This window comes from Aulonocara stuartgranti, assembly GCF_965226115.1.
Source record: "Aulonocara stuartgranti genome assembly, chromosome: 14".
In the NCBI taxonomy this organism is placed as follows: Eukaryota; Metazoa; Chordata; class Actinopteri; order Cichliformes; family Cichlidae; genus Aulonocara; species Aulonocara stuartgranti.
Genome location: NC_138950.1, coordinates 20,950,143 through 21,238,500, shown reverse-complemented (window position 1 = coordinate 21,238,500; position 288,358 = coordinate 20,950,143). Strand labels below are relative to the sequence as shown.

Sequence of the window (288,358 nt, the reverse complement as noted above, 5' to 3'; positions counted from 1 at the left end):
ATATTTTGTTTACAATTTGAGTTAAATGCACTGGATGTGAGAACTAAGCAGAAGATTATACATCCCAACAGGGTTACGTGATAAATGTGCAGTATTGCTGATGCTTTGAATCCTAACTGCAGCGTCACCATTTTCCCCCTTTTTTCATTCCTCACACGGAAACTCCACTCCCACTGAATCACTCATCTCAGCGTACTCCTTACAGCCTCATACATGTTGCCTTCTGTGTTTCTTCTGTGTGCCAATATGACTGCCCTACATTTGAAAATGCCACATCAACTTTTTTGTTGTTTGTCAGATCCATTTGAAATTCAGTGTAAGCTAGCCCACCCACAGCCCACACCCACTTCTTTAAGCTCAGGGCTCTGTCACTGTGAGTGTTATAACACACACTCTTTTAGAAGAAAGGATGGCGTGTTTCTGATTTTCTGTCTACTTCTGTTCGTTTGTAGCGAACCTGGTTGACAGCTTGAATGCTGTTCACACTGCATGCCTCGGTTAAACCCAGCTATAGACCACCAGTACACACAGCGTGTTTCATTGTGCTCATACAGGGAAAACAACCCCTTTGTATACAGCCATTTCACCTAATGCACACTCCAGTACACAAGGAGACACACATACTATAGAAGTGCAGACATGCAATTTTGAAGCATATTCTAAAAATTCCCTAAGATGCAGTTTTGCTTTATGAGTTACACCAGTGCTATGAATGTAGCTCAGCACCATAATTCAATAAAGATGGCACTAAAGAAATAAAACACAATGAATAAAAATCATTTTTCTTGAATGAATGATAGTTAACAGCTTGTTAATGCAACACAGCATGAAGTCATGAAGTAGTTTTCTTGTTTCTGGCTCAGTCTTAAGGTAACAACAACAGCACATCTAAGCAGTTACTAGTAAATATGTAGCTAAGTGGATATTTTTCTTTAAAACAAAACCAGCCTCTGAGTGTGTGTTTCTGTATTTGCGCTTCTTGTTTAAATGGTATCGCAGAGGATGCGTCCAGTTTACAGTACACAAAAAGCAAGCACATCCACTCTTTCTTAGCACGCTTGCACACTCAGTAGCCTTTAAGTGCAAGTCTTAAAAGGCTTGTCAAACCTTATTACAACTCCCTTGAATTGCCTTCATCGCTTTCTCCTGCTCCCGTTTTCTGTCTTCTTTCTTTCACAAACTCTGTCCTCCTCCCCCGTCACTCCGCTCTCTTTCACAAACTGTCTTACTCTACATGCACCCAATCACATGCAGCAACATTCAGATTTATTCAAACGCTGAATTATTAAGGGTGCCAATTTTGAAGAGGTCTGCTCTGCATTGCTGTGAAAACACAATCTTCATTTCAACTGCAAATGTGAGGATAGACGCAGCCGAGTGAGCCAGAAAAAGAAAAGAAGGGAGAAAAGAAATTAGGGCAGTGATTTGAAATTCTATTTATGAATAAAAAAGAAGTTTAGAAAGTTGTTCACAGGAATTAAACATTTTAAGTGTGTGGGTTTTCTGGCAGTGCTGTATTGCTGAGTAAGTATTTCACCATGTGTGGATGTACTTCGCTGTGTTTGTGTTGGTCTCTGTAGGTGTGGCTGTCTGTTGTATATGCAGTTGTGTGAGGATGTCTCACAGTGTACAGTATGTGTCACTGTACACCACATGTCCATTCCCTAATCTTTACTAATTTAAAGCGTCGTGCTGACCTACTGCACTTTTTTGTCTTTGGGACAGATTTTCAAACTTATTTATTTATTTCGTCGTGTCTGCAGATGGATTTGCTGTGTTTATATTTCAAGCAGAAGTCCAAATAGTGCCAGGAGAGTGCTGCAAGTGCTGGGCTTTGATAGTAAGCTGTTTTTGCAGGACAATGGACTTTTCCTAATGGAGACATCTGCTGCCCTGCTCTTCCTACCTGCTTACATTCTTGTAGATTCTGTCAGCATAATGCACACTTGTATATTTGTTGTTCTTGTTTTTGTTTTTTCAGTAAGTGTTGCAGCAGCATCAATGGCACACTTCATATTTTAATTGTTTTAGGTGACTCACACATCTTTGTGCATTTGTGAATAAAATACACTCAGTGTACATAATTACTAGGGCTGGGTATCGTCACTGATTTCTAGAATCGATTCAATTCTGATTCACAAGGTCCCGAATCGATTCGATCCACGATTCGATTTAAATCTGGGAAATTTTGACAGTCAGAAATATTATAATTCAGATCAGTACATTTACATATTTTTGTATCAATAAAAAGGAAGCTGACACACGCAAGACTTTATCAAAGGTGTGAGCGTCACAGCAGATACCTTTGTGTCAAAGTAGCTGAAGATAAAACACAGAAAAACATGAAGGTGATTTTCCTGGCCTGGGATTTTATAAAAATATTCTGCAGTACATCAAAAACGAAAGAAAACCATTAATCAACATATGAACATTACCTCTGAAGTTACAGCGGTTTTATTAGAGACACGGCTAAGCGTTTTGCATTTTGAATAATTTTAAAAAGTTTACATTTGTTCAGTATTGAACGGCAGAAATTAGGTTTTCTTTTCGGAAGAATGTAAAAGGGAAAAAAAATGCGGCTGACAGCGTTGTAAACAACAGTAAACTTGTGCGTAACAAGCAAGCAAATAATGAAGAAAGGGAAACTGTTCTTGAAGTACAGAGAGAGAGAGGGAGAGAGAGAGAGGGAGAGAGAGAGCTGTGCATCGCGGTGGAAGCAAAACAGTAAAAGTCAGAGTGAATTCATGACGATGTTTATGTGAAGCGTTTGGATCTTCTTTTGCTGCTGGTTCAGTCAATATTGTTTGGAGAGACATCAAACTAACAGCTTTAGAATCGGCTCATAATGGGCGTGAACACAAAGCGCGGACCCGCCGACAGATCAGAATCAGCGAGCTGTCGGCTTTCAGCCCCGACCGTGAGAAAGGCGACAGCTAACTGATTCTGATCCGCGGGTCGCGCTGTGTGTTTAAGTCTATGTGCAGAATCCGTGTACCTGCTCTCATTTACTGTCTTAACTGTTTGATGGTTCTTGAAATTTTGTGAGATGTCACCAGAGATTCTGGCATTTCGGGCAAAATAAATTTGTATTAAAAAAATCGATTCAGGATTTTAATGAATCGATTTTACGTTATCCAAGCCAGAATCGATGAATCGATTATAAAAACCCACCCCTAATAATTACTAGAGGTGGGAATCACCATACATCCCACGATACGATATTATCACAATACTTAACGCACGATACGATATTATTGCAATTTTTTTTAAATATTTTGCGATATTCAGATTCTGTACATAAAGGTAAGCTTTATCAATATTCATTTTATCTAATTTCAAAGTCTCGCACTCAGTCTTTCTCTCATTTCAGTCAGTTTTATTGTTGACAAACTGGATGGTTTGTATTACAGTCTAGTCCAACTTAACTGAATGCAACCATCTGGTACAATTATAGCTATTCTGAACTATGCAATTTATGAAAACTATGCAGCCCCTTCAGCAACTGAAGAATTTGAAAGTAAATTAAAACAGAATATAATTTTACATTAAATAAAAAAGTTTTAACCTTAATTAAAACAAAACATGTCTTAAATTAAAATAAGTAAACTGTCATGTTTATTGCTGCCAAAAAAAGTTAAACACATTTGGACAGTGAAGGAATGTCAGGATTCTTGCTCAGAAAAAGGATCAACATGCTCTGAAGTCAGAGCATGTTCCAGTCCACAAAAACTTTTTTGTAACAAAATATCGATTTCTGCTGTCCCTGTATCGATACATTATTAGCAAACAAAATATCACGATACTACACAGTATCGATTTTTTCCCCCACCCCTAATAATTAAAAACTTGAAATATATAAGACATATAACATATTTTAAAGGATTATTTAACTTTATTTCAGGCATGTTTTTTGGTGGTTTTGGGGTAAATCAATACAGTACAAATATTACAGATATAAATGACAGGCTTGTGCACTTTAATCTTGTGTACTAGATAAGCTTTCATCTAACCAATGTCAAAAATCTGTTTGTCATCTCAACACAATCAGTTGCAATGCACGAATATTACATTCATATTATGTGTACAAACTTTTTTTTAATGTAAAACTTACCCAATCCACTTTGTTTTCCAGATACTCATCGATAATAGTTCTTCTGTGCAGCACAATATATCCAAAGAACTTATTGCTGCATATGTTTGTCTCTTTAATTGTTAATTCAAGATTCCACATCACTTGAGGTAACAAACTTGAACCCGAATGATTTCATTAAGTCTGACTAAATTACAAAATTCACAGTTGGACCAGTATTAAACACAAGGCAACCTAAAATCTCTCCCTTTTCTCCTATTTCACACACTTACCATACACTCACAGCCTAGAAAAGTACAATGAATCTGTGAATCATGGGCAAAGAAAACAGAGCTAAAACGGTTATCAAACAGAACAGGCATGTCTATCCCATTATCTTATCCCTTACAGCTCACCCATAACCCTGCTCACTGCCTCCTCAAAAACCTTTTTAGAAATGCGTAGATGCTTAGAAATGGCAGCATTGCCAGTAGGATAGCTTTCATGCAGGGATGGTGGGTTTAAGACACTGTGATTGCACAGATTGAAGAAACACCCATTAGAAGATATTTTGGCAGTTACAAAGGAAGCACTATAAATGAATTGAAAGCTTAGGGATATTTTGGATGTAGCCAGATTGTATCTTATTAATATATCTGTATCAGTGGCTGATATATGTACTGCACATACTGTACAATATTAACATAAGGTAGTTAAAAAATATTTACATCCCATGGACATTGATTAATAAAGATTGTTCTAGATTTAAACCAATATATTTTTTATAATTGCTAATGTAAGTGCACATTTGGTATTATGAGATTTTATTGCCTTGTATTTATCTATTATTTTTATAACCCACTGACCTCTGATGTCAGTTTGATGAGTTTGATTTTATCAAACTGACATCAGAGATCAGTGGGTTATAAAAATAATAGATAAATACAAGGCAATAAAATCTCATAATACCAAATCTGTCGTTCCATTTTGTGGATTTGTTTACTGAAATGTATTAAATAGTCATTATACATTATAAAGGTCTACATATATGATAACTTAAATTGTTGTACAAGTGGAATTGAATTATGTTTGATATGAAGCTTAATCTATTGCTTAAACAATCATTACAAGCTTCAGCGTTGAGGCGGTGAAGCAACCACAAACTATGATATTTGGAAGCGCGATGCTTCACAGTTGGTTTAAGGGTTTACCTCAAAAGCTTATTTGGTCTGTGCCAAACATTCCTTCAGTTATGAAGCAAAACAACTGCATGTTTGATTTGTCTGTCCAAAGTAAAATCTAGTCTGGACTGAAAAGTCTTGTCTTTGCCTTCTCAGCAATCTCTGTCTGGTTTCCTAACATCAACAGTTGCAAGACTTATGTAGATTCAGTCATAAAATCTGGGGAATGGGCTTAACTTTGGCATTTTATTTTCTTCCAAATTTACTCGTGTGGCCAGTTCTGGAAAGCAGTATTTGAAAGATGAATTTTTTTGTAGATCTTCCCTGGAACTGTCCCTGTAAACCCGAGAGACCCGTGAGTGTTGGGTGGCGAAGTGTGTGGTAGCATGATTGTCAGAACCAGAATCAGAATCAGAATCGTGTTTATTGGCCAAGTATATGTGCAGACACATACAAGGAATTTGGTTCCAGTAGATGGTGGCTCTCAAGCACAGCAATGTAAATCACACACACACACACGTGTCTATATATACACATTACACATACATACACATACATACACAACACTGTGTAAACCAACTATAAATAACTAATCTAAACTTATATACATAAAATACAGAAATGAAATGAGGTGGAATGAATACTACAGAATGGACATAAGGTGCAGTTGCAGTCTGGCAGTGGGAGCAGTGTGACAGGTCAACTGTTTAGAAGGGAGATGGCGAGGGGAAAGAAACTGTTCCTGTGTCGGGTGGTCCTGGTCTGCAGGCTTCTGTACCGTCTGCCAGAGGGCAGCAGATCAAAAAGTCTGTGTCCAGGGTGTGAGGGGTCTGTGATGATTTTCCCTGCCCGTTTCCTGGTTCTTGAGAGGTACAGATCCTGGATGGAGGCCAGGGGGGTGCCGATGATCCTTTCTGCTGCCCGTACAGTCCGCTGCAGTCTGCTCCTGTCCTGTTTAGTGGCTGCACCATACCAGACTGTGATGGAGGAGCACAGGACAGACTCAATGACCGCAGTGTAGAACTGGATCAGCAGCTCCTGTGGGAGACTGTACTTCCCCAGTTGTCTCAGGAAGTACATCCTCTGCTGGGTCTTTTTGAGGATGGAGTTGATGTTGGTCTCCCACTTCAGGTCCTGGGAGATGGTGGTACCCAGGAACTTGAAGGTCTTCACAGTTGTCACAGGGCTGTCTGATATGGTGAGGGGGAGCAGAGTTGAGGGATGTCTCCTGAAGTCCACTGTCATCTCTACAGTCTTAAGAGTGTTCAGCTCCAGATTGTGCTGACTGCACCAGGGTACCAGCCACTCAACTTCCTGCCAGTATGCAGAGTCATCACCATCCTGAATGTGGCCAATGACAGTGGTGTCATCTGCAAACTTTAGGAGTTTAACAGCCGAGTTCTTGGAGGTGCAGTCGTTAGTGTAGAGGGAGAACAGTAGTGGTGAGAGGACACATCCTTGAGGGGCACCAATACTGAGGGACCGGGTTTCAGAGGTGATCTCCCCCAGCCTCACTTGTTGCTTTCTATCTGTCAGGAAGCTGGTGATCCACTGACAGGTAGCTGGTGACACGCTGAGCTGGGAGAGTTTGGAGGAGAGACGTTCAGGCACAATGGTGTTAAAAGCCGAACTAAAGTCCACAAACAGGACCCTGGCATAAGTTCCCGGGCGGTCGAGGTGTTGCAAGATGTAATGCAGCCCCATGTTTACTGCATCATCCACCGACCTGTTTGCCCGGTAGGCAAACTGCGGAAAGAGTAGAGCGGAATTTCGAGGAGAGTGGTGTGTGTGTGGACCTTTCCTTTTCCCCACTGACCCCGGAGCCCTGGACCCCTCCCTGCACATTGTACATATTTGCACTTGGTGTTTCACTCCAAATAACATCACTTCTTCTTTGCAAAGGATTCCTGGTCTGCACCTGAGTCCGTTTGAGAAATGTCACACAGGTATAAACAGCTATTTTTTCCCTAAAGGTATTAAGGACGCTTTACACAGAGACTCCAGATATCAGAGGTTTAAAGAAGACAGGTTTCACCTAAGGGATGTTTAATCACTTATAAAATAATTAAAATGGAATCCAACTATCAATCCATGAATTTCTTTAACTGCTTATCCAGTACGGTCCCTGAGGTTCTGGAGCTAACCCCAGCTGACACTGAGCAAGAGGCTGAGTACATCCTGAAAAAATTACCAGCTCATGACAGGGCAGAGAGACACGCAACCAATATGTATATCCTCAGAATAAGTAATATATTACACAGAACACTTTTTTAAAAGTAATGCAGTATGTTGGAAATACGTTTGTGTTTTTCCATAAAATGACGTGAAATGCATTGGCTCATAATTACCATTTAACAATATAAACCAATAACCTACAGTCCCACACACCACCCCAAATCCCTGTGCTAATGAAGACATACATATAGGCTTGCTCTAAGTATGAAGGCATGAACACAAAGCTGACGGCACAAAGCAAAGATGAAAACCAGCATAAAGAAACAGTGGAAACAGAGGTTGCAAGCCTGAATGCTCATCAGTTTGTTACCTGTTGAAGTTGAAGGTCAGGCTGCTGGACTGGGGTTGGCGTGTACTTAGCTAATGTCACTTTGGGCTAGCTTAGCGTCAGTGCAAATACTTGCAAAAAGCTGACATTGTGTTTGCAGCATAATGCAGTTGTGTCTCCCCTGGATGTAGTCGGCGCTTTACCATTGTGCTCTCGTTCTTTATAAATAAAAGTAATGTCCATATCTACACTGTAGACTACACTGTTTTCCTCTTCCAGCACACAAACTAAAATCAGTTGATTGCAGCAAATACAAGTGGAACCGATAAGCGGGATCGATAGGCAAGCAGACTAACAATTCTAAGGAATCAAACTACTGAGAACTGGTTATGTGCAAGAACAGTTTATTGATTCTTATCACTACTGATTCATTACATTATTGTTGCATCACTCTGTAAAATCACCTGAAATCCATTGTCACATAATTATCAGTTAATAATATAGGACTACTACTACTGCTACAGTTTCACATACCAACACAAATCCTATTCTAATGAGGACACAAACAGGATATTTGTGTTCAATTTGTGACTTCTGGGATTTTCATTGTATAGTACCTCAGCAAATTACATGAATGACTCCTAAACAGGCAGCAGGGTTCTTTTTGTGGATTTGCTTCTTTTTAAATTTTATTATATTATATAATGTATGTGGAACTTCCGCTTCCACACAGATTTACAGACAGATGGGTAACACAGGAAGAGTTTGAGCCCCCCCTACCACCACTTCCCCTGCCAGTGGCGGACTCCCTCAGGTGTCGGTGCGTTGGTGGTTCTTTGTGTCCGGGGATGGGCGTCCAGGTACACACCGGCTCACTCCTTGGCGGCCGCTTATCGGGGCCTGGAGCCTGGGGCTCGCTCGGGCCACTTCGAAGGTGGGGTGCCCCCGGCCTCTTGGCCTGGGGTTCGGTCACTCAGGCACGGCTGGCTGCCGACGGAGCTCACGGGCGCGTCACTGCAACTCCCCCTGGCTTCTGCTCCGCGGCTGTTGAGTGAGCCCTCATCTGGGACTCTCCTCAGCTCTTTCTGGGACAGTGGCGCGGCTGCCCCTCTGTTGGTCTTCCTTGGTCTCTTGTGTTCTGGGGGCCTCTGGATGTCTGGAGTTTTGATCTCCTCCATACCTGCTTCATACGCTGGAGGACGGGGCTGTGGCCCCCCCACACCCTCTAGCAGATCATTACATGAAGGAACCTTTTAAAAAAAACAAGCGCGTCCATGCTCACAGGTGTACACACGGGTGATCACACCCACAAACTACACCCTTTTTGGCTCCTACCTCAAAGCACACTGTGTTCTGTTGATCTTGTGTGCTGCACAATAATGTTTAATATTTAGTATTTACTGTCATATTCCCATATATCATTGTGATGTTGTTTATTCTATTACTCTTGTTCTCTTCTGCTTGTTTTCTTTTTTCTTTCTCAGCAGGTGATCCAGGTGATATGCATTTTTTTTTCTTTTTTTTTTTTCTGCCCGTTCTGTTGTTTTTTGTCTTTTGCCCTTCTCCCCCATCCCTCTTCTCAGCTGTTTCTCTTTCCCTCTTTCTTTCTCCCCTTCTTTCCCCCAGTCAAGTCTGTCCCGTATTCAGTAAGTGAAAATAAAATAAACAATAAAAGGTGAATCAAATGGACCATTACGGCAAGGCTGGGATGGTCAATTTGGTAAAGTAAATCCGTTGGGCATCTTTCTTTGCCTTTAGACAACAATTCTGATGGCAAAAGAGCCAAACGGGACAGGCAAAAAAAAAAAAAAAAAAAAAAAAAGGAAGAGTTTGAGCCCTTGACTCTACAGTGATAGCATCTGGTTATGTTGTGGAGAGCATTTCGCTGAAATTGTGCTCTGATTTTTAAGGTCATTGCACAGTTGATATAAATGATCATTCTATGACGACAGATTTCTAAGTGTCTCTGTTAACCTCTGTGAATAATTTTCTTCATTTCACTCATGCAACACAACACCCGTTTCCAGGATCACAATGCTTCCATCCACAGTGCATGGGCTGTCACTAATTGGTTTTAATGAGGATGAAAATGGTGTGAATCATATGCTACAGCCTTCACAGTCAACAGATCTCAACCTAGCTAAATACCTACGAGAGTTTTTGGACCAAAATGCTACCCACTCCCTTCCATGATCATCAAAACACCAAATTAGAGAATATTTTTATGGGGTGTGAAGTTCCACCAATCCAACAGACCTTCATATACTTAGAGAATCATAGACAGTGCATTACAAAACCGTTGTAGTGGCAACCCAGCACGTTACTAACAGCCACGATGTTTGCCTGTCTTTGTAATTTGCAATTTTGCCAAACATTCAGGGAAAGATTTCTTTGCTTTCACTGCCATTGAGTTTTGTCACCAAATGTGAGATGTACTATTATCTACTATTATTGCTTGCTCAGTAAAACAGATTGTTATTTTCAGAGGAATGTGTCATCAGCTGTCGTTAGTCATATGCTAACTCACTGGTGGCTGGGTTACTGTGGAATTTGCTTTTTAAACTAAAGGAATGGGAAACATTTTAAACTTGCACATCTCATGTAGCTTTCAACAGGGTTTGCACACACTTAATCACCCACATTTATGAATTCAAACGTGTTACAGTGTATGCATATACATCACATTAATACACATTGATGTGCAAACGTGGTCACATTTGGCATTGGGCTACCTCCCTTTGGCCCATAAACATTTCAGCAATGTGTCAAGAGACAAAATCAGCCTTATAAAACATTCATTTTCGTATGGCAGCATGCCCATCTCCTCATGTGTAATTAGAAGCATTACCTTTTACCCTTTGAGGAGAAGAGATGTGGAAAATGCTCATTTCCAACACGTGATCTGAAGTCATGTCATACTGTAGTGCAAGACAACATATTTCAATTTATGTATACAGGATATGTGAGTGTTTTGGATTGAATTTATATTATCTGGCCGCATATTAGACTGTATCAAGGTAGCATATAAACACAAGGCGCAGAATTAATGACCTGTACAACTGATAGATGCAGGGATGCATGTCACGTTTAGGTAATTTATTTACCTCAACAATCTATCTATGCCCTCTCTTTGCACTCTACGTGTTCATTGTCCAGTTTAGACATCTTGTAGGAATTTTTTTCTTTGTTTGAGCTCTAATATAAAACATGAAGTTCCTAGAATCCTAGAACAATCAGGGTATAAAGCTGAGAAAAGGTGAGGTGAAAAGGAAGTGAAGTGGGTAACAACAGTGTAAATGTTTGCTTCATTCCAACAGCGGTCCTTATCTAACACTCTGCAAATACGCAAACAAACACATTTTCGGTCTTTAGTGTTAGATAATACAACAGAATAATCAGCAGGTATCTGCCTCCTCTCACTGGCCTCTGGATGAGAATAAAACAATGCATGACATACTGTTCCTCCTCCATGCTTCCCACTGTTGTTCCCCCCCTCCCTCTTCCTTTCTCTCTATACTCCCACCATCATTCCTACATCGCTCCCTCCATTTTCCCTGCATCCCACCCACCCTCCTTCCTCACTCCTACCTATTGCCCATCATCCATCCATCATTCACGCAGCCTCCCAGTTACACTCTGCTCCTCAGCTCCGTCGCTTCACTCTCCTTTGTTCGCCTCATACGCAACCCTATCTATCTCCATATTTCTCCGTGATATTTACTGAGCTCTATTTTTTTCTGATTTCAAATATCACTAAACCCTTTCACACACATACACACTCCCGGTGCAACAGAGCCGAAGAGAAAACAAAACATCGTCCCACAGATGATTTCATGTTATATAAATGTGATGTTTATTTTTATTATTGTTTCACACTGATTCTGTGATGCACAAAGCAGCACATAATCATTAACTGTCTGGCTTTGTCTTTTTTTCATAAAATCTGTATTAAATCTGTATGATATAAAAAAGAATGAGAAGATACTAAGTGATGCTCATGTTTATAATGCTGAAAAAAGGCAGGGAATCTATTAGATGGAACCATGATAAGAAATCGACCATCAACAAAAAACAATTAAATAGTTAAAGAATATATCTGTTTGTCTTACAGGAGGAGTATTTTTTTAACTGTTAACATACTACAATTGTGCAGAAACAGAGCAGAAACCACATTTGCATGTGGTTCTTCACAGTTGTTTAAATTATGTTTTATTTAACACTGTTTTGGTTTGTTTGGCTGCTTTTTGCAAAACAGTAGACAGGTGCATGGAGAGGATGAAAGAATTCACAAAGCAGGAACTCCAGCAACACTTGAGGGAAGATGAACAACTTTAAGAATTGACCAACGCGTTTCAGCTTGTAGCCTTCATCAGGGTCATAGTAAAACATTGTAAAAATTGCTTAAATACAAGACAGGAAACAGAAAAAAAAATTCAAATTAACCAGTCAAAACTTCATAGATAGTTCAGCTGACATATAATAGGTAGGTATTGGTTAATTGGCTAAGTCACGCCCAAGTAGACAGGGACAAGGAGAAACAAAAGAAATACATTCATACAAGACAAGACAAACAAATAATACTTGTTTAGATCTTGTTCAGCAGGCTTTCAGATCTTGGGCAAACTGAGAAAACTCATAAAATATCTGTCTTTGAAAAATTTCCATCTGTCATGGAGTCACAGATCGGAAAAGTTTGGAAATCTGACACTAAATCACTGTTGCCTGTAATCTAAAAAGTTAACCACAATAGATAAAAGATAGCTAATTAAAATGGTATTGTTGAAGTGATAAATCACTCAGTAATTTGTTTTGTGGGGATTGTGGAACTAATTGAGCTGTCGGTTGAACTCTGGCACAGAATCATTTGCTAAACCCACACTCTGCTGTGCTTTATTTGTGAGTAGATAGTTCTGGTCGCTCCACAAAGCAGTCTGTTTCAGCCCACTTTAACAGGTTTTTATCCATACCAGATATTATGATTTCATCATGTTGCCTAGCAACAATCTACCAATAACTCAATAATAATTTGTAGGCTTTATGCACCTGTAACAATGTATTATAGCATTTTTATTTTATGACGGCAACAATAATATAACTTGTTTAATACACTTTTATTTGATATCTTCAAACTGAAGATATGAACCGATGAAGCCAACTTTACTGTGTTTAGGGACTATCAGAAGATTAATGTTAGAAAACGAATTGTTTAAATTAGCTATTTGAATTAGTTATATGTGTTGTTGTCAGAAGGATATTATTCTACAGGTAAAACCATGTTTTACTATGAGGGTGTATATTTGATTGAACAAAATCTGGAGGTGGAAAGAGTCTGGCTGATGAGTGTAGTAGTACAATCATTTATTTAGATAATGAAAGATTGATGTGGTCCTGTAATCATACACAGATGTAAATGCATTTTACTGTATATACAGATGTAGTGTTGAACACCTAAATAGCAACAAAACTAAGTGGTTATGGGGACTGGAGCCCCTGTGAAAGAGGAGCAGTAGGTCAGCGTCGGTTAATCCACTGACAAGATTTCCACAGAACTGTTCCTTGTCTGTGCAGGAAGGTGAGTTGTTTCAGTGAGTTTTCTGATGAGGAATCTAAAAGGAGTGGACCACCTCGACAGGGACAGGTAGGTGTTACTGGAGAGAAGGAGCTGCTCTTCAGCCACAGAGGATAGCAAGGAAAACAGAGACATTAAGGCTTCATGGATGAGCCTGGTTACTATGAGGAAGAAAATCTGACAGAGTGGATGATGGAGCTGGTTCTTAAATATCAGCAGTAAACTGACGGACAGCAGGTGTGATAAACCAACCCGACCTTGGAAAAAGCAAAAGTGCAAGACCATGACTCCCATATCTATCTACTTCTTTATAAAAACAACATCTACCACCCCGATTTATTTATTTTCATTTTCTTAATGTCATATTACTTGGATAACAGAAACAGAACCTATGAACCACTGGGGAAAAAATGCTTTTAAAATGACACCCATTTTTACAGATGATGGCTGCAGCTAGTGTTTGCTGATAGAACCACCACCTACTCATGGTGGATTTCTTTTAACAGAATTGCCTGGGCCAAAAAGTACTATTTTTGGGATGAGTGCAATGATTTAGGGAAAATTCAGTGACTCATTCTTTTAGAAGTATTTTTTGGGGAGTGAAGACACAAAGTTATTCGGGCGGATGCTGCTTTATGAAATGAAAGTAGAGCTGCAAATGTGAACCCTCTAAGCTAAGCCCAATGTGACTTGGCTGAGAGGTTTACAGTTGGGTCACTGTTTTAGCCTCTTTATCCACTACCCTGCTGGTGACTGGGTCACTACACCCACCCACAGACACACAAACACATGCATGTACACACATTCATCATCATCCGTCGGTCTGCCTGGTGCTCGGCTCCTCTGAGCCCTGGCAGATTACCTCCTGTAGCTGTACACTTTCTTTTTATACCTATTCTGCCACTGTCCTATAGCTGTTCCATAGCTAAGAGGACATGGCAACAGTATGTTTTATTTTATTTTATTTTTTTAACCTGCTGTTAGAGGAGATCACCTAACAGATCATTTACTCGCTACATAAAATTACCTCTTAGCACCACAGTGAAAATAGGACCTAATGTAACCTGCTGTAACACGAACATCACGTTGTCGCTACACTAACAGTGCTGACTTTAGACAGACAGTTTGCTTACACGTAGAAAATGATAAGGCTGCACTTCAGCAGAGTTTTTATCCTTATTTACTATCTGCTGCAAATCTCCTCGACATCCAGCTACTTCATTAAAACAGGGTCCCAGTAATCTATGGCCCTGGATTGTCAGAGTCCAGTGCACAGTGTTCATCCCGCAGCAACGCACCGGAAAAAAAATAAGCTCGTACTGCAATAACTGAAACGGGCTTGTTATATATGTGAAATAAAATGTTGACACAACAAATTAAAGGCCCATTGACCTCCCACTGAGTAAACCATCTGTTATATTCACTTGAGACAACAAATAGTTGTATTAAGATCACCACAAATAGGACTGCTGTTTACCTATGGTGGTATGATGACTGCTTAAAGCACTGTTGCCATATTTGTGGAAACAACCTCAGATAAAGTCCCTCAGAGTTAATTAAATGTAATTGTTAAAGTGTCTGTACAGCTCAGTGTCTGCGAAGAAGCCTTTCCTGAATGCACTGACGATTAAATGTCTGTTTGCCCTTGAATGAAAATTATTTTCTGTTTAAGAGTCAGCCGAATGCCAAATAAGAATTATCTGTGAGGTGGGAGCATTAGCATAACATAACATATAACAACTACTGTACAAATGTTGCTGCTAAAAAATCAATCAGTCAGGCGCAGCACTGTGTGGTCTGGGCAGCAATGAGACCATTACATTGGCAGAAGCATTTGTTTCAGCTCCATACAAAAGAGCCATTGTTCTATTGTGTTTTAGTGCTTTTGTTTTTACTAAACCTAGAAATCTAATTTCTCTCTGGGGGCTAGAGAACAGTGTAGGCTACTAAAAAAAAACGTAGACCTTTCAATTGCAAATGTGTGTTTACCCACACATGTTTACCCACTTATTATAGCTCTTCCGTAACTGTATGTGTGCTAAAGTTAATGGCAGACTGTACTGTCTATTTTGCCACTAAATAGGGAATGATTGATTGAAACTATCTGTATCTAGTATGTTTTTGATCTAAATTGGTGATCAGAAGATGATAGGGCTTTTGTGACTAAAAAGACACCTTTGAGTATTATTTATTTATTCGTGACTCTGTACTTCATCAGTAAGAAGTTTTTAAATGGCAACACAAGAGTTTCTCAGGACTTAATTAGATAAAAGACATCAAAGATAATCTATTACTATAACTCTAGAAAAGCTACTGAATGGTTAACGTTCTTAGCAGGTACAACAACCAGTTTTTAGCAACCCTAAAAACTGGGCTTGCCAGTCCATCAGTACATCAGATTTTTAAGCAAAATTCTATTTTTAATGGATTTTCTGTAATAAAAAGAAAGAAAAAGTAACAACAAAAGCACATTGTTAGTTTTTGGTTAAGCTACTTAACGTATACAGCCATAAGATACTTGTGGTAGTGGATGAATGTTATGCTTGATTAATACCTGACTTCTCTTAAAAGTGCAGTGTGGGTATAAAAATGAGAATTTAGTTTGTTATTTGATTAATAAATAAGTTTTACAATCAAAATGTTTTTGACAAATTTCTAAAATATTTGTCTTTTGCTGTCTTAATGACAAGTGATCTAATGAATGTGTTAAGCGTTGACGCTGTGGTGCTGAACTCTCCCAGTGTAAAGCGCTCCTTGCCAAGCAGTGTTATTGAACACTGCATTAACCCTGACTCCTCCTCTAGCTCCCCAAATCACAGCTTGATTATAAAACACAATTGCATCCCAGTGTTCTGTGTCTCTTGGCTTTCTGGCTCACTCCGGCTGCAGATGACAGTGGTGCTTACAGGTATAATGGGAAAAGGATTTAATGTGTTTAGGCTAATTAGCAAAGCATGTTTAGCAACTCCCTTTTTGTCATTGTCTGATCCCGGTGTTAGTGGACTAGCTCTGTTATATCTCTTGGTGACTGGTGGATTGCACATTAAGTCTGTAGTTTGGCCTGTATGAACCCTGGATAACAATTGTTCTTCTTTTTATAGGATTCCTTTGCTGCTATCTTATTTAGGCTGTTTTATTTTATTTTAGCTTGAGACTGTTGGGTTTTAACTTATGAGGCATGCATTTTTACTGAGCTGTCCTTTTGTTTTATTTGAGCTCCTGAAAGTTGGTGTTTTTGTTTTAGCTTTTCCTCTTAGTAGGGGAGAGATCAGTCTTGTTAGTATAGCATAAAGCAGCGGTCCCCAACCTCTGGACCTGGGGATGTGGACCGCTGCTTTGTTGGTACCGGGCCACGAGAGTTGAGGCTCGGGAGTAAAATTGATGGTTTTCAGGGTTTTTATTGTTTTTTATTGTTATTTTTTAATCGTTTTTTTATCGTTAACTCAGTTCCCCTGGGTCTTTTCCCGTATGTTATGAATGAATCTTCTTTTTTGGTACAGGTACTGGTTTTATTTTGTTGTATTTATCTGCAACACCTTTTAGGCCAGTCTGTGGAAAATATTGTAGGACTTAAACTGCTTTGAGGAGCAAAAAAGGTTTGGGACCGCTGGCATAAGGACACAAGTTTGGTTTGCAGTGAGACAATTGTATTTGGTAAGTAGTTGGTTGCACAGATGATCAGATGATCCCTGGCTGTATCCTATTTCAGTAGTTCTGGTTAGATTTGCACAATTATAGACAAAATCACATTTATTTTAATCAATTTTGATTTCACGATTATTTGTCATGGTTATTCATTGTTTTTGTTAACAAAGTTTCATTACATTGTCACATAAAAGCACCACTGCCTCAAAATAAAATTGGTCCTTTTTGTTCACCCAAGCATCTCTTACAAGAAAAACTGCAGTTGTATTAAAAACCTGTCTATTAATCCTTGTAAATTATTTTTTGCACAAAAATATTACAAAGTATTTCAGTCCATTCATTGTGCATGCATGATGGGTCTGAACAAAGCTCCTAACCAGCTGTTTGACAGCTGTGACATCACTCTACTTTGCCCCTGTGATGTCTTGCTTACGGCGCAGACATAGCCACTTTCGAAAAATATATTAACCATTTTTCTGAAGCCTTGATTACTCTGTGTTTATTACACACATCTTTGGACAAATGAAACGTGATTGCACTGATGATTCCAACACAGCTTTGTTAGCTGGCTTGCATTTATGGAGGTTTGAATTGATGTAGGGCGATTTACTTTAGCAACTGTTGCACTGTTTTTCCTGGCCTTCATGCATTAATTATCCTGCAGTTTGTGACATGTTTTCAGGCGGTTGAATAAGTTAGCTGTTGCTTTGTGATGCAGACGTGACTGTACAACACTCTTTGCATATGATCTGTTCATGCATTTACATTTACATCATTGGCCCTGACATACTTCCAAACATCAGATAATTATCTAGTCTGAGGAACAAGCTGGTGGTCGGTAATGTTACATTTTTAAACTGGTAACTGCTGCAGTACATAAAATGAGAATTATCTTCCATGTTTACCCAACTGCTAACTCTATCACTAGTGAAAAGACTGCAGCCTTCAAAAGTCTTGTCAATCAGTCACGCACCAGTGAAGTTTGGTTTCGAAAAAAATAATCTTTTTCAACTTGAAGATAAAAGAATTTTTCAGTGTAAATGTAATACCAACCTTTTGGTATTACATGTCATGCTGCATCTCCCTGCTAGTACACTCCTACGCCTTTTTTGGTGCGGCTGACATGGGGACAAGGTATAGATTTATGTAATTTAAAAAAAATCCTACAGAAGTTGTAATCATCCTATTCTAGCGTTTTTTTTCCCTCTTTACTGTAGTGTCCAGTCAAACAGCCATTTGGCCAACTAACAGTCAGATCCTTGATTTGTACTGCTCTTAAATTAAGACCCTTTACATGAACGAGACTGCCCTTCAGCCTCAGCACAGTGGGGAGAGGCAGAGCTCTCATATTCATAACTACAACCTCCTCGCCACATGTAGTGTATCCTCACTTCTGGCAACTCCATCAAATTGTCAGCAATATCAGCTCCTCAGCACTCAGTGCCAAGAGACTCATCAAAAACAGGAAGAGAGTTTACCACCCCTCTGAGAACTGGGCTCTGTAGTTTGACCTTTTGTCAAACTTCTGGAGGATTTTGCAGTTGGGGATGATGAAATTTCTTTAAAAAAAATACAGAAAGCAACCAGGACTGTAGGCCCTATAGCCCTCAACCAGGCCATCTACAAAAGACATAGACAAATGGACTAAAGGAAGTTGAAAAAGGATGGTTTGAATGTTTAAGCATGATCGATTTCTGATCTATATTCTAGAGATCTATTTTAAAAAACAAATTATGCTTAACACTAAAAATGCAAAGTTATAATTCACTAGTTCAAACTCGGCCAAGATGCTATTCACTAAGAGAAGGTGAGTCAAAGGAGCTTGCAAAGAAAAGCGTCTGGACTTCTTTAAGTTGCTTGAAGATGTTTCACCTCTTCTTCAGCTTCTTCAGTTCTAAGGTCAAATGGTGGGGAGTCCCAGATTTAAACCTAGTGGGAGTTTCCCCCCACAGAGGGACAAAAGGACCCCCTGATGATCCTCTAATCACCTGAGCCAAGGTGTGAAAGCGGGTTTAGGTCACAATCAGCCAGGGTTTTGGGTGAGCTCATTGTGAAACTTGGCCCCACCTTATCATGCGATTTCCTGAGGTCAGACCGCCCAGGATGTGAGTGGGCGTTAAGGCGTCTGGGGAGGGAACTAAAAACTGGATTATAGATGGCAGACAGTTGGTGTCGTAAACCAGCGGTCCCCAACCTTTTTTGCGCCACGGACCGGTTTATGCCCGACAATATTTTCACGGACCGGCCTTTAAGGTGTCGCAGATAAATACAACAAAATAAAACTAGTACCGGTACCGAAAAAAAGAAGATTTATTCATAACACACATGAAAAGACCCAGGAAAACCAAGTTAACAATAAAAATGCTAACAAAATAAAGCTGAAAACCGATAAAAACCCTGAAAACCATACATTTCACACCTGAGCCTCAACTCTCGCGGCCCGGTACCAAACGACTCACGGACCGGTACCAGTCCGAGGCCCGGGGGTTGGGGACCGCTGTCATAAAACACCGCCTCTGTTCAAAGATGGTCGCTCACAGTGGACATAGATGGCTTCTTTCACTCCTCTTTCAAACCATCTGTCCTCTCTGTCCAAAATGTGAACATTGGCATCCTCGAAAGAGTGTCCTTTATCCTTAAGATGCAGATGGACTGCTGAGTCTTGTCCTGTGGAGGTGGCTCTTCTATGTTGTGCCATGCGCTTGTGAAGTGGCTGTTTGGTCTCTCCAATGTAGAGGTCTGGGCATTCCTCGCTGCACTGTACAGCATACACCACATTGTTAAGTCTGTGTTTAAGTCTCCAAAACAGAGAGCATGGCACATTTTTTTTTATGCTGCCATGTCCTCTGTTTGACTCTGTGCAGTGAATTAAAGTTGTCAGCATCAGGCTAATCAACCAAATCAGCTGATCAGCTTCTCTTCGCTTCACACCCTCTAATCACTGGATTTAGGTTGCAATTACACTCTCGTCTTGATTTCCTTTTTTCTTATGTTGTGTGAGTATGAGTAGGCAGTATGCATATGAACATGTGTTATTAGAAAATGCATTGTGTTCATGTGTGCATGCTTATTTGAGTCAGTCTATATGCTTCATACAGACTGATTATTATATAAGGTAGAGGATAAAAAGTACCTCATTTGCAGCTGAAGCAGCAGAATGTATACAACGTAGCAACAACATAGGAAAATCCTGCAGTTATTTAGAATATGGTGCCTAAAAGACTAAGACATACTGAATGACTAGAAACAAACTGATCAGTCAGATTCATCTTTGTACCATCAATCCACTTCGCTGGGACTTCCTTTCACTGGCTGCTTTGTCCAGCTCATTGCATTACATAGGCAACAGAGAAACTCTCCAGCCTGTCCTGGGTCTAACCAGTAGGTGATGCCCAGAACACTTCACCATCTAGGAGCCATCCTAATAAGATGGCCAAACTCGTCCACTGGCTCATTTCAGTGCGGATGAGTAGCAGCAGTTGAATCTCACCCTATCTTGAAGGAAGTGCCCAGAGACCCTTCAGGGAAAGCTAATTTCAGCTATTTGTATGTGAAATCACATTCTTTGGTTACTACCCACAGCTCATTCTTCACTTCAACAGACTGGTACAGCACCCACTTCACTGGATCAATCCACCTGTCAATCTCCCTCTCTTCAATCAAGAACAAGATCCTCCAGGTGGGTCAGCAACTCCTTCTCAACCTGAAATGGGCACTCCACCCTTTTCCAGTTGAGAACTAAACATGTTTTCTCTATTCTTCTTAAATTAATCCAGCTAGGAATGTAGAGACTGAAATACTGTCATGGGTACATAGTAAATATTTCAGCAAGTCAAATAACAATTTATGGCAGAGCCATAATTTAAGAAAAATGGCTACTTTGGTTGAGTGAGAGATTTTATGTTAATGTTGTATTTTATGTAATCACACAATTTAAAGTAATGCTTTAAAGCAAAAAAAAAAGAAAATGCTCTGTAAATTTTCTACATGTCCTGCTCTGAGATGTTAAACAAAAGCATAAATGCATTATAAATATATATTCTTTTAGCAGTAATCCAAACATTTAGTCAAACACCATGGGTAAATATACAACTTCAAGAAAACTTGATAGTGCAGAGCTTACTTTATTCACTCACATGACCTTTTGAGCATAAAAAAATTCTGAAGGTTGTAAAAGATTATGCAACTTGTACGGTAAAGTGTTAATTAGTGTAATGACTCAGTCATCACATAGAAAATTGTACGAGACTTTACCAGAGTACAGGTGGAACCACTGTTTTGTCTAAATACTTTGCATAAATATGCCACTGTATTCATTTGGAAAGGCACTGCATGTTCATTGCCAGCAGTGTCTTTGTAAGGTAATTAAAAACTACCCCTATTCTCTGTTTAAATAAAAATAAAGGTGAGCTAAAAGTGTAATTATAAACTTTTGTTGGCAGGGGCAATCATATTTGAGCATTTTTTCCTTGTTTTTGTAATGGTTTTGCAAGTATGAATGCCTTTTGTCTCCCTTCCCTCCCTTTTTTTCTTTTACAAATGTTCCCTGGTTTGCACTTGCACAGTTATATATTCACACCTGGCAGCTCATCTAGTACAGCTGTTAAATGCCTTGCTTGCCATATTTTCACTTCTCCCACCTGAATTTATCCCGCCTGTCCAACTGGGAGCATGCCACAACCTTTAATTCACAAGAATTAAGAAGGATTTGTTCTGTGTCTGCTTATGTTTTTCTCTTATGCGTCCTTTGGAGCATATTCCTCCTTCCTGGCAATGCACGTATATTTTTAAGTCCATGTTTTACACACAAGTAGTAAAAATGTGGCAAACCCGCTACTTGGAGTCCTGAGTTATTCCAAAATATGCATGACCCGAAGTTCGACACTAGTGATGTGCGGATCGATCCTGAAATATCGATTCCTCCGATACCAGTCATTTATGTTCTAGAATCGATTCTCACATTAAAATATCGATATTTTAGTAATTTAGAGTAAATTTGTAGTTTATCATTAACAGGAACACAGTGGAAAGAAACTATAACATTCGGATTGTCTACATTCAAAGGAACTACTTCCTCTTCTGTCTTTCATAGTCATGTGTGAAATACAGCTGTATAAATGTCTCGCAGCCCCTTGGCGTGCGCACTCACAACAATGGCTGAGCGTCATGTGCGGACGTATTTTACCTCCACAAACAGCTGAGACGTGGTTTGCGATACATGTGGCAAAAAAGTGCTCCAAGAGTGAGGTGTTGTGGCCATACTTTCCCAACCTTGAGACCTCAGAATTTGGGAGACATTCAAAAGGGCTGTTGTGGGGGGGGGGGATAAATACATTTTACAGGGTTTATTTATCGGACAAAATACGTTAAATGTCACCGTTATTATTGGCTGGCCCGGAAACAGCGGGGGTGTCCAAATTCAGAGGCTGCTTCCACCTGAGGCCTTTGCGGTCTAAAGAAAGCTGGGAGAAATTCGGGAGAATGGTGGCTCCGGGAGATTTTCGGGAGGGCACTGAAATTCGGGATTCTCCCGGAAAAATCGGGAGGGTTGGCATGCATGGTTGTGGCAACATCACTAACCTTGTCAAACACCTCAGAGTAAATCATATCACAGAATATGACGAGCGTATGTTGAGACGAACTGAAGAGAAGGAGAGGGACAGGTGCTGCTAGGGCGAGACAGACGTCTCTCACGGAGTCCTTTAGTGCTGCAGGCAGGCAACGTGTTCAAATAGCGCACAACTTCAGGTTTTTTATTTCTATATGATGAACTCTGCATTATTAAGTGATAAGAACAAGTAATCTGATGTCCTGTAATCATTATGATGCTATAATTTGAGATACAATAAATAAAATACGTTTTTGTACAAAGTATCGGTATCGGATCAGTATCGTCGATACCACCCTGAATATTACTTGGTATCGGATCGGAAAGGAAATCAGTGGTATCGCACATCACTATTCGACACTGAATATGTCCTGTATATGAACGGAAAGAGCACCTGGGCTGTTGCAGCTCTGGTAACATGTTAATCGTGCTTCCCTATCACTGCTGCCAGGGTGTTGGAGAAGTTAGGGGAGTGCTGTAAAGTGTGTGTTAGAGAAACCAGAGCAGAAGCTGATTGTTTGAACCATCACTGGCCTTGTGTTGTGTATGCGCTTCTGGTTTTCAAATATTTGCTGGGTACATCTCATACAGTGATTGTTTTCAAAAATGAATACGCTGTTTTGGAATGAGAGTGTTCAAGCAATGTTACTAGGCAACATGGATTGAAGGTTACACAGTAAATGGCTTAGTGGATTTTGTGATTTTAAGTTAGCAGCAGCAGTGCCAGAGAATGTGAAACTCTTGTACTGCTAACTGATTGAAACAGCAGCCAGGTGGAGTTGAAAGACATGGCCCCTGCTCGAGCCTCTGCATCAAGGCCTCAGGGGAGTTTCTGAGACTGGCACAACTTCACTAATGATGGGTGAAATGTTTCATCTCTTCATCACATGCCTCCCAACAAACTCCATCTCTTTCTTTCCATCTATCACGCTGTTTTTTTTTTGTCCCTCAAATGTCCTCCCATCAGTCCTTTCTCTCACTTGCTCCACTTTTGTTTTCAGAGTATGGCCTCCCTCTCCTTTAGTCTCTCCTTATGTTTCGTCTCATCTCTCATGCTGCCTCGCTTCACACTGCACCTGTGTCTGATGTAACTCTGTGACCTGGTGCCGCGGCTAGAAAACAGGGGGCTCCGGTCTGCTTCTCTTGTACCTACTAGAGCAACAAGAAGGAGTATAACTATGTGTGTATGCCCTGCATATATGAGAAGAAGATTTAATGTGTACACGGGGCTACTTAGAAGTAGTTGATCTACTGTGTGTCGCAAAGTGAGAGAGGAGACTAAGGCTGCAACTCTATGTGCAGGTTTCCTTGTAGGTGTATAGTGCTGAGTTAGAGTAATAATGCAGAATATGCTGACATGTGAGGTAAATGAAAGAAGGAAATGCAGCCTACCAAAACAATATAGTAAAGAATATAACACACAGGTGTCATAATTCAGAGCTTTGTGTGTTTATATATGCTCTAGGTCCTAAATCTTAGGTGGTCATACAACTTTTGTTTTCTTTCATTCAATTTTAAATAAAAATAATGGATAACTATTTTTATTAATCATATATTATGTTTAAATTTTTGTGTGCAATGGACCAGGCTGAATATCAATATTGGATGCCGATGGTGGCACTGAAGCACTTCCAGAAATCACAGTCTGTGAGAACAGTCTGCCATCCATCCATCCATCCATCGTCATCCGCTTTGACCGGGGTCGGGTCGCGGGGCAGCAGCCTAAGCAAAGAGGCCCAGACCTCCCTCTCCCCAGCCACCTCCTCCAGCTTGTCCGGGGGAATACCAAGGCGTTCCCAGGCCAGCCGAGAGATATAATCTCTTCAGCGTGTCCTGGGTCTGCCCCGGGGCCTCCTCCCGGTGGGACATGCCTGGAACACCTCACCCAGAAGGCGCCCAGGGGGCATCCTTGTCAGATGCCCGAACCACCTCAGCTGGCTCCTTTCGATGTGGAGCAGCAGCTGCTCTACTCTGAGCCCCTCCCGGATGGCCGAACTTCTCACCCTATCTCTAAGGGAGAGGCCAGCCACCCTTCGGAGGAAGCTCATTTCTGCCGCTTGTATCCGCGATCTCGTTCTTTCGGTCACTACCCACAGCTCGTGGCCATAGGTGAGGGTAGGGACGTAGATCGACCGGTAAATTGAGAGCTTCGCTTTTACACTCAGCTCCCTCTTCACCACGACGGACCGGTGCAACGTCCGCATTACTGCAGCCGCAGCCCCAAGCCGTCTGTCGATCTCCGGCTCCCTTCTCCCATCACTCGCGAACAAGACCCCGAGATACTTGAACTCCTCCACTTGGGGCAGGAACTCATCCCCGACCCGGAGTGGGCACTCCACCCTTTTCCGGCTGAGAACCATGGCCTCGGATTTGGAGGTGCTGATCCTCATTCCCGCTGCTTCACACTCGGCTGCGAACCGTTCCAGTGCGAGCTGGAGGCCTTCACCCGATGAAGCCAACAGAACCACATCATCTGCAAAAATCAGAGATGAGATTCTGAGGCCACCAAAGCGAAAGCCCTCCGCCACTTGGCTGCGCCTAGAAATCCTGTCCATAAAAATTATGAACAGAACCGGAGACAAAGGGCAGCCCTGGCGAAGCCCATCACCCACCGGGAACGAGTCCGACTTATTGCCGGCATTTCAGAACAGTCTGCCATGCATGTTAAAGCTCTATGATGCAAATAAGAAGCCGTACACAAAAATGATCCAGAAGTGTGGCCATCTTCTCTTCTGGGATTTTTGTAATGGACTCAGACAAAGTGAAAAATTGTTCTGTGGTCAGACAAGTTGAAATTGTTTTTGGAAAATGAGGATACTGTCTCCTCCAGACTAAAGAGGAGGGGGACCATCCGGCTTGTTATCTGTGCTCAGTTCAAAAGCCTGCATCTCTGATTGTATGGGGTTACATCAGTGTCTATGGAATTGTCAGCTTGCACACTGGGAAAGGTACCATCAGTGTTAGTATGTATATACAGGTTCAGGTTTCAGAGCAACAAATTTTCAAGGCAATATCTTGTTCAAAGAAAGCCTTGCTTGATTCATCAAGATAATGCTAAACCACATACTTAAGTTATTACCTGTTATTACAACAGTATGATTTTTGTAACAAAAGAGTGCAATCAATGAACTGACCAGCCTGCAGTCCAGTTCCTGCAATCAAATTGAAAAATTACTTTCTTTTCATAAAATGGTACAGTTTTCTCAGTTGAAATGTTTTATTTTTTTATCTTCTTATGAGATTTTCAAGTAAAATAATTCTCTTTTACATTGTATACTTTGTTCCAACTTTTTGGAATTGTGGTTACATGAATGCAAACTTTATTTATTATTTAATATATTAGGCATGCACACCTGTATATGTGGCTGTTTCCAGGTGACATGATCATAAATTACGAGTCACTGTAGTAACCATAATTGGATGATAAATGAGACTGCTGGTAACTATCGTGTAGTATGATTGGGTCATTTAATAGTAGTGGATCCAAAGGCTATTTATTGTCTACTGAACCATTTTATTCTTGCATGGTTTTTTGGTTAGTTGTCTTTTAATATGTGTAATTGCAAATATCAGAGAGAAGCTTTTTTTTTTTTTTTTTTTTTTAGTAAAGATAAGACTTGTTAAAATAACGGTGCGGTGTTAAGAAATTTATTAGACCACCTGTCAATAAAAACAAGACAACACAAATATTTTAGAAATCTATCAAAAACTTACTGCTTATTTAAAACAAAAATAAATATGTTATTGAGCAAATGTCAAACCGAATCCACTGTTTGTTGTTTTAATTATTTTTCTGTTCAAGAATGCAAATAAAAAAACTCTAATTTTCGACAAAATTACAGTTTAAAAAGTAATGGTCTTTTTTGTGCTTATTTTGGCCAAATTTAAATATGAAAATTCATGGATTACATCAATAAATATATTTTAGCAGTAAAAATATAATTTTGATTAAAGAGGTTGCACGTACTGGTGAATTAACCATTACAGAAAAAAATATTTTGGTAATTGCTAGTACTGTTAATTTGGGGGAACCATGTCATAAACCTTACATCGGGTGGTGGTCCACAAATTGTTAAGCACTCTAATTACACCTTGTCTGTGTAGTTGACCTCTTTCTTTTTTCATTTTTATCCATTACCAGCAGCAGCATGTCCTGCTTCAAAAGACCTACAGTGTCTATTTCAGATGAGCAGTATTGGAACATTTAGTGACTGTAAACCCGCATATTGACCTCACAAGATGGAACAAACCAAAATGATATAAAACAACAATAAATAGTAAATTCAGTAAACAATAGAGTTACCATGTGCAAACATGACACACAGTGACTGATATTGTTATCTGTTGCTTGTCTGGTAACCCTCGAGTGAGTATTAAAATGCTCGGACTCTTCTATTTTTAAGCACATTATTGTAAATTTAAACAAAAGCCTGTTGTTGCATTTTGAAACCACGAATCCTTTGTGATTTTTTGCAGAGTTTTGGTGTGCCAGCATGAGCGGGACATGAACGGCCAGGATAAGAAACGAAGAACTATTTGAGTGTGATATTTATTTCTTGTTTCATTTCATTCATTTCAAGTTGAACCTCTTCTTCTTCTTCTTCTTCTTCTTCTTCTTCTCTTCCTCTTCTTCTTCTTCTTCTTCTTCTTCTTCTACTTCTACAGCAATGGTCTCCACATTGACCCAAATCATATAAACTAGTTTCCAAAAAAGTTTGTGATCATTTTAATGACGTGCAAAATCCTCCAAATGCTACATTTGATAAAACTTGATACAAAGAGTGATTTTCAAGAAAAAAACAAAACAAAAGAAAATGTGTTCATTTTGAATGTGATGACATGAATGTGACTATTATTTTAGCAGTAGCAGTAGATATAGCAGAAATAGCAGTGGTAACAGTACAAAGTTAAGGCTGTTGTATATTACTCATAATATCCAAATATCTGGGCGCTCTGGTGAAAGATCTGCTACAGGTTTATGAAAGAATGCTTTCCTCTGAGGACGTCTTGTTATCACTGTCATTCGCTTTCGATTACAGTGTGAAGGATGAGTTGTTGACAGCCCAGAGATGTCTGCATGTGTTTTAGCACTTCAAGCAGATGCTGCTGAAAGCTAAAAACTTTGTAGTAATGGATAGAGACTATATTGGCCTCACAAAGCAGCTCTAGGGGAAGTTCTTGTTAAAAAATAAATAAAGATGATTGGTAGGCACAAGTCCATAGGGTGTATATCCCAGCCAGCGGCTCGTTGCCTGTTGGGAAGTAGATTAGTCATATCTCTTTTGTCATATCACTGTATTAGTCATATCTCCATTGGTGCTCTTATGTAATCTTCTGCCTCCACATGTTAATGCGACCGTTTGGCCTATAGTTAATAATGCTGCCAGAAGCATACATGTTTGCATTACTATAGTTCTTGTCACTTTAACAGCCCCTCATGCATAATTGCCATGCAGTAGTGAATATTAGAGATGGCACGATACCACTTTTTTATGTCCGATACCGATACCGATATCATAAATTTGGATATCTGCCGATACCGATATGAATCCGATATAGTGTGTTTTAATCAATAAAACTGTTTTTTTAAAAATATCTTGCTGCATTTTGTATAAGTTCATACTCAAGTTTAAAACAACAACTACACTAAAGCTATTCTGTTATACCTATATGCAAAAAAAAAAATATTTATAGTTCAGCAATACTGAGCAATCTAATAAACTTAAACCTACACCATCCTCCCTATTCTGGTATTTTAAAGAGTACTTAGCGTAAATATTAAGCAACCTAACTAATAGGGTTCCAACTCCCAGCAACAACAAAAATAAATAAATAAAAAATAGGGAACCACCCCTCACGCTCCACCTCATGATGCTTAATCAACGTAATCAACCTTAATTTGATGCAGTGTGAAAAAAAAATGCACAGAAATCAATTATTTTTCAAGAAATATTAAATAGATTCAACATATTTCTTCAACAAAATTGCAGACTGTACAGATGGTACCTTCCCAAAGGAAAAAGTACTATAGCTTACTAGGGTATATATATTAGACTTAATAGTCACTATATACAGTAATTGACTTCTATTCATTTTACATCAAATTAAAACTTTCGGTGTAAGATTCGGATAATTATTTATTAAAAGCTAGACATTTTAAATAAGAATAAGAAAGAAAAGTATGTCTTTGTGCCCCCTTTTCCCTGTTAATGCCCTATCGGCCCCCCTGGCTAAACTTTGCTAGAGCCGCCCCTGCACAGTTACCAGCGTCAGCTACGTAGAAAAAGATCCTGGTGTAGAAAGTAATATTAAATAAATTCTAACAACAGCTGATCAAGCTTAAACGTGCTGCTGTTGTTCAGCCCCTGGTTTCCTCTTTCTGGTGCAAAGTGGGCCAAAAACAAACCAGAGAGATGGACTCGCGACAGAAAAGCCGATCAGCTGATCATTAAGCAGTTTCATGATTGAAGTAGCAGCAAGAAGAGGCAGTCGCTCCATATATCGCTTGTTAAGCTTAACGCAGGAATGCTTTACAAACATTCAGAGATGGACTTACACACTTGCTTTACTTCTCTCGGGGATAACTTTGTCGGAGATGAAATGCCGGGTTGCTAGCGAAGCTCCAAATGCTATCCAGACCACCGACAGGTCCCGCATGCCACAGCCGCTCTATCACGTGATGCATACTGCTCCGACGTGCTAACGTTCTGAGGTGAGTTACGGCGTGTTGCAAGTTTTGTGAGGTGTTTTCATGATATTTAATGGATCGGATTACATTTTTTATTTTTCTCCGATATCCGATCCAGTAATTTAGGTCAGTATCGGACCGATACCGATACGTAATATCGGATCGGTCCATCTCTAGTGAATATGCCTACTAGCATGTTGTGCTGACCTTTGGGAGTGTCGCAGTTCATCCATTGGTATCTAAACTGTAAAGATATGCAAAGATTTCTCACCCAGAAATTTGTTTTCCATCACTGTTTAACAATAATGAACAGTTCATGAAATTTAAATTCAGTCCAATTCAGTTTTATGAAGCATCAAATCACAACAGCAGACATCTCAAGGTGCTTTATAATGTAAAGTAGAGACCCTAGAATAATACAGAGAAAACCCCAACAATCAGACAACATCCAGCTGTTGTAACTAAATATATTTCTTCTCTTTGCGATTAATATTTGTTAAAACAGACAGAGAAAAACAGTCTATTTTGAAGAGGAATATGATGCTGTCAGTGGGTAACTTGTATAATCACTGAGCTTCAATAAAGACAGCCATCCAAAACATATTAGCAAATCTACAAAACTTCAGTTGTGGAGTCAGTCCTTGAGAAGCTATCTTACTTTGTATTCCACTTGGAATTTAAGAACAAATCTATCTCTATTCAAGTCAATTCAGTTATTTGTTATTTATATAGTGCCAAATCAAAACAGCAGTTGCTTCAAGGCGCTTTTTATTTTAAGGTACAGACCCTACAATAATACAAGGAAAAACAGAGAAATCCCAACAATCAAAATACTGCCTATGAGCAAAACTTTGGTGACACTGGGAAGGGAAAACTCCCTTTTAACAGGAAGAAATCTGTCTGAACCACACATAGGAAGGTTGAGCTTTCTGCCGTGAGAGGTTGGGGATGAGGGGGGGAAGACAGGACAAAAGACATGCTGTGGAAGAGAGCCAGAAAATAATAACTAATTACTAATAAATAAATGCAGAGTTGATTATAAACACAGTCTCCTCATGTGCCTGCCCTAATATTCCATAGCTGAAATAGAAACACAGATATCAGAAAATGTAAAGTGGTTAATGAAAGATCTGTAACCCTGAAAAATCCTGAAATGTAACTCTTAATATGATTCACTATTTGTCAAAATTACTTATTTACCTGTGGTTGATTATATCACCACAAACAAAGGCTTAATTATTACATTACTGTGATCCTTAGGAGTTACATGAAAATCATTTTCATAATGTAATCAGTATCTGTATCTATAATCTGTATCTGTCTGCTTGTTTGTGTTAGAAATTATGCTGATTAAATATGTTTGACTGCTTCTTGTCTGATACACCAGAACCCGTCCATTCAGTGATTTTCTTCCATTTATCCAATTCAGTGTGATGAGTGAGCCGGTTGGCACTTATCCCAACTGGCACAGGGGGGAAGAGGTGTGGTATACTCCAGACAGGTCACCATCCAATCAAAGGGCCAACACAGACACACAGACAACCACACAAAAATGTAAAATCACCAATTAACATAACACATCTCCCGTGACTGTGGGAGGAACCCGGAGTACCTGGAGAGGGACAGGCAGAACATGCAAACACCACACAGAAAGATTTGCCAGTTGATTCAAACCCAAGATTTTCTTGTGAGGTGATGGTGCTAACGACCACCATTCCATTCCCTTCTTTTTAAAAGCTTTAGAGTTAAATTTAGTCTAAAAATTTTACAGAAATGAAATTAAGTTTGTACTTTGCATAAGTGTTCTCCAAGTTTTGTTCTTACCAAGTTTAACTAGATAAAGTTACTCTTGGTAAAATTGAGTTAAATTGGACTCAGTGTGTGGGAGTTTCATCACTTTCTGATAATAGATGAAAGTCAAACAGCCACAGCACAAATTCTGAAAACAAGCGTAGCCAAAGAAAGTAACAATTCAGAGACAAAATCAACATCAAAGGAACAGGGACCAACATCAGCCGCTTACTGCAAAATCTCTGTTTGTCTGACAAGCCAACATCACATAGCTGTGGCTGTCTTGAATCTGCTTGATCCACTTTGGCAAGACTGTCAGGCTCTCTGAAAGACTGCTACAGATTGAGGCCAGCAGACCTGCCGCATCCTGTGGACAAGTCCTTTTTATAGTTCTCATCTTCATCCCACAGTGAGCTGGGTCCAAATGGTGTAAGCCAACAGTGACTGTCACAGAAAGCAAAGAAACATAACTTCAGCTACCTCAGAAAATAATGATTACATTTTGTTCTTTGGTAATCTGAGATTCAAACCCTGAGAAATCTATCTTGGTAGCATCTTCATTTAAGGCACCCTTGTTTCTTTTGTATATAGACTCTCACAAATAAATCTATTTATATTCATATAGATTAAAGTTCTGGGTCTTGTGTGTTTTCAAACATAGAACTGTAGGTCAGGGAATTAGAGATGTAAAAGTATGTGCGTGTTTTGCTGTAAACCATGTTGGTAAAAAAAAAGAAGAAGAAGAAGAAAAAAGCAGAAAGCAAGAATCCAGGGAACTCATTTAATCACACTTATTCAACTTGGTTTCTCTCATTAAGAAATCAGGTTACACAAAGTATTCTGGTTATGTAAGCCCTAGCAAATATGACCCCAGGAGCTTATGGATGGCTCAGGTCCAACATTCATTTGCAAATCTTGCCTCAGAAACTAAACTAATTATTTAGATAATGTCTTTATTCTTTGTCAGCAGCAGCACAGGAAACATCATCAGCTTCTGACTGACTTTGAAAGTTAGAACAAAAAGGGGGGAAAAACCCCTCCCAAAACTTGTGTTTGAGAAATACAGCCTGTGAAAAACTACCAAAGGATTTGCGGGTGATGATGCGTTGGATGTTTTTCTTTTTTCCATCTAGGTGAACAACATGTTATCAAAGACTAGCCTTTCTCTGATTCACTGTCTGGAGAGTACGCATGTTTTTTCAGTGTTTGGCATAACCGTGACAGTGCATGAAATTCGTAACAGTGTGACTATAGTATGCACATTCTGCCACCCTACAGGAGGGAAGCAGGGCGACCACTGTGGGCCTTGGCCTACTGTTGAAGTAGTATTACACTGGCTCTTTAAACAGGGAGGTTACAACTTAGATTAACATAAAAATAGATTAGTTACAGCACACACTGACAAATGTGACTTCTGCTATTTATGATCAATTGGTAGCAGTTGTTGAAAACTGTTGGGGGTAATTCCACCCGTGGGCACCAACCTCTACCTGTTTCAGGCAGACTCGCTGTAAATGATTTGTGAATACATTTCACTCCAAGGTTTCCTACCTGCGGTTCCCACTCATGACTAGAGTTCAAATGTGCCTCTTAAATTTATCATAGGTTTTGAACCTGTGCTTTTTGGATAAGCGAAAAAAAAGAAGAAGAAGCTTGCATCAGCTGTGTGGTTAAATGATTTAAGAAACTCCAATTTTAAAGCCAAAAGCATGTTCCAAGTGCATTTATCAGGTATTATCACAACCTGACAACGCATGAAAGAAAACTGGCAGGCATCCATGATAAATCTTCAAGGATTAGGTGTTTTTGATGACTGCTTTTTGTGCAGTTGTACAGATTTATACGTACCTACACAGAGATTAATCAGACAAAAATAATTTAGAATATGCACAATTTCAACATATCTCCGTCACATAAATAAATGTGGCATAAATAGGTGTCCATCGTGGCAGGATTTTGTGCACCATGTGATTTAGCAGGATTTGTAGATTTTGAAATCATTTGCAAAGATCGCAAGGCTTATCGGCAATGACAAAAACATCTATTATTAGTTTTTACTAAAAGATATGTAATAATAATTCATAAATTACTATATAAGTTAAATAAATACAGTGTTATGTATTTTTCAAACTAAATGTGGATTGATTGTGCCAGATGTAAATCTGGGAGCTCATGCAAGAGCCACTGTTTCATAAGAAGTGTAGCAGCGGCTCTCTGAGAACAACACTATGTAGTGTACATCTTACATATCCCAGACCATGACATGTGTGGCTGTTACAGTTTAGTCATTAATATTCACTTTGTCCGTGAGTGGTCATCATGTTTTGGCTTGTTGGTGTTTATTGGGCCTACAATGTGAAGAAGGCATCACATTAAATCTGTGCTGCTACATAAAACATTTATGAATCTGATGGTGGGATTCCCAATTATTTCCAGTTGCTGAATCTTTAAAAACAGCTTTTTCTTTCAAGTTGTGTTTTATTTGCCTTTTGGTGTAGCAAGAAGAGAACTCCTGTTTCACTCTGAGACCCGTAACATATTATTTATTTATTTATTTTGAAGAATAAATCATATCACCAATCACGTTACTGGATGGAAATTTAGCCTTCAAAACATCTCCTCGGACCTTTGTGGCTGAAAGAGTCTGGTTTGGAAGAACACTGATTTCCCAAACGCCAAATATAGTTGTAGTTGCTTCTACATTGACCTGCAAACCTCTTCATCTCTTAAAGAAGAAGAAAATGAAAAAAAGTCTCCTTTCTGTTCTTTTCATCTGTAGGATTTCACATTATCAAGAAAAGCATAAAAATAGGGCAAATGTTGGACAATCCTTATTAGTGGCACTTTTTTCAATCTTTTTTTTTTCATCTGCATGTTTTTCTTTACCTTTCCCCTTTCGCAAAGGAAGAGCAGACGTCGCTGTTTGTTTTCAGAGGCATTTGTCAGCAAAATCATTCAAACAATTAAGGAGAATTAAGAATTAAGGTGGTGCACAAGCAAAGGAATGATGTGATCACATGTGACCTTGTGTGTGATCTCTGCGAGCACTTCTACTTGTCTCGTGTTTTTGTAAGGATTCTGACAGTTTTATGCACAACTGCAGAATGTATGTGTGTTTAGAAGTAAAAAGGGCATATGCACCATGCATTATTTATCCTGTGCCGTCATAGACTACACAAGCAGAGTTAGAGTGGTTTACAAAGCTGGGTGGGGCTGTAGAGAAAATAGTATTAAGCATCTCTCAAGGGCAAATCAGATCAGTTTAACAGGGAGTTTAAGATGTCAATTCTGACACTCCAGCTGTTTGTGAGCAGGGCCAAAGTCTATTTCTGCACTGATCCCAAATCACCCCAACTATGATGGACTGCTACTGTGTTACTGACAGGTGTTTAAAAAAAGGAGACACTTTACTGTAGCTATTGAAGATAACATTGAATGAGTTCATGTGCCGCATGACGTGAAACTATTTTAATTAAATCAATCTGTTATAAAGCTTTAAATGAATTAAATAACATCAAACTACTTTCAACAAAAGATGCTCAACATCAATTTTTTTAAAGTAATTTCTGCTTGATTATTTAAATGTGTTATGTTCTATTCAGTGGTCATATGCATGGTTGTTGGACATTTCAAGTACAGTACATGTACATTAATATTTGCTTATCCTGCAAACAATCTTATATGGTCAAAGTACTTACTGTACCTGTCAAAAAACTGGATATGGTAGGTCCAAACTATTAAGTGGTATCATATCTTTATTCACATTTTCTCTATTAAAATCATCTAGCCATAAATTTTAGATCTTTTAGCTCCTTACTTGTTCATAATATAAATCCTGGCAACTGCAGTGGTTCCACTGCAAGTAATTTGTGTCGCAAATCAGGTGAAAATACTGTTGAATTTTCATGACTTTGCAAAAGCCCCTCATTTCTTTAAATTTTGCTAGAAAGTGTTGCGATTCACTTACACTTGTGCAAACATGCATGGAAATGGAAATGCAAAACTAGAGGTGGTACAATTACAAAAAGCTTGAAAGTCAATATTTGATATGACTTTCAAGCTTTATTCTTCAATACAGCCTGAACCCTTTTATACAAGATTTCTTGTCATTTCTTTAAGTAGTGTCAGCAATAGTTCTCCAGGATTGGTGAGAGACATTCAAAGCTCTCCCTTTTGTTCTGTTCTCTGTCACGATGATCCCACACTGCTTCAATAATGTTGAGATCCAAGCTCTAGGGAAGCCAATCCATTACTGATACTGTTCATGGTGTTTTTTTCTATCCAGCTGTGCTTTTGCGGCATTGACATTGTGCTCAGTATCATTGACGTCCTCCATACATAATGAAGTCTTTGAACCAATAATTTCAAATTTGGATTCACCACTCCTCAAGACCTGTTGTCACTGAGCTTTAGTCCAGTTCTTTGGCATACCTCAGCCTTTTCTTACATGGCTCTGTTTCCCTTCCTTCACAATGACTTCTTGACAGCTGCCCTTCCACTGAGACCATCTCTGTTGAGGCTTCATTGAACAGTAGATGGATCACCTAAAGGGTCAGCTGCATCTCTCAGGTCCTGTGTCAGGTCTTTGCTGGACTATTTTCTGTTTCCCAATAGTTTTCTGGAAATCACCTTGCTGTTGCAAAAATACAGTTTTATGCATGTCTAGCAGTTTTCAAACATTCATTTAAAGAAATGGGAAAAATGTTATGTTTTTGTGAAAGGCTGCTGAAGTGCCTAAAGACAATTTAAAACTTGGTCTGCGTTCGTTCATCCCTGAGTTAGGTGATTTTTTATGCTTAAATGATTCACAAAAGCCGCCAATGCATATATAAATCTGTAACTGGTCATGGTATGATGTTTTTTCCTCAAATAATAGAGGCATCCCAACTTCACTTGTGACTTGTTTTTCTATCTCACCTTTCCTAACCTTGTACATCGCTTTGTAATTCCTGCTGCTTTGCCTTTATTTTCTGTGCATCAGCTGTTATTTTTGACATATCTCCATCTCCCTGTCCTGTGTACCTGCCTTGTTTCATCAGTCACTTTCACACAACTCCTAAATTATTCCGATCATCCTGCCCTTCCGCTTTTAGGCATCTGTCTTCCTGCATCTTAAAATGCAAGACGGATGGAAGCAACAAATCCATCCATCCCTCCACTCCTGTATTTATTCCTCCTTCTTCCTCACCAAATCCATCCATGCTTTAGTCTCTCAATGGGGCGCCTAGAAGATGTCTTCCATTTATTATTTATTTCTATCTCTTTGTCCAGCTGCTCTCTACTGTCGCATGTACACACACAGACACACGGGAGTCTGTCTCTTATCCTCTTATGGGTTTATTTTAGTAAAGGCAGGAGCACAAGTACACACGTTTTGTATTTCAGCGAGCACCACAGAGGATAGAAGTCACATCGCAATTAATAAGACTTAAATCAAGATTTAAAGCAAGTCATATTTTTTTAAGATAAGGGATAATAATAAAAATGAATTGGATACATAGAGCAATAGAAACAGAAGGAAAGGAGTATTTATTGAGATGGGTAAAGGAAGGAGACAGATGGAGATAAAGACAGAAGGGAGAGAGAGTAAAGGCTTTGTTACACTAAATGGGTGCCAACTGGAAAACTGGCAGAACAATTTGAATCATCAGGGCCCTCCTCAGTTTCACTCCAGTCAAATACTGACTGCATCGATATTGAGATTGGGTAGACCTGTGGCGGTTTTTAATGGCGATGAAGCTTCAAAATGAAAATTCAAAAGTGGACACAGCTTAAAACATTTCATGCTGATAATAGCAGAATCTAGCTAGATAGATAGTTAGGCGCTGATGAAGACTTTAAGTTGAAATGTATGTATCCAAAAGATACACGCTGGCATGTCTGTCTTTTTTATCGGCTGCACCAAATGCAAACAAATTTTTTTTAACGTTTTTTTTTTCTTGAGTTTTTCTGTCCTACTGATGAGCACCTGTTGGGAAAGCTTTAGAGCCACATAGGGCTTCATTTCATATATACAGTGTTTCCTGGTTTCCTGTGATTGCGATTGTAATGACCCTTTTCTGAAATACTGCGTTACTGTTGTGCCAGATGTAGTGGCACACACACCTTCCAAAAAGTTCAACTGTTGTCTTGTCAGTCCACAGAGAATTTCCCCTAAAGTCTTGGGGATTATCACGATGTTTTCTGGCAAAACCGAGACAAGCCTATATGTTCCTTTTGCTCAACAGTGGTTTTTGTCCTGGAAATCACTTTTACACACAGAGGGTTTGATTTTCCCCCCATAATAAGAAACACCTTCATTTAGAAAGTGCATTTTCTGTTTATTTGTGTTATCTTTGTCTAATACTTAAATTTGTTTGATGATTGGAAACATTAAAGTGTGACAAATATACAAAAAACAGGTAATCAGGAAGGGGGTAAACACTTCTTCACACCACTGTATACATAGTAAAAAATGAACTGAACATGAGGCTTTTCTGAATAATTATTTATAACCATTTTTAGATATAAACCAAGAATCCAACCGAGACTGTAATAAAGTGATTTTAGAATACCCAAAAGGGATTCTGACTGTAGAGCCAATAAACAGCTCTTAGCTGTTTAAAATTACTTTTAAAATAACCTTTTGTGGTTTAGTGCCTTAAAACAAATGGATTCTGTGAGCACTCGAAAATGCAAACACTCCCAGTTTTGTGCTGCTCTGATTCTGTGAATACCAATTTGCAAATGTATCCTTGATGTGCAAAGAAGAATTTCATTGTCGAATTATTGTACTCACTGATTTCAGTAATCTTTTGCTGCTCCATTTATTCTCGCCACAACTGTTCCCTCTTAGAGGCAGCTGGCAAAATTCAACAGTTTTTTTTCTCCATGGAAAACCCGGAAGGAATCTGGCCAGGATGCGAGCCCAGAGCAGGGGGAACTCTAATGCTGGTCCAGAAGCAGGCAGTTTCAGTTTGGATCCCAAATCATTTTATGACCACTGTTAAGGACAGAACTACATGTACTTGAAAAGTGTATTTGACTGACAGCATATTGTTATCACACTCATATTTTCACAAGCATCACTTTATTTTAAACACTTGTCTTTAGACAAGTGTGAAAAACCCATTCTAGCATCAGATCATAGTGTATTTCTGGCACTGCAATTGCTTTTTAGATGTGTACTGTTGCCTTTTACTGTATTAAACCATTCTTTATTTTCTTGTTTTTACAGTGCAGTAAATTCTTTTTTTGTTACAAACAGTTACACAAAATGAAAGAGTCGAGAAAAGTCGAGAAAGGTAAGTGAAGTTCCCAAAATGTGTGGTGGTGGTGGTTTGACATATAGTGTGTATGTGCGGTTGTTTGACAGAGTGAGACAGATTCCTCAACTCCTTTCAATTATCTGGAACTCAAACTGTTCTGAAGCTGATAACACATTCTGCAGCCCACACAACTGCACAGGGGGGAAGAACAACGTTTTGCTCTCAGCACACAGTCCTTGAGGTGTGTGTTTACTTAACATGTGTGCTGTGTTATGGAGACGGCTTTTATGCATGTTTGTGCCTATGTATGTGCAGAAGAAACTTTTTTTTTCATTCCTAAATGTTCTTAGTATTGTGACTGTACCTCTGAAATAAATTTGAACTGATGTGTGAGCACAAACAGAAAAATCCTCAGGTCACATTTGAGGAAAAGCACAATACACCAGACACAACAACCTCACACTACAAAGCCTAAAAAACACACATAATGACCAGAGATGAAATAATCAGATATTCTGAGATAAAATGACCAGACACTATATTAGGTGCACCTTAATGTACCTAATTGGACCCTTTTTTGCCTTAAGAACTGCCTTTATCCTTTGTGGCATAGATACAAATCAGTGTTAATTATTGTTATATACAGGTAACAATGGCACAGCACTGCCGTCAATGAAATTCTTACACTCAGAACAGTCTCAATATAGCAGATAAACAAGAAAATATTAGTAACTTTATTAGTTTTTTTATTTAAAAAATATTTTTAAAAAATGAGTTGTACAAAGTTTTGTGTGGAAGCTATTATATTCAAACTGTCCTGTATTTTAGCAGTTCAGTTGCCTGATGGCTTGTGGGTAGAAACTGTCCCTGAATCTGCTGCTGTGAGTCTGGATGTTCCTATACCACCTGCCTGAAGGCAGGAGCGTGAAGAGTGTATTGCAGGGGCGGCTGGGATCAGAGTGGATCCCAGCCGCCCCTGGGTCTTCCTCCTACAGCACTGTCTCTGGATATACTGGATGGCAAGCTGTTCAGTATTCCAGAGCATTGCAACTGCCGTACCAGGTCACAGCCAGGCAGAATACTCTTGGTGGTGCATTGATAGCAGGTGGTGAGTTTTCAGTCCAGGCTAAACCTCTTCAACCACTGCAGAAAGAAGACCTGCAGTCTCACTGCCTTTACGATCACATCCATGTGATGTGAGCAGATCTCAGATCCTCACTAATGTTGATCCCCAGGAACCTGAAGCAACTGACTCTCTCCGCCTCTGTCCCCTCAATGTAAATGTGGCTGTGTTCTCCACCCTGCAGTCTTCTGTTCTCCACAATAAACTCCTCGGTCTTGCTGACGTTGAGAAGCAGGTTGTTGCAGCAACACCAAGATGTCAGGGATTTCACCTCTGCTCCGTAAGCCGACTGTCTCCATCTAAAAAGCAATCTTGGTGTCATTTGCAAGTGTAACAATAGCGTTGGAGCTGTGTGTGTACAGTAATGGGTGAACAGAGTGTACAGCAGGGGGCTGAGCGTCAGTGTAGATGATGTGACATTGCCGATCTGCACCACCTGTGGTCTGCCCGTCAGGAAGTCCAAGATCCATTTCCATTTTAAGACACTCATGCGCAGATCCTAAAGCTTCATGACAAGACTGGTGGGATTGCAGTGTTGAAAGCGGTTCTATAGTCAATAAACAGCATCCCCACATATTTTATTTATTAAATTCAATTTATTTACATAGTGCCAAATCACAACAACAGTTGCCTCAAGGTGCTTTATATTATAAAGACCCTCCAATCATGTAGAGAAAACAGAGAAAACCCCAACTATGACCCTCTATGACCAACAGTGGAAAGGAAACACTCTCTTTTTACAGGAAGGATAAGCAGTCAGCTCCCCAACACTCTAGCTCTTCCCCTTGTAGTCTGTCATGGTCTTTACCTTACTACACATGTGTCTGGTTTTGAGACACTGCAAGAAGACTCCACTGTTCCCTGCACTGTCCTTTAACTGTTTTTTAATTCAAGTCTGCACATTAAGCCGCAGTACGACATCATCAATGCATTTGTTTATGTATCCAGCAGCATATTCAGTGTGCTTATTTACATTATTGTTGGCAGCAGTTTGGAAAGCACACCATTCTGTTGTGCGGAAGCAGGGACGCAGGACAATGTGTGATTGGTTGGTTCAATGCTGAACCAAGTCCATCATTGGCTGCTCATGCTTCAGCCTCGACCTACAGACTGGTAGCAGCAGGACTGAAAGGGAAATGATCTGCTGAAGGCTGGTCAGGGGCGGCATTTGTAGGCACCTGGGAATGGAGATGTAAACATGGTCCAGGATGTTATCACCATGCACTAAAAAGTCAACACTTCAGTAGTACTTCGGCAGAACTTTCTTCAGGTTGGCTTTGTTAAAGTCGCCAGCCACGATTAAAGCCCCCTCCATGTGTAGCGCTCTCTCATGGTCGATAACATCATACAGTTTGTCCAGTGCCTGCAGTATCCAGCACCAACTAGATGCTGGAAACATTCTTCAGAGATTTTGACTCATGTTGACATGATAACATCACAGAGATGCTGCAGATTTGCAGATACACCCTCATGATGTGAATGTCCAGGTGGTTCACCACAGCCAAAAGATGTTCTATTAGACTAAAATCTGGTGACCGGGGCTATTTGAGTACAGTGAGCTCACTGTCATGATCAAGAAACCAGTTTGAGTTTATCTGAGCTTTATGCAATACTGCTTTATCCTGCTGGAAGAGATGAGAAGAGGAAGTGGCTCTACCTACTTGGATGTTACATGAAAATTACATATTGCAGGATGGAGGTTCTTCCTTATTGTAGGAGTAAAATGTATCTTGTCCGGATGTGAGGGAGCCATCATGCCTGCTTCCCATTTTTTCTTTGGCTGACACACAAGCAGGTATGAATGCGGTTCATGAATCAGGCCTGAAAGCTTGTGTTATTCATGTCAGTGTGTGCACAGGAGCACTGGGAGCAGTGTATCATTGACCTTGAGGGGATAACAGCCAAATTTAAATCAGGTGGAGTTTTCACCTTTTATCTCTCTTCGGCTGGGGTAAGTCAAAGACTCGGCATGCCACGTGACTCAACCTGGTGTGCAGCAACTCTCTGCTTTCTTTTGTTGTTAACCGCATGACTTGTCACACATGGGCAGAGGAAAAAAAACAAGGAAAGGAGAGAGAGAATTTAAGAGGTGACAAGGAAAGAGGAGAGGGAGGGTTAAAAGAGAGGCTGATGGACAGAGAAGAAAATAGGGAGGAAAAGAAAGCTACACAGACAAGTTTGTTGTTAACTGCATGAATGGACACAGACACAAGAAAAGAGGATAGAGGAGGAAACGAGATAGGAGTTCGCAAATGGAAGATACGCAGATGAATGTGTGTTAAAGACGAAGGCACTTTGGTCGGTTTCAGTGTTGCCCAGTTATAGAGAGAATGGTGTGGAAAGTGTGTTTGTGTGTGTATGTGGTGGGGTGTGTGGAGCAGGGAAATTATTTTACTGCTATTGTTAAATAATCATCATTATTACCATTGCATTAATAATATAATCTGCAGTATGATCATTGCTTTAACAATGTAACAGATAGCTTTAAGATGGCCTTAAGATGTTTATGATGATGTTAATTTTGTATTTCAGATGCAGTTATAACTATTGTGTACACAATGCATATCTGTGCTTATTTGAGTTGATGTTCAGGTTCTTTAAAGGTCTTAAGCTTCACTGACGTGACTGTTCAGGTGATACATGCTGAGGGAAAACTAGAACATAGAAGGAATTGCAATACATGCTTACAAAACACTTATATATCAGGTCATTTCATATTAAGGTTTTAGTAGAGGTTCTTGGTTAAAACATTTATTTAGTAGAAGACATACACATAGTCTCAGTGAGCCTCTGGTCTAGTGAAAGGTCAGAAGTGCAACAGGTGAATTGAGAAAGAGCATTTGAGGACGAGACACAGTTAGTAGGTGAAGAGGTGACACAGAGAGCATGTGAGGTCGTGACACACACACATGAGTTAGATTTATTTAGAGGAGAGAGAGATTAGTCATGTCTGGATTGTAACGGTGAAAGTGTCTCGGTAAAAGAGGAACCGTCCTTGTCTTCTCGGCAAGAAAGAGGAACTGAAAGGTTGACCGGAGGAATCGGCCATGAAAATAGAAGATGATGTTCTGTGTTAAAAGTCATGGTTGTTTTGATATTGACGTATGTGTATATATCCTGTCTGTGACGCATGAAGGGGCGTCAGTAAATCAAGCCCTGATGGTATAAAATATCTGTTCATGCTTTGATTAAGTCGGAGATCACTTGCTGTCTGCGTACAGAGTGTTCTTCCCACACGTGTGTAGTCATTAAAATCATTGTTTGACCAAGAGCTTCTGGACCATGGGTGGTTTGTACTCTCCTTCCTCAATTTTGAACCTTAACAGGTGATAGAACAGACACAGGTGTGCTGTAATCCTTCAACCCATTTTTATCAGCTGTGACGGAGGTAGAGTCATACATGATTTAGAAGAAATGTTTTTAGAAGAAAGGTTAGAAGTTTGAAAGGGACAGTACACAAGGAGGACACTTAAGATTGTGCATTTATGCTCCTTGCTCCTCTTAAAGTGGGTAGTTCACATGTGTTGCAGTCGTAGTCGAATGGAGAGATGGAAAATTGGTCAAGGAAAAGAGGTCAGACAGTATTTAGAGTTGGAGACTAAAGTCTGTTCGCCGAGTTTGATAAATTGAGTCAAAGATCATTCGGAATGTTACCTGTAGTTTAACTGGGTCCATGCTTAAAATACACCCTTTTTTAAAGTGGACACAGACTTTTCAAGATCTAATATAGGTCACAGAAGCCTAGCATTTTATTTTGCTAAGATTTTGGGGGGGCATTTTGCCTTTATTAGACAGGACAGTGCAGAGTGCAGGCAGCAGGAAACTGGAAAGAGTGAAAGTTATTGGCATGCAGTACGGATTCTAGCCCTCATTATATGGGTCGCATGCTCAGCCATGGAAAGTATAACGGCACCCCAGTGACATATTATATGCTTTATGTACTCTTTAATCAGGTCCTTAAGGGCAAAAAAAAAAAATATCAGTAAAAGAAAAAAAGTGACTTATTTATGTAATTTTTGAATGTGAATGTAAATATAGATGGTGCTGGGGGCTGCATCCCAGCAGGGATTTAAATGGATGAGATCAAGAGGGATTTGCTTGTCAAATGGAAAATTCAGTTTCCACTTTTGATCCATTAAAAAAAAAAGCAACATTTTAAATCTATGTAAAAATAGCAGAATCTCAGCTAATGATTAGGATACAAATCAAATTTAATGCATTTGGTTTAAAAGTATCTTTTCTGTATGGTGTTTGGGAAATTAAGCCATGAGATGAGTCTTTGAGACTCGTTGGCTTAATTTGTGAAAAATGTCCTGCTGCCTAGTATTTGTTTCTGATACTATATCAGTCTGACTATAAATAAAATTAAACAAACTACTCAGTGGCAAATCTCAAATGTTAATTTATAAGACTTAAGAACAAAACCCATGTCATTAAGGCACAAACAACTGTATAGTATAAAAACCCCATTGGTAACACAATTAGTCTCAAACTAGTAATGATATCCTGACATAATTGTGTCTCTTGGAAGATTTATGGTTTTTTTTTTCAGTATTTTAGCTATTTGGCTATTCATAAGAACATTTGCAACACAGTTTGCATGCAAAAAGATTTTTGGTCAGCTGTAAGTCACTACTGCTCTTTTTACAAGCTCATCAGAGATCTCTTGCCATTACTACATGTGTGCACCCAAAACACAAAATACACACACAAAATATCTTAATTGTGGTGACACTCTTTGACATACTGCATTTGCTCCTTGCCCATAAATTAACCTCCTAAAAATTCTGTAATCTCACAAGTTCAAACCTTCAGCACAAAGTCAAATATTTCCCTCAATCAACCCTTTGAAGTTGTAAAGAGAAAGCAAAATGTCTTACAAATGATGAATCCTCCCTACATTAAATAAAGGTTGCTTTTTGTCAAATTACAAGCGGACTGGTTCTTATTTAGTGCTTCTCTACTTGAGCACTCAAGCCACTTCATACAACATATCCCATGCACATGTTTTCTGTCTAAGTGATTTCTATCTAACTTTCAGATTCTGATGCACACATCGAGCACCACTCTGTGTTCAGTATCTTGCTCAAAGATTCTTTGGCATGCAGACTAGAGCAGTCAGGGATCGAACAAACAACCCCCTTGATTAGCGGATGACCGGCTCTGCCTCGTCAGCTACAGCCACCCAAGTTGTGCACTCATACAGATACTCATCAATGGATAGATAGAGGATAGAAGCAGAGCTTTGGGGAAAAAAAGCCTGAGAGCTGATCAGTGCTTCACTAATGGAGTTCTGTGGAGTCATAGCTCTGTGGTCTCCTAATTGACTCCCTGTCATCTACATATCATTTACATACTGTTACCCTGGGCGACGAGGTGTATGTGTGTGCTCCTCTGTGTAGCTGAGTGGAGATGAGTGCAGTGTAAACGCTGTTAGATAGACCCATTAATCATGTGCTTAACCTCATCAGGAACTACACACACGTACTCACACAGTGTGAGACAGTGAGAGTTTTAGAGAGAAACAGATGGATAAAAAGAGAGATAAAGAGACTAAATGAGGAAAAATATCTCAAACAGCTGTTAGCAGTGGGTGAGTAAATTGTTAATCAACCAGTAAGCTTATTGTTGAACCTACTTTTCTTCCTGGCCACGTAGCTGAGTGAAAATGGACCTTATTGTCACAGGGTTCAAGCAGGCCGCTCTGCCGTATTGACATTTTGTAAAGTTTTTTTTTTTTTTTTCATTTTTCAGGTTAAAAAGTGTTTTACCTTAAAACATAATGGGAACAGTGAAATCATTAGATGTGCACAAGCTGAAAGTTGACTGGATGGATTACAAACAACAACTCTGAAGAGTCAGCTTTCTTTTTGTAACTTATAAAATACATTTTAATTATAGGAGAAGCAAAAGCTGGACAAGGAGGGAGGAAGTGGAAGTAATGGAAATACTTTTTGAAAAAAGGAGAAAGCAGTAGGGTAGTGTAATCAATTGATCCTTTTCCTTCCTTCTGCTTATCCAATTCAGGCTCAAAGGAGAGGCTGGAAGCTATCCCAGCTGTCATGGGGTGAAGGGCGGGGTACACCCTGGACAGGTCGTCAGTCTATCTCTGGGCTTGGCTAGTGTAATCAATACTGAGAAAGATGGGGACAGAGACAATGATTATCAGAGAGATAAAGACTAACAGAGAGATGAGGAGGGGACCAAAAAGGAAGATAGAGTGAAGCAAGGCAAGAGAAGCAGAATTACTAACTGAGCGAGAAACCTGCAAAAGCCTGAGAAACCCTGTGTCCCAAAAAGGAAACTAAATCCAGCTTGATCCTATTCCTGTGTTAATCTGCCAACAAAACCAAAATGATGGGGAGAATAATGAGATTAAGCAACAGAAAGCAGTGTAAGCATTGGGACACACACCTGGAAATATAGATGCAATAGACCCTGTTTTCTCTGCTGGTGGCATCTGCAGTTAGTAATTACTGGGACATTGCTCTGTCTTGTCCTTAGAAAAAATACTACAAAAAACTGAAATCTCCTGGGAGATAAATGCAAATTATACTAATTTGTGGATGCAGATTAGTATCTTGCAGTAGCAAGCTATTCTGTCTTTCAGCCTTTATTGTGCATGTCAGACACCCTCGATCTATCACAGCTGTCACTCACTGCTACGCTTCACTGGCACGCACTTGAAAGCATGCAGACACTGTGGTGACGAAACGTTAGTGACCTGGGAAACTGTCCTTTAGCTGCAAGACCCGTGTTCAATCCTGCATGACAGCAGCCATCCATCCTGCTCAAGTGTCCTTCAGCAAAACACAGAATTCCTTCTAAGTCAACTCCTCCAGTATTGATTGGAAGTATCACGCAGTAGAAGTACAAGAATGAAAGAGTCTAATAATTTCACCATGCCAGTACAAGCATTGCACGTGTATAATACGACATCTGTATTAACTTCCAGTCTCAACCCAGTCGCGATCACACAGATCAAATGTTTGTGTGTTATTTGGATGTTGTTAATATGTGTGCACATGCGTCGTGGGATAATGTGTTATTTTGAAGTCTCATCTGATAAAAGGTGTTTTTAGTGTGTAATGACAAGATTGCAGAGCAGGGGCTCAGCAGGAGGCAGAGGAAGAGAGAGGCTTAAGAGACACAGTGAGAGAGAGAGAAGTTGTGTGCAAATCTTGTGGGAGATGAGAGAGGAGGCTAACAGAAAAGAGATGAAAGACAAAGCAGCCAAAAGCTGGAAGTGGCACGGGGAGATGGAGAAAGAACAAGAGGACTGAATGGAGAGAGAAGGAAAGCCAAAAAGGGAAAGACAGTTGTTGGAGGGTTTAACCTAAATTGCTCTAATAAAAGAAACACTAATTGGGAGATAAATGGAGAAAGGGCCCAGAGAAAATAAGAGGGGGGCTAGAAGACACAACTGATGTTGTAGTTCAATACATTTCATTTATTTGGGATTAGCCTGTGGAGAGGTGGTGTAGACAAACATGGAAAAGTAAAGATCAAAGTACTGAGATTTGATCATAGTTTCAAATCCAGGACTTGAGTTTTCAGCATGGACACTGTAGCCACAGTGACATCTCCCATTAGTTTCCGAAGTCTCCTTCAAGTTGTTTGTTTTCGCTGTCACAATCTTGGTTGTGAAAAATCAGACGTAATGAGAAAGTACAGGTCTCACTGTGAAACCCCATGTTCATCGGCAAATGACATATAATTGAACAAATTAATTTTTTATTTTATTCAGAATCACCCAAAAATGTCACTGAGCCAAGTCAGTCAGCTTTCAAGTCAGAAAGCTATTTTCCCAGAGACCTCTATAGGACTGGAAATATTTTTGCAATCACAGTTATTACAATCTGGTGGCCTTCAGATAGAACGTAGATTTTGGGTAGGTTTTTTTACACTGAATTCATTTTTCAGATATGGAAGCTACATGACTTGCCAGCTCTGACAGCATCCCAGGGACTGTGATTAAAGCCTGTGCGGACCAACTGGCAGAGATCCTCAGCAGGCTGTTCAACCTCTCCCTGACTCCTATCCCATCATTCCCACCTTTCTGAAGACCTCAACCATCATTCACATCCTCAAATAGTCTGGTATAGACAGCCTCAATGCCTACAGAGCTATAGCCCTCACATCTGTAGTTATAAAGTGTTCGAGCGGATAGTGTCTCAGCACATCAGAGACGGTCTACCCCCCTCCCTCGATTGATACCAGTTTGCTTACCGAGCAAATCGGTCCACGGAGGATGCCGTCACCATCACCCTTCACAGAGTGCTGAGCCACCTGGAGAACAGGAGGATCTACGTGAGGAAGCTCTTTGTGGACTACAGCTTACCATTCAACACTATAACATCAGACTTCCTCACCACCAAACTGGACCACCTTGAAATCCCCCCTGCCACCTGCTCCTGGATCAAGGACTTCCTAACCAACCAGCCTCAACCACTTCAACTAACTGGTCCAGACTAATAACCTGGACCAAAAACTGCTGCTGTCCTTCTACTGCTCCTTAGCGAAGAGCGGTAGACTCCTGCTCCCTGGGTATTTGGTACACAGGGCCCATAACTGAAAACAGGAAGGCTTCACAGAGGGTAAATAACACCACCCAAAAAATAATTGGCTGCCCTCTGCCATCCCTGGAGAACATCGCTAGATCCTCCTCCTCTCTCAGGAAAACCAGGTGACCTCTTGTACCCCACCCATCACCTGTTTGACCTGCTGCCCTCTGTTGAGCATCTCAGGTCAATCAGGTCCCACACCTCCACTCACAAACAGCTTCTTCCCCTGGACCATTCGGACTGTCAGTAAACACTATGCCCCCAGAAGACTGATGTGACTGAGATTTTAAAATAACATGTAAATGTGCAACTGAACAATTAATTTGGTGGTGAGGAATAAGAGATTTTATTTTGTTAATTAAACGTGTTCCTCTTTGTGAATTATACGTGATAAATAATTCGCTGAGAAGAGCGATTTCAAGTCCATGCTAATAGCAGGTGTATGCTGAAGATAAAGGATAAAGGAATTTCTGTCATTCACAAAACAGGAAAGTGACTGAATTGCAAACAGTCTCTTGAGGTGACTACACAATCTACTGGTTGATTAATTAATGCAAAATAAGACCAAAATAACACAAGATAGCACACGTTATCTCTACCTAGATGTAACCTGGACGTGTGTCCCTCTATCTATAAAGAGATGATCTATACTGCTCGCCCAAGTGCGATGTCTACAATATCCGAATCTAGGTTTGGGAAGGAGATTGGCGGTAGCAACTCTGTAAGAGCAATAAGACTTCCAACCCACATAACACGCACGACCACAGGTTTGTGAAACAAAGTTTGCTTTATATATATTTTTTCTTTGGATCAGTTCCCTTTGCTCATCCTCAATGTAGGGATACCTTCAAATGCAGTAACCATCTCAAATGCATCACAAAAATAATTGAAACAATCAAAATAGATGTAAGACAAGAAAGAAAACACAATATTTCAACACCCCAAAGAAAAGGAAAAAGAAAAGAAAATAACATGTGAGTGTCCAGTTCCTTATGGTGTCAGTTTATTCAGTCACCCACTGTCTTGGGTTGAGAACTGAAAACGACCTGAATCTCAGGCGGGGAAAAAGTAGCAAAAGAAAATAATAAGATATCTCTCAGGTGGGCTTCCTTTTGTTTTTTCCCTACCGCCCTCCTGGTACGGCAGGCATCAACGTGTCGGCGTCCTGACACAGAAGGCCTCCACAGCAGCAACAGTGTCTTAGACCCACGATACCAGCTCCTCACTCGGCACACATGGAACTGTTCCTCAAAAAAAAAAAAACAGTCTGCACACAAATGTCCACATTCCTTAAATGTCCTTGTTCCTAATGTCCTTGGTTCTTTTTAAATATTAAAATAAATTTGCATCTTGTGACACATTAAAAGTAAATACACTGGCATTACTGTGCATCACCCGCAGTTACAGCTACAGCACAGCTATTGCACGTGAACTGCGCATAACCACTTAGCTGGCCTCGGCTGAACTAGCAGGCCCAAGAAAGGAAAAAACACTAAACACTCATAATAAACAAAACTGTCACAACATCGCAATACTATGAAAACACATCTGAAACATCATTAAACAACATTTACTATAATTCTGACTGGTTAGTTATTTTTTTAGTGCATTGAACTGCAATAGAATGAACTGCTAAGTGAGCTAGGCTAACTCACCAGAATAGTTCAAAAAGTTCAAAGAAACACTCCTTCAAGGTAGGTACCCGTCTGTGGTTCACCACTAACGGCAGCTCTCTGACAAATGTTAATTGAACCTCTTTTTTCTCTTTCAACTGGAAAACCGTGCTCTGCGGCAGCATGTAGTTTTTCCTTGCCGTCTTTGTTCCCCGATACCAGGGGTCGGGAACCCGCGGCTCCGGAACCGCATGCGGCTCTATAGTCTTTATTTTGTGGCTCCGGTTGGTTTGGGAAAATAAATTAGAAGTATTTAGCTGAAATATATTTTATTTGAGTTTAGTTCTTTTTTTAACTTGTAGTTCTAAATTGGAAGATTATTTTGATTTTGAAATATAAAAATAAAATTATATCTTGTATCTGGTTCGGGACCAGAAGTCTTATTGTAAACATATCACGGCAGACCTGACGATGTTTGTATGAACACGCTTTTCAGCATCTCTTTATTGACCGCTTTTCACACACGGTTGCTGTACGCATACAGCCCGACACATACCAACTGTCGCGCTGACCTAGTAGGTGTGGCTGCTTCTCTTCTCTTCTCTTCCCCTCCCTTCCTTCCTTCCCCTGCCTCCCCTCCCCTTCCCTTCCCTTCCCTTCCCTTCCCTTGCCTTCCCTTGCCTTCCTCCTGCCCACTACCTGCTCTGTGCTGCTGCTTGCGTGTGGCCGCTGATTAGACCTTGTGTGCAATCTATAACTAAGCGTGGCCTGGTGTGCGCCGCTCCGCCAGGTGAGCTGAATTAGAGCAATCAAGGGCTGGCGTGCCTAGTAGACCTTAAAATGCATGCAGCAGTCATTTGACCTGGGTGCGACATACTGAGAGGACAGCAAACAAAGCACAATCCACTTTCCACTGTGAGGAAGACTTTGAGCTAGACGGGCTATCGGTAAGATCTTGGACTCATATTTGCTGCTTATATGTTTGGGAACTATGGAAGCTCAATTGTGGAAATGTATTTATGCTTTGGGAAATAGTTACTGCATTTAAGTTGAAAAAATTATATTGATATTAAAATGAATGTTTATGTTTGAATAAATTTGTTTATTTAGATAGTGTTTCCCACATATTTATTTTATTAATACTAAAAATAGTTACCCCAAATCCTTGGGTGAATCTTAAAACTAGTGTAAATATGTTTGGTTTAATTTAAGGAAAATAATTCTTTGTAAAAGAAAATCCTTGGTTAAAGTCTCTATTAAAATATTTGCAAACTCTAAAATGTATACTTTAAAAATGTAATTGTTATAAAAAGTGTAAAAATGCGAGGTAGACACATTTTGTGTATTTAAGAAACAGTTTATTTCATCTTCGTTGTTTGAAATTACTCAGCTCTGTGATTAAAAACCAATGAATGTAAAACTAACTTAAACTGGGTTAAATGATAGTTTAGACAAAAGTATTTAGCTTTAGCTATGTTAAGTGGCTTTACTGAAGTGTATATATTTTTGTTATTTCATTTGTCTTCTGTATAATGCATCTAATTTATCTGAATGATTAATGAAATGTTCTTTATTTTTTGTGTCGAAAGGTTTTTCACCTATCTATCAATCTACCTACCTATCGGCTATCTAACTAGCTGGTCAAAATAAATTGAGTGAAATTCAAAGTCTGGTCTTTTTCAAGTGTGGGCACCTCACAGACAGAACACTTGAGACCAACACAACAGCAGAGAGAGCACAGACTTGAAGGCGACGAGGCGTGATTGCGGGTGCCGCTCAGGTGCGTCCAACTCCCATACAACGGCACTGCAGACCACGCCCCGCCACACACATTAACCAGGTAAAATACATATTTAGGCAGAATTTTGCAAATATCTATTTTTCTTTAGCAGCATAGTAATTTTTTCCAATTACTTTTTAAAAGTTAGGTCAAGGCTCCAAAAGCCCAAAGGCGATATAAGGGTGGCGGCTAACAACAGTTTTTGTTTGCTACATGGATCATTTTAGTTCAGCTGGGTGTTTTTCCTTTTGTTATGAGTTCAAAATGTGTTAATTACACAAATAAAATGTAATTTTCTTGGTAGCACTTCATGGATTTCATAAGCAACACACCTCAGTATCTCTGTGGATTCTTTTAAAAAGCAGTTAAAAACTTTTCTCTTCAAACAAGCCTTTTGTTGATCTACGTATTTTATATTCTTTACATTATTTACATTTGATCTTTTACATTGTGTATAATGTCTATTGATTGTATTTATTTTAATATTTGTGTACAGCGCTTTGCGACTGCCTGTCTGTGAAAAGCGCTTAATAAATATTTGTAATATTTGTATAATTTAGTTGTTCACACAAAGCATAAAGGTAAAAAAAAAACCAATATATACAGTGTTATCTTCATTTTAGATTTCAAAAAGTATTTGCAGCTCCCAGTGTTTTCTTTTGTGTGGAAATCAGGTCCAAGTGGCTCTTTGGGTGTTAAAGGTTGCAGACCCCTGCCCTACACCACACCTTCAGGCGCACCGAGCTGCAGGTGATGTCTTAAGGACAAGCCCGGAAATTAAACTATCAGACAAGAACTATGAAGCATTCAAAGAACCCTGTACTTCTGACTGATGTAAATCTTACCAGGGTTACATAGAGGCTGTGAGCTATCGTCTAATTCCTTTGTTTTACATCCTACAGCTTGCTGGGTGTATCTAGTTTAAAACCAAAATAAACCTAAATAGATGATTTTAAAGCCAGTTTACAACAAGCTCTTCAATGAGTGTGTTTAATGAAAATGGTTTGTGGGGACTGAGACACCCGCCCCCCGTGCCATTTTACGCTAAATGCTAATGTTTCACCAATCGCCTGTTGTTGGACTGATGAAGGCCAGTGGGAATTTTTTTTTTTTTTTTTTTTTTTTTTTAAAAACTTTATGCTTATATGCTTTTTAACAAAAGCAAGGGGGGGAAAAGGGCTGATCATAGCCTCTGGCTGTTTGCTTGGTATCAAAATGGTCATTTATCTCTGCATGGTAGCTTCTTTGCATTGTTTGCTTCTCTCACCACAGACAGTGTGAATTTAACATTAACAGTATGCAGTCCCAAAGCAAATTGAGGTCTTTTGCATTAGAGGTGGCTGTGTTAAGATGGGGGTTAGAAGGCAACAGAAATAAATCCAGCCACCCATCAAACAGCTGAGGAAAACCCACTGACAGAGCAACAGCTGCACTGTTTTCTGCAGACTCCTTAATTGTCTTTAAATTAACATATATATATATACAAACACAGACACACAAAAACAAGGGAGACTGAATTTCACGGTTTTAAAGACACACATGCACAAACATATACAATCACAGTGTGAATGAGCGCTATTAAATGCCTTCATATCAAAACCACACAGCTCTCCCACTTCAAAGAGGAGTAGAGACCTGAGGCAACAACACAACTTAAAACTCACTATCTCTGCTTACACGCACACACATGTCTGAGGATAGTCTATTAAACTTTCATTTGTTACCCTAAACTTGACCCTTACCATTACATACCAAACAGAAGCGGAGAGGCGAAAGATGTCAAAACTTCTCTCCATCACGGGCGATGTATCCCACCCTCTACAGCTAGCCAGCGAAGCATGTTTAACCCAAGTAAAATGCTCCACTGAATGGGCCTCATCCACAGTCACCACATGTGCATGTTTCACGCAGCAAATCTGTTATTTGTCAATGTTCAATTCAATCTTGCCTGAATTTTTCTTGTACTAAATACATTTAAAACTGCCTCACATCATATATGAGGGCAAATGATGAGTCCTATGTTCTCTGCTTTCTCTGTACTATCATAGGGTCTTTACCGTACAATATAAAGCACCTTGAAGTGACTGTTGTTGTAATTTGGTGCTGTATAATTGAATTGAATTGTCTCTCAAATGCTACTGTTGCTACAGCTGTTACAATTACTCCTATGATGACTATTAATAAAAATAGCTATTATTATTGTTATTATTATTTTTAGTAGTAGTAGTAGTAGCAGTAGTGTTTCATCAAGATGATTTACAGTTTTTCAAAACATCGCAACCTAAAAATACTCAGAATGAGAATTAAACACGTAACAATCAAATATAAATTGCATGTGATGAAAACAAAATGAGGAAAAACCTCTAAATATTCCAACAGACATTTTGTTATCTTGTCTCATCCCTTCTTGCTGGATGCCATCAGGTGCTGCTTCATTTCTTGGCATTATCCCAAAGATGCTGGAGTTTGTGAATTTATTCAATAATTATTGCTCTGAGTTTCTCTACTCATTCTGTCAAATCAATCCACCATTTCTTTTCTTATGGTCTGTTTCCTGTTTCCCATTTGAGCTTTGATGTCAAAACTTTACTTTTTTTTTACTTGTTGCAATGAGTGTCTTAGGGGAAACAATGATTATCACCTCAGTTATGTTCACCTCAGCCTGTTTTCTTGTTTATTTTTCATCTCTTTTGTGGAAACATGTTGGAAATGTGCACCTCCTTCGACACTATTGTTTCCATTTCTTCAATCAGATTTTCTCCTGCTTATTGCTTTAGTGGTGCTGGCTGCTCTCTTACAACAATTTTCATTGCTTTCTCCACTTCACCTCGAGGAAATCATGTTTCCCGATAAAGAGGAATGGGGCTGTAACAGTTTACAGGTAGATTTAGGAACAAGTAGATTTATTCTCATTTTAATTATTTTGTTTGGCAATAGAGACCAGACAGGAAAGCAAGGAGGAAAATAGCATACAGGAAACAGTCATCATTAACCCATCACAGTTATACAGTTATTTATTTTAAGCTGATTTAGATTTTTTAAATCTGTACAATGTTTTCACCTGTTATAAAGCATACATAACCACTGTGTTAGCTATGCTGCAGACCAATATGGATTATTTAGTATTTCATAAGCACACAGAAACAAAGAGGAGGATGGATGATAGATTTCATTCATTATAATCACAGACCTTTGTTCACGGGAGAGCAGAAGTAGGTTTGTGTCCAGGTTATTACCAACACTACTACAGAAAATGGAAACTATATCTGGAAAATATATCTATCTCTTGCCCCCACAGTGTTATTTGGACTAAAACAAGAATAGACAATTGGAAGTAAGATGTTATCGTGATCTGAGTATGACCTGCAGCGTCCCAGTCTTCTTTGGGAGTTAGTTCTGTACCATCCATGAAACTGAGACAGACAATGCTCTCCTTCAGCCATTAGGTGACTGTACTCTGCTGTGCCTACATCAGAGTTGGTATTTTCACAAGGGCGGTATGTGCCCCAGGGGATGTTTACAAGATGTATTTTACTCAATTTAAGGTCCCAGATCACATTTGTCTCTTCATATTGGCTTGATTTTCCTGCACATCCCTGCACATCGATTTTTTGGTTGCTTCTTAGCTGATTATAAGGAACTGTCTACAATAAATAGACCAATAGGGCAACAGATGGATAGTTGTAACTGCACAAAGTTAAAATAATCGTCACTTTGTCTCAATAGTGTTTTGGAAATTAACCCTGACTATTTCTTATAAATGCAACCAAACAAAAACATTTTGACTGGCAAAAACCAGTTAAACCAATTACAGTTTGCTTTGCCCATCAGTCATTGTGCCAATCTGAGTGCTGCACCAAGCTGTCATTGCAACATACACTAATTATAGATGAAAGGGCAGGAATGACTGGAGGAACTGCAAACTTACTCATGCACTCATATAGCCTCCTTCTCTCTCTCTCTCTCTCTCGCTCTCTCTCTCTCTCTCTCTCTCCACACACACACACACACACACACACACACACACACACACACACACACACACACACACACACACAAATGTTCCTTCTCACACAACTATGCTGCTGTGTGTACACACGTCTACATGCACACAGCAGGAAATGGTAAGCAATCTCTAATTGGGGTGATAATAAGATGCCTTCTCTTCAGCTCATTTCAGTATCCTGTTCATCCAGAGTTTCAGCACTTTAATCAGTCTGGAATTTCCTTTCTTGACAGAATTTCAGGGACAGTACTTGGAAAAAAAATTGACTGTTATATTCAACCCAAGGTCATCTCCTTGTACATCAATAGAGTGCATCCAATACTACTGCTATGTTTGGATCAATCTTCTTATGGTCAATTGATTGTGTTAGTGTAGAACTTGATAAAAATTGTGATTCAAGGTCATAAATTCACAGTGCAAATTAGCATGAATGTTAAGGCAATGGGCACTTCAGCTAAAGCTTGTATCACAGCTAGAAGCCAGAACTTTTATTTAAATAATAAGTTTTATTTTTGCATAGTTTCCTAAATCTTTGATTGCTCCTCATATTTATCTTAGTGTATGACTCACATAATAACAGTTCATTCATTCTAAAAGCCATTGTTTTATTTAGTTTATTCATGTTTTATTTCAACTGCAGGCACTTTGCAGGTCACCATTAAAACATTTAAAAAGCAAGTTACACAGCACTGCTTCCAAATTAGAAAAACAAAACAAAATATGTATTGAGTGCACCATACAGCTGTATACCCTGCATATGGCTTTGAAATGGCTGCAACGATCTATGTGACCACAAAGGTCTACACCAGGGGTGAGGAACTCCAGACCACAAGGGCCGGTGTCCTGCAGATTTTAGATATCACCCTGGGTCAACACAGCTGAATCAAATGATTAGTTCATCACTAGGCCTCTGGAGAATGTCAAGACATGTTGAGGAGGTAATTTAGCCATTTAAATCAGCTGTGTTGGATCAAGGACACATCTAAAACCTGCAGGACCCTGGCCCTCGAGGCCCGGAGTTCCCTCACCCCTGGTCTACACAAATCAAAAAGCCTGTTTCTGTTATGCAATTGCATTGTACTTTTTTCTTTTTTTTTTTTTTTACACACACTGTAAACCCGAACAAGTTGACTGAACTTAAAACTTTTGTGGAAACTGATTACCTCAAAAGATTTAAGTACAAAAACTCATATCTTCTAAGTATGGGGTACTCAAAATTTGTATTTATTGTTAACCTAAAAATTTTAAATTATATTTTATATTTTATTAATTGAGCTTTACTCAAAGACTGTATACTTTAATTTCAATATTTTTGTGTTTCTTGTAGTTTATTATTTTGATGCAACACAATGCAATTATATTACAACCTAAACTCAAATTATCTGATTATTAATTAAAAGATATGTTGTGAGTGTAGACTACTAAAAAAAAAAAAGTACGGAAATTCAGTTACTTTACATTTTGTTTATTTAACATTTTTTCATGAAAATTTAAAAACATCACAAATGTTTTTATAAAACAACTAACATGGACATCGGCACCATAAAGTGAGCATTATAAATTCTGTGTAGAACATTTATCTTTTTATAAACTCACAAAGGACGACATCAGTCCTAATTGCATCTTTCTCAAAATACACAAAAATGCAAAACAAAAAGTCAAATACTAATCACTTTTTTTTTTAAATAGAAATGAAAAACAATTTTTTAAAATGGGTACAAAGACGATCAGCTTCCAAATAACCAGATAAGGCAGTCAAGTATAGGAAAATTAGGTAAACTGATGGAGTTAAATCCACCCAAAGCCTGTAGTAAACTTAAAGTGCTTAAAGTGCTTCAAACAAAGTGCTCAGTAACAGAGTGCGTGTCCTAACAAACATTGCCTTATATTCCTTAAGAGCATGTAGGCAGGGGTTTCAGGGGTTTGCCGTCATCAAGCCCCATGAAGATATTTTGGACTAAGGCAAATGTGTGAACCAGCTTCCTGGGGTAGTCTAAATGCAGAGCATAGATCAAGCCAAACAATAAAGCAAATGCATTTGCAAATCTGGGAATATCACGCATCACCTAGTCGCCTTTCACCAAAACAGCCATGCTTGAGGAAGTAAAATGGACTGGACTGGGAAGCGCCGTCAGTAACCACTGTGAGAAGGGCAACTGGAGTGTCAATGAGGGTCGACTCATCCAATGCGTCCGCCTGGAATAGACACAGTATCAATGGTAAATGGCCTGTATTTGTATAGCGCTTTACACATTCAGTCATCCAGACATTCACACCCATTCACACACTGGTGATGGCAGCTACATTGTAGCCACAGCCACCCTGGGGCGCACTGACAGAGGCGAGGCTGCCGGACACTGGCACCAGCGGGTCCTCTGACCACCACCAGTAGGCAACGGGTGAAGTGTCTTGCCCAAGGACACAACGACCGAGACTGTCGGAGCCAGGGCTCGAACCGGCAACCTTCTGATTACAAGGCGAACTCCCAACTCTTGAGCCACGATCGCCCCAATTAAATAAGTAAGGTTGGTTTGAGAGAATGTGACAAGCATGACCTGTAATCTAGCAAAACATTCAGCAGTGTAGTGGGTTACTTTGTAACGAGTTAGGGTACTCTACTTTTTTTGAAAAATGTACATTAACGTGTTAGCTTCTTGCATTACATAATTTGTATTTTTATTATTTTTCTAAAAAAAAAAAAGTAATTTTTTATTTCATGACTTTATCTCAAAAAGAAACTAAATCTTGACTTCAGCCTGGTTTTTGGGCCACCTGCAGCATAGCCATAGTGCTGTGATACGCCTGTGCCCTGCTCCTGACCTGTGTGTGTGTGGGTTTTCTACAGAGAGGGTATTTTGTTTGTACAATTTGGTAGCTGCTAGGGTATTAAATTGTATTTTAAAAAATCCATAGCATTTTATCTTACTGGCAGAATTTAAGTAATGCAAAAATACACTTACATTACATGTCTAAAAGAATTCTGGGTCCTCCTCCCGCAGGTATACAGGAAGGGCACGAAGTACTGCAGTGCGTTTCACGTTGATATCAGGCGCCTCCTAAAAAGGGAAAAGAAAAGTTCATTTAACGCAAAGTTTTCAGGTGTCATTCTTTGGGGAGAATACATGTTTATGAAACTGCATGACATCAGACTCTACTAAATTTTGGAGACTTTTCTTTTAAGATACAACCTTTCTGTCTCTTGTGACAGAGAGTATGTTTCTTAATCATTTGACAAAAACCCTACACAGTATTTTAAAATAGTGTTCTCCAGATCAGAGCTGTGATCTATATAGAACATGGGGTTCAAAGCAAGGAAAAATTGTGTGTTTATCAGTGAAACTTTTAATTTGTGTTAATTTTTATCATTATCAATATATGAAATCTTCACCTTAAGGGACTTAATGAATGGTTTCTTCAATAGATCTTTCAACTCACCTGTGTTTACTGTCTCCACCTGAAATTAATTGCAGTCTGAATTTTTTTTTCTTCTGTCTTTTTGTCTTTGGCCTTCAGCCTTGGAAGAAAAAATAAAAATATTGAAAACCTTATCAGCACACTAAATATACAACACCTTGCTATATTTCAATTGTTTTAGATAGAAGTTGCCACTGCAAGCTAAGTCACTTTTGAATGATGCTAATGAGAAGAAAAAAAAAAAACCTGCCGAACAATGAGGCTGCTGTTGTAAAAACGCCAACTTTCTTGCGTTGGCAAGGGGTCGTTAAAATATCACTAAGACCCTTTCTTTATGTGTGATTCTTCGTAAAACTGTGTTTTAATCGGTTAAAACTGTAAAACTGACGACATAATCTATGTTTGAAAAAGAGCGCGAACAACCGCGAACAACTATTCACCACCTGGGTCTGTGCTTTTTAACACAACAGCGCATTCGAAAACAAGTTATTGGCTGCAACATATTAATATACTTGCTTTTTTACGGAAAAAATAAACATAACGAAGGTTCCGTTTTACTTACAAGTTTCTCCAAATGTGTTCTACAGTCGCTCGAGAAGGGCAGCCATATTGAACAGAATTTTCTGTCAACGTCGTTCAGGTTAGAGAGAAGACGTCATGACGTCATGACGTCCACATGCGGAGCTCGGAAAAAACATTTACTCAAAAATCATAATTAAGAAAGCAGTATTTACTCTTAACTTCTAAGCCATGTACAATTATAACTGTTTGAATCGTTAACCGAACAGAAAAGTTTTAAGTTGTTTCAACTTTGTGAGGAATTTTAATTGTTATATCCACAAACTTTATAAGTCAGGTAGACTGTTGGGGTTTACAGTGCATTACTTAGGCGAGAGGTTGGCATCATATTTTGAATACGTCTGTTTACACATACCCCTATTTGTAAGCAAGCAGAAGCGCTGTCTTTGTGCCTGCCAGCAGCAGTCTGTCTCCACATTTGTCACGGAGCATGATCAAGTGCTTAAGTTACTAAGATGCAGCAGCAATGTAAAATATTTTAACAGCATTAAAGTAGCTGCACTGCCTTTTTTCAAACAGTTTTCAACAACACCTTTATTAATGCAAATGACCAGAAAGTGACCATTTGAAAATTGACACTGTATTAAAAGAACAAGTACGAAACTCAGTGATAATGTTCCGAGGTGAGCTGAGCAGTGGGAAAATGTGCTTGGTAGCTGATTATTATTAATTGGAGTGCCTGACCTTTGATTGGGCTTAGTGTACTTTTACCTTAAGTAAGTCTACAGTATCAAACATGAACAGATTAATGCTCTCGAATCCCACACTTATGCTTGCATATTTTCAGAAATATATTCATTATTCGATAAAAGAAATCATCTCTGCCAGGAAATCTGGTGAATTTCTATTTCATGTCCAATTTACCTCTAATTTACAGAAGTCATTATACTGTAATAGGACGGTTTTTCACAGTGGTCAGTGTTTTATATTAACATTTTCGCCTTTGGATTACTGCCTCATGAATAAATAAAATGTCTAATTTAATAAAAAACTATCTAGGCAAGGCAAGTTTATTTGTATAGCACAATTCAACAACAAGGTGATTCAAAGTGCTTTACAGAGACATTATCTACCATGTTTCTTCAGTGTTTCTCGTTAGCACATGTGTATCCAAAATCCGTAGATTCATTGCTTTGGAAACCAGTCTGCCAACGTAGTATTAAGTAGCATTACATAGCTGATGTTCAATTCTGACACCAGTGTAAGAGCCAAAAAGAGAATTCTGCTTATTTGCAGCTTAGACAAATATTTCAAATATGTTCATAAATATATCAGCTCAACCAGGAAGGAGATCACACAGCAGTAATAAGAATTTTAAATTATTAGCTGTGAGAAGAATGTCTAGTCTGGTCTAAGGTTCCTACATATCAGAAAAAGTATGATTATGAAAACCATTCTGATTAGAGGTGGCAAGAAAAAGACCTGTTATTAACAACATCAGGCCTGTGTTTTTAATAGATAGTGAACTGCCTTTACTTTAAAAAAGAAGAAGAAGCAATCAACACGGATGTCTTTCTTTCTTTGTACTCTACTGTCTGTTGTCCAATTTAGCCTTCTAGTCCTACTGTTGCTTTCATTGATGCAACTTGGCTTTTATTCAAGTTTAGGGATCCTTTCAAAGCTTATAAAAGTGAAGTATTTTATGAATGTACATTTATTTGGTCACATTTTCTTTTTTTACAGCAGACGAAAACAGACCAGAAGAAATTAGTCTTGTGGTGTAATTATGTGGCAAAGTTTAACTGGTTAATGTATGAAGAGTAAGAGTCACAAAGTTGAACTTGAATAGTGGTGTGAAATATTTCGATTGGTAGTTTGGTCTGGTAGCTTTGTTGTAGACCCCATTAACTGCATTGATTTGCTGTCAGCTTTGCTGTAGCTTGGTTCCCTCTTTGTTGGCTTTCTGAACATTTTGGTTAGTGTGAATATCTTTTGTTCAGAAGAGCCTTTTGGTGTTCTGCTGTGGTTGATGCGCATATTTTAATTCCAGCCGTGGCTGTTTGTTGCTGGAGTTTTGGCAAAGCAGTGCTGTGTGGGCGTGTGTGTGTGTGTGCAGACTACGTGGCGTTGGGCACTGGTGATGAGACCTGGTGCTCATTTAAGTGCCAACGACTAGATTTTCACTTGATGTTCCTAGGCTAATTTTTTTCCTGTTCAACCTATTTCTATCTGGGGTAGATGCATTCTTCTGTATACTAGTTATGATTATCAGAAATGATCAAAAATCTCTGTAATAAGGACAAATTAGGCCAACTTACTATACCTGCTAACATTCATTTTTACTCCCCACCACTCCTTAATGTGTTCCCGGGGTAGGAAATTGGATTTGGGAAGGGGGTGAGTGTAGGCTCGTTTGTGGACCAGATTGTGTGGTAGCCATTTTAATTAATGAGGGTGTTTTAATGTTACCTTCTGTTGTTGCTTTTTTATTTTCTCTTTTCAGAATAATTTACAGTGTCAAGGTGGAACATCGTGAACGCTATGGCCTGCTGTTATGGGAGGATTGCCAATTAATGTGGGTCCCCTGTGTCTTACAGCCCATAAAAGCTGGCACAGGTGAACTGCTCAGTCTCTTCAACTTAGCTGATCAACTTATTGCTGATCTTTGTGTCTTGGTTACGGTATGTTTAAGCAAGTAAACTTCTTGCCTGAACTCTCTCCTTGAGATATATTTATTATTATGTTGTAGGAGATGGTCTAACCTGACCTGTACTGGAAAAAATATACAACTGTCTTAAAGTTTATTTGATATGACAATCAAATCATATTCATGCTAATACAAATAATGATAATGAAGAGATCAGATCAACGTGTGTGTCACATCTAGAAGCATATAGCTATTTCAGTGAGCCACCTGAATATTCAATAAGCATTTAGGAAAATGCAGAGTATTAAGTCACTTGAGTTGGTATTGTGAACCTAAAAGCTAAGTGGAATATCCCAACTATAAACTTGATAGAGGTATCCTGTTAAGCTGATATTCAGTAGAACAGATAAGCCTGTCTACACTAATTAAGATGAAAATAATTTACAGATGTTTAAATCTGCTTTTTTAAAAGTGGCTTGCTGCCAGGAAAAATTAGACAGCATCTAAAATTAAGAGGCTTCTCCACTATAAGCTTTTGTTAGTTCAATGATGTTATGATAATATGCAAAAGCTGAGTCTTACTAAAGTGGCTAACTGCCAGCTAACTGCTCGGGTGCATTAAGCAATAAGGGCTTAGCTAATCTTTACTTTTCTGTGATACTGCTGTCTTTGAATTTGTAATAAGCGTAATAATAGGATGATCCTATCTGTTTTCCGAGCATCCAGTGCAGGCAGGATGCCAGCCAACTACCCAGTTGGAGACCGGCACTGCTCTTCACTTTCAGTCAGTGCAACTCTACTTTCAGCTTAGATTATTTGACTTTTCCTAGATCTTTATGGATCAAAACCTATTTTTAAAAGTTCCATGAAATAGTTTGACCTTAACTAAAGTGAATGATATATAAAGCACTGGCTTATTCTGGCCAGGGAAATGCTTGATTAAAACAAAAAATGTCACAAACTAATAACAGAACATAAACAATGAAATGGTGGTCCTGAAAGGTCAAACCCACTGCAAAAAAAAAAAAAAACATCAGCAAATATAAAAATGCTGCAGTAACGCACAGACAAAAAAATACAACTACAGCAGAATAAAACACAGTGGAAGCTGAATAAAAAGTTGGACGGAAACAAAAAACCAGATTTATCTACAGTATTATGAGTCATGTGATTAGAACACATATTACTTTGCATCTTTTTCTCACAGTAAAGAAAATTGTTCCTTTAAATGTGTCTCGATGCAATACTTTCCATGTTTTAGTTTCTATCATTTCTGTAGCTGTTTCATCGTGTTATTGTCTCGCTAAAAACACTCACCTTGTGTTTCGTGAGCTTTTGGGTTCTTTTTCTACCTTTGTTGCATTTTTTTCATTGTCATTTGCGTGTTTTTATAGCTTTTTTTCTATTTGCCAGTGTGTCCTTGTTTAAAAACATTTGTCTGTGTTGACAATACCCAGCTGTATACTCATGAGCCTTTCTCAAAAGCCTTATTGAGTGTTTTACTACCAATACAATGTCATCTACTATAACCCTGGCAAGACTGAGGTCAGTCATTACACAGGCCCTCTTGCCAGCAACATCAAATCAGCTGCTAAGAATCCTGGTACTAGATTTGGCATTAAATGAATCTCACATCTCAAGCTCACCCAGTTGTTGTTTTTTTCATCTATAAAATATTAGAAGTGAACCTACAGTATCAATCAATAATTTGAATCTTTTAGTACACACTATAATGTTATCCTGTCTAGACTGTGACTTGTGAACCACTCAGTTGGTCCAGAAATATTACAAAAACGAGCTGGCGAACACACATTGGCTTCTGGTGAAATTTTAAATTCATTGTATTAATTGTATTAAACACCTTACATGGTCTTGCCCCTGTTTATGTAGCAGACCTGAGACCACATTTCAGATAATGTCTGAACTGTTCTACACTTTCTTTAAATCTAGAAGTCATCCTTCCAGCACCTAAACTTTTCAGCCCTTCTCAACATCTAATGATTAATCTAAATGTCCACTAGCTAAGGTTAGCTTTTTGGACAGAATTTGGTACTCGTTTGACTTTTTGGGCATGTGCCTTTTAATTTTCAACTATGTGTATGCATGTACTTTATGCTGGAGTATGTCTTATTTTTTAATTTAAGACTTGAAGCACTTAGTAACAGTACCTTTAATTTTGCCCCCTTTGGTTGGGTCCAGGCATGATTTCCCTGTTTAAAGTGTGCCTAAAGATCTGGCTTGCCTTACGATACTGAAATCACACCTTACATATACATATTTCCTCATATAGACGCTTGTTGTCACTTCACTTTTCAGTGTTTCTAAGTCATGAGAGCAGCTTGCACACACAAGTTAAGTTTGAGGACATAATTTCATTGCTACTTCTTTTTTTGTTTTGTTTTTTGCTTAATTTTTGGAAATCTGCTTTTAGTTTTTTCAAAACTATGTACATTCTATCTGTGTTTTCATCTTTTCTAACACGTGTCCATCAGAAATCCCATCATAGTGCTTAGCTGTGTTTTTTTTTTTTCTTTATCTAACTAGCAGGTCTTCTTTTTATCTGTTTTTCTTCCTTGAAACCACCTGCAGATGGTGGAGAAAGAGATTGGATAGTGCGCCAGAGCACAGAAAAGGAAGGTTTTGTTTTTTTCCCTTAATGTGTTCAGCCATATGAGGGAAGAACTGGGATGCTGGCCAGCCAAAATACTATCAAAGAAAACACACCACATTGTGAAAGTGTAACACACTGTTGCACACACACACAACCAACTGGCTTGTTGGTAAAAGGAAGAGGAGAAAATGAGGCAAGTGAGTAATGACTAGGCATCGTAGGGAGAGGAGAGAGGAGGGCAAGGATGAAACTGGTTTTGAGGCAGAGGGACAAAAAAATGAAGCCTAGATATTAAGGAAATAAGGTGGCAAACACAGCTGATAGGAAGGCAAGATGTAGAAAAGGGAAAGGAGGAATACAATTTAATTTCCCACCACTACCACTATTGACAGGTAATTGGACACGCCCTTTGGGACAGTTAGACAAACTCAGACTTGGATGGTAAACAATCCACAGCACAACACAGACCAATTTAGAGATAGCTATACAAACAGACAAGAAGTACAAACTGAAACAAAAGAAGAAGCTCAGAGAAAGAGCAATATGAGTGAGATGGAGTAAACAAATAAGCATATAAATTACAATCCACGTGCTACATCACTACAATGTGCATACATGCTTGTACAGACAGATTTGACATTTGATTACCTTTCTTGTCCCTCCTCCTGTGTCTGTACTTCTCTCCTTTCCTCCACCACAGTCCATCATTTTATTCCCTCTTTCATCTTCTGTACGTTTCATCTGTTGTGTAAAAGGATTGCGCTGCTCTTTGAAACAACAGTTGCATAATGAACTGACATGACAATGTCAGCAATGCTTGTCCGTGAACTCTGGCAAATCTTTCGTGCTTTGAAGTGTAGTGTAAAGAGCAAGTCATCAGAGTTCATTCACAGCAGCAGTGCCACAAAAAGGTATTTTGTCACCTTCCTGATTTCTTCGTTGCATATTTCTCGCACTCAAATGTTTCAGATCATTAAACAATTTTTATATTAGACAAAAATAACACGAGTAAATACAAAATACATTCGTGTCTCTAAATAAATGATGACTTAATTTATTATTAAGAGAAAAACACGCTATCCAGACCTACCTGGCCCTGTGTGAAAACGTTATTCTATCCCTTTTTGTAAATCACCAATTAATTGTGATTAACCACATATTTTTAGAAGACTTAATTAAATTTCACTAGCCATTTCCAGCACTGATTACTTCCAGACCCATTGAAACTAGAAGTTATTTACATAAAATCTTTCTAACAAAGTGGAGGGAGCTAAAAGATCTCAGAAAGTAACATATCATGCCACGATCTAAAGAAACTGAAGAACAGATGAGAAACAAAGTCATGACATCTTTCAGCCTGGAAAGGGTTACAGAGCCATCTCTAAGGCTTTGGGGCTCCTGTGAACCACGGTGAGAGCCATTCTCTATAGATGGAGAAAAATTGGTGGAACTCTATCAGCAATGAGATGACCTTTTTTATCCAATAGAAGCACTCTCATATCACACGTGAGGGAAATGGTGGCTGTTTAACTCTGGCTTCAGGCTGACCAAGATCAGGTTTTGGTGGACGTAAGATCATAACACAGGTGTGCCAAACAGTCATCAGTGGCATGGAGGAAAAAGAGAGTCCAGCCACATGTAAGCTTCCTTGATAGGAGAGTCCTCAATCCTCCTTGGTCCTTTCAAATTCTCTTGCATCCAAAAAGCTGAAGATTCAAAATTTACACCAGCCTCCATTCTGTGTACCTATGCAGAAACCGAAAACAAAGGGGAGGGAAAAAACAGTCTGCAAGACATGTAACTTCTTTTTCAGATTATACACGTCAAAGTCAGAGATTCTCTCGAGATTAGTGGTCCCCTCAGTGTCTCACTCACTCCCCCCTCCCATCCCGCTCGCTTTCTCACACACCCTCCAAGGAAATTCTGCACAAACAAGTTAATCTATACTGATTCTCAGTGACAGGCCTGTTATTAGAATAATTCTTTTATTGGTTAAACTTATACCTAATTATATTCTGATCAGTATTAAGCAATTAATGATGATTAACTATCAACAAAATCACACAAATTATGATTCTGTGTTTATTTATTAAAATATACTTAATACATTTCTCTTCTTTAAATCAAGGGTATCGATGGGCCGGAGGCACATTTCTTGTTGTTCACATTACTGCAGCAAGTTTCATACACAGACATTAATCTGCCATGGTCCAAGCTGAATCACGTCTATGCACACAAAATCCAGACACTAAAATAATTTTCATTACTCATTTACTACATTTTTCATTTCTCATATTAATTAGACTGATACTTTTTAGATTAAGAATCAAAGATGATTTACTAAGCAAAAGCACATATTTGCATATAGAGTGGGGCAAAAAAGTATTTAGTCAGCCACCGATTGTGCAAGTTCCCCCACCTAAAATGATGAGAGAGGTCAGTAATTTGCACCAGAGGTACACTTCAACTGTGAGAGACAGAATGTGAAAAAAAAAATCCATGAATCCACATGGTAGGATTTGTAAAGAATTTATTCGTAAATCAGGGTGGAAAATAAGTATTTGGTCAATAACAAAAATACAACTCAATACTTTGTAACCTTTGTTGGCAATAACAGAGGTCAAACGTTTACTATAGGTCTTTACCAGGTTTGCACACACAGTAGCTGGTATTTTGGCCCATTCCTCCATGCAGATCTTCTCGAGAGCAGTGATGTTTTGGGGCTGTCGCTGAGCAACACGGACTTTCAACTCCCGCCACAGATTTTCTATGGGGTTGAGGTCTGGAGACTGGCTAGGCCACTCCAGGACTTTCAAATGCTTCTTACGGAGCCACTCCTTTGTTGCCCGGGCGGTGTGTTTTGGATCATTGTCATGTTGGAAGACCCAGCCTCGTTTCATCTTCAAAGTTCTCACTGATGGAAGGAGGTTTTGGCTCAAAATCTCACGATACATGGCCCCATTCATTCTGTCCTTAACACGGATCAGTCGTCCTGTCCCCTTGGCAGAAAAACAGCCCCATAGCATGATGTTTCCACCCCCATGCTTCACAGTAGGTATGGTGTTCTTGGGATGCAACTCAGTATTCTTCTTCCTCCAAACACGACGAGTTGAGTTTATACCAAAAAGTTCTACTTTGGTTTCATCTGACCACATGACATTCTCCCAATCCTCTGCTGTATCATCCATGTGCTCTCTGGCAAACTTCAGACGGGCCTGGACATGCACTGGCTTCAGCAGCGGAACACGTCTGGCACTGCGGGATTTGATTCCCTGCCGTTGTAGTGTGTTACTGATGGTGACCTTTGTTACTTTGGTCCCAGCTCTCTGCAGGTCATTCACCAGGTACCCCCGTGTGGTTCTGGGATCTTTGCTCACCGTTCTCATGATCATTTTGACCCCACGGGATGAGATCTTGCGTGGAGCCCCAGATCAAGGGAGATTATCAGTGGTCTTGTATGTCTTCCATTTTCTGATGATCGCTCCCACAGTTGATTTTTTCACACCAAGCTGCTTGCCTATTGTAGATTCACTCTTCCCAGTCTGGTGCAGGTCTACAATAATTTTCCTGGTGTCCTTCGAAAGCTCTTTGGTCTTGGCCATGGCGGAGTTTGGAGTCTGACTGTTTGAGGCTGTGGACAGGTGTCTTTTATACAGATGATGAGTTCAAACAGGTGCCATTCATACAGGTAACGAGTGGGGGACAGAAAAGCTTCTTACAGAAGACGTTACAGGTCTGTGAGAGCCAGAGATTTTCCTTGTTTGAGGTGACCAAATACTTATTTTCCACCCTAATTTACGAATAAATTCTTTACAAATCCTACCATGTGGATTCATGGATTTTTTTTTCACATTCTGTCTCTCACAGTTGAAGTGTACCTCTGGTGCAAATTACTGACCTCTGTCACCATTTTAAGTGGGGGAACTTGCACAATCGGTGGCTGACTAAATACTTTTTTGCCCCACTGTATAGAGTTGAAGCAATGTCCAAAAATAAAGCAGTTCAAAAAGTGTTATAAAGATGTGATCTTCATGAGTTATAAAGAAAGGGAAAATGTTGAAATTCAGCAAATGTCTTTATTCAGAAAGGTTCATGATGTTATATATATTATTTTAGAAATCTGTTTACTATTTTTTACTGCAGATTACATCAGTAAAGAAGCTGGCAAAATATTGACTGATAAGTTATGGCAAAGCGGTGGGATTAGTGTGTACTTCTTCCCACTCCCTTTCCATACGTAATTGAATTGGAACAGTTGAAGCAATATTGAAATGTGTTAGCTTTATTTTGTATAGCATTATTTTCTCTTCTTTTCTTTGCTAAATGTATTTGTATATTGTTTACATGATCGAAATAAATTAACAATTAATCATCAGTGACTGAATAAATAGATAAACTCTGCTATTGCACCCGTTTCTCTTTTAATATAAAAGGTTGGATGTTAAGGCCTGTTACCTTCACTCAGATGTAATAAGCCAGGAATGTCAGTCTCTTTTAATACTTTCTCAAGAACTGTTTGACTTATTTCAAATGCTGCTGTAATTAATTCCACTGTAGCTGCAGTATGAAATTGTTCAGTGAAAATGAAAAATGAAAAATGAGAAATTTAATGTGTTGGGTAAGTATCTTCTAGTTCATCATCCATCCACGCTTATTCTAGGGCTGGAGGCTATTCCAACTGTCATTGGGCGAGGTACATCTTGGGCAGGTCATCAGTCTATTGCAGGGCCAATACAGAGAGACAGACAACCATTCACACTCACATTCACACCAATAGGCAATTTAAAGTCACCAGTCAACCTAATCCCACTAATTATATGCCTTTGGACTGTGGGAGGAAGACTGAGTACCTGTAGAGAGCCCACGCAGACAAGGGGAGAACTCCTCACAGAAAGGCCAGGTGGTGGATTATCTTTAGCTTATCTTGATGTTGTTTATGCTGCTCACTTAATCCAGTTCTACTATAAAAGTACACAAGACTATTATAAAGAGCATTACAACACCATACAGCGTGCCTATTCAACTACGAAGTTAGTTGGGCCAGATTTTCAAACCGAGGAATTTATCTGGGCCAGATATTATTTTTTTGAAGCCAGTAAGCAGCAGATCATGATCAATTTCAAACCCACACAACTGTACTGAAAAACAAGTATTTTTTTTATTCCTTTTCCCCTATAAATCTGGTGGTGACCTCTCACAAATGCACACCAAAAGGTCCATTTTAAAAAAAGGGAGCTATAACTAAACTATTTTTGCACATTTGAAATACTAATAATAATAACAAAAAACATTTTGATAATTCCTTTTCAAATTAAAATAAATATTTTGCTGACCACTCACTTTTCCTGCCATGGATGGAGCCCCATCGGTCACAAGTATACAGACACGCTTCATATCCAGACCATTTTCCTCAAAAAGAGCTTAAATCTTCTCAAACATCATTGCGCCAGCTGTGTGTCCCTCTAACGGTAGTAAACCGAGCAATTTCCCATCCAAAAAACGGACATATACGCACAACTGTGCATTATCAGTTCTGTCTGTGATCTCCTGCTATAGACATTACATTAGTTTTCTTCAGGTCATCTAACAGCATTTCAAACTCGTCTGACGCCAGAACTTCAATTCTACGAATATTTGAACTGTCCTACAGGGGTACGTTTTTAATAGCAGATGTCACACTCACTTTTCACCGCATCCACCACGGCCAGCATGCAGTATTTCATTGTTTCAGAATCTGTGAAAGGCCTTTTCTTCTTCGCCAAGAAGCAAACATGAAGGGAAGATGCTGCAGCTCTCTCTTGGGCTGTACAGGACCCTCACCATGGTAGTACAACTCCGGTTGTAAGATTATTAAACTCGGTAAAATGAATAAGTATTTGTCAGTCCAGGCAGGGTTAAACCGACAGTTTTCATTGTCAATTTTGCGCTTTTGGAGTGAGAAAGACATGCTGTTGTCGCATCCTATATTACGATGATTGTTTAATATGTTTACATCACGGTGCATTGTGGGTTAAATATTGCTAGGCTACTAGGAGTGTTGCATTCACAGTCTACACTACGCTGTAGGAATTTTTAATTTTTTAAAAATTAATTAATGAATTCATTTTTTGCGTTTTCTCTGTGTTTCTGCCAGGACCACAGGCAGGGCCACTCGCAGGTTGCTTCTGGGCCGCATTTGGCCCGCGGGCCGCCATTTGAATAGGCTTGCCATACAGCATATTTAAGGGAAAGTTTAACCCACATATAGTGGCGGGTCATTCAGTATCCAATGGAGAAAACAGGATCATCATCAATGACATCACAACACATCTTACATTACAAGTCAGAGCGATTTCGTTTTCTTTTCTTTTTTTCTGTGCAGCCACTGGGACTGTGTATGCCTGTGGGTGGTTTACTTGCTCAGCTCATAGTTGAACACTTCCAAGAGACACAATGGTTTGCTTCCTATCAAGTGTTTTGTATATATGATCGCATTAAGCTGCTGGGAAGTGGGTGTCTTTTGAGGCAGCCTGTAGACTGTGTACTGAATAACAAGTGTTTTCTGTGATGCTTTTGTCACTGTCTGAATAAAAACAAAAAATATATATTTTTCTTTACTTTTAACTGGCGAGACAGCATGTTTGGATGGACTGGGCCCACCCCTGCCCACGGCTAGACATGGTCTAGTTCATTGGTGCTGTTGTTTTAAATGAAATAATACTAATAATTAAAAAAAGCTAAATGTGCCATTGGAGGAGGAAGGAGGAAATGTTAAAATTTCATTGTCAAACTAGCAACCTTCTTGTTCTGATGGGGAGAAGTGAAAACACACACTCAGGATTCTTGAAAATGTGAGAGGTGCAGGTTTGAAGCTAAAATGTGAAGATATGTAATTCATCTTAATTTTTATCAGAAGAAAATATCATCTGTTAATGAGCAAACACTCATCCATTCCTTGATTTACAAGTAATGATTTTCTCAAGTATTTCATAAGTGAAGACTTTATCGGCTGAAGAATAAAAGCTCTCATGTTGATTACCACAGAGTGACTGCCCTGTATTTAAAAAAATAATTAACGTATTACCCTTCATGATATGAATACTTTTTTCCCAAGGATTTAAGGTTTCAGAAGTTTCATCTTGACCTGGAAAAAACTCATTTACTTTGTGCTTTGTAAAATCCTTGACATTTTGGAGGTTTTTTAATAAAGAAAGAGTTATCATGGAGAGTTTGTGTAATACACAGTTTATTGTAGATTTCAATGTAGTTTTCAAATGTATAGCAGCTAATGGGAGTAATCCAGTCTATTAAACTCGTCTCCTGTTCATTCAGTGTGTACTAGAAAAGTGTGTTGCTATGCCAACCAATAGGAGACATTGGTGCATCTTCAGACCTTGAATAAGAATAATTCACTTTTCATGTATTTCATGTATTTTTTGTTATCCCTAAATTTCACTGAGGGAAGGAGAATCTTCCCCTGGAAACTCAGCTTTTCCCGAAATAGTTAACATGTTCTCCTTGAACAGCTCTCTCTCTCTCTCTCTCTCTCTCTCTCCCTCCCTCTCTCTCTCTCTCTCTCTCTCTCTCCCTCCCTCTCTCTCTCTCTCTCTCAGTGCTTTTTGTTTTCAAGGGAAAACGAAAATAATATTTTTCTTAATGCTTTTTTTTTCTTTTACCATCACATTTTCACACAACCCGACATTCACACATGTATTTTAGTGCTTTTGTTTTGTGGTGCTCCCGTCCTTCCCCTCTGTTTTTAAAGTTAGCACGACTGGAATTTAAGCATGTGTTGTACTCCTGTGTAGTCTTTGTTCATTTCTAAGATGTTTTTTGCATTTCTTTCACTTGTTTCAGCAATTCAATTACCAGGTCAGTTTATTGTTCATGAGCAAAACAACTTGATTTGTTTTCACTCCTGTTCAATTTGGATGAGTGTCCTTGAAGTGATTTCTACAACAGGCCTTTCTCTCTGTGATTTCCTGGACCCTACAGTTTTCTCCTCTCTTTCTCTGTTCTCTGTTCTCTTCTTCTAACTCAACCAGTATCTCTGATAGGCACTTAACTCTTACTCTTTCTCTCCCAAGTCTCCAAGTCCTTCTTTTAAAAATTCTGTTTCTCTTTTTACGTTTCCTGTTTTCTTTCTATTTGTACAGTATGCGTCCTTCAGCCTGGATTCAGTATGGGTTAAGAACATTTAGATTTTATATTGCACGATTAACGTATTGTTGATAAAAGTCAAGAAAGAAATCTTCAAAGCAGAGCAGATACCTGAGACTCAGGTAGTGGGTCACCTGTGAGCAGCTTTGATAACCTCACGGATACAGCTAAGACTGGAGGGCTTTGGGATTCAGCTCTAACTGTCCTTGAATGGTTCAGCCAAAGCTCTGTGGTTTGCACCCCATAAAATATCTAATAAAGACCAGAAGAGGACATTTCACAGATATTTCCAGAACATCTGATGGAGCTTGAGAGAACCAGGCTCTCTCTTATCATGCCACTGACTGTGGCGAACAGAGGTTATTTATACAAGAAATTAAAGCTTATTTTTTATTAATTGCATGGAGACTAATAACTTCATGTAAAATAAATATGAATTGCAAAAACTGTAGCTTTTTTCTGGCAGAATAAACTTTGCGGATCAAAAGGTGGATCGCTTTTTAATTGTACTCTATAAACAACTCTTTGCAAACTGTACAAATGATCCTGTGCCATAACTTAAAGCAGCCAGTTCACCATACCCTTTGCATCTCAATTTTTTGTTTATTTTTTTTCTCTGCACACCTGTATTCGTCGCTTCTGGTTACATCCCCTTCCACCTATATTATAGCTGCAGAAGTGATCCACTGACATTCTGCTTGGAGGTTATGTCGACCAGACGCTTACACCACCCTCTTTTCCCTGCTCAAGAAAGGAGCATGTTTCTTCTTTGGATGTGGCAACTTCTACCTTGAAAGATAAAATTCACTTTTGAAATTCAGTGAACGTCTGTAATGAATGACCAATAACTTGACTATGTTTCATTTGTTACTGGGTTTATTGGCTTTACTGTGCAATAAATATTACTATGAAATGAAATACGAAGGGTTAGTTTTGCATTTTGCAGCCCTGATTTATCATCAAGGCTTATACACAAATTACCATAGGTGTTTCCAGGTAACAGATAATTATGTGTTTATCTTCAAATAAAGTGTAACTTTTAGAATATTTAGTAGAATTCATTTTTGCACTAAATAGCCGCCTACATTTCCTCATTATTACGATGTTACTACCATGTAAATGTCACTATATATATGTTGACTTCCAAATACTGCACAGAAATAACAGATTTATTGCTCACAGGTTATCATGTTGCTACAAAAATAATACTATGCTGTGTCTAACTTTTGTTACATTTCTTTTCACATTATTTAATTTTCCACAGCTATTGATAATTAAATGATATCATGGAGAGACTACTCTTTTATTCAATGTAACATGCAACCAAAAACCAAATATAGATAGATAGATAGATAGATAGATAGATAGATAGATAGATAGATAGATAGATAGATAGATAGATAGATAGATAGATAGATAGATAGATAGATAGATAGATAGATAGATAGATAGATAGATAGATAGTATCATTAAGACAAACAAAGAAATAACAGTGCTTGAAATTTTATCAGGTGATATCACTGCTAAGGCTCTAAAGGCACCCAGAGCAAAATGAACATGATAAATGGCTTTGCCAGAGAAGACTGTCAAAAAATGCAGTAATAACAAAATAAATATACACTGTCTAGAGAACAAAGCAAAAACCATTTATTAATATTTAAAAGGTCAGGCTGTGTTCATTAATAATGTACTTTTTGTTTGCATTAGAATGAATGCAGTGTAGTTGTTTGTGTTCCTTTTTCTATGTTGTATTAGTCTGTAAAGTGACGTTTTTTAAAAACTTGATGTTGCTGTTGCCTAAAACAGGCAAGTGTTTTTTTCTAGGTAGGTAAAATAAACCATGGTGGTAAACCCAGGGACACAAACAACAAGAGACAACACTGAAACCATTATCAGCTGTGTTTAACCACATTCTCACTAATTAAGGCGTGTAGTAATTATTCATTTATTTGTTTATGCTGCTTGTTTTTAGTACTACTAAGTCTAATTGATGGTATAATTCCCCAAAAAAACCCATTCCATTTTTTTTTAAAAGGCCATGAGATTAAAATAACATAAAAAAGAAGAAAAATAAACAAACAGAGCTTTTTCACATCAGGCATTTTTACTAGAGTAATCATAGGACCAGTGGAATTAATGTCTCCATTAAAAGTACCAGTCAACTCTATCGCTGAACCAGCATGTACAAAAGCAAGACCTCTTCTAAGTAGAATGCAGCCACTATGAATACACCTGTGGTTCCCTTACTGTGACAATTCAGAATGCCTGCGAGGTTTAAGGGATAAGAAAAGCTATGTCAAAAAGATTAAAGTAGGAATACCATGTAATATGGATTTAACCTGATCTTTATGGAGGGAGTATTCACACTGCAGGATCACAGATGAGTTTTAAAAGGTTTGAGCAAAAAAGATTTAGTATTATGAATGTTGTATTATATGAGTGACACAGGCAGAAATAAATCCTAACTTTAGAAACATCCATCCATTCTCTTCCGCTTATCCTTTTTAGGGTGGCCAGGGGGCAGGGCTAAAACACACTCATATTCACACCTATGTGCAATTTGGAGTTTCCAATTAACCCATACATGTCTTTGGACCATGGGAGGAAGCTGGAGAGAACCCACACAAACATGGGGAGAACATGCAAACTCCACACAGAAAGACCCTGGTCTGAATTGAACTCAGGACCTTCTTGCTGTGAGGCAACAGTGCTAACCACTGTGCCACATTGCTGCTTTAGAAGCAATGTTTTACTTCATGATCATACTAATTGCTACTACATGGGCTATCTTTTTTTTTTTATATACAGATAAGCTTTGTAGTATCCAGTCAGTCTTTTAATTACACAAGTATCGTAAACACTAAGTCTGAAACTGGCAGACATGATATCACAGTGGATTAAACCATGCCTGCTACATGATGTGAACACAAAAGCAAAGCCTGTTCTTTATAAGAAAACTTATGTAAAACTTTCTTCTGCACTCAGGCTCATATTTCAGCTCCGTTCTCACTCAGCTACACATTGTGATTGTGGTCTGTGAGCTGCCGTGTTGAAAGAGTGATTAGCAAAAGGTTACAAAATTAGGGCTGGTACGAATGGCTTTTATACTAATTGGCAAATTTTGGATGGACGTAATGAAGGAGGTGCTGTTTGTAAAAGGAATTCATTTATGGAGTGCAGTAAACACACAACGTTCAAATTAAACACGTGATGCTGCACTCCATACAGAATGGAGGTAAATGCAAATTTCAGATTTTTCACAACAATGTTTGGACAGAAAAAGTAAAAAAGTTCATTGGTTCTGAGAACTGATGAACTCATTTTTGGTAGGCTGCCCTGTTCTCACTAAATTATTACTAAATTTCTTCTGCAGTGGCAGACATTCAGGCTTACCCAGCCAAGTTCAGTAAAGGCAGCAGTTAATTAGGGAGGGCTGATGATTAGAGAACATTTCCTAATGCTAGACAACATGATTTCAAGTCCTGCATGTGTGTGCCTCTGTAAGCGTGTATTTGCATTTGCCCCGTGAATATTACTGCAGTGTACTCATTAAGATATAATAAAGGAAAAATAGTGAGACGTTATTATGAACCAGTAATAGCTGCATGAATCAGCCTGCAATACTGGAGTGCTTTCAAACTAATAAACATAAAGAAACAAAGCAGGTGTCAAAAATCACATTATTTTGCAATGTTTTTTTCTTTGTAAACTTTAAATGCTCCTCCAGCCTGTGCTGCTATACAACAGTTATGTTCAGCCTTATTAAAAAAAAAAAAGAAACATGAATCGATCTTCAAAGGAAAACACAGCTCAAAGAAAATGTAAAAGTGTATCTAAAGAAATTACAGTAAGATTAAATAAATAGTTGTCATGCCGGAAAAGAACGGTGATGGCAGATAAGAAATAGTGGCCTAAAAGGCACTCGCAAACATATATATATGTTGGCTTGAAATGACTTGTGCCACAGGCGGTCTAAAACAGGTCCCTCTGAGTCCAATCTCTGCATTTGCTATGATTGACTGACGGGATTGCTTATCTTTGACAGGATCATTTCGATAAAGTTGTCCTCTAACTAGGCTCTTCTTTGTCTGTTTTCTCTGCTTTCATCTATTTCCTTTTTTTTTTTTTTTTCATCTTTCATCTTTTCCACATCTGTCTTGTGAGTTAAATCTTGAAACTGCTCGCTACTGTTTATTTGAATGACTTTTCAAGCATAGCCATTGATGTGAAAGTTATTCCATTTAGCAAAATGGGAAAAAACTGAAATAAAAATCATATTTCAAAACACCAAATGTTTGAAAGATTCCCTGTTTATTGCTCTGTTGTGTTGGACAGCATATTGTGTTCTAATATTGCTTTTCTGTTACTCACAACAATCACCAACAAGATAACAAGGCCTGTCACTGTCTAAAACTATTATAGTTTAAAGCAAACATCTCTTTTTGTCTTAAATTAATTAAGAGAAAAAAATATGACTGAAGTTAAAGAATCAGTGTGAGTACACTAAACCCAGGGAGCTGGTGGAAATGTCTCACTTTTTTCTTTTTACTTCTTCCTACAAAACTGCATCCTGTACATCAGCCAACAACATGTTGCATCTTTTTATTCCTTAGTCTGACTGTAACCGTAAAAAATTTCACTCACATGTGAGATGGAGGGATTCAATTTGTTATTCAAGTAAGATTGGTGTCTGCCTGCCTCTATATTGTGCTGCACTCTGTGCTGACATCGGGTTTCACCAACTGTTGTCAAGTTTCCACTGAAGTGAAGCGAGCGGGAGCCACGACTTGATTATTTTCAGATTGTTGCAGAGAGACAAACCTGATAAAATTCCAAATTTGATGCATCTTCAGTACAGATATAGCTTTGTCGCGCAACTTTGTCAAACCAGTGATAAGTGATATTTCAAAATAACAGTGTAAAAGTAGTCCTGCAGAGAATATTCACTGGAATCTTCAGCTTTATAAGTGTCACGCCGCTGTTTTGCTAACAAGCCTTCAACTATTTTGGTTGGTTCTGACCTCCCTTACTTCCATTTTCAGTCCCTGCAGGGAGCTCTTTTTCAAAGATAATACTCTAAAAGCCACTTTTACGCTTTAGCACCAAACAGCAGAGACACAATTAGTGATTGACATAATGGGGCATGTAGCAGTTTGGAGAGAAAGTTGTGAATATTGCATTTCCACCCATCAATTGGCCAGAAAAACAACAGATATGATAAAACATATGATAACTGTTGGATTTGTAAATACTACTAATTCCATATGCAGATATATGCCCATAAACAAGAATAATTTGCATCAAAGGGACATATTTGCGATACTGACAGCTTTCTGGTGTCCTTTTGAAGGAACCCTTGGAGTCGGGTGGCATGCAGAGATTGCATTTGCTGAAATGCCATCTTGAAAACAATGGATGTTATCTGAAGATGGAAACAGGGTTTCAAGAGAACCAGTGGAGAGTACCTTTGGACAGATCTTGCCTATCCCTGGCTTCCATCCTGTGGACGCGGCGTGGATCTCATCAAACCTCGCAGCCTTGCCCATGCTCTACATGTTAAGATCTACACCCTTTAAATGGCTTTGTTTGCTAGCAATCTAGCATTTAATAATTTTTTCAAGTCACAGCAGCTGGATTATCTGTATCTGACAGAAACGTGGCTTCAACGTGGTGAGTCTGTAGCTTTTTCTGAACTTCTTCCTTCAGATTGCTCATTCTTCAGGCTCCCTCGGATCTTGGGTAGGGGTGGAGGGTTATCTACAGTGTTCAACACCCATTTTCATTCTCCAGTTTCAGACTCTAGCTGTTTGAGCTACACCTGAACAGCCCTGTGCTGTGTGCTCTCATTTATTGTCCTCCTAAATGTAATAAGGACTTTATCCAGGAGTTTTCAGATTTAATGGCCAGAGTTGTTCTCAGTTTTGATAGTCTTTTAGTCCTCGGTGATTTTAATATTCATGTCTGCTGTGAGTCTAAACCTCTGGTCAAGGACTTTCTAAATGTTATAAACTCTTTTAACCTGACACAGTGGGTCACTGGCCCCACTCATGAAAAAGGACACATACTGGACTGGCTGCTGTCTCAGGGGTTGGATGTGTGCAGAAATATCTGACTTGCGTGTCTCTGATCATTTTCCTGTGCTGTTCACTATAATGTTACAATGCTCTGTAGATTAGCTTTGCACTCCAGCATGTAAAAGATGAGCGATTAATGGTTTAATGGCTCCTCAATTTTATGCCGCATTTCTTGATCCTGGGATAATTAACTTAAGATGTGAAATCATCAAGGACTTTTCTGATATTTTTAATTCCACCTGCACTGATATCTTGGACTCAATCTAAGCCAATGTCAGAGCCATGGTTGAATAAATATATGCACACCCTTAGACGTGAATACAAACATGCTGAGTGGAGATGGAAAAACTACAGGTTGTATGTTTCTTTACAGATATTTAGGGACTGCCTCTCTGTTTACCAAGAGACTATAAAGACTCAGTTTATCTCAGACCTAGTGTCCACAAATAGAATATATTTTAACGTTTTTGTCTAAGTGCTTTGAATCTACTATTCACACATAGGATACATCAGCAACTTGCCCAAGGTTATTTGGCATGTAGACTGGAGCAGCCAGGGATCAAACCACCAACCTTTTGATTACTAGATGATCAACTCGACCTCCTGAGCTACAGCCACCCCAAAACCACCCTTGGAGCAGTCTGAGCCTGTTTCCTTGAATCATATAATTATGGTATTTGATCACCTAAGATCATCATGCTGTCCATCAGATTCTTCCCCCAAGTATGCTGACTTGGTTTGGGTCCTACTTATCTGGAAGGACCTTTTTATGAGAACATGGGCTAAAGCTTTAAAATAGTCCCTCTTAGTTATGGTGTGCCTCAAGGCTCAATTTTGGGTCCAGCCTTCTTTGCACTGTATATGTTGCCACTGGGGTCTATTTTTTTCAAGGTCTAACTGGTCATTTCACTGTTTTCCAAATGACTTGGAGATTTATTTGTGTTTAAAAGAAGGGATATCTTCAATTTAGCTGTTATAGGTTGCCTTGAAGACGTTAAACAGTGGGTGTTAAGTAGTTTAAAACTAAATGAAACTTATCCAGGGCCGGGTCATGGGCTGCTGCCCCTGCCGACAAGTGGAAGAAGATGGATGGACTAAATGAAAACAAAACACAAAATGTCATTTTTGGCAATTCTGTTAGTAAATATAAATTCAAATTCAAATTCAAATTTTATTTGTCACGTACACAGTCATACACAGTACGATATGTAGTGAAATGCTTGGACAACTGCTCGTGACCTAAAGAAAACAAAAAAGGAAAAGGCTATGAATAAGATAGGAAATAAATATGAAAAATTAAAAAGGGTAAATTTAACTAGGAAGGAATAAAATATAAATTAAGGTTAAAAATGAAATAACTGTACAACACAAATTAGAATGAAGGGTAAATTTAACTGGGAGAATAAGATAAAATATATAAATTAAAGTTGAAAATAAAATAACTGTACAACAAAATACACAATATAGAACTATATAAGAATGTATGAAGAAATATAAATAAATATATACACAATAACAGCAGCATATACACAATAACAGCAGCGTGATTTAAGTAATGAAGTGAAACAATGTCCAGAATGTCCAGTGTGTGTAAGAACTGTATGTGTGGGTCAGTACTGTGTGGTGGTGTGATTGAGAGACCGTATCGCCTGCGGGAAGAAGCTCCTCCTCAGTCTCTCTGTGTTGGTCTTCAGGGAGCGGAATCGCTTTCCTGACCTCAGCAGAGAGAACAGTCTGTTGTTGGGATGGCTGAGGTCCTTCACGATCTTCCTGGCCTTGGTCCAGCACCGCCTGCTGTAGATTGAGTGCAGGTCAGGGAGCTCGGAGTGGATGGTGCGCTCAGCTGACCGCACAACCCTCTGTAGAGCTCGTCTGTCCTGCATGGTGCTGTTCCCGAACCAGGTTAAGATGTTTCCCGCCAGGATGCTCTCTATGGTGCAGGAGTAAAAGTTCCTGAGCACCTTGGAGGGCAGTTGGAAGTCTCTCAAGCGTCTGAGGTGGTAGAGACGCTGACGGGCCTTTTTCACCACGGTGTTGATGTGACAGGACCATGACAGGTCCTGCGTGATGTGAACTCCGAGGTATTTGAAGCTGTCCACTCTCTCCACTGGGCACTCGTTGATGACAGGGGTCTGGTAGTTCCTCTCCTGCTTAGTGCTGAAGTCCACTATCAGCTCCTTTGTCTTACTGACGTTTAGAAGGAGGTTGTTCCTCTGGCACCAGTTCTCCAGATTCCTAATCTCCTTCAGGTAGGCCGTCTCGTTGTTATCAGAGATCAGGCCCACCACGACGGTGTCGTCAGCAAACTTGATGATGGTGGTGGAGCTGGTAGTGGCCACACAGTCATATGTGTACAAAGAGTACAGCAGGGGGCTCAGAACACACCCCTGGGGGGCTCCAGTGCTGAGAGTGGTGGAGGCTGAGACATGTCCGCCCATCCTTACTGCCTGTGGTCTGCCAGTTAGGAAGTTGGAGATCCACTGACACATAGATGAGCTGAGTCCCAGATGCTCCAGCTTGGTGGTGAGTGTGGAGGGAATTATGGTGTTAAATGCAGAGCTGTTTAGTCTATGAAGAGCATTTTAACATAATTCCCCCTTCTAGTGTCCAAGTGAGTGAGTGATGTGTGGAGGAGGATGAGAGATGGCATCGTCTGTGGAACGATTTGGACGGTAAGCGAACTGTAGTGGGTCCAGTGTGTCTGGTAGTGAAGAAATGATGAAGTCTCTGACCAGGCGTTCAAAGCACTTCATCACTACTGAGGTGAGGGCTACAGGGCGATAGTCATTGAGAGAAGCAGGGTGGGGTTTCTTCGGGACAGGAACAATGATGGACTCTTTGAAGCATGTGGGGATCACCGACTGAGATAGAGAGATGTTGAATATCTCAGTGAACACAGGAGCTAGCTGGTATGCGCAGTCTCTTAGGATATTGACGGTGCTCTTGGCCCTTTATCTGCTCATTGTAAAACTAATGTTAAAAACCTCAGTGTGTACCTTGGCGATTCCTTTAAAGTGTGTAGGTGAGTGTAGTAGTCCAATCTAACCTTTTCCATTTCAGACAGCTAGCCAAGGTACAGCCATACTTTCCAGCTAATATCTTTGAACGTGTTATTCATCTGTTCATGACTTGCAGATTGGACTACTGCAACTCTACTTCAATTTGGACCAGTACTTTTTTTTTAAGCCTCAGTTGTTGTTGTTGATCTTAGTTGTTTTATTGCCTTATTGTATTATTCTTTCTCTTTTATATTTTTATTGCATCGTTGTCATGTGTTTTCCTTGTTTACTTGCCTTTTAGTTTATAAAGCACTATGTGCAGTATGAGCTGTTATAAATGTGCTATATAAATAAATTTGACCTTTACCTTGACCTTACTCTAAAGTCAGTGTCACTCTCCTATGCAACCATGTTATCCATATTATCTAAAGGAGACAAATTACTTGTGAAGTTATGTGCTTCCTGTATTGATAGAACTAGTTATTCTTGACTTTTAGTCCATTACACTTCACAGCTAGTAATGTTTTTTTTTTTAAAACCCACTAATGCTAGCATTGACATGACACCTTACCTTACAATTCTCACAACCTTGTTAAATACACATAAAAGAAACATAACAAGCACACATTAAAATCATTAAAATATTATTAAATACGATTTGTGTGATCTTGAATTTTTTTATTTGTCACAGGGTTTTTTTAGTCATTCATGTAAAGGAACCTCATAAAATATGTTATTATTTTAAATTCATCAAAGCAGAACTCTGTCAAAATGAAAAATATGCTCTTTTATTTTCATTTTAAAGTCTTTTACTTGTGTTTTTAATATAGCGATAAGTCTGTCTTGGGCCACTGTCTATGTGTCTTTCGACACTGAAAGGAAACTGTAAGACCTCTCCCCCTTAAAAAAAATGCCTTTAATGAACATCAAGTCGTGAAGCCACACAAGGTGCAAACACATTCCAAAAAAAAAAAAAAAAAGGTATGAACAGCTGCAGACAATAAGTGAAACATCTTTTAATTCTCCCTCTCAGAGTTTTACACACAATCCTAAGATTATGCACTTTCCATATTAATGTTGACAGTTGTTTTATGCAACCATTCTGTTGTGCAGGTGTGACACCAGATGTAATAAGTCCCAGTACAATGACAGAACTGCACAGAATAATGTGACACAAATCAGCATGCTGCACTGGTTGGACAGGTTTCCCCGCTGTTCCTTCAGATACAGATTTAGATCCCTGCAACCCCCCCGCTACTTTCTGCCAAATGTGGACAAACACTGCATACTTTGACTAGATTTAGCCCCAATTAAGGAGTCATATGCATACAAATTCAGAAAATATTTTCAGAGTCCAACCATATCAATGTTTTTCCTTTGTGGTTTTTCTCACAGCAGCTCCCTCATCTGTAAAATTTGGGCTGGGAGAGTATGGTAACTTTGGGTTTAATTAGTTGAACTAAACTTGATGAGATCTTGTGGTGCGCATCCAAGCTAAGCTAAAACCAGGGGAGAGCTGAGTTTTCAGTTATCTTGCACCGTGAGCTGTCCTCATTAAAACACATCTGATGGTTGTCTGCAGAAGATTAAACGAAAAACACCATGAGGTGCTCTTATTATAAATACTGAGCTCTGCTGATTACAAACAATTGCCTACATCACCCCTGCTCTTTTTGCTTAGCAAGTAGATATCCTCTTTAAAGTCCATTTCCACTTTAATTATGGTTTAACTGTAGACACTGTGGAGTTTGTAAATTAAAAAAAAAAAACAGAAAATCAGACAATGACACATTCAGAGTTATTCATAATCTGTTTAGCAAGAACAAAACCACCTATTTAGCCTTAATTCATTCAGTGACTAAACCACCAGCCTGACCCAGGTGAAATGCAGGCAGGTAGATGGAAAGACATTTTATTCATCCAGTGAGTCATTCTGTCACGTTTATAGCTCGAGTCGTTATGAAACACAAGGACACATGGGGCAGGGTGCATAAATGATGTGCATGCATAAAGCCCATACATATGCTCATTCCTCCACATAAACAGGTATTTATTAGGGAAGTCTGTGAATGTGCAAAGGTCTCGGATTCTTTAAATTATAATATTTTTTATAATATTTATAATGATTTTTTTTAACACAACCCCAGCTTGATGTTGGGAAATATGTCAACAAAACATTTAATGTCGATTTATGTTCATTTTGGAAACTTCTTTTGTTCTTGTATTTTTTATAAGGTTGCTAGGAAAAAATAATACAAATTCTCCTTTTTGTGTGCCCACAGTTTAAGTTGGGAATCTACTGAGTGTTCAACAAATCCATCCAGCGGTGGCTCGGTTGCTTGGCTTGTGCAGGGAGTACCATTAGTTGAACTTCATTTCAGTGGAGTGTTGACTTCCCTCCACTGTGAGAGGCAGCCTCTGTGTGATGTGTGATCTGCGTCACGTGGCGGACCACTGGCATGAAGGGGCAAAGAGGGGGAGTGCATTTGGTATAAAAACTGAAATGGCACAATGTCAACCCGTCACCATTTAATGCTCTGTTACTATGGAGACATCTGAAGTATTTACCACTCGTTGCCATGTTAGTTCATCCTCATTGTTTGGAATCGTGAAACGTAGACAAAAGGCTGAAGTCCTTGATGCAGCTAAAGCATGAGAGGATGAGAAATCCTCCGTGCAAACATGGTCCATGATTTCAACAGTTTTAGCCTTTGTTGAAAGCACTTTAAAGAATTAAAGTGTAAATAATCTAATAGGGAAAAAGAATAATCCATGGTAATGGAAAGTATTATTTTTATAATCTGTTAAATAATTTGGCTAGGAGATTATTTGCATACAATAAATGCAAATGACCAAGAGCTCAAAGCCTCTAGTCATTGATTGTCTTCTATACTGTGTGCATTTTATTATACTTTTAACAACTATGTAAAAAAATTAAAGCCAGCGTTATTACCGCCACTCAAAGTAAAGACATAAAGCAGATAACACCCCCATCACCTCTGTGGACTCATTCCGCTTCCTGGGTACCACCATCACCCAGGACCTGAAGTGGGAGCCCACCATCACCTCCGTCATCAAGAAAGCCCAGCAGAGGATGTACTTCCTGAGGCAGCTGAAGAAATTGAACCTGCCAACACGGACGATGATGCAATTCTACACTGCAATCATCGAGTCCATCCTCACCTCCTCCATCACCGTGTGGTACGCTGGAGCCACTATCAGGGACAAACAGAGACTGCAGCGTGTTGTGCGCTCTGCTGAGAAGGTGATTGGCTGCAGACTCCCATCTCTGCAGGACCTGTACACCTCCAGGACACTGCGGCGTGCAGCTCGGATCTCAGCTGACCCTTCTCACCCTGGACACAGTCTGTTTTGACCTGCTCCCCTCAGGCAGGAGGCTCCGGTCCATTCACAGCGACCTGACCACAACAGTTTCTTCCCCTCTGCTGTTGGACACATGAACAATAACCACATGATTGTCCCCGCCACTAACACATGACCCTACGCTGTGTCACTGCATCATTTCATGTTTGGCACTGATCACCACCTGCACTCATGTATATATCTTTCTACGTAGCACTCATAATTCTTATTCTCATGTATATATCTCATGTATATCTCATGCACATATCTTTCTTTCTACATAGCACTTTAATTCTTATTGTCTGCACTGAAGCACCACAGCAATTTCCTAATGTTGTAAACCTCAACATCTGGCAATAAACCCATTCTGATTCTGATTCTGATAACAAGTCAGAAGTCTGAAGGACTCTCTCGCAGTTTCCTTCTAATTTCAAGCCCTGTGTAATTTATGATAATTCAAACAGATGGTAGAAGGTTTAGTAAATGTTAGCGTTGAGCAGTTTCAGCAGTGTCCTGACAGTTTATTCTTCCATGAAATTTGTGCATATATGTGGTATTTTGGTGCCAAGCACTGAACGCATGGTACACAGGTGGGAAGACAGGAAGAAAATAGGTAGGGGGTTGTTCAAATAAGGCAGTGCAAAGCTAGTTATTGGCATTCTGGCAGAAAACGTCTATTTTTGCATAGAAAATAGGAATATCAAACCTATGTGTGTTGTTGGCACCACTCTGATGATACTTTGCCAATGAATGTCTATAAAGAACGAAATCCAAAATGTAATTTGCAACGGATATGTATGGACTACAAAAATAACATTTATTGTGGACCTTGCTGAAAAAGTCTTTGCAGGAGCAAAGATTAGATCCTAGAATAGATGTTTGAAATAGGCTCTCAAAGAGCGTCATAAGAGACTATAACACTCTTAAACAAGGATTTGCAGTACTATCTAAAACTATCTGGTAATAAGGTGTAAAGAAGAGGGTAATAATTACTAAATTAACAACCAACTTATACATTGTATCACCAATGGTTAGTAAGGTAATACTAATTGAAGCTTTATTTGGGTAGCAACTTTTTAATAACGTGGAAACAGACATACAGCTGGCTAAGCACATTAATACGAGTATAGTTACATACTGGTAACAATATAATAATCTCTAGGTAATAAAACAGCAACATCTCTGTATTGGGATTTTCATTACCTGTAGTAACCTCAAGTTAATTGTGTATTGATTGATGTTTTAACATATTTGGACATTATTAGGATGTTATGAAGTTGGAATAAATGCTACCTTATGTCCACCAGCTTTCTTTACTGCTTGAAGGTAACAGTGTAAATATTATGTATTAATTCTTCTTGTTTTTTTTATTGTAAATGTTTTATTTACATGCGTTATTTATTTATTTATTTATTTATTGTTAATATGTGTTTTTGTATTTAATTTTATTTCCAGCTATGTTGCTTTTAAGGTGCTTTACAGTTGGGATGGACTGGATTGGATGATGCTGTGGCTTATCACCTGGAAACATGCGTGTTATGGCTATTTTATATTACAGCACTAGGAAGTAAACAGCTATACAGGCAATCATAGCTCAAAAAAAATTAATGGTGGGCCAATACAAAATGCTTTGGTTACATAAACACACTCTCATTAAGCCATAAGACCTATGATTGTAACCAAAAATACATTCTTTAAAAAGCACACACTTTAGCATCCTGACTATATGGAAGTTCAGTTTAGCTGCCACTGTAAACACTACTATAATGAACATATTATTATCATTATTATTATTACTAGTGTATAATGATGCGTCCTTACTTAAAAGTAATCAGGACAAATAATCAAGTGTTGCTTTTCTCATTGACTTTGTTTTTATTACATAAGCTTAGTCCTTTGTTTTAGGTTACAAGACTAATTATAAGCACAAAATGATGACCATATGTAGGGCTTGACAGATGTGCTGTCCTAGCAGTTTTGCTAGTTTGTGCCTCTGCGAGTGCAAAACCATCTAAGTTTTCTTTATGTGGAAAATCCAGAAAAATAATGGGCAACACTGATTTGGCCTGCTTGTTTCCTGTGTAGACTGCACGGGAGAGAAGGGAGTCCTCACAGGCAAAACACATCCAGGTGTAACAATGGATGCCCCAAGTGTGAATGAGGAGGGGATGTTTAACACTTGCAAATGAGATTCCACCAGATGTCGTGGGTTTAAATCTAGCTTAGGATGTTGGCCACATGTCCTCCGATGCTTTCTTTTCCAGCATTTCTTGTATCAGTCCACTGAGACTAGATCAAGAAGGGAAAATATATTCAAAAAGAAACTCAAAACATCAAGCCACTGAGTGTGCAGGCAGTCTGGGGGAAAAAGAGGTTTCACAGTTAAATCATTCAGCCACACAAGTAGTGATGGTACATAAAGTAAATAATAAAGAAAATAAATATTAACAACCTTTAAAAATACATTTTTAACAAACCCTCATTCATATGCAAACCTTTCTCTGAATGTCTTTCCTTTCTGATTTTCTATCATTCAGGCCCACAGATGTGAGACATGAGGATCTAAGGTTGTTTATGGACCTTTCCTGTACTGTTTCTATTATACCCTACAGCACCTTGTACAATTCCTTTGAAAGGTCCAGTACAAACTTATTAATATTTATGTGGGTGTTTTTCAGATGCACATTATCTACTAATATGACTTGGTGTTGCATTTGTAAGAGGATTTTCAAGGCTCTCTGTGGTATATCTTCTAACCTATTAAAATTATAATTAGATTTTTTCCCTACTTTTCAAGGTTGAGATTTAACAAGCACTAGAAAGAAACACTCACTGCGGCTATGCTGATAATTTCGCGACCTGCCCAGGACACCACGATAAAAGTTCCTGCTCTTTGTATTTCTTCTTCTTCTTAATTCCATCGTGCTGACACATATCTGTGTGCACACTTTTGTTTTACTTTACTTTGTGTGAACATTAACTTGAGAACATGACAAGAATTCAACATGTACACTAAGTCTGGCCCCTGTAGAGAAGATGGTCTGATTAAATTTGGAGTGCCTTGCTGAATTGATTTACATATTAATAAATGTAAAAATAATTTTCCTGAAAGCACTAGGACTATTCAGTGTAAGATACAGTTTAGCTTAATACTTTCCCAAGAATGTTGACATGAGTATCTGCTTTGATTAATGAATTCGGCAACACAACTTATTACATTTATTATACAGTATCCTGGTAATTGTGATGGGGTGTTGTCATCTTAAATGCCTCTTGTTTTATTCATACTCCTTTCAGGAAAACTTTTGAACATGTACACATGCAAAAGTGACCGTTTATAAATAATTAATTCTTCGTGATGATAATGACTCTTAGGATGGTTTTGATTTTGTTTTGTATTGCGTTGTTCTACTCTGCTGATTTCCCGTTTTAATCACATTCGCTTCCTGCTGTAAAACTCCAAGAGTGAAACATGAATCCCAGTTTAATATTGGGTGCTTTCTCAAAAGGAGACTCCAGGTTCTACATTTTCTAGAGCCTCTCATAACATACAGGATGACATCTTTTTACCCCCTCTTTTGGCCCTTTGTTCCCTTCTGTAAATCTAGTAGTACGGATATATTTTTCTTTAACCTTCATTAAACTTCATCCATTGTAAGTCTTTATGCCTTATGAATAAAGACAAAAAAATATGGAATGGACAGGAAATAGAGTTAACAGGTGGTGATGAGAGTAAAGGAGAAGGGGGAGACAAGGATGTTGAAGAGCTGATCTGGCGATGGCTGCCTGCCAAGAACTACGGAGCAGAGAACTGAGAAATGGAGTAGATCAGGGGAGCAGAATGGAGTTGTAGAGATCAGACTGGGTATTACATATGAGAGGGAAAACAGAGCAGGGGAGAGATGGAGAGATGTGTGGCCTGAAAGTTGGGACAGTGCAGTATGAGGGAGAAAAGCAGTGGTGACTGAGGTGAATAGATGAAGGGAGGAGATAATGGGTGAGGAGGGAGAGGAGAAAAGCAGACAGATATATAGCATGGTAACAGGAAGCAATAAGTGGGATGGAGAAACGCACAGCACTTCACTTTTTGCAAATGGTCACCTCCCTTTTGAAGGTTGTAATGCTCTAGTATAATACAGTGTGTTAGTGTATTAGTCCCCATGTTGGATTAATCCATCTGTCAGCATATGCAAAAAATAATGTGAATAAATATGGATAAATTTGATTAGAATTTCCTACCAAAGCTTTGCTGATTTTTCATTTCGGACATCACAAACACTATAATTTAATACATGAAGCATTCCTCTACTCAGAAGTGCTTCTTTGTGAAGATTTAAACACTGATGAGTGTTGATCTGAAGGCATCTGAAATTTCTTTTTCTCCCTTTGCTTTTTCCTCTGAACTCAGCTGACAGGAGAATCGAATCGTGAATCTGTCTACGCCACGTCTGAAACAAAACCCTGGTCCCAACAGCAATCGTTGACATTCAATGTGAGCTCTAACATACCGCACTCCTGAATTTCATGCAATTGCTTTAATTAGTGTAATAGTATAGTAGTACTATTGCTTTTTGCTCAGTGAAAAGCTGGGTTAAGCTCCAGCCCCCCTCGGTGACCCTGAATTATTGGATAAGTGAATAAAAAATTGATTGGTTGAATAAACAGGTAGTAGTATTATATTCTCAGCCCAGAAATGAGAGCGAGTGACAAGAGAAGGACAGCTGCTGCTGCATTAAACAGCACACACACAAACACACAGACTCGCACAAACACTGTTTACACTGCCCAGCAGGTCTCTTGCATATATGTCAAAGTACTATAGCTCCCTCCACCTGTTATGATTACGTGTGAATGGAGAATAACAGAAAGCTCCATCTAAGACTGAATAAAATAACGCTGTACTGTCAAAAATGAGGGGTCTGTATGTAAAGGATGTAACTCTAATCCCCCCTTTATTTTACTTTTAATCTAACAGAATATTTCCTAATTATCTCATATTTTCAATCAGTAGATGTTCATTTTGTAAATGATATTACTAAATAGATTTAAAACATAATATGCCATCATATGTGCAGGTGTGCAGCATGCCCTAAAAATGTTAGTTTTAGTTTTTTAAGGTTCATTTTAGTTTTAGTTAACAACTACAGCTACAACAAAAAAATCAAATACTCAGAGTGGCCAGTCTGGAGAAGGTCATCCATTTTTGTTTAATTTTATTAGAAAATATCCACACACCATAAAAATTACATGTACAAAACTATAAGATTTGAAATTGCTTTATGTACACATACAAAAGATAAAGCCCAAAGAAAAAAGTAAGAGGAATACAGGAAGGGGAAAAGTGAAGACAATGTGTTTTTATTTTTTTGGGTGGGGCGTGGGATGTGTTGCTTCTGGAATAGGTCAAAAGTTTTGAGGTTCTCCATCTAGTTCCTGGTCTTCTACCGATCTGCAGGGAGCTGTAATCATGACGATAATCATTATGGAATGGCTGGGAGTGCAATTCCATGCACAGATATGAATAATGCATATCCGTGATGCCGTATATATCACATATCCCTTTTTCACAAACCAGAGTCAAAGCACGAAAATGGTAAGGAGATGCTAGTAACAAGCACCTGGAATATTCTGATGATTAATATAAAGGGATATCTGCCAGACACATGAAGATTGAACTCCTCACAGATAGAACATTAGGTGAGATGTGGCCTGTTATCGCTCATGCCGTGTGCACGTAAATGCACTCCACTGTGGTAATAATGAAAGAGATAATGGAGATGTGCAAGGCCTAGATGACAACAGCTGAGCTATTAGCAATGTAAGTTGTGCAGTAATATACAGTCATACAGCATTTTTCTTCACATTAAACTATTCTGATTTGTAGTGCAGAACTCTTTTAGAACTCTTGTAAACTTATTCTGTGATGAAGGTTAAGGTTGATGATGTTTCGGATAAAAATCTTGGATGATATCAATAATGACTCATGATTTGGAACCCTGCTACTTGGCTTGTTTTCTCTTAACCATTAATTTGTCTTTCTGGACTTCAGACATGCGGCTTTCCTTCTGGTCACTGGGTCTGAAAGACAAAAAGAGAAAGAAATTAGTTTGGAATATAGACCCAGAATTGTTTTAAAATTTCAAATATACGAGGGTTTAAAATGACTTGTCCTACTTATTTCCTCACCACAAGACACGCTTTGTTACCACCTGATATGCACAGCAGCCATACTTTTAGCCTAAAGCTAAAGGAAATGTGCCTTTTATCTGAATAACAGCTGTTCTTATTGTGTCAGGGGCAACATATCTGAAATGTGTTTTTGTTTGTGTATAAAAAGATTTTTTCTAAAAGGCCACAGGGATTTGACCACTTTTTATTTTTCATTTCTTCTGTCAGTTACATCTCTGCGGATTAGATCAAGCCAAATCCACAGACGATTACACTTCAAATTGAAGAGAGCTCTTAAAAGAGGTATTTCCTGTGCAGCCCCAGTGAGAACACATCTGCATCCCGCATGGGTTGGTTGTGCCTTGTTCCCATAAAAAGAGACAAACTAGCAACTAGGTTAGTGTTAATACAATCACCACAAACTAGACAGCTTTGTCACTTTCAGTGCTCTAGAGCACATGGAAAATCAAGTGTTTGACGTGATAACAATGATAAACCTCAACTTTGTGCAGTCAACTTATCACGTACAGCTGTTAAACCTGCAAAATAGTTATTTAATATTAATGTGCGTTTCAAAAGCCCCTAATGTGACAACAGCTACAAAATTACATAATGGGGCCTCATAATCCCCTGTTTAAACAGAATGAATATGTGCGCAATACAGTATTAAATGACTATAGATTTATTGAGAAAATGTGAACAAAGGCATCATACTCTTTGTAAAACTGGCCTCATTAGTACTGTAATGTTAGCATGCTAAAATGATTACAGTAGTGGTCACACTGTAAGTATTCCATGTGGGGGAACCTGGTGCTCATTGATTGGAGTGTAGGAAAGAGACGATTTAATGGTGATGCTTAAAAATAAATACATAAATAAATATGGAAAAGGGGTGACCGACTGGACCGGTGGTTGGTGTGTGTAACACATGGGTGACAATGCCACAAGCAACGAGCAACAGGTTAGACACCTAATAAGTTACTGTGCACACCAATAGGGCCATATTGTGCTCTTTGTGAACACCTGAAAGACTGACCCTCCAACACCATCCACACCTATCCTTCCTAAGACAAGCACAAGAAATCAATCTAACGATGGGAGTTTCTCTTCTGCCTGCATGAGCAAATTATTTTCTTCTAAAAGATAAATGCAAGGGTTCTAACTTAAAGTCTGTCTAGTTGATAGATGTGCAAATGCTTTTTATACCACCGAATTCCTGCCACAACAGCCTGGCAAATGTGCGTGTGCGTAGCCTCGGTGACACCTCCTGCTGCAGGAACAACTGCAAAGATGTGTTTTAATCATTTTGCAGGTATTCATAAGCCCGGTTGCCCCGATAACTCCCCATCAACGTCTTTATCAGGTGTATAACAGTTTTCTAGTATGTAACATTAGATTTTCAAACATGGGTGCTCGTTAGCATCACAGATGGTCTCTTGTTTTTTTTTTTTATCGTCACTCTGCATTCAGACAAACACATTGCATGCATTATCCTGACTACTGTGTTTAAATGCTTGAAATGAAAGTTGAATTATCAACTATAGGTGACGAAGTTAATTAATGTCACACTGTATTAAAATGTATTGAATTTCTAATTTCTGTGAGTATAGTCATAGAAAAGCAATTAATCTGCATTCGCTATACTTTATCTTACTCTATGTACTAGAGCAATTACAGCCATGCAGAATTTCATTTATCGGGAAGAAAAATGCAAAGCTGTAGCTAATTACATGGAAATTGATCAAGGTGTTTTATGTTTTGAGTTGCCATTTTGTAACCTTCTGAAAAGCACTAACATATTAGTTTGTTTCTGTCCCCGACCCACTCCCCCCAAATGCATCCTGAAGGTGCACCATACATCAAACAGAGCTGTGGCCTGCTGATGAAATACAGGTACAGCTTTTGTGCGTTACTAGAGGGCGGGAGGGAGAGAGAGAGAGAAGATTCTTTTTATACACAGGACATATATAATTATATGTTCTATATCAAGTAATCAAGTAATGCTGAGCAGCAAATTTGCAGCATTCAATTATCGTTTTCCTTTTTCCAGCTACTGCTATTATAGGGATTGTCTCTCTCTCACTCGTGCTCTCTCTCTCTCTCATGTGCATACACGTTCCTCTGATGAAACACAGTTGACTTTTACAAGTCCGTGTATCACTAAATGTCAGCCAGTTTCACTTGCTATCATGTTTGATTTTTAACATGGCTATAAATATAATCACTGCTCCCACATGCGAATCACAGGCTCTCAGTGCCAATTAACGATTATTCGGCTGTCCTGAGTGCAGCGTTGTGCTGTATACGGCAGATAAAAACAAAACAAAAAAATGCCCACTGCCAACAAATCCATCCAGCAGATTTAAATAGTGTTGTCGATAAATGGTGAAACTCTGCCACGATTGCTGAGCGCTACAGTAATATTTATAAGCGGGGACCAGGTGAAGGTAAAATTACTGCTTTGCTTATTTTTAGCTCTGAAATTCATATTCCAAAAATCACTTGGTTTGATGTGATTGTGGTGGTAGGCTGTCGACACAAATTGACAGCAATGCTTTTAAATGGCTGATTATGCTACTGACCTTCACAAACGGACACTGGAGCATTTAGAGCAATCTCTTTTGCATAACAAATCCTGCTGGTGCTCAGATGTTGCATGAAAACCACCCACACAAAACAAGAAAAACAATGGCTTTTAACATTCTGCAGCCCAGTCCTAAAAATGATTTTAGTACTGAACGTGGCCCAGAAAGATTAATTTTGTTATCTGAGGAATAGTTTACTACTCACAGACCTTGCTCCCAGGAATACAACAGGCTAAAATGCAAACGTTTTGAACTGAATGACGCATGCACCAGTTAGCTGCGATATTAAAATGAACACAGGACCTCTGGGTATGTCCCGTGGTGTCTCATAGAGTGCTGGCAGTAGATCTTTCAGGTTCTGTGAGTTTGAAGGTGGGGCCATGGATTAGGCTTGTTCTGTCTAGCACATCTGGCATATGCTTAGAGCGGGCTCCTATTTTAAGCCATTTCTGAACAGGAACATTGTCCTGCACGTGTCATGGAATTATTGGTAAAAAAAAAAAAAACTGAATAGTTGTTATATTCAATGAAGGACCTCTTCTTGGCATCACCTTAATATATTTGTAAATGTAAAAATTTCATTTTCTATACTATTAAAAACTTGCATCTCTTTTGGTTTAATTGACGAAGAGATGGTCTAGGAAACTGCAGGGCACAGCATGTAAAACCAGAGGTCAGGATGATACGGGCAACTGGCCAAACGGGCAGTTAGCCAAGCTAAGAGAAATGATGAACCAACCAATGCTGACGCTGGCCTGACAGCAGCCACTAGTGGGAATATGTATTTAGGTGGTCAGCTATATTCAAATGTTCTCATGAATGAAATGTCTGGTGAATGCCCTGAATTATTAAACTTATCTATTTTTTCAGAATTTGGTACAAATGTTGACTTAGACTCAAGAAAGAAATAATTAGGCGCTGTCAGTTAAAGATCAAGGTCAACGTGACACATCTGTCTCGTTCTTGCAAATCTCTCAGGAACACAGAGAGGAAATGTTATCACATCTGGCACATTTACCTTCACTTTGACTCACGGGTGAACAGATCAGAATTGGGAAGTCAGAGTGAGAAAACACATTTTAATGATTTTTCATTTTCTATTCGAAAAGGACAAAGACCAAGTCAACACTCTAATTTTCTGCAAGAACACATTTGTTTACCATTATTTGTTGGGAACAGAGGGGGTGGATTGTGACCATAAGTCAAAGCTGTTCAGATGTTTGGTGTCAACTTATTGCATTTTGCTTTAATTTATGTATATCAGTCTGGACAGATGTAAGCTGCAGCTTGACTGGTTGGTGGTGGCATCAGGGAGTAAGTAAGCAGAGAGCAAACTTATTTAGCCTCTGAAGTCTCATCGGACAATACACATCTTTTTTTCATCATTCACTTCTTCATCTAAACATATTCACCAGCTCTGCTAGCAATCTGTGGAGGTCTGGTGTACTTCACTGGGACATATAATTCGATATCTGTATCTTTCTAAGCATGTCTGTCTAACCACCTTAGGTGAATATTAGTAAAAAGACAAATCATCCAAGTTCACAAAAGCTGACTGGTGATTTTCCCTCGGATAACGCACTGTAAATGACTGATGTGCTAAAGTAGAACATTAGTCATCTGTAGTTTCTTTTAACTCTGTGTTGTTAATTACTTTCACCTCTGTGTAATTCCCCTCCTGTCATTCCCTCATCAGCCCTCAGTGTATAAGTAGTCCTGTCTCCCTCTTTGTCTGTCTATGGCAGTTTTTTTTAATATCTGCTTGTTACCCTTTAGAGTTTGTTTATTAGACTTTTTTTTTTAGCCATTTATTCTTGATTTTTGTTGAACCTTTGTATTGTGCATCTGGGTCCTTGCCTCTACACTCCACACACTGTGGCACAATGAGCTTCTGAAAGGAAAAGTGCTGAAGCCAATCTTTCATCCCAATTTATTGACACAGACCTGTGATGTTGCATGTTCTTTCAAAATGTTTATTTTTTTTCCATTTTGGTTACAGTTTTGTCAGATAAGCCCAACTGCTTACTCTCTATTTAACTTCCTGAAAAGAGCTATACTTCTTTCCAGAGCTTTAATCCTTCTATTGAGAAAGAGCTCGTGAATTATGACCAATATGGATTTAGGCATTAAAAATGCTCAAGATTTAAAATTTCTAACCACATTAAACACTTAAATTATTATTAGTTTTACAGTTTAAAATTACAGTTTATCAAATATTATGATTTGTGGAAAGACATCTGATAACACCACTCTCACTTTTGGGATCCTTCAAATATATTCTAGAGCTACTCCAATTCATTGTCACCTGACTGCAGCAGTACTGCCCTTCTCATTATTTAGCACTTCAAATGCAATAAATAATCTCATAAGAATCCAGCGTTTTATATTTTTAATAAAAAAGTGCCATTGTAAAACTCTTGGCTCACAGAACTTAATTATCAAGCTTTCATCCAAGTCCTTGTAAGTGATGAACCTTGGTGACAACCAAAGGTTGATAGGGAAAAATGTGTATTGCTGGAAAGCTGACTTTAGGTGCAAAGAGGTGTGAGAAGATGCACCAAAAATCTATCTAGGGACTGTTTGCAGTCAAATAGGCTTGTTCCATTCACACTACAGGCGACCAAAGCAATCTGGGAGTGACCAAAACAATAATTTGCAAATTACTCCTTCTACAACTTCTTGATGCCACCAACTAGGTTGCTGGCTATCTATTAGTTGGGTGACTGAGGTCAGGGAATATGCATTTTCCTCTAGCTGCTGGAGGTTGCCAAGGGGCTGTTGACCAAGCTCTGGAGATGTGTGATTGGGGGAAAAGTTATAAGATATATATTTAATTTTTTGGAGTATGACGTTAAAACCCTTGGTACTTATTAACTGTTTATGTATCTCTCCACTTCCACATGCCTTGATTTTACATATTTGATAGCAATGTGAACCATTCACCTAAAATATCTTTAAAAAAAGGGGGGGAATTCATTGTATTAGATTATTCTGTTATTATATGTTACCTTATATATATGTAATCAAAGTAGTTGAATTAGAATACTGCTGTGTGAGCTGTATGTAGTTTAGTTCTCGTTATACTTTTGAGTTAAAAGAACATATTCACTTATTAGTTTATTAGACAAGTGTGCATCACTCTGTATCCTTGATCTGCTGTGAATGTGTTACATGCTTAATTGTTGAATCATGAAGAGAAGATTGTAAGCAGGAGACTCTGTGTCTAAGACAGGGGAGATAGACAGACCACATTCCATACCCCCACCTTACAGAAAGCAGAGAAACAACTGCCGAGGTCATAACTTAGGCGCTGTAACAGAGAAAGAATGTGATGTTTTGGCTTTTACGACTAGATGGGGGCCACTAGAGACTATAAAAAGCTGAGCAACCCGTCACCATTTTGAGACTTGCTGTGACCCTCTTCAGGCATGTCTCCCCATCATGATGGTTCTTATGCTCTTAAGTGTTGAATTGTATGGAAATAAATGATTGTTGATTGAGCATAAATACACCGAGTATTGTCCTTCCTTCAGCCCAAAGATTCAAAGAATTGGGAGATTTCAACAACTTGGTGCCGTGTGACCCGGATCTTTGGTGTGCTGAGGAGGGGCAGATTTGGCCTTTGGTGAGATCGTGAGGCGAGGTGAACAGAGGACCGGTCCAAATATAAAAAGGTAAGCACAGCCTGTTGTATTATAAATACCAAATGTGCATATTGGGCTTTCCAAATTAATCTGTTCACTGAGTCACATGTATTTTCACAGTAAATTTGTCGGTGTCTGGTTTTTGGCGCGAGATACTAACAACATAAGTTGAGGCTGAATCCCAGTGTGTTAAATAAACTGCTTCTACCGAGAAACTAATAAGACACTACGTTGAGCTAGTTGCAGTAAACTGCTTCTACCGAGAAACTAATAAGATACTATGTTGAGCTAGTTGCAGCCACTTTACCTTCCACATTTAATTTTGTCTAATACTGGCTTCTGTAGCAATAATACATTAGAATTTCTTCTGAAGACGCGGCCATTAGTTCAGTACATTGAAGTCGAGGTTTGAAGTTTGTTTATGGTGTCGGTTACGTCCTGGCTCTTGCCGGCTATGAAATAGAAGTTGATTTAAGGAAAAGCAGATGCTGGCTCACGGTGCAGTTGAACGCTGGCAACGCGAGAGCGAAACACAAACTATATTTTGCCCAACACAAAAATATCTCCTCATGGTGCACTTGTGACAGAAAAAACAGTCCCAATTAAAACTAGGAAAAATAAAGATGAGTGTTTTCTTGGGGGGGGGAAACACCTATAATATGCCTCGTACGTTAGTGAAAATGCATGTTATAACATCACACAAAGAATGAAACATGCTCAGAATGTACTCGTTAAAATAGATGCACATATCCACTGCACGTGACATGACGTTTCCATAGGAATATCTCGTCTTGCTGAATGTGTGTCCACGTGTTCACACATTTGTTCATCTGTGCACATCATCTGCCTTGCAACAAGATCTTTCATTTGCCATCTAGAAGAGGCATCATACAATAAACACGCTTAAAAATAAACATGCATTGTGTGTATGCATTGTCATCTGTGATTCATACTATCATTTTTTTTCTTTCTGAGTAACCAAAGACACCCTTATAGCACAATACAGCTGTATCTCAATAGACACTGCATAATCCTCCACACATCCCACTTGCTGTTCTCCTGTCTTCTGTGTATTCTTTCTCCTTTCGTTCTCCTCCTATTTCACTCCTGCCCATCGCCGTCACGTCCTCTCTTCTCTCCTCTTCTTTTTCAAACTGTTTTTCTCCTTTCTGCTCTACAAAATCTTCATTTACGTAGCTTCTTATCATCCTCAGATTCTCCTTCTCATTTCACTCTTCTACCTAACAGTCCAGTTCAACAAGCCTTACTGGCAGGATAAAATCGTGCCTGAAGCACTTGTGTATACCAGAACACCACATTAGCCTATAGTGGAAAAGCATGCATGGATATTTTGAATTATCTCACGGAGCCCGCATTTCCTGCTGGTGTTAGCATTTCTTTCCTACATTTTCACATTATTCTCCCTCTGGTACATGTGAGCTTCTCTCACTGTTAGGACATGCTCTTGTAGGATTCTCTACTTATATCATTATGGATCAGACACCACAGTAGTACACACACACACACACACACACACAGACACACACTCCATGCTCACAGCGTAGACATTTTGTGTATTAATTTTGTGTATTTTCCTTTTCTAATATCTTGAACAGCTGTTTTTAGATATGTAAGTGTAACTGACAGAGACCTCATTCACTTGTACAAATAAATCAAATATAATAATTTTGATGATGATGATTTTCTACCATTTTTGACATGCTTAAACTGATCAATATGCCTTTTTTTCGCATAGAGATTATAATTAATGCACAAAAATAGGATCTTAGCATGCTATAATGACCTGAGCTTAACTTTAAACATAAAATAATGTCTTTCATTTGCAGAAACCGTCATTCACTTTAACAACTTACAGAATGGAAGGTAAAAAAAATGGCCATCGTTTTTATTAGTGAAGATAATGTTTTTTTCTTTGTTTCTTCCCCCAGCTGAACGATCTTGTCGTGGAAGGGATAAGCACTATATTCATGTAGGATGATAAACCAAACTGAGGTCATTAACATTAAACGTTAAGGATTATGTGAACCCCTGTCACATGAGAAAAAACAATGTCATAAATCAGTTTGACACGTCAGTTAACGAATTACATAAATTTGTTATCAATCATGTTGCATTATGTAACAATGCAAAAGACCAACCAATGCACTTTTGAGATAATGCTGTGCAGTCTGAAGAGGTCATTACAAAAATCAATCACTTTGTGTTTAATAACAGCGTGCTAATTGTTAATTATTATGATCAGAGCTGAGTTTGCTAGTGTCAGTGTTGCTAGTGTGCAACATTTGGCTTTTCACAAAAGCCGGAATGACATCAATACCCTTTATGTCATTGCAACAATTACAATGGAATGAATCAATTTCTGTAGTTCATCACACACTAACAAGTTGGCAAAGATTTAATGTGAATGTACAAAATAAAAAGAGCTTCAGCCAAAGGCGCTAAAGGCTAGTTGGAAGATAAAAGAAGAGAAATGTTCGCTTATCAGTTTTGTCTTGTTTCTCTCTCTCTCTCTCTGCGGACAATCATCAGCATCAATAGTCAGAGGAGATGCTTACGGGTGTAAACAATTTGTGATATCTAAACCACTTCTGCAATCACACTTTCACATAGAAAGTGAGTTCACATAGATGCACACAGACAATTACTACGGTCATAGGTATATAAAAACTGTTAACTGTGATTGAAGTACTCTTAACAGCCACTTTGGTTCTTGTGTTTGTGTGCCAGACCAAGAACACTGACTGATTGATTCATTGCTGGTGCCATTACTGAATGAACAATGAAGGTGTCTGTGTCACTTTGTAATTGAATTGCAAATTTAAGCTGGAGACACCATCATTACTGGTTGTCCCTGCAACATCTCATAACCATCACTTACCAGAAGAAAATAACATCTTTGTTGTGCTGCCCAGTCAAAACACAGCAGAAATCACACATTTCCTGTCACATTTCCTTTAACGTTATATACAGGAGTAATTACATGTCTGTAACATTTTAAAAATTTCTCTTGTTTTTATTTTACTTACTGAATCCTGTGTTCAAACTGCAACTACATTTAGTTTCTGATGTAAATAAACTTAAACTGGACTAAGTAATTACTGTAGGAACCCCCCCCCCCAAAAAAAAAGCACAAGCACGTTCTTAGAAAACCATAGAAAAAACGTCAACACTTTCTCATATTCTTAATTTATTCTTAACTTTCCTATTGTTTCTATTGTTCACATCTTATTCCCCAACTCATATCAGATCCCTTGTTACCTCATTTTAAGAGAAAAAGCTACTTATAGTTACTTATAATAGGAAAAAAGTCTTATTTTGATTAAGCTGGCAAGTCTATGGATGGTCATTTAACATTTTATGTGTATTTATTGCACTGTTTCCCCACAATCAAGCCAATTTCTCTCCATTTTTTATGATATTTATGATATCAAGAGCTATCCCTCACAGTGAGCTAATTTCCCTACATAAACACCACTGCAAAAGCAACTAATCAGATTGTGCTCTGCACAGAACTGCTGTTAAAGAAAATTATTGTTTGTTAAACGCAAAGGTAAATGCTCTCAAATTATGATAGGCAATTACACCACGGCCTTAAATTGCCTATTTTTTTGTGTAAACACAATAATTGGATCAGTTAAATTAAGTCTAGTTGATAAAATGCTCTTTGTAGAATTATGAATCTCTTATAAGCAAGTTATTAAAGCAGTGTTTCCATCTGTGGCAAACAGATAACAGTACATCTACTATTTGATTAAAATTCATTTGAAACAGTGTGGGTGCCATTGACACTACATGGCAGGGGGAAAGCCAAATTATGTGGAGAAAGATATACTTTCAATGAGCTAAAGCTGCATGACCATTCTAATCTCTGCTGTTTTTCATTTAAAGCCATTTAAGATAAAAGGGGCACTTTCTTTGTGCCTTTTTATCTTTTGTAGATTTCTGTCAAATAAAGATCAACATCGCTTTATGAAGTCTGGAACAAGATTTCTAAAACGACAACAACAAACAAATATTGTTGTGATTACCTCTAATAAGAGGATAAATTCAATCTATAAGTGAAGATCTCTTTTTAGGCTGAGCGCTGGATAAGTTCTGAAGCTTCAGACATCAGCTTCTGTGCTGACTAAGCAGATATTATTGACCCCCCTATCCTCCCATACAGGCAAAGACCATCCCCGGGGCTGTGCTGTTCACTCATAACCATATCCTCCTGCAGCATATTATATTCTCCACCAGTATTCAATCACAGGCTCAGGCGGGAAGGGAAAAAGTGATCTGATGGACAGAGGGAGTGATATGTATGAGATAAGGAGTGACTCAGACAGTAAAAGACCAAGAGACAAACAGGATGGGGAAGCATTTCCTGTCGCCTGTTGTGATATTGCCATAGGAGAGTATTAGGAAAGCAGATCGTTTAGCTAGGATAGCTCTCTAATTGTCTAGGTGACAGCAATTAGATAGGCACTCATTAAAGCATTGCCCTCATTAGGTTACAGACTACTCACTACAGGAGGAGACACTGTAGAATCTAAGTGTGTCTTAAACTCAGGGGCAGGACTGTGGATGGCCAAGGTGACTACTGGTGGCCTACCATATGTCACGCTAATTAATGAGCCTGGATCTTTGGGCTCAAGAACTTCTCATTTGGCTCCCACTTTGGCTAGGTTAATAAGCTAATTAGCAGATTACTCACCTGTTTAAGGGGGCGAGGAAAGATGTAAGGGAGGTTGGTAAGGGTTCATCAGGTCCTCACCTGTCCAGTGGAAAGCAGAAGACATAGAGGCCAGAGCTGCAGAATACACACACTAGACCCAAACCAGTCCTTGGTAATCTGGTACAGTTTAATCAGTATCAGAACTCTGATCACTGTACAGTTCTAGTTAAGGTCCTGTTGGGTCCAGGTTTTTCAATTCAGTTCAAGTTTTACTATGTACTGTTTTTTCCAAGGGTAACATTTTTATTAAAAAAAATCAGGGTCTGGTGAGTTAATGTCCATCTCCAGTTCAGCCCAGGAACAGTTTTGCTTGGTTCAATTTAATTGAATTATTTTATTCCACAGGGATAAACACTGGCGAGCGCCTTGAGCCAAGAAAGCTGTATATGTTCATGCCCAAAACAGACCCCTCCAGAAGCTTTTTTAAACTCTTTTTTTACCTGTTTATGCAGTCTATTGCATTGTATTCCTAGGCTGAATGTGATTGTCTATGCATTCATCTTGCTTGCTCACTGTTCGGCCTTTTCTGTCCATGCATGTCGAAGTCTTTGTCCATTCTTATGTTGAAACATATCCATATGCCCCTTTATACGTCTCCGCTTCAACACTGGTGCAGAGGCTATAAAGTAAAAACAAATCTCCTTCATGAAAACTGATTGGTATGTCACACTGCCAGCCAGATCTTGCACCAGCTGGCCAATCAGCAACCAAGCAGACATCAGGCCTTGACACAGTTGTCCAATCCAGAAATGAGAACCAGGAGAAGCACTCGAATGTAAACTGAAGACTACAGGTCTATAACCCTGTGATATTCATGGCGACAAATTAATGGGTACAGTGAACAGGAGATACAGGAACATAAGCTATAGGGCCTTTATTCTTCAGGTGGTTTCACCAGCTTTTCCCAGTGGGCAGCATCCAGTCTTCACACAACAACATCAGGGCTCTAAGAGAAAAGAAGATTGAAAACAAGGTTTGAAAATAGAACCGTGGGTATACAGTGTTAAGATTTGGAAAAAGCAAATTACTATCAGAACAAGAGCAGGTATAAAAATGGGTATCTAGAACCAGCAGACCTTTTTTTTTTAGCTGCCTTAACTTAAAAGTTTAAGAAAAAAAAACTACTGATAAAAATTTCTGACAGTACCTCCTAGGGTAAAACACACATAAACTACTTTTATAGGTAGTGAAGGTTCAAATGTTATGTTGTTGCTGTCTTTGTTTTAAAATCACACCTGGCTTAGAGCCAGACATTTGAAAAGGACAAGGCTCCAAATCATGTTTGGATCAGTTTAGTGTTTCTAAAGGTTAAAGGATGCAATGTCTTCATATCAAAATGGCCCTTAAGAACAAATATGTACACATTAGTATTAAAAGCGTGTAGCTTGTGTTCTTTTGTATCTTAAGGTGCAACTGCTATTTGTCGAGAGATATAATAAATGCCCACGTAAGGAGGGTTTGCTGACAAGAAAAAGCAAAGATGAGCAATAGCTGGGAGAGTGATGAGGTTGTACTTGTTGTGGCAGTATGTTGCTGCAGGTGTTATTTGTAATGTGTCTGTTTGTCGGGAGAGCATTTCTTAACTGTATCTGTCAGCAAGAATATTTCATAACAGCATTTATGTACAGCCAGTGCTTATTGTGTCGGTTTAATAATGAAGAACAGTCTTTTTAATGCCTCGGACTGTATTCATCCATCACAACCACTGCATATCTCCACAGTTTTCTCCTCCATCATTCTGCACTCCACTCACCTCTTCTCCTCCATCACTCTTTGAGAGGAAAAGGTAGTATATGATGATCATAAAACAGTATGAGGGATGAAACACAACCAGACAGACAGAGGTGTTATAAATTTAAAACAGAAAAGAAAGGAGACGTAATAATGGATAGAAGCAGTTTCAGCAAAACAGCAGCCAGGAGAAACAAGATGAAAGGAATGTCGGGAAGAAAGGAAGAAGGGAGCATAAAGTAAGAAAGACAACTACTTATTTATCCTGAGAATCACTCTATAGTTATACAGTACAATGCAAAAGTCTTAAGCCACCCATTATTTCTTTATATTTTGCTTCCAAGTACCCAGACTTTCTTGTAATTTTTGAATGTGGTCTTGAGCAATAATTCTCCAGGCTTTCTGGAGGCGATTCAAACTTTTTCTTTGAACATTGCCCTTTTTCCCTCTCATTTTCAGTCCAGTGCCTATATTTTACCATTTTCAGAGGACTTAACACTGACCTATAAAACATTCAAACATAAAAAGGCATCTAACTAAAGGGATGAACCGGTGTTGTGTCTACACATAACAGAAAACTTAGCAAAGTGAAAACTGGTGGAATTGGTGGAACCTATAAAAAATGCCAAAGATTGCACATGTTGACATGCATAAAATAGTATTTTTGTGCTAACAAGATGATTATGTACAGCAGATTAACAGCATCTAGAAGTCATATCTTTATGAAAAAGAAAATCCAACAATGATCCAACACACGCCCTGATAAAATGCATCTTGCTATGTAGCTGATCCATCTACTATGAAGCCTCTTAGAAATGGTCTCAGTGGACGGGTGATTGTCACGAAGCCATACTTACGGAAGAGAAGCAAAGAGAAAAGGCTTAAGTATGCCAAATTATACACCAAAACCAGGAAAAACACAAAAATCTTTCCAAATGTTCCCTGTTTACGCCAAACAACTACTGTTGTACTGCTGTCTGGGTAGAGACCATCAGCCATATCGTTCTGCAAATCTTGATTCTGTAGAAGACTGCCTATAGTTCTTAACTGCTGACAGGATGAGAAATTGTCTTCTTTTGGCGTTCTCTTTCTGGGACAGCCACTTTGCATCCTGTCTCTGAAATCACCAGTTCTATGGAACTTGCCCTTCAATTGGGGGATTTACCTAGGGCTCACTCCAAATAAAGCTGCAACTTGGTTTTGTGGAACATTAGCTTGAAGTTTTACAGTTGACCTATAGCATGGGCCCTATCCAGATTAGTCAAATATAGTATGCTTGGAGCAGATTCCATACTGTTGTAGCAGGGTCCATGCTCACAAGTGCTGGTAATCAGACACCAATAAGCCATCTGGGGCACCAGAAGCTCAAGACAAGAGTCAGTAGCAGAATACACTGTTTGGCATTGTCAGAGAAGATCTGGCAAGTTTTCATGGGTGCAACACACAAACTCAACTCTCCTGATCAACCCGCAAATGCATTTTCCTTACAAATGTCCCATCATTTAGGGGAAATACACAGGCTTTCAAGTGATTAAGATTAATGCCAAGAACGGTTGTTACAACAAATAATTTCCTTACTTTTCATAAACTAAGGGAAGTAAAGTTCATTAAATAATAAGGGATGACTCAAGATTTGTGCACATTCCCATAGCTGTCAACAATTAACCGATTATAACTAATAATTTCTCAGAATTGTTGAAATAGAATAAAAAAACGAAACAACCAAAAATGTGGTATAACTTTACTCAACAAGATTTTTCAAGTAACTGGCAAGTTTGTCCAGTAGCCAGAAATGTAGAGCATTTTCAGTTTACTTCCACACAGGTCTTTGAAAAGCAGCAGAATTTCAAAAATGATAAACAGTAAACAAAACGTGCTTACTTTAAAAATGATAATTAAGTAAAACACTATTTAAATTAAATGTGCCCTAATCGTCAGGGGCACATTTATTCGCACTAATCAGTCATCTAAGGGACTAACTATAGGTAACTATAGGTATTTTTATGATTTTAAGATGCTATTTTCAGTCATTATAATACAGCAGAGGCAGGAATTTCAAGGATACATCTCTCAAATGTCAGTACTCAAAATCACTAGATAATGAAACACAATTGTGGTTGCTGTTATTTAGCTGCAGTTGCTAAAGGGTCAGATTGCAGCATGCTGCAAAGACGTGAGGCTGCAGTAGGGAAAGACAAGTTAGGAATAATGACACAGGTAAGAGAAATGAAGAAACTGCTTGCTACAGGAGAAAACAAAAACCAGGGAGTGCTAAAATTTAAAGTGGCAGTCATTACTCTGTGTGTTGTAGTGGCGCAATCTCTTTGAGAGGCTGAGAGACCTTCAGATGTTAAAGTCCCTCCATTCCACACTACGAGGCCGCCTGTCGTCTGCTGCTGGAGGCGTCCAAGAGTCAGACAGAGAGAGGGGGAGAGAAATGGAGAATGAAACGGAGAATGAAACGGAGCCAAAAACAGCGAATGAGTGAAAGGACACAGAGAGAAAGAGGAAGCAGAGGAAAAACACTGATATAGATACAGCTAAACAGCAAAAGAAATAAAAAAAAAATCTATTCAGTGGAGAGAGAGAGAACAAGCAACAATGTCAGGGCAGTTGGAAAATGGGTAAAGAAGATGAGAGAAAAGCATGTGGGAGCACTTGTGAACAGCGGGAGGGGAAGAGGCCTGGCCGATTCCAAGAGATGTATTCAGAGAGACAGACGGCAGTGAAGAATGAGGCCGGGCATATGGGATGACAGTGAAAGGAGTGATGATAGATTAAAATACACAGAGGACAGACAGGCTACAGGGTCATGGATGGGCCACGGGGAGAACACACACTTGCACTTCACACAGACTCGCACATCCTTGCGCTGTGCTTAAGTATTTTTCTATCCTGACTAACCTTGTGGGAACATATGTACTGGCTCAAGGCAGATAAACCTTGTACATAACCACACACAAATGCAGGCACAAACCTGCAGGGATTTAGTGACTGACCCTGAGCTTACATACACAAATTTTTTCCATCTCTTGTAAGGACACTGCACACTGCATTTGTTACCTGATTTCTTGTCCTTAAATTAACCTAAATGTTCAGTCTTAATCTCATAAAAGAAATGGTTTATCTGTTTTTTCCCCCCAACAATGTGTGCGTCTTTATGTGTTTGTGCTCTAACACACACACACATTCAGTGTTTGTTTGCCTGTTATTGAACTAATAATGCGTTGCTTGACATAATCATAATATGTTTGTGTCAAGCATATAATTACTACTAATCCAGATAGAAAATTCCCCACTTAGTATTCAGGTTAAAGAGCTGCTTCTAATCCTGAACCCACATGCTGCATCCTTGTACCATAGAGCTAAAAAGCAAGGTGACAACTTGACTGCTAAAATGATCTCTGATGTGCATTTCTTCTTTGATTCATTTTCAAATTCTGTGATAGTTTTACATTTTTCAAGTTGAAAGTGCCTATATTTTATTAATTTATGGAGTATTTATATACTGAACATTTCTATGAGAATATTGTTTATTGTTTTAATGTTCAAAAACCACGTTTATCTCGTAAGTGCATCTTTCCATTTAATGCCTCCCAACCAGAAAAGCCCATTTGGTTAGCTTTATTAACAGTTGTCACAGATAGTAGTAGCTTTGTTATGTTTAAAAGTGTGTCTTTTTTAGTCCAACACTGAACATTTTGTCTTTGTGCCATAATCGTGGGACTTCTCATCCATTTAATAAATAAATAAAATACTGCATTCAATTCCTATGAATATATAAGAGCAAATAGTCTTAAAGAATTAAACTACCATGAAGAAACATGTTTATTTTTTTCACAACTGCGGGCATTTAATGGGGTTTTCCTGTGTATCTGTCAGTTGCTCTGTTCCTCAGGCGCTCTGACTCACTGTGGCTCTCTGATCAGATCAATGTTGCCTTTCTCTGCAATGCAGCAACCAGTGAAACACATCACAGACACAGTTACACCCTGAGAAACTCCAACAGCCTTTGTACAAACACATGGGTATTATCCCTCACTGTAGGTTTCCCTCAAAGTGCCAACGATCCTGGAATCAAAGGAAGGAAACAAAGAACATAAAAGGCCAACTGTAACTTTTTCCTCCTGGGTAAAATGTCAAAATAAAAACAATAATAATTGGTTTATTTGCATGTCTTTTAGTCTGGAATGTTGTTTGGAGGCTTCCCTGACTAGCATACTTCAGTTAGATAAGGTTGAGATAAGGTTAATTAGGCCTATAGGGGGAATATTTGAGTTTATGCATATGGTGTTACCTCAATGGTGCAACAAAATAAAATTCAAGGGTTTTTTTTCTTTCACAATTCCCAAAATTCTAACCAGTTTTAATGAGCGCTGCCTAACTCATCTACTTTGCAACCGCAATGTGGCTATCAACCTCCTGGCACACTTGCTGAACTGTATGTGTAAAGTTGTCGTCAAAGCTTTATTAGTATTAAAAAAATTAAAACAGCTTAAAACAATGTGTTTGAGTACAGTACGGTGCACAGCTGTGCAAAGCCTCATTTCTTCATATTTGGCTTCTAAAGATCCAGACTTTCTTGTAAAGTTTTAAAGTGAAGTTAACCAGCAGTTCTCCAGGTTTTCTGAAGGTCTTTGAACATTGAATGCTTTTTCTCTAACTTTCAATCCAATCCTTTTACCTGGCCATTTTCAGAGGAACTCATAATTATGGGAAGAACATTATTTGTTTCAGAGAGACACATTTTGTGGATTTTGTTAAATCAACAAAATATGTCAGAGGCCGGCATAAAATTATATTTTTTGCACAAACAAGGTTATTTCCAAAGTGCTATCAGCACATTGTGCAGTGTATCCTTTAAACAAGTTAAGAAAATGGAACAAGTAACAGACAACAAACGTGGCAGGCCTAAATAAAAAAAAGTGTGTTAGAAAGTCATGTCCTTAAGAAATAGGAAGAAATCTAGCAAAGACCTGACACAGGACCTGAGACCTACTGTTCACTGAAGCGTGTTCAGAAATGGTCCCAGTTAATTACACGGCAACTGAACTGAAAATTCAAGAAATTCAAGAATCCTGGAGATCTATTCCTTAAAGAAATAAAAAGACTGTTCAGGCTGTGTTAAAGAATAAAGGTGGTCATATCACATATTGAGTTTGATGTTTGTTAGAATTGTGCAAACTTTTTTTTTTTTTTACCTCATATACAGTATTTCAATGTACGTTATTTCCTATTTCCCATTATCCTGGCAATACAAGTGGGTGGCTTGAGATTTTTTGCACTATAATGTCCGAAGTCAAAAACCAATTAATATCAATGGTACATTTTTTGTTAATGCTGGACACAATGAATTCTGATAAAAGCAACATCTAACATTGTTGTATTAATATAAGAGAGACAACCAAACCGTCAAAATTGATGAAGGTGAAAGCGCTCCCTCACTTTGCTGGCTAAGCTCCTATACTCTGCACAGATCTCTCGTTTCCTCCCTGCTATCAACATGAGGCTCAATGACACCTCATTTCAGCTCATTCACAGAGGCCAATTGAATGACATATCAACCGCTGATAAAGTATTTCCACTCAGCTCTTTAAGCCCCTCATGTGAAATGATGTCTTCATTTATTCATTCCAATGAAACCCCCATTTCCTGAATGGATTAGTGTTAAAGGGGAAATGCACTGGAGTAGGCTTAGTACAGGGAAATTTTACTTCCCCCCAAATATCCACATGATTTTCTGGATTTATATTATAAGGGATCCATTGACGGTTTCAAGCAATCTCTGAGAACATGTGCAAGTCGTTTCAGAAGTTTGGAACAAGGAAGTGCTCTTGATTACACAAAGTAGGTTTTATCTAATAGCTGGCAAAGACTGTTACGTAAAAGCAATTTTCCACCAGTATCTTGCATGCTAAGAAAACTACAGTAGAATTATAATCAAGCAGATTTGTGCATTATTGCAATCATGTATTTTGCACTACTTGGATAATTTACTCTCTTCATTAAATGATTACAATGACAAATTATCTCTCTATCGTTCTATTTCTTTCAGACTGTCTAATAAAGCTATTTTCTGATGGCATGCCAAAGGCCACTGCTGTAAAAACTAAAAACAGTATTTTCAAGCTGGCACAAGAGGCCGATCGTTGATTAGACCAAAGAGCCCAGAGATAAAAAAAAAACAGTGAATGGAAGCCTAAAGCTCAAGTAGTACTAATGGTTCTGAGGATTTAACCAATTTCGGTTCAGCAAATTGGTCGTGACTAAGCTTAATTTCAACCCGTCATGTGGATCATGCATATCTTCAAAATGTCTTTTTCTTATTTCTATGGATCAAACAAGCACATTTAAATATTTAATCATTCATCTTCCCTCCTCTGTCCAAGGTAATCCAGCTTTATTTATTTACATTTCTTTGTTTTATATTCCTTCTTTTTGATTGTGTGTTTTAAACTTTCAATTATACATCATCATGAAGTACTGTATAAATAAACCTAGCTGTAGCTTTTGCTGAGTGTTTTTGCTGCTCACATGAGCTTGCATGCCTATTACACCAGATGAAAAGGTTGACAAGTACAAGTTGTTGTCTTATATAATTTTACATTCATTAATAATAGCTGTTTCTGCATTGATTACTTTCTGCATTATGTATAGTGTATTACTTCTATATAACACATGTGTGCCAGACTCTGATAATCCTGGAGATTCTTCAAGTAGACTTTTCATGAATCTGCTGTAAAACACATTTCTTGGATTCACATAAAATGGTCTGTTGCACGGTCTCCCCCTTTCTCCTCTCGCTCTCTGCAATACAGTATTTAAACTAATCTGGTTATCTGTAGGGTCTTTAACACTGTAATAAATGTTTATTACAAAGAGGAAAACACAAAACTTTTATATACCCCCCCCCCCCCCCCCCCCCCACCCCCAACAGATCTAGCATTCAGTGCTATTGAAGTCACATTTAACTTTATAAGTGACTTGGGCTTTTTCCAGCTTGATATTGAATGTAAGCCAGTGCATACAGCCTTTCTTTTGTACTGAAGTAGCTTTTTCACTCTTTAGCACTTGGGATGTGTCATTTCTAAAGGCAAGCAGGCTTTCTTGGAGTGCTTAAAGACTAATAGTTTGCAGCGCTCTAATGTGAGAGGTGTTAACTGGAATAATGTGTGACAGGTACTCCCACATGCATTATCAAATCCCTCTCTCCTCTAACACAAAAACATGAAGATTTATTTGGTTATTATCTGTTGTCTAGCCAAGCTTTCCAGAAACTAAAAAAAACTAAAATTTTGGCAACAAAGTTGCAGCATCATTCTTCATCTTCTTCACAAATTTAAAAACTTTGAGTCAGCATGTACCCCTTCTGAGCGTTCAACAGAAGAAGTCTGGCATTTGGAAAGAGCTGAAAACAAAAATAAATGAGCATGGGGAGGTTTTCAGTTCACTATAGGAAGGTTAATTCAAGACTTTTTTTCCATTCATTTTTTGGAAAAAAGGAATATGCAATCACACAGAAGAGATTTAAAAACAACTTGAGTTGCTGCTGCAGCCCTACAGACTGAAATTTGATGAATTGTCTCACCCTCTGTCTCTCTCTTACTTTCATTCTAGTGCACTAGAATGGGATCTCTCGTACTCATTTTCTCATTCACACAATGCTCTTCTCTTCATTATTATCTTACTCAGTTTTACACCCTGCATTTCACATTGTCTATTTCTCATCCACCAGCTTTTCCTGTTTGACCGAATTTCTTTGTGTCCCTCCTTTCCACGTTTTCCCCACTCCTACTCTGTCAACTTTTACTTTCTCTAAACTCTGCTCAGTTGCTTGAATTTGCTATGTCTGTATCTTTTCCACTAGCTCTCTAATACCTGCCAGTTCTTTGGGAGAGGTGGGCTCTTTGGCAACAGATGGCGGTCGAATTTTCATCTCAATGGCGACCCTGGAGGAGAAGCGGGACTTCGTGGGTGAGAGCAACTCCTCGTTTGCTGACGAGTCAGTCCTTGTCATTAGGCTCTGTCCACTGCTCTCCTCCTCGACCAACGTGACAGTGTCTCGCAGAGTGTTGCTAGGCGACATTGCCCTGGACGGTCCGAGGACTTGGTCGTCATGACTGTCAGTCATCTTTGAGGCAGAGCGAGGAAGGACTTGGACCTGACTGCCTCCTTGTCCATTGCTCTGCGGTCTTGGCGCAGTCGCAGTGATGGCTGCTTTTCCATGGCCTGCCCCTTGGTGGCTGTAAACCTTGTATCGTATCATTAAGATGATAATAAAAACAAGCACAGAAGCAACAATAATCCCTCCAATGATGATGATCATAGTACCACCCAAGAAGTGGCTGTGCAATGCTTGGCACTGGCTGAACTCTGTGTCTGTGGTAAATGACAGACAGCCCAAAGGACGAGTTGCAGTCAGCGATGTGATGACGTCATCAAACACGGCCAGGACACAAAGATCATAGCTACGTCCAGCAGCGAGGTCCCGCACCAGGAAGTCGTTGCTGCTGGATGGAATCATTCTGCCATGACAAGAAAGAAGAACACAAAGGAAAAGAAGATGTGAGTTCACCTTCACATATTTTTTTCCCTACATGTAGAGCATGTTTAACTGATTCTTCTCTATTACAATTATTCATCTTACTCGCAAGTTTGTCCTCAGGCTTCATGGTTGGTATATATATGGTTAAGTGGACATGCAATTAGTGTGATACAAGCATATTTACTGATAGCTAATTAATTTCCTTGGATTTTCAGGCAATAGTATGACCAGCAAAAACGTATCAGCAGATAAACAAATTGGAGATAATTTATCTGAATTTCAAGGGTGGGACCACACCTTCCATGAGTACATATGCCTTCCTGCTCTATAGGCTGTTTATTTTGCATTTTTGTGCTCCACCCTGCTCCCCTTGTCTCAGTTCTCAAGCCTCTCGTTAGTACATGGGAATCTGCCCAGCCCAGGAGCCACTCTCTTTCATGAAACACCGTCAATCTAACTGAGGATGTGGTCCCTGCAAATGAAATGTTTGACAGAAATTGCCACAAGTGGGATACTGAAGACAACTTAAAAAAAGAGCATTTCTATTTTTATTTCATTGAGTCTGAAACTTACTTTATTTGAGGCTCTTACTTTGTGGCTTTTCACTGAAATAAGCATACAGATTTAAACAACCTTGTCTTGTAGAAAGATATTTCTATAAGCTAAAGGTCATCTCATTGAATAACTTGCATTTTTAATTACTTTGACGACAACAACAACACTGTCAGCCAGTTTATAGTTCAGACATGACATTTTGGTTTGAGTGGATAAAGTACTACAATTGTGAACTTCAGCAGAGTCATTAGGTGGTAGTTAGGGTAATTAACTTAATAAATTACAAGAAATGAACAGTTATATATTGGCTAATTGTTTACTAGTGTAAGCTATTGGACAGAGTGCCGCAATATCTTGCTTTGGTGATTTCAGTGACATTGCACAGCGCTCTCATCGGACCAACAGAAACCCGGTTTATCCAAACCTGTGACCATTTACTACTACACTGTACCAATTAAACCAGCAAGGAAGAGCCATGCAGCAAAAAAGTCCTTTCTGAAAATGATTTATGGATCTTCCTGTTTTGCTTCCTTGTATTTTTCTGTGTTATGTTATAAAAGCTGCACTGATGACATATGCACTATCATTAGATATTTCTGTGCTGCCTATGGCACAACAGTGACCTCAGTGGCCTAATTTCCCCAGAGAGTGGGAATTTATAAGTCTATGACTTGACTAACACAAAGAGTCATCCCTCACAGCTGTAGAATTCATCATTCTCTGATTAAACACTCCTGATTCTTCTCATTGTGCACTTCATAGAATAGAATAGAATAGAATAATCCTTTAATTGTCCCACAAGGGAAAATTTGGTTGTAACAGCAGCCAAAAAGACACATATACAAACAGAGAGTACACCGCACACAGAACAGAAACATACACAATTTTTCTTACATAGTTACATTAAGGACAATGGTTACTATATACAGAGTATTGTACAGTTATTAAATCAAATAAAAATAACTACAGATAAGAGGCAAACCAGGTTGTTGTGCGAATTGGTTAATTAACTTATTGCAGTTACAGCATTGATGTAAACATCTATGTTTGTTGGGAGCAGTTCTGATTGTACAGTCTGACAGCTGCAGGGAGGAAGGACCTGCGGAAACGCTCCTTCATGCATCTAGGATGCAGCAGTCTGTCACTGAAGGAGCTCTGCAGTTCACCAACATTTACATGCATGGGGTGGGAGACTCTGTCCTGTTCTTCAGTCTTTCTCTTCAGTCTTTGTAGGAGCATGGCATTGGCTGGTCCAGTCCCAATGCCAAACTCATCAATGGCATCAACCCCAACCACGAAGTACAACTTGACAGATAACACTCTGTGTGTCGTTCTATATTTGTGTGTGTGAGTGATTTCTCATGTGGTCGTGAACTGCTGTGAAAGGACCCCTGAACTGAGATCCTAAGAATCAAATCTGGAATCTTCAACAAATAATAGCATGATCTGAGATCACGCAAGGGGGTTGCTAAAAACAGGTACTTGTCCAAAGGGGCTAACACAAGGCAGAACTATCCTGGTCATGAAGGATTCCCACAAGGGCACAACACCATTAAACTGCTGGATGATTACCTCCCTCTCCACAGCATATAAGCTTTTCTCAGGCATCATAGCAAACAAGCTGAGTAGGCACATGAGTCGATACATGAGCACAGCTCAGTAGGGCATTAAAATAACAACATGTTACCAGTGCAACAGTTCTTGGTTGATAGCAACATACCAGGATTCTAAGATCTGGCAGACCAACATGAGCAATGCCTGCACTGACTATAAGAAAGCCTATGAGTCATCCACACATGGATACAGGAATTCTTGGCACTGGACAAGGCCAACAGTGTGATAACAACATTCATCAAGAACTCAACGTGACTGCGGAAGATGACACCAGAGGCCAACTTAAAGTCTGTTGTACCAAGTAAGTCACCATTAAGTGCAAAGGTACCATAGTGACGCACTGTCCCCACTGCTGTTCTTCACATCCCAAAACCCACTAAGCCAGCTCATCAATAACAGTGGATCTAGGACACAGATCTAGGAAAGGAGTCACCATCAACCACGTTCTGTACATGGATGACATCAAGCTGTATGCCAGGAGTGAATGGCATATCGTCTCACCATCTCAACAGGATCTATAGAAAGGACATCCAGATATTATTCGGATTGGATAAGTGTGGCTGAGGCCACACTTATCCAAAGGCTGGCTTAGGAGAAATCACAGAGATTATGATCATGGCAGCAAAAGAACAGGCCTTAAGTATCAGATCCATAGATCCAGAAGTCTACCACAGTCAATAGGACTGTTGTTGCAGACTGTCTAAAGATGCACGGAGACTATCCAACACATAGTAGCAGGAAGGTTGGACCATGTACTGTATGCTAAAAGGCATAACCTTAACCATAAGTGGTGGGGATAGTGTACAGGAACATCTGTGCTGCATATGGACTACAAGACAAAATATGAGACACCAAGGTGGTTGAGCACAACAGGGCTAAGGTCCTATGGGACTAGGAGTCAGGACTAGGATTTCGGCTGTTTGTTCGTTGTTTTGTAACCTCACACAGTTGCCATGGTCAATACTGTGAGCTTGAAGACATGAGGGTAAGCCTGTGTCTGGTTTTATTGCTAACTTAATGATGTATCAGTACAGAAGCTTTAGAGAGTCATAGATTATACAGAGACATGTTGCAACAGTTTGAAAAGACTTTCTGGTGGTTTTAACTTCTTCTCATCCTATACTAGCACTGAGAGGTTTTGTCTCAGTGACAACACCTATCATTCAGTACAATGCTGCAGCAAGTATATGCACCGTCAGTGCTGATATAAATGGTACAGAGCTGTGGCAAAGTCAGTGTTTGCACACAACACAAGCACTGCGGTATCTATGGTTGGTCTCTAACCGGCAGCTTGGCAAAGATCCTATTTTAAATTGTATATAAACTGTATGTATCTATAAGTAAATATCACCTCTGTCCACTTTAATAAACTTCAAACTACTGCAAACTGGGAGTTCTCCTCAAGCTGTTTAGACAAAATGATAGCTTTTTGTACCTTTTCTCATCTTTGCAGTGTGAGAAACTAAATCATAGATTACCAGGGGAGAAATTTTAGAAAATCTGTAGGAGAGTGGGGCTGGCAATGTCCTTTAGTGAAATCCACGAGGCACATGTGGGCTTCCAATCCAAAATCTGCAGTATGACACATTGCTTTCAGTTTTAACAAGTATCTTTTTGGTTAAACTTACACCAGAGTCTAGCTGCTGTGAAAAGATGCAGCGTGTTTCACATGATGCAAACTGAGGTGTGTAAAAATGCCCTCAGGAGCTAAACAGTGTGACTCAAAACACATTATGTAAAAGTCGTGACTGATCAGAATTAAACTGTCATGGAGACAGAGGGAGCAAATTTTTAATATTTGTCACTGTATTGCTTCCAATTATAGCTGTGAACTACTTTTCATAATAATATAAAGTAGATAACAATGCTCAGTGAATGCTGAAGTTAGAACATACTAGCGGTGATATTCCTTCAAAATGAAAGTGCAGTGGAAAGTGTGAATCTCTCTGACAGAGTATAGGGGATAACTGTGCCAATATACTGTGAAACAATGGAGAGTAGTAATAAAGACACTCCAGTGTGTAATGTGCTGTGTTCTTAGCCAATCCTTGATATTTTTGGCTTTGTTGTGATTTGCTGTCATTTGTTTTTGTTTCAGTGAGTTCTTTGTCATATTGATTTGATTTGTTTTATTCTGTTTCATAATGATTAGGCTGAAAAATATGACAGATGCATCCTTCTGTGGGACATAAGCTCATTGAAAGGAAACTATTTGTATGACTTTACATTACAATAGACAGAGACATTTTTTCTTATCAATTGGCACAAATAGTAATACATGTTAAATGAATAGGTTTTGGGTTAAGCCATAGTTTGTGAAGTCTAGCTAAAGTGGATGAAGGGCAGACAGAGTACAAGGAGTAACTGATGATAAATGATCTTTAATTTAACAGAAAAAATTATATTTTTTATTAGGTTTTATCTTCACAAGGAAAACACACTGCTCAAGCTGGCTCGCAGTCTGCACTATTGAGTTAAGTCTTGAAACCATACAGACCACAGGACCAGAGTACATGTAAGGTCATTAATATTATGTTGTAAGGATCAGTCTTATGCAGCCACACTGCGTATGAATGGATCTGTGAACCTTTTCATTCCATTCAAATTCTCTTTGCCCATAATCATCATCTAGAAGGGAAAATCTATTCCAAAACACTAGGGGAATCCCCCGGTGTGTCCCCCTGCCTATAAGTGCTCTTTTCCTAATAGGAATTAATCCAGGAAATGTCAACTGCCCTGAGGCTTTGCTAAAAGGCAGCTGCATGTGAATCGTAAAGCGAGTGGGTAGGTTGAGGTGAGGCGAATTCTAGGGAGAGATGTTATTCAAACAAAAAATACCACCACCATCTTGCTATGTTAAACTTTAACAAGCAGGATTTGTTAAGTAGAGGACTATTCATCTCCGTTTTGTGTGTTGCATTTGTGAAATTGACCTGTTCTTATAGAGATGCTTTCTGACTTATTATTTATTGGGCGATCGTGGCTCAAGAGTTGGGAGTTCGCCTTGTAATCGGAAGGTTGCCGGTTCGAGGTCAGAGGGCCCGGTGGCGCAGTCTCGCCTCTGTCAGTGAGCCTCAGGGTGGCTGTGGCTACAATGTAGCTTGCCATCACCAGTGTGAATGGGTGGATGACTGAACGTGTAAAGCGCTTTGGGGTCCTTAGGGACTAGTAAAGCGCTATACAAATACAGGCCATTTACCATTTCACCATGAATGAGTTCAAATAGGATCACTTACAAAACAGTATTGGAGAAACGTAGGATTTAATGCCTTTGGCAAGGAGTCTCGCTCAAGGAATGTTTGCTGACACACGAGGGTGAACATATTCCTTCAGCTTGGAGGATAATTTTCTTATTTACCACTGCACAGTTTTGCCAGATACACAAATGGTAGAATAAACTTCAATTATATCAGAGTAAATTAACACATGGCATTTAATTTGCACATTGGCCAGCATCTGTTTGTGTTTTGTACATCCGCTATTATACAGATGCATGAGGATTGATGCAGCATTTCCAACCAATCAATAATTAATTGTGCCGCTGAGTTTTTGATCCTGTGTAAGTGTGTCATGACTTTAAAAAGGACAAGGACTGCTGGGCCAAGCAGAAATGCTTCAGCATACCCATTTGACACTGCAATCATACTGGATGGTTTATTCAGTTAATGGGTTCAACCATAGTCGGACACACACACACACACACGCACGCACGCACGCACGCACACACACACACACACACACACACACACACACACACACACACACACAGAGTTAACTTCTTCCATGATTCACATTCACACAAGCACACACTACTACTGATCTACACTAATGGTCTGTATGACTGCTGCTCTCTTGCTCACTCGCGCATCACACAAACAGATTAACAGTCAGTCATGTTTTGTCACTCTTCGGTTTGACGCTCACACCCCCAGGTTAACATGGAAACACACATACACATGAATCTGCGCCTACACATAGCTATACTAGATCCATTCAAGTACACAAAAAGAACCAATCAGATTACCGGATATTATGCGTACACGTTTAAATATACCTCAAGCAAGAGACTAGTCAGATTAACGAGTCATTTGGAAATGCAGAAAATGGCACTTTTCATTTCTTTAACGTCACTAAAATGACACATGGAAGCTACGCAATGAGCTATTGTTTATATAGAGAGAGCAGTGAGACGGGGGCCACTATTCAATCCTCGTCCTTGCAAAGCAGTACTGTAGGTCTTGGGTGCACCAACTATGTGGGTGTCTCCAAGCACACCTGCTATTTTGGTTCATGTAGGTGCAGCACAGCAGTCTGATTACAAGCATATTTGTTCCTGTGAGGGTGCTAGAGTTTTTTGCTTATGTTGCTTATGAAAATTAGAAGTATATATCTTATAAAGATCAATATTTATATCAAAGTTGACCTTTTAGGTGCTATATCGTCTGTGAGACTATTTCAATTCAATTCAGTTTTGTCTAAATAGTACCAAATCACAACAACAGTTGCCTCAGGCAGCTGCTTGGCAGTTCACTTTTTAAAGAGGTTTAAAATACCACAAGTGGTCAGAATCTCAACAGTAAGTGTTGCTAACTTTGGGTACATACAGTGGGATGATTGCCATGCTGGCTATAACTAGTTCACTGTAAATTTTATGTCATCTGAAAATTCCAGAGATCCCAATTCTTGGGGACAGTGACTTTGTTTCTAAAAATTATCTATGTGTATGTGTTTTTGAAAATAATCGTTGTGGAAAATCAGGTTTTACTACTTTGAGAAAACAGCATGTAATGTGCCTTTTCCTCACACCACAACTTTACATGGAAACACTTACACAAATCATATCGATTAAAAAATAAACAAAAAAAATCAGATTACCCCTTAAACTACTATGTGGCTGAGTGTACACATGTATAAAAATACTGCATGCAGCAGAATAATCAGAATAACAAGTTTAAGTGATTGCATATGCTTAACAGTCATTTCTACATTTCTTTATCACTTTATCACTCTTTTAAGCTTAGAAACAAGCTTGAACCACCAGACTTCTCAGGCTTGTAAAATTACCCGAAATTCAAATTCCACTTCTATATTCCCAGATCCTGGAAGTTCTCTATGGTGTCTCTAAATTCCTGTGAACAGCCTTTAACCTGAATTTCTGTAGCAAGTTACAGGCTTCTTACTGAAAAAAATCCTACTTTTCACACAGTGTCTTTGAATCCTGGTTTAAAATAATTCCTATTAATATAAAATGCACTTCACTCTCAACAGACTACTTATAATCTTTACCGAGAGCCGAGGGAGATTTCACAGTGACCTGTGATCAGTGGGGAGCAAGACATCCCCTGGGCTCTGACACAGAGCAATCTGTCACAGCACATGTATCATCCTGAATACTGAATAACTACGATAATGCTGCCATCTCTGCATATACTTTTTTTGAGGTGCAATCGGGTTCAGAGGAAATTGTTTCGACCCTTCAATCTTCTGATAGTGTGTTTTGAAAACCATCAGTCCTATTCTCTCATGTATTGCCGCATTTTTACAGAGACTTTATATTGACAAGTTTCCCCCTCCTTCATCAATGTTGTTTTCATGCCTTTTCATCTCTAACGCCTTTCAATGCAATTGCATTCAAAGACTAGTAATTATTGTAGATTGCTGTCATTTCCGCAGGTTATTCCTCGCTTGTGTACTGCAAAGCACAACTTATCTGTGCAATTCCCATCTAATGACTTGTATTCCAAAGCACACTTTGAAGATCTAGGGACAGACGCACAGTGCAGTGCAGCCATAAATGTGAGATCGCACGTATATGTATTTCAGGTTGTTACACAAAATAATTTCTTCATGGACTCGATATAAAGAAGGGGCGCTAAAAAGGTCACAAGAGTTCTACACTTCCATAAACTCACGAGATTGACCAAATCTCAATAACTACATATATTCGGTATTCAATGCCAGCAAGTAAATGTTACATATTATCACAAACATCTAGACTCAACTACCAAGTAACAACCTTATCTGTACAAAACACCAGTCAAAACATTTAAGATCAGAACCTTATGGTACTTTACAGCATCCAAAGTGTTCATAGGATGTCACAGTCTAATGCTTAGAGTCAATTACTACGTTATATAACAGACTGCAGTCGGAGTTTTTTTCAGCGGAGAATGGCACAATATTTGCTAGAAGACTTACAGCAGAGCTATAGGCCTCAGTGTCTGTAGCCACAAATAGCATTAATACATGGTAATAGACCTATTCTCAGCAGCTCTACTTTGTTAGCATGTCATTATTGTCTTGTCTCAGGCGAGAACAGTGACAGGTTTGTTAGAGGCTCTTGTTACAACAGCAAAGTGACGAGGGCCGCTGCACTGCTCAGTCCTTTGTGTGCATGTTCACGAGTGAGTGTGCCCACTCTGAGTGTGGCTGACATTTACATAAACAGTGCAGTTATGTGTACACACATCTGGGTCTGTCATAAGCCTGACATTTTCATGCTGTCTGCATTTACTTAGGTTGACTGGCAGGAAGAAGCTTTGTTTGTAAATACTGTCAATCAATCAGCCCTGGGGCACCCGCAATGGATATCCACACAAGCATGCGCGCACACAGACACATGCAGTGTCGCGGAGTCACATCCAGAGCTTTGGCTTGCAACTGTTGATCTAAGCAAAACGTCAAGTGAATATTTATGATAATGTGCCCTGACTGCTTTTTTAAATAATTTAATGTGCCAATTATTCAACCAGCGCAGACAGTCCAGAATAGAAGAGGGCAAAGGTTTGACAGCAAAGTCCCTGAAGTACACAAACTCTGTCCATCTGCTAGACGCACTGCAAAAAGAAAAAAAATCACACTAACTGTGTCACTGAGCAAAACATGGATGTTATATTAACTGGTGGATTCGGCAGAACCTCATCAAGCTTCACAGCAAAAGAAGCGGATTTCTTACAACTAACAAAAGTGCCTGCCAAAAATGGTATCATTTATTGAAACCAATCATTATGAAAAAAAAAACGGACTTTCAAAAAATACGTCAAATTACTTTCAGAGCTTGTCATGTTTTTTTGTTTTTTTTGCAGCGTACCATAGCCATTAGGTATTCACAAGACCCAGGGGCAGAATTTGATGTTACAAGCTTTAATTATGAAAATAAGTGCCACATAATGATTCTGAGTGGAACTCTCCTTTGGGAGCTGGCAAACTGAGGGCCCTGTCTAGTTGCCCTATCTTAAGAGGTGAGATGTCCCCCTGCAGCATCCCCAAGGGAACTGAGTCAGTATTTTTAAAGTCCTACTGACTGGCTCGATCTGTTCGTTTTTCACAGCAGCATTCATTTTGAAATAGCCGTGCTCTTTCTTTTCTCTCCCTCTTTTTCTCTATCGCTACACCATGCACATAATTTTCCTCCCAAATGGTCCTCAAACTTCTCTTTTCATGTCTTTCCATCTCGCTCAATCCTCTCCTGATTTATTTCTTCCATCAAATTTAATTTCTTAGCTTCTCTGTCTGTTTAACTTCGATTCATTTCCTCATGCTTCGCTTACACCCATATATTGAGGCAGATTAGATGTGTTTAACTGCCTTGCAACAACAGTTTCACCTTTATAGATGATGTAAGTGGTGGTTAAACCATCAGATATTGAAAAAAAAATGTCAGATCGAAAATAAATAGCTGTCATACTGAATCAGTTTTTTTTTGTTCATGCAGTTTTGCTATGCCTATTTATCACAGTTTAGTTTCTCAAAGCTAAAGTCTAATATCTTTTGAAAGCATATTTTTGAGAGCTCATTGTTCTTCCTCCTAGCGTTATTTCCGCTCTGCGGGTTGCTTTTCTGCATTCGGCACGGTAAAGGGCGTTGTTCAGGTTGGCGCCGATCTTCTTCACGTCATCTTTAATTCAGTCCATCCATCGCCTTTTTGGTCTGCACTTTGGTCGCCGGCCTTGGGGACTGAGTCGCAGTGCTGTTCTTGCCACTGAGTTTTTGTCACTTCTGACCACATGCCCATACCATCACAGTCGTGCTCCTTGCATTTTCTCTGTGATTGGTGCAATGCCCTGCCGCTTTTGGATGTCGATGTTCATGACGTGGTCCCATTGTGTCAGGCCCAGGCACCATCGCAGCATCCGCATTTCCATTTCCATTGTGTGAAGGGTGTGTTCGTGCTTTGCGGTGGCTGGCCACCACTCTGATCTGTAAAGGGCCACAGGGCGCACTACGCTCTTATAGATCTTCGAATTGAGGCGGTCGGGCATTCGTCGATCGCACAGGACACCAGTGACCACTTAATCCAGACTGCATTAATTCTGGCTCATACGTCTGGCAGGATGTCGCCATTGTTGCTGAACATCAATCCGAGGTACTTGAAGTGAGATACCTTTGCCAGGTCTTCTCCATCGACGCTGATGGTGCTGTCGGTTTGGGGGCTGGCTTCTAAGTACTCGGTCTTCTTGGTGTTCAACCTCAGCCCATACCCACGCCTGAGCGTGTCTTCCATTGCTGCGTTTGAGAGCTCATTAACATTAAAAAATCTTCTCATTGTCGAAGTTACAGTTAGATATATAATTGTCTTCTGGATGTCTTCAGAGCTCCCCTTTAGCCCCTATATGTGTGACAAGTTGATTTTTATTTGTCAAAGCTGCAACAACTTTCCCTAGAAAATAAAATACTTCGAGAGGAAAACTATGAGGTCTAAAGAAAGTCTGTATTATTTTCATCACATGGTGATCTGAGACAAAAAAAACAAGAAATAACTCAGTTTTGTGTTAAAGAAAGTCATACAACTCAACATTATTGCTTAATTTAGCAGTAATTGCAATGCATAAATGAGCTGTGGAATCTAAACTGATAAATCCTGAATATTTAGCTATACAAAGTTTTAACAGTTTAAATAGTAGTCATCCTGAGAAGGTGAGCCTGTATACTTTTACAAGAGAATAAGAAACTGTTCTTGCATGCACTTTGTAGATAGTTTGTTCAGGGGAGAAAGTCCTGTATCAAAACTAATTTAGACATTTCTTCTATAAGTCTGTTGAGTTTTTAAATGTATGTTAGATAGCTAATTGCACTGACTCTGAGACCAGAATAGGTATCGGTTCCTGTTTCTTTTTACTTTCAGTACATGTTGGAGCCACACTATACTGTTTTCTATAGTCAGGAAACAATTAGGACATACTGCTTTCATGTAACACTGCACGCTAAACTTGACCTTCTTACTTCTTACATCTCTGCTGTAATCTGCAGCACAAAATTTAAAGTAAATCGAAAACTGAAAGTGTTTGCTTATCAAATGGGTGCTGCATTACTTAACTGTCTGTGGATGAGAACAACCAGAAAAGCATACTGACTTCTGTAGTGCAATGTGGAAGACCTTAGTCTTTTAGACATTAGTAGCGGTATACAGTAGTTATGAGTGAGATTCATTTAAAGAGGGTGAAAATCTTGATGATGCACTCCCAATATTGTCCTTACACTTCAGGTTTGTTGATCTTCAAAAGGGTATATGTTTCAAATTCATTTATGTTAAACAGTCCTTAGTCTGAATTGCCATCCTGTTCCCTGAGAAACACATGTAAAAACCTATAATTACAGTGTATTGTGTTTTTGAGGTTGCAAGTATCAAGCTGCATCTGTGTTGCTAGCAATTTACTCACACCCAAATTAAATCTCCTTGTGATCCCATAATTGGGTATTGGTCATTGCTGAAATAAACTGTCTGTCTCTGTCTTTATGAATTTGCACATTGTTACTACATCACGGTGAGAATTTTATACTCCTGTTGGTTCCCTTCTTGTGGTTTCATGTTAATTTACCTAGCTTAGTAGATCTGTGGAGCTAGATGTGTCACTTCATAAATCTCGAGCTACTCACCTCTTTACCCACATAATCCTTTGCTTCCATTTTCCTGCTTAAAATATTCTTCATAACACCTTTTCTTAGAGATGGATTATCATGGAGAAAGCAGATAATTACAGTGGAAGAGACTTTCCTATTTGTTTTCCATGGCATATGCTCATTTTAAATCAATTTATTTTATTTATGGCTTTAGAATAGGAGTTTTATTGATTAATTCGGGGCTGATGGAAACTAACATTAATTTGTTAATGAAATCCTTCTTTCATGTCTTTTTAATGACTTTATGAACATCAAGTTACAGATTATATGAATTCATTTTGGGAGCCAGAGATACTAGGAAATTTCATATTTCGCTTTTCTATGTTATAAATAAGCTGTTAGTGGATGCATAGAATAAAATATGATTAGCTTACATCTGTACATGATGTCTATTATAAGCAAAATAACTCACTGACTCACTAGGTTAGAGATGTAGAGCAGTAAACAGCACTCGTCAGACTTTTTAATCTCTTTGACTCACATTTTCTGTCTTATTATTTACCTCTTGTCCTCAGTATGTTGCACTGGTCCTTTTCTGCTCTAACGAAATAACCCATCTGTTCTGGTTCCTCTGACTCAAAGGAAATCTTCTTAATCAAGCCTTCCATTTCAGATGTCAGCTTTAAACATTAAGCATGGTCTTCAATCTTAAATGTTCTACTCATTGCAATCAGCACCAATTTTAACTCTTACACAGATGCTGAAGTAGGGTACGGGGTAAATACAGAACATATAGTCATGAACTTGCTTCATTGTAACACCAAGTGTCATGTTTGCCAAGTTGAACCTAGTAGACCTTTTCACTCCACAGCTGTCCCCGTCTCCTTTTTTAAATTCTAGTGACAGTGGATTTTACACTTTCACACACACACCTTGAAAAGTGACCAAATGATTACACATTTTATCATAACAAAGATAAATCTTGAACCTCTTCCAAGTCCAGATTTATTGAAACAGCACAATCTTGACGTGCGAAACAGAGTTTTCCATCAGAGATACTGAGTTGTGTTGTCCAATAGCCTAAAAATCTCCTAATTTGTCCCATGAAGAATATCAATCGAGTACAAATTTCTGAGGTTTGAGGTAAAATATCTTTCTGTAAATTTGATTTTTATTACTCAGTAGGGCAGAAATTCAACATGTGCTGATTCAGTTCTTTAGAGTGAAATGACACAGAATAACCCCTGATTACTCTTTTGTTCACAGATTTTGTCTCATTAGAATCTTTTCTCCATTCATGATCTCCTCTGATTTTATTATATAAGTACTAGTTCTACGCATGTCACTGGAAATGCATTGCTCATTTCTAAAGTTTTAAAAATACACAAAATACACACCTGACAATCGTATTGTCATCATTTTCTTTCCTTCAGAACAGGTATTTATGAGCACAGTATGGACACTTTCCTTTTATAGCTAATAACAATTACGGTATGCAGAATACCAGTTTAGACATTTTTGGGAAACTATAATGAGATGATATGTTTGTTTTGTTTTAGATCCCACTGGCTGCCAAAAGCAATTATAGGATGCCAGGGTCTGTGATGAGACATTTGGTCTTTATACCAACTTTCACAGTTTGAGCTAGACAGTGATAGGAAATCAAAGCTGGACTGAAGTCTGAAAGTGTCCAGTGACGATATGACGGTATTTTTGTTCACACATAACATTCTCCTTTTGCTTAACAGACTGTGATTTCCTGCGTGCATTGGAGCATTTCACTGTTGAATTTTAGATTGTGTCAGAATTAAGCACCAGCTCTCTTTTAGAAAAGGGTCATACCCATGATCTGATGGGTAGATGAAGCCGCTGCATAAATTCAAACGCTTCACTGAATGATGGCAGAAGACAATTCAGGGGAGATGCATAAATCTTTATCAGTCTGATTGTGTTTTGACCTGCACCTTAGTCAAAAGCTTTGGGCAGTGACCAACCGAATAGGATTATGGATTCAAGCAGCCAAAGTGAGGTTTGTCCACACACTAACTGGGCTTGGTATCCGTAACAAAGCGAGTAGCCAGACAATCCAAAGGGCCTCAGAGTTAAGCTTGTTCCAGTGCATTCAGACGGCCAAATTATATTGTTTGGCAGCTGGTAAGGATGCCAACCCCGTCATGTGCATCCCTTTCAATGTATACCATCTACGGCTGATTGAGAGAACAGTCCACCGTAGGCCGAGGATGGCTGGATAGGCACGCTGGAGGGGCTTCCAGCTGGCAGGAGAGCTCAGTGGGACTCCCCATAAGGAGCAGAGTCTGTAGGAAAACAAAGATGAATACACTTCCTTTTTTGCTGGTACCTCAAACATGACGTGAGGTATAAAAAGACTGGCATCGAATCATGTACTGTCTGGCATAAAACCATAAACAGTAGGCACAGCTTAGTGTGCAACAAATTGAGAAGAAAAGGGTTTTATTTTTTCAAATAATGTGCGGCAACTGAAACGGCTCCAGTTCCTTTTTAAACTACTGGATGTGTGTTTTCTGCCAAAATGATAAACCTTCTGTTTATTAATACCATAATCAATCATTCTGCAATACCTAATGATTTTGTTGAAACAGCTGAAAGTCACTGACCACTTTGTTAGGTACACCTATTCAAATGCTCGTTAGCACCAGTCACCTTGCAACTCAGTGGATTTAGGCATGTAGGCAAGACGATCTGCTGAAGGTCAAACCCAGAATCAGAATGGGGAAGGAAGATGATTTAAGTGACATTGTTTTTGGTATTTTCCAACACAACCTTATTTGGAGTTTGCAGAGAATGGTCTGAAAAACTGAAACTATCCAGCAAGCTGGGTTGCAAATGCCTTGTTGATAGAAAGGTCAGAGGAAAATGTCCAGACTGCTTTAACTGATAGGAAAACAACACTAACTGAAATAACCACTCCTTTGAAGGTCTGCAGAAGATTAACTCTTAACACTCAACACGTCAAACCTTGAAGCAGATGGGCTACGGCAGCCGGAACAGGAAAATGAAGCTACAATCCACATGGGCTCACCAAAATTGAATAAGAAAAGATTGTAAAAACCTCCTTGGGTCTGATGAGTCTAGATTTCTGCTGCAACCTTCGGATGGTTAGGTCAGTATTGGACTTAACATGAAAGCATGGATCAATCTGGTGCCATGTCACAAAGCTCAAATCAACTTATACTGGTTTCTTGAAGACGTCACTGTACTCAAATGTACCCCACAGTTACCAGATCTCAATCCAATTAAGCACATTTGGGATTCGATGGAAAAAGATTTACATTATGTACGAAATGTGTAATTTCATCCCATCATAATTCTACATAATAAAGTGTCTGAGTGTATAAAGGCTTTATTTCTAAAGTATTTTCACCTACCAGAATATTTCTGATTTAATGTTGAGAGCATTGCACAGAAAATAGCACCAGGAGCCCTTAAATGCCAGACTGATGTAATTAATAAAGTCAATGATTATACACAATCTTTTAAAGCTGGAATATAGTCATATGCCCTTTTTGATCAGGTAGAGTATTGAGTCTTGATTATGGTATGCTCGAAGAAGGAAAACACCCTGCCTTTGTCATAGATGGAATTAGAATATGGCATCGCATTGCTCAATATGGCACATACCTCAGGAGGCGTTGACTGGAACTGTCGTTGTTGTTGCAGATTTCTTATGTCTAGTACAGGCAAATGGATGGCACTAAAGCACTGTTACAAGTAGGTCAGTTGTTTTATTTATGCTCTTCAAAAGAAACTGCCATGTTCCAATATACAATGGCAACAAATGCAGGTGTTGCTCCTGTTTCTTATAACTAAAACGACTTAATTTCCCCTATTACCATGGTGCCGTTAAAGATTAAATTAATCAGTTTTACTTGCCGGTAGACATATAATTCAATGCTGTGATATCTAACCTTCAGCACATTGTGTCAGAGGTTAAAGGATTACCAATATGAGATTAAGTCAGCGTTAATCCCCAGTTTTTGTCTTTTCTATAAAAAAAATAAGCCAAGACTTAGCATCCAGCTAAACCCTTTATTTTTTTCCAGTCTCCTCACTAAAGCTATCCGTCTTTGGATGTCAACAACAAGCTAAACACAGAATCCGTGGTAATAATATATGCAAGAGTTACCTAAGTCTTTATCCTGTGATTAAGGATAGAGGGAGTACTTTATGAAAAATTGCAATTATAATATAGTTAGGTTAATACTTCAAAAATAATATGCTAGCATGTTGAGTATGATTAAAAACATCACTTCATTTTATTTTTATTAACTATTTTCTTCAACAGAATATTGTCACGGTGTCTTTTATTAATGTGTCGTTTTGCGTCCAAATGTACTACAGTGTACATTTTACAACAGTATAGTGCATAGTATTAAATGTACTATATCATATTTTATATATCAGCATTTTATTTTCATATATATTGCACTCACCATACAGGGTTGGCAATTCATCCTCAGTTTTAGGTACACAAAGAAGTGTCTTGGTTTAAAAAACACTGGATGTGACAGAAATAGACTAAAAAAAAGCTATTGCGTTTTAACAGGAAAAAAGTAAATAAAAAAATATATACAAGTGGAACTTTGCTAAAGATAGAACATGATGATGTCAGATGGGATTAGTACAGGAATAATCTTCTCTGCTGCTGCTCTACAGTTATGATCTTTGATTTAATACTACGACCTAACCCCGACATTTGAGGTCAAATGATGACCTTTATGGGATCATGTTATGACATCATGTCATCTTTTATATTAATACTGTACCTCAGTAAATGCCTGTGTTGTAAGATGACGCTCCTGTCGACCTCAAAATCTGTTTTAATCCTAACTGAAGTGCAAAAAAAAAAAAAAAAAAAAATAGCAGCAGCATGTGTTACAACAGATTTTTGCTTCACAGTCTGGTTGTACCTGCAGTGGAACTATTTTTTTTTAGTTTTCCTTTAACATATTTATTTTTTCATGAACATGGTGAATAATAATATCTGTAAAATACAACTTTTTTTTTCCAGTGACACCTATAATATTACCTATAAACATGAGATAAATAAGGGACTTACTGTATAAAAATTAACACATTTTTGAGGGTGCCCTACAAGGCTCAGGCCCTGCTCTGCTATATGTTATTGCTAGGCAACATGATTATGTTATAAAATGACACAATATATCACAATATTAAAGTTATGTGGATACATAAAAGATGATATTGTCGTGAAATCAAATTACACAATGTTTTTCACATGTGTTCATGGTGCACAAATATAAAAAATATAAAATAAAATCCACATGAATTCCAAAAACTAAATAAAAACACTTCAGTACAAGATTAATAGCGACCTCTGCATGACAGTTGGTACTTCAAAACAACAGAAGGGGCGTTTATATACATCGTAGACTCTTTTCTTTTTTCTTTTTTTTTCAATTTATCAGATTACAAGTAGTTGGTCAACCCAAAACCAGTAATAACTCATTCTCTCATTTCCTGTGCCGCTCTCGCTAAAGTTGTAAGTCTGATAGAGCACAGTTACCCAATCTGTGAACGTCATATCTGTATGAACTACAGAAGTTACCTCATAACTGTAATCTCCCTCTCTCTCTTCCTTTCTCCCGCCCTGCTGTTTCCCATTTCATTCCCCTAGTAAACAGAAAGAGATAATCTGAGCGGAGATTATTGTAAGATTAGTTGTGTCTACTGTATGTTATTTGTTTGTAATGTGGCGTAGGGCACAAATTCATTGGCAACACATAGTCAGATGATATACGGAAGGAATGACTGACACAGGAGAGATGGACGAATTGTTTTCATGGTTAAGAAAAATTAACAACATCTAACCAAGTCGTCTGTGAAGGTTCTTAGTCATCCAGGTCATCGTAGTCAAAGGAGCTTGCAAAGAAAAGCGTCTGGACTTCTTTAAGTTACTTGAAGACGTTTCACCTCTCATCCGAGAAGCTTCTTCAGTTCTAAGGTCAAATGGTGGAGAGTCCCAGATATAAACCTAGTGGGAGTATCCCCCCACAGAGGGACAAAAGGACCCCCTGATGATCCTCTAATCGCCTGAGCCAAGGTGTGAAACTGGGTGTGGGTCCCAATCAGCCAGAGTTTCGGGTGAGTTCATTGTGAAACCTGGCCCCACCTTATCATGCGAATTCCTGAGATCAGATGGCCCAGGATGTGAGTGGGCGTTAAGGCGTCTGGGGAGGGATCTCAAAACTGGATTATAGATGGCAGAGAGTTGGTGTCGTAAACCACCGCCTCTATTCAAAGATGGTCGCTCACAGTGGACATAGATGGCTTCTTTCACTCCTCTTTCAAACCATCTGTCCTCTCTGTCCAAAATGTGAACATTGGCATCCTCGAAAGAGTGTCCTTTATCCTTAAGATGCAGATGGACTGCTGAGTCTTGTCCTGTGGAGGTGGCTCTTCTGTGTTGTGCCATGCGCTTGTGAAGTGGCTGTTTGGTCTCTCCAATGTAGAGGTCTGGGCATTCCTCGCTGCACTGTACAGCATACACCACATTGTTAAATCTGTGTTTTGGCGTTTTGTCTTTCGGGTGAACCAGTTTTTGGACAGAGGCGGTGGTTTACGACACCAACTCTCTGCCATCTATAATCCAGTTTTGAGTTCCCTCCCCAGACGCCTTAACGCCCACTCACATCCTGGGCCATCTGATCTCAGGAATTCGCATGATAAGGTGGGGCCAGGTTTCACAATGAACTCACCCGAAACTCTGGCTGATTGGGACCCACACCCAGTTTCACACCTTGGCTCAGGCGATTAGAGGATCATCAGGGGGTCCTTTTGTCCCTCTGTGGGGGGTACTCCCACTAGGTTTATATCTGGGACTCTCCACCATTTGACCTTAGAACTGAAGAAGCTTCTTGGATGAGAGGTGAAACGTCTTCAAGTAACTTAAAGAAGTCCAGACGCTTTTCTTTGCAAGCTCCTTTGATCTAACCAAGTCAAGAACACTCTGGAGATGGCAGATGCATCACGGTCAAAGCCTTCAATCAAGAGATGCCTGAAAGTAAATACATTATAACAAGACGCAAAACACTGATTGCACTCAAGACCAGGAATGCAGAATTGTACTTTTTGAGAAAATGTCAAAAAGAGCATGAAAGGTTCTGGAAAAAACAAACAAACAAATAAAAGGTGATCAGCCAGTGGCTCAAAGTGGAAATGGATAATGACCCAGAGCACACGGCAAAAGCAACCCAAGAAAAAGCCAAGAAAAAGCCTGATCTTAACCTAACAGTGTTATGAATAATGGAATACAGAAAGCCCCACAAACCATGGTTGTCTACACTACAGGTATTGGCTGCAAAACTTATAAAGATACACTGTTCCAAAAAATAGTAATGTCAAAGTATCTTACTGTATATTTTACAGTTTTGTACTGTCTTTCTAGGATATCATTAAATTTACATAAGTAGACTGTGATCTTACATGTCAAAGGTAAAATAACGTAACAGCTCTTTAAATATAGTAAAACACAATTTACTTGTTTTTTAAATATATTTTTGTACATATGCATATTTAGATTGTAAAAATACATCCAGAAATGTATCATAATTTCATGAATATTTGTCTGTTATGTGAGAGAATGATCTGTTAAGTTCAAATGTAATACTATGGAAAAATATATAAAATGATCGAAAATTAATGAGAATAATCAATAATTAAAGGAGTATTTGAATTATAATTTTGCTGAAAATTTCATGTCACCTAGGTCTGATTCAATAATTAAGAGGTAACAAGGGAAATATAATTAATAGGAATAAAAACTAAAAAAAACATATTGTGGCGTGTTGAGGGAACAGCTAGTTCTCTCCCATCATGCCTTGGGACATGTACTGCTGTTTAGATGTTCTTGTTTTATTGTTTATGGTTACGTTACTTTTAACTGTTATCTTGAATGTTGTGTTTACGCCGTGGTGCAGCGTCACTTACAGTTGTTGTTTTGTAGAGAGAGTGCTGTACCATGAGTGACTTCTGTTGTGCTGTTTTTGAAGCTTGAGGCACATCGTAGCACCAGCAAGTGTTTTAATAAAGCGCTCCCCCTACCAGCTTGGGGTTGGATAACAAGCTCAATCTCTCTCTGTGAGCTTCTTTGTTAAGATTCCTTTGCATGCCACAATATAAAATATTGCACGGCCGCGCTGTGCTAATTATAAATTTAGAACAAGAAATGTATAGTTACAAATTGCAATTAATATAAATCTCAGAACAGAAATGGGCCTCTGCACCTGGGTTGAGGGTGTGGCCATGAAAGCAATGTGACATGCCATTGGATGTTGGGACACATAATAACATGACGCTAAGCATCGGCCAATGAATGTGAACTAACAACAACAAGGTCGCGGGTATGGCTGCGACCGTAGGAAAAAATCCTAATATGAAGATATTTTACTGTGCATTTTACAGTAATGTTCTGTTCTTCTAGAATTTCATTAAAGTTACGTAAATAGACTTTGACTTCACATTTCAAATGTAAATTAACGTTAAATCACCGTAATGTAATGAAACATAATTTTCATGATTATTAAATGTATCTGTCTGTACATATGCGTATTTAGATTGTTAAAATACATTCACAAATGTGTCATGGTTTCACAAATATCTGTCCGTTATTTGAAAGATTGAACTGTTGAATTCAAATGTAGTGCTATGGAAAAGCATATAACATGATCCCTATAAGCTTGTGTTACATCACATAAGTATTGTTATCATTGCTAGTTAGGGCCATCGTGGCTCAAGAGTTGGCAGTTCGCCTTGTGATCAGAAGGTTGCCAGTTCGAGCCTTGGCTCGGACACTTTCCGTCGTTGTGTCCATGGTCAAGACACTTCACCTACCGCCTACTAGTGATGGCCAAAGGGCCCGATGGTGTGATATGGCAGCCTTGCCTCTGTCAGTCTGTCCCAGGGCATGCAATTCATTATTATTATTTAAACCAACTGTTAACTGTATATTTCTGTACATTTACGTATTATGATTCATATTGCCACATTCATTGACCTTGTTTATAGGTAATTTCATTGTTTGATCACGTTAAAATGTTCCTAATTTAATGTCTAAAAGCACTTGGAAAGGCAGAATCCCATGTAAAATTAGCGCAACAAACTCTATTTTCATTACTGAAAATGACCGTATTTTTATGGGACAGTTATTTTCTGTTATTTCATGGTCGTATTTTGGCGCCCCAGCTGCCGGAATATTACCGTTTTTTTAAGATGTTTTTTTTCCCTATTTATAGATGATTTCATTGTTTAATCACATTAACATGTTCCTAATTTAATGTTTAGCGGCACTTGAAAAAGGCAAGATCCCATGTCAAATTAGCGCAACTAATTGTATTTTCATTACTGGAAATAACCGTATTTTTATGGGGAGTTATTTTCTGTTATTTCATGGTCGTATTTTGGCGCCCCAGCTGCCGGAATATTACCATTGTTTTAGGATGTTTTTTTAACAGTGTAGGCTTTATATGTAAATTTAGATTTGTTTGTTTGTCCCCCTGAAATAGGATTATGGATGACACTATATAATATGAGTTTTAACCATTGACTTTCATTTTGTCATGAAAACCTGTCAAAGCAGTGGTACAGCGATCTTGGACCTAAATTTTGGCTCACAAATATGGGCCAAAACTGGTGAATTACATGTGTGGCACAGTGAAACCGTGGTAAGTACTGTAATGTCCTGAGTTTTAAACCACTGGCTCGCTGGGTCCTTCAGTGTGGAGTATGCTCTGTCTGTGCCTGCAAGGGTTCTCTTCAGGTAATCTGGCTTCCTCACATAAACCAAAGAAATGCATGCTAGGTTCACTGATGATTATAAATTGGCCGGAGGTGTTATGGTGAGTGTGAAAAGTTGCCTGTCTCTGCAAAAGATGAATAACCTGTTCAGGGTGTACCCAGCTTCTTTCCCATAAAAGCTGGGATGGGCCCCCTCTAGACACCGAACTGCATAAATGGGAGAAAATGGATGGATACGTGGATGCATGGATTGCATATAAACTAATATTTCTTGGCTGTATTTGATCAGAAGCTTCTGTTTGCTGTCTGTGCATTTGGGCACCTATGTGTGCTTTCTCCACTGCCAATCTTATATTGTTTTAAAGGGCAGCTTAGAGGCCCTGGGGTGTCTGGACTGAGGAAAATGCAATATATCAACCTGCTGAATGTTGTGCTGTTAACACTTTGGTAAAATAACCCCCTGGTCATAAAGATAGATAGCCTTTTTTGTAGCAAATTTTGCCGTTCTTGTCTCAGAACACTTTATTATTTGCTTTGACTTTTAGTTTCCAAGATATAGATAAAACTGCAAATCACACTTGAAGCTTCTTAATTCCTCATTTTTTAACAAGACATTTAGGGAACGACAGAGTAGGGCGAAAAACACTCCAGTATGGGTTGAAGGTTCTGCAGGTGATCTACCAACAGTTTGCTAATTTGTAAGTAAAGTCAGTTCCTTTCAGTAATTACAGTTTGATCTAGTACACTTTGCAAGGTAAAAAACCAAACAGACCTGAGGGAGCATGCAATCTACAACAACAACAACAAAAAAATAAAAGTATCATTTTCACACAAGTCTTTAATATATCCTGATATGGGGCAAACTGATGGGTATCGTATGGCGTCTTGGGGGCTGAACAACTGCTCTCTGGATAAATTTGACAATTTGGGTGGCGTGCAGGATTCAGAGAAGCCTTTATTAAAAACAAGCCCACCTTATTTTATATCTATGTGTAACAGTGACTGAAAAACTGTACTTACTATCAGATCCTCCTGAGAGCCCCATGTTAATTAAGTTATTGTTACTGTGCCATGAAGTAAATTCAGGCATGACTTATGTTTATGTATTTATTTTGTTCATGGGGTGTTTAAGTTTGAATTAAAGATGAAATGAAATAAATGGATAAACAACCACCTGCAGACCACACCCCAACAGTTTCTGCAAAACCTTGGAATTCATGTACTGATACATGATACATAAATATGCACACTCTGAAATTGTAAAAGTACAAAAGATTGTTGTTGTTTGCACTTAGTCTTATGGCTTCAGCGAGACGTGGCACGTGTTGAAACCGGGTGTAAACCATATGCCTTTGCTATTTAATATTATTTGTCAAACTATAGACACTATGTTGATTTTGTGTTATGGAATTTGAAGACGTCATATGAAGAAATAATAAATTTTAAATAAACTGAATTTGTAAAATTTAGGTCATAGACACATAAACATCCACAAAAATCTCTGTCCTTAATTTACTGTTCATCTATACAAGCACAGAACACAAGGCCATACCACAATCTAAAATACCGTGCTTCTGAATGAATTATGTTCTTGCAACATACAGACAGATATAAGGTTTTGTAGCACAATGTAAATAAAAAAAACTCAAAGACACAAGCACAGTCACTCGTACTGTGACAGTCATAACCACGCAGGGGAAAATGCCAGTCTCTTTGTCAAGCAGAAGAGCCTGACAGAATCAATTAGCAGGCAGGGAGAATGGAGAATACTGGATTCAATTAAACTGACAGCTTTCCCCATAGGCACACCACTCACTGGGCCATTATTCAACCAAACTGTGTGTGTGAATGAAAAAGAGAGAGAGCGACTAAGAAGGTGTGTGTGTGTGTCTTTGTGTGTGTTAGAGAGTGTGTCCCTGTCTGTTTATCTTGAGGATGAACTCATTTCACTCCATCCGCTCCGAGGTCAGCTAGCTCTGTTAGGGATTTAGACCAACACAAACGCAGTCAAAGTCTAATCCTGCCTTCAGCCATCCCCACCAAGCCACACACACAGTGTCCATAGTTCAAAGAGCAGCTTTGGTATCAATACAGCAGATTCGTGGGCTACATTAGCATTAGCAGGAAAATGGCTTTCTGACACTGGCTTTTGAAGAGAGCTCCAGCAAAGGAGATATTTCTATCAGTCTTGATTATAGCCATATTTACAGTCACTGGCATGGATGTTGTTAGCAGAATTTGTGGCTTAGCCCTGAAAACTGTTTCAGAGCCACGGTAGGAGGAACCAAGGGCATTCACCCTTGCAGAAAATATAACTTTTCATAATCAATAAGGAGAATGTAGCTGGTGGTATACAAAATGTACTTTATGCATAAATGAAATAGCACAGCAGTTGAGTTTGGGTGGGTGTGTGGAGGTTGCACTTGATTGTTGGTGTTATTATTGTATGCTAAGCAATTTGTTCAGTCCATCTGTAATGCGAAGTGTTGTTAGCTATTTGAAAATATTTATCTGTAATATAAAAATGTCTTGGTGCCTGTTAATGTGTGTTTTTGTCTGGTCATTTCCATAAACACATAGAGCCCATCTACAAAAAATTACATTTGAATACAGATTATATTAATTTACAATTACAGGGAAATATTTTCCTGGATTATGTTTGTTTGCCCCATAAGTACGTCTAATCCATTTATTACTTGCTTACTTAGTGCTGGACTGTTTGCCCTTAAAACCCAGATGACAAGGTTAACAAATATAGGTTTATAAAATGCTGCACAATTAATCAAATTTACATCTTGATCACCATTTTGGGTATCCACATGCTTCACCAGCACAATGCAAAGCAAAAGCAAATCAAACCCAAACAAACAAAAACCAGCCTGGCCACATTTCTTCATGTTCCAGTCATAATAGTCCCCGCACTGTGCACGTTGAAGTTACTGGGGTGGTCTGGGCGAGTAACACTATGTTAAAATATAGCTATACAGCAAAAATCAAATGTCAGACACAGCAGAAGCATAAAAGCTTGTCCCTCAAAGCAGATCATCAAATCATAAGCAGAAAGTGCTGCACAGTTGTATCTGCGCTACACAGCAACACAGCTAAGTTATTCAGCTGCCTAAAAACACCATAAAATGCTGTTTAATACAGCATACAAGAAACACCGTCAAACACAATGCAGTGGTTGCTAACATGCACTCAGACATTCATAAACCTGGACCGCACAGCGCGTTAATTCAGATTATTTAACTATATGTACCTTAATGTATCAATGCATGATTCATTTAAATACTCTTCTGCCCAAATGTTGTCGTTTACAAGCAAAAACAGTTCAGCCACTAATATGACCACAATGCAGTGGTTGCTAACGTGCACACAAATGTCCAGAAAAGTGGAACATACAGTGTGTTAATCCATCCAGCTCACAAAGATGCACTGGAGTCACTAATAAAATCACATTTCCTTTAGCCATAGCTATTTGTTCACTAAGCACAGTGAGCAAATGGTCAGCATTCTGGACAAATGGTATCTCATCCCCACCCATTACTTTTGTAAAGTGGTAAAATGTCACAGAGGAAATGCAGAGTGATCTCACAGCTGTCAAAGACTTTGGTAGTGTTTTTCACATCCATTATGCAAGCACAAACAAAGTGACACACTTTATGTATTTTGCAATAGGACAGGCAGTTAGGTCAGGTGAATAAGGATGCATCTTCAAAGATATTTTAATTAAGAGGAATGCAGGACAGTGTACCGTAAAGCTGAAAGAAGTGCCCTGTTCATTAAATTTTGTGTTTGGTTTTGGTATATTTTTTCTTGATTCTTCTTGATTCATATGCATTTCTGAATTTCTGAAGGAGTTTCAGTTGTATTTCATGCAAAGATTTGGACATTACCAGAAATGTCGGACAACATGAATGTTCAAGTAGTGTTATGGTTATGTGACAGAGAAATAAAAATAATCTTTCTAAATATTTAACAAATAAAATTATTTTGGCCAAAATCATACAGCCCTAAAAACAATATAAACCTTTTCATGTGACTTGCTATCATAAAAAAATCTAAATGACAGAATTTCTACTTTCATGCTTTTCTTAGACCTTGGACCTTAATAATATAATTTTTCATCACTGTATAATATAATAGCAAGCATGCATCCATGTTTTCAATGTCTGCAGCTCTTGTGTCTAATTGTACAATTTTTTGGAGAAAAAGTGACTTTTTCTTTAAACGTAATCGAGAACAACATAGAATTGTGTGGGAATGTTAGTTTGGCACAGAATATCTTAGCCACATGCATTACTACACTGTGCAATAAACTGTAGTTTGAATTCTTGCTCATCTGTTGCTATATCTGTCAATCTACCGCCACTGACATGAACAGAACCTCTAATCTAATCTTTCTCCATCTCTGTCTCAAGTCTCATTGAGTTAAACTTGTGCCACAGATAAACAAGGAGAAGAAAAGCAAGTCTGATGGCCGAGTATTTAGGTGTATACCACACGAGCACCAGTGCTGTCACCTGATATCTGGCCAGCTGGACCTTTGCAGGCCCTACATGTTAATAACTGATTCTGGCAGCCGAGCATTACACAGATCTCACAAGATATTTACGGTAATTTCTGTATTATATTGATTGTGGTAAAAGATTTTTCCAAGTTTTGTGTATTTGATACAGAACAAAGTATGAATGCAAAATGAAAATCTTAAGATGAATACCCATGACTTGACTTAATACGCCCTATATCAAAATGAACTACAGTTAGGAAACTGTTGAAACAAAAGTAAGCCTCGTTGTCTATGTGTGTGAGGTGTATTGTGGGGGCTACAGAAACTCCCAGAAGCAGCACGATGTGACTCTAGTGTCACTGTCTTTTATTTTTCTCATTCATCACCTCACAGTATACCTGGAATATGGTGGTTTCTATGTACTTAAACAAAGCATGGTTACGGAGGAGCAGCTATAGCACTAGTACACCCTTTGCTACATTGGTTTTCTAGCATGAAAAGGTGCTAGACAATACAGGGACAAATAAATTCAGTGCAACCATCCAAATTTATGCAGAGACACAACTTACACACATAGGTTTAACAAGAGCTGGAGTGATGGAACATAAAGCAGCACAAAGGGAGGAAAAGCTCTCTAAACTGGAGCTGGTGGCAACTAGTTCAAAATGAATAAGTCTAACCCATACCACAGTCTGTGTGCATACATTTGTTGTCCAGTAGGTGTTTTCCATCTTAACAGAGATAACTGACTGTCGGTCAGCTTAAGGCACATTAATGACTATTGCCCCACACCTTCTGAAATGGTGAGGAAACATCAATGTACTAAGAAAGGTGGTGCTTTCTCACACTTATAATTCTAAAAAGTAAATAAACAGCAATCAAACTTAGAGTCAAGAGCATTTTTGAAAACGTTCTTTTCCCAAATCCTGAGTAAGATGGAGCACAGCTGCAGAATACAGTTAAAAGCTTTTCAGTGGCACCGTTCGTAAATTTCATTTCATTTCAGTTATCAATATATATATATCAGGAGGTTGTCAGTGGAAGAAAGTCCTTATAGTTAGTAATCCTTGGTCATCGCTGATCTAAGGACTTCAAGCAACAACTTAGTCAAGCTGTAGTTGATCAAGTGCAAATGCCCAACCACAGAATAAGTCAAGTGCAGCCAAATGTAAGTGAGTTTGATACACTGAGGGCTTTTCTTTCTCTGTATAGTAAATAGGGCAATTTTTCTGTCATGCAAAAAAAAGAAATGTTGATACATCTTAGCACACACCTTGTTTCTCCTAATGACAAATGGTCTTGAGACTGATAGCATTATTTGTGACTCCAGCCAGACAGCCTTGTTTTGACAGTACTTTAGAGTTTTAAGTGCATTTTATTTAACAAATTCTGAGTGTGTGATAAAGTTAGTGAAGAGCAAAGTTCTTTAGGTGTTAGCTAGCTAGGTGGGAAGCATGAGTGAGACAAAGACTCACAAAGACTCAAAAGTACACAGTAAGTTGCAGGTTGTTGGCAACACTTGACGACAGGACAAATAATAAAGCACAAACGCATGTCAACCACTATATAGTGTTACACCACTAAAATGACGGGCCAACTCATCTCCCGTGCAACATTTTTATTTTTACAGAAAACTGTAAAAACAGGAAAATGTGACATTGATCAGTTCTCTTCGGCTACACTGCCTCTTCACCACTGACACTACCTTCTAGTGTAGATAACATTACTTTTTTCGAAACTTATACAGTTTAATATTCACATGCACCGCTGTTATGAACTGCTTAAATCACAAAAATACATTTTACTATACACATGGATAACATAGTGAACTCTCATTACAGTTTTATCTTGTTCTTTACTACTGTTTTAATCTATGTATGAATCTGTCTTATTAACTGTATTTATTAAACTAGTTCTCTTTCAAATAAAGGTTTTAATATATTACTATAGCATTCACTATTCATGAACTAAACATGCAGCATTTTCTCTTATTGTGCAAACATATTAAGTGTGGCTTTAACCCAAAAAAATACCTGCAATGAACTGAAGACTTTCGGTACTGTCTAACAACTGAATTGGCACAGGCTAACAACTGGGCCAACTTGGATTTAGCCTTCTACTGCATGACTTTTTAATTTTTGAGGAAAAAAATATTTCACCTTATTTTGGGCCCCCATTAATATATCAATCATAAAATTTGACACCCCCCCCCAAATAGATATTGGTTTGTTGCTTCAAGGTAACACTATGAGACAAGGGTAGTCAAGCACCAAGTTATTCTATAATGAGCTTTATTAGTACAACAAGGATGAACAAATAAATAAACAACGTAAACATTTCACAGAACAATAAAACACCAAAATACATCCAACATTTGATCCTAACCCCATGCGCACGCGTACACACACACATACATACACACATGTTGTGTTTCCATCACTTTTGGGGACATTACATAAACTTACATTTATTTCCTGGAGACTTATCCTGACGCTACCCATCACAAGTCCCTGCCTGAACCTAACCCTAACCCTGACCTTATCCTAAACCTAACCTTACCATAACCCTGACTCAAGCCTTCACCCTAAAATTTAATGATTTACCTTGCAATTTTTACCCATAAAGTAGGCGAGACCTCACAATGTGAGTGTGTAAACAGATTTGTGTCCCCACAACAATAAGTAATACACTTCCACACACACACACGCACATAATTACTTTACCAACTGACCCCTGAGCTCCTAAGTGTCCCTCAAACCTGATTCAGGGATCCACTACTTCACTGTCACTCCCCCAAAGCTCACTGTCCTCACTTTCTGAGGACAGAAAGTGCACATTCCCTTGGTTTCCTTCCATAAAAGGTTTTTGCGTCCGTGAACTGTAATTATCAGTAGATTGTAAAGTAAAAAACATTGACTATGATCATATAAATGCACACAAACACATCTCTACACACATATGCTAATGCATTATATTGCCTGAAAAAAATTAGGCTAACTGCGCAGTGTTGCCTTGAGGCAACGAATGAAAATTAACAGTTTTACTGTATAAATAAAAAATAAAAAAATAGAACAAACAATCAAATATGCTTCTTAACATATTCATGCACATGCAAGTATTTTTTATATACATTTATTTCACTATAAACATGTAAAATAGTGATCTTTATCTTACCTCCTAATGGAGATGTCTCTAGTGCAGCTTACTGAAAGCCCCTCCCCCCAAATGAAAGTCACACCACCTTCAACTCATCATTTTATTGGAAAGAGATGTGTCTGGTAGCATTATTTGAAAAAAAAGTTTTGTTTTTTTTTTTGAATGGCCAGTGTGAGGCATGAAAATGTCCCATATATAAATCTTATAAAGTTTGTATCTGTCTTGTGTGAAACTTGTATGAAAAGCATACAAGAGTGAAAACAGATATAAGATCCCTTAAAAAATTATATAATGAAACTTGTATGTTTTATAATAATAATGGATTGGATTTATATAGCGCTTTTCAAGGCACCCAAAGCGCTTTACAATACCACTATTCATTCACTCTCACATTCATACACTGGTGGAAGCAAGCTACCGTTTGTAGCCACAGCTGCCCTGGGGCAGACTGACAGAAGCGAGGCTGCCATATCGCGCCATCGGCCCCTCTGGCCAACACCAGTAGGCAAGTAGGGTAAAGTGTCTTGCCCAAGGACACAACGACTAGGACAGAGAGCCCAGGGATCGAACCGGCGACCTTCCGGTTACAGATGTAATTCCCAACCCCCTGAGCCACGGTCGCCCCAATTTTGGATACTTACTAAAACAATATATGAAAGTAAAGAGAAAGTGGCCACTTTCATGAGTAAATCATGTAAGTTTTTACTATTTCTTTTCCATATGGGGTGGTTTGTTGCCTCAGGGCAACGCTATGCAGTAGAGGGTTAGCTCTCTAGCTTAACATTCACCACAAACAAAACATTTATCATTAATCGCCACTGCTGTCTGTCACTTTTATAACATCTGTTTTATATTATCAACCACCCAGCTTACCTGTAAAAACAGAAAAATGTGACATTAATCAGTTCTCTTCGGTGCACCGGCCGTACGCTGCCTCTTCACCACTGATGCTACTTCTTCTATTGTAGCGGCATTTGTACAAAAAATAAAAAATAAAAAATACAGCAGTACAAGTGTTTTAGTTTGTCTGAGGCAGTGTACTTCTGGTAACTTTGCAACCTATTTTCACTGCTGATTAATAGAGTCGGTAAGCTAGAGTGGCAGTTGCAGGTAGACTTTTCTCAGCTACAATCTGGAACATTCAGGCAGACGGGCAGGGCTGATAAGGTTTGCTGCTTTGCTCCCACATTAACAATATAATTTTATTATCAGCCATAGCCACAAGCTGTTACCTTAATGATACCAGCTAACATGGCTATCAGGTAATTGCTGATAGTTAAAAGGCTAACGTTAATATGTAAGCAGGTTTAAATTTATGAAAATGGTTTAATACTTAAATTTTGTCAAAACGGGAACTTTGTTGACCTTCGAAATTCCTCATAAAGTGTTGTTCGGTGTGGTGAACAATGACTCCTTAAGTTGCTAATGAGGGGATGGGTTCTATACCTGCCTGTCTGAAGATGTAATAGCTAATCAGATATTATTATATATTTTTCTACTTTAAATATTATTTTTTAGTATTATTTTTGTGACACTAGAGAGTGTATGCATTATTTTTTGCTCTGAGTATATTGTTGAAGTAAGAAAACAAGTGTTTCCATAGATGAGATACCTTGGTTGCCAGTCCCACCCTGCCCAGAGCTGGAACACTTCCAGACTACTAGGATCTACACTACTAGACTATTTTTTTCTTTTCTTTTCATTTTTTCACAAAACACAGGAGCAGCGTCTAGCTGTGTGTCTGGGGTAAAACCGTATTATTTTTCAGCTACAAGCACACTTGATGTTACAAACAGTGAACCGTTTGGTCAGATCTGTTTATTTGAATCTGAAAAATTGAGCTTTGTTCGAGTCTGAGTCTGAAATATGTTTTTAATGCACAAAATATTTTTCAGGTCTGGTGTGTAAAGGCCCTAACACGTACTAGGGGCAAATACCTGTTAACTGATATGAAACCCATACATTCAATTTCAGAAGAAGTCTGCAATGCATATAAAGTGTAATTCTAGACCACAGGGAATGAGATCCAGTGAGAATATTCGTTATATCTCTGTGCCAGGTGAACAAGTAAGCCGTACTCCAAGTCTGCTTGCCTGCTTCTGCCTTTTTGTAAGTAATATACACGCACACACACAAACACACGCACACACACACACACAGAAAGGTGGACAGACTTTCAACCAGTTAGCTCCTAAACCAACTGTAATAGGTTAGATATTGAAGAACCACGGGCAGATTTCCTCCTATTTTTCAAAACTATCGATCCACAAGCCGCCCAAGGCCCATCAACCACAGAGAGAGTGAAATGGGCAAACAAGAGAAAAAGATACAAGGGGAGGGAGATAGAGAGAGGAGATTAAATTCATTTTAAGCGCACTGTTGACAGTGGGGGCCATGTGCTAATTATAGCACATCTATCATAAACAAAACCCGTGACGGGAGAGAATGAATGAATGGACTACAAAAAGGAAACATAAATGTAGAAGAGAAAAAGATTAACTATCATGGAATGAGCGGTGTTGACACTGGGGAGCATGTATTTAGTTCAGCTGGCGGATTAAAGCCTAATTTTACATCCATCTAAGTGGGCCATAGGGGGAGAGAGTGGGGCTGAGGGTGATGCTTGTTAATGGCTAAAGAGTCTTGTAAGGGCTGGGACAGACTTTGAATTCAATGACAAGTTGTGCTTGATACACGATAGAGGTTTTAGAGGCTTAGTTCAATTGTGTTAAACAGAAGATATACAGCAGCTGAATCGTTCACTAAATGCGTTTCTGAAACCCAATCAAAGCCAAACACCTCAAGTTTATTTTCTATACTTGTGTCTCTAATCTCATAGCCAGGAAAGCTCACTGAAATTTGACACTAACCACATACTGTGATGGCACTAAATCAATCACTCTGGAGGACAGCTGACAAAACCTAAAGACGTCTGAATAGCCTTGACCTTCATGGCGATTGTGTTACATTGCTTTTACTACTGCACGTTGAAGTAGAGCCTAATTTAAAGGTATTAACTACTTGAGAATATAAGAAAAAACAAAAAAAGTGTCTGAGTTATAAGCAGAGGAATTAAGCGAAAAAAATACAAACAAAATAAGAGAAAAAACAGTGACTATAACATTGGACTGAAAGTGAAAGAAAGGCTCAGTTTTGAGCTTGCTGGATATTTTAAGCAGGGAAAACACGTAATAGTTCTGATGTTCAGCACCGACACAAGCAGACTTAGTTATGTGTTTACATTCTGACACATTTTTGCAAATGATCTACTTGGCTTATGCAACACTAGCAGCAAGTGCAACAAGATTATTAAATCAGAATGTATCCAAACGAAAAGTGCCAAGGCCCTTTAAATGCACACGTTTCAAACACATTCAAATCCCAGCCTTTACATAATTCATTCAATCCATCAATATATGCACGCCAATAATTAACAGACACTGAGATGCACTGCATGTTGTGAGCAATGAAAATGCAAAAACAATGTAATATAATACTCGTTTGCTTGTTTGTTCGTTCTCTCCTCCACAGTCTCATCTCGTTTCATCTCTTGCTCATTCCATGTTGTTGTTTGTGAACTTCATAACTTCCTCATTTTCCTGTGTTCTGTCGTTGATAGTTAAAATCATGGCCATGCAAATATATTTGGTGATTATTGATAAACCAGTCGTTACTGTGGCTGGTTAAAAATGAATATATGGTGATAGAGAACAATAACCAGAGCAGAAGAGAGCGTGAAGAAGCAAAAGAAGAAGCATGAACTAATTGACACAGACAGAGAGATGGGGCCACAGCAGGAATGCTCTTCACCCGCTTTAATGGCAGATCCCGCATGAGCTTCCATGATTTGATATGTACGGACCAAATGTACACAGGCCAGCAGAGTATAATGAACTGAAAAGGGCCAATTAAAACAGGATGCTACTGAGACTTTGTCCCATTAGCAGGGATAGGACACTGTTTTAACAATTAACAGTGACTGCTGTGGCCCAAGTGAGGCCATTAGCTCATAGCACAAAAGGGACTCTATATGCTTAGCTTTCTGTGAATATAGTAAAAGACGACCTCATTTCCAGGAGTCATGAAGTGTCAGAATTCTTTAATGTTCCATCCATTATTACTTAAAAAAGGGCACAGATGAAAAGTATTGGCACCCTGCATAGTCAGCATTTGCAAATGTCATAAACACGCTTTGAACCAAGCTAAGAAAGTAACAATTTTTGGTGGTGAAGGTAGTTGGAGGATTGGGGGTGGCGGCATTGGGGTTATATCGGTTATAATCTTTTTCTAATATGCTTCTAGTTCCATGAGACTCCTTGTTTTGATGACATTTAGAAGATTGTGAGAGGTATATCTTTAAGGGAGGTTGTGGCTGTAGATTGCGGTGTACAGGCATTTCATCCTGTTGTTGATGCCATCCTCGTTTAATCTTCAGGGTGTTTTGCTGAGGTGTGATGTTATAGGATTATGGTGTTTAAATGAATCTGTATACCAGTGAAATGTTCCCTGTGCCAGTGACTGCAACAGACGCCTGAAGCACCATCGATCTAACTCAGTGCTTAAGAGTTAGAGAGGTGCCTTTTCATTAATTTCTGCAATGTTTTTCCTTCAATCATATATTTGGTCACTGTGGCATGAAATGCCAATTTTCTTTTAGAATTTCAATTTTTGTTAACGCTGGGCTCATCTGGCTATTAGAAAGATATTCGGAAATGAAGCATAGTGCTGATAAGCTAATTAAGTTCGGAGAGTTTGGTAGAACATTTCTAAGAAGTAAATATGTACATAACGTAAATGTGGTAAATGGCCTGCATTTGTATAGCGCTTTTCTAGTCCATAGGACCCCAAAGCGCTTTACACTACATTCAGTCATTCACCCATTCACACACACATAACGTACGTACACATGTCACAGCCTGAAATGCTCTGTCCCCTCTAGTTTTCAGCCTTGTACAAGGAACAGCCAACAAGTTCTCAGTGTTTAATAGGAAGCTATTATCCATTTTGTGCTTTGTATGTAAGTGCAAGACTTTTGCACTGTCCTATTTTTTTCAACTTAGCAGACAAGAAAAACACAATCTTGTTCACTTTGTGTTTCATCTTTAACTCTTGGAGTTCGGTTAATCTCTACTCATCTCTACTCACAAAGTTTCTCCAGGGGAGTTCAAACCTTTGCAATCCATTGTAGGTACAAACAAACCACAGTAGGTAAACAATAATCCACTGATGATGTACTGATGAGCTATATCGGGTGTGTTCAAGATCACAGCCCCACTGTGACTCTGAATTGGATAAGCAGTTATAATGGACGGATGAATGGATGGAAAAAGAATATCCCCACCAAATCGGATGGCAAGACAATTATAAATCCTCACTTTATACTGCCACTACAGATACAGTCAGAAGGCCATTAAATGTAGAACTCCTTATGAATCCTTGATAACGTTGTGATGGAAAATTTCTAGTTTATTCTGTCCAAAAGTTTAATGTCAAGGTTGAACTATATCACTTTGGACCTGACTTTGGAGCTGATTAGGCAATAGGGCAGGTAGCAGTTGCATTACACAGAAACAAAAATTTGATTCATACATATCTGAAGGAACTAATTTAAATACTATATCTTTGAGGCTACCGAATAATATAAAATGTCCCATATTAAATAAATATATTTGCTTCTAGTTATGGATAACTGTGTTTTCACGCTGTCTTCAACAATGCATTGCACTCAGAATAATTTAGAAATACCTCAATTCATCTGGCTGACAACTGCATTTACATCTACGTTTGTTGATGATTTGGCATATCCTGATACTCCTCATCTCGCACCCTTCGAGCACACACACACAAATGTACGCACACACAAACACACAGACAAACAAAGAGTTGTTTAGAACCCCAGAGAACTCATTGTCTGGATATTTTTCCAAACTCAGAAAGCCAATTTTGTGACAGTGCTGGTCACCAAGAAGTCTAAGTAGATCCTTTGTTTACAAGGCAGCAAACGGAAACTCCAATATGCATTTAGCCAAAGTAATCTTAGACAAAACTGCGTGCAGTATTTGCATATCTATAGCAGACAAACAAAATTCATTGTCTTTCACAGCATTCACTGTCCAGGTATGTGTCTTCTAAATCTCAATATAACTCTAGATGTGTGTGTGTATAAGTATAGAGTTCTGTTTTCCTGTTGGTTATATGTCTGAGTGCATCTCTGAGTTTCTTCAAACTTTTTTCCATCTGAATGAATAAGTCATGGAGGTCGGGCATTCAAGAGCTCGGTGACTTAGTAGTTGTGCCTTAGAGCCTTTTCCATGTGACCCCTGAAAACAGGACCTTTGTGCTGAGGCAAGCCAGGGTCCTCACACTTAATGAGGCATCCATCTTCCCAGCCTTCTACCTTCATTTCATCTTTCTTTTATCTTTCACTCCCTTTGCACCTTTTGTATATCTCTCCCCTGTCTCTCCTGCTTTTCATCTTGCTCCTTGCCCTTCCACATTCCTTTACTGTTTTCTTTCTTTCCCCAGTCACTCTATTTCTTTCCTTTTCTCTTTTTTTACCCACCACTCTTGTCTTCTCTTTCATCTGTCCTTAACTCGAACCTGTAATGTCTCCTCTGATTCTTGCAACACATTTTTCTCTTCATTTCTCACTCTTACCTCTGCCCTACTTCTTCCCGTCTGCCTTGCATTCAAAAATATGAAAATTAATGAGTAAAAGTGAAATGAAAATGAATATATGCACCTCTTTGAAGTTATTGTAAGTCACTCCAGATAAGAGCAACAGCCAAATGCTTAAAAAATGTTTATGTAAACGAGGATCAAAGCACACTACACTCAAAGCTATATTTGTCTGCTGGGTGTGTTTGGACCAAAGAGAGATGATATTTGTGGGAATAAAGCTCCCAAATTACATCAAGTGTCGGGCAGCAGACACAACATTAGCAATGAGTTTATACATTTTGTTCATTATCAGGATTAGAGGAATGAAGAAGTCATTCAATCTATTTAAAATGCTTCAGTGAATTGAAAAATATATTTCGTGGGGTTTACATTTGTTACATAAAGTTTTAACTTGTTGTTTCTCTCAGAAAGAGAAACAAATTAAACTGCTTTTCAGAAATAATGACTGATTTCTGTGACGGGGGAAATAAATCTCAGCACGATCAAAATGTGTTTCACAAATTCCAAAGTAATACTTAGATGCAAATAACTATAACTAAATTATAACTATAAAGAGCGCACTTACCTGAACTACACTTTAACACACTGACTGTGTGGCGGTTCACACTGAGGACAGAATCCAGAATCTCCTCAGCAACACCTCAGAGTAAATCATATCACAGAATATGACGAGCGTATGTTATGTTGAGGCGAACTGAAGAGGAGGACAGGGACAGGTGCTGATGATGAACTCTGCATTGTTAAGTGATAAGAACAAGTAATCGGATGTTCTGTAATCATTATGATGCTATCATTTGAGATACAACAAATAAAATACATTTCTGTATAAAGTATCGGTATTGGATCAGTATCGTCGATACCACCCTGAATATTACTCGGTATCGGATCGGAAAGGAAATCAGTGGTATCGCACATCACTACCAGAAACATGCTTTGCCTTCTCACATTGAAACAGACGTCAGCGCGAACGATCGCATGTCCGCCATTTCCTGCCCGAAACCGGAAGTGACGTCATTATCGCGGAAAATGTAGTTTTTTATGTGTAGGCCTTAAAAGCCTATACTGGTGTTTTTATAAGTCATGTTTGACTTTATGCTTTTCTGAATAGTTTCTGGGATGCTTAGAACTCGAATTGCACTGCTGGAAATAGTTTATTTTGATGCACGTGCTGTTTTCTTTGCAAATTTGCATCATAGGATTGTTTTTAGTTTTTCCTGCAGTATATAAAAATTGGTGTATCTCAAAAATAAAACTATGAAGACACTCAAAATTAATTTCCTGTTGTTGTAAACTATTTTTTGCAACTTTTTTGTAGTTAAAGTTTTGAGGGATAAACCTCTTAAATTTCTCCAAGTAGAAACTTACATAAAAAAACCAAAAACGATTTTCAATTATTTTGTAGTTTATTGCACTTTTTTGCAATTAATGTAGTTACTATGGACTTAATGCATACATATTATTAAAATATGGGCTATAACAGTTGTATTGATGTATCGCAACTTGAAATGCTCCCAGAAATGGCACTACAACATGTAAAAATATAAAGTAAGCTCTGGCGGACTTGGTTCTATGGTAGGTCTTAAAGGGTTAAGATATTTCTGAGTTAAGAGAATTCTAAAAATAGCTCACTTCATCAACTATCATATAACCCTTCCATCCATCTATTGATGTTGGGGTCATGGGGGGCTGGAGCCTGTCTCTCACATTCACACCTAAGGATAATTCAGAGTTACCAATTATCCTAACAGGAGGAAGCCAGAGTAACTGGAGGAATTCCTTGCAGATGAAAAAGACCAACCAAGAGGTACGTATCAGGAACCTGTGAGGCAAGTGTGCTAACCATGGTGCCATCATGCTGCACAACCATGTATCAGCCATTCACAATTATTATCTGGGTTTAAATTTTAAACATCTACATTCATGAGACAATTCCACCCCTGGTGACTGGAACAGATTGTGGCTGTGCCTGTACCCCACTTGTACCCCAACACGATTTTTAAATGTCATTTATATAACTGTTTTGCCTTTATTAGTGTAAACAGTGGGTAGAATGACATGCAGAAAATAGCCTGGGGCAGACTCAAACCCTTGGTACATGGGATGCTGCCTGAGCCAGGAGAGCTATATTAGCATCACCACTTTTTGTTAGTTTGAGCACATGAATCTGCCAGACTCTGAACTATATTGGATACAGATCGCCCTGTTTACAGAGTATTTATAATGCAAGACACTAAAAGCCAAGCATCGGATCAAAATAGATTTAATGATCGATAAAAAAAGACGGACAGCAAAACAGAGAGAAAATGTAAGGAGCAAAGGTTTTCAGTTCACAAAAAAATGCTAACAGATAACACTGCAGGTAAGTGTTACAGCAAGCCACTTCTGAAAATAGAAAAATATGACCCAGTGCAAGATGATATTGGATCACTTTATACGTAAATGCAGAGGCATGTTTATGTGTATTTATAGAGGGAATTTAGAAGACACTAAGAAATAAAAGAAGTCACCTGGGAAAGTAACAAGAGGATAGTTATCCTTTCATGGATAATGAAGGGATCAAGAGAATGACAGAATAAGAGGAAAAATGAGTCAGAAAGAGTGTTGTGTTTCAACTCTATACCGACAGGAAAAGGAGATATCCTACTGTACACATCTCACAGAGCATAGCATCAATAACTCTGTTGTAATCGCGTTTCACTGACCCGCAACAGACATGTTTCTCATTATGGATTCACAACCATGTCCTTGTTCTGTATGATATACAAGCAGTCGTGAATAAAACACTCGTTTCAAAGGAGTTTTTGCTCTGAACAACTGAAATGCTTTTTAACAACCATTCTGTTTCATCAGTTTCAAGAGGAGTGTTTCAAGGTTAGAATAACTGCTCTGATGATACTGTAACAACTAAAAGAGTTTAGGGACAAAACAAAAACAGATGGACTTTGAATAAAAGAATTACAAAAAAGTATTTTTGTGTTAAAAAAATTCTTCATGCAATATTGAGGCATACAAATACGACAAACACGATTTCTGATTTTCTTTATTTCTTTCAGTTAGAGATATATAATGTGTTTTTTGTTTAAGGATAAGGCCTGAAAAGCACAGAGACCTGAATTCAGATTTAACTATGTGTTCATCCAATTCACCCAAATACAGTGCAGTGCTGTGTGACTGTTTATGGTTCTTCTCTTTCTTTGTTTACATAATTCCATCTTAATTGTTGTAATTAACAAAAATGAGTGACTGCAGTCATGAAAATTACAATCTAAATAGTATGCCATATAAGCTCAAGTAGCTGATGTCAAACTTTGGAGTTGGATAATGTGACCAGTTGCAGTTATTATGTGCTGAGAGAGGTACTCATGCATTTCTTAGATTATTGCTTCATGTTACTACGGATCTTTGGGTTTTACTGTTTTAAAAAGTAAGTAAAATTTCCATGACTTCATTTAGCTAGCTCAACCGCTGCTATACCAATTAGAAGCATTTCATGAGTCGTGTGTTATCCACTTCATTAGCAACAAGCATTGCTATACTACTTTGTGTTAAAATAAACACAACTGCACTAAATTGGAGGGTGCTCAGTGGCTACAGTTACACTGCCACTAGCATGACAGCTGTTTAAGATTTTTTTGTAGCTACATTACTTATATTTCATATAGTAAAGATTTGTTGACTATGTTTTATAAACAAATAGTAAATATAAATAAATAAATAAAAAATGAACAAAAAGTGTTTGTTAAAAATGTTTAACAAAAAAGAAACGTAGGTAATATTTTAGAATAGCCTGAGTGCTCCCTATTCCACTGGATCTAATTCAGTTTCTAATGAGCTGAGTAATAATATTAGACAGACTGACAGTTGTGAAGTAGTGAATCCCGAATAATTATATACATTAACTGATGATTGATATTGCAAACTTGATTAAGATGTCCTAACCTCTCACAGCCACTGTCCTTATACAGAAGACTAAAACATAGCTACCCAAATTAAAATATTAAGCTTCTGCAAGCGCGCGATTAGAAACTCCATCATTAATGAAGAGTTTGTTTATTCGTATTCCACTGAGTGCTGCTGGATGCAATCCATCCGGCAGCTCGTCTCTTATCCCTGCTTATCATCCAAATCCCCTCTTCACCTTACCTCTCATCCTCTTCAGTTCCTCTTTTCCTCTGCTCCTCCCCCTTCTGCCCTACAGTCTCCTCCTCTATCACACTGCCTCTTTTCTCTAATGCTTACCCATCCTTTGCTCCAGCTTCTTCTCTCTTCCACTTGCCTCCCCCACTCTTCCTTGCACACTGTATGACGTGTGTTTTTAATTACTCTTCCCTCTGTCCATGAAAACGTGAAAGCTTGGTGGGAGGCAAAGAGAGAGTGAGGCTGTGGACATGGGGCCGCGATGAGGGGAAAGAAACGAGGGATAATTAAGCATTGATTTGGGACGATGATGAAAATGGTAACATGACACCAAACAAGGGAATTATGGGTCAGACACCCAGTGAGCTGTGCTGCTGAGCTCAGAAAATATACAGGACATCAGAATCAGAATCAGAAACGGTTTTATTGCCAAATGTTGAGCAGGTTTACAATATTAGGAAATTGCTGCGGTGCTTAGTGCAGAGGTATAGCTATAGAAAAAGGAGGAAGAGCAGAAACAAGGGTCAGTATGGGATTATGGAATAAGAAGAGATAAGCAAAAAGCAAATCAGAGCAGGAAAGGGTAAGACAACAGAAAAACGATGCATAGAAAAGGCAGGAAATGTAAAAAAAAACATTTATAAAGGTGGTGAGTTCAGTGAGTTACATAACAAAATTGTCTTTCAACCTAACCTCTCTGATCTGACTCACTAGTGTTGTGTTTAATTGGTGTAAATACAGTAGATACTAGTAATGCAAGTTAAGTAAGGCTTGCGCGTGTTTCTATGTGTGTGTGTGTGCATGCAGTCCTTTGTCATTGTTCCTTTAAGCTCATTAGTACATATACAGTGAATCATTCAATTAAATGTCAATGACCTACAGCCACACATTGCCATGAGTGCTGTATGGAGAAGTACACACATCTCTCTGTGTGCGTATTATGATTGGGATGAGTTATTTTTCCTGATACTGTATGTGAGACTGTATTAAGCTCAATTGACTACAAAGAAATCAACTGATAGCAGTTGCGGTAATAATAACTGTAAGTGTAGGGAAATAGCTGTAAATACAGTATCAACAGTATAACTTTGAAACAGTTCTGCTGTACTAATTTAGCATTTTGCATTCCAAGATCACATGAAATTGACCAGGTCTCACACATTAAGCTATACTTTAGTGTGAAATGAGGCCAGGCAAAACACAATCATTATCCACATCATGCAACTGAACAAAGAAAGTTTATATTATAAGAGTTTAACATAGCTTAAACTAGTGGTTGTGTTATTGTTGCGCGCACATGTGTGGAAAATAGCAGCATTTACTGTGTCTGCTCGTTTATGACATGCTAGAGGAGCTGATGGCTGGTCATCCATCGATCCATTTTCTTAACCACGTATCTAGCATAGTGTCATAGAGGCTGGAGCTTCTGACCACAAAGTTAAAGGGCAAGTTGCAGGAAACAAGCCGGAAGCAAAGAATAACAAGCAAATTCTTGGACTGCAGGTACAGAACTGCAAAGGAATTTAAGTACGTGCTAAAGAGCATGTTGTTTATTACTGCAACACTGTACTGCTGTGTTATGGCAATTCTTACAACACAAATATGTTGGTAATAAATGGTAAATGAGGTTGCAAACCCACCTACTGTTACATATCAGTAGCTGTTTTCTATCGTTTTTATTGCTTTCTGTGTTGTATCAACACATTTGCCACAGTAATAAAACAATCAATATAAAAGTTCGAGATAGAACGCTACAGCTTCGGCTATGATGACATTGTATTCTGCTATTATTGTCTATTATTCAATAGAGCCGGAAATGTTATTTTCTGTATGAAAAAACTGTCATCAGTACGCTATCTGTTAGACTATGAACTAAAGATACACGAGCGATAATCCTGCGTCTCATATCGCTCACATTGTATCAACCAGTTCTCACTTGACCTGACTCAACTCGACAAGCTCAACATGATCTCTAACATTGATTCCTAAACCTAAACAAACTGTGGCAGAAAAGGAAAAGTCAAAAACCACAGGGGTGAAAACATCAGTCCAAGATGAGACTTGACCTCTTCATATTTTACATAATATTGCATGATAGTGATTTATTTAAGAGACTGAAAATGTAAACCCCCACCGCCACCCCTCTGCCAACAAGTGTGTATTAAGATTAAAAAGAGACAGATGAGTCACAGATGTAAGGGCTTATTTGCGTTTCATATTCTGTACATTTAAAAAGATCTGCTATATTTACCCACCTGATCGATTACATAAGCACACATTCTCTTTTTCTCTCCTGTTCTCTTTCTCTTCCACCATGTCTTCCTCATCCGGTCTCCTGCCTCCCACCCTACTCCTATGACTCTCCAACATCCTTTTACTACCAATCAAACACACACACACGCACGCATGGACACACACTTACCATTCCAAATTCTGTTCTATCCTTGACTCTAAAACCCTTTCCCACTTTTTCACAGGTCCTCAAAAATATAAATGTGCAAAACAGAAGCACACAGAAAAAAATATTGTACTGAATTCTTTCATACTTAAGTTTGATGATGCTCCCAGTTCACTAAAATCATCATACAGTACACAGTCTCCAAATCTGATGCATATGAATATCTCAGGACTGCTCGTTAAGAAAAGAACATGCATCCATCCAGACTGGAGCGTCATACAGGATATAATTAATTAGAAATATACAATGCTTACTGTCAATAGAAAATTGTATTTAGTAGTCAGTATAATCTTTTAGTGATATAAGTTTGTATATGGTAGAATACTGCATGTAGTTATTTGTATTAGGAAATATTCAACCATGTATACTTAGAGGCATATAATCAATTGTGTGTGATCTTTAACAGGCTGCAAAGGCTTGGTGTGTATTCCACACTAGGATGCACCCCCACGTCCTGGGAGCATGAGACCTTAATACCTTGTCTTATTGTTTTACGGCAGGATTAACGTAGTTACGTCTGTTCTAGTCTAAGTGCTTTAACTGCCTGACTTCCTCACTGTGTTATCTAGGGTGAACCATCTAGGGTGAGGGGGAGGCTACCCTCTTCCTGACCAAGGATGTTTGACCCTTTGATCAGCAGTAACACACACACACACACACACACACACACACACACACACACACACACTCAATGGAGTATAAAATAAAGACCAGGGGCAAAGCTCAGCGCGAGTCTCAGTCTGGAGGCTGCCCTTGCTAGCAAGAAGTTCTGTGTGTTTCTCTTCTCTGAGTCTTTACTGAAGAAGTGTTTTAGAACATTTTCCCTAACACTTACAATCAAGCAGTATATTTCTTAGCAAAGAAAAAAACCTGCTTATAACAACTACATCTGCTCTGATGACTAAGTTTAACAAATAACAACATGATGATCGGATTAGTGTTATAGGTTCACATTAACTAATGTTACATAATGTGCCGAGTATCCTGAAGCTTAACAAAGTACCTGACAGAGAGGATACACATGAATGACAGTAGTCATCCTCTCCTAGTGAAATGAATGTTATCGGTGCACGATTTCATTCACCATATCCTTAGTTTGCTGGCTTTTTCATGTGCCTGTCAGTGCAAAGATGCACAAAGCATAGACAGAGCACACAAGTGAGACCGAGAGGTGTTAAGTCACATGACTGGACAGATGTCTCGATTGATGGGTGCATGTGTGTTTTCATGTGTGTATGTGTGAAAAAGATTTACATCAACCTTTTTCTGCCCTTGCCAGTGAGCATTTGTATCAGTAAATAAGAAACTGTACCTATACTTTCTGCACTTTTACAGAGCAAAATAAAGGTTTTATATATTGTTGTGTTCAATGTATAAAAGATACGTCTCACTTTAAATGCCACTTAAAAATATACACATAAAGACACAAATTAGACAATGAAAATGATCTAGTCATGTATCTATTTTTCCGTTATTTTTTTGTCTGTTAATTAGATTGATTTTAATTAATATGTATCTGGCTTGCAGTGGTTCCATAGGTTTACACATTCACCTAACAAGAAAAAGTCCCTGGGGGAAGACAAAATCCCTTTGGAGTAAGGCATCCTGTGTAAAAAATCTACCTATTTGAACATGTGGAGCTATCGCAGTAGCAACACCTTGTAAATAAAGGAGCAGATGACTGGAGTTTCATGTATCAAACTCACCATATAGGTAACAAAACAATGGGAGAATCAGAACAAATTCACTAATCTGCTTGTTCATACATTCATCCACAACCAAGTAGGTACTGATTATAAAGGAGAGTCAAGGGATTTTGAGGAGAATATCTTAAATAGAGTGAACTAATACAACAAGTAGGGCTGCCACAAACGATTATTTTGATAGTCGACTAGTCACCGATTATTTTTGTGATTAGTCGACTAATCAGATCATACATCCATTACAACGTACAGCCTATTGCACCAGCATGCATCTGCTCTTATATAACTATCATTAGCTTACAGCTTTAAGTGTTTAAGGTATGTGCTAGCTAAAAATAAAGATAAGATGATAGTTTGTTAAATTTTAATGAAATTTGCAGTTTCGGTGAAATTTAATAAACTCCTTGCTATCTAAAATATAACGGGACACCGGAGTATATTCTCCAGCATCTCACACTTCTGATAATCAGCTGTCTGCTTGACGTTTATTCAGCTGTGTAAAAACTATAACTTTAATCTCAGCCAAACCGATTTACTCAGGAACAAATAAAATACTAAAAAAAAGCCAAACAATAACATTTTTAAGTTATCTAAATGACTTATATATCATGTTTAACCTGAGTAGCTAAAGATGGCGGTGGGTTTGAAAATGATTTGTCGGGAGTCCGGTGTTCTCACGGGCTCTAGTGAGCCTTGCCCCCGGCTAGCTATCGAGCTGGTGGGTAACAGACGTCTCCGAAAACGTCGGAGCGCTTTTGAAAATATGTGGTGTCTTGATAAACTGAGCAGATATTTGAGGTTTACGCAGTTACATTCTCGCCTGAAAATATGTTAAACGTTTATTTTGTGATCCAGAAAGAATAATAAGAGTAATATTAAAACTAACTAGCTTCCGCCATTGTTGGAAACTGAGCTGGACTGCGCTATGAATTCTGGGACAGAGCTACTTCTTCTTCTTCGGGGTTTAACGGCAGCTGGCATTCTTGTACATGCAGTGCTGCCATCTTCTGTTTCAGTCTGTTATTACACTCTAAAATCCTACTACTTATTCCTGCGACTTTTGTGATCTTACAAAGCTTCAAACAACGCGTCGACTATTAAATCAGTCGTCGACGATTTTGATAGTCGACGTAATCATGACTAGTCGACTAATCGTGGCAGCCCTAGCAACAAGTACACATATGCATGCACACATACATGCTAACAGATACTTGATGTTATAATAATATTGATCATGCTTTTGAAGCTATATCAAGTATATCTATACCATTTACAGCCTGGACTTGGACTTGAAATGTTCAGATAACATGGCATATGTTCAAAATGGAGATGCCCTAATAGGACTTAAAAAGTCTGTGAAGGTTCTCAGTCAACCATGTCATCGTAATCTAAGGAGCTTGGAAAGAAAAGCGTCTGGACTTCTTTAAGTTGCTTGAAGACGTTTCACCTCTCATCCGAGAAGCTTCTTCAGTTCTAGGGTCAAATGGTGGAGAGTCCCAGATTTAAACCCTGTGGGAGTATCCCCCCAAAGAGGGACAAAAGGACCCCTTGATGATCCTCTACCTAATCACATGAGCCAAGGTGTGAAAGCGGGTGTGGGTCACAATCAGCCAGGGTTTCGGGTGAGCTCATTGTGAAACCTGGCCCCACCCTATCATGTGATTTCCTGAGGTTAGATGGCCCGGGATGTGAGTGGGCATTAAGGCGTCTGGGAAGGGATCTCCTTCCCAGATGCCTAGATGGCAGACAGTTGGTGTCGTAAGCCACCGCCTTTGTTCAAAGATGATCGCTTACAGTGGACATGACTTAAAAAGGACGCCGAGCGCGGATCCTCTGGCTGATTTGACTTAACCATGAATTGAAGTTCTGTTTGTGCTAAACATGCATGTGAAAATGATACAAAATTCTAATAATGCATGTGTGGCACCCCTGTGAGGGAATGACCACATTAATATTATTTTTTGTAAAACACTCTAAAACACTCATGTAACGGGACATTTTTCATTGCTATATGTATTTATTTTCAGTTTCTTTAAGAGGATAGAAAATCCATGTAACAGGGATTCATTTTATGTTAGAAAGCAGTGAGGGCGGAACTTTGGTGCTTGCTCCGGGGTTCCGGGGTGCAGTAAGTGGAGCCCACCTTCCGCTGCTTCCTCAGACACGTTCTGGAGGAAAGCAGAGACGCATCGTGTCTTCCTTACTCCGCTCTTCACCTGCTTTTACAGGTAACATATTTGTCATCGTGGTCTTCATCCTTGGGACCCGTAACACATGATCCTAACAGCAAACCTGTGTCACTCAGCAGCAGAGAGTTAAATGGATATGCTTAACTATGGTTTCTATTTTGTAGAACACATTTTTTTTCTCTTTCCAAATATTCTGTGCTCTTGATGGTCCTCAGCACTTTATATCATCTCCTCCAGACTGCTGCCTTACCTCCTCTCTCTTCGTGGCATTGTGCCTTATCCCTCCTAATGGATATCGACCATAGAAAGACAGAGAGAAGCTGTTCACATATGGACACAGTGGGTTGTTCCTTTTTTTTCTTCAGCTCAAAGCTAAACTAGTGCAGCATTGATGCATTCTAATGGATGTTAATTTCACAATAACATATGGTAACATCAGACTTGGATTTTTAGCCATGATCTTATAAAAGATTTTCCATCACTCCATCCATTAACTTTTGATTATCCTTATCAGGGTTGCGGGGTGGCTGGAGGCTATCCCAGCTACCACAGAGCGAGAGGTGCGGTCTACTCTGGGTTAAAATAAAGTTTCTTTTAACAAGCAAAACAGGAAAAAAACAAAACTATTGCAATGGGTATAATTTTAGGCATACACTCACCGACTACTTCATTAGTTGCATCTTGCTAATACTGGGTTGGACCCCATTTTTCCTTCAAAACCATCTTAATTCTTTGTCCCAAAGATTCAACAAGCCTTTGGTCCATGTTGAAAGCATCACACAGTTGTTGCAAATTCATCTGTGAATCTCCTGCCATTCTGAGGGAGCGCTATTGGATTTAGATGTGGTAATTGTGGAAGCTTTTTTAGTGCAGGGAACTAAGTTTGAGATGATCTAAGCTTTGTGCCATTATATGTTACCCAGCAGCTGGATACACTGTGGTCATAAAGGGAAGAACATGGTCATCAACAATACTCAGGCTGTGGTGTTTAAATAATGCGTGGTAATAAGTGGCCCAAAGTGTGCATATCCCCCACTATTATTCCACCATCTGACCTGTTGGTACAGCGCAGGATGAATCTATGCATCATGTTGTTTATGGCAAATGTTGACCCTACCATTCAAATGTCACATGTGAATTTGAGACTAGTCAGAACAGACAACATATTTCCAATCTTCCGCTGTTCATTGTGCCTAACAAGTAACAAGTGGTTATTTGAGTTCGTCTTGCCTTCCCATCAGCTCAAAGAAAGAAGCCTAAAGAAAAGCTCAAAGTCTGCCCTTTTACTCTGACCAGAGACCTGCTGCTTACTGGATATTTTCTCTTTTACTAACCATTCTCTGTAAATCCTAGAGATGGTAGTGGAAAATCCCAGTAGATCAGCAGTTTCTGAAACACTCAGACCTGCCTTTCTGACACCAACAACTATCATGCCATATTCAAAGTCACTTAAATCACTTTTATTCCTGATTCTGATGCTTAGTTTGAACTTCAGCAGGTCATCTTGACCATGTCTACATGTTTAAATACAGTCTATGCAGTCATTACCCTGTGATTAACTGATATTTAAACAAACAGTTGAACGTGTTTACCTAATAAAGCAGTATAACAATAATGTTACATAGCATAAATACATATGATGATTTTTTAATGAATTAATTATTGTATGTAAAGATTAATACTTACTCATGAATACGTACTAACACATTGGAATTAGCTGCAATAGGATATATTTTAAAAATACATTATAAAATTACAAAGTAACTGTTTTTTCTAAAGAAACAAGGAAATATTTTGGTATGATGTTTATACCTCAATGTAGATTATTACTATGCTCCTCATATGTTAAATATATATATAACTAATAGATAGTTAAATAGATAGTTGAAGCAAAATATTTTCCATAACCACGCATCTTATCTTGCTTTAGGACCTAACATAGAACCAAGTCCGCCAGAGCTTATTGTCATATTTTTACATGCTGCAGTGCCTTTTGTGGGAGTATTTCAAGTTGCTATTCATCAATACAACCATTATAGCCTAAATTTTAACAATATGTATGCATTAAGTCCACAGTAACTACATAAATTGCAAAAAAGTGCAATAAACTGCAAAAAAATTGAAAATCGTTTTGTTTTTGTTTTTTTAACAAATATTTCTAGTTAGAGTAATTTAAGAGGCTTAACCCTCAAAACTGTAAATACAAAAAAAGTTGTGCAAAATAGTTTCCAACCACAGGAAATATATTTTGAGCGTCTTCTTATTTTAATTTTTGACCGTTTAGCTATGTTTTACGGCTAACCGTGACCTAGGACAAGCTGATGGCATAAGATGTAAGTACAACTCCTCTGGTTTCATATGGAAAAAAAATTATTGCGCTAGCTTATGTGGCTGCAGTTCTGCCCGCTCCGACCGGTCTTAAAAAACAACAACATTACAAGGACATTTCTGAAAACCCCATTTCCATCTCACAAGTGTTGCAATTTCACAAATGAAGAGGAACTTTCTTTCTCCTGTCAGCACGAATGGATTCAATTCTGTCAAAGGTTCTTTCAAGACTTATTTCCCCCGAGACAGAATTATAACTGTTGATCAAGACTAAAAAGGCTAAATTGGATTTTAGATAATTTTGTAGAGCGGTAAAAACATTGTTGATTTACTTCTTCAACCACAGAAGACAGAGTGAAATATTTTACCATTCAATTTGTGGCTCACATAATAAATAAATAGTCCAAAATACGCATGTCAGATATTATTAAAGCCACCTGTCACTCACAACATTGCATCTAACATCTGGCAGATTTTCCAGACCTGTTGCCACGACAACTCCTTATATGTAAAAACCCCATAGAACTGAAAATAAGTAGGGCTTACCCAGGCTTTCAGAGAGACAGAGTTAGGCAATAATTTTGGTTTTTACACAGCAAGAGCGAATGTGAGAGATTCTAAGAGCACTTTAAAAAGAACAACTTAGAAACAAATTTAACTGGAACCCCTGGAAGTGATTCGTAGTAGGTAACTATGCGTTTTCCTTGAATGCCGATGAAGCAGTAGAGGGAAAGAAATCTCCCTCACTGAATTCCAAAGAAACATCCTGTATCAAAGGTATCAAAGAAACCCTTTATCAATAAAACTCAGAATATGAACCACCAACAGCAATGCATCCCTATATAAACCCAAGGCTTTAAACAATCAAAAAAATGATGGTGTGGTTTATACACCAACTTTTTTTCATCCTGCTGATATTTTTTTTCAACATGGCATTAAATGCATAGGCAGCACTTTACAATATGGTATACAAAATTGCAAGTATTTATCAAGGAGCAATTTTTTAAGAAATGAGAAGATCTGCTCCTTGAATGATGCAAATCAGATGTTTAATGTAAGCAAACTGTCAGTTTATATGTATCTAATTCAAAGTGGTGAATGTCTTCATTTGCTTATTTGAATCAGCGGGGATTATTTATTAAGGTCAAGGTTTTATTGTTCCCAAGTCTGTCTTAATTTTTGTCTTTTATGCCAAAGAACCAAAAGAATTAAGAGGGTGAGAGACAGAGAGGGTTAGAGAGAAAGAGAAAGAAAGTTGTTCCAAAGAGAATCCATCTAGGTTTTAAACTAAGCACTTGTAGCCAAACCACATGCAAATCTGAGTGCTGCTGACCTCAACTGAGGATACTGTCAGGTGGTGAAATGAATACTTCAAAGGCCTCCTGAACCTCACTAACATGCACTTAGTACAGGAAGTAATGCCTGGCCAATCACTGTGCCTGAGGTGTTTAAAAGAAAAACTCCCCTGTGGCCAAGCCCCTGGATGAGATTTTCCCTGACTTCCTTAACCCTTTAAAGCCTGTACCATGAAATAATTATCAGAAAGCTCAAATGTTTTGAAAATGGGGTGTTTAGTGAACCTCCCAATGAAATAAAAAATAGTAAAACAAATTAAAGATAGCATTGCATGTATGAGTTTTAAATTGTATCAAATTTGCTACATCAGACTTTTTTTGTTTGCATTTTATTCCTTAAAAATGTATTTTGCAATTTACTTTGGTTTTTCAGATTCACACTGGTGATGTTAATGTGTCAAAAAGACACATATCTGGGAAGGTCTACATCTATGTGAGGTCGCTTCTGGTGTCTGTGGTCGCTGTTCCGCAAGTCATGTGGTTAGGTCATCTGTCTGAATTTAAGCTGATGATGGTCTTTAGTATCACTTGTCTAATTCTAATTATATACTATGTTTAGGGGCTGTAAAGCAGCCATAACAGTATTAAAGTCCATCTACCATCTGCTCATATTGTAGAATGCAATTGGATAAATGCACAAAGAGCACTAAACCTCAGAGTTGCAGCAACAACATAGGTCACATAGCCTGTCACAGTAAAAATCAATTCTGGGAGTTTTTTTGAGGTGAGTAATTTTAGTCTTCCAAGATCTCAGAAGACTAGAATTCGACCAAATCCCACTTAAAAGCCCTGCTGTCATAAGAATGAACATAATCATGATTTACTCATTTAATTTTGAGGTCTCATAAGAGTCTAACATGGCGTTACTTTTGTGTGATTAATATGTTTAACCACAAAATCAACTCCATCCATCCATCTTTGAAAGAATCTTTGATTCTTCTACAATTTCTATTGACATGACAGTTTGTTCTAAATAAACCATCAGAGCATGTATCTTCTTGATTCAGTCATTTCTTAACGTAATGTTCCTCCCTTTTCCACATTAACACGTTAACTATATTTGACACTCAGATCAAATCAGAGTCACATCTGACATAGTGCTGACATTGCCGTCCTCCTCAAACAAAGCCACAAAACATTTAATACTAACTCATTCATAAATTTATAATGTAAATGCTGACAAAGAAAGCATACAGCAAACTCATCAGGACAGCAATAAAGCAAACTAAATGACAACCGTTGTAACTTGTTCAACAGACATTTGTGACATTTGGCCCTTATTCCCCCGTATTCACCGTACCCAACAATGGCTCTGTTCCACCACAGATGTCTTTATCATTTCGCCTGATTAGACTTTTACGACTGGATGACACTATCATTATCATCTGCCCTCATCCTCATTGCATTTGCTGATGTCTCTTGATTAACTTACACAAAGCTGCAGATACACACAGAACCATGCATAGAAACCCATACACACACTTACAAACTCATAAAGGCAGATAGATAAATGCATTTTACTATTATGACACCATAGAAACATCAGACAGAAAATTTAAAGACACAAGGCAAATAATGAATTGACAGTGCAGACAGACAAACCTGTAAACGAGTGTGTCGTCCCCAGAGCTGTTGTACTGGACTTGGAACATCCTGACTCCAGATGTAGGGGTTTGACTGCTCCATCTAATGAGGGCAGAGTTTCCTGTCAGCTCCACCAATGAAACCCTCCTGTCTGCTCCTCTTGTCTCATTGTTGGGAAGTGCAACCTTGGAGGAGGTCAGGATGTCAGAAGGGGCTGGTTCAGAAGAAGGATCTCGACTGCGGCTTGTGCTGTTTGCCAGATGGGGCATTGCTGTGACGACTAGCTCCACCCTTCCCGTGGATTCACCTGCCGTGTTTGAGGCAATGCAGGTGAAGTTTCCTGAATCCTTTAGGGATGTTACATTGATCTCTAGGCTTCCATTAGGGAAGACTAATGTTCTGAAAAAAAAGTGAAATGGAAAATGAAATATCATTAAGATAGCAATCAATTGATCGATACATGAAGTCAAATGTGAATGTTACGAAAAGTAAGCTGTCTGCTGGATTCTTATTAGATAAACTGGATATTATTATAAGGAGTATCTGATACTGACAATATCATACCACCAATATCTACGGTACGTTGACAATATTTAGAATGACTGTTATGCTAATGTTTCTAACTGTGTGCTTTGGCATAACCAAAGGTGGCACTTGACAAGAAAAATGCTACTTATGTATTTTCCTTTGTAATTTGAGTAATACAAATTACAACTGCTGAATCAAAAAAGACTTTTGAAAGAAAAGAGTTACAACACTCAAAACACTGTCAGTGATTTTATAATACATGTTTTTAATGCAAAACCATAACTAGGCACTCATACCTGTGCCAAGTGGGTTACCCAATGAAAATTTTAGCAATACATTATAGGTGAGGAGATTATGGCCTTAACAAATATTGTCCTGAACCATTTCAGATTGGCCCGCACATGTCAAGTGCCTACACCCCCCTACAATATCTGACTTTCTGACATAGCACAAAACTGGAAGAGCAGAATATTGTAAAAACTCTGTTGCATATGCCTGTGTGTTTGCCAGATGTATAGTGGCAAACTCAGTGGGCAAGTCATATTCCATAGATTAATACCACAACTTTAATTTTTCAATGAATTTACAATGTACAGGGAAGAAATGTAATATACTGGATTAAACTAGACCATATGTTGTTGTTATTACCTGGATCCATTGGATATGAGTCGCCCTTCAGGGCTGATCCAGTGGACTTCAGGCTCAGGGTCACCATTTGCTTTGCACTTCAGACTGGCAGGCTGACCTTCCATAGCCACAGTATGAGGTGACTTTCGTGTTAGAACTGGTGGGTCACAAATAAACTCCTACCATGAAAAAAAGATAAGGTCACACTTCCAATGTCAAAGTGATATATTATTATTATTTTTGTTATAGAACAAAAAAGCCTAGTGTCAAACTTTGCCATTTTTTTCAATTACTGCATAAAATTATTAAAAAATTGCAAAAAGTATCACCTCTTCCGGTATAGTCCAGAAATACTTGGCACTAAGGTCTGGGGGAGAGGCGCACGTTTCCAGATCATCTTCTCTGGTTAGTCTCCTCAACCACAGAAGTTCACAGTTACAGTGAAGAGGGTTACCTCCAAAACTCAACACAAGAGAGGAGAGGGGGGAGCCTTTGGACTTGGCATAAACTGGGATTCTAAGGAACAATGGGTCTGGGGGAATTTTCTTTAGCTTGTTCGACGTCATGTCTAACCTGTTAAAGGACGGCATACAGAAAGAAGGGGAGGGACGGACAAGAGAAGAAGGGAGTTATTTATAAAACCAATAGGGAGAGGCAACAATATACCAAGTCAATGCTGCATTTGTACATCACAAAAAACACACCATTTGCCCTTTTCTATGTCCTTACCTTGCCAGTTTGTGCAGGTTGGTGAATACTCCCTGGGGAACATTTTCTATGAGGTTATGATCCATATTTAGGGTGTTGACATTGGTTAGGCGTCCAATTGTGTCCCAGGGCACCTGGGCAAGGTTATTGTAACTAAGGTCCAGGTCTTCCAGTGTGGACAGAAAGTCATCAAAGGCATGGGGAGATATAGAGTGAAGCTGGTTATTGGCCAGGATCAGATGCCGAAGGTTGGTCAGACCTTTAAAATGGTCATCCTGGTTGTCAAAAAAGAAAAACAAAAGGCAGTGAGTGGGTGTAAGTAAGAAATGATAACGACATGTGAGTGGATTATAATAAACCAGGGATCTCTCTTTTTAATTCAATGTCATCCATCCAGCCACCCATGTTACCTTTATCACAGTTAATCTATTAGAGTCTAGGTGGAGCGCTCTCAGGCGTCGCAGGTCACTAAAAGCAGAAGGAAGAATCTGGCTGATGGTGTTTCTGGACAGGGTTAGATGCAACAAGCTGGTCATGTTGGCAAAGTCCTTTCTTCTGACAGCTGGAAACAAGCGTAATAAACACATAAAAAGACCTCATCAACAAAGTAAATTAAGAATCATTATATACTGTACACAGAGAAGTCATCAGCTGGCTCATGAACTGTAAATATGTTGAGTGGGGGGCTGAAAAGTGGAATCCCCATGACATTGGGCAATAGAGTTCCTACGCGGTAAGGAGGACATTCCCCACATAGCAAAATTGGTATGTCCCCAATCTGGCCCACACAATGTGCTTACACATGGCCCACATACCACAAGGAATGATGGCCTTTTGGTGGCCCAGATCAGGTTTGCCAGAGGTGGCCCACACATGGGCCAGCACAAGACCAGCTGCAGACACACTGGTGGTCCTGTGCTGGCCCATGTGTGGATTACCTTTGGCAAACCTGATCTGGGCCACCAAAGGTCCGCCATGTTTAAGTTGTGTGCAGCCACGGGCCAGTTGCAGACACACTGCTGGCCCAGATATCAGCCTAATGTGTACCTTTATCAAGCCATGTAATAACAACATGTGCCGAAACATAATAGTGCAAAAGTAACATGACAAAACTCTGTTCGCAGTGAATGGACTGATTCTTATATAGCGCTTTTCTACTCTATTGGATTACACAAAATACTCTATACAACATGCCACATTCACCCAATCACACACTTTCCCTAGACTGAGTGCTTCCTAATTACATTCATAAAGTAAATTGTCACTAGGTTTTGGATAAAATGTACACAATCCTGTCAAATCTGCATTTGAAATGTTGGCAACTATAGCAGTATAGTATTGCAACATGGCATTTGGGTCTTCTAACTAAAATAGGAAAATAGGAACATAAATAGTGCCATCATTGCCAGACATGGCCCACATCTGGTTGATATACACCTCGCCATGACACCGGTCAGTCAGAAGTGCCAGCTTTATGCCAGATTCAGGGAAGACCTGTTTTCTATGGGCTTGGGGCACATAACCCAAACCACAATCGAGCCAGATATGGCATGCCATCACATAGACAGTGCCATCTATGCCAGGCCTGGTGCACATCTGGTTGACATACACCTTGCCACGACACCAGTCAGTCAGAAGTGCCTGCTTGATGCCAGATCCAGGCCAGACCTGTTTTCTATGAGCCTGGGCCACATAACCCAAACCACAATTGGGCCAGATGTGGCATGCCATCACATAGACAGTACCATCTATGCCAGGCCTGGCCCATATCTGGATGACATAAGTCTTGCCAGAAGTCTACCAGTAGTGCCAGCTTGATACCAGATCCAGGCCAGACCTGCTTGCTATGTGGGTCTGGGCAAGTCAGGTCCCTCCAGACATCAGCCAACTTTTCAGAAAATATGACTCCTCAGCCATAAAAACTATTGATTCAATTCATTTTTCTGTTCAACCAGTTGTTGGTCCATTCATGCTATTAAACTGTTCATAAAAATAAACTCCATATGTGAATGTTAATGACATTAACAACAAACCTAACAGAAGCTAGGAAGGGGAAAAGAAGAAAGGTGATCGGAGAATGCAGGAGAATATACAGCTCGATAAAAGTCACAATTAATACAAGAAAAAAGTCAAATTGAAAGCAAATATATGGTGAGCAAATTCACAGAAAGATAAATAGACAAACTGACAAAATATAGAAAAACAAAAGGCTAAATAAAACAGTTTAGGATAATAAGTAAAACCAACACATAAGAGGAAGACTGAATGTGGTTCTCTCAAACAGGGTAATGCAAAACTTAAATTAATTAAAATTTAAATGATCATTCAGGGTACTGTTAGATCTTTTTTTATAGCTTGTGTGCCTTTTGTTTTGGAGAACCTAGGAATAGAGCACTAACGGGAATCCAGATTAAAATAACAAGATAAAGCAGCACTTCAGTTCTTATAAAATAAGTATGTTTCAAAGTCACTCTTTGATATAAGCAGATGAATCATGAATGAGCTTAACTATGCTGAACCATAAATAACAAAAAAAGTATTAAAGTTAAAAAGAAATACTCAGGCTCATGAGAAAAAAATTAGTCATTGTCAGGCAGAGACAACAGAAAAGCTTCGTGACTGAAGCCAACATTTGTACTCACTGTTAACAAACTCTTCAGTTACAACCAAGTGTTCTGAAATAAGATAAATATGCTGCCAATTATCAGCCAGCCTTTTAGTTCATTTTCATGTATACAGCCAAACCAAGCAAACTCGCTGCAAAAGGCTGGAATACTAGTCAAATTTCAGAGGCATATTAAAATAATGAAATGCAGGACAGACTGGAACGCAGTTACCTGTAATAAAGTTCTCCTGAAGCCGTAGCTCCACGGTGCGTCGATCAATGGCAGCAGGAACAAACAGCAAGCCCGTCTTGGAGCAGAGGATAGCGAGAGATGGGGAAAGGCTCTGGCACATGCAGCGTTTCGGACACGGCTGTCCCCTGCATGCTGCTGCCAGCAACAGCAAAGAGAACCACAGCCGTTCCATTATCCTCCACTGGCAACAGGGTAACTGGAAGACAGAAAGGAAAGAGCAATAATTTAAAGTAGATATGATGAAGAAGCAGATATACATAAAAAGGATAATGTCAGAAAGTGGCAAACTGAGGTGAATCAAAGGTGAAGTCTGTCTTTGTTAGCTTGAAAAATCAGCCAGCCAACTGCAGGACTTTAAAAATCTAAACACTATGATTTGATTCACAGTTGGCAGTAGTCACCTTGTTGCATTTCAATACAAGTACATGCAATCGTAGTCATAGTTTACCAGACTGTGTGGCAGCCAACAGTTCGTAGGTAAGGCAATCTCCAAGCAAAATTATATTGTCCAAAAAGGTTCTCTTCTTTACAGTTTGGGTTATATGAAAAAACAAATGTGGTTCTCAAAGTGTCAGCAAAGTCATCAAGGATGCACTTCTACATGTCACAGTTTACCAAAAAAAAAGAGTTCCACTCTCACACTCTCACACCAAAAATAACTCGTGATTTTATATCTGTGTTTCAGTAGGCAGCGCTATGTTAGTCGTACCAGTTTGACTAACAGGTATATCTGTGCCATGGAAATTCTGTTCAGCAGGGGGTCTTGTCTGCTACTTCTCTAACCGGCTTCTACCTTGAAGCCTCAAAAACTCTAAAAAGAACATTATTAACAAGGCGTGACAGTCTACTATAGCATCTGAATATTTTAAATATCCAGTGTTTCCATTTATGTTAGAGTCCAAAGAGTGAATCTTATGCATTAAAAATAGAAAGCATAATACGATCATATCCTTTTTTAATGTACACAGAACAAAAATAGTAACTTGCTTACTCATAGATATCTACTTTTCTGCCACCCTTTTTTATTTGACTCTTTCTGTGGCATGCAATGTATTTCCTTCCATTAACTGATAATTAGTGCATGCCCATGTCCTGCTCTACTACTTAAATGCCATTTTAGACCATTGTTAGGTGGTTGCCAGGTAATATGATGGTGTCATTAAAATAAAAATGATATGATGCTTTTATCAGGCTGCATAATTCAATTCAATTTTATATATATAGCGCCAAATCACAACAAAAGTCGCCTCAAGGCACTTCATAGATACAGAGAAAAACCCAAAAATCATATGACCCCCTATGAGCAAGCACTTTGGCGACAGTGGGAAGGAAAAACTCCCTTTTAACATTCAGGGTAATGAGATTGTAATATGTAATATAGATTAGAGATGGCACGATACCACTTTTTTATGTCCGATACCGATACCGATATCATAAATTTGGATATCTGCCGATACCGATATGAATCCGATATAATAATAATAATAATAAATTTTATTTATGAGCGCCTTTCAAGTCACCCAAGGACACTTTACAATAGGATAAAACACTTAGTAAAACAATGGCAGAATAAGAACAATAAAATAAAGCACAAGATAAAATGAACAAACAGTGGATTCACAGTGAATATGCAGATTTGAACAGATGAGTTTTGAGTTGGGATTTAAACTGGGGGAGAGAACCAATATTTCTTATTTCAGGGGGCAGAGAATTCCACAACCTGGGAGCAGAGCAGCTGAAAGCTCTGCTTCCCATGGTGGTGAGGTGGAAGGAAGGTACAGTAAGCTGGACAGAAGAAGAAGAACGAAGTGAACGGGCAGAACAAGTGGTGGTTAATAGGTCAGACAGGTAAGAAGGAGCGAGGTTATGAAGGGCCTTGAAGGTGAGCAGAAGAAGTATAGTGTTTTTTAATCAACAAAACTGTTTTTTAAATATCTTGCTGCATTTTGTATAAGTTCATACTCAAGTTTAAAACAACAACTACACTAAAGCTATTCTGTTATACCTGTATGCAAAAAAAAATATTTCATAGTTCAGCAATACTGATCAATCTAATAAACTTAAACCTACACCATCCTCCCTATTCTGGTATTTTAAAGAGTACTTAGCATAAATATTAAGCAACCTAACTAATAGGGTTCCAACTCCCAGCAACAACAAAAATAAAAAAATAAAAAAATAGGGAACCACCCCTCACGCTCCACCTCATGATGCTTAATCGACGTAATCAACCTTAATTTGATGCAGTGTGAAAAAAAATGCACAGAAATAAATTATTTTTCAAGAAATATTAAATAGATTCAACATCTTTCTTCAACAAAATTGCAGACTGCACAGATGGTACCTTCCCAAAGGAAAAAGTACTATAGCTTACTAGGGTATATATATATTAGACTTAATAGTCACTATATACAGTAATTGACTTCTATTCATTTTACATCAAATTAAAACTTTGGGTGTCAGATAATTATTTATTAAAAGCTAGACATTTTAAATGAGAATAAGAAAGAAAAGTATGTCTTTGTGCCCCCTTTTCCCTGTTAATGCCCTATCGGCCCCCCTGGCTAAACTTTGCTAGATCCGCCCCTGCACAGTTACCAGCGTCAGCTATGTAGAAAAAGATCCTCGAGTAGAAAGTAATATTAAATACATTCTAACAACAGCTGATCAAGCTTAAACGTGCTGCTGTTGTTCAGCCGCTGGTTTCCTCTTTCTGGTGCAAAGTGGGCCAAAAGCAAACAAGAGACACGGACTCGAGACAGAAAAGCCGATCAGCTGATCGTTAAGCAGTTTCATGATTGAAGTAGCAGCAAGAAGAGGCAGTCGCTCCATATATCGTTTGTTAAGCTTAACGCAGGAATGCTTTACAAACATTCAGAGATGGACTTACACACTTGCTTTACTTCTCTCGGGATAACGGAGATGAAATGCCGGGTTGCTAGCGAAGCTCCAAATGCTATCCAGACCACGGACAGGTCCCGCATGCCACAGCCGCTCTATCAGGTGATGCATACTGCTCCGACGTGCTAACGTTCTGAGGTGAGTTACTGCGTGTTGCAAGTTTTGTGAGGTGCTTTCGTGATATTTAATGGATCGGATTACATTTTTTATTTTTCTCCGATATCCGATCCAGTAATTTAGGTCAGTATTGGACCGATACCGATACGTAATATCGGATCGGTCCATCTCTAATATAGATTAGAACATAATACATTTTTTATAAGGTATATAAATTTGATGTCATCCAATTAAATAACACAATGCTTTTATAAGGTGTTATAGGTCCACAAATGCTAAAGGTGAGTCATTTTAACCCACTGATAGGTGGTTGCTAGACAACAGGATGATGTTGTTATATCTGATATACATAAGAACATTCAGAGGCCTAAGATGTACCTGTTTGCTAAGTATGGTTTCTCAACTCATCATAGCAGCTGACAGAGCGTTTGTTTATCACAGTAAGATTCTACTGTACCTCCCTCACATTTCCTTCATGCAACACATTATTCACATTTTTCTGTCATCGAGCCTTATATTTCATTTTCTCTTCACACTTAACTCGCTCCATTACTTCAACTACAAACCAAGATGAATGCATCACATGAAGCTCTTCAGTAATGTGCAAAATGTGATGTTACAAGTCTTACTCTGTCACTCTGCAGCCCACTATGCTCTAGCTGCTTGTCATTCAATATATTAATTCTATTCTGTTTAACAAAGGGGTAGAACCCAAGTCAAAACATAGCAATCATCATACTTCAAAAACAAGTTTACAAAAATTAAGAAAAAAGGAAAAAAAACAATTCTCTATCAGTTCATGTTTGAGAATATGAAACATAAGAACAGTGATTTAAATTGGCTGAAGCTACACAAAGTTTGCCTTTAACAATTGTAATGTGTTAATCTGAATCATGTATTCGTATTCTGACTATGAGTTACAGCAAAAGGAAATTTTCATTCTCTTGCTGGGACTTCAGTTTCCTTATACATATTGCCTTAATTTATCTCATGTGTACTCTGTGGCGGACAGAATCTAAACTCTGACATTGTTATTATTATTATTTTTATTTCAAGATGTTTGAAGTATTTAATTTTTAAACTGTATCAAATGTATCTTTTTTCCCTATCCAGATTGATTGTATGTCTCCTTCCTTCAAATGATATGATATCAGCTGAGTTTGGATGATACAGATCTTGATTAGAAGCCTAAAGTTTAAATGCAGTTTCTACAATTCCTGGGGCAAAAAATTGGGTTTCCCACATGGTTCTTTTAAACATGTCTCACTTCCTACCAAATTTTCATCACAGGTTTAACAGTTATAGTAATGTTGCTTACCTCTCACCACTGCCATTGCTTGAATGGACACCATGGTGACTTTTCCTTAAAAATCATGACAATAATGTATCTGTCTTTATCTACATACCACTTTCAACACTTAACAATTCTGAATGTGTCCATTCATAATAATGGGTAGCCACAAAAAAGCATTTGATCGCTCTAATACATCTCACTAGCTCTTTTTTTTATTGGCAATAAGATTAAAATAACCACGGATGGTACATTTTACATATTCGCTATACAAAAGAGACGTCCCTTGCTGAGCCTGTGTGCCTCGGGGTACTTTCTTGACACTTGAAAAGAGGCCTAAATTTTGAAAATGGTCCTCACAATAGGCTTTGTCTGAAGACTGATCAAGCTGTGAGAAACACTATTGTAAAAGTGACTGAATGAATCCCATATGTGAAAAGGGGCTCTTTCCATTTTATTGTAATGCCTCTTTAATGTGTTTATTTTCCATGAATCCTTCATGTCCTTAACCCACTCATCCAGATCCTATGTATTCATAACGTATCTTCAGTGTAATAACTGCTACACTTTGAACATTTAGATATACCTCACTTGGTTTTCTCACTCATCCAGACTATGGGGGTTTCAGGCGATTCAATTATGGATATATGTTTTTTGCTTTATGTGGAATTCAGTGGGGATGCTGGTGATGAGTCACCCACCCTTACTTACAGCCATGCCTGTTTGTCTGTAAAGAACTAATAACACCACAGAAACAAATGCAAGCTGTGTGTATTTGCTGCCACTTAGATTGGGCCATTATAATTGCTGGCAATAATTTGAAATACAATAAAAATGCTCTGCTAATGGTTTGTTAAGATACTGGTCGGAACCAGCTGAAACAGTAAATGGAGAAATTTAGGGACAAACACAAAATTAACACAAAAAAATCTGCTTTTGCTAAGTAAAACAGATCAGAAGTGATTCTAGTTGATTTCCATTTTTATTTTCTTTGTTTTGTTGGTCTTATTTCAGAACACCTGGTCGGGAAATGCTCAAAAATCTGGTCTCCACCATAATACTTTGCAGTTTACAACCACTCACAGACCAGGCCTTTCTCATCAGTTTATTCAGTCTTTTGGTGTCTGATGCTGCTCCACCAGCAGACCGCAGCAAAGCACACTGCACTCGCCACAACTGACTGACAGACAATCTCCAATATTTTGCTGTGTAATTTGAAGGATCTCATCTTCCTCCAGAAAGAAAAATTCTGCTCGTAGAGCCTCTGTGCTGGTTTTCCAGTTTAGTCTGTTGTTGATAATAATGCAAGGCCACTTGTATTCCTCCAAGATGTCAACATCAACATTCTGTGTTCCAGAACAGACATACACAACTGAAATTTGGAGGCTCGGAAGCTGAATAGGAATGGGGACAGTCACTTGTGGAGTTCCTGTACTGCACACCACCAAATCAGACATGTCACTGCTAGAGATGGACTGATCCGATATTACCTATCGGTATCAGTCCGATACTGACGTGAATTACTGGATCGGATATCGGATAAAAATAAAAAAATGTAATCCGATCCATTAAATATCAAAAAGCACCTCACAAAACTTGCGACACGGCGTAACTTGGCTCATAACCGTAGCACGTTGGAGCAGTGAGCTCACGTGATAGAGCGGCTGTGTGTATTTATAGCCTCGCTACCAAACCAGCATTTCATCTCCGATGAATTTATCCCAGAGAGAAGTAAAACAGCTTAAGCTTAACAACCGATATATGGAGCGACTGCTTCTACTTGCTGCTACTTCAATCGTGAAACTGATCAATGATCAGCTGATCGGCTTTTCTGTCGCGAGTCCGTCTCTCTTGTTTGTTTATTGCTCACTTCGCGCCAGAAAAGAGGAAACCAGCGGCTGAATAGCAGCACGTTTAAGCTTGATAAGCTGTTGTTAGAATTTATTTAATATTACTTTCTACACCAGGATCTTTTTCTACGCAGCTGATGGCTGGTAACTGTGCAGGGGCGGATCTAGCAAAGTTTAGCCAAGGGGGCCGATAGGGCACGAACAGGGAAAAGGGGGGCACAAAGACATACTTTTCTTTCTTATTCTCATTTAAAATGTCTAGCTTTTAATAAATAATTATCTGTACCTTACACCCAAAGTTTTAATCTGATGTAAATTGTATAGAAGTCCATTACTGTATATTGTAACTGTTAAGTCTAATATACCCTAGTAAGCTATAGTACTTTTTCCTTTGGGAAGGCACCATCTGTGCTGTCTGCAATTCTGTTGAAGAAAGATGTTGAATCTATTTAATATTTCTTGAAAAATAATTTATTTCTGTGCATTTTTTCCCCACACTGCATCAATTTAAAGTTGATTACGTTGATTAAGCGTTATGAGGTGGAGGGTGGGGGGTGGTTCCCTATTTTTTTTTTTTTGCTGGGAGTTTGCAACCCTATTAGTTAGGTTGCTTAATATTTCTGCTAAGTACTCTTTAAAATACCAGAATAGGGAGGATTGTGTAGGTTTAAGTTTATTAGATTGATCAGTATTGCTGAACTATGAAATATTTTGGGTGCAGTGTATTTTTTACACACAGGTATAACAGAATAGCTTTAGTGTTGTTGTTTATTTAAACTTGAGTATGAACTTATACAAAATGCAGCAATATATTAAAAAAACAGTTTTATTGATTAAAAAAACACTATATCATATTCATATCGGTATCGGCAGATATCCAAATTTATGATATCGGTATCAGACATAGAAAAGTGGTAGCGTGCCATCTCTAGTCACTGCCCAGTCTCACATACTGCAACCTATCTGTCAGACAGCGAGTAATTCATGAGAGGGAGATCATTTTACTGACTTTCTCTGTCTCTTCTCTCAATAACAGCAGCTTTCTTCTGGTTTGATTTCTCCAGCTGTTTCACAGTCAATTCAGATGTTTATCAGATATTGTTATGGGGCTGATCCACAGAGTTCGTTTGACAGGAAGAAGGAGATAAGCGCCAAATCAGTGAAGGTAGTGAAGGTGTGTAGACACCAGGGTGCATGATGAAGGAAGCCACAAATGGCTGTGAGCTGAACCTGTTGGAACTGTATTGTGTATAGTTCATTTGCTCGCTCCAGGCTACCCACTGGCTGCCTGCTACTTTAAAACCAATAACCGGCTTAGTTTTTGCAGATTCTGTAAAGATTCCACCTGATTTTCTAGATTGGACACCTGAGCACGTTTTGTTTTTGCCAACATGGAGGAGAATGAGATGGAAAAGCCACGAATGAAACATTTTGTAGTCTCCCATAAGACTTGTGGGTCGATATCCTCATTAGCGTTGATATCCAAAAAATCCTTCAGCTGGAGCTTAAGCAGGCTGAGAAAGGTAGAGTTTGTTAATAGGGACGTATTAAAGCGCCACCTGGGGGCCCTATTCTTTAAATTGGGCAGATCGACAGAGCATAACAAAGCTGAATGATCCGATATCAAGATTGGCTGAATAGAAATCGAATGTGTCCACAAAGCAGTCCTGCAGTGTCCCCATAGCCCCATTTGCCAAAGTGTTTTACTGTTTAACAAGAAGAACACACTTTGGTGCTTTGGTCAGATCTGTCAGGGGATGGGAGTGGTACTGGATGCTTTAGTAGCATTTGCCTACAGCAGCAATAACATTTAACAAGCAATAATATTTTGTGCCCTATGATCAACTGGCCATCTGTACAGGGTTTACCTTGCTTCTTCAATGACAACTGGAATGGATTTTAACACCCCTGTGTGACCTTGAATGGATGGATAATACAGACAAGAGCACTTTATTGACATAGGTGTTCATAATGTATGTGTTAATTATAGATAGTGTACATGTTATCAAGACCCATCAGTGTTACATGTGCCAGATATTCATAAATGCCTCTTTGGCTAACAAAAGGTCTAAAAAGTATCTAAAAAGCATAAATGTCATAGGGCCATAAAGTTAAATAAAAGTGCCACATAAATATCCTTAACTGATTTAAATCTTTTTCCTTAAACAACCTGTTATACTGGATGTCAAATCAACAAAATCTGGTAAATTTCTTCATATCACCAGAAATGTCAGCGCTTAAAAACAACACCTAATTGCACCCAGCATCATTCTGAGATAATTACACTACAGCTTTTTTTTTACAAGCAATTGTAAAAACTACCAGAAAAACACTGTGAATTTGTATGTTTTTGCAAAGTAAGACACAAACACACTGAGTTTCTTTGTTTTGCTTGACAGTATGATCTCTCCTTAGCAATAGGGAATCAATCAGCTGCTCCCAGACAGGGTATTTTTCAGTGTGTTTAGGCCAGATATTGTAGCAGAAAAAAAACAGGGATTTCTACTCTGTGCAAAAAAAAAGCAAGACATTCAAACACACTAGCAGAATTGCTTTGGAGTGTTTAGACTTCACTTATACTGGAGAGATCTGAAGGAAGCGGTAATTAGCAATGCACACTGGGGAAAAAATCCCCAATTTCTGAGAAGAAAACCCCCTAAAAAACAAAAATCTTCACAGGTCATATTGACGCTCGCTGTGATGACAGCCCCTCGTGGTCCCTTGTGTCCTCCGATTAAGCCTGTGCTCTTCAGTCGGAAAGAACAAGTCATGATCAAAGTACTCCAAACCCAGTGAACATAATGCATTTACAGCAAAATGGAAAACAAAAGAAAAACAATATTTACAGCATTCACATTGTAAATATCAAGGATGTGACATCACAAAGCAGAATTTACTAAAGGTCACACAAGCAGAAATGGATTAGTTGTGAGATTTGAGAACTAAGAGAGCAGTGTTATTACAGTCCCATCTGAAGCAATTTGCAACGCATATTACTACAGACACACATAATGGAAAAAGAAAGAGGGAGAGCAAAAATCAGCAGGCGAGAAACATCAGAAAGCACCACAGGTATAAATAAACATAACAGAAATGAAAATGAATAAAAAGCTAGTTGTCAGATAAAAAGAATGATACTGTGAATGAGCAGGGAATGAAGTGATGATGCAAAAATGCTCAAGATAAAGGTTTAGTTCTGTCTAATTTAGATTTTTAAATCTAAATATAAAATGAGTAACAGTAGGTGGACATTAGGTAAGGCTGCACTTTTTGCAGCGATCTTGTATAGAAAACTATTCGGCGTGTATATAAAACAGGTCCACGGCTCCGAACCATAGTAAAGGGACCTCTGGCTAATACGTCAGTTTCTGTGTCAGGGTCGTTGCCGAAAACTAGCTTTACTTTGTTGTCTGGGTCAACTTTGCTTGCGAGACACAGAGAGAGGCGTTGAAAGACTGCTCCAACGGAACTTATTGTTTCGGACGAAAACACAAACACAGTGTACAGTCAGGTCTTAATACCTTACTTACAACTGGGCTCCTCAGACACTCCACTCTTCTTGGTTGCAGTGGTTATTATTATATTTACATGCTTCCATCTCCTGTTTCTGCTCGGTGACAGCTCGTACATTTCCTTTTTCTCCCTCCCTTGTGCTCACAGACACAAAACCGGTATGGCAGTCCATTCTCGCTGCAGCACGGACTACACTGCCCATGAGGCTACATTCTTTAGGGCTATGCCTGTAACACTCTGACTATTGCCTTTATAATACATAATTTTTTGACTAATTTTTTAAAATATTTCTTCACGTCATTATGCGGCCTGCAAGTGAGGTGACATGGGCCACGAGATTGAGACACAGGCATTAGAGCCTCTCAACGCTTGTTTTGTTTGAGTTTCCACCGGAATTACCAAAAATAGAGAGGGGGACAGCCTAACATATGAAACAGGAAAAGACCGCCGTGTAATCCATTTATTTCAACAAAGTAACTGTATTCTAAATACCACCCATTTAAACGGTAACTGTAACGGAATACAGTTACTCATATTTTGTATTTTAAATACGTAACAGCAGTACATGTATTCCGTTACTCCCAAACACTGCTTAAAGCTAACGTTTTAAAAACATTTTATCACCATCTTCTGTCAGAACATGATGTCATGTGGTTGGTTGGTTGCGGCTGATAGACTTACGTTAGTTTATGTTAGCTAGCTAGTGACAGAATCAATAACTCAGAGAGAAATAAGGGCACTAAACCTTAAAATCAGGTCAGATTTGGGCTGCCCCTGGTTGAGTTTTATGTTAAGAAACTGAGGATATACTAGGGCTGCTCGATTATGGCAAAAATGATAATCACGATTATTTTCACTGAAATTGAGATCTTGATTATTTGACGATATTTATTTAACAATGACTTTAAAAAATAATATAAAATAGTGTGCAACACCACTGAAGTTTTTTTTACCTCTCTTTTCAACCAACAGCAGTCACTCTCCTCTCCAAATAACTTCTGCTTAGCTTTCCGAGCTTCCCTCGGGTCCTCTTAATCAGTGGTCTCCAACCTTTTTTGCGCCACAGACTGGTTTATGCCCAACAATATTTTCAAGGACCGGCCTTTAAGGTGTCGCGGATAAATGAGGGAGGGGCTAATAATCGGCTCAGTCAATTTTAATGATCGTTGAAAGCCCAGATCGTAATCTTGATTAAAATTCGATTAATTGAGCAGCCCTAGGATATACCGTCCACTTTCACTGTCTGTCTCGTTAGCAGTAATTGACTGTTGCTGTTTGGCTAGCTGCACTCGAAGAGCCTGTTTGAGCCAGGTGGTTCACTGGAGTGTACCAAGTAGTGCAATCAGCTGATGCTATCAGGACAGGTAATAAAATAATCTTTCTCTTCCCAAGAACATCGAGACAGTTTACAACATAACAGCCTACTATATGTACATGACATCACAAATATAACAAAGTTTCTTACAGGAGCAGTCGGGAATCTATGGAAGAGGATTAAGGCCACTGGGGGGCAAAAAGTAGGGATGTCTTTTTTTTTAACTTATTTCTTAAATCCAGCTTCACAGACAGTTTTAGATCTAGGTCAATTTTTGAGAGCAGGGCTCAGTGGTGTAAATTAGCCTTTACATGTGTTGCATTTCATGTCCCCTTTAAGTCATCTACAGATTTAAAATCTCCATTTAAGCATTAAAAAACATTTCCAAAAACAGCTTACTCTTCAAAATACTCATAGTCACCTGGTGACTTGACTCACATGCCCCATAACACCCCAGTGAGAGTAAAATAATGACTTTTAAAAAATATATCTGAATTTATAACTGAATTTTCTGAAATGTGCACCGATTCAGGCCCCAAGTTTGCTTTCACTGGCTTAACAAAGTAAGGTCTGATTGTAACTTCTGGGTAAGCAAATGTCATCTCACTCTTCTCTTAAATGCCCATTGAAAGATATCTTTATAATGGCAGCCCCTGTCCTAGCCTCTAGCTAAGTCCTGGTGATATGATGTCATATCCTTATGAATTTCAAAAGAATCTCATTTAATATGAGGGCCTCAGGTGATGAATTTTACTCCAACTGGCAACGTTTGATCTCGCAATCAGTAAGGCTCATTCCTGCCGAAGTAACACATAAAAAATGATATACTGTATGAATATATCTTGCAGACTTTGTATATGCAAGACAGGAAGACAACGCCATTAAAATTTGTATGGTGCAATATAGTCCGCTGAATCACCAAGTTTTTTAGAGGCGAATTAACAAAAATTCACTGCTGGAATACCACGTGAATGAAAATGCTTTGAAAATCGCCAAACAATAACTCCTTATTATTCAAAACAGGTGAGTGGTTTTTGAAATCTTTATTCTTCACTGTACTCTATAGGTCATGCTTTTGCCACAAACATAGATGGAACCCATGTGTGACCTTTCGTATATCGCCACTACATCAACACCACCATCACCACATCTGTTCCTTTGGACAATCCTCAATTTTGTATTAACCAGAATAAAAAATCCACTGCAAGGCAAGGCAAGGCAAATTTATTTGTATAGCACAATTCAACAACAAGGTGATTCAAAGTGCTTTACAGAGACATTAGAAACAAAAACAAATAAAAAGCATGATTTAAAATTGATTAAAACAAGCAAACAAACAAACTAACTAAACACACACATTTCACACCTGTTCGCGCGATCTGAACCCTTATCGTAAGGGGAGCTACCAGTCCTTCTGTGGCCGAGCTACTTTCTATTTTAAATTCCCTGAATTTAAAATACTCTCTAGACCCAGTCTAGACCCAGTTGGGGAGCTACCCAGAGCTCTAATCCCACACCTGTTCGCGCGATCTGAACCCTTATCGTAAGGGGAGCTACCAGTCCTTCTGTGGACGAGCTACTTTCTATTTTAAATTCCCTGAATTTAAAATACTCTCTAGATCCAGTCTAGACCCAGCTGGGGAGCTACCCAGAGCTCTAAACCCACTTAACAAACAAACAAACAAACAAAACAGTATATAAAATCAAAACAGATAAAATCAGAACAGTAGATAAAATCAGTAGTTAATGTAAGTTTTGAAATTTAAGCTTAACAAACAAACAAAACAGTATATAAAATCAAAACAGATAAAATCAGAAATAGATAAGATCAGTAGTTAGTGTAAGTTTTGAAATTTAAGCTTAAAAGTGTGGATTTGGTGCTTTATTCAAATGCAGCTGAGAATAGGTGAGTCTTCAACCTGGATTTAAATAAACTGAGTGTTTCAGCTGATCTGAGGCTTTCTGGGAGTTTGTTCCAGATATAAGGAGCATAAAAGCTGAATGCAGCTTCTCCGTGTCTGGTTCTGACTCTGGGAACTGATAAAAGACCGGATCCAGATGACCTGAGGGATCTGGAAGGTTCATACTGGGTCAGGAGGTCACTGATGTATTTTGGTCCTAAACCATTCAGAGCTTTATAGGCCAGCATCAGAATTTTAAAGTCTATCCTCTGACGGACAGGCAGCCAGTGTAAAGACCTCAGAGCTGGACTGATGTGGTCCACTTTTTTGGTCTTAGTGAGGACTCGAGCAGCAGAGTTCTGAATGAGCTGTAGTTGTCTGACTGATTTTTTAGGTAGACCTGTAAAGATGCTGTTACAGTAATCAAGCCTACTAAAAATGAATGCATGGACTAGTTTTTCCAGGTCCTGTTGAGACATCAGATCTTTTATCCTTGAAATATTCTTGAGGTGATAGTAAGCTGATTTTGTTATTGTCTTAATGTGTTTTTCTAAGTTTAGGTCTGCATCCATCACTACACCCAAATTTCTCGCCTGGTTTGTGGTTTTTAGATGTATAGATTGAAGTTCTCTGGTGACCTGTAATCGTTTTTCTTTGGCGCCAAAGACTATTACTTCAGTTTTGTTTTTGTTTAGTTGGAGAAAATTGTGGCACAACCAGTCATTAATTTCCTCAGTGCATTTACCAAGAGCCTGTACAGGGCCTCGGTCTCCTGGTGACATTGTGATATATATTTGTGTGTCATCTGCATAGCTGTGGTAGTTTATTTTGTTGTTCTTTATAATCTGTGCCAGTGCGAGCATGTAAATGTTAAACAGAGGGGGTCCCAAGATGGAACCTTGGGGAACTCCACATGTGATACTTGTCTGCTCAGATGTGAAGTTACCTATTGATACAAAGTATTTCCTGTTTTCTAAGTATGTTTTGAACCAGTTTAGTACAGTTCCTGAAAGACCTGCCCAGTTCTCCAGTCGTTTGAGTAATATGTTGTGGTCAACTGTATCAAATGCTGCACTGAGATCCAGTAAAACTAGGACTGACATTTTTCCACTGTCTGTGTTCAGACATATGTCATTAAACACTTTTGTCAGAGCGGTTTCAGTGCTGTGGTTCTGTCTAAAACCTGACTGGAAGGCATCGTAGCAGTTATTCTGTTTTAAGAAGTAATTGAGCTGTTGAGAAACTGCTTTTTCAATGATCTTACTTAAAAATGGGAGATTTGAGATCGGCCTGTAGTTTTTCATTTGTGTCTTGTCAAGATTGTCCTTTTTCAGTATAGGTTTGATTACAGCAGTTTTTAGTGGTTCTGGAAACACACCTGACATTAAGGAAAAGTTGACGATCTGTAACAGGTCTGACTCTAAAGTCTTTGAGACCTTTTTGAAAAAACTTGTTGGCAGGACATCTAAACAGCAAGAGGAGGAGTTCAGTTGACCTAAGATGTCCTCCAGGTCTTTGCTGTTAATCGGGTGAAACTGTTTGATGGTGTTTAAACAGTTTTTCGGTGGACACAGTACATATCCTGGATCTGCTGTTGATGTACCAACTGCTTGTCTAATCTTTTGGATTTTGTCTGTGAAGAATTTGGCAAAGTCATTGCAGGCCATGGTTGAATGAAGTTCAGCTGCCACTGGCACAGGAGGGTTTGTTAGCCTGTCAACTGTAGAAAATAAGACCCGAGCATTATGGCTGTTTTTAGTGATGATGTCAGAGAAGTAGGACCTTCTTGCACTCCTCAGTTGTAAATTATAATTGTGAAGTTTCTCTTTATAGATGTCATAATGAACCTGGAGGTTTGTTTTTCTCCATCTGCGCTCAGCTTTCCTACACTCTCTTTTTTCATTTTTCACTAGTGTGGAGTTTCTCCATGGAGACTTTTTCCTTCCAGAGATAACCTTCACCTTAATGGGAGCAATAGTGTCCATTACATTTAACATTTTTGCATTAAAGCTATTGACGAGCTCATTGACTGAACCTTTGGACAGGTCAGGTGTTAATGGGAAGACCTGGTTAAAGATCTCACTACTGTCTTCAGTTATACACCGTTTTGTGATCACTGCTGTTGATATATTTGTGTGGGCTGAGATTTTACTTTCAAAGAAAACACAGTAATGATCAGACAGGCCCACATCAGACACAGTAATGTTTGAAATGCTCAGGCTCTTGGAGATCAGTAGGTCGAGAGTGTGTCCTCTATTATGTGTGGCCTCTGTTACATGCTGAGTCAGCCCAAAGTTGCCCAGAGTGTTACTCAGGTCTTTAGTCCCTTTGTCCTGAGGGTTGTCCACATGGATGTTAAAATCCCCAGCAATAATTACACAGTCGAAATCAACACAGATCACAGACAGCAGTTCACTGAGGTCATTAAAAAAGTCTGTGCAGTATTTGGGAGGCCTGTAAACATTAAGAAACACAACTTTGGATGGGGCCTTCAGCTGTAAAGCCACATATTCAAAAGACTGAAAACTTCCAGGAGATAGCTGCTTACATTGAAATGATTCATTAAATAAGACAGCAACCCCTCCTCCTCTCCTGCTCGCCCTGACCTCACTGATAAAACTGTAGTTAGGAGGGGTCGTCTCGATGAGAACAGCTCCACTGTTATTTTGGTCCAACCAAGTTTCAGTTAAAAACATAAAATCAAGGCTGTGCTCAGTGATTAAATCATTAATTAAAAATGTTTTCCCAGCTAAAGATCTAATGTTTAATAAAGCCAACTTAAGTGTTTTAGAGGCATTACTTGTCCCCTCGTGTTTGGGAGCAGTCTGTGGCACACAAGGTATGTTTACTATATTTAAAGATCTTTTAGAGTGCAGCTCTCTGTGTTTTGACCAGGCCACATGTCTCCTTCTGTCACCTAAAAGTACAGAAATTTTAAAACCTTCTAGTAAACAGGGTCCCAGCTTCTTCTGGGAAAAGTCACCACTGCCATAATCCTCGCAGCCCGGACCCTCCACACATCACACATCAGACTGCGGAGACAAAGCATGAAGGTGGTAAGGAGGAACTAAGGGGGGCGAGGCTGGGCAATGTGACTTCGATTGCTCTGTTGAGGGTGGGGCTTGGTGGCGAACCTTTGGCTGCTTTGGTGGGGGGTTTATGGGGGACAAAGAGGGATTGGGCCGGGGGGTAGATCTGAGCCCAGCATTGACCCGCTCCATCATCTCTTCAGTGAATTTCAGGTGTGGGGAGGAGGGAGAAAGGGAGGGGGAGGAGGGTGATGGGGGTGATGGCCTGTCAGGGGTTTGGGGGACTGGGGAAGTTCCTGGTCCTGGTCGTTGGTGTTGTTGAGAGAGTTGGAGGCAAATAGGGACCCCTCTTCTTGCCTCTTCTTGCCTCAGATGTCTCTCCTTTCTGAGGCTCTTCCCGGGTGGGGGCAGATGGAGCTCCTCCTCAAGGTTTCTGCTGGGCTTTGTCTGTTCTTGGAGTACTGTTTGTTCCTCTTTATGAGATAACTCCTCGTTTATCTCAGCCTTGGCTCCAGGCACAGATGGATGACGTATGGAATAAAACAAGTTGGAGGTGAACAGTTTCACCCCTGACTTGTTAAAATTAAATCCATTTGCTTTAAACAGATGCCTGCGTTCCCAAAAAATATTAAAGTTGTTGATAAAATGCACTGAGTGGTCAGCACATGCTGATATAAGCCATTTATTCAGTGTAAACAGCCTGCTGAATCTCTCGTCTCCTCCTCTGACCGGCGGTACAGGCCCACTGATGAATACAGCTGCATTCAGAGAGTTTACAGTGTTTAATAATCCAGTAAAGTCCCGTTTCAGAACCTCCGATTGTTGTTTGGACACATCGTTTGACCCTGTATGCAGGGCAATGTTTGTCACAGTTGGATATTCATCTGCAATTTGAGGAATTCTCTCCTTCAGGATGTTGACCATATCGTTAGGAAAGCAGAGGACTTTAGTGTTCTTACCGCACATGCTTTGTACATCCTTTACAGCAGAGTCACCCACAATCAGCGTTTCAGGCCTAGCCTTTAGCTTTCCCCGTGGATCAGTCAATATCTGCAAAGTATCAATTTATGCCAATAATAGTGGGTTTGTGCCTGTGTGTACATATGTCTGCCAAAGCTTGTATGCTCACTTATACTGTGTTTCAGGCCCTGCACTTATCCTGTGTCCACCATGCTTTCCTAGAGTACGCTGCACCATGCAATGGAGATGGATTACCCTGTCAGTATTCTTGCAGAATCACTGGAGAGCATCTTGTGTGTATAATGTACTGTGTGTGTGCTAAAGCATGAACATGCGCATGTGTGCCTCTGCACATGTGCTTACTGACTGCTTATAGTGCAGCTGAATGTCTGTTTGAATAATTAACACATGTAATTTTGCTTAAGGATCTATTTAAGGGCGTATAAGCATGCACTCTTTACTATAGTGTTTACTATAGACAGTAGAAAAATACTTCCATTACAGCTCATAAGTGCATAAGTGTTCATGTACATAAGTGCATGCCTTTGTGGCGTCCTGTGTAACCACAGAAATGTATGTGCATGTATATGTGTGTATGTGTATGAGCGTGCATGTGTGTGTGCTCAGATGCCCTTTGGTGTGTGTTTCATGTTTTTGTCTTGAAGCATGCTCAATCACCCAGGTGGGGAAATCTCAAAAAGCTCATTCTGTTCATCTGGACCTAGTATCTAAAAACGCTACGTCCAGATGAACAGAATCAACTTTCTGCGAACTTTGCTCTATTGAGAAAACTGGGTTACTAACAAACTCATCTGTACTCACCATTAACACGTCATTGTGCAATGCTTTCCTGTGCTTAATCTCTGTATAATACTACAATGATTGATGGCAAAAGTGCACACTTTACACCTTCACGTCAGCAATATGTCAGCTGTCACTGCAACAAAACTGCACCTCATATACACCTATTTGTCTTTTCTCATGTCACCTCCTCAGTAATAAAAACCCATTATGCTTTCTTCCCACTGAATCAAGCGAAAGAACAAAGTAAAGTAAAAAGGTAAAACTAATAGCCGAAAGCTAAAATCAAGGCACAGAAAGGCATGAAAGAAAGTGAATGAAGGATAGGTGAAAACTGTGGCAAGAGCAATGGAAAGAGATAAAGCTATAGCAAAAACAAAGTGCTCCTCCAGAATGGGTTATGTGTCAAAACCAGCGTTGAAGGCAAAGCTTTCATTGGCTGCAAATAACTTGGTGGGGGCCTGTAGCTAAGCAACAGCCAATGACACATAGATGGTAACAGTGAGGAGGTGGGAAGAACGTGTGTGTGTATGTGTGTGTTATGCTTGTGGGGGTGTAGTGAGAGTGTGTGTATGGGGGCTGTGAGAAAGTACAAGATTGGTCTGGAGATCTCGCAAGTAATGAATCTGGAGTGTTGCCGTCAGAAAGGGTGAACGTGGGGGAGAGAGAGTCATAGAATGAGAGTAAAAGACAGAAAAAAAGAGAGCTTGTACTTGTGTGGCATTCAAAGTACACGAGCAGTGCAGTGGTCCACTGTTTATTTGTGTATGAGATACTATTTGCATTATTTATTTTTCAAAACAACTAAAGATCAATCAGAGAATCAATCCCAACCTTTTTAACAAAATAATATTTTATCGCTTCTTATCAGTTTGAGGTACCCCCTAAAGTATATCCAGATTCCCTCTAGAGTCCCTCTTCGCACAACCAAGCTTGCTTTCTTTTTCATCTGATACAAAATCACATGTCATTTAACAGTTAGTAAAACCTTGATGAAAAGATATATAGTGGAGGAAAAATGCTTGTTTTGAATCACAAAGTGCATATAAGAGTTTGGCAGTTTCCAGAGTATTGAAACAAAAAAAAATGCAGTTAATCAGTTAAACTATTAGAGCCCCAGCTGGGTTTAAATGTGTTATTTAAATGGGTTCTTTGATTAAAGACTGAAATTAAAATTCTGCTGCCTTTTATGAAGACGATCGATCGATCTATCGATCTATCTATCTATCTATCTATCTATCTATCTATCTATCTATCTATCTATCTATCCATCCATCCATCCATCCATCCATCCATCCATCCAGCCAGCCAGCCAGCCAGCCAGCCAGCCAGCCAGCCAGCCAGCCAGCCAGCCAGCCAGCCAGCCAGGTTGAGGGACGAGGGCGCAACCTCTGTATAGCAAGGATCCGCCCTACCAAAGGGAGAAACTGAATTCCTGATGGCCCTGTTGTGCTGCTCTGTAGCTGACCCAGACCTTCCCATGGAGGAGAACAAGAGATGAATGAGACACTTCCTCCGTGGGCATCACTATTATTGTAGCCCATGAACTGTTCTGTTCACTCTCTGAAATGAGTTGGAAAATGTGTTCTAGTTCTTCTCCTTGCCAGGGCAGCAGCTGCCTCAGCTAGAACGTCACATGTGTTATTTCCTTGAAAAAAGGAATTAAAAAAACTATTTCCAATTAAATTTGTTTTAATTTTATTAAAAGTTCTGTGACAAATTAATGTCTTGAATAATAATTTGGGAAAATTAGCTTATTCTACACTGAGTCCGGGAGCTAACGATCTACTGTAGTAGTTAATTTTGTAATTGCTAAGTCCTCAGATTACTATTTCAAAATGCAAGGTTTTAATTTGAATGAAACGACAAAAACATTTATTTCACTGTTTTTCTTTTAAACTTATTTTTCAGCCTTTTTTTTTTTACACTCAGCCGTTACTCCACACTCTGCCAGAGTCTGCCACAAGAGTCATTTTAATACTTTTCTATCCAGAAGTTTTATTAACCACCTAGGAGCTGGCGTCGACATATGTGGACATCACATTTTGTCTAGACCAAAACAATAGGTTTTGCTCTACGAGGGCCTGATGTCCACTTACGAGGACATTATACTGCCACTGCTTTAAAACAAATGTCCACATATGTGGATCTCATTTTTCTCAGAATTCTTTGTTTTTATATTCATCAGGTCCCAATCAGCCCAAATAGCAAAGAGAAATTAAAGATGCATGCCGTGAAAGAGTTAGAGTATTAGGAGGTAAAATTTCTATGCTTAAATTTTTACGTTTCTACAGTATTCTATAGATATGTACTTTTTCCTTTGTAGACCATTTTAGTGACACTTGAATAAACTCAACTTGGAGCTGATGTGAATAGGTCACATGCATTGTTCAACCAGGAAGTGCAACCACATTTTCAAGTTTCATATAGTCTTGGCACAGCTTGGATTCATATTGCAGTCTGCAGACTTCAATCATAATATTTTATTGAACTTATAGTTACTGAGTGAATGAGTCTTTAATGATTAATTTCTGGTCTTTGAAGGACACATGAGTCTCCCAGGGAGCACAGAGAGATCATTGTGCATTTATTTGAGTCCTACTGTACTGTCATCCTGAACATCCTAGGCCTTCTAGTAACAGTACAGTTTTGAGGGCTGTGTCCAGTAGAGTACTTTCTTTTCAAAGTGATAATCATGAAAGCATTCACATTTTCCATTAGTAAGTGATCATTACATGTGCAGACATTATATTTCTGATGCTAATGATCAAATGAGTTCAGTAAGAGGGTCTTAACTTCAGTTTAATAAGCTTTAAGAAATATGTAGTAATTTACAGAACTGAAGGAATTTCAGTTGGCTGAGATGAACTGTCTCTTCAAAGGTAAGACACCTGTCCTCTGACAGGTAATTCAAATCTGTCAAAGTACCGGATATGTTGAAAGCAAATGCCCCCCTGGGAACAGTGACTATGATGATACATATATACATACATACACAATGCCTGCTGCACTGTGCAAGTTAAATGTACCACATGACTCCAAGCTTCAAATACAGCCATACAGCACATTAAAAATGATCTTTCTGAAAACCATCACAGGTTGCTGTGTTATGTTGTGGCAAGACTGAGGCATTTCTGATCACCTCCTTTTTCTGTGTCACTAAAGCTCAAGGTTATATCAAGTGTAGGGAATGTAGTTTCATTGAAAAGCTCCATTGTCAGGTGTTATTTCTCAATTAGATACTTTAGATGCATTTCTTTTATCTAACTGTTTGTCTGTGAAATGTAAAGAAACTTCATAATCAAACAAGTTAGATAGGAAGTTAGTTAGGCAGGGTTTTTTTCTGCCTAAACTAAATGCATCCATCCCTCCATCTATCCAACATAACTACATATGTTCTTTTTTTTTATTATAGTCTCAAGAGGAATGGGATTGACTTCTTTCTAACCCATTAGGCCTCGGTCACACAAGCCTAGAGAGTGGTCTGAGGCCCTCTGGTGATTGCCAGGAGGTGGTGAGGGATTGGGGAAGTTTCTGGCAGACCCTGGCATAAAGGTGTTGCTTTTTGAAATGGGTTGGTTGGAGTTAAATGCACAACTTCTAATTTAAAGGTGGTTTTCTCACTTTTTTCAACTGTCACTATAGTTTGGACAGTATTAAGTAAATGTTGAGTGTTTGCAGACAACTGAGCATCTTTCATGTAAACTGATTTCGCCCAACATCAGCCAGCAACGTCTGGCAACCACTCTTGAGCTGGTCTGGGTGTACACGTTTTAGGTCTGTGTGACTAATGCAACATGACTGAATGTGAGTGGTTAAAGTCATCACCTATATAGGAGATGATAAACAAAGTCGTCCTGGCCAACCTCTATTTTCACACACACACACACACACACACACACACACACACACACACACACACACACACACACACACACACACACACACACACACAGACAGATAGATTTCACAAATCTGAGCTGGGGAAAGTAACAGACACTTGCTAATGGCATTTTGGTTACATGAGTCCTGTTTCTATTTCTTTCTCTTAACATTTCACTTTTTAATCTCTTTTTCTCATCATGTGATAGTCATCCTCTGTTTGTTTGTTTGTTTTTCTGTTCTGTTTTTTTTTCTCTCTTTTTTTCTTTGCATGGTTCTTGGACTCTCCTTTGTAACATTTGGTTCTCTCCTGTTAGTACAATATGTAATGAGATGATTGTGGCTGCCCGGACAGTGCATTAGTGCTTGTTGTGCTGTAATACTACCATGGCATCTGGTTTATTGTAATACTAACCATACACACACACGCACACACACACACACACAGACACACACACACACACACACACACACTATAGTTTCTCAGTTTTATACCTACTTAACACCAATAGCATTTTGTTACTCTATTCTTCAATTACTTACTTAATAATTCTCAACTTTAACTTGTAATTTAATTACATTAAAAATTTCTAATTCACATTTAACTTATTATACTTTTACTTACCATTATGCTAAGAAACAGTGTCCACTGTGTAAACTCAAACACTAGACAATGTGGCTGCATATGTCATTAACTTTTTATTCTTACTTTGGATTTTCTGGTGGAGTGGAGCTTGTAATAATGAGACGCAGTAGCTTTGACAAACTAAAAATGTGAAATTGTATCATTTCAAACTTTCTCTCTCATCTACTTCTGAGTAGGATCATTTCTACCCTTACTCCCTAATTCCATCCCCAAAAGCTAATCATGCAATAGCAAAAGACAGAAACAACATTAACATGACTTCTGCCATCAAGGGAATACAAAGATGTATAAGCAATTTGGCATTAGAACAGGGATAGCCATATTAAAAGGAGCAAAACTGGGGACCTATGAAAAGTGAAATAACCAAAATTTAGAGTTACTGGATTTTGTACTAATCACCAGCATCATTAAACCAAAAATAATGGTCACAGAAGCCACGCCTCCATAGTGTTTCATTTATAACCAGAACAAATATATAAATATGTGCGCTATCAACCACAAGAATTCATTCACAATCAGGAGCCCAAGCTAAAAATATAAATGGATTACCATATATTATTACTATAATGAATAGTATACTGGATTGGATACCACAATGCTGAAAGGAAGATCCCAGATTACAACATGGACACACTGGGAGTTCATTGTCTGCAAAGGACATTATTAAACTACATTATCTTTTGTTTCTTTAGAAAATGCTCATTGCTAAATTAATTATCAACTTGGAAAGAGCTAACTGCAAGATTTAAGCATCAAGATTTAGCTAAAGTCATGAAACTGTGACGAAGACAATCATCTACCTATTTCCCTATGGATGAAAATGCAGGTTTCTGATATCATGGCCTTTGAGTAAAAAAGGACTGATATACGGTTTTATCCATCATCTACCATATATCTGTTTTCTTTCACTCTTTTTTTCATTCCGTGATTCCTCTCATGCTTTCTTCCATCTGCTCCTACCTGTCCTTGTTCTTATCCTCATTTCCTCATCCTCTTTCGTCTGCTTTTTCAAGGTATTATACAAGTTTGGTGGCGAAAGATGTGTCTCAATTTGCAGATAGCAGTACCAAGCAGTTCTAATTTAAGGATTATGGTGATTGGAGAGTAATATTATTACAGGAGAAAAGTAAAAGGTAAAAGTAAAGCACAAATGAGAAGACTGAAAGAGTAGAAGACAGAAAGAGTAAAAGAAAAGAGGACATCAGGCACATTGAGAAAGGAAGCTGATCAGCATGCAATCACTGATGAGAGAGGTAAAGGTAAACGCAAAATATCAGGAAATGGTTCGTAGAAAGAAAGGGGAGAGACATGCTTGCCACTTGGTAGTCATTACAGAGAAGCTTTCTCCATTCAGGAGCTCGGTGTGCAGCTGTCGCTTCAGGGAACTGATCACATACACCCTGAGTCACAGAGACAAACACACACATATATACAAACACACACACATGATTTCTATTACACACATGCACACATGCCTTGGGCTGTGCTTTGAACTGATCCTTGCCACTAGAGAGAGGCACTATGAGAGCTGGCTGATAATAATATTATCCTATGGCCTTCATATGGTAATATGGTTTTATTGCTATGAAGAAATATGAATATTATGGCTTTCACAGGCAGCTTAGGGAATTACATGGCTGTCATGGTTCTCAGCTTCAATAGAATGTTTAGATTCTCTATTTATCTAAGGTCTCTGGGTGGGAAATCTATTAAGTTTTGCTCTGATATCTGCTGGCATGTTGTATATACCTACAAGTATGGATAAAGACAAAGTGCAAGACATGCCTCTCCACCAAGTAAAGGTCACAGTTTAGCACACAGACTAACACACTTCTAGACAAAAAAACCCAAATGAGGCTGTGTCATGATACAGCTGAATAAACTCAGATACAGGATCATTTATCCCAACATATTTGCTGATAAAGAGCAAATAAACCTGGTTTGTGCAATAAAATAATTATACTTTTAAACTATGTGTAAATTTGCCTCTTTTTTTCCTCAAGTCCCATTTTGGTGGTCTAATTATCCGAATAAGGGCTTGCATTTATAAAATTGCATTAATTCAGGTATAGCCTCTTGCCTTACATCATATTTTAAATGTATGGGGTGTTCCATAGTATCTGTTTAATTACTTTTGCATTAGGAAACAATTCATGTAGGAGAATTTGGAGAATATAAAGTGAATGTACTTTTTCATGGCAATTTTGAGAGTAAAGAACATGCTCTTATTTAAAGTGTCACACACATACAGCAGGGACTTGAGCCTATTACACATCTTGTATATGTCACCAGTCTGTCGTACAGTAGGGCTACCACCAAGTCATCCTTTACTATTTATTTATTTTATGTTATTTATGTTTTTATAATTACACCTGTTTAACTTCTGGTAAGCGTGTCCCTTCTCAATCAATGAGTTTTTCCTAGCTAGCTTGCTAAAGGAGTAATCAGTAATAGAAACTTTATCTGTTAACATGAGTGCTTGTTTACTTGTCAATACTAGCTCTGTTTTCCACAATGTCCACCTCAAAACTGATCCCAGAGCAGTAAAAGCAGTGCCAGGTGCAGCTTGTATTGCATGCTAGTCTCCCATTGGTGTCTAATTAAAGAACACATGTTTATCCACAATGCACGCACAAAGTAGAAGCTAATGGCTTCTGAGCCTTATAAGCTCAAACTTTTTTCAACAGGCTATGGACGTGCCCATCAAACTGACAGATACTACTGATTTCAGTGGAATCGTAGTCAAGCAGAGTCAAGCCTGCTTCTGAAGACAAAAGTCAATTATGGCCAGTAATTTAAAGGATGGGTGCAAACAGCACATTATGGTGTTTGAGATGTAAGAAGAAAGATCACTGAGAAAAGCGAAACCTGTTTTGTAATAGGTAAAAATAGCCAAAAGTATGGATATCACATGGTTTAAGGACACATTCATTAGAGTGTGTCATAAAAGTAATTAGGCAGATAAGAAGTAAGTTGTCTGACTCTATGTCTCGTACAACCAGCAAGTCAAAAGAAAGAACTGAATCTGCATACTTTGTCCCTATAGGCTTTGATGTTAAACAATGACTCAATAAAAATTAATCATCATAGGACTACTGCATTCACACAAAATTGCTGACTCTTTTATATGGTATAAACATTTCTTATTCAGTGTATAAAATCTAAATTAGCTGACCGTGCAAAACTAAAAAAATAATGTAGAGCAATTTGTTATACAAAAAGGTAAATGGCCTTGCAAGAGCGTTATCTTCCTAATGAAAATAAACGAAACATTAAAAAAATGTACAAGAAATATGCAGATGTGATGTGTTTTAAGTGTTCCTATATTTTTTTTAAATGCTGTCTATTTGAACAATATATAGAATGGATAATCATAGGTCTATAATTACTTGTTTATAGCTTTTCCTGTATAGCTTGTCATGTTCGTCTTGATAACTTCTGGTTTGTCCCTAGTGATCCAAAGGACAAAACCATTCCATAAAATCCACAGTAATTGTGCTTTGGTAACAATCCCAGACAGTTTAAAAAATTCTCCTGGCTTGGTTTCTGACAAAAAAAACAAGACATCCTCAAATAAAGGAAAACATAACAGTAACTATACCAATATTATGTAAAAAAAAAAAAACCAAAAACCCAAACCCAGACATACATAGATCTCTCTCAGGGACTTCAAAAGTATCCTTTTAAAAGACAACTCTCTGTCCTTTGTGAATTTCAACTGACAAACAGGAATCTGATGGATGCAACTGAATGACTACTGACCTGTGCTCAGAGTATGTTTTTAATCATTGCTACTAAAAACAAAAACTAATAAATAAACACTGAGGTTATGCTTCTGTTAAGCACAAACACCCTAGTAAAAGACAGTATATAATGTAAAAATATAATGGAATTTTAGATAAAGGCAGACATGTGGCAGCTAATCATCTGCAAATGTTTTACAATGATAACTTATTTATCTCTCATCCATCCATCTATAGTCCTTCTATCCTGTATCAGGGCCAGCAAGGGCAGTCTCCCTGCTTGGCGTAGCTGTCTGACTGCCTAAAGCAGTGTGCCTAATATGCCTGCAATACAGGCAGAGAAAAATGGAGTAAAAAAAACACTGCTCTTATCACACACACACACACACACACACACACACACACACACACACACAAATTACTTTACTTTCACATGTGAATTTGTGCACTCAAGGGCACATGCCTTGTTTTCCCATTCACTATGCATAAGAAAACCAAGGCTTGCAGCATGTCTCACTTACTGCTGAACTTGAAAGTATGAGGAAAAGAAACCATAAAACAGCTGAAGTTTATTTAGCAAACCTAACAAAAATGGATGTATATGTGTGTGTGTGAGCGTGTTCTAATGATATCAATTAGAGCTTAATGTAATATCCTATACTTACCCAATTTCCCAGAGGATCATTAAAGTTTTATTAAAGTTAATTGGCAATAACTGTTTATGTATGTTTCAGGTATAATTAAAGCAAAACAACAGTGTCACAGCTCCCAAATGAGCCGCTTTTGCAACCTCAGTTAGCACACTTTAAAACTCTACAGTACAACAAATACCAGTTAAAGCTGTAGCTAAAGCCATGCCTACCTCTATCTGGTGTTCTGTGTTTTAAGACTCAACATGAAGATAAACTGAGGTGGCAGGTAGATGGACAGAAAAGCAAGACAGAACAGCAAGCTGGATCCACAGACCTGTTGAAAAGAATAAAAAAAAAAAGACAATATTAGAGTTCAAATGTTTATAGCGATATCCCCAAAGTTGACATTGGTGACAATTTAAAGCCTTTATGAAACATCTAGTTCATAGAATTGTAGCTGAGTAAGTTACTGAGAAGTATGAATGAATAATTGCTAATTATAATCTGCAATTACTACGTGATTACACTTTAGGATGCCAGTGGGGCAAATTGACAAACACAATGGCGATTGGCCATCAGTTGTTGGTTTCACTGGGGTAATTGTTGGCATCAGTTTTGTTGTTCTATTTTGGCTAATTTAGTAGCCGCATACACTGACACTGAACTGTGTCTGAGGTAAAGGGCTATTCAGGAGCCAGTAAGGGGATGTGCTGCACGCAAACCTTTGTGAACATCAGCAATCACAACACATCCCCAAATCCAGAGTAAAACTTAGCATGGAAATGTTTGCATGAATATGTTTTCCACATATTATAGTAATCCATCAAATAGTTTTTCACAAGCTTTATATGTGAGATATTAAACACTGATACAACATCAAAAACATATTTGAAATTTGCAATGTATGCATGAGTGAATCAACTGCGCCTTTTTTTATCTCAGTGTTTGGAGTCTCTGCTGCTGTCTTTAAAGAGATCATCGCTTCTCTGTCTCCTACTTTTGTGTCTTCTCTGCTTCACACCATGTGTCTAACTGAGAAGCGGGTGCTATTCTCCATTTAATTTACCTGTATTTAGAATGTTATACACTATATATGATTTTTTTAAGCAGGACAAAAAAGAAATCCAGTACAGGGATGGGATAGATGTCAGCAGTGTGTCTGTTTGTTCTGTAGTCCAGTGATTCTGAATGTTGTATAAAGCACCTTTAAGAAATGTCATATCAATACTACAAATGTCATTCTCAAGTAGCAGTGCAGGAAACAGCTGTGGATGATCCAAGTCAGTAGGGTTAAACCTTAATGGATCATGAATGGGAATCTATTAAATACTTGCATGTATTTAATTGATACTACTGTATAGACTAACACACTCTATGAACTGGAGAGCTAAAAAGTAGAAAACTAGTTTCCTTTTCAGGAAGCTCTACTATATTTTACTTGGATATCAGTATTTTCTTCATGCTATAGAGGGAGGCAGTTCAAATATTTTCTAAAGCTTCCTGTGACAGTAGTTAAAGACAATCCATTTGCCATTATAGAAAATATTGATTACCTTTTGCATGTGTCAGTTTTTAGTACAAATGAGAAAAACCATGGTGGGAAGCTTAACTGTCTAAACCTACCACCATCTAATGCGGGTATGTGAAATATAAAACCTCCCACGGCTTTACTTTGACTACTCTGTAAACCTATTATATACTTTAACAAGCATCTTCAGTCACACTGTGTCTCAGCCATTATAAGTTAAATATACAGTAAATTCTTTCATGTCATAAGAGGGAGGACTTCTTTCATTGCTACCCTATATTTTTTTCCACTTATCTCAAAGTTAATCTATACCAAAAGCTTTCTAAAACACGACATCAAGTTACCAATTACATCCATGACGAACACAAGCCTAGAAGTCAGGGCGTGATGTGAATGTTCAATGCTTTAACTAAAAATACTTTTGGCATAATAAAATGTGGGCAGCGATGCAGAAATTATGTCACTTTTTAACAATTCGTCCAACATTGATCAAAGTGTTATCAAATTGAAAATGACAGTGCATACTTCTGTGTTTTGGTAGTGTACACAAACACACAGACGCACACATCAAACAGGACGGAGACACTTTGGCAGTCAGTTCCCAAGCCAGCTGAGCTAACAAGCTGCAAGTTATTAGAAAATCATTACTCACATCACAGGCCCAAAGGCGTCTCATCACTAAGACATGGAACAGCAATGTGACACAACGGTGGGACAACTGATCATTTTGTAGACACTCAACCTGACTTTCTTCAGATGGAAGAATGCAGACCAAAAAGCTAAAATACCATACTAAGCTTTTTCTTGATTTGAAACATCATGTCAAAGAGCAACGACAGCATCGAAGTTTTTTCTGTATGCACAACATGACTAACACGTCAGTGTTGCAGTTTACCTGACAGCACACAAGCACACACAACAAAGGCTGTTTGACAGTTAAAGTATTAATTATGTAATTTCATGAACACCCCCCCACACACACACATTCTTGTTTACCTCACTTAGTGAGGACATCTAATTGACATAATTCTTTCCCTGGCTGCTTACCCAAAACCTAATCATAACCTAATTGTAACCCTGATATTAAAACCACATTCTGAGCCTCAAAAATGCCTTCAAATTCGTGAGGACCTTGTGTGTCCTCACAAGTGACTGTTGGTCCCCACAAGTATAGTAGAATACCAATTTCTGGTCCTCACAAAGCCGTCTAAACAGGAATACACACACAAACACCTTTTGGATTGCCTCCTTTTATTTATGTGGCCTTTTAAGCTAAACATGTTTTGTTTTTCTTTGCTTTCTTTAAAAAAAAACTGTATTCTACTATCAAAACAATCAAAACAATAATACACAAGGGGATACTTTGCATTATGATAGCCCTTACATCTGGTGCTACTTGCTTAAATGAGGTAGAGAAAACTATAGCAAGCTTTAGCTGAGCAGCTTTTCAAAAACAGTGTAGTTCATTTGAAAGTAGACAATTTTAATAGGCAAAAAAGGAAAAAAAAATCCTACCAGAAAATGCGTTAACTCTGGTGAGTCTTAGGGGAGGTAAAAATAATCCTCAATCTTAAAGTAATAATTTCCCAGCGTGTATTTATAATTAGTAATGTGGAATTACTTAATTCATCTTATCAATTTAATTATAAATAGAGCCCATTGAATTACAGAATTCTGCTATTCAGTTGTTTAATTTGCTCCTTTTTTTATGAGGTGTAGCTCTTACTTCCTTGCACGCAGTACTGTGCAAACTCACAGCAGTCTCTTGACATCAACAACTAATGAAGGGCTCGGGAATTCTGGAATCCAGATTTCCCAGAATCTTGTCAAATAATCACTCATCCCTTAATTTTCCCATAATGTAGTGGTTGCTTTTCAAATAAACAGGAACGTGTTGGCTGGATCTATTGTGTTTCATTTCATGCCGTCATTTAGATTCTCTGACCTTTCAAAGGGCAGTGTTTATTTTGCTCATCATAACTCAACAGCATGTGCAATTGTGCTCATGTACAAATGCCTAGCGTAAACAAAGAATGATGAAACAAATACATAGAAAATGGAGGAGAACAGAAAACAATAAATGAAGGTCACAACACTAACTGAATGAATAAATTCAACCTGATCCTATAGCACTGTATAATATGTTCCTTCCCGAGTTGTCTTAGATTTAGGGTAATTACTGTTATTAATTACTATAATTCTGAGTATAATATTATAAGGTTAAAAAAATATCCAACTTTGAAATAGATAGTACAGGAAATAAATGATGATGCCTACCAACAACAAGATCTATTATTTGAAATGTAAAAGACCCACATGAGTCACGTGTTTCACTATAAGTCAGTGTTAACATGGATACATTGCATTTTAAATTACATTCTAAAAAGCTTGACACATTTTCCACATCGGATTTGGAAATATACTCCTCCCTTTGTTTATTAGAAATTGTTTATTATCCATATACACCTTTACATGTAAAACAAGGCAGTTTTTAAGATAAACCTATTTCAGACTTACCATTAATAATTTTTCGGTCTCATGCTTTGCACCTGCCTTATTGTTTTATCTGAATCACTGCTCGGCTGTTTTGTAGGATCTTGAGAGCCATTGATATTCTGCTTAGTTTTCCTCTATATTTAGCATCTGCACTCTGCACTAGATACATTAGATGGTGGTAAAATGACCTGTCAGTGAGTTGGAGTGCATATATATGCGTGCGGTTTTGGGTGTGTAGGATCATGACTGAGACAGGGAAGAAGCAAAGTGTGTGTATAAAGTAGAACGTATAAAAATGAGCATCTTTGAGGTGTTCATGTGTTTGTGCCTGGATATGTGATGGCTACCACACAGGTAGTTTGGAACAGCTCTCCATCAAAAGGGTCAGATCTTAATACTCTTATTCTAATAGGAAATGGAAGCCATTTTAACAGAGACACGCATAGCTCTAACTACCTACATCCGGTTTCCATACCTCTGATGACCCAACTCATCTGAGCAGCCCTGTTAATTAAGTTTAGCCACCAGCCACACCCATTAACAGCAGCTCTCCTTGATTGATCCTTGCACTTGGTAAAATGCCAATTTTGCATAAAATTATGTTATTGGCCAGGATAATAGACCTCGGGGATCTGTTAATTCTATGGCCTAGAGCAACCTATTAGAATCATTAAAACAATAATACTCACGTACAAGCTTCAAGCTTTACTGTTTACTGTTGAAGACTAAAAGAAGGGAATACCTGTATTAAATACAGTTTGGATATTTTAGTAAGTGATTTTGGCAGGTGCAAAGTAAACTGGTCAATTATATAATATAATGAATCACAGAGTCCAATTGCATAAAATCACTTGTTTATTTTTAACCAACCTCTAAATTTGAGCCAGTTGATACTACCAGTATACGTCTTTAAAGTTCACAAAAAGATATAACAACTTATGCTCAAGTTTCAATATTTACTCTGTATATTTTATTTACTCAAAAAGAGAATGTTGGCTTCCTCAAAGTTCAGAGTCTAACACGGCAAACTGAGCAGAGTGGAAACAGTAGGAATAGTTAGCTAAATAGTTAGCTAAAATCTCAGATTACAGGTAATGGTTAACCCTCCCGCATTCCATGCAAATCATTATAACTCCTTCATCAGATGTAATGAGACAGGAAACGACTAATGACAGAAGTCTTCCAATACAGTTTTTCCATATATATATATATATATATATATATATATATATACACAGATATATATATATATATATATACAGATATATATGTATACATATATATATGTATATTTTTTTTTCACACACACACACACAAACACACATATGCAGTTTTACATTTTATTGAACTCTGTGTTACTTTAACCATAAAAAGGATAGGTGTTATATTTCTTTTGCCACTTTTTCTGTGAAGGTGAGCTGGTGGGTATCAAACCTTTTGACAGATCCTATCAACTAATAATATAGCTTTTGAATATAACTTGTATATTGAATTTCAATATTTTTTTATGACTCACAGATGAATTGGGTGAATTAGCTGGGATGGTGTTAGTATTAGTAGTTGAAACTGGTCTGACTGGTATGCATCCAAAGTAGCTTAATTATGGACCTGCACAGAATGCATTAATAAATTAATCTGTCTTTTTGAAAGGTTTCCAAGACCAAAAAATTCAAACATATTCAGTATTCAGTACAGGGGAGGTGAGCATTACTCAACTTAAAATAGGACCCTAACAGACCTTGAAACTATAATAAAAGACATTTCGTTCTTTCTATCAATGGAGTGTCCTGCTTTCATCTCATTTTCTTTACTCTACTCTTTTAACATTTCTCATGAAACACATCCATCTCTTCTTAACCCCTCATTGTGTAAATGCACTCTTCTTTCTCTCATCCATTTCAGCCTGTTTTTAAACCACCACTTCCACTCCCCCACTGCTTTCCTCCCTTCTTCAGATGTGGTATAATTATCTGGTCATCATTATCAGAATCATTCTGTTTCCTCATTATAAACCCATCTGCTCTGCTTTCCAGTCCAACCAACACAACATAAACACGCTGCCATACAGATACTGATTCACAGGCATACTCTTATCTGTTTTTCTGTCTCTCTCCCACTCTCACTCTCTGTCCCATTACAGTCTCATCTGCTAAGCCACTTTAGTGACTGCACATCAGAGTAACTGGTCCGAGGTAATTATGTTGAGATAGAGGTAAAGATGTTGGACTAATTTACTGAGATCCATTGAGGAATGAAAAACTGTTGAGTAACCTCTCTCTCTGGTCATGATGAAACTGAGCCAAAAACACTTCCTCTTCTTCCTCCAATCCCAATCATTTGTCTATAATGCGCTTACAGGCATTTAAGTTATAAGTTTTATTTAAACATATTTTGAAATTAATGGAACAATATGTGTTATTTTAAATCTTTAAATAATAAATTACAACTGGGATAAGTAAACCCTGGGATCAGCTATCAGTCCCCCAAAACACAACTGCTTTGCCTTGGCTGGTGGGATAAAGTATTATCAAGACTAGCTATCACAGTACAGAGGAAAGAAAGTGCCTGGGTCTTTGGGTTCAATTTTATATTGTTAGGGGGAATACATAGTACTAATCTACTTGTCAAGGTGGGTAGGGCTGTAAATAAGAAAATGTATTATTGACCGCAGTTCTAATGGAGGATAATGATAAAATAGCAAGAAAGGAAGGATAAAGGTATAAAATTGCAGACAGTTCTTCTACTGAATGACAAACACCAAACAGAATGCAGAAGAGATGAAGAGAAGCTGCTACCATGTCTCCCTTGGTTTACTAATCATGAACTGCATTTAATCAACAAAATTACAAACGCTCTTTTTATCTTGAGAAATCACTGTCAATATTCAAAATGCCCTCATTACACCTACTTTAGTGTTTATCAAGTCTAAATTTGATTGAAAATAATAATCTGAAGCGTGAGATCATTTAAGTTTTGATAAGGTAAGCTTAAAGTAAGCATGTACAGACAGCATTACTTGAGTTTAAGCGCCAAATTCTAAAATCTAATTTATTTATCCTGCAATGCAGTCCTTAACACACCATGCAACTTCTGTTGCAAAATCAGGTAAGGTTGTGGTAAGCTAAAACAACAAAATGCATGTCATACACTGGGGACGAATGACAGTCATGAAATAGACTGGTGGAGCAGAAAAATATGGTGTAACTCATGGTGAAACTCATCTAAGACACTGGAAATTAATGCCGGTAAAATTGTAATATGTAAAACTAAATATGTCAATACTTTGTTTTCATTTTGTTGATCATGGCTCATTGCTCATGAAAAATCTAAATCCAGTACCTCAAATTATTGATAAGATAAACCAAAAAATTAAAGGGAAAAAATATTTACAGAAATGTAAATTTCTGACAAATGTCCAACTTCACTTTAACTAAACATACGTTGAGGATTCTTCACTTTATTGTACCCATGTAGAATGACATGGAGGTGAGGTGTAGGTGCTGTTTGTGGCTCTCTGTGAACGATGCTGAAACACGAGTAGTGAATTTCAGATAGACAACTCTTAGATATACAAAAAAGTGTTTGTATGAATGAGACATGTTTTATAAAGTGCTTTGAATGTAGCAAGTAGAAACCTATGTTGTAGGGCCTTCAGCTTGTCTGTATTCTTGGTGTTGGTAATAGCTTTGGCACTGTGGTGAGGTGCTAAATACTACTGAAAAAAAAAGAAATCTCCATAAATCTCATCAGCACGTGGAAACATGAAGCTCTGGTAGGTCGTTGTGTTGACTCTGGATTTATTGGAACATGCTTCCCTCAATCCCAGCCATTCATGGCAGATGGCTGTCCCTCCTGAGCTTGATTGTGCTGGAGGTTTCTTCCTATTAACCCTTTAAAGCCGGTGGAAGCGGGCACGCTCCGTTTTGCAACTATTTTTAAATCCCGGTAGCACTGCAACCACGTAAGCTAGCACAATAATTTTTTTTGCATATGAAACCAGAGGAGTTGTACTTACATCTTATGCCATCAGCTTGCCCTAGGTCACAGTTTCCTTCCACTGCATAAAAAGCATTTGCAGCAACAAAAACATAATATTCCAGAAACAGGCTTTGCCGATCCGATCAGCTGTTTGTAACACTTCCTACGTCCATCAGCGCGAACTATCGCATGCCCGCCATGACCTGCCTGGAACCGGAAGTGACGTCATTTTGCGGAAATGTATTTGTTTTTACCATCAGGACCTTATGATCCTATACTGGTGTTTTTAAAAGTTATGTTTGACTTTATGACATTCTGTGTCGTTTCTGGGATGCTTAGGACTCATATGATTGTTGGGGATTTTTCTGTGTTATTGCAGGGACTTGACCTTACAATACAAAGTGCCCTGAGGGGATGGTTGTTGAGATTTCTCACTACACAAATAAAATTGAATTAAATTGAACTAAATTGCTTCTTTCCTGAATAGGCTGCGTAATCTCTATTGCTTGTGTACCTTTTCTACCACACTTTTCTCTTCCAGTAAACTTAGTAAACACATTGATACAACACTCTGTGAAATGGCAATCCTTTCACTGACCATCTGTTGCTGCTCCTTTTGGAGAGTGTTGGGGATTGTCATCTGAAAAAAAAAATAAAATCAGCAACCATCCCCAATGCCAGTCCATTGTGGTTATAAGTACTAAACTAGACCGACAGGTGAAATGATATATTCTAGTAAGGTGAAATGCTGAATTTCTTATTTTTTTATAATCATGTGGCTAAAACTTATATGAGATAATGACTAAAATAAACGCATATTTCAGATACCATATATTGAATAATTAACATACAAAATTTTACGTTTTTAAATACAATAATAAAAAGTAATAATAACATAAATTTCAAATTTTTGAAATGCAGTATAAAAGTTGCCTCTGATAATTAAAACAACAAAAAAACTAATCTTTGTAATTGCCAGGTGTTTCTGTACACATCTTAACTGCAACACTGGATTTGCACTAAAATAAAAAAATTTGATTGGTTCCTTATCTCTTTGTAATAGACCAAACATAGTGGCAGTATTAGAAATACATTTCTCTGGCGGTGTCAGAACCATTTTCTATTGTCTTGTATAAACTGCTAATGATGGCCTATATATGCATAAAAACATATCATCAAACAAGACGTCCTCACTCTTTCAGACACACACACACGCACACTCGCACACACACACACACACACACACACACACAGACAGACAAGCACACTGTGCCCCAGCTGTGCAGGGGATTAGAGATTAGAAGGGAGGAAGGGATGGATCTATCTAAACACAGCAGCCTATAATATAACCACAAAGATACATCTCCAAACATTTATCTTACAAAATAGTAAGCGATAAGTTGACAAATTTGAACAGACATAATGCACATGTCTGTTCAAATTTGTGTCTGCCTTACAGTGCAAAACATACAATAAACCTTCTACATTTTGGAAAACATTTGTGTAATTCTCAGTGTATGAGTATGAGCATGATAATGTCACTTTGGCTTTGCTGTTACAGCATCTCCAAACTGTTCTTTAAAGATGTTGCATTTTTAATTCCATTTTCTTTGTGTGATGTTGTTTAAATGGAGTAAAAGCACCAGATTAGGCATCAATGTTGTTTGATGCATCAATTTCCACTATTCCTCAATATAAGAAAATAAGTATTCTTTAACCCTCTGAGGTCTAAGTCGTCATATGTGCTAATGCTAACCCTAATGCTAATCCACTTTGGGAGAGCAGCACCAACCACTGCTAGCAAATGGTGCGTTCCAATATCAAACTTAAAACAATGAATCCCAAATATATTTTGAGACAATCTAAAACATAACACTAAATTCTACACATTTTTGCTTTTTAATGAACTATTTAAAAACAAAATAATTAGCATATCATACTATCTGAAACACTTCTGTGTTTTTTACAGTAAAATGTGTCCAAGGCATAGATAACAGAAGCATGGTTATTTTGTGGCTTTAATCTATTTTCATGGTTGAGGACTAGAACTACTGACCATCCATCAAACTGTCAATAAGGATTAAAAACTGGTATATAGTTTCAAGTCCGCACTTTCGACACATCTTGTTGCTAGATCATACCTGAATTAAATGCACTGGTGCACTGTTGACTCCAGAGCAGTGTGCCGCCACTCATTTCTTTCTATTTTGCTTCCAAGAAGCCAGACTTTCTGGTGATTTCTAAAGTGATAATGAGCAATAGTTCCCCAGGCTTTCTGAAGTTTTTCCTTGTACATGCCAATGCCAAAGACAAAGATGCCACAGTTAAACATGAAATACAAAGTGATTCCCAAAGAGCTATTAGCCAAAAGCATATCTCAGCATCCTGTGCAGTACGTCCTTAAAAGATTTGAGGAGAACAAAAGAAGAAGTAGCAAGCCTAAAAATTCTCTACAGTACATAAACAGTATCTGAAAGTCATCTTCTTGAGAAATAGGAAAAAAAAGTCCAGCCAAAACCTGGCACAGGACCTGAGAAGCACTTGAACTTTCAGTTCATCTATTTACTGTTCATCAAAACCTCATCAGAAATGGTCAGTGGAAACATGGATGTCAAGAAGACATTCGTAAGGAAGGCAAACAGGCAGAAAAGGCTGAGGTATGCCAAATAATACAAGAGGTGGATTGAAAATTGTTGTCAATAGGTCTTAAGAAGTGATAAATTCATATTAAATGAAATTCTTTGGTTCAGTTCATGGCCATTGCATGGGTTTCACCTGGGTGGGTGATGATGAATCAGAATCTACTACATCAGCCTTGACTCTTCTTTTTTGTCCAACTTTATGGAAATGCAATACAAAATCACAGCTGAACCTTTTGCCTCAGTGCATAGAGCCATTTGTATTTTATTGCATCATACATAAGTGCTTGCAAGTCCACAACACAAATGCAAGTGCAAGTTACCAAAAATAAAAAGTCCACATTTTGAAGTACACCTATATACACCTAGTCACGAGTATGATCTTGCACCAGTGTATGATCCTGGCCCCCTGATCTGAAACAATTTCTTCACACTCCCTTTCTTTATCTCCAAGCCACTTACAGAACCACTATTTCTCTCCATTTGGGTTGTCCACATCACCAGGTTTGCCCCATGTGTGTGTATGTGTATGTTCCATCAGAGTGAGTTGATAGGTTGTGATAGGTCTCAGTGAGAAAGCCAGACTACAGCAGTTAACACTGACCCGTCCATTGCTTTCTTTCAGCCTCCTACATAACTTGCCTCCTTCATACTATACCTCTCTATAACTCCTTTTCTTTCTTTCAGTATCATGTCTCATGCTACTGTCTTTCCCAAATATCCGACTACCCTTCCTCTATTACACTTTTTACCCAAAGCTGTCTCCTAACGTTGTTATCAATTCAGGTAAACTGCATTCCAAAACAAGAATGGTGCGGAAGGTGAGACATATTGCATAAAACATGTACAGATTCTCATTCTTGGAATTAGCTTTGCATTGTTTTTTTCTGTATTTTTATTTCCTTTTTAAATGTATAGTGGTCATTTTTTTTATTTATATTACAGCACATGTTAACATTTTGTCTCTAAAGGGAATAGCAGTTGTAAATATATGCAAGTAATTTCTTTTCCTTCAGCCAGTTTTGACTAGGAAACCTTAGTCCAACATACCTTAGTACAGTGGTTCCCAAACTTGTTTTGCTAGGCCCTCCTTTGTTTTACAAGAAAAATGTCCCCCCCCCCCCAATCCCACGCGTGCACGCGCACATGCATGCACAAACACATCCTCCAATCATACACACCCTTATTTTGCTCCATTGCGGTTTATTTCACACCTCAAACATTTAGTAAACAATTAAGCAAATACAAGTAATCTGCAATAAATTACAGGTAGTAATATAATAAAATACTAACTCTATTATGCTACATTCACACCTAAACGAGTATTTTTGACAACGCAGCTGTTTCGTCCACACGAAACTATTTACTTGTCTTAGTTGTAGACAAGGGCAAGAATGTTAAACTGAATAATTATTCCACTTCCATCAAATGCATCAAATCTCTCGAAGAAACTCCAACTGTGTTAATAAAAGGCTAGGAGCAAAACCCCTCCAGACTGAGCATCACTCTGCATCTGAAATATCAAGCACGGATAAACAGGCTTGTGGCATTATATATACGAGATAGAGGAAATGCTTGTGTGTTTGCCATCCATTTTTTTTCAGTTATTTTTTTATTATTATGTTTTTGATTTTATTGATTATTTGTTAGGTCAGCCATGCACCACACAATTATATGATACAGCACAACATTTAGAGCCTAAGACATGTTGCAATGTATACTTCAAGAATACTTATTAAATAAATAAAATATATTAGAATAACAAATACACAATATTTAGTACACAACACAGAAAAAAACTAAACAAACAGCTACACAGTGAAGTGCTATCTGACTGCTCTGAGCTACTTTGCTGTTTGAAAGATTTTGGTTTTAGGTTTTGGAAATGTTATCCTTAATGGAGTCTTGTGTTGAAATGAGGTAGTTACTTTCAAGAGGTTAAAAAGTAAAGTAATGGATTATTGACTAATAACAAATTACTAATACGTCATGTAATTTGGAAAAAATTGCGGATTTTAGGATTCCTTGCTAAAGAAAAGAATTTGGTTGGGTCTGGAAAAAAATAGCATGGTTTGAGTTCAACTAGACACTTGTACATGTGTTACATATGTTAACCACATTAGAAGTTTCTCCATCATTAGCTGGGTGACCAACTAATTTTCTGCCTCTTGAACTGTATGCTAATCAATAATATACTGTGGTCTCATTGGTAGTTGCTTCAGTCTTTTGCAACTACCAAGTTGGGAAACATTTATCTCAAGACACGCCACCTCCACATCACCAGCAACTGTTTTCTGCCAGTTATTTGCCTGAAGCTGGAAAATTGTCATGACTTTGTGTGGTCTATGTTCATCCCACTGCTGGGAAATGCGATCATGTAGATGAAACTTTAGGGGGGAAGGGTCTTCCAAATTGGGTTTTAGAGCTAACTAGACCTAGATAGCATTGCAACTCTAGCATCTATTATTGCTCTCTCTACATTCTCACTTTATTCAATTCAATTCAGTTCAATTTTATTTATATAGCACCAAATCACAACAATAGTCGCCTCAAGGCGCTTTCTATTCTCTCTCTATTCTAGTCCTATAACTTAAAAAAAAAAGCTTTAGGCCCTGACAGACATTAAGATAAAGGCAATGTTTCAGGTTTAGTGTATTGTGTGAAATAGGTCTAACAAAACCTTGGTCATGAAGTCTTTAGAGTTGTCAGATTGTGAAATAAACACTTGTTGAGTTGTATCATTAACAGCATAAATGGAAGAAAATGTTTTGCAGCAAAACAGAAAAAAGGACATAGTACTAGCATGTCAAGTTAAACATCCAAATAAGGGAAAACTTTGTGTGTGTGTCTATGTGTGTTTGCTCCACAAAGTAGGTCAGTCGATAGCCATAGCTATAATTCATCGCCTGGGTATCTGGACCACTGTCTGTATAATATTTCATGGTTGTTATTTCAACTTGGACCACACTGAACAAATAACCAACTGGCCAATATTATCATCTGTAGCTGTGGCTGTAAATGGTAGTTAAAATGTTGCCAGGGTATTCTGCATAATTAAATTTTATATTCCAATCACTTCATTTACATACACACATCACAGGAAAAATCACTCTGTGAGAATTCGGCCACAAATTTCTGAACACTGTCCAAATTTTGACACGGAGTATCACCAGTACTCCAGCTTGTCTATTACTAAACATATCTCAGTGCGATTGTCAGATTTTTCCAGGATAGCACAGATACAGAACTTCTCAGTTGCAATAAATGCAAGTTTTAGGTTTCTGAGATTTCTGTTCCCTTGAAAATGTCCATGGCCTACACTTTGATCCTTGTCAGTACTTGATGATATCTCCTTCCATCTGTTTCCCCTTCTGTAACTTTTCCCCTTTCTAACTCTATTTTCCTCACTTGATCACATTGTTCTCAAATTGCCTGCCTTCCATTTTTGCTCCATTCTCTATCTATTACCTCCTCATTTGTGCATTTCACACTAATCTATCTGAAGAGATCCTATAATTACTGCCTAAACTTAAAATTAATTTTAATATGTTTTATTCAGCCTGTTCCCTGTGCCTCAATTTCTGCACTGCCATTTGTACATTTATATAGATTTTCTTTCCTCCCTTCTTCAATGTCACGGCTGTAATTTTTCCTTCCTCCCACACCTCTGTCTCACTCCCCTCTGTTTTTTTCTCTCTCTGTCTCCGACATCTGCTCATCTCTTCCCTTCACTGTGCTGTGGTCAGTGCTAATCATTTATCTGTTTGCCCATCCCACACCAGCACATGTGTGTATGTGTCTGTGCAGTGATAATAAGGAGGCTGGCTGATCTAAACTTGCAATATGACCTAATCCACCCACACTAATAAAAAAGCTTCCACTTACACACGCAAATACATACACACACACACACATAGACACACACTGCTGCAGTGAGCTATGGCCACTAAGACACATCATATATACTGTTGTCCATTCCTGAACACTTGACTTCCCCCACACCTCATTATTGTGCAATCTAATGGGCGAATTTGGTCTTTCACTGTTTCATTCAACGTCTCTGGTTTGTTTTTCACTGTTATTTTCCTGACCTCCTCTCTTTTTTATCTTTATTTTTATCTTAGTGTGTTTGTTTCACCCCCCTTCTGTTTCAGTCCTCTGTATTTATTTCTTTATTTCTTTTTTTTAATACTTTAAAGACACTGACATGTCAAAGGTTAATGCAATGGTGAGAAAATGAATGAATGAAAATAGCATCTAGGAAATTAAGCAAAATGGTTTACTATGAATCAATTGATGGAACCTTTTCAGTAATGCTCAGTGATCAAATATGAATATGATTAAATCATGACAATCCCTTGTACCTCACATTAACGAGATGTATCTCCCGAATGCTATCTACTTTCTTCTTTTTAAAAAAAATCTTATCTTTTGTCGAATGTTCTCCAGTTTCTCCTTTCTGTAGCTTCCTGCCTCTATCTCTGTTTTCTCTATTTCTTCCACTGGCATACCCTTCTCCATGACCCTTTCAACTTTTAATTATTCACTGAATGCTTTCCACCATGACATGCGGATCCCTTATTTTGCCAAGCGCATTCACAGACACTTACATTCAGGGTTGTGATAAGCGCACATAATGGGCATTTATCTGCAAAATTACGGGCATTCATGCATAAGCACTTGTAGGACAGCTCTCAGGCTGCTATGTGCTGGGCAAAGCTTCTCAAAAGACTGCCATTTCCTAAAACAAAATTCTCCAATGTTTACTAAATAATCTCTGCTTTGCAAGCAAAAAATGGCTTAAGGGCAGAGGCCACTTAATATGTTTGATTAGACTCACACAGCCTCATATAAAGACAATGATTTTGTTAATGCACCCTAACTTATATGTTATTCAACAGAGGCAATCTCTTAACCCTCAAGCTATTTTTACATTATGAGTTGAGGATAATGTTATCTTGTTTCTGTTCTAGTGTTTCTCTTTTTAAGAAAAAAATATTTTGAAAGTCATTAGTGAAGAAAAGCCTTTATATACACAGAGCAGATTTTTTTTTTAGGCATGTTTGTTTTAAAAATGAGAGCTTTGTCCCTTGGAGGGGCACGACTTGCCATCATAATAATATATACTTTGCATCAAGATGCTGTGCTTTGCATTTGAGTAGCACACATATAGTGGTTAATACATACCTCTCTGACTTTTTTCCTCCAAAAGTTATAATATTTAAGAAGTTCTACTCGAAATTAAATAACAATTTAAAAAAAAAAAATAACTGAAGAGCCACTAAGAGTGTCCAGAACTGCTTAATGTTTTAGTTATCTTCAGTTTGCTTTGGGTCAAATAATTGTATAACATGTATTCCATTTTCTGTATCAAATTTACGTTTTTAGAGTTTATACAGGTAAATTAAAAAGTCTGAAGTAACTGTATAAGAGCTTTTTCCTGGTGGCTGCTACCTATTGTGCTCTTTCCAAAGTTCCCAGAGGCACAGCTGAGAATTAAAAAAAGAAAACGTTTGAATTACTTTAAAATGTATTGCAGCCCAAGTCTGAGACACAGCCTAAGCAGATGAATATGCTCACACAGAAGGCATTATTGAGAATGAATTTATAGACTGGAGGAGGTGAAAAGCATTTCTTTATGTATGGCAGTCTGAAGATGTTTTTATGCCATGTATGTATGCATGCATCGTTGCATCGCATAAAGTATAAGGAAATCAGCTCAGGTTGGATTCACTACAGACCAGAGCTGTGTGTGAAGTTTTGGTGTCTGACAAGAGATGACAGGCAGTGAATTTAGACAGTTGTTAGAAGGGCCCTTTAAATATACACTTCAAGGACACAAATGTGTTTATTATGAAGCACTTAAATTGTGATGTGATTGCACAAATTTGTAGTTTTCTAAAGGCATATGCGAGTAATTTCTTATAGTAATTGTGAAAAACCATTTATAAGTTTATCCTCTGCAAGTATTTTCATTGCTAAGTATTTTGTGATGAGAGTTCCAACTCCACCATCTTGGGCTACAGCTGGCAATAGTAATCCTTCCCTGCTCTGCGGCTTTGCTGAGCTCTGCACAGTGGCACATGAAGCAGTTCTCCACTAGCTGCAGGTTCTGCTTGGACTGACCCTCCTGCTCACTGCCAGTCTCCAAACCAGCTGCAGTTCAAGATGGAGGTGATAGAGTGCATCCGGTGTGGGATGAGAAGTAGGTGTGGAAAGGCTAACATTGGTCTCTTTCTTGCAGTGATATTTTATGGCTTATGTCATATTTTGGAGACTTTTAGGTTATTTTAGGTCACTTTGACAGTGCTGTATTTTTTTTTTTTTTTTTTGTTCCTTAAGTTTAATTTTCGTTTTTGAACTTTATACAACATAGCGCTACATCATCTTCATCCATCTTCAATGGATAGGGAGACGAGGAATGCAACTGATAAAAGAAGCTTTGCTTTACTTTTTATTTTGGTACTTTTATTCTGAATCAACATAATTTTTAGGAGTATTGCACTTTCCACGGCCTTTGCCAAGTTATGTTGGATGTAATTCAGTTCAGCAATAATGTCAATGGTGAGCAGAGAATCCAATAGCAGGCTTAACACTCACGGTGATATGATCCATAGTTTATTTATATATTCCACATTAGATTTCTACCTTACAGCAGCATATTGCATGTCACCACCAGCCTGTGTCTTTGTTTCTCTTTGCATGTGCCCATTGCTTAAAGTTTTTGTCCATCTCTGCTGCTATCCTCTGAACCTCATTTTGTTTATCTCTTTTATTCTGCTTTTAATGGGCTGTTTTCTGAGCTTCTGTGCCTCAAAGAGCAAGTTGATTAGAAGGACGATGGACGGGTGGACTGACATGAAAAATAATGTTTATTTGTGATTTAATGGTTACCACTATTAGGCAGCAGCTCACTAAATTTAGGGTTTACAGTGAGAGCATTATATTTAAAAGAAAAAGAGCTCCCGCACATAAACAACATGCACAATTGTTAGAGAAGTGAATTTTCTGACTTAATCATTAAATCTGTGAATATTTTCCAAAACCCAAGCCAAATAAAAATGCCTGCCTATTCAATTTAATCCTTTTCAGGTGTCATACATTTGTACATTAAGAGAAAGTGTGGCCTTAAGATGTATACATCTGAAGTTCAAAAGTGATATTCAAATAAAATCAAGATTAAAGATTAAGATAAAATGAAATAAGAAAGAGTGTAATTATTTCATGTTTGTGAAATAACTAAATAATGAACTGCAAGGAGGATGATCTATCATTATGCATAATATTATATTATTAATATGACCTGGCATAAATTAGGCCAAAATTAATTTTAAGCTCACACTGTAACAAAGTAATTGGCTTTGAACAGATGCAACATTGAAGAAATGCATCAATGTTTGAGGCCTCATGAATGGACAATAATTGGGATCAGAAGCAAATGCATGGTGAAGAAAATGTTGAAGTTTCCTGTATGTGTTACCAACTCACAAGACACTTTACATCGTGAGGAAAAGACCTTATAGAATTAAAGAGAGAAGCTCAATAGTTCCCTTTACATAAATTCTTTGTGACAGTGAGGACAAGTTTTCCCTTGCTACCCTCTGCCAGTCCTCTTTTATGCAGCTAGAGCCAATTCTGAGTTATTTAGAAATAGTCCATAAGGGGTAAAAACAAATAAACAGCTGCAGTCTAAATTTGTGCATGTATCTAAGGTTTTATAACCTTTCACAGTAACAAAAATTTAAAGTAATCCAGGGAGTTGTCTCTTTAATAAATGCTTGTAGTGCGAATGAATGAATTGAATCTAACATATTACTGCAAAGCAAAGGAAATGCATGCAGTAAATTCTGTTAATACAACTTACCTACATATAAAGTGAAAGGGAATACCTACCACATGATAACTTTATGTGAGTGAGGCCTGTGAATTTAAATCAACAAAGCTAAATCTATTTAATAAATATGACTAAAACCAACTTAATGTGTCCAAATCCAAAAGATATGCTTTAACTGCTAGGGTCAAACGAAGCACTGATATCTGTATTAGCACGAGAAGGATAAAGATGAATCCATTGACTGAGGCAATGACAAGACTGATGATGACTTTCACCCATGCTGTTTCTATGCTATTATGTACTCTAAATCCTGTCAAACAAACCATTTCTGTGCATAAATTCACAAAATTTGCAAGGCCTTCAATAATTTTCTGCAAGGTCTCAAGGGCCCACTTCTATTCTAAGCAAATGTAACTACAATCAGATAAAGAGAAAGAAAACTAAGAAGAAGATGCAGGTTAATGATAAACAAGTTATTTCTGCATCTGAGAAGCAAAGATTGTGCCTTTAAAATGATTAACAACCAATTTGAGGTCTTGGGTTGATTATTAAGAATGCTGCCACTCCTTCTTATTGGCCTTTGCTTTGAGAATTGATAGCTACATTCATTCAGACAGTTCATTTAGACTTGCACATTCTTTCTACAGGTCAGAAGCTGCATTTATTTTGATTACGTTTAAGTGGGTAACATAGTAGTGCAGTTGTCGCACTGTCACTTCACAACAAGAAAGCTTTGGGTTTGAACCTCCTGGTCAGCCTTTTGCTGTGGAATCTGCGCCTGCGCCTGCGTGTTGCCTCCCACACTGTGAAGTTATGTGTATAAGGTTAACTGGTGAGTCTAAATTGGCTGCGAGTGTGGGTGTCAGCCCTAAATGGACTGGCAACTATTGTGTACCCTGCTGCAGCATGAGAAATGGGTGAATCTCCTGTCTTCTAATTAAATCAGGCGCTTCCCAGAATGTTTTAAAATTGCCTACATAAAATTTTCCCATAAACCACCATGACAGTCAGGCATTGATGACTGACAGGTGGCTGTCATCGTTGGTTGGATTAGAGTCTGATAATTTTGTGATAAAGTTAGACATTGACTGATCATTTAACTTTAATGCATTTTGTTATTGTCTATAACAATTTTAATGTTTTTACATGCACATGGATAAATGTTCACTATACACTTGCTCTGGAGACATATGAAACCTATGAAGCTGTACAGTATGCATTTTATTAATTCAAATAGCTAGAAGCAAAACAACACAACTTAGGTTCCTTTTAACTTGTTGTCAAACCAGGATTAGGAAACCTTTATTGGTGAGTGTTGTTAAAGCTAACATAATCATTTGTTTTCCAGAGACAACTGACTTTGGAGCAAATGCTTAAGTCATAAATCTAACCTAATACTTGAAGTGCCATTACCATCATTGCTAATTAACTGCAGTAGACTTGAGAAAAGGTTTTAATGGATTTGCAGGTTTCCTCTAGTGCCACCATATTCCACAACTGGAGCCCGAAAGTATTAAAAAAAAACAAAACACAAAGCAAATGTTAAATTAATTTAATTCTTTTGCCACCACAATGTGCTTAAATGCTTGGACACATGGCCAAAATAAAGATCACTGACATATGGCCGCTAAAAAGGAGATTCATATTTAATGCAAAGTATTGGACTAAGATATACGTAAAGAGAGACTTTTCAGAGGTTTAACAGACGGATGAAATGAGCGCTGACTGAGTAGCTCACTTTTTCTACATGACACGTTACCCATGAACCTCCTTCCATCATGTTTAAACCACTGAATTTCAATCAACCATGCTCTACTCTGCTTTCTGTTTGACATACTATAGCCATAATATAGTTACTTTTAATAACTATATTTACAAAGTTAGTATTTTAGAAAGCGCTCATTCTGTACCAAGTAGCTCTTTTAAACTGCTGTTTTTGCCTATTAGCAATTGAAAATACAAGAGTGAGCTGATTCAGCTCCACAGGCAGCCAGCCACAGACAGTCGAGTAACCACTTTCAGCAGTAACAGTTCAAGTATGAGTCACTGAAGTGGTTGGTGAATAGAGATTTAACTAGTCTGGAAGGCTGCTGCAACAGTTAACAGTCATACTAAAACAACTCTTCACGTTTCATCTTCAAGATTAAGGGGAGTCAGTGGCAGCCAAGTGAAACCCATATATGAGCATTTAATGACTTAGGTGAAAACATTATCCAGAATTACAGGTTTATGATACTAACAAGGAAACTAAATTTAGTATTCAGACACTCAATTGCTTTGTGTCCTCAAGTGCTTTGTCTTGACCTCTTTCCTGACCTTTCCACCTTCTGCATATAACTATATCCACTCTCTCCAAGGTTTCTAATTTGTATTTCCCATATCTTCTCTCTTACTGCCCCTTTTTCTATTCTATCATGCCAACCATAGCTACTCGGAGATAGCAAAAACAACCCTTTATGAGAAGTTTTGTGTTTGTGTGTGTGTCTGTGTGTGTCTGTGTGTGTGTGTGTGTGTGTGTGTGTGTGTGTGTGTATGTGTTGATCAGATTCCAGCTGGCCTGTGGTGAAGCAAGCTGTCCCATTAAAGTGATCCTATGTGCCCCTCCAACCTGAAATTTGTTTTAAAACAGCAAGCACACAGAGGCGCAAAATAATTTCATCATATTGTAGGATAAATTATTAGCGTGACAAAAGAAGTCAAATCTCTAAGCTCCTTACAACAAAACAAGAACCAAAACAAACTGAATCCATTTTCTTTGAGGTTTCATTAACAAAGACTACTTTGCTTACATTTTAGTAACACATCAGACTACAGACTACAGTCGACACATGGCAAGATAATAACAGGGTTTTAAAAAAAACAAACCAAAAAAACCTGATAGAATTGCTACTAGTGAAAAAGGACCAATTTCTTCAGGGAGTCTGGAATTCTAAGATTTCCAAATGACTTAAAAAAATGTGGCGGCAAAATTGTCCCCCCCGAGTCCATTTCAAGTAAGGAAAAGGTACATAGAAAACTAATAAAAATCAACAGGCATCAATGAAAAGGTTCTAATGAGCAAAATCAAGAGTAATTAACTGTTAATGGCTTTGCCAGCGATTACACCCTCACTGATAAGCTTTCCTGCCTGTAGGGAAATCTATTCTCTAGATTTACCAACATCCTCAGTGCTAGGAGCAGTGGGCAGCTATTGTGTGGTACCCAAGCTGTAAGCCAAGAGCGCGGATGACAGGATAATATCCAAAGCATGTTTTGTTTTGCTTTTTTCATGCAGCAGAAATTATACACAGAGAGGTTAAAACCCACCCACTTTAAAGGCATCAGTTCCATCCACTTACCAACTGTGTTGCAGAAATAGAACTCACAGATGACTGCTTGAGATTCCTGATATCTATTCAGAGTTTATTTAGCTTTAAATCTCACCTTCCTTACCGGTACAGTTGTCAGATGAGGAAGTGCCACAATACTGTGAATCATTATCCATTACCCATATTAAATTGAGTCTATTCATTTTCTTTTTTAATAGTGTTATGAAGAGTAATTGGGAACACTGATAAGATCCTTGCAACATCAATACGATTATCAGAGTACCTAATCCGATCAGAGTTAATCTTATCCTAAGTTTAATCAACTGACATCAGGCCAACTAATTCCAAGATCAATATTTCATTGAACTGCATTATTGGAAAGCCGTCCATTGCCTTACAATAATCCAGCGTTGTTATGCTTTATATGTTACCTACTGCCTTCTCTGAACATGGCTGTGCCAGTTGGTCTAGCCAGTGCTCTGGTGGAAACTAAGATATCTCACTAACTACTGGGGTAATTGCCATTAAATTGGATGAAAATAACACCAGTGCCCAAAGGGCTAATAATGACTGTTGTGATTACTTGACTTTCCCTTACTTCTACCATCTACTTACTGTCTTTGGTGAAAGTACATTTTTTGATGGAGGACTTAAATGTCTTGTCCTGCTTGGCTTTCGGCAAAGTACTTTACAATTAAATTTTCATATCGGGCACACTATTAACATTAAATCACATTAGGCATATATATGAGGGACTTAGCTTAGAAAAGCCCTTTTCCACGCGGCATCTGCAACTGCAGAATCAGCTTTCAAAATCAGAAAAAACTGTGCTTATGAAGGCTAATGTCAAAAGCGTAGGAGCCTTCAAGTGTTGAATTATCAGAACAGTGTACATAATTTAATACATAGTTAATACATATCGCGGCTCTTTAAAATGAGTAGCTCATTTACTAGTAAAAGACTCAGCGCGTTCTTTTTAAACTTAAGAACTAAGTTATGTAAAGAGGCAAAAATCTTAACTACAGTTCATGTCATCAACCTTACTACAACTCAGACAATTATTTATTCATTATAGCAAAATTCATAGAGGTATCCTGGCTCCTTATATCATTATTTGAGTAACTGTTTATCTCTTCTCTGTTTTATTACGAGTACATCTTAGTTAAGCAAGTTTTCTTTCACGCCAGTGGACCGCTGAGTGTTTTGGTGAGTCAAGATGAGTGCACAAGCATTCGCAGGTGTAATCTCTGAAATACTCAGTTGTCAGGTTTTAAAGGTGTATGTAAACAGCTTAACAGAATAAGCTTTGCCCTGAGAATGGCAAACAGCTGATTTACTCTGACGATCTCCGCTGGTGTAGGCTACACCTGGCTGAGAGAGAAGAGAGAGATAGAGAGAGAGAAATCATTAGTCAGTGGAACTGTCAGGACTCCTGCTGAGACTCCACAGCTTCTCCTGTATGTGAATATGTGTGTTTTAGGGAGGAACACAGCTGCATGTGTGAGATGAAACAGGCTTGCTCGGAGTAGCTCCGTCTTTCATTCGGCACAAAAACACACTCACCACACTGATTAAATAATACATTGGCTTTAGATGATATATTCACCCTCACCACCCTCCCGCACACACACTGCCTGCGGTGTGTGTAACATGTGTGACTGCAGTATTATGTTCCTTCAGGTGCTATCATGTAAGTGTCATGCTTCTGGCTTCTGTACAAGTTTTCAATGATATTCTTTCGATTCCATTATATTCATTTTCATAGTGTCTCCTGTATTTCTTTTCCCACTTGTTTTTGCCTACATGTTAGTTTTCACATGTTCTATTGTTCTCACTTCCTGTTGTACTTTAGTAATGACTCTTTTTGTGTGGTACGTTATCATTGATAGAGTTTGTAGGATAGCAGATGCTAAGATGCCACTCCTCTCATTTACTTTACTTTCTTCTCTCATCCAATTACTTTGTCTAACTCTATCTGTACATGCAGTCTATCCCATCTCTTCAGAAAGAGCCTAAAGTTGTATTAATTTAATCTACAACAACTGAAAACAAAATTAGTTATTAACAAACACTTTTTTCGCTCGTTACAATAAAATTAATTCAGTCCAAAGAATCTCACACTGTTACGCTACAGTGAGTTATCCCTCTTGACATTTACTGCAATATTGCCATAATGTCACCTTATTCTAAACTCTATTTCCTTGCCGCTATACCTGCTGTGAGTGAAGTAAAAATATGCAAGCAAAGCTTTCTGAGCACTTATGACATATACTGTAAAAATGGAGGGAAGTAAACACATTTGGGTAATGTTTCTCATCAAAGAATCTGCTGCCGAAAGTGTTTCCTGCGAGCAATACTGCCGCGCTGTCCCCGAGCTCAAGAAATTGTAATGAAGCAAATGCTGCATTGCAGAGACAGCAAAAACAAAAGCGTACTGATGTGACCGATCATAATGCCCTCACTCTTCAAAAGCAAAAATCTCTTTCATCTCTCATTCTGTAAGTGAAATATGGATTTCTAACATCAAGTCAGGTGTCGTCAATGTATAAAACAATCAACCAGGATGGCTTTGTTGAACGTGAAATATACAAAAACTATCATTTTAAAATAATGTAATACATTTAATTCATTAATAAAAAAATAGTCGTGTTCAAAAATGTACATACTGTAAGCGTAATGAAACATAAGGTATTAACAGAAAACAGTAAAAATATAAATAAACACATATTTTACAATCCAGATCACAATGCTGTATGCATGACATTTAAAAATTAAGTAAATAAAGATGTCAACACAAAAGTCTCAGAGAGAGCATCTCCGTGGAAGATGTCATGTGGCAAAAAGGAAAGATTTTGTTTTACTTCTTTGTGTATTCAAAATATTTATTTTTGTGTGTTGTCTTAAAGGTAAGACTTTCCCTTGACTTTAGTATATTGGCCTCTTTATATACTAAAACATTGTGATGAGACCCAATGTATTCAACGTATTTAAGTTGCCTTGTTTAATCCTGGAGTAAAATATTAAGTAATAATTTCAAAGCAAAATATTGAACTGCCTTTAGTCAAAACTGTGAATTCCTGTTTCTTTTTTTTTTTTCTTTTCTAGTCTGCATGTAGTGACTGATGGAGACGGTGAAACAGTAAAGATGGAGGGATGGATCATGAAATCAGTTAAGACTGATGAATCAATGGCTCTCCCATCATAAGAACCACGGTAACCTAAGAAATAAGCCAGAACTCAGATGTGCATGTCACAGGTGCAATCAAGGTGAGATACTGTTAAACCCATTAATACAGACTATTAATAATAATTAAGCACTAAATAAGCCAGCATGGTAAATAATCCAAAGCAACACATTTGTAAGCATCAGAGATGGGAGATCCGATTACTTTTTTCAAGTAACGAGTAAAGTAAGGGGAAACTATTGCAAAAACGGTAATTAGATTACCGTTACTTTCCCATAGGAAAGCTGCGTTACTAAAACCGTGATTTTTTTGCGAGAATGTCTCATGACAGTGACGTAAGCAAGTGCGACGTTTGTGACAACAGCTGTGTGCAGATCAACAATGGATAATATATCGAGTACGGGAGAGAGTATGAGCGTGCAGCGTTTAAAGCGTGGAAGTACTGACCTTACTTTAAGTTTAATTCCATAACAAGTGACAAAAACATTAGCGTCCGTTGTGCGTGGGAAGAAAACTTCTTTTTACAGCGAAAAAAACCCCCTAAACTTCCAAGCAAGCACCGAGTGCGCAACGACGTAATGGGAAACTCACAGAGAAACTCGCGGATTCTTCAACTAACCGTTGCGGCACACCTGCACCAGAGCATACCTCCGCCTAACCCGCTCCTGCTTTACAGGTGAAAATAGAGCAAAAAAAGGACCGCTGAGTCTTTGACTTTATTTATTTTCTGCTATTTTGAAAGAGTGAGTGTAAACACAAAATATATATATATATATATATATTTTTTTTTATGTGCTGGAATGTGCAGAAAATAGGTTTAAATATTAAACAAATTTCTTCCAGTCAGAGAATGTTGCAGATAATTAAATTTTTTTCTTCATGCATGAAGTTAAAAGATTAAAACTAATAAAACAAGTTTTAAAAAGAGACTTTTCCATTTGATTACATTTTGTATGATGGATTATGTAAAAAAAGTAGAATTGGGCTGAAAGATCTATCACTTTATTACCTATTCAGGTTGTAAATCATGTTTTTAAAAAGTAACTGAGTAACTAAGTAATTAATTACTTTTGAAAATAAGTAATCAGTAAAGTAACGGGATTACTTTTTGGGGAAGTAATCAGTAATTAGTTACTGATTACTTTTTTCAAGTAACTTGACCAACACTGGTAAGCATTTGAATAAGTTATTGCATATGACTTTAACCAAAATATTAATTACACCTTTTCCTTATGCTAAAACAGAACTCAGAGTTTTTTAATACATCCCCAAGCCACTGTGCGTTGTTCTGCGCCAGGTTACAGTGCACTGAAAACACACACCTTATCTTTTCTTTGTCACAGCTACACAGTCATTGCTGCCGAAATGCTCACAATTTGCCTGTGACTTTTCCTCAAACTCAAATTCAAGATTATGAGATGCTGTTTTGACCCAGTGGAAGATATCCACTGCATGTCACTAGATGTTCACTTTCAAGTGGTTGAACACTAGGTTTCTTTTAGTCAAAGCTCTGGTGTCCCTTGGCAGGTTAAGAAAGAATTTAAAACACTTTCTAACTCACACTGCACCTTGACACACAAGCTATGACATTGACTGTCCTTAGAAGTCCTGTTTTAGCATTAGTTTCTGTCATTACTCAGAGTGGAACACAGACTAAAGAGGGAGTGGAATGAATCTACTGACCTGGAAAACAATCATCTGATGGATCTTTTTTGTTGTTCAGACACTCAGACAATAAATCTCTCTACAAAGTGCAAAACCTTCTTAGAGATCTGTCTATTTGTTGTCAAGACCAAAAAAAACTTGTGACTTAACATCATTGACAGCAGCTGACTCACACTACTAAACACACGCTGGAAAAACACATATCCATCACCTCTCACACAGTTCTCACACTTGCACTCACGCACCCTTTCACGACCCTACTCAGCATGCAAAAAGAGTAACTTCCTTAGCTGAAGGAAAGACACTGCTTTAATTTTAAACACTGTGTACTTGTGTGTGTATGGGGTTAATGTAGATGTGCGTTATTAAAGAACGATTAAGGCACTGCTACTACTAGATATAAGACAATATGGCCAGGTTTTGTTTCCTTATTCCTCTCTGTACTTTGACTTATATTGTATATTCTGCTGGCTCTGATGCTACTATCACAGGAAGCTGTGGCTTGTAAAGGTTTGCACACGTCACAACCCAAACATCTTATTTCAGAGTTAATACTCCAGTTACAATGAGCATCAGAAAGAGAATTACAGTATTATTATTGTTTTTTTCTGAAGCCATCTTCACAGCCCTTCTCTGTGAGTACATACAGTATGTGAGAAAGTATTTAATCCCTTTTTGATATCCTAGTTTTCTGTGTCCTGTGTCACACTTACATGGTTCAGATCATCAAACTGATTGTAGTATTAGACAATAATACAGCAGGTAAACACAAAATGCATTTTAAAAATGATGCTTTTATGTATTAAGGGGAAAAAAGCTATCCAGACCTAACTGGCCCTATGTTAAAACTATTCACTCCCTAAACATAACAACTGGCTATGCCAACCTTGGCAGCAAGCACTGCAATCAAGTTCTGAATGATTTTAATCCAGCAAAACTGAAGGGTTTGGAGGGTTAAACTAGCCGTTAACAGGTTGTTTAAGGTCATGCCTTAATATAAAAAAAATGATACAAATAATTTTTCACATATATGTAATGCCTCATCATGATAATACATAGAAAAAAACAAGGTAGCCTTTCAGTTGTGTCATGTGAGTGCTTAAATTTAGCCAAAAGAGGTTTGTTAAAACAGGCAGACTAAAAATATACTCGACACGAGCAGTTTAAAAGCATGTTTTAAGGACACGAGTATATCTTTATGTGGTGAGGACAAAATATTTGTTAAAGCAAAGTTCAAATGTTGTTATTATCAGGAGAAAGATTTTGAATTTTTTATGCTGGGCTTCATGTGTGCAGCTTTTTACTTGCTTAGATGTGTATGTGCATCTCAGGTTTTGTGGCCGTAGTCAGAGCAGTGCTTGAGAGCAGCCTCGGGATAGAAAACACACAGTGCTCCAGTACCTACCATTGGTAACCACTCTGTGGTACAACTTAGTGCTGGAGGGCACCTTTTACCCACCAGTGCAACATAGCATCTGAGTGTTAGCAAAATGAATGCTATCGAACTCCCCCTTAAATGGACAGAGTAAGAAATCACAAGCTAGAGGAAGAACCTGAAAAAATACTAGGCAGAAAACAGGAGAAAGCAGATGAAACAGTCTATAGAGCTGAATTTAATGAAACAACAGGGACAAAAAGAGCAGAGATTTGTTTTAAAAGCATCCACATCGTTCTGCTCTCCATCTATACTCCTCCACTCCTCTTGCTGATCAGTTTCCGCTGGATATCGATTACTGCAATAACTGCACAATACTCATCAAATGCCCTCTAGAATCACTCTCACTCTGTGTTTCTAGTTTCTCTCAAAGCCTTTTATTTCTTTTTCTTCTGGTTTAGATTTCTAAGCAGTTATTTTTCTTTCTTTGGTCTCTCATAAAGAAAAGGAACTTAATCCCTCTATAGTTTTTGCCACACTGGAATTCGTCTCTCATTTCTTTCTCCTGTGTGACATAAGCCCACTAATGGTATGATGCTGTATATATTTCATTGCCATCTAATCAGTATTATCATCATTAGGTACTCAGAAACCCCAAGAGATAATCTCTATTTGCTCATTTGCGCAGCCATGTTGCTTTTCACACTGCAACTGTTCAGGGATTAGTGCACTTTTAAAGCTAAGAAAGAGCCGTGTGTATTGGAAATGCAGAGCTCTTTGGCAACAGACGAGTCAAACAGCAACCAGGGACACTGTTCTCAGAAGTAACGCACTGTGGCTGAAGACCTTTAAACCAATGCATTGGTTAGATTTTTAGCACTTATTTAACATGCTGCAGTTGCTTAAACAAAATAATAAACATGCTCATTTGAGATAAATGCCCGTTGCATTGAGTATTTGGTGTGTATGATTTTTAAAAATTAAAAGAACATTTGATCAAGAAACACCAAACATCTTAAAGACTTCTTTGTTTACTTCAAATGGAGACACATTCACCTAAACTGGATATTTTCTGTGGTTCTGCGTTTAAGCTTTGGATAATTTTCTATTTCTTTCTCTCTCTACCTGCATTTCTCTGCATGTATCGTGTTTTCTGTTCCTTTCTCTCAAAAGCTTTCCTTCCCTTATGTTGCTCTATTTTCCATTTCTCTGCCAGTCTTTATGCATTTCCTGTCTCTCAGCTGAGTGCGTTGACTTTCTTGTCCATCAGAGAGCTTCATCCCCAGAGTGGTGCTTTTATCCTCCTATCCCATCCATGTTCTCCCCTACTGCTTCTGTCTGTCTTTCTGCCTTCATATGGCTCAGTCTGTGTCTCTGACAGAGTAGTTCGGACAGTTTCCTTTCCGCCTGCATTGATTCCCAACTGGAATACATTTTGTTGTATTGAACTGTGGCATACTGATAAAACCTCTCTTGCAACCATGGAAAATCATAACTTACTTAAAGACAATTAAGTGCTTTTAACAATGTAACATGTATATTGAGTTCTGCTGTTCCAAGAAGACTTACCGCTGTCACTGAACGTGTGCGCGCTCCCTGACTAGCTGTCAGCATCTGGGTGTGGATGAGACCTGGCTGTGTTAGTGTGTACATGCATTTGTGTATGTGCGATGTCACATAAGCATGTAAGTGTGCTCCGTGTATGTGTGTTTATGAAAGTTGGAGTATCTGTCATCTTAGTGATCCAGAAAATATTTAAGACAACCTGTCGCCAACTCTGTATTCAAGCACACACAGACAAGCACACAAGAGCTTTAATCTCCTTTAGCACCACTAACCCCTCCCCCTACTCTCACACACACAAACCACACACAGGACAAGCAATTATATTAACCCAACACAGGTGACCCTATCTAATATTGTGGAAAATTAATAACAAATGCTTATATATACTTCAATAAAAAGGAAGTGTGACAGGGTGTGGGTGTGACAGGAGATGGTGGACATGTTCTGTTTTCAAGATGATCCAAGTAAGCATTTGATGGAGGCAGCAAGGCAGAACAAAGAAAGCCTGTTGAGTACAGCGCTCAGGTGTTCGTCAAATCCTCTTTTGTATCACATGATAAGACAAGAGTGCAGTTTCTAGATTATAAAGCATTCTACATCACAGTGGATTACAGGACAAAACTACTTAAAAAGCTAAAGTTTTAATTACAACTTAATTACAACTATATTTTCCTGCTGGACTAGGAATTGATAGGAAAATGAGGAAATGATCACTTCACAAATCCCACGCCTCTGCCTGTAATCTCTTAATTTGCATTGGCTTATTGTCAGGTAATGAGGCTTACTTGGCTTAAACCAACAATCAAGATTTCCTAAAAATATAGGTGGACAATTCAGCTGTCTATGTTCAAACCTCCATAGGGAGGTTTATCTAAACAAAACCTCAGCCTGCCTCCCTATGTGAAGCGAGTAGAGGTAGTGGGGATGGGCACACTAAACATTCTTGCACCTGGGTCCAGTACCTTGTAGCTATGGCTGAAGTTGGCACTATGCTTCACAGACAGCTGATACACTGTCACTTTGTTTTCTGGGTGATGGCTGTTATTAGATAGACAGCCAATACTAGATCAAGATTGTAGATTTTGCCATAAAGAAGAGCTCTTATAAATACTTGATATAGGGGTTTAAATTCTCTGCAAGACACATACCATACCTGACTGGTGAAATGTTGCATCTGCTCTATGTGAAAACAGCCTCCATCTGAAACCATACAGGATATTTTGTCCCCATTAGTGGTGATAATTCTTATGTAAAAATATGCTGCTGCATTCTGCACTACATCTACAGTGTCTTCATTAGGTACCTCTGTTTAACTGCACACTAATGCAAATATCTAATCAGCCAATCACATGAATTTAGGTATGTAGACATGGTGAAGACAATCTGCATAAGTTCAAAGCAAGAAGAATGGGGAAGAAAGGCAATTTAGGTAACTTTGATCGCTGTATGGCTGCTGGTGCTAGACAGGATGGTGTGAATATTTCAGAGACTGTTGAGGTGCTGGAATTTTCATACACAGCCAAGTTTTACAGAGAACTTTACAGGACTTTACAGAAAATGTTCAAAAAAGAAAAAGAGCAGTTGTCTGGGCGAACATGTCTTGTTCATGCCAGAGATCAGAGGAAAATGGCCAGATTGCTTTAAGCTAAAAGGAAGGCAACAGTAACTCAGTACTTGTTGCAACCAAGGTTTGCAGAAGAGTATCTCTTGAACCTTGAAGCAGATAAGCCACTTCAGCATAAGGCTACACCAGGTGCCACCGCTTACAGTTAAGAATAGGAAACTGAGGCTACACTTCACACAGGTTCACCAAAGAAGATTGAAAAATGTTGCCTGTTCTGATCGTTCTCAATTTCTGTTGCAACAAACCTAATGGTAACATCAGAATGTGGTGTAAACAACACAAAAGCATGGACCCATCCTGCAATGTATCAAAGGTCCAGATGGTGATGATGTGGTGGAAAAGGGTATTTCTTCCTAGCACACTTTGAGCCTTTTACATGCCACAGACCAACTGAGGATTGTTACTAATCATGTCTATTCGGTTTTGACCACAGCGTTCACATCTTCTGACATCTGCTACCAGCAGGATAACACACCATTTCACAAAGCTTAAATCATCTCATACTACTTTCTTCAGCATCACAGTTTTTACAAATGATTTGCCGTATGTCCTGGATAAATCTCATCTTGTAATGTACGCTGATGATTCCACCATGTTTTATTCAGCCAGTAGCCACTCTGAATTGACAAGCGTATTACAACTAGATTTGCTGAATGTGTTTGATTGGATAAGTAAAAACAACATGATTATAAACGTGACTAAATCCAAATCCATGTTAATAGGAAGTAGAGCACGCTTAGTCAACAGTCCACAACTAAATCTTTCCATAGCTGGATCGGCATTAGAACAGGTCACCCAGATTAAATTACTTGGTGTTACCATAAACCACCACCTTTCATGGTCTCAGCACATCAATTCTGTTATTAAGAAAATGGGACAGGGCATAGCTATAGCTAGGAAATGCTCCTTTTATATTACTTCTTCAGTTATGAAAGATGTGATTAACGCATTAGTATTATCTCATCTAGAGTACTGCTCAATCATCTGGTCTGCAGCTAATAAGACAGATCTGAATAGACTTCAGTTAGTCCAAAATAGGGCGGCCAGATTAGTGTTAAGGTGTTCATACTATACAAGTATTGACAAAATGCATGATAAACTTTCTTGGCTTTCTGTACAAGCTAAATTATACTATGGCTTACTTGTATTTTTAAAGAAAACAATACTGTTAAACACACCACACTTTTTTTGTGCTCAGTTGCAGTATCCAGATGAAATTCATAATCATGCCACACGATTCTCAACCAACCACAATTTAGTAATTCCTCGTGTCAAAAGTAACTTTTTGAAAAACTCTGTTATATTCAGAGCATCTTTTCAGTGGAATAAGTTGCCTGAGGCAATAAGAGAATTGGCTTCAATTCATAATTTTAAAAATCACCTAAAAGCCTATTTAGGCAGTTTTTAATGTATTTGTAAAAATTGTAGAGGGTAATATCACTTGTAATGGAAATTGTGTAATTTGTTTGAGTGTTTTGTTTTGGTTTTCTGCTTTTATATAATTTTTAATATTCACATGTTTACATTTCAGAATTGTAAAACTTTACTGTAGATCTAATTGTGTAACATTTTATTTGGAGATATTTGATGGCTTGGGCCCCAGGAAGACTAGCAACCACTGTTGTGGAAGCTAATGGGGTTCCTTATAAATAAACAAATAAACATTGAGTTCACTGTGCTCAAATGGTGTCACCAGATCTCAATCCAGTAGAGTATCTTTGGGATGTGATGACTGGGAGATTCACATCCTGGATGGGCAGCTGACAAATCTGCAGCAACTGTGAGATGTTATCATGTCAATATGGACCAAAAACTCTAAAGTAAAGTTTCAAGAACTTTGCTAAATCTATGCCATGAATTAAGTCTACAGGTCCAACGCAGTACTAGCAAGGTTTGATAATAAAGTAGCTAATGAGTTTATATTGCTTAAGTGTTTCTGATCTACGTTTGAAGTTCATTTGAGAGAATCCAAATATATATAGTTAGAATATATATTTATATATAGTCTTCTGTATAGTCTTATATATATAGTCCACATATTTTGAGGCAGGACCAGTGTCATTTTAAACCCACATGAGACCAGAATAGCATTAAAGTCAGTCCAGCAGGCATTCCCGTCAGGCCACCTCACCTCACTCATGTCGAACTGAAAAGAAATGTACTGTTGTACTTCAACTGAGCTCAACCTAAATATGCAACATACTCACCAAGTCTCTAAGATACAAGGCACCCTAGAAAGCAGGGCCATTTCAACCACTTTCCTTTATTTCATCCTGTCAGTCACCACTCAAAGCATATGACCAGAAGAATGGTTTGAATTGTATAGACTGATTGAAAGCTTCACCCTGACCTCAGCTTACACATAAAAGCAGTTCCGACTCTGCACCACCTCATTTCAAAACCCTCACTTTTGAGGTACGCTGAAAGTACTTTCACGCCATTACTTGGTGAAGCAACAAGAGCCAAACCATAAAGACATATGTTCCTCTTACATTTTAAAGGATACAAGATGTGATGCCTCATCTGCACCACCCTTGTTTTTAAAGATAATAATGGAAGGTGGCCACATCATAATGAAAACTAGTACAGTACAACACAGATAAAACAGGTCCTTGCTTGCACCTTGAAATCCACCCCATAATGTGGACACAAGCACTATAGATAACAAAGGATCAAACTTGAAAAATCAGTCCTGCAATGGTCCACTTCCAGAGCATCTCACGTGAAACTTCACACGATTTATATTTACGCTACATTTGTGGATTAAACTGAGAAATTGGATGAATTGCTGGCTTTCACTGTTCAAACAAGCACTCTATCACATGTCTTTAGCACACTGTGAATATTCTGTGCATGTGAACTGTCGATGTCATTATTATTATTAATTGTTTCTGGCTTCAGTGGTACAAAAAACAAGAACCTGCTCGTACCCCTTTGCCTAATTTGCAACTGAATATGGACTGCATGCTTAGTTCTAATGAACATTATACACGACTCCTGCCATGATAGCAGTATTCTCATTACTACAGTTAGATATATGTAGTGTTAGAACAAGGAAATGAGAAAAAAAATAATCCTCTGTTTGGAAAGTAGTGTGTGTGTGTGTGTGTGTGTGTGTGTGTGTGTGTGTGTGTGTGTGTGTGTGTGTGTGTGTGTGTGTGTGTGTGTATGAAACACACTAAGTGGCTGAGAGATAATTAGAAATAACAGTCTATGCCACATGCATTCTTAAACACATTTGGAAATTCCACCAGAGTCATGAGCAGCTTTCTATTATACAACCCATTAAGTCATTAAAATGTAATTTACCGCATCCATGTTTGTGAAAGAAGGAGCTAAGACAGAAAATATAATTTGTGTTTCTGAGGTGGCATGGGAGTTCAAATTAATGCACGATGTTATAAATAAATGACAGCGACAAAGTTGCTAGCATGAGGTTGTCTTAAGCAGTAATGAATCACGTGAGTTGAAATCAGGCAAAGAGCTGTGGTGAGAAGCAACTAGGATGCAGGTTTGTGTGCTACAGGGGAAAAGGTCTATAAAGGGATTTTTTTTCTCTTTAAAAATATCTTGTTTTTCACATGGAATGAATGATTGAGACACATTTTCTGTGGGGAATATGGTAAATAGTGATTAAGACTCAGAAACTTCTCCCACATGCCAACAATCAGCACACTTCCTCCTAATAGCAACCCTTAGCATTATTGCTGTCTTGTTAAATAAAACACTTTTCAGCAACCAAGGCATTTCTGGGTCACTAAAAAAGAGGCACAGATCAAAATCATGCAAAGTGAAACACACACACTTTGTATAACACGTATACACATTCGCACACTGTGCTCACAAATGTATGCAGTAGGTAAGCGCTAATGCAACAGTCGACACTGGTATTCAGTGCATATTAAGTCGTCTGAGTCAGCCTGCCTGTCTACACAGTGGCCTAGAGAGCTTACAAGATGTAGCCATTTAAATAGCTTTTTGACTTTGCTGCCTCATGATTTAACTAACCTTAAAAACAGTTTATCGTAAACACAATAATTCTTGTCGTCTTATTGGCAACTGAGTCTCCAATTTTGCACTTGCCGCCCTTAAAAGTAGGATGCGGTTCAGTTTCTTTCTTCACAACAGACTTTTACTACTCACTAATGTCATTAATCAGTGTTATGTCCAGTTTAGATAGAGAACCCAAGTAGGATCATTAGTAACACCATCATATTATGTCATGGTATGTCATGTCACAGCATATCAAATTGGCTGGTGTGAAAAAGGTAAATTACAAGGTTATATTAGCTCTTGCAATCTCTTGTAATACATCCAAAAATTAAATGTTTACTTAGGAAAAAAGCTAATTTTTCAAATCCAAACAACTTCTCATAAGCACTCAGTGACTCACTGACCTGTGGGAACTCTTCTGACATTATTCGTTTGAAGTCAAAAGCCATTCTTGTAGGGATATATAGATAAAAAAAAAAACGTTGATATATGGAACAGATTTCGCAACCACAAACAAATCACTTTAGATATCTGATCTTTTCCCACCCACTGTCACTTTCCCTTAGTCTGCCTTTTCCTCCCTTCTTCCTTTCTCTAACATCTTTTGCTTCCCACTGATGCCTATCTCTTACACACATGTATCCCCGAAAAAGCTATCTATTACCTCACAAACACACACCTCTGTCTACATCCTTGTTCCTAAAGTCAAAAATAAAACAAAACAGTTTGTTACTACTTTTTCTGTCCCTTGGTTTGGGTATTCATAACACTATATTGAATCCAACTCAAATCAGAAGCCTTTCAAAGCCTTCATCTGAACTTGTGTTACTCGTTAGGTCTTTGTGACACAAGCCAATGAGCAACCTTTGATCACCAGGGAAAAAGGACCATTCTCTAACCATTTGCCAAGTGGTTGCTGGATATCACTGGATGAAACTGTTACAAAAAAGACTTCCTAAAATTGCTTAGGGTTAGAGTAAGGGTTTACTGACCTATTTACTGGCAGAGCATATGCAGTCAGAGTAAAAGTTGTGCCTTACTGCAGAAACCAACAAAAGGTGCAGCTTTAAAAGAGAATGGTCTGCATTTTAATTTTCACTACTGCCTAGCGAAGAGCTGACAACTTGGTGTCTTCCATGCAAGCAACCAAAGCAATTGCAAGGAGGATTTTGGTTCAGCACCAGACACCTTTTTGTGACTAATTTCACCTGTCAACATAGCAGAAAGTAACCTTGTGAAACCTTGAGCCTTACATATTACATTCAGGGTACATATGAATTTACCCTGTATATCTTATATGTCATCATCTGAAAATATTGTTTAAATTCCTAAAAATGTAACTGTGACTGTCAACACATTTGAATATGACATACCCACCCGATCACTTCTTTTATGAAGAGTCAGCTTCAGAGCAAAGTCAGAATGTGACACCACTTACATAAGCTGAGAGCTCCATCCCCCTCTCAGCTCGACTAAGCTCCCACTTCACAAGGTCACACTGGAACTGATGGGCCACTCAATCAAGCAGCCTGTTTTACCCATCATCTGTCCAAAATCTGTTAAGTACATACTTAATCCTAACTGTACATAGAGTAGTACAAAATTTTCTCCAGCAGAAGGAGGCGGAAAATGCCAGGATGCTGCATGTGAGCTCTAAACCATGTGTTAATGTGCGTTTATCAGTAAGCCACATGACTCGGGTGAACTCAAGACAGGGGAATCTCCTTATTTGTGAACTTATAGTATATGCTAGAGCATTTGACACTTTCTTGAATTCAGTTACAAGGGAAGATTGAGACCAGTTAAATATGAACGTAGAACCAGCTGCTGATTGTCTTATGTTGTCATCAAGGCTTTAAAACGTGTGAAGCCACAAGGCTGGCTCTGTCTAAAGCATTGGTGGACAATTAATCTTCCCAAAGGGTCACATGAGAAATTGGGACTATTGTGGAGGGCTACACCAATAAGCTTATAAGGAGATAAAATTAATATTGAGCAGAACTGAGTCCAGCTTATTGGTGAGGTCTTTCACAACAGTCCCAGTTTCTCATGTGCCCCCCTGTGAAGATTAACTGCCCACACCTGCTCTAAAGGAAACTGAATCCGCCTGCCAGTACTTATTAAGCTTCTCCTTAAGCCATATTTTACCTGTTTAATTTGTGCTAAAATGTAAAATCGGTGTTTTTTTTGCAGGACTACAACTTTGCAGTAGTGTCTCATGAGGTTGCCAGGCAACCCACAGAGCCGCCAGCATGTCCTGTCCAGGAAAAGCTAAAAAATACTGCTCCAAATAACCTCACAAAAAACTATTTAAGAGCAATGGCAGTTTAGTCATTAAAATCCTTTGCATGAAAATTAACTACATATAATGACATTAAAGAAAATGATTAACTGATGGACCAGTTGGTTGACCAAAAGACAGCAGTGAAAGCTCACTACAATTTAACAGTTAACATAATTGTGCATTTTGCTTTTCAAATGAAGCACTCAATTAAACTGTAGAAGTTATTCCGCGTGTGTTTGTGTGTGTTTGTGTGTGCGTTGTAGTGAACTGTATTAACGCAAGTTGCTAGATTTGCTGCAACATTATGAGAAAAGTGTGTATTTGTCTTAGCTTTGATTATTTTGTCATTAAACATTAAAAAGCATTATACTAATGGAGTGTGTGAAGAGAAAAGCGAGACAGGGAGGGAGATGATAGCTTGAAAGCCCACTTTAATACATCACTTATCAGTGCCCCTGTTTTGTGTATGTCTGCAACTGTCTCGATCACTTACAAAACCACTTACATTTACACAGTGGCGTAACACTGAATTTCCTAAACGTGTGTGTCCATATGTGTGTGTAATAGGCTCTCCAAAAAATCTTGCTAAGCCTGAAAGTATTGAGAGCTGACACTTTTTGGAAAAATGATGCGCCATCACAAAGGAAATGGATAGAATGGGAGAGGACATACTGGTTATAATCTTCCAGCATTCAGGCCTTTGTGGGAGATTAAAAACAAAATACACACATATGTATTAAATACCAAGAGAGGTCATTACCACATTAAATTACACAGAGACTACAGTTTCCAATTGTATAAGCTCCAATAATTTATGTAAAACCAGCCTTTGAAGTTCAGTCGGTTTTAAGATGAATACGTCGTCTACACAAAAAAAAAAGATGTTTTAGAGACACTTAATCAAATGAAGACTTCAAAACTTTCAGTACTAACATAGTACTTTTAAGAGCTTACAGTTTCACTACCCCTCAGCCTCCTAGACAGACCTATGATATCATTTTCCTACGTCGCCTCATTCTTGAGTTATCATATTCACAAACGTAGGTGTCCACGCCCACTGCCCACCCACCTTCTGACAGGGTGACAAGAATAACCACATAAAAACAATAGACGAACCCTTAAATTAGCCTTTTAAGGAGGAGAAAAAGTTGAATGCTGACTGACTAAAATCAATTTTTACCTTGAGAATTTACTGTACTTGTATGGCTTGAGATGACTGTTGCTGATACCAGCTCTCAGAGACTTTGTGTTTTGTTGAGAGCTGCTTCATAGTGTTAACGGAGATGATGCCCCATTTAACATTTTTATAACATCTGAATAAAATAATTTTACTGTTTGACAAACACATTGAGTTTTAAATGTCATGGCAGAATTTGAATAGTTTTAGATTTTAGACATACCTAATATTACAGTTACTGACCATGGCTATATTAAGAAAATCTGGATACCATTCAAACATGGCACCCCATTTGAAAGTTGATCACTTCAGGTCTATATCATAAAACCTTAGTCGTGTTTTGCGACCTACTTTCTACAGGCTCGCCTCCCATAAGCACAGTATGACATAACTTCATCATATTCGCAAACTCAATGACAACTGTGAAAGTAATAAAACAACTGTGCAGCTGAGTGAGGAGTGAGGACACTTCTGTTTTTATGCTTCAGTTATCACCAGACAATAAGGCATTAATTGATTCATTCCTGTGGCAAGACGTGTCTTTATAAGATGTCTTATAGGGAGTTTTTGTGTTGTTATTTAATCATATTGGATTGTTTTGTATTTGCACCTATGTAATTAGTTTATGAGTCTGGGGCGTCAGATCAGATCAGTTCAGCTTAAGTAATCTAATTTCCTAACATTTGGTTAAGTGTTCCAACCTTTTGTGAAGTGAAATCTTTATCTGTTGACATTCATTGTATACATTAGTAGTACTGTGATTCATTAATTGCATAGATGATTGTAAATGATGGCATTGTGTATACATCAGTCTACTAAAAGACCTAATTGTTTGGAACTACTTTTCCTTGAGAACTAAGTCTGTCTGGACACCATATTTTTGCCTTTTGTTCAACAACCACCATTCTTAAAAAGTTGGGACACTGTGGAAAATTTTAATTGAAAGTAAATTTTAAAAAAATTGCTGAAACAACTAAAATTGGGTTAAGAACTATGTCTCTGGAAACTGCTGGACAGATGATATTCTTAGACAGTCTTCTGTCAACACTGATACACATCACCAGCTGCTTCTTTTCACCTGTCAGTGAGGAGCTTGCTAGAAGGGCACAGCACATGTCATGGTTCAAGCTGTCCCCCTGGATCTCACATGCTTCATAATTCTGCTCCTTTAGGGTCTTAGGCATAATTTAGATTCTGTCGACCATGTTGCCCTGAATCTTCAACAGTGAAAAAACAAACGGGTTCTATTCAGTGACCGCTGCATTTTCAGTTAAAGTAAATATTTCCAAATGTCGGAAACTTTTCTCTTTTGTGTCATTGCTGGTCTGTTTTTGCCTTTAGTTATGTTTCAAATGGTGAAATTTGTGCCCTTGAAGTCTGCAGTAGAGTACTATTTGCATTCATAAGTGCACATAAATTGTGATGTGCTGAATTATTAATTTGCATTTGGGTAAAATTATTGCTGCTCAAAGCATTTGAGCTGCAGAAAAGCTAGGCTAACTATTAGCATTTAAACTGCACGTCTGTTACCATATTAATGAGACACAGTCTGACTTTACAAAATTGAAGTGGACTGCTTCTAATCTACCGAGACAATTGTAGGCTCCCCGAGGGATGCACAGGGGGTTTTTTTTGTTTGTTTTTAATTTAAAACTCAACGGTGACATTGACTGCAAAACCACACATTTCTCTGGTGCAGTCATCTCTTGATTCCCAAAACATCATGCAGACAAGCAGCTTCAGGCTCATTAATAATGACTACAGGTCTAGGCAGGCTTGCTCTCTCGCTCTTTCTCTGCCTGCTTAGGTCTGTGATAGAAACGAGACGCCTCTACAAGGGTTTCTACAGTACAGCTGTTAACACAGCCAGCGCTGGTAAAAAAAATGACCCGTTTCCCTGCAGACATAAAGTCACATTGATAAAAGTCTCTTTGCAGCAGTCTTTCGTTCCAGGACCTTTCACAAACATGATAATGCTACTGTAGAAATCAGCAAGAATGCTGCTACAGTAGGGAGTAACAGGGGATGACAGAAGTCATCCATTGGGTTAAGTAAAAATAATAAACTATGGGAGACAGTAGAAGAAGAGAGATGTGAGGTGCAAGAGAAAATTTATAAATTAAATGAGCGCGAGAGTCAAAACTACACAGCAATAGAAGAGAGCAAGGGACAGTGAGTGAGAAACAGAGTTGAAACATTGTGCTGACAGTTACAGCCTGTCAACACACACGCTGTGGGATTTTGGTTTTTGTTTTTGCATGTGTGTGTTTGTGTGTGCATATGCGTGTGGTGTGATATTTGAATATGCTCTGCCAGCTATCACAACGAGTAAAGGCACAAGTGACATCTCTCTCTCTCTCTCTCTAACTCTCTCTCTCTATGTCTTTCGGAAAAGCAAGGGATGTCACTGCTGCCTAGCAACCACGTGTTAGCCTCAGAGGCTATGCCAATATGTTATTTTACTTTCTATTTTTGCCAAATTTCACACTTCCCCTTGATTTAGATCAGTGGCCCAGCTAATACAACGGGTCGACACAAGCACGTCAATGTTTTTAGACATTTGTGTGTGAGTGCATGTGTGTTTTTAGGTGTGTGCATGCCCAAACTATTTAGATTAGCTTCATCTGTGCCAAATCAAATGTCAGTAGTAACTGGATAGGATGGCATGATAACAGACTGATAAATATCCCTGAGATACTATAACTACTTACCAGAGAATGTATTCATTAACCTGTTCCTGGCTCAAAGGGAACAGTCACCCTGGTCTCCAGTGTCAGCCTTCATTTCATTCACTGCTTCATTGTGCTTCACTGATTGAAACTCTGCCCCTCAACATAGATGACTAGAGCACATGTGTCAAACTCAAGGCCCGCGGGCCACAGCTGGCCCGGCGGACATTTATATCTGGCCCGCGAGATCATTTTATATAGAATTATTATTATTGCTATGCATGGACCAGCGATATGAGGCGCTATTAACACACAAACTACAGATCCCATAATGCAGCGCTGCAGCCTCCTTGTCAAACGCTAGGCTAGCTTGGAACATTCCCGCATCAATCAAGTCAAACTTCTGTTATTGAGAAGCTAGCCCCTCACATTGGCGAAGAGAAAAGTTGATTCTGAAAACAAAGCCTGTCAGCACCGGTGGGTGACTAAATATATGTTTACAAACATTGCCGGTAAACCCGTGTGTCTTATTAGTGGAGCTAATGTGGCTGTAATTAAGGAATTTAATTTATTATTATTTTTAAAAAATACTACTACTACTACTACTACTACTACTACTACTACTAATAATAATAATAATAATAATAATAATAATAATAATAATGGATTGCATTTATACAGTGCTTTTCGAGACCCTCAAAGCGCTTTACAATTCCACTATTCATTCACTCTCACATTCACACACTGGTGAAGGCAAGCTACAGTTGTAGCGACGCTGCCATATCGCGCCATCGGCCCCTCTGGCCAACACCAGTAGGCGGTAGGTGAAGTGTCTTGCCCACGGACACAACGACCGAGGCTGTCCAAGGGGCTCGAACCGGCAACCTTCCGATTACAAGACGAACTACCAACTCTTGTTGGTGTAGTGTGAAGGTTCTCAATCATCCAGGTCATCGTAGTCAAAGGAGCTTGGAAAGAAAAGCGTCTGGACTTCTTTAAGTTGCTTGAAGACGTTTCACCTCTCATCCGAGAAGCTTCTTCAGTTCTCAGGTCAAATGGTGGAGAGTCCCAGATATAAACCTAGTGGGAATATCCCCCCACAGAGGGAGAAAAGGACCCCCTGATGATCCTCTAATCGCCTGAGCCAAGGTGTGAAACTGGGTGTGGGTCCCGGGTGTGGGTCCCAATCAACCCAATCAAACCCAACTCTGGCTGATTGGGACCCACACCCAGTTTCACACCTTGGCTTTTGTCCCTCTGTGGGGGGACACTCCCACTAGGTTTATATCTGGGACTCTCCACCATTTGACCTTAGAACTGAAGAAGCTTCTCGGATGAGAGGTGAAACGTCTTCAAGCAACTTAAAGAAGTCCAGACGTTTTTCTTTCCAAGCTCCTTTGACGGCATTTATGATGCGATGAAGGCATTTCAAGTGAAGCTGTCACAAATGCACCAGTACAACTTGCCTCACTTTCCCTGTTGCCAAGTAATGTCGAACCAAGTCAGCCCAACGGTGTTCCCAAACACGCACCTTACTGATAAACGCAGCGCACTAAGTTTGCATGGCGCTTTGGTGACTTTGAAGCACAAGATGAGAATTTCGAGCTGCTTCACAACCCATTTACAGTTGACGTGGAAACTGCACCTGTGCAGATTCAGATGGAGCTGCAGTGTAATGATACACTCAAGGGAAGGTACGACACTGAATGGCCCGCAGAGTGTATTAGTTCCATTCCTGAAGCTCCAGCTCCGTCTACATGCGGCTCGAAACCTTGTGTATGTTTTCATTTATTCTTTCTGGGGTTTTTGGCAGCATGTTCATATTTCTAACTTGCATAATTTTGACAAGATATATTTTTATGGACAGCAAAATATTTAAAGTTAAAGTTGATTTTTTAAAGTTTATTTATTCTGGAATTATATTCCTGTCTGTATTCATATTTATGTTTACAAAACATTGTTTTAGTGTGTTCAATAAATGTTTACCTTGTTTGGCCCGTGACCTAAAGTGTGCCTTGAGGTTTGGCCCCCTGTGCAATTGAGTTTAACACCCCTGGACTAGAGGGTCGAATCAACCCAAAGCAACCGCAAGATGGTAATAAAGGGGGCCACGATTCTAACTGGTTTCAGTGCTAACCTCTGTAGACAGACTATATAGACAAAAGTATTGGGCCACACCTCTTAATCTTTGAATTCATGTTTTTAGTCCCAGTGCCACAGGGACTCAGGCACCAAACCACGCTGTCTGTCAAACGTCTGCGCAAACATTATCACTCTAGAGATCACTGAAATTGTGTTCAGCATTGTAAAAGGATACCAACACTTCAACGAGTCAGTTCTACCTCTGGCATTAACATCAGCACAAAAAACTGCATGCAGTGATCTTCATGTGACCAAACATTTCCTGTATGTGTAATACAGCGTCAGGTTGTTCTTTAAGAACTTCTGAAAGCACAGTGATACTTTGGATATGGCACTTCACTTTGTGGTGTTTTGTTGCTCTAAAACTGAGTGAATTGAGGTATCACAATGCATTGCTACAAATCATATCCTGGAAGAAAAAGCTCTGAATTCATGCTTGTGAATTTTACATATAACCACTTGTGCTGGTAACAGTCAACTGAACACTACTGCTTTGGCTGTTCACGTCTGCAGTTTGTGTCTTTTTGTTCATGATTAAAGGGAAATCAGTGAGTGGAGAAATGTACAGAGATATGGAGATATGCCTACACAGGGGACAGGGATTCACTGAATGTATGAAAATGCTCGTCTTAAACTCATATGTAGTGACTTTCAGTTGCAACATATGAACCCAGATGAACATGTGGGAGATTTTCTAATTGACAGCACTCTCTGCTACCGTTATGAAAAGACTAGGGCACTTTAAATTGATGTCCTTGAGTTTTCTTCTCAAATTTTGACTTTGTTGACAGTTAACTGGGGTGAACTAATGAGGGGAAATACAATTCATAAATCTATGGAGCACATTTCACTCCCCTATGATATAAACATCCACAGATTCATTTGAGCCTTGATAAATTTGTTTTCTTGGTTTTGTTTTTAGGTATACATTTTACTTTTCCTTACTTTTCATGGCCCTGCTGAGTTTTCTTTCATGAACTGTATTTGTGTTTTTGTGAAAATCCCAGAAGGGTTGATTGTTGGTCTGACACCAACAACCACTCAGAGGGATTTGGATTCCCACTGTAATATGCAGTTGAACAGCGACTGAACCTTGTAACCTTCTCCACATACCTTATATATTATTTATTTGTAAGCCATTGTCTGGAGAAGCTACAGAAATGGGAAGTTGTACATAATAAAGTACCTTTGACATATAAGTATATATATATTATTTGATATTTTTTTTATAAGCAGGTACAGGTTAAACGTCTGAATAGCGATTCATCACTCTTACACCTTACCTATCGGTGTCCTGTTATAAAGCAGTTTTATGTTCTGGCTATGAAATTAAGTGCTGTCTAGAACGGGGCTGTTTTATGTTGATGTGTTGTGGATGTTGCCATTAATGCGTAGAACGCTGGGAACAACAGCTAATGGGGATCCTGATTAAACAAAACAGACAAACAAATACGACCTCAACAAAAAAAAAGAAAAAGCAGATATCAACTGTCCACATATACACTTACAGGGAAGAACTTTTCTTAATACTACAGACTTAACACTCAGAAACTCACATAGTGGTGCTGCATAATTTATGTTTACCTTAGTTTCTGTTTCGCTTCTAAATCAACTGTGAGAGGTTTTTCTCAAATGCTTTTTCAAACTAAAGTCTTGTTATTTGTTAAACTGCCACTGTTTTTTTTTATTACCAGGCTCAATTTCCATCTGAAGTGTCAGAAAATATTTTGTTGCCAATTTGTGTTAATACACAAAGCACTGTTTTTTTTTTGGTTTTTTTTCAAGTCATAAGTCCAGGGTATTTTATGCAAATAGGCACTATTATACTAAGGGCCAATATTTATTTATTTAGTTTTTGGCAGACCAGCATGTGACCATTTTCTTTTGAGTGTATGGTACTCCATAATCATGGAGCAGTCTGGTGTAGTGAGGTGGAAAGGCTGAATACAGTATTAGAATTGCAGCAGTACCCACTCCAACACACACACACAGGAGGCACACACAACTTTCTAAATAACTTTCATATTGTCAATGGCTTTTCTTTTTTTGTTTTTTTGTTTTTTCTTCACTGACTGTACACTGATTACAAAGGAAACTAAATTGCCCGCGGTTTCCACAAATTTCCATTTTTCCATAACTGAATTTCGATTTTTTTTTTTTTTTTAATTTCTTTCTCACAAGGCAATCCAAGAACATTTTCAGTCGAGAATCCAATTAGGAGGTTTAGTCTCTTGCTGTGAAAACAAGGGTTATTAAAGCATATTGTGTCTCTTGTCGAATTGAGAACCACAAGGGATAAGTCACTGACCTATTTTGGGCTTTGACCTAAAGTGTTAAAAATACCCCATCTGTGCTTCGTGGAATTTCATCCAGTTACTGTTCCTTCTTTCCTTTAGGGCTCCCAGGACAACATAAGGCACCACAGAGATACTGAGAAATAGAGCAGAACTGGCAAAATTAGATCTTTCTTCAGACTCAACTTAGCCAGCTCCTTCCTTGAATGCACACATAGGAGGCCACACAAAGTAATACAAAGGAAATGAAAGGATGGCAGACAGAAGAAAACAGACAGAGACAACAAAATACATGCAGAGAAATTGAGACAGAAAAGCCGTAAACGCAGTCAGCCGTATCCCCAGCAAGTAAGTTTGTGTAGTTTTCTGTTTTTGCATTGTGAAAATGTCTACATGAGTAGAATTTTTTGGTCAGCTGAACTGAAAACATTCCTGTAAGAGCGTGTTTTGAAAATCAGACTACATACAACACCGGTGTTTTACATAATTGATGCTAATACCATTGGGGTTTTTTTGTCTGCCCTTTGTTAGTTTTGAACATTTGGCCAGCACGCAGTTTATTGTCACATCATAATGTCTTATTTCGTTAAAAATAATGGCAATCAACAACAGCAAGGCCGAGCTCGTATACCGATACATCCCTAGTATCAATAGTATCCCTAGAAGTAGGCAGGCTATCCAGCTGTACGAAATGCTGTTTCTCTGCATCTCTGATTTGTTTTTTCTTGTCTCCCCTCCTTTCCCCGTATCCCTCTTCTCTTGAGCTGTGTTGCCTGTCTCCATGTCCTCCCGCTCACATCCTTTCAGTTTCAGCTTCTTTAAAACAGTTGGTAGTGTGAAGGAGGACCAGTGCGAGAAATCCATTGCCCTCCGTTGCTCTTTTCATCTTGTATTCACCACTTTAAATGCATACTTATGATGCATATCATTTCTATACCACTGCACTAAAAAGGGAAAGGAATACGAATCGAGTTTGAAAAATGACTCCTAATGAATTCTCTGCAAGTTTCATTGACTCTAGTGTCATGGAAATTGCTAGGCACACCTGATAAATTCTGCATTTAAAGAAAATGTAAGAAATCAGGCCGCATAGCTGGGTAAGCAACTGAATTAATGGATGGATGGTTGAATAGATTGATCAATGGAAAGCCTCGGGTCCAGACGGTACCTGCTTTAATACCAAAGCACCATCCCATCATTTTTTCTTGCTTTTCTGCTACCCTGCCCGGTGCATTCCCTCCAATCTAGTCCTGCTGTTAAGGCCACTTTGCCTTTGCATGTTTTTGTGTGTGTGGGGGGGACATTATGGATTAATCCTGTATTAATCACATTTTTTGACACAATAACCATTTCATAGAGTAGTAAAGACTAATCCTGATGAAACCTTTCTGGGATTCAGCAACAGATCACGTCACTTTTGCATATGAAAAATGCAGTATGCATACTGTTATACTATTTAAGTAGTGAATCATATGGGTGAGTTCCTTTATTAATCCTTACTGTTTATTGACCATAAACAGAGGAAATGAGACTACCCATATTCTTCTCACATACCCCGCTTTTCATTTTGCAAAATATCTTTCTTATGAAATTTTGTTCTCTTCCTATGAGAAGAACTTCGTAAAATCATATTGCTCCCCTCGTCATGTGCAGAACCACAAGGGAAGGGATAGAAGGTAAACATCCTCTGTGTTGGAAATGTAAACTGTTGCTTATATTCTTCCTTGTAGGGGTTTGAGGACTGAATGAAACTTCACACAGATATGAAGAAGTAACGCAGAGATGGCAAAATTGGATGTTTCTCCAGGCACAACCATAACTCACTCCTTCTTTGAGCGGATGCATTTAGATTTTTTTCTCTAAATGGAGCATAACAGCTTTATCTATGTATCGTTACGCGACTGGTTAGAAAGTCCCAGTGAACAACACAAGATTCCTGCAGGGCACTGAGGCTACGTAAGACACGGCAGCGCAGTGCAGTAAAGCAGGTTATCCTGAATCTACGCTTAGTGCCACCAGCCAGCTGGCTTAACACAATTGCTACTTTACAGAGGCCACAGTAATGCAATGTCTGAGCCAACAGGCTGACATGGTTCACAGCAGTCACACTGACTAACACACACAGAGGTGAGCAGCCTTTGTGTAGCCAGATGGTGACACAGAGCATCTATTTATAGCCTTTCAGAAAAAGTGGAAGGAAAGACAGTGAAAGACACAAGAAAGAAGCATTAGGAGCAGCCTCACGCAGCCGGGGGCATCAATCCTTTTATTTGTGACGTGTGCATTGATTCAACGGTTTAAAATGCACCGTTTGAAAACCCGAGTTTCGAGTTAATGTACCGCCTGAACTTCTTTCACATTCAGATTAGGTGAGATGTGACAGCTGTGAAGACCTTAGAATGTTATTCACATCATTTTCATACTCATCAATCCATCCAGAAAGTCCTCAAGCCCCACCGATAGCCTTTTATCATTCTAGAGGCGACCACTCATATCGGGGTAGAATGCATCCATTATGGGATAAAGGTGATCACTCAGAACAACAGCGTATTGATTTGCAGTGACCTTTCCCTGAGGAGTACATGGGGACCCTGAATGTGCCAGAAAATCTCAAAACAAAGCATTTATTGCCACTAAATACAACACAGAGTGTCTGGGAGTGATGTGTTTCTTTCAATTTCTAATAATGTTTGAAAAATTCAGTGTTAGATAAAAACTTAAATTTCAAGAAGTCATTCATATTTCCCTGTTATAAGGTGCCCAAAATACTTTAAATAATTAAGACAACTTATAATCTATATTTATATACAATATTTCATGGTTATGTAGTGACATAAAGTCGAACCATACTTAACTTTTATCTAAGTTGTAATGTCTCCTTGAGGGTATTGTATTTTTATAGTAGCTGAACCAAGTTGAAAATGTTTTCTTTTTCTTTCTTTCTTTTTTTAACTTGCATGTTGCATTTTCTGCTATGCCAAAATCACAGAAATGACAGAACTATTCCCAGATTATTTCTTCTGTAGGGTTTTATATGTTAAATGTCTTTTCTAGGGAAAATAGAAATCTGTTTAAGTTCTCTGAAGCATAATTTACTGAATTTCTTTGTTTGAATCAGCTGGCAAACCTTGTTGACAAACCCATGTGGTGTTAATATTTCTTTCTAAACATAAAGCTTCCACTTTTATATTAAAATAACCATAAAATCCGACATACAACATCTGACCTGGCTACTATATGTTTAGGCTCCCATGTTGTCTTTTTAGCGATGTTTCAGATATTCGGGGAATACAAGTGCTGCTTTAGGTAGTACAGGTGCTACGGCTGGTGAGTCATGACTAATACATAGGGACCAAAACAATGGTGGAGAGCAGTGTCGAGAGAAAGAACAGCGAGGCATTATGTCAGACTCACAAGCCCTGTTCAGAAACAAACGTCAAACTCACCAGTGCATCTGTACCATGGATTCTCTAGAATACTTTGGATTACTCATGAAACTGACAAACAAATAACATGCAGCTTGTGAGTTAAGTGTTAAGGAATGACGTTGGCACTGAAGAAAGACATAAACATCACGCACCACAATGAAAAACTCGAATACTGGAAATCAGTTGCAATTATATGTCTTTTTGTGTGTGTCACAGATAACGTCTCTTACAATGTGCCATTTGCTTCTGATGTGACATTTCTTATCTTCTGCTGAACTAAATCCGTGTAAGCCATTTAAACTCTCTAAATGGTTGATCCTATTAATGTGCTGCCACGTGCCGTTATTTTCTGGAATTGTTGCTTTTATTTATAGGCCAGTCACAGCTCTTCAGGGACATTTTGAAGGTCTAGAAAATATCTGCAGTGTGATCGCCTTCGCTCACGTCAGTATGGAAGCAGATAGGTGAACAGTCACTGTGTTGTAAGAAGCAGGAAATGGTAGCTGTTTAGGGTTTTGAGTTTAAGGGCTTTGAATTCTCCGCCGTTATTAAATATTCTCGCTTTTTTAGTTCTTGGTTTCCTTTTTACATTTTTGTCTTTACGTATTTCCTTAGTGTTTTAAGTTTTAGTTCTAGTACGTTTTCTGCTATTATTAGAGTTTATTACTTCCCTCAGAAATGACCTCTGTGCTTTCCTTCTGTCATTAACCCATGTCAAGTTTACTTTTGTGTCTGTCTCCTGTTTCTGTGTTTTCAGTTATGATTGCTCACTTCCTGTTTTACTTTTGTAGTTAGTTGTTCCTTGTGTGTTGCATTTAGTTTACTTCTTACTACCTACTTACTTTTTTCCCTCTGCTTTGTTCCGTTGCCGTATTATTCCATGTGTGGGTTTGTTTTTTGTGGCGGCGTTTTTGCATTATTTTTTTTAATGGATAAAAACCGATGCTGTGTGTTTCCTTCCGGTCTTGTCTTTCATTTGTTCTAAATCCTCCCTTCTTTAATTTTTGGAGCTTTCAGGGTTTTTTGTTTAAGAACTTTCTGCATCGCCATAAATAATGGATTATTTTTATGTTTATCCACCTGTCTTATGTGTCTGCATCTTGGATCCACTCCCAATCCCTGGGATTCATGAGTTTCACATTGTTACACTATGCATTATTTTTGGAAAGGCTGGACTCATTTCTAGCAATAAAAATGACTTCAAATCACAAATATCTGCAGCTATTCTTTTAAAGAAGATGTTCTTTAAGGTTTCTCGATTTCCTCTTGCCCAGACATTTTTTCAAACATGTAACTCTGTTGGCAAGACACCAAATGCACCAGATTAAAAACTTTCTCAATGCATACTTCAGGTTTGAGAGTGAGATTATTTGGCACTTTTTTTGTTTTTGTTGTTCTTTCTTCTTACAGTTTTTTACAGATGCTAGGACACATTTCTCAATACTTAGGTCACGTTTGCAAAACTCCTCACACAGTGAGCACAACAGAAGTCTATGTGGGCTAAACTGAGGACCAGTTATCATTGTTTTGGCACAAAATGCATTCAATGACTACATCTCTCAAATTTCATGAATCATCTTCTCACTCAGACACAACAACTGCCAAAAACCTTTGTACGTACAGGACATTTTGCATGTGCTTACATACTGTTTTCAAAACTGTTAAACTCATGGTCAAAACAATAACACAATGCAAAACTTGAAAAGACAGCAATATTTTATTGAAACATATTTCAAATCTAAAAATGCAGTTTAACCAGCCACAGCTGATTCTCATTGTGGATGAACATCTACACAGTTGTTACTCCTTCAATTTTTCAACTCCTTCAATTCTGGCATGCCAGAAGATTCTTTCCTAGGTGTATTACCCTAGATGACATAAGATGTGATGTGGATGAGAACCTGTGGCCAAATAGGGAAGACCGAGTAGATTAGCATTACTATTGTATGTGTATCAGTGGATGGTGTGTATACAAATTCTTGTATTTTGGGATTACTTAGTGCAAAAAAATAAAAATACATAAACAAATATTAACGAATTCTGCATGATGTCTGATTCATTCCAGTAACATATATTGAAATTATAAACAGAGATGTGTCCTTGTTTTACACAGGAAAACACTGTGTAATGCTACATGTTGTTAGTGTTTTTTAGGTCATTGTTTTGTGGGTGACAAAGTGTGTTTGTCGGCTGTCAACCTTTGCTAGTGTTCTGGAGGAATGTGTTCATTTGAGACCTGAATGAAGTGTTTTGGTAGTTGTAGTGCATTTTGAATGTGAAATGAACTGCTTTGCCAGGCTGAGGGTCAGTTAGGAGAAATGTGTGAAGAGTTTTGCAAAAGTGACCTAAGTATTGAGAAAGGTGTCCTAGCGTCTGTAAAAAACTGTAATAGTGGATCTAGGAACCTTCCATCACTAAGCAACTTGAAATGTCTGTCACATGAATTTCAGAGCAGGTCTGCTTTTTAGTGGAACACTCTTATTGTGGAGTACCCACTGTTTCAGGAGGATCCGCTGCTGTGGTCTGTGTTTGATTATGTAATCATCAAGTGCTATAAAACATACTAGAAAGACACACACATGAGTATTCACTGCTGATCATCCACAGAGGGTAAATAAGAGAGCGCTTGCATATTTCTTTCTTGTTACTGAGTCTTCTTTGACTGAAATGGTATTTAAAGGTGGTAAAGTATAGAATATAGTATATTGCCTGGGTGCTTTGTGTCCATATTTTTTCACTGCAGGTCAATTTTACTCTTGTTATTGTAGTATTTATGGCTACAAGCTGGTCGGGGTGGTTAGTTCAAAGAAATAATGACAGAATTATATATTTAACTATATTAAAATGACACCTTTTTCTTTTTTTAGTTATTGTAAGCATCTTTTTCTTGGTCAGACTGGCACTCAAGAAAGCTCCAAGCCCATACCAAGCCTGTCAATATTTTGCCAACCCCTTACTTGGTTGCAGTGGGAGATCACAAGCTCTTCTCCGGTCTTCTGCATTGTTAGCTGTACTTTACCATTTGAGGTTATTGCTGTGCCTCTGGTATTCTAATTTGAAAATCCATTTGTTACAGACTTACTGGACTAAAACGTCTGAAAGAGGACTTGGTTATAATTAGTGTACTTATGAATAAATAGAGACACTCTTTCTCATTAGACAGTATTTCTGCTGGACAATTAGAGAGACTTCACTAGTGTTATTGGCACCGCAAGAAAGACGAGTGGATGATTTCAATGTTGTATTTAGTTAAAATGTCCCAGTGATTTGTAATGTAGAATAATCTCTCAATATCCAGAAGCTGGGGTAAAGCATCTGCTAACTATTCTTTTTATTGTCTACAGCTTCTCATACCTTGGTAAAAGTATGGATTGCTAGCCTGAGGTTAGGCAGAAAGAGAAAATTAAAATATTACTTCTAGCAGATGCACTCAAACATTTTGACCCAATTACATCTGCCTAGAAGAGACAAAAGAAAAAAAAAGATGAGGAAAAAAAGAACCAAAAAAAAGAGTTGAGAGAAGACAAAGAACAAGTCTAAAGCAAAGGACAATGAAGAAGAAAATAAGAGGGAAGGAGGGGAGAGATGAGTTGTTTATGTGCTGCTCAAGGAGAGGTCAGCTGTGGCCGGTAGACACTCGTTAATCTGTCATTACTCTCATCAGGCCCCTGGCACTGCCACACTGAAGCTATGTGTGCGTGTGTGCGTGTGTTTGTAAGGGCAGTGAGTCTGATTGGGATTCTGGTCGCTGGCTGGGGAAAAGCTGAGTCACCATGGCGACCTGGAGCCAAGGAGAAGAGAAAATGGGAGAGGAAGAGGAAGACGATATGGTGGGATAAGATGAAGGAAATTGGGAGGGGGCAGAACAAAATAAAGGCAAAATAGGAAAAAGAGTGCACTGGGTAAAGACATGGCAGCTTCTCTGTATTTAGCTTATTGTGTTTTGTTTTTTTAATTATTATTATTATTTGGCTGTTCAGTGAACAAGTCTTGTTAAAAAAGAGAAAACACATAATCGGGACAAACATGGTTTTCTCACCATCTCCTTGTTTGTTACTGTGTATTTGTCACATTAATTGATTTTTTACCTCCTGGACAAAAAAACAAGATATTTTATCCTTTTTGAAGGTGTTCTTCTGAAACAAATTTCAATGTAAAATTGACCCTGTGTTAACTTACACAGAAATGTGTTCAATAATATGTTCAACATACTGGCCTTCATGGGAAAAGAGTTTAACCCAAGGCCAATCTGACTTGATTGGGTACACTGTTACACTGCCTGTTAACACAAAGCTCTAATTATATACTGTATATTTAAAAAAGTCAGCATGGCAGAAACTCAATCCATTTAGGCATGAATACATGGTCAAGCTGAAGTTCACACTGAGCATAAGAATGGGGAAGAAAGATGATTTAACTGTCTCTGAACCTGGTATGGTTGTCAGTGCTAGACAGCCTGGTTTGAGTATTTCAGAAACTACTGATCCACTGGGAAGTTCCCACACAAGCATCTCTAGAGAATGGTCAGAAAAAGAGAAAATATCCAGCAAGCAGTAATTCTCTGGGCGAAAATGCCTTGTTTATGTCACAGGTCAGAGGAAAATGACCAGAGTGCTTTGAGCTGATAGGAAGACAACAGCAACTCAAATCGACACTTATTACAACTAAGGAAGACGAGAATCTCTTTAGAGCAGATCGAATCTTGAAGGAGATAAGGTACAGCAGCAGAGGACTGCACAAAGTGCCACTCCTGTCAGCTAAGAACAGGAAACTGAGACTCACAAAAACGTGATAAAAGAAGAGGGGAAAATGTGTGGTATTATGAGACTTGATTTCTGCTGGGGTATAATAAAGGGAAGAACAAAAATTGACATTAACATGACAGCATGGTTGCATCCCGCTATCCTGGTTCAAGAGCATTGTTGCTGACCATGTCCATCCCTTTATGACTACAGTTTACTTCTGATAGCTGTTTCCAACCAGCTAGCACTCAAAAAATATAAAACTGGTTTCTTGGACATGACAGTGAGTTCACTGTACTCAAATGGCCTCCACAGCCACCATTAATCTAACAGGGAATGGGAGATTAGAGTCAGAGTCATGGATGTGCAGCCGATAAATCTCCAGCAAATGTTTGATGCTATCACATCAGTGTAGTTACTTGCCCCTTGTTGAATTTATGTTCATTCATGAAGAATTAAGGCAGTTTTGAATGCACAAGGTGACCCAACCAGGTACTAACAGGAGGTACCTAACAGAGTGACTGGTGAGTGTATATTTGCCTTACCAGACCATAACCTTGGAGTTGTAGAGTCTTTTGTGATTCAGCAACAAACAAATTCAGAAAAAGTCACAACGCTAATCATGTCACCACATTTATTAGGCGGGGTGGAACTCATCACCTCAGCACTCAAGAAATAGAGGAAGCCCATCTAGCACATGATTGATGCAAAAATGCTCTATTTAACCCAATCTGTGATCTTTGCCCAGTCGATTTGGTCCCTACACTTAATGAAAAGCTAACCGAAGGCAATAAAAATAATAATAATGAAAGAGAAAAGAATAAAAAAAGAATGATGATGATTACACCTGAGACATGGGTTTGATTCATACCACTAGCACTCCTGCCTCTTTCTTTGATTGCAGACAGCATGTTTTTTTTATACTAAGTTCGTGGCAAAAAGACTTTCCTGTGCAATCCATTCAAGTTAACTATAAAATTTAATTTGTGGCATGGTGTCATTATAGTGCCCAGGTCTTTCTGTTACTTCGATTGTATTTTCATCTTTGTGGTAAACAGAATGATATTCTTTAGGGGGGGGGTTGACAAACCTCTAAACAGTGAAGAAATCCAAAATGACTTTGAGCAACACTAAAAAATATAATGCAAGATTTAAGTCTTGGAAACAACTAGGGGTTGAGAAACACTCAAGTATCATGAAGCTAAAATTAATAACAGTAGCTATTATCATTTCACAGCAGAACACAGAAACACTAGAGGCTAACTTTCTGAATTGTGCTTTAGATGGATTACTATATATCTAGAACCTATTATGAAGACGCCATAGTATATAAAATGCAGAAAGCAATCTTAAAATGACATAACCAAAGATTTAAATTCCCTCAGTAGATTGTCCACTATGGGGTTTGCTTCCTCATGTCAGCCTGGCTCATATGACAGTGTAATAGCACTCCCATCCCTGTGGGATCCCCACAACTCCTGGGATTCAGTGGGATGCCTGCCTCTCAATGGCCCAAAGCCATGCTGATACCAGTAGAACAAAAACATTGTGTTACAGAGGAGTTATTCTGTTGCTCTCCTTTACATTGCATTTATCTGGCTAGAATTGCTACTTTCGTGTGCAGGCTGAAGTACTATATGTCTACAACTGCTGGATGGATTGCTGTGAAATTGTACAGACAGCTCTGCTCCCTAGAGAATCAACAGGCAATCCGCTGACTTTTCTTGTAATGCAATGCTTTTAGATTTAATACATACACGCAGGTTGTTCTCATGCTGCACCACCCGGTAAACTATAACATGACCTGGATGGATTAGGACAAGAATGTGATTCCTAAACAGCGTAATGAAATGTCCACATATGTGTATTTCTGTTTTTGAGTCAAATGTCTCAAACTGTCATGGTCCAGGACCTGGACTCTTGGTGTTTTTTAGTTTGTGGACTTTTAAATTCCTCTTTAGTATTTGATGTTCCACTTGGTTCTTAAGTTAGCTTGTTCTTGATTGACACTGTCCTAGGACTCTTCAGTCTTAGTTCTTTGTTTAGGTAAAGATTAATTTCAGTTAGTACTCTGCTTTAGGCTATTTGTCTCTAGTTTTAGTTTTCTTAGTCTTTCCCTTCTTGCCAAGTTCATATGTTTAGTTGTCTCTATGTTACTTCCACTTTTATTTTGAGTCCTGTGCTTGCCCTTGTGCTTTGTATTTCATTTCACATCCTGTCTTGTTCTTATTGATTGGCTCCATCTCATCTTGTTTTCTTCAGTTCTGTCTTGTCCTTCTCATTATCTTCAGTGTATTTAAAGCTTCAGTTTACTTTAGTTCCTTGTTGTGTTGTACTGTTTGACTGCGTGTCTGTTTCCCCGTTTTGATCGATGGACTTTGTCTCTCTGTCGCATGTTGGCATTTCAAATCTGTGTTTGGGTCCACATTCCACAATATTTGACACTAATACCTTTGGTGGGGCTTATATTTTTGTATTTATCACTATTATTAGGTCACTGTTTAATTTATACAGCATTTAATAATTAATATCAGTACCACTGGCTTCAACTATACTTTAGGGCTAATTGCTATAAAGCAGTAAACTGAGGTAAAAGACAGTGAACACTGCAAAAAATGTATCTTGCTAATCACTAGGTTGTTAACACTGATCTAGAATATAATATTACACTGATATTAGCATTTAGCTGAATACCCCAATGTGGCCAATTACAACTTTGGGGAGCTTTTAACCTCAGGAAATCATAAACTCTCCATATTACAGAAAGACAACAGACTGGCATGGGGTGTGCTCTATATAGGATGGAAAATATTCTATTACAAAGTCTGTAGCATAAAAGTAATATACTATGCAGAACTTATTTGTACTACTGTGATCTCACAGTCACAGATATCTGACTGATATCATATCAAAGAAACCTACCATGAACTTGAAAGGTGATTCTTCTTCTCCTGCCTGACAGACATTTAAGACTCTTAAGCAGACAAGGAGACAGACACTCTGGACAAGGGAAAAACTTTACACCACCGCAGACATTGACATGCCAGTCACTGGCTATAATTGATTTTCTTTTAAGGTGTAAAAAAGGTTGCAAACCCCAGTATTGATGTAGCCTCTATCTTAACAAGAAGAGCAAGTGTGCGAATGTGAAAGCGTTCAAGAGAAAAATAGAAAGAGATGAACTAAAAAACTGAGTGAAGATAAGGGACTGAGTGAAAGCGTTTGGAAGATATAATTTGTAAATGCATACAGCAAACAGCAGATAAGTGAGCAATTTAGACTGTTTCACAAGAATAATGGCAGTTGATAGGGATCAATTGGTAAATTACATACAGCACTGATTGCCAATCTATAAAGCTGCTGATCTTGCACAGCTATTGCAAACACACAACCCCCCCCCCCCCCCCCCCCCCCCCACACACACACACACACACACACACACACTTGTGTATATAAGGCTAGGTGAGTGATCACATACAGTAACTTGCTTGCACATGCATGCACGCACAACTATGGAGTGCAGTGACAAAAATAGTCTGCGAATTGCACTGTCAACAACACCAAATTACGAGACAAGCAGACCTTTGCACATTGAAATCAAATGCCTAAAATGAAAACTGGTTCTTTGCATTTTGCCTGTTAATAGTCAAAACACTCATTTAGTTTGGACTTGACATCATTCCACAGGAGTTTTTTGTGGTGCTTTTAAGCTGGTTTATCTTACAGTAACAAGAAAGTAATGATCCAAGAAAATACAATATGGGGAGAGTAAGGAAGTAAGTAAGGAGAGAGGAAAAAAGAAAAAAAAAGCATTCAAAAGATTTAAGGCTCTTGATTAGGATATCACACTCATATGATATAGACTGAAGAATACTGGGACACAATGAAACCCATTAATGAGTCTCTTGGATGCTGTCAAAAAGATTTTTACATTTTTAAGGCAGAATCAAACTCCACAGTCTGAGACTGTAAAGCCAAGCCAGACCTCTGCATCCACCCTTTAGACCAAAAGTGGTGATTCATACAGTATCTATCCTGGAAACTTGTAAAAAGTAAGGTAACAAATGTACTGAATGATAAATAATATTGCTGACATGACATCACAGAGTAAATGAACAGGATTAAGATGTTAAAAACTGTACTGCTGACATGAATTCATTTCATGCAAGTAATGCTGCTCGTTAGACACTGCAGCTGCTAGTATAACTATTTTCATAAAAATGCCAAATTTGATCATATATGGCAAATTGAGCTTGTCTCAATACATGCTCAATGATCCAGGTGAGAATATCCTGGAAAGTTGACTCAGAGAAAACAAGTTCATTTGTTTCCAGATGAACTGAGTTAACTTTCTGGGAGAGTAAGCTTGCATTTATCTTTATACAGACAGCTTTATTTTAGCTTGTCTATAACAGTTAATATGTTTCTGAAAAGACTGCCATTGTTTAAATTCTCAGTGCAGTAAAACATAGTACTTTTCTACATGTTTGAGTTTGTTGAATCGGAATGCTTTTAAATCAAGGTTTTGATTGCAGATAGAAACAGTTATTCTTTAGTGTCAGCTGAGGCAAAACTTCTGTTTGCTGTCTCCACCTTCTCAGCGCTGTCAATTGAATGTGTATGAGACAAGCTACAGCATAACTATTAATGCGACAAAAGTGCAACTAGTTAATGATATGATCTGTAGAGTTCTTCTAAAAAGCAGATTATATGCCTCATTAAAATCTTCCACAACATAAGAATGTCAGATCAGTTCTTGGGAGACTATCCTCTCACTAAAACAACCCCAAGCAGTCGTTAACCTACATTTTCAAAACATAACCTGTTACATAAACTGATATGGATAGGGCAGCACGATGGCGAGGTGGTTAGCACAAGGTTCTCAGTTTGACTCCACCATCTGTGAGGAGTTTACATGTTCTTCTCGTGTTTGAGTGGGTTTTCTCCCGGTACTCCGTTTTCCTCCCACAGTCCAAAGACATGCAGTTAGTAGGGTTAGGTTAATTGGTGATTCTAAATTGCCTGTAAGTGTGAATGGTTGTCTGTCTCTCTGTGTTGGCCCTGCGACAGACTGGCGATCTGTCCAGGATGTACCCCGCCTCTCTCTGTGTGACAGCTGGGATACGCTCCAGCCCCCCTGTGACCCTGATAAGGATAAGAGGAAGTGAATGAATGGAACCAGTAGATTCTTTTTAAAATCAGGAAACTTCCACAAATCTGCTCTGTGAATGTGTATATACATGTCTGCTGTTGTCAAATCTTTAAATCCACCTTTATAATCTCAAAAATCGATTTTTTTTAACTTAATATTATTAATTGTATATATATATATGATGATTTCCTAACATCTGCGACATGTCATTTACGGCTAATTGTGCCAAGATTCACAATTGAAGAAAGCGTCTCTTATTTTTGTGCTCGATATTGAAATGAAGTGACTGTGCCCATGTTTAGAAAACTGCACAACCTTTGTAAAAATTAACCCATAAAACTGACCACACATCTATCAGAACTATTAAGGGATTGTACTCAGGTGCTATTTTGCCCTTTTTAGTATATCTTTTAGTATATCTTGCAGTTTGTGTCTAAACTTAAGCAAATAAACAGTGACTGAAACTGAAACTTTAATATGGGCATGAATGAGAGTCAGTCCCCACACCACAGGGTGACAGATATGCCTCTGTGTCTCACACCTACCACCTCCCTCCTCAGGATGGGACTTAAATTTATACACTGCTCTTTCTTACAAAATAAACCTGTTTGGTGGATTTGATAGTATTTCAAGTTTACACAAAGTGTACATACACAGCTCTGGTTAACAGCAAAAGGCTCTGTTATTGTATTTCTAGAGAAGCATCAAAAATGATTTGTCCCGAAAGAAGAAAATGAAGTGTGTATAAATGACTACAAAATCTATTGATCCTTGGTATCTTTCATAGAAAGGGCAACACCTGAGGGGTAAACTGTAGCTAAAATGAGAGCTTATTGCTTTGATTAACAAAACTAAATCACACAGTAAAATAATATTTTAGATTTTCTACAGGCGGTAGGTGTATTTTTAAACAAGGTTCAACATGAACATTGAAAGCAAAATGCCTGTTTAAAAAAAAAGTAATTAGCTAAATTATGAAGAACGCTCTTTTTCTATACTATGGGAAATTCAACAAAGCATCGTCTTAAAAGTTTGGACCCCAGGTCATTAATAAAATAATCATTATCTACAACTGTCACTATCCCTGTAAGATTATAAACTGTCTAATTAATAATGCATACGATGATAACAGTAGGGATTAAAAAGAATTTGTTCTCTGCCTTAAGCTACAGCTGTAGACACATCTAGCATCAATGACTTTATCTCTGCACCAAAATACACACATACTGTAACCTTGCCACCTTACTGACAGTGTAATGAAATATCGCTTTATCTGTCTACCATGATTAAATAATCATCACCCGGTGCTGACGATAAAGCACTCACCTTGCCTCAATCACACATCAGGTCTTCCTGAGTCTCCTCCAAAGTAAAGAAGAAGAAAAAGAATTATAGAACAGAGACGGGTGAGAAGAAGAAAGAAAGAGAGTTTGGTTTCAAGCGATTGTTGTGGTGTCCCAAATTGAAACACAGGATATTCAAGAGAGTGTAGAAAAAATAAGAAAGGACCCATGATGATTTTGTCTTAAAACGCTTAATATACACCATCCCACATCACTGTGATATAAAGCAGGTGTTTATTATGCAGTCTAGGCCAAATGAAACACTCACGGGAATGAAAAACCACAGTACAATTACGGAGATTAACATAGTGAACAGTCTGTAAAATTTTTTTTCAAATAATCACACCAGAGAATAAAAATTTGAAAACATGCTGTTTTACTGATAATGAAAAAGAAAGATCACCAGTTGCTGCATTGTATCTAGTATCGCTAAACTCCTTTGAGTCTGTGTGTGCATGTGTGTTTGGGAAGATGGGTGGGGGATTATCATTGCAAGACGCAGTCTGCTGTAGTGGGAGCTAGCACACAGGTGGATACAAAGGTTAGGACTCTAGCAGGCAGGCACGTGTGGGGGGGGGGGCAAAAGGGCCTTGAGCACCCGCCCCTTTCCTGATGGGTGCCCAAAGTGCCCTTTTGTTGAGGCAATTTTTTTTTTTTTTTTTAATGTGTGTGTGCGTGCGGAGTCCTGTCTGTGCCCCTCAACGATAATATTTAACTATTAATCACAGTTTTGCTAAATAAAAGGATCTGGTTTGCATCAGTCACATGATGGCCATTAACCAATGATCGCCCTTGACGGCAGAGCGCACTGGTTACGAGCCGGGAACGAGCTCACAAAGAGCACCCGGAGCTGTAGGAGAAACACAAATTAACTCAGAGGCAGACTGATGCGACAAAAACCAGTAAGTAGGTGTACAGCGTACACTGTTGTCCATAGCACACAGGAGTTATGTACACGTTGGTAAGTTGTCTTGTGTCAACTGACGAAACAAACGAGCGTGCTGTGTGTGTAACAGCGTGACAAACATTACCTGTCCTTTTATTAACTGCACAAGTAGTGCTGGTCATAGCTGCTGGCTACCTGTGTCAGGCTGTCATGGGTCTGTAGCTCTGTCACCGTTTTAGTGAACATATTTAGTTTTTAAGTAAGTTACAGGGCTTTTCCTGCTTTTCAGGAGGGCTTATATTTCACTAAAAACTTTCTAATATGCATGTCCACATAATTATGGATTATTATAATTATGATATTTAAACACACACTGTATTTTAAAGAACATACATTAAGAATCAGATTATATTAGATTTATATTTTAAATAAGAGAAAATGTTGATTTTACAGCAGTAAAATTATTGTATCTCTACAGTTTACAGTTTTTTCTGATTGCGTAAGCACATTTTTTGTAACTATTGGCTAATTTTGCAAAACTCTACACACAAATAAGAAAACCTGTCACCCAATAATCAAAACATTGTAGTTCTCTTGCAAAAGCAAACACAGCTAGATTAACTCTTCACACCTTCGTAAAAATGGTGTTTCCGTATCAAACAGTACACACAAGCCATCATCTACTAAGCACACAATGCGCCAACTGCACACTGATGGTATGAATACAAAACACATCTGGCTTTTGCTTCCTCTGTGCACAAGGTAGGCTATGTCAGTTTGAGCTACTTCTGTCATAGATCCATAAGCATAGAGGGATCCAAACTTCAAGTACTGGTGTTTATTCACACACATCAAAACAAACACAAGTGTTTATTTCCAAGTATAGGATTATTTGCAATCGCCATAATGACTATATGGGTTACTTGGTCTGCAGTGAACATGCTTCCTCTGCCCCCAGCATCTGGTCATCTAGCAATTCTGTAAAGTAACAATTTCAGTATTTTTACATCAATGGTATTGGTGTGTTTCTCATTGGCATATGGCAGTGCTACAAATCTTTGTGCGAAGTGACTGTACTAACCGATTCTCATTTCAAGATGTCCTTATGGTGCTTGCTACAGTGTAGCGGCTCGAGTTAGGCTGGACCCGTTGGCCAGCTACCCTCAGGGTCATTCCACGGTTGATTACATGGTCCACTATTGTAGCTCTGATGTCATCAGCAATTCTATTTCTTACTCTTCCTACCCTTCCTCTTCCCCCTCCTCATCTTCCTCTCCCCCCTCCTCGTCTTCCTCTTGCTCCTCCTTGTCCTTGTTGTCCTCTTCATCCTACTTCTTCACCTCCACGTCCTCTTCCTCGGCCTCCTCTACTTCTCCCTCCATTGTACTCCGCACACAGAGCTTACCTGTAATATAGTGCTTAGGCTGATTGCAAAGTGAACTAATTATCTAAGAAAGTTTTCACATGTGAAAGTGTGCCAGACAGTTGGCAAATTAGTGTTAATGATAGCCATACATGTGTATACTTTTGCTAGGAGTGTGTTGGAAATTTGGTAATTGAGTGTTGTGCAGTGAATTGTGCCTACAGTTTTGCAAAGTGTGTGTTACAAAATTGCAAACTGAGTGCAAAGCAGTTTTTGTGCTTTTAGTTTTGCAAACTCAGTGAGTGGTTTTGCTATAAGTCTGAATAGTTTTAGAGATTGTGCTACAGGAATCACAGTTAGGGTTTAAGCATTCAGAAAAAACTGTAAAAATGTAATAAGCTTTGCCCCTGCACAGAGTGGATAGTGAAACAAATGGAATCATCATAAATACATTATTTCATATTCATTACTTTTTTCCCCTCACTGCTTTATTATTGTAGCTCTAATAATAAATAATAAGGGAAGGATTCTGGATCAGCACCATGATGGAAACTTGTGGCCATAGTATATACAGTATTCTGAAGTGTTCTGAAGAAGGTCTAAAATGTCACTGTGTGTGTGTGCATGTGTGTGTTTTATGTGTATAGACTTTTTAAATTATTACTCGTGATATAACATTGTCCAGACATGCCTGGTAAGGACATGAGGAGGAAACAGTAACAAAAGGAGCTGTGTGAGGCTGCTAAAGGCAGTGGATCCCTCAGCAGCTGGATTACAAAGAGCACAGGTAACATTAACACATGTACCAGTTGTTGGAGAGGTATTCCAGTATAAAAATAATAATAAGCACAACTGGAATGTTTTGCTTCTATAACATTTTTCTGTCATCATTTTATTATAGATTAAGTGCAGGAGTTGTTAAGTGTGGATAATTAAATAATAGTTTATTGCAATAGCAAATTGTGCTTTGTTCTCAGATGGACAGCAAGTGGAGAGTGATAGATGAGATGAGGAGATGAAGGAGGAAGACAACAAGGCCACCTTGCAACAGTGATGTAGTATGATGCAATCCCATATTAGATTCTTGATGAATGTGTTGTTATTCAGCCTGGTTCAATGTGCCCCTTTTTAACTTTGAGCACCCGCCCCTTTAAACGTCTCTGCACGGCCCTGCTAGCAGGTGTGTTTGTCAGTCTGCACTTGATGCAAACTGGACGACAATATTCACATATGATGTCAGAGCGATTTGCTACAATACAATCATAAAAAATTAGATGGTGGCGATAGTTTAGATTAAAACGGAGACAGAGTTCAAAGACAGGTTTGATCTACTGGTTACTGAGTGTTCATGTAATAAGATAGTAATTATTAAACCATACCCAGTGTCTTAGCCAATGTGATCCCATGATAATATGACCTCGGATTCAACTTCTAAATACATATAAAAAAATTAAACATGAAAGTGTAACAGCTTTAAAAAAAAAAAACAAGTAGAAGATATAAAACTGTATCTTCTTTATAAAGAAAATCACAGTGAAAGGCAAAAAAACATGTTTGCTTCAACTTTTCAGCTGTATGTCTCCATTTTTGTGGTGGATCGACACCTCATTTAACTGCAAGCGCAAGTTCCCCACTTTCACTGTAAATAAAATAAAGAGTGAGAGAATAAAAGATCCAAACCTTGGTTCAGAGTGACAATAAGCTCCTGTGATCATTTAAAACCCTGGGGACTGAAATCAGAGAAAAGTCACTATAAAGAAGATTTCATACACACAGTTTCTGTGATCTTGAGCAGTGCAGTTTATGTCCATGGATCTTATTCCTCAAAGCTCCAAGACAGTTCAGTCTATGTGGACTTTCAACTTTTCTGTTTAGTTAACAATGCATGTCTTCAACTACAACGCTGCGGTATTTTAATTTTTTTTTTATATTTTATAAATAATCACAGGAATCTTTAAAACCAGTCTAAGAGAAAGAGAATTCACTCTGGAGGTCACACTTTCATCTTAAGTTTTTTTTTAAACCACTTGACAGGAAAAGCGTGTTCACTATACATCTGAGCTTTTATTCAATTAATCAGTCTTAGACTAAGCTGGTCGGCCATAATCCTTAAGATTTTGTTTATTAAAAAACAGTTGAGGTTTTTTTCAGTACAATTTGTTCACATTTTATCAGCAACGGATTTCAGTGGATTTGCATTCCAAGTACCCCACGATGCTGTAGTTCTTTTTTAAATTGCTGACTTAAAGGCATTTATACCAATAATGCATCCATTGGACATGTCATACACAAATTATGCGTTGTGCATGCCATGTATTTGTCTTCTTTTATCAAATGTGGTTCATTTAAGGTTAAAGGTTAAATTTGAGAAAAGATCATGGTTTTGTCTTTAAGAGCACAGTTTTCTTGTTTGCAAGGATGACTATTTCATGTTTTGCAACCTTATCAGTTACTGAAGTCTCTATAAAGTCAAAGGAATAAAAAAGAAACATTTGAATACTGTACAAAAACAAACAAAGAACAAAAAAACTGACATTAATGTAATCGGATGCTCTTGGGTAAAATTCCACTCAGGATAAACCCACACATTTTACCTCATTTATTTACCTTACATTACCTTGTTCAGTGAGTTGCTAAGTTCTAATTAGCAATACGCATTTGTTCATGAGCTGATCCATTTAACATATACTATGTGGTAGGAATGTGGTTTCTAAAGAGGACATGAGGGACAGCTATTAGGTGGGCATGTGCATTTTAAATCAACACACCAACACTGCCTCTTCTTACTGAGATGAAGATGCACCTTATGTTGAAATCTTAGTTCCTGCACCATGGCCATTTAAAATACCCTAATATTACTGTCCTCCAGATGCTGTCCTCTTTCCTGAATCATTTCAGGATAGACTGACTGAACAACTTTGCATGCCCCCCCAAAATACTGATAAACATTCTGTCATTTTCTCCTCTAGTACTTTTTACTTTTCCTAGACTGCCCTCGAATATCACTAAAACTTTAAAGTATTCACCGTGATTTTAACTTCCCAGATTATCCGCTTCATGATTCATTGTGGTGACTCTTTAAATAAATAACCTGAACTGAAGATAACGAGCCTAAAGTAAAGAAGAAACTCCAGAGAGCACAGTGCACACAGCATGGGAAAAGAAAATCAGTTACAACAGAACTGACATACCATTTAATAGTAATATTATAAGTGATTTAAATAATAAATTGTGTATTGTTTTTTACCATTAAGTCTCAGTATTGCTGTAATCCTCACAATAGAGTGGGCTGGCAAGTGTACAAGCCAATACCAATACCAGATAAGACTGATGAATCTGGAGTATGAATAATCCAGATTTATCACAGTATTATCATGGGAAAGAATAGAGACAACACCCTATAACTTTATTGTAACAGCTGCCAGCTCAATGAGTTGGCTGCAAAGCAGAACAGCTGGGACAAGGGCATCTACAGCTGTCACACACTCGACTCACACACACAGACTCACACAGTTTCAAACCTGTAAAGGCTTGCACCATTAAACCGAAGCTATAAATGTCCCGTGAGCACCGATGATACTCACCCTGAACTAGAACACTAATGTTGGGAAATCTGCATAAATCAGACCAATCAGGGTTTGTTTTTGTTTTTTTGTTTTTTTGCAAAATGCCATTCGTAAAGGCCAACATCTTGGCTTAACAATCCTTCCATTTTGCTTTTGTTGAGTAATTTGTACTTCACTACAAAGTGATTTATGGAGTATATAGCACAACAGCAGCAAATAGCTCCCAGATGAAGATAGCTTGATCTAACTGAGGGCAAGCAGAGGGGAAGGGCTCGTCCAGGTGTTTAGCCACATGCTGGTCTAGTGAACCAGCTGGTTATTATAGGCATTATCCATCAGAACTGAACCATCATCCATCAGAACCAAGGCTTCTGTCACAACCAAAACCTAACATTATTTCCCTGTACAAATACCTATGGAGTCAGCGATACACTGAGGTGATACTTCTTTGTTGAATCATCATGAAAGGAGCTCTTTGTCACATTTATTTACATAAATGGAATTTGAAGAGAAAGTCTACTGAGCCATTTAACAGGCAGTGATGAATTTTTAAAAATGCAAATAAACCAAAAGAACCCTATAAAATGTTACACAATAATGTTAACTCAACAATAGGTATTCATTATCATAGATATTTAGTATTTTTAGGGTACATTTGTGGTACATTTTGTGTTTGGCTTCTTCTAGCTTCCATCAGTGGTTCCCCACCTCATGATGCAGTGTCAGCTGTTTACCACATTAGCTCCTGCTTGTGCTCTCGCACACAGGCACCAGCACAAGCCACTGTCAATCAAACCAACACTCAGCGTGCAGCAGGAGCTTCACAGGCACCTTTAAAGTGGAGAAAGAGGTGGGGATGGTAAGCCTGAACCGAATGTAGAATAAGAGGTTAACCATATGCGTATATATAAGTTGTGTTTTGCTGCATGTCTACATGTAAACACATGGAAAGATTTTCGTGTTAACCTGCACCTGCAGACAGTTTATGTCATGTACACATACATATTCAAAAGAAATCTAATGCACATTCTGCTCTTGTATAAATTAAAAATCTCTTAGATGCTGAGAGCAAAAAGACTTTGCACATATATTTTAAAAAGCAAATGTAGGATGGCTTTATATTGCAAGGGGTGGCAGGAAGGGCAGTACAGTACTATAACAGTTAACACTGTCAAGAGGGTCATAGGTTCAAACCCACCAGCTGGCTGGATCCCCTCTCTATGTATCGTCTGCATGTTAACCTTGTGGCTGTTTTTTCTGGCTGCAACAGCTTCCTCCCACAGTCCACAGTAGGATCAGATTAACGCTAGAATTTCAAACTGAATGCCAATACACAAAATAATACCGTGTCAACTACTATTTACATGTTCAGCTGCTAGTGAGCAGGTTAGGTTTTTAAAAGGACCGTAGGAGTGAACAGTTGTCTCTCTGTGTTGCTCCGGCAAAATAAGGTGTACCTCTCCTGACCTAGCACATTGTGCTCCCACTCCAGGAACTGGATAAGCAGATAAGGAAAACTGATGGATGGACGAGGTCTCGGTAACATATTTGGGATCCCTCCCCATTTGTCTGCTAACAGTTGGTTCTGGCTTCTTGGTTTAGGAGCCAGTAAGCAGAGAACAGAAGGACTATTACCTTAAAAAATGGCATACAGCAATGTAATTTGGACCTCACTAGTTATCCAGCTTGATCACTGACCTCTCTTTTGTTCTTTAAGGTCACCTAGCAGTTTTGTTTTGTAGCCTTTGTTGATGTCATTATCCTGTTTGTTTATTTATTTATTTAGGTTCATAATAATCTTGTTTACTTTTTCTCATGTGCGATGCCCCGACCTCGCGCCCAGTTCATAACACTATACATAAATGAAGTGTCTCATTACCAGCTTCACGCATTATCTGATGCTTTACTGATCTAAAGAATTTCCGCAGTGTTCTTTTCAATCTATTTATAATGTTCACATACGAACACACTGAGCACTTACAAAGTACTCTGCCTTTCAGAGGGAGCTAAAAATGCAATTTCTGATTAGCACTGCCAAGCTTTCCAGAAAGCAACAGTGAGATAATTCCCACAGTGTGTCATGAGGGAATTGTAACTAGCTAAGCATACAATACAGTGACTGCACAGTCAATACTGCGAATGTGAAGTCAGAGAGCAACAGTGTTGAACAGACATTCAAAATGCAGTGCAAGGACATTTTGATCAGACTAAGAGTCAGATTATAAAGTGGTCCAGATTAAAGCTATGCTTCCAGCACCGCTAAACAATTATTATTTTATTTAAGTTTCTTAGTTCATTAACATACTTTGCACAAGCTAGAACTATTGCTGAGCTTTATAAGCTTCCTGTCCTTAAGAGTGCCATTATCTACAGAAGATTGCCCTCTAAAGTCTCTAATTATTCCTCGAACTATGTTGCAGAGTATCGGGTTCATGGTGCGCCAAGTGAACCATTTCAACCCAGCAGGGTCTGTCCTTTTAGCTTGCGTTAATAAACACCCACTCTGTGAACTGCTGAGTGGGCTCAGCATCAAGGCTGAGGGGTAAAACTTTTGTTTTTAGCTGCTGCTTCAAAAACCCATGACCAGGTGTTTCTCCTGAGTTCAGGTGTAGCTAAAATGACTTCAGGATGGCAAACTGTTTATCTGTTGTTTGCCACAGATAATGCAACAACAACAAGCCCACATCACATCCTATGGTAAATATTCACTGTCATTAAGATCACAATGAGAAGGTTTATGTATTTAAACAACAGCTCATGATGTTTTCTTTTGCACCTACATATTTGTGCAATTTCAGTGTTTTAACAAGCATAATCAGGGGACTGTCTGTCAGATAACACGTAAAAGCATTTGACTGCCTAGTTTTTTTTTATTTTTATTTTAGCCTGTTTTAGATGCTTTCGAAATCTAAAACAGGCTTCAGAAAGTATGAACTTTAGACAGAGACACAAAGATACTCCAGCACTTCAAAACGTGTAAGAATAATTATACCTTGTGTAGTGATAACCCTTCAAACTGGGAGGTTAAGGAAATTCTCTCAGCCTCTCATCCTTCCAACAAGAATTGATTAGCAAGGTCAATTTTATATTTATTTTTTGTTTATTTTTCACAGTACATGCAAAGTCTTAGTAACGTGACTCCAACTGCTGGTGTTACAATGTAACATGAACAATTTATACAGCAAACTATATAACTGCAATAAAAAACACACAAACAGAACAAAAACGAAAGAAAACAACAAAAGAAAACAAAAACATCAGTAACGCATTAGCTCATCTGGCTCATGATATGTCACAGGCTATTATAATGTGTGAAGTACAGAAAGAAAGTGATAGGTTTTCTTGGCTGTATTGCACAAACTAATGTGAATTAAAATCCACTGAGAAGTCAAATCGGTTTGTAAACAGTCATCTCTGGGAAAAAACAGTCTTGTTTCACTAAAATCTGACAAATCCTCTATGGGAAGCAGCAATTTTTGTAAAAATGGAAAAGTGCCCATAATATAACAACCAATATGACCTTGACTGTGAACACAATTTGGGTGAAGACCCTTTAGGTGATCATCGTGTGCAAGCTGCACAAATATTTGACCAATAGCCTTGGAGGACTAGCAATTCTGGTCAGTTGTGAAGGGACGGACACTTCGCCGTTACATAACCTCATCATTCCTAAAAAAGAAAAATAACTGTGGGAACCCATTAAATAAAGCTATCTTACAGGCTATATTTTCAACCCCAGCCAATCAAACATGTCTTTCAAACTGCATCAGATTTCCTGTTTTTACCTTCTGTGCGCTGCACTGTTTCATGTTCATTTACTATGAAAAACCGCCTGCAGCACTGAGTATAGAGAAGTGAATGTAAGCAACAACTGATAAGCAGCAACAAAGTGATAGATCATTCTGTCACAGTAATTTGAAACTCCAGCTGCAGATCTCTACATTATCACTTCAACGCTTGCCCATAAACAAACACATACTACCACAACCGTGCCCCTGCTGTCACCAAAAGTAAAGAAAGTTGATCACAGCGGAAGAGAAATATATAGCGGAAGAAAGACAAATTACACAAAAAAAAAAAATGGATGCACGCAAGTGACAGGTAGATGAAGGAAAACCAAGTGGTGAAAAATGCGTGAGTGAGAGGAAAACAGTGAGCGGAGTGAGAAGTGGATAGAGATAGAGTGGAGCATCCATCCATCATGCAGTGCTGCTTCTGTCAGACACAAGTAATAGATGTAGAGATATAGAGGAGAGAGCTGACACTCCTCTTCAATCTATCTCCCCTCACTATCTGGGTTAGCTTGTCAGGTCTGCACTGTCACCCTGACCAGGACGTACAGTTACATGCGAACACATGCCAACAGACAGAAAGACCCACATTTATACGGAGAACATCTGTTTTAAAGAAAAATGAAGTGAGTTGGGGAAACATTTTTTCTAAATCAATTATCCATTTTCAGCTCCTAAATAATTCACATAACATTATGCAACTTAATATTAATAAAGTTTGAATACAAAAAACTGGTAATCTAGTTTATGTAATGTAAAAAGCAAATCAATGCAGTAAGCATGATGTCATTACTGTGAGCATTGCTAAGAAATATTTGTTCATCCGTCAATACGTCAACAAAATTCAACTTTCAGTTCAAATGCTTCTTTAAATGATTTATATTTATTATTTAGTATTCAAACGACTCCAGTGCAGTTTGCATGCTGTTAAATGTTAAACGCATAAAGGATGCACTCACAGTAAAAGCCTTTCATTAAAAACAACTGATCAATACTGTAATTGCAAAGCAACAACATATGTCTTTAGTAATGGCAAGTGTGTTTAACTGCAGTTTGCAGCTCATTTAAAAATTCTGCTTTTTTATATATATATTTTTTTCATGACTTAATCTGGAGCTCTGTTTAATTTCAGCGAGCTAACCATCTCCACTATAGTCGTGGCCATAAGCAAGATTTGTCCAATGTGATTTTTGCAAACGCCCTGTTATACACATAATTAATGGAAGCACCAGTGGGACAATGGGAATATATTAATATTTTAATGCAATATGTTGTCTACATATCTAAATATGACCAGATGTATTTTTGTGGCTTCAATATAGCTGTAAAATCTTAGCTGATTTATTTATTTATGTATTTATTTTTAACAAATCAACTTTTATCTCTCAATTCCAGGCTCCTTTTACAGCAAATGTCTTACCAATACAGGAATACAGATTATGGAATTGTCACTGTTTGATGCTGAGTATCTCCAGATACCCAAAGCAAAGGTATTGTATGGGAATTGGAAATAACTGGACCAATCATTCTACAGGCAAAAAGATTGCTGATGCACACCAGTATATAAGAGACAAAGGCAAGGCAAGGTGGGTCAAAGGATGATAAAAATAGATCCCCATATTATTCTTGACAAAAGAGGTATTCATAGCTACTACAACCTATTTAGGCCGATGTTCTGTACATTATGTTAGATGGAGGGTATGGAAGAAGGTTAACATTTTCTACACTGACACAATTGATTTACATGGTCACAATAAATCAGCAAAAATAGCCCATGTTGTACCTGCTGTAGACAAAGTTAGAAAACTGACTGTGGTTTAGCTGAGCAATATTGTATACCACTGCCTGCCTGCTCAACACAGCACCATTCTAATACCATGCTGCTTGGCATTCAGCACACAGCTCCCTCTTGCTCTCCCTCTCTTTCTCCTGGCACCATCCCCCCCCCCCTTCTCTTCACCTCTCTCTCTTTTCAGCAGCATCTCTCTCCTGTTCCTCCCTGGTGAGGTGGGATGGCGCCACTGAACCAGCATCTGTTGCCATGCGCATGTACAGAGACACGAGCGCACACGCACAGACTGTGTAGACATTTAAACCCCTGCCGTAGTGGACAGCATGTCACTGTGTTGAATACATCAAAAAGACATAAAACTATAAAACAGCACGATGCCATATCACAGTCTTAACACCTACAGCTTTATTGCAAAATATTCATTATTTTTTTTTTTCCATCTCCTCGTCTCTCCCTAAGTTTCTGTCATTCTTCTTCCGTTACTTTTTTTTAACTTTTTTTTTTATTTCATTCTCGTTTGTCTTCTTTATGCAAACAAAGAATTTGGTCTTAACTTACCTGCCTCACTGAATAAAGGTCAACTCCTGCACATAATCCAGTTGGATTCAACAATGTAAACATTACAAAAACCACTACATGTGTTTTCCTTGCACCCTATAGATGTATACATTGCTTCCCCACAGTGATGAAACAGATTTTCCGTGGTCTCTAAAACTCAGTGAGTTTCTCTGTGTGAGTTCCATTTGTTTTCTGCTGACTTTTTCACACAGAGGCATCAATCAGTTGGTCTTACACTCCTCCAGAATTTACACTTCTCTTCAGGTTCATTTTTCAATCTGACATTGACAGAAGGAGAGGATTTTATATGATGCCAAAAAATAAATGGGTTTATTGTTCCAAGTTACTGTATTTTGAGCAGGGTTTTGATTGCTTTTCTAGCTAATCATAAATTGATAAATTATGAGCATGAAAAGTCGGACTCACACTAATGGAGCACTATTGTCATTCAGTATTCATCACTTCTGTAATGTATCGTATGATTTTATTAATAGAGACAGTACCTGATTGTGCTGCTGTAAAAATACACAAGACTGAGACAGATTCTTGTCCACGCTTCTGAAAACCTCGATCCACTCCTTCCTCGCCAAATCAAGCTTTCCGTTTTCCAGCTTGGACTCAGCATGGTTCAATAAACTGTAAACATGATCAAGAACCCTGCATTGTCAGCTGGCAGAAGCAGCAGTGTTATGGCTTTTTTTTATAGTCGCATGTCTCCCATCAATCACCCACCTCTGGTGCTCTCAATCTGAAAGAAGGACCCACCTGTTTGATTATCTGAATTATAATCACCTGAATTATTGTACAGTACACATTTGACTACTGTGGTTAAAAGTAATGGCATAATAGAAGCATTTACAACCCAAATAAATCAGAGCAATCATGAAGGGACACAAGTCTCTGTCCCTCCACTATGTAGGAAATATTTGCCTCAGAACTGTTTACACACAACATGCAAATCCACTGTCTTTACTAAAGCCATTTCAAAGTCTGTTATTTACATTTTTCAGAAATACGCTTAATGGCTATCTTGCAGAGATATAGATCAGATGATTTGCTGTACAGATGAAATTCTCTACAGCAGGAAATTGTGGTGAAAGTTAAGTACAAGTGAAGCAATGTTGCCTAAAAATTGATACATAACTAAATAAGATAACATAAAATAGTTTTGAGAGGGATTTTTTTTTGTTCTAAAATACATTTAATTAATATGTCATACGCATACACAATCACTAAGGAGCTGAACGCTCTTTATGCATCAGATTGTGGAGCCAACCATGCAAGACCCAGTGCATAGCAACAGATTGGATTCAAATTGCATTAAAGAACATGATATATTAGGCACACAGCACGACAAATATAACATAATATATAACATCATTAATTCAGTGAGCTGTAAAGATGCTGAATTTTCTAGCAAGAGCAAAACCACCACTAAGCACAAAACTGTCCAAGGTGGACTTAAAAGAGAGCGTGGTTCTGTCCAAAATCCTTGTCATGCAGTAATCTCTACAGCCTTTGTGGCATAGAGGACTACATAGTGAGTTATTTGCAAAATTGCATAATTGAAACTCATCAAATGAATCAGCAAAACAAATTAATACTGACAAACATTCCTCTAGTAAAACCAAAAATTAAAAGTTAGTAAATCCAATACTCGTAGTACTACTCACATAGGAGTTGATAAGCATACAGCCACATTACACATAGCAGTTGTAATATTTCACTTTCTGTACACTTGATTATCTGAGGCCGGCATAATGGTAAGCAATGTCTTGCCAGTCGCTTGGATAGAGATCAGTTGTAAACTACTTTTCATCACACAGTACAAGAAAAAGCAAAATGACTGTGTACGCTACTACCCAGTGGTAGTACATAGAGTAGGTAGTGATTTTGGACCAAGTCCATGTGTGGCCAAGACTTTTTGTTGGTTCCCTACACACATGAATGGGATTAAAAAATCAGACAGATCACGTAGGCTTTCCAAATCTTCTTAAGCCTAATGGATCCCATTCTCTGATACAAGAGTCGTTTTGTGAAGCTCTTTACTGCTTTACACCTATTTCTTTACCAAATACTTTGTGTAGGAAATACCTCTTTTATGCTAGTGCGAATCGTCTAATAAAGTGGTAAATTAAAATTTTGTCGTTCACTGTGGAAATCCCCACACAGCTATATCCCTGGTGCTTTGTCAACATGTCTCCTTGTTGCTGTATCGATAGCTGACAACCAGGTAAGACTCAGTTGTGTAATTTTTTTTTTTTCAAAATGTAGTACCATTGTAGGGACATCTCAATACCCTATGACATAGGCAGCCATCACGCTTTCCTCTGTCTTTAACTTTAACCAAATTCAATTCAATTCAGGTTTATTTATAGAGCACCAATTCACAAGAACAGTTGTCTTCTGGTGCTTTATACTGAGACCCTATAAAATTCTGTGGTTGGGGCAGCTATGGTATTAGGTTTATATTTACCATTTTTAGCATCTGTATACTGAGGACTGGGGTGTGATGAAACAGATGTTATACTGAAACACCGTAATGACCAATAAAATTATTACTTTTACTTTATGAAATTAAATCCAATGAACCTGTGGTCTGTCATTTATTTCTCGCTTTCAGCAATGAGTTTGGTCTCCACTGCACTTAACGAACAAAGGCATTTGCATGTATTCTGATTTTCTGACTCACAAATGGGTAAAGGTGTTTTTTTCAAAATACCCAAAACAAAACAGTTAAATTGGTTTTCCACTCGTGAAAACAAAAAGCTTTTCTCACATGAATAAATATATTAATATTCAGAGCAGTGTCATGGATTCTCTGACTTCAGAGTGCAAATTGGTCTGTTTATGATCATTAAACCGTCCATTTTTTTAACCAACCAACAACATCATTCATGGACTCAGAGCATCTGCTTTTGGGAAGATAACCTATAGTAATAAATATACATTCATCCACATCCTCCAGTAATTCCAGGACACAATAGTTTATATTTTTAACTGCTTCAGGTGAAAATATTTCATATTTATATTTCATGTCATATTTTCATAAAACTGTGCTTCTTGCCATTAAGAAATGAAAATAAAACATGGCTTTCATCCAATTTTAGTTTTTCTTAACCGCCCGAATGAACTCTCCTGTTGTTGGCAAGCACAGAATTTAGATGTTTCCTGTAGTTAGTCACCCGTTTTACACATATGACGGGAGGGATTTTGGCTCACTCCTCTTTACAGAAACTCTTGGCTGCTGCTTGGCAACTTGAAGCTTCAGATTTTCTATATGATTGAGATCTAGAGGCTGATTAGGCCACTCCATGATGTGAATGTGCATTTTCTTTAGCCACTCCTTTATTGCCTTTGCAGTTTGTTTCAGTGTTATTTTATTGTTCTTATTCTGCCATTGTTTTACTAAGTGTTTTATCCTATTGTAAAGTGTCCTTGGGTGACTTGAAAGGCGCTCATAAATAAAATTTATTATTATTATTATTATTCTGGCTGAGGGAAGGAGGTTCCCATCTAAGATGTTGGCCACTCACTCTAGTGAAGTCGTCTTTTATGTTCAGCAGAAAAATAGCCCCAAAGCATAATGTTCCCACCTCCATGCATCACCATGTACCCCAACCAGAAGCCTTGGATGAACCTTGATGTTCGTCTCCTCCTGAAGGCCCGCAACACTGCCTTTAGGTCAGGAGATGCACACGCCTACAGCACAGCCAGGGCTAATCTAAAGAAGGGCATCAAAAAAGCCAAACACCATTACAAAAAGAAGGTAGAAGAACACTTCTCCAACTCCAACCCCCGACGCATGTGGCAAGGACTCCAGACCATTACAGACTATAGGACCACCAAACCCTCCCCCGCATCCTCTGATGTCTCCTTCCTCAACGAGCTCAACAACTTTTATGCTTGTTTTGAGCGAGGGAACCCCACAACCACAACAGACATGACGCCAGACCACCAACCTCTGACTCTCTCCCCCACCGATGTAGGAGCGGTGATGAGCAGGATCAATGTCCACAAGGCTGCAGGTCCTGATGGCATGTTCTCAGAGCGTGTTCTGGGGAGCTTGCAGGAGTATTCAATCTGTCCTTGGCCCACACTGTGGTACCGGCCTGCTTCAAATCCACCTCCATCGTCCCGATACCCAAAAACTCCAACCCATCTAGCCTCAATGACTACCGCCCAGTAGCACTCACCCCCATCATCATTAAGTGCTTAGAGCAGCTGGTCCTAGCACACTTCAAATCCTGTCTCCCCCCCACCCTGGACCCCCACCAATTCGCATACTGCAGGAGCACAGAGGAGGCAGTCTCCATCGCACTGCACTCTGTCCTCTCACACCTGGACAACAACAACACCTATGCCAGAATGCTGTTTATAGACTTCAGTTCAGCATTCAATACAATCCACCCCTCACAACTCATCAGGAAACTGACAGACCTGGGCATCAGTTCTCTCATCTGCAAATGGTTACTGGACTCCCTGACCAACCACCCCCAACATGTCCGGCTGGATAACAGCTGCTCATCTACCATCACAATGAACACGGGTGTACCACAAGGCTGTGTGATGAGCCCTTTCCTCTACTCCCTCTTCACCCACGACTGCAGACCTGCTGATGGTTCCAACACCATCATTAAGTTTGCAGATGACACCACAGTGATTGTCCTCATCAGTGACAATGATGAGGCCGCCTACAGGGAGGAGGTAGATCGTCTGGCTGAGTGGTGCGACACAAACAACCTGCTGCTTAACACCGAGAAGACCAAGGAGCTCATTGTGGACTACAGGAGGAATGCTGACCCACATCCACTCATCCACATTAAGGGGACGGCTGTGGAGCGTGTGAGCAGCTTCAAGTTCCTGGGAGTCCACATCTCCGAGGATCTCATCTGGACGACCAACTGCTCCAAGCTGGTCAAGAAGGCTCACCAGCGCCTCTTCTTCTTGAGGACTCTGAGGAAGAACCACCTGTCCTCAGACATCCTGGTGAACTTCTATCGCTGCACCATCGAGAGCATCCTGACCAACTGTATACGGGAACTGCTCTGCCTCGGACCGGAAGGCGTTGCAGAGGGTCGTGAAAACTGCCCAGCGCATCGCCGGAGCACCACTTCCTGCCATAAAGGACATCTACAGGAAGCGGTGTCTGAAAAGGGCTGGGAAAATCATCAAAGACCCCAGTCACCCATCACATGGACTCTTCACCCTCCTGCCCTCTGGGAGGCGCTACAGGAGCCTCCGGACTAAGACCACCAGGTACCGGAACAGCTTCTTCCCCACAGCTGTCAGACTCCTGAACTCTGCCTCCTGACATCTGACCCACGTTAAACTCATGGACTGAACATACACACACCCACAACCACCTACACACACACACACACAATGGACAACTGTACCCTCAAACACACAATAATAACATGGACTGAACCACCACTCACAACCACTAGCACTTTATATAGCCTCTGTAGAAATTATCCACATATCTCACTTGTCTTAACTGCACTACTGTATAGTTCTGTGTAAATAATCATTCTGTACATACGATAATTTTTAATCCTACAACTGTTTATAACCTGCATAGTTCACATTTCTGTATAACTGTATATCTCAGATTTCTGTATAGTTTTTTATTTCATATTTATATCCTGTTCATAGCCTGTACATAGCTTGTACTCACTACAGCCTGTACATATTTATAGTTATAGAATATTCATAACATACTTCATACCGTGTACATTATAACATACCATAATAGACCCATTTCTGTAATATACTTACATATCTATATTATTGCTAATATATATTGTAATATATCTATATCACTAAGCACTTCTGGATGGATGCAAACTGCATTTCGTTGTCCTGTACCTGTGCATGTGCAATGACAATAAAGTTGAATTAAATTCTATTCTATTCTATTCTATTCTATTCTATAACTGTTGGAACAGTGTTCTTTGGATCATACTCAGCATTTCTTGTCCTCCAAACACAGTGACTCAAGTTGAAGCCAAAGCCAGCTTGATTTTGGTTTGATCTGACTGCAGTACTTTCTCCCAAATCATTTAGATGTTCACTGGCAAACTTAAGACAAAAAAATAAATAAAAAAAACTTAAGACAAGCCTGTACATGTGCCTTCTCAGCAGGGTGCTCTTGTGGACACTGCAAGATTTCAATTGATTACGCTGTGGTGTGCTACCAGTGGTGTTCTCAGTGACTGTTGTCCCAACTGTATTCAAATCACAAACAACCTGTGTAGTTTTGGTCTGGTCCATCACCTTTCTCATTATCATCCTCATCCCATGAAGCAAGATCTTGCATGGGGCTCTACACCTAGGGAAAGTACGGTTCATTCTATATTTCTTTCATTTCTGAATAAGCGCACCAGCAGTCGTAACCTTCTCACCAGGCTTCTTGCTGATGGACTTGTAGCCCGTTCCAGTTTTGTGCAGATCTACAATTTTGTCCCTGATGTCCTTTGATGGCTCTTTGGTCTTGCACGTGATGGTGGAGAGGTTGGATTTAAAGAAATTGATTCTGTGGACACATGCACTTTTTGTATAATGAATTGAGCTCATGACTATGTGCAGTTGACTAACTATGCAAGCCAGAATTCTGGCTAGGTTGTAGGGATTCAAATATTACTTCTCTTAATGGCATGCAGATCAATTTATAACTTTTATGCAATGTGTTGTTGTTTTTTCTGGGGTTTTAGTTGACATCCTGTCTCTCTCCATTCAAATGAAACTGCCATAAAAACTAGAAACTCTTCATTTCTTTCTAAGTAAGCAAACTTACAAATTCACCAGGGGATCAGCTAAGTCCCCTCACTGTACACGAGTTTTAACTCCTATTATACAAAAGGATGAATGAAGAGTATGTTTGTGTTAGTTTGTGGAAAAAAGTCAGCTTTAAATTTTTTTGGTTTATACTTGCCATGTTTAAGGCTTAAAAGTTTAATCTCAACAAAATCTTTGTTCTCTACTAGAATTTTACTGCTGCAGTCTAAAGTGGGTCATGATCAGTGGTACAGTATGCTGACAGCAAGTGCTCTTCATGATTCCATTAACTTCCAACTGTGTAATACTGATCATATGCATAAAGAACTTCACTGTGATCTGAAAGGCATTAAAATATCATCATCAATTGAATCTTTCAAAATATTCTGCCTAGACAGCAATTTGAGCTACATTCAAACACGCTGCACTAACACGAGCCAGGAAGAATGACACAACATAGGCAGGAAAGATTGAATTATCAGAACAAAAAAAGGCTTCAGCTAAGCCACAGGTATACACATTCCAATGAAGACAGGAAAACCAGAAAAGCCCTCCCTGCAAACGTTGTATATTCTTGCATGTGTGTTTACATGTGTTTTAAGGTGGCTTAGAGCCATTGCAAAACCCAATCAAAATGCAAATGAAGCAGTTAGGGATAGGAAGAATTTACCAGGTAAAGAGGAGCTGATGAGCTGACACAGCAACTTAAATTATTGGCTTCGTAAATCTATCCTTCCTGCCTTTTTTTTTAATGGTTTCTCCTCCTGTCTTTATATCTTTCTGTCTCCATGGTGCAGCAATGGCAGTTGCGCAGCAATCCATTGGATAATACCACATAGTGTCTCCAGCATAGATTGGTGGAGTGTTCTACACTTGGCCTCCATCTTTTTAGAGCTTTCTTGAGCTCTAGCTTTCCTCACTCCTCTTGCACAGCGTCTTGATCCTTCTCCCCACCTGCACCAGTAAGCTAACCCCTCCTCACCTCACCAACTCCCCCCTCATTCTATTTGATTCCATTACTTTCACCCTTCCCCTTATATTCTCTCTACTCACCTTTCCAGCAGAACCCTCTCTCTGGCCATTATGCCCTGCCTTCTCCCCCTCCCTATCACAGAGCCCATCTCCTCTTCCTGCTGCTTCTCTGTATTCCACCTCAGCACCCTCTCTTCTGCCCTCTTCCCCTATCAGATCCCTTTAAGCCCCTCCTGTCTCACTTCTCTCCCTGTTTGTTCTCGTCTCCACAACGGTTTGGTTATTCAGTTCTGCCTTTCTTTCACAACCAAGTCACCCTTTCCCTCTTTAAACTCTCAGACTTCTCTTTTCACCCCATGTCCTGCCACGGTCTCTTAACATATCTCCTTATCTGTTTGACACATGTTACTTCACACTTTACCCCTCAGCAACATCATCCCTTCTCGTCTCACCGTCTCTCTTTTCCTCCTGTGTTTAATCTGGAGAGAGGATATCACCATCTCTGAATCGTAGGGGAGAAAAAAACCCACCAGCGCCATTATCTTCCCATCTGCCATCTCTTCTGTCTCTCTGTCTATGTACTCAACTCGGCTCTTCTAAAATTACAAACCAACCTCTAAAAAGCGATGCGGCATTTAAAAAAACAAACAAACAAAAAAAAAAAAAAAACGAGAACATGCAGACGGGGGAAGGTGGTTGAGGGAACGGGGAGAGAAAATGGTGCGATAATCGGACAGAGGGGAAAAGTAGATAGACACTATCATACCTGCGCGTCTGCCTCTCCTCCTGTTGTTGAGGCTATGTCTCCTCTGGTTATTTGCTCCCTTTTCAAGCCAGGTGAAGAACTCGAAAGAAAATACTAAATAATCCCCTTTCTGATCGGAATAATTTTCAAGCCCAATAAGAAAATATATCCACTTTTTTATGTTGTTGTCTGACACCGCGCAAGGCTAACCGCGCTGCGGGGCTGCTGGAGGGGAGACGGGGCAAGGCAAGCGTTTCAATTTAGTTCCTGTTGAGTTTGCATCAAAAGCCCTTTACGGGTGCAAGGCCGGTCGCAGTCTATAACCTACAGCTATCCACTGTCCGCTAGTGATCCGCTGGGACAGGACTGTAAGAGAGAGGGGGGAAACGCCGTTAAACCGGCGCACCGCTGCGTTGAGCGCTCATTTGGACTCCATACGAGCTCCCCCCCTGTTTCTGTTTAGACTCTGTTAATCGGTCATTTGAAGGAAAATACACAAACGCTGGAGGTTAGTATCGCTGGGTTCCCGTGTCTAAAGAGTGGAGGAAAAGCGATGTGTAGTAAAGGAAACCACGCTGGACTCATTTGCCGGTCTCCCCTATGGGTGATCTCCGCTTCCCCATTCAGCAGCTGCCTCTGCTGTCCTAAGGTCCAATCTTACTCCTTCGCAGCTCTTCGTGTTTCATCTGTAGACGCCTGAAACAAAAATCCTGTCAGGGTAATGATGGGTAGGTGTTATCCGTCCCAAGGTCTTCCACAGGTAAAAAAATAAATAAATAAACAAAATAGGTGCACGAATTTGTAACTCTTCTCTCCACCCCCAAAAAACAGAAACTATAAAATCACATAGCTCAGTGAAACCGCTGCTCCCCTTTTTCCTCTACACAAGTGACTTTGTCTTGACCTCTCTCTGCTCTCGGCGTTGTTGTCTGTGAGGAAAAACACAGGACCACACCGCGGGCAGCCGGAGGATGGTGGACGAGGCGTTATAGGTCAAAGAATAAGGCGAGCTTCAGATGGAAGGAGAAACAAATTTCGCAGCGAAAGAAAATCCCACATTTAACGTCCTTTAGCTCATTTTAAAAACCCGCTCTGATCCGCTACGATGAGCAGTCCCTCCTGCAGTTACTTTCACACTGTGCGGCGGTTTTTCCCGGGAGGCGATACGCCCACCAGCCCCGCTCCTGTCTGTCTCCTTCCCTCCGTATCTGTGTCCTGCTCTGTCTACTGACAAGTCGCTGCTCCGGGATTACAAGCTGGTGATAACAGATGGATGCCTTATGACGACGGTGGGTGATGCCATCGCCTGGACCTCAGCCTGCAGTAGCTGAAGTTTAGGGTCTGTCAGGACACACAGTAGACAGCCACACTGTCAATAGGTTCTCAACGTGTGGAGCAGGGACTTGAAGAGGACCACGTGAATGCAGTTCCAGCTGCAAAGCAGGAAAAAGCTTACATTTTATCAGTTGTTATTAAAGGTAGGCTATCTGCTCATGTTCTGGAATGCACTACTGTTGACAATAAAAATCACTGCCAGTAGTCTTGGTTCAAGCCAGTACATATGCACAAACACTGCTCACTTATATCTGCATATCGCTGTTTGACCCTAAGCATAGCTCAGGTGCAGCTGCTCTAGGTTGCCAGTGGAGGCAAGAGAGATGAGATGCACAGCTCTTGTCTTTAGTCAGGAACCTCCATGTGATGGGAATGACTGGCTTTACTTTCATCATATGTGATGTCAAAGGCTTTATGCCTGATAAATACTTGTAATTACCACTAGGAGGAAGAGAGGAGCAGACACTGAATTATGAAACATAAATAATATTAAACGGGTTATGTTAATAAAATTAAATATCACATTCATCAAAGTCTTTCCGTTAGGTGTCCCGGATACTGCGGATTAAGAGCTGTGGTGATGAATGTTACCATTAGAGATGGCTGAAACAGCAAGCGCAGCGGCAGATTAGTGTGCTCACTTTCCAGATTCTGCAGGATTTCATAGATTAAAAATGTGAGTGTTCTACAATTATCTGATTAGCAAGAGGGATAAATTATATGGTGCGTTATTGGCAGTACACCAAACAGTTCAAGGTTGCGGTTGCTAGTGGTGGTGGGGCCGGGAGGACAGGGGATAATAAAGAGATAAAGAGAATAACAGAGGAAGGCAGAAATAAACAGATTTAGAGAATGGGCAGAGATCAGACAGGGGTCAGGAAAAATGAAAACTCTTAACAGTTTGTTTCATCTTTAACCTCTGCTGAAGTACTGAGCAATATAAGCTAAAGGCTAGTGTTATAAAATCAAATAAATATGTGCATTTTTGAGAGAGATTGGCTAAAAGGAAGTAAAAGGGGAGGTGTAGAGGCTTTGTAAGTGTATATAAGGGAACTATATACAGTAGTAAAAGTAACTCCTGGTGGCATTTAAAAGCAAAATGTGATGAGAATTTAATAAGCCTACAGCAGTATTGCTTTGGCTACTGGTTAGAGACTCTTTTTTTTCCAGATGCTTCTTTCTTTAGCAATGTTTTAATTAGACCGGGTGTCCCCAGGGTTTAAACAGCATTAGCAAATTTTGGAATCCTCAAATGAAGAATTATCACTGACCTAAAGGATCCTGTCAAGTTGCATTAGTGAGTTGTATAAATACTGGTGAATAAACTAGTAAACCAAACAACTTTTCACATACAGATCGAGCCGTGATGCTGAGTGAGAGTGAACAAAAAGCGAGAAAGAACGAAAGAAAGAAAGAGTGGGCAGAGGGTGAAAGAGATACAAGAGACAGAGGAGTGCTCATTGTAGAATTCTGTGAATCGTCGCTGCCTTCAGAAAAGCCACAAGGATTGCACATGCAGGGCATCACTTGGTCAGTGTCCTCCAATAACAAACCTCCAATTATTTTATCAAATTTTTCACAAAGTTAGACTAAAATAACCTTTAGTTGTCACGACTGCACAAAGCCCCGAAATGTCAAAGCAGCTGGTTGTAGACACTCATTGAGTCAAACCAAACTGTTACAAAAGCATCTGCACGGACCAGATTTTAACAAAGGAAAGGACAAATATGGAGAGAGTAACACAATCCTGACGCAAACTCTGGCAACATGTTCATCCTTAAATAGAGAGTAGGCCTACACGATGGCAAGCCACCAGAGGAGTGTGACTAACAAACCCTAAGGAAGGAAATTGTTGGAAAAATTCAGACTCAAAGAACAAAGAACTGGAGGGCAAGCCATGGCCAGACTTCTCTCAAGAAAATGCATAATTAACTTTTATTTCCAACGCAGTTTGAAAATCACAGATGTTTACTTCCTCTAATTCTAATCATTACACTTGTTTTTCTCAAAAATATGAACAAAACATTCCAAGAGTTACACTCCCTCCTGCTCTGTTGCCACAAATTAAACATATCTACAGTGCACAGTTTTGTTAGCTGAGCAAAACTGAGGATAAACCAATTTAACAAGTTCAATTTTTAGTCTTTTCTCTTTTTTAACATTATTGTAAAGCGACATAGCTTTGGGGATGTGGCTGTATGGACAGAACCAGTCATTTAACACCAAGCGTCTCTGGGAAATTGAGGTAGGCATGTTTTATGATATGAAAAAGGTTTTGCAGCTCCAACTATAAAAAGCATGAAAAGGCATACCCGATTTAAATGTAGCCAATCTCCTCTTTAAAGTAATCTCCTTGTGCACCTTTGCTAATTTGAGATTAGCCCCCTGGAAGTCCTGTTCTGATAACTTCCATGTGTGTATCTCCAATAAAACAGGATCTCCTCCACTTTATCAAAACAACCCACCAACTTGAATTTTACTTTGAGATACAGGACAAAGTTTAACTGTGGTACTGTATGAGTATAAGTATGTGATGACATATATGAGGACAGCAAGACAGTGTCGAAGTGTCCTTAGTAGTAACAGATGGATTAAAGGTGAGGGTGGGATTACATCAGGGATTAGCTCTGAGCCCCTTTTTGTTTGCAGTGGTGATGGACAGGTTGAAAGATAAGGTTGGGCAGGTATATCCGTGAACTATGATGTTTGCACGGGCATTGTGATCTGTAGTAAAAGTAGGGAGAAGGTGGAAGAGAGTCTGGAAAGGTGGAGGAATGCACTGGAGAGATGAGGAATGAAAGTCAAAAGAAGCGAGACCGAATACAGATGTGTGACTGAAAAGGGGACATGTGTAGCAGTGAAGATGCAGGGAGCAGAGGTAGTGAAGGTCAACCTGAGGTCAACCATCCAAAGCAATGAACAGTGCAGAAGGTAAATGGAGAAGAGAGTGCAGGCAGGGTGCTATCTGAAAATAGCAGCAGATCTGCTAAAAGTTCAGAAGTGCGCCGAGAGACAAGCCTGAGGGGGAGATCGCCCAAAGCTGAACCAGGTGAGGTTTTTGCTTTTTATGGGCAGAGGTGCAAAAGTTCATTTACTAAATCCCAGAAAGTTGACCTTATTCATCTGGAAGTAGGAATCATTAGAATGAACAGAATCAACTTTCAACAAATCAACTTTCTGGAATTTTCTTACCTGGATTATTGAGCATTCACCAAGGCTTAATGTACTAAAACAAAAATGACAAATGTTTTGAGTTTGCTAAGTTTATGTTTAGCCTATGTGTTGTGACAAAGAGGCCCACAATTACTACTTATATTATGATTATTGATTGCTAATTTTAACTTTTATTTATTTATTTATTTTTAAATGCCACCACGTTATTGTAAATCAATGTTTTACATAGTTATACTATCCCTTGCTGCTTTGTGGGAAATTTTTACTGTGTTTTTACACCACTGTGGCAACTTGCTGTGTTTCACAACAGTAAAGCCTGTGAAACTGAGATAGAGTTGAGATAAACACAAGAAGAAGTAGAGACAGTGTAATAGAGGAAGGAGGAAGGGAGGGAAGGAGATAAAGCCTCCAACCAATTCAGCACCACGGACAGTGCTGCAGCGGGATTCAGCTGCACAAGGCCGGAACAAGCTTTATCCTCATAGAGAAAAGCCAAAAGCTCTACTCAACACGGTCTGATCTCTCTCACTCCAACTCTTCCGCTCTCTTACACACACACTTATCCTTGTATTTCTCTTGCTCTGTCCTCTCTTAGACGCATACTGATGCGCATGCACTTGCAAACACACACACATACTGTACAGTGTGTTTTTACTCTTTGTGGATCAACATCCCGAAGTAGTCGACAATATGTCAAGCACATGTGTGTGTGTGTTTATGTAAAATTCGATGCTCAGCGTGGTAAGCACTTTTTTTCCTCCATCCTTAGTCACCAAATTTAGAAACGAGGCACAAGTATGAGACGGGTTCAAAAGGACACAAGTGCATTTGGACTTAGTGGCAGTAGGGAAAGGAAGAAGTGTGGAAATAAAGAAAGTTAGTGTGAGCTAAATAGATCTGGGGTAGCAAAGAAGATAACAACAGGGTATGCGACTCCTTTGTACATTATTATTGGTGTACGGTGCATATGTCATTACCCCCAGCTCTTCCCATACTGGTACTTGAACAGCACCCTTTGCCTCTATTTACTCCCCTTGCATCAGTTTTTGATATACACAGTGAAATCTGAAATAGGAGAGTCTGGAAAATTTCAACTTAGCATTATGAAAGTGGAGGTGGAGTGGGTGGCATAAACTGCTTGACTGATTTAGGTTAAAATATAGCCTGTTGCACTATTTGCAAGACATCAGAAGAAAAACTTCTTCTTCATTTTGTACAAGTGTTTGGAGACATTAATGGCACCAGCTGAGAACACTTAGCTATGGATAAATAGATGCCAAAGCATGTTGAACAGAATTCAGCGATTTCCACTGAATTCTGTTCAACAACCCTCCATGCTAGAAACTGACGGCAAAGAGATACTGACAAGAGTCACTGTGTGTCAACCTGGGAGTGAGACTTCCCTCTGACTGGTCTCCCAGTCATGTCTTTTGCTATGGCCTGCTTTTAGAAACAGCTTATCGGAGAGGAGCCTCGTGGTACTTTCCAATAATCATACAGTAACAGACTAAATTTGGATTTAGCCTTACTGCCATGTCCGCTGGGTAGTCACACATTTTTTAATCCCCTTATCTCTGTAGGTCCCTGTACAATGATCAAGCATCAATCAACATCCTGTCTCTTTCCTATGGTCTCTCTGTTTAGCTCTGACAAGCAAGTTACCTACAAGTCTGTTTCACAACAATGACTGGGTGTGAATATTGCTGTTCACTGACTTGTGAAGTACATGCTATAATATCAAGATGTGTTTTTTGAATATACTATAATAATGAAAATAAAAATAATGAATGGACTTGAAATTGGGGTTACTCCATAAATTCAAACCAATGATAGACAAATATAAAAAACAGGAGTTTAGTGGCACTTAAAGAGTAATACATTTCTCAGTGCTAAAGTTCAATATGTCACTTCTTTGTATCCCTAAAATAGTCAATTTTCACAGACTGCAGGTAAGCTCAAACATTGGGATGAGATTTGTTTTTTGCAAAGTATGTGTCCTCATTCTGAACATACAACTAACCCATGGTAGATATGTAAAGAAACTAAAATACACTGGGCTGAGAAACCAGTTCATGCAGGCCTTTATCCAGCAGTGTCACACTGATAAATTAAAGTATAATGAAATTGGAAGAAAGGATCTGTTCCAAAGAAACAGACAACTGGCACCACAAAGGGGAACTTCTTCACCTCAAACCTGCAAATTAAAGAAACACATGCCTCAGAGGAACTGGAAAAAGCTTCAGCTCAGTGCCATTCTGGGTGGCAGGAGAAAATGTATTGCTTAAATCATATGCTGTAAAGAAAAAAGAAACTGAGTCTATGCAGTTTGAAATTCTTTACACTTTGGCCTCTTTTTAGTTATGCCTTCCAGACTTTTGAGTCCAGACTTTAGAATGTTGGCCTCTCCATCTGACTTTGTCAACATTACATTGAACTGTTCTCCAATGGAAAAGAAACTGTTTTTGTGATCCAGGGAGATATCCAGCTTATGTCAAAAGAGGAGAAATATGCTGATAAATAAACTCAGAAGTTTATTTCAATGCAGCGTCTTTTTGGGTGACTAGCTGGTCACTTGTCTCTATGGAAAAGCAAGTGCTTTGTTCAGATGGTGGGCAATCTTTTACTGTGTGGACTTTACTTCTGTGGCCCTTAGCTTCATCACGTCACTTGTGCGCTTTGGTGCCAATGCAGGAAAGTGTTTAAAGTAGATCTAACTTTGCTTATACATTTACTTCAATCTTTCTTCTTCTGCCATTAGACCTCATGGCAGTCCTATGAACTTTTTGTGGAACACTGATTTTGGATTGAGGACTGTTAATGGGTGAAGGTTTTGAACTTTAAACCCTTTAAGAAAATGTTGCATAATTGGTTTTATTTGGTCAAAGAACCAGATATGTTTATATTTGATTTTGTTTTGTTTGTTTTTATCAATTTATGAACAATAAGAATGTTTCACCAAACCTGCCACATATTATCTTCAGAGCTCAAAATGTTCTTTTGATTTTGAAAAGCATTTGCTATTTGCTATAATGACAAAAATAAATAAAAATGGAAAATAGAAACCTTACCTTAGCATCTGTTTCATGTATGGAGAGTCCAACTTAGTGCAATGAATTGCACTCTTTTAGGCTTCAATAGGTTGGAACTCAGAAGCAAAACACAAAAAAGGCAGGACAAACTGAAAGTTTGGCAGTTTTTGAGTGTCCTGGCCGGACTGGCTGAAGGGGAGTGATACAGGTGATAATGGCGTGAGGGAGCAGTGAGGCGTGCCAGCGACTGGCAGAAAGTGGACAAGCAGGTTGAAGGTTACATAGAGCTTGTAAGCGGGTTGATGAGCAAAAGAGTTGCCTTAAAGCACAGAAAGAGACAGTTACATTGACAGTTACTTGAATAGATTTATAAGAAACTAACACATTAAAGTGTCTGATACCTCATAGCTGAAGGAGAGGTGACTGGCTGAAGCACCAGTGCGGACACACTGCCAATACCATAATGATAAGCAGATGTACCAGTTGTCTTCAGTGAAGGATCTGAAGGAGGTACCATGCTCATGGTGCACACAGGGACAGAGAAGAACCGAAACAGAAACACATAGAGGAGACGATGGTACCTTTGTGGCATTGCCAAAAACAAACAAACAAACAAAAAAAGCGTCATTTGACCACAGGGGGGAGGGCATTGCAATTTGCAAAAAACATGCTTTCCCTATCAATGCTTAAGGCTATGCTTTTAACATGATCAGAGCATGTTGCTATGGCAACTGTGCCCTGCTCACCTTATTGCTGTATGAGTTATTTAAAAAAGAAATTCCAATTAATTGTGATGTGGGTAGTTATTTAAGTTATTGTATAGTGATAAAGATATTAAGTAATTGCATTTTAGTAGAAAGGGAAACTTTAAAAAAAAATCTCTAGTGTAAAATCAGGAGAATAAAATAATTTCTTAAGCAGCCTGTTTATTTCCAGAGAATTGGAGAAAGGGGATGGGGAGAAAGAGATGTTATAGTGCTGTCCTTCAGACTAGCAAGGTTGCAGTTTAATGGAGCCAGCACGAATGCCTCTCCTGACACATCCACCCCACCATGACCGTCAGACAGAAACAGACCAGTGGCCACAGAAAGAGAGAGAGAAGAATAAGGACAGAGCCATACTGAGCATCATAGATAGATCGACAGATAGCTAGGTAGGTAGAGAGAGAGAGACTGCCAGGTCATGGCCTGATGTACTGATGGAGAGAGTGCAGACGGAGAGAGGGATAGGGGCCCTGACACTACCATAACATGGCCATTCATTATATGGCCATGAAGACAGAGTGATGAAGCAGAGACAGGAGAAGAGAGAAAGAGGGGTGTGTTTAACATAGTAACATATGTGTTACACTGGAAATGTTTACTTAAATTCTGAATATGACTTGACACTTCAAAGCTGTATTGCTTTTTGGTATTTTTTGTTTTTAAGAGAAAGATGAGAGGGGTGTTTTGTAAATAGCTTGTTGTAAGTTGGACTTGACTTGAGCAGATCAGCAAATTAAGGACAAAGGGATTTAGAGAAATATGCAGTGGCAATAGTACAGACATTCTGTACTTACGCATACGTACACATAGTGTTAAACTCCAGTAAAAGTTGAAGTACTGATTCCACGTCATTACTCAAATAAAAGTGAAAAAAAAATACTCAAAGTTAGAAAGTAAAAACAACTCTTTGGAGAACGTTTGTACCAGCTATTTTTGTGCAAAGCTGGCTGAACCTGCTACATTAATGTTATAATAAAATAATATTAGTAGATGGCAATACAAACTTTGTTTTAATCCACAATTTAATTCTAGTAAATTTACTCAGCTCGACTCAGTTAAGTAGAACATGAATAGAGAAAAGGAAGGAAATTTTTTAAAAAGCTCTGTTTTCTGTTGCCTACATAATAGAGGGTCTCTTTACCTCTAAACAGGGAAATGAGTACAGTCAGGGGTTAAAGTGGATTCAGCAGGTGGGGCGTCATAATTATTTCTATTGTGTGCTCCAGCAGATTTTGTTAATGTACAGGCTGCAATCAGCTGACCTGTGCCGCTGCTGCTCTGCGGTTGAACCAGATGTCAGCAGGTGTTTCATTTCAGTACACTATCTATGCTGTCTTTTTTCTAGACGGTATGAGGTTGGTATGAAGATGGAAGTCAGTCAATGAATTTAAGCATCATCAGCTAAAACTCATATTAATCTGTGCTACACTTGATGTTGCCTGACCCTGAGCATGAAACCACAGCCACGGTGCACCAGTCAGACACTGTTCTTTACTTTAAATCCATCACATTACATCAAACTAACCTGTTTATCCTTCACTAACCTGCAGAGTATTTTATGCAACCTTTCAAATAACACAGTCTGACTCAGTTTGATGTGCAGCACATTTCATAGTATAAAAAACATAATGTCACATGTAGAGACCCATGACATGATTTAAAAAACATGAGGACTTACTTGTAAACTTTTCATTTTCGGTTTATCATATACCATTGAGCAGTTCTTACCTTCAAATCTAACCTCTCTTGTTCCTCTCTTGCCCTTTTCTTTCTTATCTTTCTCCATCTCAGAGTGAAGAGAACTAATAGAGACTGCCTTTGAAATGACCTGTTATTTTGCTTGTCTTCTGTAGGGCTAGCTGAAGTACTGCAACCGCACCTTAAGCTCATTTGCTCTTGCTCAGATGTTGTGTCCGAGCAAGAACAAATGAGAGTGCACAGTGAAAGACGGTAAGTAAGTAAGGAGGATCAGTAAGGAGGAGAGATCCTCCCCCACTCAACATCTTGAACTCTAGACTCTGAATTACTATAACGCTTGCTATTATATTCTGTTTTTCATTTATATGTCACATGACATGGAAATTTCTGTGACTAGAGATTAAGAGATCTTCACAGATTTGTCTTGCTTTTGAAGTTATTTTACATGTATGAATTTTTACAGCCCCATTTGCAAGATGTTGAAACCTGTTTCTGACATTAAAATAAAAAAGCAAAAATGAATTTAATTTAGAGCAATTATGATTTCATAAAGAACAAAATTTGCTTGTTACAACATTTTACATGTTGTCTTTAGTATTTGTAGTTTTTTGAAATGAGGTTAAAGTAAAATTCAGAAGTTATGCGGCAGTTCCATCTCACTAAAATACAATTTATGTATAAATGTATTAGTGTGATTGAGCTGCTCTTCAGGAACGTGCTCTAAAAGTGTATATCATGTGTGTAGTAAATAAATACCAAAACACACTGAAAATAAACCATGAAAGAAAAAAGACCCCCCAAAAAATGAAATGGAGAAAAGCAAAAATAAAAGCAGCTACAATTTAATTTTGTGGCAGTCATGGTCGTGGTGCTTCATAGGTACTGGAGCTCACTGATTACACCCATGTGCATGATTGAACTGTAACTGGTTGCTAAGGTTAAATACAACTGACTGAATGAAAGGGCCTGTGATGAGTTGTGTAAAGTGTGACATCATTTTGAACACCTTTAGATTTCCTGGTGCGACAGGTAGATGTACATAAAAACATGACAAATGTGTAGCTACTACTATACTCTAACAATATTTATTTCTACATTATTTTTCTTTATTTCACATGGGTTCTGCTGCACACTAAGCAGTGGTTGTACTCGACATGTTGGCTTAAGGATTTTAGAAAGTTTGCCAACTTCAGGTATGTTACCATAGTCTTCTGAAATACTTTTAACAGGGAGATTAGTGGAATGCATGAGGACGAATATAAAGACTTGCAGGTTCTCATTGTGTTTCAGATCTGAATTATGATGCATAAATATTATGAACACTTAACACTGCATGTAAGTGAAACATCTGGCACATGTTTGAGGAAGATCTGCAGTTCTCTATGTATTTGTAATCTTATTCCATTACCCTCTATGTCCTGAACCTGTAAAGAGTTCCTTCTTTAGAATTTGCTCTATTTTTTGCTTCTCTTAAATCAGGACAGCTTCAAATTTGGAGATGATCCAAACCCATATTTTCTCATATAACCCACTGGTGAATGAAGCTGGGACTCTTAGTCCACTAGATTAAAATCACCACAGTCACTGACCAGCAGCACTTTGGTCACAAGATGAAGGTAAGAACAGAAATTGCTTTATTAGCTTCCAGGTTGTTGTCTTATTCTGAGTATATGGTTTGAGCATGTCATGCAAAAAGGAAACACAATGTGCAA

The 288,358-nt window shown here is 38.6% G+C and overlaps 1 protein-coding gene and 2 long non-coding RNA genes across 6 annotated transcripts; 1 reads left to right on the top strand and 2 right to left on the bottom strand.

The window, feature by feature from the left end:
* Window positions 1-41,805: 41,805 nt before the first annotated feature.
* Window positions 41,806-42,695, top strand: LOC309688073. Its single transcript, XR_014270957.1, has 2 exons — window positions 41,806-42,245; window positions 42,289-42,695. It is a non-coding gene; the product is annotated as an uncharacterized lncRNA (long non-coding RNA).
* Window positions 42,696-56,836: 14,141 nt separating this feature from the next.
* Window positions 56,837-59,431, bottom strand: LOC309688516. The gene is made up of 4 exons (XR_014271103.1): window positions 59,364-59,431; window positions 58,823-58,901; window positions 58,348-58,443; window positions 56,837-57,583 (listed from the first exon to the last, which is right to left on the bottom strand). It is a non-coding gene; the product is annotated as an uncharacterized lncRNA (long non-coding RNA).
* A 30,918-nt stretch (window positions 59,432-90,349) lies between these two features.
* Window positions 90,350-277,990, bottom strand: LOC309687214 (leucine-rich repeat and fibronectin type III domain-containing protein 1-like protein). 4 transcript variants are annotated; one of them, XM_082502007.1, is made up of 12 exons: window positions 276,668-277,990; window positions 196,002-196,105; window positions 169,170-169,386; window positions 166,743-166,894; window positions 166,354-166,607; window positions 165,954-166,197; window positions 165,646-165,803; window positions 164,488-164,868; window positions 111,898-112,544; window positions 106,317-106,415; window positions 102,268-103,234; window positions 90,350-91,231 (listed from the first exon to the last, which is right to left on the bottom strand). In XM_082502007.1, exons 3-10 carry the CDS (start codon window positions 169,360-169,362, stop codon window positions 106,363-106,365), a joined length of 2,082 nt encoding a protein of 693 aa, XP_082358133.1. In that variant the 5' UTR covers window positions 169,363-169,386; window positions 196,002-196,105; window positions 276,668-277,990; the 3' UTR covers window positions 90,350-91,231; window positions 102,268-103,234; window positions 106,317-106,362. The 4 variants fall into 4 exon arrangements, with proteins under 4 accessions (XP_082358133.1, XP_082358134.1, XP_082358136.1 ...); XM_082502008.1 differs by lacking the exon at window positions 196,002-196,105; XM_082502010.1 differs by lacking the exons at window positions 106,317-106,415; window positions 276,668-277,990 and adding an exon at window positions 221,187-221,450.
* Window positions 277,991-288,358: the final 10,368 nt, after the last annotated feature.

Bases quoted from the DNA above. Each gene is read 5' to 3' on its own strand.
- LOC309687214 (XM_082502007.1), bottom strand. From the start codon at position 169,362: ATGGAACGGCTGTGGTTCTCTTTGCTGTTGCTGGCAGCAGCATGCAGG. The intron at 166,608-166,742 runs GTAACATGGGTG...TTTGACAACCAG, and splicing joins ATAGATTAACTGTGATAAAG to GATGACCATTTTAAAGGTCT. The intron at 165,804-165,953 runs GTGATACTTTTT...TTTTCATGGTAG, and splicing joins TCTGGACTATACCGGAAGAG to GAGTTTATTTGTGACCCACC.